This window comes from Embiotoca jacksoni, unplaced genomic scaffold, assembly GCF_022577435.1.
Source record: "Embiotoca jacksoni isolate LCO1_2020_lvr unplaced genomic scaffold, fEmbJac1.0.p SCAF_11, whole genome shotgun sequence".
Classification (NCBI taxonomy): domain Eukaryota; kingdom Metazoa; phylum Chordata; class Actinopteri; family Embiotocidae; genus Embiotoca; species Embiotoca jacksoni.
Genome location: NW_027185241.1, coordinates 3,788,925 through 4,075,696, shown reverse-complemented (window position 1 = coordinate 4,075,696; position 286,772 = coordinate 3,788,925). Strand labels below are relative to the sequence as shown.

The following is a 286,772-nucleotide window of genomic DNA, read 5'->3' as shown; positions in this document are numbered from 1 at the left end:
CTCTATTAAAGGTTACTAAATTGTGTGTTCCTTCCAAAAGTTTGCACCCGTTTTGCGGGTGATTTACTAAAAGTAATGGCGTCTCATAAGCTTAAACTCCATCTTCTGTGTTTAGTTGGTAGGAAAGATCTGTAGTGAAAAACTTCAGGAAGCCTTCTACTCTTTAAATTATTCATGGTAATACTATACGCAGACCACAATATCCAAGAGTATGAACAATATCTTCAATCTAGGTACCTGTTACAGACAGTTGATGCACCACCAATGATTCTCTCTCCGTTACACTATTCCGTGCTTTACAGATGTAGTAGCCGCTGTCAGAAAGTTCTGCCTCGTCTTTAAAGAACTCAGCTGAATTGTTTATCACGGTCCCATTCAACATCCAGGTGTAAGTGGCAGACGGCACGGACTCAGAGGAGCAAATCATTTTGATGTTGTCTTTCACGTGTATCTCACTTTGACCTGTGATTTGAACATTTTCTGGTCCATCTGAAAAAAGGAGAAATATTTTTTACAGCACACAAATAATGTTTTTTATCCCAGTCCACTGCCTGAACAAAACAACAAAATGTTTCAGTGATATATTGTCATTTATGGCTCAATATTTTGTCAAACTATGAGAGAACAGGAAATGTAAACTCAAGATCATGTTACTTACATTTAACAACCAGTCGGTAGCTAGCTTCATCGTTGCTGACTGGGTTGCTGATTTTACAGAAATATTCTCCGCTGTCTAATTTATTCAGAGTGTGAAAAGACAACACTGTGTTGTTGTCGTAAAGTATAAAGTTGTCATCCCGGATCCCGTCAGATTCATGCTTCACTCTCCACTCTCTGGTAAAGATAGAGCCGGCAGCATCACAGGTTAAGTTGACAGAAGTCCCCTCAACTGTCAGGTTTGTTGATGGTGTGACTGAAGCTCCTGATATTCTCTCTGTTGGTAAAAGATGAAGGGTGTTGCAATGAAAAAAAAATCCAGAACAGAAACTAAACACTGATACATAACCGTTGTTTAAGTTAGCAAACAGTGTCCTATTTAGGCTACACATCCGGTACGTACCGTTCTGAGACACATTTACAACATTCACTCTCCTTTCAGCTGTTCTAGTCTCTACAAAACAGTGTCCATGTGCAATAGCTAAATTGGTCCACAGCACCAAACCTGTTAGTTTCACAATAACAGTTCAAATTCTTGGAGATTCCTACTTTTGAGACTAGGTTTTTGAAGAAGGAAGTCATGTGACAGAGTAAAGTCTGCAAGTAGGTCGAAGGTTGTTAGAAGAATCAAACACAAACTTTCACCCAGAAGACTGGTGTTATGAGTCCAAGAGAAAGCAAAAATCATGAGTAAACTTAAGTGACATATTCAACTTGCATAAAATATGTAAATCAACTATGTAATGTTTTGTATTCAAGTACCATACCTATTTTAACCTTAACAGAGATTTATTTCTTAAACCTAACTGAAGCACCTTGTGATAATGTGGATCTGACTTGATCTGATTGGAGACCCGGCGATACTACTTCCTGCCCACTGATAGCTGTAACCTGACTGCACCACAGGCCTGTCAATCAAACAGACACACCCCCCAAAACACAACTTTTTGAGGCTTATTCTCTAATTAACAACAGGATTATTTTCAGATAGATGGCCAGAAAACTAATAAGAAGGAGCAACTTTAGCTAGAAACACCCAAATTACTTCTGGAAAAAATGTATTGACTTCAAATTTGATGAGACAAGCTGAATGGGAGTCTATGGAGCCAGAGACTTACTGGAGCCAACGTCTTGTGGCAATCAGTCGTATTGCAGTTTAAGGCACTTCTGGATCGGCCTGATTTTTGTTTTTACCCGGAAACTTTGTCCACTTTTATATGCAGTATATGTCCATTATGTCCATCAGCTAACCAAGATTGGAACTGAAAATTCAAGTAATCTAATGTTAATTTCAAAGCTGTTTGATGTTTTGAATTTGGTTATTTTACCACAGTTGCAATTTAATGGTAACTGCTACTAATTTGAGATAATTATTCTGTGCACATAGACACTTAAATGACAGCTCTTTGACACACATCAATGCTACATCCTCAAAATCTCTTAATTTTAACTTACTCAGTACAGAGAAAGTTGAAGGTTTCGATGTCTGATATCTCAGAGTTTTGTTATTAAAGGCCTGACAGCTGTAGTTTCCACTTTGACTCATCTGAATATTCATGAGTCTGAGCTCTGGTCCAGTATCAGACAGCAGGACTCCATTCAGAAACCAGTAAAACAGAGCAGGGGGTCTAGAGACAGCTGAGCAGATCAGGCTGATGTTGGATCCTTCTTCAAAGTGTGCTTCTGATAGAGATGCAACCAAATTGATATTTTCTGGTCCGACTGAGTTTAGAGGAAACAACACAAAAATAAGATGTGGCTCTCTGTGATGTTTGCATGCAGATGTTGTCAGATAAATCACTGAGCGTGTAGCTGAGTAACTCACAGCTGATGGAGAGGTTTACTGGTTCACTGGTGCCATTACTGACAGGATTAAACACATGACACTCCAATGGTCCCTGGTCATAGCGGGTCACATTGACTATAGTGAGAGTGGAGCCTCCATCAGTGAGCTGAACTCTGTCACTTTCTGTAACCTCAGAGCTGCTGTTCAGCCAGAGGAAAGAGAGGGAGGATCCAGAGGAGGAGCAGGACAGACTGACAGAACTGTTGAACTCAACCACGTCTGTGGTGTTTGAAGTCAACACAACGTTGGCAACACGCGCTGTGGGCAAAAAACACATTGGTTTTTACTTACCACCGCCTAAAGAAAAGGGACATTGTGTAATAGTGGGAAGTGATGAAGACACTGGGAATAAATCAGATTTTACTGACACAATAATGAGCAAAATTGGCTCAACATTCATGGTTTGAGCTCCACATACAGCATACATATATTTGCAAAATGTGGACTTGAGATGTGATTGCCCCAACAGAGTGTGTCTCCATCCATTCAATTTGAGATTAAATCCTTGCATTTTTTTATAATAATGCATCAGTTAAGCCAAATTGCCAAAATGTTTCAGGCCACTTTAGAAAAGCACTTTGTACAATCTTTTTTTTTTTTTTTTTAAAGACCCCTCAGTTTTTGCTGTGAGAGAGATGACAGAAGTATCTTGTATCTAAACATACTGTATTTGTGGTTCTTTATTAAGACAGTAAGTTTCACAGGCATGAACCTGAATCACCTTTATTCGCCACGTATTTGTATATCAACTTAAAACTTACCCAAAACAGTGATGAGGGAAGTCTGAGATGTCTGATATCTCTGAGTTTTGTTATTGAAAGCCTGACAGCTGTAGTTTCCACTCTGACTCAATTTAACGTTCCTCAGTCTGAGCTCTGCTCCAGTTTCAGGAAGCCTATCCTCATTCAGAAACCACAGAAATTGGGCAGCAGGTCTAGAGACAGCTGAGCAAGACAGGCTGATGTTGGATCCTTCTTCAAAGTGTGCTTCTGATGGAGATGCTGTCAAATTGATATTTTCTGGTCCAACTGAGTTTAGAGGAAAAACACAAAAATAAGATGCGGCTCTCTGTGATGTTTGCATGCAGATGTTGTCAGATAAATCACTGAGCATGTAGCTGAGTAACTCACAGCTGATGGAGAGGTTTACTGGTTCACTGGTGCCATTACTGAAAGGATTAAACACATGACACTCCAATGGTCCCTGGTCATAGCGGGTCACATTGACTATAGTGAGAGTGGAGCCTCCATCAGTGAGCTGAACTCTGTCACTTTCTGTAACCTCAGAGCTGCTGTTCAGCCAGAGGAAAGAGAGGGAGGATCCAGAGGAGGAGCAGGACAGACTGACAGAACTGTTGAACTCAACCACGTCTGCACTTTTAGGAGTTACTGTTACATTAGAGACCGGCACTGTGGGTGATAAACACACGATAAGAAACAATACAATGATTAGAATAAATTGTATCTAAGCAGTCTTGGCTGATGTTCTGATGCCTCTACGAGGTTGGACCGCGAATGATGCACAAAACCGTGATGTTCATCATCATCAGTTCTTGAGAGACACATATTGGTGAGCTCTGGACAGTGAGCATGGCAATTTCTCTGTAGACACAACAAGACAGAGCACAAACATTGAAATCTGCAATGGAGACCCTTACAATGCTTCAGGAAGACTCCAGCAATGAAGCAATGAGCCTGAAGAGGTGTATCAAGTGACAATCGTGTTTCTGAGGGGAGGATCATCATTGTCCAAAACTGAAAAAGGTGCATCAGGTCAGACTCAACCTGGTGGGTTTTCTTTGACATTCATGGGGCTTTACGCCGAGAATTTGTCCTCCAGGCTGAATGTGACGTTCTGAGCCAACTGAAGAGAAACATTCAGTAAAAATGACCTGAACTGGAGCACAATGGTATTTCAGGAGCCCAACATGACTGCGCCTGCTCTCAGGGCGTACAAGTTTCTGACCCGCAACAACACAATAGTCGCTCTCCACCACTCTGACTCGCCGGATTTGGCTAATAATTTGTCACAAACTTTGATGTGTGCTCTCTGCTCAAGTTTCAGGTGTGTAAAACATTGCCAAAGCATCTCGATCACTGCTCACAAAAACGTGTTTAACTCGGGTTTTTGTTCAAGCAACAAATTTGTAACACTTGAGGGTTATACCTTCCTCCTGCTCCGTGCACGTCACGATACTGTGCATGATCCACCCTTGTATTAGCTCCTGCTGAGTCTTAAAAGGCAGAGCAGTATTATCCTGCATTTATTTGATGGCAGTGATGCACAGACGGAATAAAATTGCACTACTTAAAACAGTTACTGGACACTGGTCAGAAAACATTAACTTTAAAATGTGTCTTGCCTGCTAGTGTTTCTTTTTTTTTTTTTTTTTAAGACGGCTATAGGGGAAGCTAATAAATAGTGTAGCTAATAAAATCTACGACAGGTATTCTTACACGTTGTTGATAGTATGGAAGCTATTACAGCAGTCATATACGGACAAATAAGGAGCACAACAGACCTGTACCCAAGCGAAATATTTTATATTTGAGACATTATTATAGAATTTGCTGGATGCTCAATTTCACTAACATTGGAAAACTCCTCCTTTAATTTACACTGTAAAATGTTGGAGGTCAATAGATAAAATAGTGAAATAGGACTACATATTATGTACCAAACTTTGTATTTTTCAAAAATTCACATTTCAAAACATTGAAGACAAACACCATTAATTACATTTGATTTGATCACTGCTCACCATATATCTTGAGAGTGGTGCGTCCGAACTGAGCTCCTTCACCTGTTGGTGTAACGCTAACTAAGTAGTCTCCACTGTCTGTAAGAATCAGACTCCTGAGCTCCAGAGATCCAGTAGATGTGAAGAGAATGATCCTGCCTTCATACTCAGGGGAAGTTATGGCGACAGTAGTTAAGGTTATTATAGGCTCAACACCAAAAGCCCAGGCCACTGTGTGAAATGGTGTTTCTGTTGGAGTCAGTGTAGTTTTGAACATCACACTCCCTCCTACAGCTGCATTCAGAGGACCATCTGGCAACACACCAGATCCTTCAGTTAAACCTGAAAGAGACAGTTTGATTTGAGATGGAATCTAATGAGAAATTTGGTATATCGGCTACTTACATCATTTTTTATGACAACAATTAATGCCCATAAATTTTCCATAATTAGTTGTGGATGACACATTTTCTATAATTGATTCGTGTGACTACCAATTGTTTTCAATAGGAACAGATAACTAAATAAGGGTGAGTTGGTTGTTAGAATTACTTGTTCAGGTTGTCAGTGGGTCACATAAATGTTCACTGCACTTCTAATTTTCACAAGAGGACAGTTCCATAAGGGGAAATTTAATTGCCTACTAAAACAGCAATTGAACTCTTGTGGATGCATTTATTTTTTTTAATTTAAAAGTCAATTCTTATTACTGTTTAAATTCATTGTTGGTGTCTTTGCTGTGATGCATGTACCCTACCGTATGTTGTACTTATGTGTTGTCTGTTGTGTTTGTATAATCCCGCACAATACTATGATACATTTAATCTGATTTAGGAAAAGACATTTTACATAATTTTTCACCCCTAAATTTTTCTGCTTCTCTAGAATTTTCACTTAATGTATGATGAAATGTTTGCCAAAAATGATCTGGCAAGGTAATTTTCAAAACCCAATTAATAAGTACTTGCACTACCAGCAGAATTGTTCATCAAGCAAAATTGTTCCAGGACATAGATCAGAGAATGAAGAAGAGAATCTTCAACTTTGTGAGTTTTACGTTGTGCTTGAATTTGTTTAGGTCAACTTGCCACGTTTGTTTAAACATTTTAAAATCATTAACATACAAATGTTTCATCATACAAACTGTATACTAAACATTTAACCCTATAACTTTTTATTTTAGAAACAAATAGTATATTTTTTTTGGGCTGCTTTATCAAGTACAAGAACTCACCAGAGATGGCTCCGAGGATAATTAAGTAAATCATCGCTGTTTCCATTTAATCAGTATGATCAAGTCAAATACAAAATAAAGTGGTGTTTCACTTCTTGTCTTTCCCTTTTGCTGGGAATGATGGTTTGGTTTCAGAGTATGAAAGCAATATGAGGAAGTAACCTTGTATTTTATCAGGTTCATCGACAAGCACTGGTTGATAATTAACAATGTTTATTTCCTCAGGTCCTTTTAATCAAAACCATTTCCTTATTAACACATCAACATTAAAAATAAACCTGAGATGCAGGTTCTATTTTCTCAAGGCAGAGCTGTTCTACTATTTTGATATATTTCTAATTGCCCAAATTGTGATGAAATGTTACTGTAACTTAAATGTTGTGGAGCTTTAATGAGGAAAATTAGAAAAAATAAAATTAAAAAAAAGATATAGAGCTGGATGTGTTTTGCAGATAATCTGATCAAGATCACCAGCAAAAAGCATGATACAACATTTATGCTCTGACATGACATGCTGTGGATCTAAAACATGAGAGAAATAGAATCTGTATAGCCAAAATGGGTTTGATTGTATTAACTATATTTGCAGAATATATTAGTTCCTCTTGACCCTTCTAGTTTTTGGAAACTTCACAGACTCAGTCCTGTCCAGGTCAAATCAAATCTGGTCATAAACATTTGGTCAATAAAGTTATAAGAGCAGAAGAAATGTAGCACAAGGTTTAAAGAGCACTAATGCGGAAATAAGGATGTTCTCCCCTAATTGTAACGGGACGGAAAACACACGACAAATAAATAAATATAATTAGCAACGGTTTTACGTACCGATTGTGAAGTCAACCCAGCAGCCATTAATAACTTTTCCATTTTGATGTTGGGCATTAGTTAAATAAATGAATTATTGCTGAGGTTTATTTTCTACTGTGTTGAATGATTGGTAAGTCAGTAATAAAAAAACATTCTCCCTATCTTTCGTCCAGGTTATTTGTAATTTTAAAAATAAAATGTTTTCTTCTAAATTACTTGCACAAGCACATTTTCACCACAGTGGGGAGTCGTCTCACAGCTTTTGTAGACTGTTCGGTGAGCTGCAAATTCAGTGGGCTGTTCTAATAACGTGGACAAGACATAGGTTTCATTCAACAAGGGGGACAGTCAGTTTACTCATCTGCACACATCACAAGGTTTATGTCAATGGCTATGTTACTGTTATTTCTGGTCATCTCTGTCGCATTTACAGGTAAGAGTCTCAAATTTAAAGTGTAGAACTTCTTGTCAAATTCTGTTCATAGGTTCCTTCAGTAGGTAGCCAAGGAGCTTAGGTATTAACAGCAGCAAGACTGAAAAGTCAGAGCGTGAATACTGCAACTATGTTCTACGTGCTACGGATACAAAGTTTGGAGCTAAAATATGCAGCATGCCAGCTGGTTAACGATTACATTGACAACCTCACCTTCGTTGGTGGTTTGTTGCTGTTTGCAGAAAACAGGCATTCATACGAGTTCAATGAAATCGCTTAAAGACCTATTCTGACCTATGAAACTATAGGCCTACTGTATGAGCTTGCTGTTTTGTGCCAATCTCTGTGAAGTCCACTGTTGTTTTTTATGTTTTAATAGCCAAATTCTGTGATTGTCTCTTTCAGGTTTAACTGAAGGATCTGGTGTTTTGCTAGATGGTCCTCTGAATGCAACTGTAGGAGGGAGTGTGATGTTCAAAACTACACTGACTCCAACAGAAACACCATTTTTGTCAGTGAGCTGGAATTTTGGTGATAAGAATATAATAACCTCAACTACTGTCAACCTAACTGACCCTGAGTATGAAGGCAGGATCATTCTCTTCACATCTACTGGATCTCTGGAGCTCAGGAGTCTGATTCTTACAGACAGCAGAGACTACTTAGTTAAGCATTACACCAGCTGGTGGAGGAGTTCAGTCAGGACGCACCACTCTCAAGATATGTGGTGAGCAGTGATCAAATCAAATGGAATTAATGGTGTTTGTGTCTTCAAAGTTTTGAAATGTGAATTTTTGAAAAATACAAAGTTTGGTACATAATACGTAGTCCGATTTCACTGAAGGCAACTTTATCTATTGACTTCCAACATTTTACAGTGTAAATTAAAGGAGGAGTTTCAAATTTCAAATAACAGCTTCCAGACTGAAAAACAACAACAGTCTTATATACGGCATGTTTACCTGCCAGAAACAAAGAAATATACATAAATCCAAGTATTCCTTATGATTGATGATATTAATGTTGGTAATCAACTTCTTCCAAAATAATCTCAGACCTGGAATGAAACAAGAAGTTCACTTTATCTAAGAACCACCATGACCTTTATTTGATCGCAGAGGACTATTAGTGCTGTTTTAGCTGCTATCAAAAAGGTATTTATGGCATTATAATTTGTAAAACTAGTCACAGACATATCCAAAATATGGAACATAATATATAACAAATTTGAGTAAGAAATCAACAATAAAGCAATAAACTGACTGATGTGACAATGGCAGTATGTTCATTCCCTTATATTATCTTATTGAACAGGTTTTTTGTTAAATCTTTCCAATTACCAAGTTAGATAAATGCTTTTTTTCAATGTGAGTCTCCACAGGGGATAATGAGCTTCAGCATCAAAGTCTTTAGGTGAAACTAACATTTCATGAAAAACACATTCTGGTTGATTTTTAATTAGAAGCTTCGGTCAAAAGTTAAACTCATCCGGGTAGCAGATCAGCCTCCTTCAGACTTCATAAACAGATGGTTGGCTTCAGTATCGGCAGATAGACTCAATTATAATTTGCAAAAAAAAAAAGGAAAGCTGTCCTAGTGTATAAATATGTTTTATTATTGCTATTGTTTATAGTTTGCTTTTCAGAATGAAATACAGTCTGATAAGTTAGTGTCCAAATACTGTGGCGCAAACATCAAACCAACTGAAACAAGGAGGTATTGACCATGTGTCACGTGTCTATAATTCCTGATGTGAATGTACAGAATGAGAGGGCAAACATGTCACCATATGATGTGCTTCTTAACCTGCTGCCCCTCAGTAACAATGTGCTTTTGTAAGTGGCACACAGTGTAAATAGATGTGTCAACCTCTGATGTCATACTGTATACTGGGAGTGATGGGTGACACATTGGGTGCTGTGTGATCAATAAGCGAGGGTGTCCTTCGATTGATTGACAGCAGTCAGTCTCAATGGTTTTGACCGGTTTGCCCATAAAATGAAGTCGTCTTTTTATTTGTTACCCCAAATCGTAAACAGTTCAACCAAAAACCTGAAGTTGATGTTTTATTTTTTTTTAGTTTTAATAATAAAAGAACAATGATGACGGAGTGTTTCTGACGCTATTCAACCATCCAACATGCAGCTCAGGGAAGTGAAGAAGTTTCTTGAATATCGGTCGAAACAACAGCAAACTTCAACGGAGATGGACAACCCTGCTCGGACAACATCGGGGAGTAGAGCAGCTGAAAGGGACGACGAGCATGTCTGCCGTAATGACTACTTGGAAGATTGAGACGATGAAGGCCAGTCGGCAGCGCCGTGTGAGCCGCAGCAGGAGGACCAGCTGGCTTCGACCGCTGGCTGCAGTGGAACCAGTGCTGCCCTACTTCACAGAGGACCTTCAAAAATACCCGACTAGGACGTAAATAAACGGTTAGCACGTACCTGTGGCAGGTTTAGCACCTGGGGCAAAGCAATGCAATCTGTTCCTACGCATGATGCGAGTGCTGGATACGCCAGGGACATATGGTCTTAATTCAAGTTAAGGAGAAAGAGTGAGCAGGACATCCAAGAGGCTTTTCTCATGAACCAGAAAAACATCTCGCTTTGACAGAAGTGACTTCCAGAGGTGAATATTCCTTCTTCTCTTCACTAATGTGTGTGGAAAATTAAATGCCTCATTATATCTGGTTGAAAAGTCAACAATCGCCACTGTGTACGTGCAAGCTTAGACTATAGCAACGATCTGTTGTGTTAACTATTAATATACTTTATGTACAAGCTACATTTGCTTAGCCCATTGATATTGTTTGTTTATTTATTTTGAAAATGATGAACGCCTGCTATTGCAGGCAAAACGGAAAAATAATAATGAGGCATTGTTAAAATAGGGCCACAGCCTGATTTGACAATTAAGTCATCCCCTTACTTGAAGCAGTATATGTGATATGTAATGGTTTTTGACAGTGTCAGAAAGGTGTTTTTCCAGGTGAGGTGTTTTTATTTATTATATGAATATTGAATGCAATAACTTATGTTAGTTGATATTGCTGTATTATCAATGACTTCTTGAGTGTGTGACATCATTTTAATGACGATATATCTTCTTGTGCATGTAACCCAGGTAATGTTGAGTATCCCAATTTACAGACGTTCACTAAACGTCTCACCAAACGTCCTGTCGGTTGCACGGAGCAGAGCCCTTAGCCATCCCTCCCACTCTCTGAACCACGCACTCACCTCCTGCAGACCCCGCAGCTGAGACGGGTTAAAGGAGGCAGACAAGATTTGGAGCAAAGTACGACGTTTTGAGATTCCCAAGAGATATCGAGCGAATTCAGCAGGATTGCAAGTGAGTTACATGCTGAGCCGCAGCGGAGCTGTCGAGGGAGAAGTTCTCACCGGGACGAACTCCGTCGGGCGTTTCTTCCCAATTAAGTGGATTGTCCAGGTGAGTTACTACCTGAGGTTAGGTTGTTAACTAAGTTGTGTCAGAGAATTGGGAGTAATTTACTTTGAGGAACATGGCTAAGAAAAACCAGGCAGGATAACAACATTTTGTATGATGTGAATTAATTATGTGTGTGTGTTGCATTTTTGTTGAAGTTACTGTATATGTTGTAAAAGTATGTAAAAGTGTATTGTTTGAAATTGAGGCAAAATAAGATAATTTAGTCACAAGTTTTTAAAGTTGTGAACGTTTTGTGTAAATCTAATGTGATGGAAGGGAACAAGAGGAAACTCAGACTATATCATGATGTTCTGCTCTCTTGTGTGCAGGCTGTTTTTTTTTTTTTTTTTTTTTTTTTTTTTTTTTTGAGGGATTCATCAAGTGAGGAGGAGCTCCTCCGTATGGTATCCCGTCCGGATCTTCACCGCTGCTCTGGGATGCTGGACCGTGTGAAGAGGCGGTAGGAACAAAATCAGAGGAACTTAAAGGATCCAATTTTATTTGCACTTTGTTTCTGAGATCTCCGTTTTTTGGGGGATTCGAACAAACAAACGAAAATCCATTGGAAGAGACTAATGGTGAACTGTTTGAACGTTGGGGAACTTCCAAAGATATAAATAGGAGACCTACTTTGACTGTAAAGGACTAAAACAGACTATTAAGGTAGGTAGGAAACAGCTTTCCTGTATCTATAAATGCTGCTGTAGTGAAAGAATTTCCCTTTGGGGATTAATAAAGTAACTACCTACCTAGGTTAGTTTAGGTAGGTTAGGTAGTTACTTTATTAATCAGTAAAGTCATTAAAGCAGTAAAGTAACAGTAAAAAAAAAAATTAAATATAAAAATGCACAGTATATACAATAAAATAGAATAAATAAGATAGAATAAATAAATAAAATTAAAACTAACTAAACAATAGTGCAGTTTTTTTTTTTTTTTTTTTTTTTTTTTTAAATATTTAAACAAACAAGAAAAACAGATAACGGTGTTATTGTTGTGTGATGGATTTTAAAGATCTAACAACTGAATTATTTTGGGTTTAACAGAGTTCAGAGGTTTATACCTGATTTGAGAGTGATATTATTTGTCATAATATGCAATTCCATGGTTGTACATCCAATTTTGTTACTTGGTAGTTTGAGTTAAGTGGAATTAATATGTTTTTGGTTAAGAGCTGAAGTTGAGTTAATGTGAGATTTCAAGGTATTGTTCAAGTTAGATGGTTTATATAATTCTGGAAATAGTACATAGATACTAGGGGCAGGGTTTGCATCATAGATTACCCTTTTGTAAAATATTACGTGCTACAACAGCAAGGGTTACATGCACATTTACAATTTAAGATAACATAACTATACCACCATGTATCTCAACAGCAATCATAGCCAGTTCTATTCTATATACAGTGGGGCAAAAAAGTATTTAGTCAGCCACCAATTGTGCAAGTTCTCCCACTTAAAAAGATGAGAGACGCCTGTAATTTTCATCATAGGTACACTTCAACTATGAGAGACAGAATGGGGGGAAAGAATCCAGGAAATCACATTGTAGGATTTTTAATGAATTAATTGGTAAATTCCTCGGTAAAATAAGTATTTGGTCACCTACAAACAAGCAAGATTTCTGGCTCTCACAGACCTGTAACTTCTTCTTTAAGAGGCTCCTCTGTCCTCCACTCATTACCTGTATTAATGGCACCTGTTTGAACTTGTTATCAGTATAAAAGACACCTGTCCACAACCTCAAACAGTCACACTCCAAACTCCACTATGGCCAAGACCAAAGAGCTGTCAAAGGACACCAGAAACAAAATTGTAGACCTGCACCAGGCTGGGAAGACTGAATCTGCAATAGGTAAGCAGCTTGGTGTGAAGAAATCAACTGGGAGCAATTATTAGAAAATGGAAGACATACAAGACCACTGATAATCTCCCTCGATCTGGGGCTCCACGCAAGATCTCACCCCGTGGGGCCAAAATGATCACAAGAACGGTGAACAAAAATCCCAGAACCACACGGGGGGACCTAGTGAATAACCTGCAGAGAGCTGGGACCAAAGTAACAAAGGCTATCATCAGTAACACACTACGCCGCCAGGGACTCAAATCCTGCAGTGCCAGACGTGTCCCCCTGCTTAAGCCAGTACATGTCCAGGCCCGTCTGAAGTTTGCTAGAGAGCATTTGGATGATCCAGAAGAGGATTGGGAGAATGTCATATGGTCAGATGAAACCAAAATAGAACTTTTTGGTAAAAACTCAACTCGTCGTGTTTGGAGGAGAAAGAATGCCGAGTTGCATCCAAAGAACACCATACCTACTGTGAAGCATGGGGGTGGAAACATCATGCTTTGGGGCTGGTTTTCTGCAAGGGGACCAGGACGACTGATCCGTGTAAAGGAAAGAATGAATGGGGCCATGTATCGTGAGATTTTGAGTGAAAACCTCCTACCATCAGCAAGGGCATTGAAGATGAAACGTGGCTGGGTCTTTCAGCATGACAATGATCCCAAACACACCGCCCGGGCAACGAAGGAGTGGCTTCGTAAGAAGCATTTCAAGGTCCTGGAGTGGCCGAGCCAGTCTCCAGATCTCAACCCCATAGAAAATCTGTGGAGGGAGTTGAAAGTCCGTGTTGCCCAGCGACAGCCCCAAAACATCACTGCTCTAGAGGAGATCTGCATGGAGGAATGGGCCAAAATACCAGCAACAGTGTGTGAAAAACTTGTGAAGACTTACAGAAAACGTTTGACCTCTGTCATTGCCAACAAAGGGTATATAACAAAGTATTGAGATGAACTTTTGTTATTGACCAAATACTTATTGTCCACCATCATTTGCAAATATATTCTTTAAAAATCAGACAATGTGATTTTCAGGAATTTTTTTTCTCATTTTGTCTCTCATAGTTGAAGTGTACCTATGATGAAAATTACAGGCGTCTCTCATCTTTTTAAGTGGGAGAACTTGCACAATTGGTGGCTGACTAAATACTTTTTTGCCCCACTGTATAACCTTTTCCTCCTTTTCAAAACGTATGGAAATTATTCCACACACCGTTGCATCCGGCATTTTTGTGTTGAGGGATTTAGATATGTGTGATTTAAATGTGGGTTTTATACTTGGCCTTCAGCCTTAAGAGTCAGACATATTGTAACACAAAGTTTACACTGTGGTGGACTATTGCTGAAACATAATTAAACAGCTCTTAGTGCTGCTGTATGTATGAAGAACAATGAATCTTAATTCAATAGCTGAACAATCAACACACATGGCTCATCTCGTATAATTTTTAGCTTGCAGTAAACATAGTGAAGATAAATAAATGTTCGACTCCGGCCCAGCATCCAGCATAGCAACTGATTTCACAAAGCCTTGTGCTGTTTCCTAATGCAGCAGTCGGATCCCTTGCACCCTGCACACAAGCAGTGAGCATGCAAGTGACGTTGACTAAAGTCCAAGAGGTTTTAGGACTTAAGGTGTAGAATAGGATGAGATTGAACATTTTAGAGCGATAGTTTTTTTTGAGTGACATTTCCACTGAAACAGGTGTTTGTATGGACCCTGATCGGTCATGTTAACTTCAGTAGGATTTGCATCACCTTCGGCCATAAACTCACACTGGTTTAAAAGATTCACCAGTCGGCTGATGGCAAAACCTTGGAATATCCAAGCATAAACTAGTAAAATGGAATAATTACCCAACAATAATATACTATAAAAAAATTACTATAAAAATAATAATAATAATAATGTATAATATGCTGTTACATTCAAAATTGAAGATTTAATTGCGTCCGCACCTGCTACTTTTTCCACAGGTCTCGGGGAGTTTTAAATATTTAGGAGCTTATTATTCTCATTAATCACATCAATATAATTTTACTTGATGCTATTGACCCACCAGACTGCCAGCACAGCCACAGCCACACCACGAGAGGGCAGCATACTTCATCTTTGGACATGAAAACAGATTCATAGGATTTTATTTCATTATTCAGACTTTTTACAGCATGTTGGGAGATTTTCACCATTTTATTTGCAGAGGAGACATAATTAAAGCTGTCACAGGACAGCTTTCAAAGTTTGATAAGTTGATGTAAGCCCCAGAGGCAACTTAATTCACCATTAACTTTTTGTTATTGTTTGTATTTATAGTTTAATGCATATAAAGAAAAAGTCAAATGTATCAATTTAAGCAAACAGATCAAGGATACGTACATACAGCTGTAGGAGCAAATTCAAAACGCCAAACTTGCTGAGCCACATGTCAGTAGAAACATTGATATTTGTTTTTTGTCAGCTAATAATTTGTACAGATCCCATCTGTCCTTTCCTCTCGTGAATGTGAAATCTCAGGCAGGCTTTGCTTGGCACAAACATTCGCTTTGACTCAAACATGAACTGATCAGTCATTAGAGGTCAAAGGTCACTGACCTAACAAAACATGTTTGTGGCCATAGCTCAAGAATTCATGCACTGATTATGAAAGACATTCACGCAAATATTTAATTGGATCAGAGTTCAACTTCACTGTAAAATTATAGTGTTCTACAAAAACATTTTCCTGGCCATTATTCAACATAACTCAGGAACAGAAGGGCAGATTGTGACCCGGGTGTCCATATTGAAAACTTGCAAATTTCATATGAACCATTTATAAATGGTAGACATATAATATTAAGTAAGCATGAACTCCAAAACGCACATAAAATCATTTAAAGCTCATCCTTAAGTTGATCGAAAATAAGTTGACTTTTGTTGCAAGAAAAATGAGTAACAGTGAAATCTATCAGTTCACATAAACAATTAGCGGATATAATGACAGCTGCATCGATTGAAGTTGACTGCAGCAGCAAAACTGGTCTTTTTTTCTTCCGGCTGGTTTTGAAGTTTCTCATTTTCAGATCTGCACGCTAAGTAGGAAATGAAACACTTATTAACGTCACTCTTTTGAACACCTGTTTGCTATAATTTTTGGTAACTAAATATTTGCCGATAGCAGTCTTTTCAATTCCAAACCAGGTTTAATATTGTCTACAAAAAAAGGAAAAAAAACCCAAACAATTGTGGGGTTCTTGCTTCAAATTGCATTTATCCCTTTTTACTCAACCAAAATAAAGAGTTCAAAACTCACCGTAAAGGAAGAGATTGTTGAGTTTATATTCTCCTATCATATATCTCTGACATGTTCTCATAAATATGTTCGGCTTGTTCTAGGAAAAAAAATAACATCTTCATCAATGTTCAAATATTTATCGTAAAATTATTTTTTCTTAATTTCCTCTTTGTTGAATGTACGTGTAGGATGAAGTAATATCAGACACATACTCACCAGTCTTACCTGAATCTTGTTTATTTTTTATGTTGATTCTACATATTAGAAATACAGCATTGTTTAAAGGTGGCCATGCAACAAGATGCTACTCAAAACTTAAACATTAATCTTTTACACTTGGTTTTAACTTTTTAAAACTCAAATTATAAGATTTGATTCAAGTTATAGTGTTAATAATACATTAATGAAAGTTCTTGTGATGAATCTTTGAAATGTTATCTATATAATAACTAATTATTGTTTGGAATGTAGTCTAAAATCAGTGACCCATCAATATATAAAAAAATATAAATGTCTGTCTGTTGATATTGTAGGAGCAGTTTTTTCACTTACTTTTTTTTGAAGATATAGTAGCCTCCAGCTGCTCCTGCAAAAGCAACTATCAAACATGTGATTACTATTCCAGCGATGGCTCCACCTGAGAGACGTCCAGGCTCTTTACAGTTTGACATAAAACAGGAGACAAAAATGAACAATTCACCTTACAATATTAGTTGTTGTATGAACTCAAAAATCATGAATAATAAGTTAAGTTTATGTCATTGTGAATGGGAATTTACAGTGATATAATGTGAATGAAATAAACAAAAAAAAAAATGGGCAACTAGGTCTAAAATCTTAATGAAAAAAGAGGTAGACTTGCTCTTGATCCACAGGTATATATGCTGTTGGAACAAGTTTAAACTGCTCACCACGTTTGAAGAATCTAAATTAAAATGAACTCCTTAATCTGTTTACAAATGCTCGAACTAGTTAAATATGTGACAATGTTGGTTTTGGTCGTTGCTGTCATGACAACAATGGCAGCAAAGGGTTACTTCACAAAAGCTTTACAGCAGACTTCAAAATAAATGTTTTCCTCAACTTTTTCTTTACATGCAGACTTCTGCGGCCCACTCAAAATGCCCTTCTGACCCACTTTTGGGTCGCGATTCCCCAGTTGGGAACCACTGGTTTAGCACGTTTCTTATACAAAGGGCCTGATTTACTAAGATCTCTATTAAAGGTTACTAAATTGTGTGTTCCTTCCAAAAGTTTGCACCCGTTTTGCGGGTGATTTACTAAAAGTAATGGCGTCTCATAAGCTTAAACTCCATCTTCTGTGTTTAGTTGGTAGGAAAGATCTGTAGTGAAAAACTTCAGGAAGCCTTCTACTCTTTAAATTATTCATGGTAATACTATACGCAGACCACAATATCCAAGAGTATGAACAATATCTTCATTCTAGGTACCTGTTACAGACAGTTGATGCACCACCAATGATTCTCTCTCCGTTACACTATTCCGTGCTTTACAGATGTAGTTGCCGCTGTCAGAAAGTTCTGCCTCGTCTTTAAAGAACTCAGCTGAATTGTTTATCACGGTCCCATTCAACATCCAGGTGTAAGTGGCAGACGGCACGGACTCAGAGGAGCACATCATTTTGATGTTGTCTTTCACATATATCTCACTTTGACCTGTGATTTGAACATTTTCTGGTCCATCTGAAAAAAGGAGAAATATTTTTTACAGCACACAAATAATGTTTTTTATCCCAGTCCACTGCCTGAACAAAACAACAAAATGTTTCAGTGATCTATTGTCATTTATGGCTCAATATTTTGTCAAACTATGAGAGAACAGGAAATGTAAACTCAAGATCATTTTACTTACATTTAACAACCAGTCGGTAGCTAGGTTCATCGCTGCTGACTGGGTTGCTGATTTTACAGAAATATTCTCCGCTGTCTAATTTATTCAGAGTGTGAAAAGACAACACTGTGTTGTTGTCGTAAAGTATAAAGTTGTCATCCCGGATCCCGTCAGATTCATGCTTCACTCTCCACTCTCTGGTAAAGATAGAGCCGGCAGCATCACAGGTTAAGTTGACTGAAGTCCCCTCAACTGTCAGGTTTGTTGATGGTGTGACTGAAGCTCCTGATATTCTCTCTGTTGGTAAAAGATAAAGGGTGTTGCAATGAAAAAAAATCCAGAACAGAAACTAAACACTGATACATAACCCTTGTTTAAGTTAGCAAACAGTGTCCTATTTAGGCTACACATCCGGTACGTACCGTTCTGAGACACATTTACAACATTCACTCTCCTTTCAGCTGTTCTAGTCTCTACAAACCAGTGTCCATGTGCAATAGCTAAATTGGTCCACAGCACCAAACCTGTTAGTTTCACAAAAACAGTTTAAATTCTTGGAGATTCCTACTTTTGAGACTAGGTTTTTGAAGAAGGAAGTCATGTGACGGAGTAGAAAGTCTACAAGGAGGTCGAAGGTTGTTAGAAGAATCAAACACAAACTTTCACCCAGAAGACTGGTGTTATGAGTCCAAGAGAAAGCAAAAATCATGAGTAAACTTAAGTGACATATTCAACTTGCATAAAATATGTAAATCAACGATGTAATGTTATGTATTCAAGTACCATACCGATTTTAACCTAAACAGAGATTTATTTCTTAAACCTAACTGAAGCACCTTGTGATAATGTGGATCTGACTTGATCTGATTGGAGACCCGGTGGTACTACTTCCTGCCCACTGATAGCTGTAACCTGACTGCACCACAGGCCTATCAATCAAACAGACACACCCCCAAAAACACAACTTTTTGAGGCTTATTCTCTAATTAACAACAGGATTATTTTCAGATAGATGGCCAGAAAACTAATAAGAAGGAGCAACTTTAGCTAGAAACACCCAAATTACTTCTGGAAAAAATGTATTGACTTCAAATTTGATGAGACAAGCTGAATGGGAGTCTATGGAGCCAGAGACTTACTGGAGCCAACGTCTAGCGGCAATCAGTCGTATTGCAGTTTAAGGCACTTCTGGATCGGCCTGATTTTTGTTTTTACCCGGAAACTTTGTCCACTTTTATATGCAGTATATGTCCATTATGTCCATCAGCTAACCAAGATTGGAACTGAAAATTCAAGTAATCTAATGTTAATTTCAAAGCTGTTTGATGTTTTGAATTTGGTTATTTTACCACAGTTGCAATTTAATGGTAACTGCTACTAATTTGAGATAATTATTCTGTGCACATAGACACTTAAATGACAGCTCTTTGACACACATCAATGCTACATCCTCAAAATCTCTTAATTTTAACTTACTCAGTACAGAGAAAGTTGAAGGTTTCGATGTCTGATATCTCAGAGTTTTGTTATTAAAGGCCTGACAGCTGTAGTTTCCACTTTGACTCATCTGAATATTCATGAGTCTGAGCTCTGGTCCAGTATCAGACAGCAGGACTCCATTCAGAAACCAGTAAAACAGAGCAGGGGGTCTAGAGACAGCTGAGCAGATTAGGTTGATGTTGGATCCTTCTTCAAAGTGTGCTTCTGATAGAGATGCAACCAAATTGATATTTTCTGGTCCAACTGAGTTTAGAGGAAACAACACAAAAATAAGATGCGGCTCTCTGTGATGTTTGCATGCAGATGTTGTCAGATAAATCACTGAGCATGTAGCTGAGTAACTCACAGCTGATGGAGAGGTTTACTGGTTCACTGGTGCCATAACTGATAGGATTAAACACATGACACTCCAATGGTCCCTGGTCATAGCGGGTCACATTGACTATAGTGAGAGTGGAGCCTCCATCAGTGAGCTGAACTCTGTCACTTTCTGTAACCTCAGAGCTGCTGTTCAGCCAGAGGAAAGAGAGGAAGGATCCAGAGGAGGAGCAGGACAGACTGACAGAACTGTTGAACTCAACCACGTCTATGGTGTTTGAAGTCAACACAACGTTGGCAACACGCTCTGTGGGTAAAAAAAACACATTGGTTTTTACTTACCACCGCCTAAAGAAAGGGGACACTGTGTAATAGTGGGAATTGATGAATACACTGGGAATAAATCAGATTTTACTGACACAATAATGAGCAAAATTGGCTCAACATTCATGGTTTGAGCTCCACATACAGCATACATATATTTGCAAAATGTGGACTTGAGATGTGATTGCCCCAACAGAGTGTGTCTCCATCCATTCAATTTGAGATTAAATCCTTGCATTTTTAATAATAATGCATCAGTTATGCCAAATTGCCAAAATGTTTCAGGCCACTTTAGAAAGGCACTTTGTACAATCTTTTTTTTTTTTAAAGACCCCTCAGTTTTTGCTGTGAGAGAGATGACAGAAGTTTCTTGTATCTAAACATACTGTATTTATGGTTCTTTATTGAGACTTTAAGTTTCACAGGCATGAACCTGAATCACCTTTAATCGCCACATATTTGTATATCAACTTAAAACTTACCCAAAACAGTGATGAGGGAAGTCTGAGATATCTGATATCTCTGAGTTTTGTTATTGAAAGCCTGACAGCTGTAGTTTCCACTCTGACTCAATTTAATGTTCCTCAGCCTGAGCTCTGGTCCAGTGTCAGGAAGCCTATCCTCATTCAGAAACCACAGAAGTTGGGCAGCAGGTCTAGAGATAGCTGAGCAAGACAGGCTGATGTTGGATCCTTCTGCAAAGTGTGCTTCTGATGGAGATGCCGTCAAATTGATATTTTCTGGTCCAACTGAGTTTAGAGTAAACAACACAAAAATAAGATGTGGCTCTCTGTGATGTTTGCATGCAGATGTTGTCAGATAAATCACTGAGCATGTAGCTGAGTAACTCACAGCTGATGGAGAGGTTTACTGGTTCACTGGTGCCATTACTGACAGGATTAAACACATGACACTCCAATGGTCCCTGGTCATAGCGGGTCACATTGACTATAGTGAGAGTGGAGCCTCCATCAGTGAGCTAAACTCTGTCACTTTCTGTAACCTCAGAGCTGCTGTTCAGCCAGAGGAAAGAGAGGGAGGATCCAGAGGAGGAGCAGGACAGACTGACAGAACTGTTGAACTCAACCACGTCTGCACTTTTAGGAGTTACTGTTACATTGGAGACCGGCACTGTGGGTGATAAACACACAATAAGAAACAATACAATGATTAGAATAAATTGTATCTAAGCAGTCTTGGCTGATGTTGTGATGCCTCTACGAGGGTGGACCGCGAATGATGCGCAGAACCGTGATGTTCATCATCATCAGTTCTTGAGAGACACATATTGGTGAGCTCTGGACAGTGTGCATGGCAATTTCTCTGTAGACACAACAAGACGGAGCACAGACATTGAAATCTGCAATGGAGACCCTTACAATGCTTCAGGAAGACTACAGCAATGAAGCAATGAGCCTGAAGAGAAGTGTATTAGATTTCAATCGTGTTTCCGAGGAGAGGATCATCATTGTCCAAAACTGAAAAAGGTGCATCAGGTCAGACTCAACCTGGTGGGTTTTCTTTGACATTCATGGGGCTTTACGCCGAGAATTCATCCTCCAGACTGAACGTGATGTTCTGAGCCATCTGAAGAAAAACATTCAGTAAAAATGACCTGAACTGGAGCACAATGGCATTTCAGTAGGCCAACATGACTGCGCCCGCTCACGGGGTGTACAAGTTTCTGACCCGCAACAACACAATAGTCGCTCTCCACCACTCTGACTCGCTGGATTTGGCAAATAATTTGTCACAAACTTTGACGTGTGCTCTCTGCTCAAGTTTCAGGTGTGTAAAACATTGCCAAAGTAATGCCAACATTGCCAACTCGGGTGCTGATTTTGTTCAAGCAACAAATTTGAAACACTTTGAGGGTTATACCTTCCTCCTGGTCCGTGAACGTCACGATACTGTGCATGATCCACCCTTGTATTAGCTCCTGCTGAGTCTTAAAAGGCAGAGCAGTATTATCCTGCATTTATTTGATGGCAGTGATGCACAGACTGAATAAAATTACACTACTTAAAACTGATACTGGACACTGGTCAGAAAACATTAACTTTAAATTGTGTCTCGTCTGTTAAAAGTGTTTTTTTTCTTTTCTTTTTTTTTTTTTTATAGACGGCTATAGGGGAAGCTAATAAATAGTGTAGCTAATAAAATCTACGACAGGTATTCTTACACGTTGTTGATAGTATGGAAGCTATTACAGCAGTCATATACGGACAAATAAGGAGCACAACAGACCTGTACCCAAGTGAAATATTTTATATTTGAGACATTATTATAGATTTATCCAGATGCTCAATTTCACTAACGTTGGAAAACTCCTCCTATAATTTACACTGTAAAATGTTGGAAGTCAATAGATAAAGTAGCCTTCAGTGAAATAGGACTACGTATTATGTACCAAACTTTGTATTTTTCAAAAATTCACATTTCAAAACTTTGAAGACACAAACACCATTAATTACATTTGATTTGATCACTGCTCACCATATATCTCGAGAGTGGTGCGTCCCAACTGAACTCTTCCATCAGCTAGCATAACGCTAATTAAGTAGTCTCCACTGTCTGTAAGAGTCAGACTCCTGAGCTCCAGAGATCCAGTAGATGTGAAGAAGGTGATCCTGCCTTCATACTCAGGAGCAGTTCTGTTGACAGGACCTAAGGTTATGATACTCTCATCCCCAAAAAACCAGGTCACTGAAAAAACTGGTGTTTCTGTTGGAGTCAGTGTAGTTTTGAACATCACACTCCCTCCTACAGCTGCATTCAGAGGACCATCTGGCAACACACCAGATCCTTCAGTTAAACCTGGAAGAGACAGTTTGATTTGAGATGGAATCTAATGAGTAATTTGTTAAAAAAGCTACTTGCATAATGTTTTTATGACAACAATGAATGCCCATACATTTTCCTTAATTAGTTGTGGATGACACATTTTCTATAATTGATTAGTGTGACTACCAATTGTTTTCAATAAGAACAAATAAGTGAATAAGGCTGAGTTGGTTGTTAGAATTACTTGGTCATGTTGTCAGTGGGTCACATAAATGTGCACTGCACTTCTAATTTTCACAAGAGGACAGTTCCATAAGGAGAAATTGAATTGTCTACTGAAACAGGAATTGAACTCTTGTGAATGCATTAATTTTTTTAATTTAAAAGTAAAGTCTTAGTACTGTTTAAATTCATTTTTGGTGTCTTTGCTGTGATGCACGTACCCTACTGTATGTTGTACTTATATGTTGTCTGTTCTGTTTGTATAATCCTTCTTATTATACTACAGCCAATAACACAATACCAGAAAACTACGAGTTAGGAAAAGACATTATACATTATTTTTCACCCTTAAATTTTTCTGCTTCTCTAGAATTTTCACTGAATGTATGATGAATTGTTTGCCAAAAATGATCTGGCAAGGTAATTTTCAAAACCCAATTAATAAGTACTTGCACTCGCAGCAGAATTGTTCATCAAGCAAAATTGTTCCAGGACATAGATCAGAGAATGAAGAAGAGAATCTTCAACTTTGTGAGTTTTATGTTGTTTGAATTTGTTTAGGTCAACTGACCACATTTGCTCAAACATTTTAAAATCATTGACATACAAATGTTTCATCATACAAACTGTACACTAAACATTTAACCCAATAACGTTTTATTTTAGAAACAAGTAGTATATTTTTTTTAGCTGCTGTATCAAGTACAATAACTCACCAGAGATGGCTCCGAGGATAATTAAGTAAATCATCGCTGTTTCCATTTAATCAGTATGATCAAGTCAAATACAAAATAAAGTGGTGTTTCACTTCTTGTCTTTCCCTTTTGCTGGGAATGATGGTTTGGTTTCAGAGTATGAAAGCAATATGAAGAAGTAACCTTGTATTTGATCAGGTTCATCTACCAGCACTGGTTGATAATTAACAATGTTTATTTCCTCAGGTCCTTTTAATCAAAACCATTTCCTTATTAACACATCAACATTAAAAATAAACCTGAGATGCAGGTTGTATTTTCTCAAGACATAGCTGTTCTTCTATTTTGATATATTTCTAATTGCCCAAATTTTGATGAAATGTTACTGTAACTTAAGTGTTGTGCAGCGTTAATGAGGAACATTAGTAAAAAAAAAAAAAAGATATAGAGCTGGATTTGTTTTGCAGATAATCTGATCAAGATCATCAGCAAAATGCATGATTCAACATTCATGCTCTGACATGACATGCTGTGGATCCATAAACCATTAGCGAAATAAAATCTATGTATAGCCAAAATGGGTTTGATTGTATTAACTATATTTGCAGAATATATTACTTCTTCTTGCACCTTCTAGTTTTAGGAAACTTCACAGACTCAGTCCTCTCCAGGTCAAATCAAATTGGGTCATAAACATTTGGTCAATAAAGTTATAAAAGCTGAAGAAATGTAGCACAAGGTTTAAAGATCACCAATGCAGAAATAAGGATGTTCTCCACTAATAGTAACGGGACGGAAAACACACGACAAATAAATAAATATAATTAGCAACGGTTTTACGTACCGATTGTGAAGTCAACCCAGCAGCCATTAATAACTTTTCCATTTTGATGTTGGGCATTAGTTAAATAAATGAATTATTGCTGAGGTTTATTTTCTACTGTGTTGAATGATTGGTAAGTCAGTAATAAAAAAACATTCTCCCTATCTTTCGTCCAGGTTATTTGTAATTTTAAAAATAAAATGTTTTCTTCTAAATTACTTGCACAAACACATTTTCACCACAGTGGGGAGTCGTCTCACAGCTTTTGCAGACTGTTAGGTGTGCTGCAATTTCAGTGGGCTGTTCTAATAACGTGGACAAGAATAGGTTTCATTCAACAGGGGGGACAGTCAGTTTACTCATCTGCACACATCACAAGGTTTATGTCAATGGCTATGTTACTGTTACTTCTGGTCATCTCTGTCGCATTTACAGGTAAGAGTCTCAAATTTAAAGTGTAGAACTTCTTGTCAAATTCTGCTCATAGGTTCCTTCAGTAGATAACCAAGGAGCTTAGGTATTAACAGCAGCTAGACTGAAAAGTCGGAGAGCGTGAATACTGCAACTATGTTCTACATGCTACGAATACAAAGTTTGGAGATAAAATATGCAGCATGCCAGCTGGTTAACGATTACATTGACAACCTCACCTTCGTCGGTGGTTTGTTGCTGTTTGCAGAAAACAGGCATTCACACGAGTTCAATGAAATCGCTTAAAGACCTATTCTGACCTATGAAACTATAGGCCTACTGAATGAGCTTCCTGTTTTGTACCAATCTCTGTAAAGTCCACTGTTGTTTTTTATGTTTTAATAGCCAAATTCTGTGATTGTCTCCTTCAGGTTTAACTGAAGGATCTAGTGTGTTGCCAGATGGTCCTCTGAATGCAACTGTAGGAGGGAGTGTGATGTTCAATATTACACTGACTCCAACAGAAACACCATTTTGGTCAGTGACCTGGTTTTTTGGGGAAGAGAGTATCATAACCATAGGTCCTATCAACAGAACTGCTCCTGAGTATGAAGGCAGGATCACCTTCTTCACATCTACTGGATCTCTGGAGCTCAGGAGTCTGAATCTTACAGACAGTGGAGACTACTCACTTAGCGTTATGCTAGCTGATGGAAGAGTTCATTTGGGACGCACCACTCTCGAGATATATGGTGAGCAGTGATCAAATCAAATGTAATTAATGGTGTTTGTGTCTTCAAAGTTTTGAAATGTGAATTTTTGAAAAATACAAAGTTTGGTAGATAATACGTAGTCCTATTTTACTGAAGGCTACTTTATCTATTGACCGCCAACATTTTAGTGTAAATTCTAGGAGGAGTTTTCCAATGTTAGTGAAATTGAGCATCTGGATAAATCTATAATAATGTCTCAAATATAAAATATTTCACTTGGGTACAGGTCTGTTGTGCTCCTTATTTGTCCGTATATGACTGCTGTAATAGCTTCCATACTATCAACAATGTGTAAGAATAGCTGTAATAATGTAGATTTTATTAGCTACACTATTTATTAGCTTCCCCTATAGCCGTCTTTTTAAGAAAAACACTTTAACAGAGGAGACACAATTTAAAGTTAATGTTTTCTGACCAGTGTCCAGTAACTGTTTTAAGTAGTGTAATTTTATTCAGTCTGTGCATCACTGCCATCAAATAAATACAGGATAATACTGCTCTGCCTTTTAATACTCAGCAGGAGCTAATACAAGGGTGGATCATGCACAGTATCGTGACGTTCACGGACCAGGAGGAAGGTATAACCCTCAAAGTGTTTCAAATTTGTTGCTTGAACAAAATCAGCACCCGAGTTGGCAATGTTGGCATTACTTTGGCAATGTTTTACACACCTGAAACTTGAGCAGAGAGCACACGTCAAAGTTTGTGACAAATTATTTGCCAAATCCAGCGAGTCAGAGTGGTGGAGAGCGACTATTGTGTTGTTGTGGGTCAGAAACTTGTACGCCCCGTGAGCGGGCGCAGTCATGTTGGCCTACTGAAATGCCATTGTGCTCCAGTTCAGGTCATTTTTACTGAATGTTTTTCTTCAGATGGCTCAGAACGTCACATTCAGCCTGGAGGACGAATTCTCGGCGTAAAGCCCCATGAATGTCAAAGAAAACCCACCAGGTTGAGTCTGACCTGATGCACCTTTTTCAGTTTTGGACAATGATGATCCTCCCCTCGGAAACACGATTGTCATGTAATACACCTCTTCAGGCTCATTGCTTCATTGCTGTAGTCTTCCTGAAGCATTGTAAGGGCCTCCATTGCAGATTTCAATGTCTGTGCTCCGTCTTGTTGTGTCTACAGAGAAATTGCCATGGACACTGTCCAGAGCTCACCAGTATGTGTCTCTCAAGAACTGATGATGATGAACATCACGGTTCTACGCATCATTCGCGGTCCACCCTCGTAGAGGCATCAGAACATCAGCAAAGACTGCTGAGATACAATTTATTCTAATCATTGTATTGTTTCTTATTGTGTGTTTATCACCCACAGTGCCGGTCTCCAATGTAACAGTAACTCCTAAAAGTGCAGACGTGGTTGAGTTCAACAGTTCTGTCAGTCTGTCCTGCTCCTCCTCTGGATCCTCCCTCTCTTTCCTCTGGCTGAACAGCAGCTCTGAGGTTACAGAAAGTGACAGAGTTCAGCTCACTGATGGAGGCTCCACTCTCACTATAGTCAATGTGACCCGCTATGACCAGGGACCATTGGAGTGTCATGTGTTTAATCCTGTCAGTAATGGCACCAGTGAACCAGTAAACCTCTCCATCAGCTGTGAGTTACTCAGCTACATGCTCAGTAATTTATCTGACAACATCTGCATGCAAACATCACAGAGAGCCACATCTTATTTTTGTGTTTTTCCTCTAAACTCAGTTGGACCAGAAAATATCAATTTGACGGTATCTCCATCAGAAGCACACTTTGCAGAAGGATCCAACATCAGCCTGTCTTGCTCAGCTGTCTCTAGACCTGCTGCCCAATTTCTGTGGTTTCTGAATGAGGATAGTCTTCCTGACACTGGAACAGAGCTCAGACTGAGGAACATTAAATTGAGTCAGAGTGGAAACTACAGCTGTCAGGCTTTCAATAACAAAACTCAGAGATATCAGACATCTCAGACTTCCCTCATCACTGTTTTGGGTAAGTTTTAAGTTGATATACAAATACGTGGTGATTAAAGGTGATTTAGGTTCATGCCTGTGAAACTTACTGTCTTAATAAAGAACCATAAATACAGTATGTTTAGATACAAGATACTTCTGTCATCTCTCGCACAGCAAAAACTGAGGGGTCTTTAAAAAAAAAAAAAAAAAAGGATTGCACAAAGTGCCTTTCTAGAGAGGCTGGAAACATTTTGGCAATTTGGCATAACTGATGCATTATTATTAAAAATGCAAGGATTTAATCTCAAATTGAATGGATGGAGACACACTCTGTTGGGGCAATCACATCTCAAGTCCACATTTTGCAAATATATGTATGCTGTATGTGGAGCTCAAACCATGAATGTTGAGCCAATTTTGCTCATTATTGTATCAGTAAAATCTGATTTATTCCCAGTGTCTTCATCAATTCCCACTATTACACAATGTCCCTTTTCTTTAGGCGGTGGTAAGTAAAAACCAATGTGTTTTTTTTTTACCCACAGAGCGTGTTGCCAACGTTGTGTTGACTTCAAACACCATAGACGTGGTTGAGTTCAACAGTTCTGTCAGTCTGTCCTGCTCCTCCTCTGGATCCTCCCTCTCTTTCCTCTGGCTGAACAGCAGCTCTGAGGTTACAGAAAGTGACAGAGTTCAGCTCACTGATGGAGGCTCCACTCTCACTATAGTCAATGTGACCCGCTATGACCAGGGACCATTGGAGTGTCATGTGTTTAATCCTATCAGTAATGGCACCAGTGAACCAGTAAACCTCTCCATCAGCTGTGAGTTACTCAGCTACATGCTCAGTGATTTATCTGACAACATCTGCATGCAAACATCACAGAGAGCCGCATCTTATTTTTGTGTTGTTTCCTCTAAACTCAGTTGGACCAGAAATTATAAATTTGACAGCATCTCCATCAGAAGCACACTTTGAAGAAGGATCCAACATCAGCCTGTCTTGCTCAGCTGTCTCTAGACCCCCTGCTCTGTTTTACTGGTTTCTGAATGGAGTCCTGCTGTCTGATACTGGACCAGAGCTCAGACTCATGAACATTCAGATGAGTCAAAGTGGAAACTACAGCTGTCAGGCCTTTAATAACAAAACTCTGAGATATCAGACATCTGAACCTTCAGCTTTCTCTGTGCTGAGTAAGTTAAAATTAAGAGATTTTGAGGATGTAGCATTGATGTGTGTCAAAGAGCTGTCATTTAAGTGTATGTGCACAGAATAATTATCTCAAATTAGTGGCAGTTACCATTAAATTGCAACTGTGGTAAAATAACAAAATTAAAAACATCAAACAGCTTTGAAATTAAATTAGATTACAGCAGATTCTCAACCTACGAACACAATGCGTTCCGAACAGCTGTTCGTAAACTGAATTGTTCGTAAGTCGTTATATATTAAATTTCAACCTATAATTACCATTTGAGGTCATTTAAATTCCATTACTATTCATTACTATTCCCGAAGACTTACCAGAAATAATTAGAGTACATAATAACAACACATATACATGATTACTGTAACTTACCTTCAGAGCGAAGTCGATGCTTAATTGCTTTCTTAGGCATGATGAACACGTGAGAAACGGGTGATAAATATATGAGAAACGGCAAAGTATCCAAGATGGTACGAACTAAGATGAACACAACAACGAAGTGAGTGTTGGAGCAACGAACGAAGTGTTGGAGATGAGCCAGTGCTGCTCGGCGTGGGTCGCGGCAGAAAGGGGAATCAGTCGGATGTGGCGCGCTGTACAAAATACGAACTTGCGAACGCAATACGACATTTTACGAACATTTATGGACGTCCGTCAGCGGTTGTTCGTATCTACGAATGTTCGTAACTCGAATGTTCGTAAGTTGAGAACCCTCTGTACTTGAATTTGCAGTTCAAATCTTGGTTAGCTGATGGATATAAAAGTGGACGAAGCTTCCAGGTAAAAACTAAAATCAGGCCGATCCAGAAGTGCCTTAAACTGCAATACGACTGATTGCCACTAGACGTTGGCTCCAGTAAGTCTCTGGCTCCATATGGGAGTCTATGGAGTAGGAAAGTAGGAATCTCCAAACATTTTAACTGTTATTGTGAAACTAACAGATTTGGTGCTGTGGACCAATTTAGCTATTGCACATGGACACTGGTTTGTAGAGACTAGAACAGCTGAAAGGAGAGTGAATGTTGTAAATGTGTCTCAGAACGGTACGTACCGGATGTGGAGCCTAAATAGGACACTGTTTGCTAACTTAAACAAGGGTTATGTATCAGTGTTTAGTTTCTGTTCTGGAATTTTTTTCATTGCAACACCCTTTATCTTTTACCAACAGAGAGAATATCAGGAGCTTCAGTCACACCATCAACAAACCTGACAGTTGAGGGGACTTCTGTCAACTTAACCTGTGATGCTGCCGGCTCTATCTTTACCAGAGAGTGGAGAGTGAAGCATGAATCTGACGGGATCCGGGATGACAACTTTATGCTTTACGACAACAACACAGTGTTGTCTTTTCTCACTCTGAATAAATTAGACAGCGGAGAATATTTCTGTAAAATCAGCAACCCAGTCAGCAGCGATGAACCTAGCTACCGACTGGTTGTTAAATGTAAGTAACATGATCTTGAGTTTACATTTCCTGTTCTCTCATAGTTTGACAAAATATTGAGCCATAAATGACAATAGATTACTGAAACATTTTGTTGTTTTGTTCAGGCAGTGGACTGGGCAAAAAACATTTGTGTGCTGTAAAAAAATATTTCTCCTTTTTTCAGATGGACCAGAAAATGTTCAAATCACAGGTCAAAGTAAGATACACGTGAAAGACAACATCAAAATGATTTGCTCCTCTGAGTCCGTGCCGTCTGCCACTTACACCTGGATGTTGAATGGGACCGTGATAAACAATTCAGCTGAGTTCTTTAAAGACGAGGCGGAACTTTCTGACAGCGGCAACTACATCTGTAAAGCACAGAATAGTGTAACGGAGAGAGAATCATTGGTGGTGCATCAACTGACTGTAACAGGTACCTAGATTGAAGATATTGTTCATACTCTTGGATATTGTGGTCTGCGTATAGTATTACCATCAATAATTTAAAGAGTAGAAGGCTTCCTGAAGTTTTTCCTTCCAGATCTTTCCTACCAACTAAACACAGAAGATTTAGTTCAAGCTCATGAGACAACAGTCGTTTGAAATGCAAATCTTCACTTAATTTAGCAAAAAATTAACCTGAGGAAAGATGCTTGCTTCACAGTGGATCCACCTTCTGCCAAACACAGGCTTCTCCAGCCAAAGGAGATATCAGTACTGTAATCTGAAGTGAACACTGAAATCTAGCCATATATGAACTCACAAAAAGAAATAAATTATTAGATGCTTTTGAGATAATGAAACTGTCTGTTTAAAAAAAAAAAAGAGTTTTCTTATTTATACCTTCCCAGATAACCTATGTCCTGCTGGCTGCATCGCTGGAATAGTCGTTGCAGTTGCAGTCATTGTTGCTCTCGTTGTTGCAGCAGTGTGCTACATGTATCAAAAAAAGTAAGTGGAAAATAACTTTGAAATTCAGCCAGGCAAACATTCTTTTTTTTAAAATGAATTGATAATCACAATAATGGTAAAACTTTATTTCAAGAATTCAACGGTGTAACTAAACATCAATGACAGGTTGATGTGCAACAAAAGGTCACTTGGCAGTGTGCAGCTTTTGGTAGTCTGAAAATATACGTTATCTGTGTAGTTCTAATCCTTCGTTTTAGACTCCGAATGTCTGTGTCGTGCTTAATTTGCTTGTTGACGACTCATTATTTATTTAAACAGACAACGTACGAAGCCATTATCCAATGGGAACACCTCCACCGTAACGGGTAAGTGTGTGTTGGTACATGCGAATGTGTGTTGAATATTTGTTGGTGCATTTGCACATTATTATTCACCCCTTTGATTAAACTTTAAGAATTCTTTATTTCTTGTTTTTAAAGGAGGTGCCGGCCAGGACAATGCAGCATTCTCAAATCAGGTACAAATTATCAGTGCCTCTACATATACTCAAATATGTCGTCATGAGACATCAGTTAACCATAATGCAAGACTTACATACAGTACTATCCACATACACACACAATCTTATAGTGCACAGTACGATTAAGCACAACATGTGCCTTTGTGCAGTATTAAAAGTAAATCCATAATTTCAATAAATGTCAAATAAATATGCATGAGATACTGGAATTATGCTCCCCATAGATGTTTTGTTTTTTTCAAACAATCTATTATGTGAGATTCTTTTTGTAGTGGCTAATGTGTTTTAGCGGCTAATCTGTGATCAGGATTGTCTGGGCTGATCCACAGAGACTCCCCTCCCCCATTTGTCAAACTCATCTTCTGTTTACCAGCGTGCTCAAGATCAGACTTTGAACCAGGAAGAAAATATACAGCTAATACAATGGAATACAAGTTTATAAGTGTATTAACCCCACATTGCAGCTTGATGCAACTTTTTTATTTCTTGTATACAGGGTTCCCAGGGGTCAGGGAATTTCAGGGAATGTCAGGGTATTAAAAAAAAAAAAAAAAGTTTCCATAAAGGAAAAGTCAGGGAATTTAATATTTTTTTTGGGCCAAGTCATGGAATATAAGGGAATTTTGTTTGCATGTTTAGATTTTAGTTACCATTTATCAAAATGTAATATTTTCCATATATGTAGCTATAAAGTTGGTTACCTAGTTATAGTCAATGTGTATGTTTGGTGGCATTAGTGGTTACTGACAGACATTGAAAATGTAGCTTATTAGGTTGTGAGCTAATTACCAATATTGTTAGATAAAGTCGTTTCCTCTGCATCAGGCATTTAGACATGTATTTCATGTATTTCAATATCGGTGCAACCAGAGAGGCATGCGTCAACCTGTTTTGAACAGAAATGTTGCTGTTTCTTGTCTACTCACCACAACGCCTTTTTTTCTGTTCATTATAGGTCAGGGAACAGTCAGGGAATATGACATAGAGTGGGAACCCTATTAATATTTTGTTTATTGTGATTTTATTTTAAACCAAAGTTAGATTTCATAGAATTGAGATGATGAAATCTGCTGAACTTTACTGAAAACAGTTGTCTAATATCTTTCTCCTCTTCTTATTGTCAAGGAGCTGAACTATGCAGATATCAATTTTTCCCAGAACAGAGGTGGTGGGTCAGCCCAGCTGGATTCACAGAATGCCTCTACAGACTACGCTCAGGTCAGAATAAACAGGAGTCGTCCTGCAGCATCATCCCCCCCTTCGTATGATGTGCACTTGCAGCGATTGAGGAGGCCAGCTCCTCAACCTGATGCACAAATGTACTCTCAGATCCGCAAAAACTGATCGCTTTAGAAATGATGGATCCTGGTAAGACTGGGGGCCAAAAGCAGCAGATATGAAGAGACAGCTCCACTTCCCTCTCAGCGCCTTTATGGCAGAATGATTTGGACCATAGTTTACCTAGTCAAAGCACTTTATCAGTGGTTAATAATCAACCAGCTCTGTCAATTATTGCCATGATTGATATCAGAAGGCACATTGTTTCCCAGTTTGCTGGCATGCTTTTAGTAGTTTTCCTGTCTCTATGTGTACAGGACATTAGTATTCTCTTTGTGATTCAGTTGTTTGCTTGGTCTTAATGTTTGTCACAGGTCTGTTGTGATATTTCACTCCACATGTAAACTGTGTGAGATTCCAGTTTGCAGCTTTTCAGTTATAGATTAACTCTGATATTTATTTAACATTTTAGAAAATTTAAAATTTTTGACAGAGATTAGTTACACCAGTTTGATGCAGTATATAGTAAAATTCGTTTAATTTATATTGTGAGGACATGGATTTTCCTGGATACTACTGGACATGAGTGGAGATTGTTGATTTGTCATTATGAAAGGGAGCTCTAATCATCTTTCGGCTGTCGAAAGATTAACGTTAAATTGAACTTTATCATCCCACAAAGGAAAGGTCTGGAGTCTCAATAATCGGCCATGCATGTAGAAATACATAAAATATTTTTTAGTTCCACTCAGAACCACAGAGGAAACAATAGATGACAAACAAAGTTAGAAGAGTCCAGTGGTTATTTGATGGATATCTACAAGCACAAAAAACAAAAAATCCTGTAAGTCTTAAGTTCATTCAGCAGATATGCGGAAACTGAACTTAATAAGAACCCGTTTACAGTAAAGTCAGAAATGGTTATGATAAGATAAGGAGCTTCCTCTGTCCACAAATTTCAATAGTTGTAATAGAAAAAGGATGATAGTTTACATGACCACACACACTAATTGTACACAGTTAAATTAAGTTAAATTGATAAATATGATCAATTACGTATCAATACATAATAATTAATTTATATCATAATCACTTGTTTATTTATACATATCATGACAGTACAATCAATCATATATTAAGACATATTCAAATGAAATGTAAATGTCTTATTTTTATGACATTTGTCCTCTATAATATTTCTAAGGCATTCGGTACTGTTGTTGCATTGCCTTTTCTTTTTTTTTTTTTTTTTTTTTTTTTACAAAAAGGTTCTCTGTTCATAAAGCAGAACACACTACTTGAAAGGGTTTATTTAGTTTGATTCAAGAGAGTTGCAATAGGCTTTTTAAAACTTTATTTTCCTAAAGATGCTGACTAAAATTAAAACTGTTGACAACCAACAATCTCAAAAATCTTTCTGAATGGACAATCTGTTTTGTTGTAATTTTCACCAACCGCTGAAATTTGATTTTAGTGTTTTTTTTTTTAGAAGGGAACCCTAATTATTATTATTTATTTTTTTATCTGATATCACTTTACAAATGCATGATTGAGAGGTGTGGCAACTGCAATTTTAGATGTATAAACATCATCAGGTAACATGACACAGGTGTATTTAAGCAGAGGGACTTCAGTAAACATCTAAAGCCAGGTTTCTGATTAACCTCATTAGATCAACAACATACTCTTTTGTTAAAACTGTTGACCACCATCATAGTAATCTATTGTTAACAAACTCATGGTTCAGTGTTGCACAACGCATTTATTGAATCATATTTTATACACAAGCTCTTGAATATGGATCTTTTGTCCAGCTTTCCCTTCGCCCCCAGTTACTCATTACTAAAGATCAAAGTCCCTCTGTGTTGTTCACACGGCTGGCTTTTCCTGCGTTGAAAGGAAATATTGTTTTAAAAATGTAACTTTTTCAAACATTGTGTTTTATCATTACTTCTTTCCCACTGAACTCTGTCAACTCTTCATTTTTGTTTTACTATTCAACCAATGAATATAACTTATTAATAATAATTGTAATTAATAATAATGATGATAATAATAATTAATAATCTGATTGTTTTATTCAAATTAGTAAAAAAAAAAAAAAAAAAAATTTGCTGGAGTTTGCAGAGCACATTCTGTTATTTGTGCATTTGCAAACATTGCACATGCACACATACCACAAAGTTCTCTTTTTTTTCGTGTGTATACAAGTCTCAGTCCACAATAGTTTGTTTCTGTTATTTGAAATGCAGTAAATAGCAAACAGTGTGTCTTTTAAACAATGATAACACCCAGGCAGGAAATAAATAAAATGCTTCTCTTTGCTCTCTGTAGTAACTGACCATGTCTTTATTAGAACATGCAAACTTGTCTAGCTTGATTTCATGCTTGTTTTCTTTGTGTAAGAAATGAAATACAAGGAGAAATAAAAACAAACAAACAGCTGTGAATGAATAAAGGAGGAAGGAGTTGTAGGCAGTATGCTAAATTAAATACATTTTCCAAGAATGGCACACCCTTTAAATTGCAGTAATAAATTCAAAGTTCAATGTGAAAAGACATGTTGCTTTGCGTACCTAACGTCATCACAGCAATAGAAATGACTCCAATAAAAGTGCTGTAAATGTACTATGTTAATAAATAAATGACAGGAGTTACAAAATATACTACTCTTCCGTGGTGCTTTTACTCCCATTTAAAAGAAGACCACTCCTAACAGACAGATTAGCGGCTGCACAGATAAACTTTCATTCTTTGTCTTTGTACGTCTTTCACCAGGAGAGCCCCATCTGTTTGGACACAGACATTATTTACTGACTTATCATAGTGTGTGACAGCTGGGAAGACTCATCTCTCACAAGTCATAGTAAACCTTTAACTTAATAAAAACGTAATATTACAGAAATAAATATTGTTATAGTCAGGTAATTTTATCAGACGTACTTTACTATCTTGCTCACCGTCTAGCTTTCATGTAAAGGGACACAAAAGTTACATTCCTGTCGCTAAGTAAATGCCTACCTACCTACCTACCTACCTAAATAATGTCTCTGTTTAATGATCACACGAAGGACAAGAAAAGAGAAAGAACATATTGTCATGTTTGAACGAGATTTGCTTGAGCTGCTTCATACCAACCTGTTGCTAGGCTGCTGTAGTAACTACAATTCATTAAACACAGGCTCTATTTAGAGGAGGAGGGCGGCTCTACAACTAATGATAAACTCCTGTCTGACGGCGCCATCTAGTGCTACATGCGGTGCTCTGCCCAAACTGACAACAATTGTGCAGATTTAGCACAGCTCTTTCTACATGTTGTGTCGGTGCTTTAGACTCATCATACATTAATGGAATTTATAATAACCCCAAACAAACAAATAAACTGCCACATCATCCCACAACTTGTAAAGCTCACATAAACAAACTCAACCTTCACACTTCACACATTATTTTGGAAATCTTCCATTGTTATGGATAATATTTCATTTAATTACCAAGTAAACAAGATGATGCAATGTTTATTACCATAGTCATACATTTTGAAAATAACTTCCTCCGTCCTGTGATATTCTACGGGAAGAAACTCTACTGTGTTCTGCTGGTGGCACTAATGGGTGGGAGCACTTCATTTCCTGACTGCAGAAGTAATTCTGATACAAAAATCTTGTACATGAGCAGATAGATACTAAATACTTTTAATTAAATACTTAATCTATCCATATTGGATAATCCTGACCACCCTCTCCACCACCTGCTGCAGGGACAGCGGAGCACTTTCTCCAGTAGACTCCTCCAGCTGCGCTGTCACAAGGACAGATACAGGAGATCATTCCTGCCGACTGCAATAAGACTGTACAATAACTCACCTCTGGCCAAATCAATCACCCAACAATAACAACGTTGGTTGTTTGTTTTCTTGTTTGTTTAAATCCTTGCACTATTGTTTAGTTAGTTTAATTTAATTTAATATTATTCTATTTTATTGTATATATTGTGTATTTTTATATTTAATATTTTTTACTGTGTTGTTTTATTGCTTTTCCTGTATCTATAATGCTGCTGTAGTGAAAAAAAATGTTCCCCTTGTGGGATTAATAAAGTAACTATCTATTTATCTATCTAGATGGTCTGGTGTGATGGTAATTAAGTTGATGATTGGATGGCTAATGTGATTATAGAGGCTCAAAAATATTGTCCTTGTTAATATTAATATATTGTTACGTTTTCTTATTCTGCTAACATACTGAATGTGCCCTACATATGTAGTATACTACTGTATTTGAGGATTATAACTCCGGATTTACGGATCTTTGTAATAATTTCACAAGGCCTGTAAAATTGCACCCATAGGCAATAACAAATAAGAAAAAAGCCAGCAGGAGGGCTGAAAAAAAAAGTTCCACTCATAATTCAAAAACAACCACAGAATTAATCATATTTCATCTAACAGTTAAAAAAAATGAAAAAAGATGACTTGCTTCTTTTTAAATATAAACTATTTTTACACGTCTGGTAATGCAGCTTATTATTTTTTTTTCATTTGTGCTTAGAAAGCACATCAGAAAACAGTCTTTACTTCCTTCATTGGCATTGAAACCCAGATAAGAGAGTAAAACATTTACAAATCATGTGTCCTCTTCACATGTCTGATCTTATTCTTATTTGACATTGAAGCCTGATGATTCCTTGGTTTTGTGCTTGTTTATGGTGCATGCTGTCATTGTGACCTCACCACTAAAAAAAAAAAATACAGAGCAACAGTATTTTCAATGCACTGAAAATACTTTTCACCCATTCTACACACGTAGAGTAAAATGTTGCGAGCTATGGGCTCGCTGCTCTGAATTTCATAACTAAGACTCTAGTGCCTCAGAAGTCAGCTTTCATCACAGCCTGATAATGCTTCCGGAAATTGTGTTTTACTAGAGTAACATTTACATAAAATTGATGTCTCTAATTATTGCATAACCGTTTGCTCATTGATAAGCCTGTTCTCGGTTACGTCCTCGCCATTCAAAACTCTGCATGATTAAGCTTTGTTTAACTGCTGAATAGAGATTTTTGTGGAGTCAAATGTGAAAATAAAACCTCTGACTCACTAACACTGCACACCTGAGGTTCGTAACTCACCTGTGCCTCCCCAGCCTTTCTGAAACTGAACAAATATGACAGATAAGAGAATCGCACAGAGCAAACTGAGGGAGACTGAAGATTTTCATGTGTTATGCTTCCACTGTTATCTTATGTGACTTAACAATATTATCTGTTCCCTTTGTTGCTTTTGTTTTTTTGTTTCTCTTTTATGGATGAATCACCAGCTGTGGTTAATTTGGAATGTGGAAACAAAAGTAGAAACGGATTTAAAACATTTATTCATGTAAAGGAATAGAGTTGTATATTTTTCTGTAGAAACAGCAAACTACAAATCTGTTGTTTTTTCTGTAAATGTATGGTGGTGTTAGAAAAGCTATTAAGGTATGACCACCACTCAGCCTCTGTTCATGTTATAGTGCACCATCTATGTTTAACTCTCCCAAAACAGTGACTTTCTTGATCGGTTGCTGTCTTTCCATGGAATGACTGGTTTTCTTTTTTCTTTAATATATATATATGACACGATTAATAAAATGACAGAACAGCATTTTGAAATTCATGAAATTTCAAAATACTTGATAGTCAGTGAAGCATTGACAAAGGCCTCAGATCTATAGGCTATTATGTAGGCAACAGAGATTCTTTGAGAATGAAAAGCACCATTTATCCAACGTTTTATTCTAGTCTTTTGGTTTCGGTCAAGCTTTTTGATTAATTAATTTATTGTATTTTCAGTTTTTGGGCATGGTAAAGAGGAGGAGCTGTTCTCTCAGTAAGATAAGAAGTAATGTTAAGTTTAGCTGATACAACAGAACACTGAAGATACAATGTTAAGCTGATAAGGTGAAGTCCAAGACTTGTAGGATTTATAATGTGGTACTTAATGTGAATTGCAATAGGAAAGTGATTAGGCACACCACAAGCAAAACAAAGCAAAAAAATACCTGTAACATTATCATTAAAATCCCCTTAGTTTGATTATGTAACTGTGGGTTAATCTCACAACAGTTTCCCACAAACTATAATTTGACCTGGAAGCAAGAATACACTTTTTTTTTTACATAGATTCTGACTAGACATGCCACTCAAGAATTCATACATCTATTTATGTCAAAATAGTCACACTTTTGAAAAAAAACAAAAACATTATTATGATCATAACAATGATAAGCTCTCAGGGCAAACTCAGGCCCCTATCAAACAGGTCTGTATCATTCATTTTCAGGCTCACTGCCATCAGGATGACTGTGCTCATTAATGATCAGGGTGTTAGATTATGAAGCCACGACATGAGAGAATCACGCAGCATGGCGCTTCTACTGCTTTAGTATTATTATTATATGTCTTCTAATTCCGTGTGCTTGGCCTGCCATGTCTCCGGTTCATATTTACGATATGCTTCCTGTTAAAATTGCAACATAACTTTGCATATGAAATATATTTAAAACACAATGTAGACTTCAATTAGGTAATGTAGTTTTATGATAATAAGACTGTTTAGATCATGTTTACATTAATTACAATAGGTGGTAGAACATGACTATAGTTACTCGAAGTTCTTATGTAAAAATTTGAGGCACCTGTAATTTACTTGTGTATTTTCATTTTAAGTCACATTCCTTGATGATAGATTTCTGAGGACAATATTGTACTTTTTACGTCACTACATTCATTTGACAGCTGGCTATTGGCTTTCATATTCATATTATTTAAAATATAACATAATAATTCAGATATAATCATCTGATACATTATATTGTAATATTATTGATTAACATACCAGTTTAAAAATAGTTCAAATCAGACCCAAGTTTTCCATCTTACAGCATTAGTTATGTTTCACATACTGTATAATGAATCAATAATTATCGTATGCAGTATAGTATACTCTATAAAAGGCCATACTGCTGTTCTGTAATAAAGTATTTTGGTAAACTATTTGATTCAGTGTTTAGAAACTGAATTTCTAAGTGCAGAATATTTGGCCTTTAAGCATGTTATTCTCTCGCCATGCTCTAAAAATAATGTGACCTGGACATCAATCACCTCTTCTGTGTGTCAGGTACATAACATAATACTGACCTTTGCACCACCACAGCTCAAATAATGCCACTGGGTGTGGAAGGTAAAATTATTTGCCTACTCAACGTGTAATGCTATAAAAGAGAGCTTTTCTTAATGTTTGAAACAGATAGGAGATTCATTGTTTCAGTTGTGAAAATAACAGGTGTATTTATATTCAGTATGAAGCTGCTGAAAACATGTGCAGTATTGACGGGAAATTTTTGTGTTTGACACAAGAAAAAGAACAGCTGTGAAAGTGTCATATTTCAGGTGTGTACACCAAAACTTTCAGGAGTAGGGGTGGAAAGAAGGGAAGGATCCCTAAATCCAAGAAAGAGTTCGTGAACAGAGACACAGGGCACTGATGTTGAGGAACAGCATTAATATTAAACAAAATGTGTGATATTAACTGCAAAAAAAACTAAGAAAAGGAAAGAAAGAAACTGCGCACAACCCCCTTCTCCCCAATCATGCCCCACATACCTTCTGTTATAATTTGTCATTTTGCTGATTGGGCATTTGCAGAACTTCGCCCACGATGGCAAACAAAAATGCCTGCATTTTGTAAGTTTGACAAGTGAACACCAAATAACCAGAAACACCTGCAGATAAGACCTGTTGTCGCTATATGCTTAAGGGTAGGGGGCTGGACGTACAGTGGGCAACTATAATAGATGAGAAATAGCAAGGAGATGGTCAGAACACGAAAAAAACATGGAAAAGAAAAGTGAAGGAATCTCAGCACTTGTACTCCTGGCTTTATTACAAGGTAGGTTAGTTGTATGGGTTTTTAAAATGAACTGTCATGGTGTCATTTGTGTCCTTTATATAATTATTTTGTCTTCCTTTTTGTCAGGGTTTCTGGCCTCTGGTGCTGTGGAGGTCCAGCCCTCTATCCACCCCGTTGTAGTCGGGAACACAGTGACGCTGTCTCCTTCTGTGACTCTGAACAGTGGAAACTGGGCAGTGGGAGCGTCCCTCATCCTCGCCTGGGCGGCGGGCGAGCAGGTGGTTTTCCCCAGTCACCGTGACAGAGCGTCAGTCAATGTCCTCACTGGAGCTCTCACTCTGAGCTCCGTCACCGTGGCCGACTCAGGAGTGTACGTGGTGCAGAGCAGTGACACCCGGCTCAGGGCCAACACTTCCATCACTGTTCACGGTGAGACTTAGATTACTGTCACACACTGTCCTTTTTGGGAACACTTTGGGAAACTTTTGAGACTTACTCCAGAAGTGCTCAAATGTAATTATCGTTATTGGCCTTACTTGAAGGCAGGTGAATGCCGCCTCATAGCTTGAGCCCCTTACTCATCCTGAACTTCCTCCATTGTAAATATTATATTCATATTTATTTATAATCATATAGTATCCATTTATAATCATATAGTTACATTTTATTACATATATTACTGACTTATATTGAGGACCGCTTTTAATAAACTGGCCATCGTTTAGTGAATACTATTAAGATAAATGCTATCGGGATGTTGTATGAGCATCCTTATTTCAAACCAAATAAACCTGTTTTATTTAAAGATCAGTTTGCCCTTGAAAATATGAAATAAGACTCCTGATAATTCCAAGTATAATTGATGCATTTCATATTATTTATCTAACTTTAATGATACAAGCAAATCAATTAAAAAAAATATGCACAAATAGAACAGCATTAGTGGAAAACATGGAAAAATAAAGATACAGTCAAGAAAGAAGAATGTTGAAACTAGTATTTTAGTATTTTGTGACTGCAATGATCAAGTACAGGTAGAGGAAAAGGGAGAGAAAAATGTGCTGATGATTTGTTTATACTACCCTTTTTTACTGGAACAGGCTTCTGTTATTATGAGAAACTAGGATCCTAAACAATATTCAAACAGGGGTTGGAGAATATTCATGTAGCTGCCTCGTGATATTTAGACTGACAACCAGCAGACTTAATAGCAGCTCGTTCCCCGCTGTACTTGTCTGCATGTGTTTTGGTTTTGCTGCCCTTATGCTTACATCACAGAGTCCTCTGGTTAGTTTCTGTCTGTGTCTGTCAACACTCACCTCCATCTTGTCCTTTTGTGTCATGTACTTGTTCTACAGCCGGCTTCTGCCGGGGAAAAAACATACAAGATATGTTCAACATGTTGTAAAAGAGGACTATTTTAACCTTCTTAAAGAAAGATATCATGCACGGCCGTTTTTATATATTTGTGTTGGACTGCATTATTAGCATCAACATTTCTTCATAAGTTTTATTTGTAAGGTGCTACTGCTTGCCTTCTACAAAGCCTCGTCGTGTTCTGTGCGTGGATAAACATTTTGTCACATTCACTTGTCTTCCACAGAGCCCATTTCAAATGTGACGCTCGGCGTGAATCAAACCGACTTGATGGAGTTCAACAGTTCAGCGGTCGTTGCGTGCTCCGTCTCCTCTGGATCCTCCCTCTCTTTCCTCTGGATGAACGGCAGCTCTGAGGTCACAGCCAATGACGGAGTTCAGCTCACTGATGGAAACTCTACTTTGATAATAGTCAATGTGACCTGCTATGACCAGGGACCGTTCAGGTGTTATGTGTCCAATCCTGTCAGTAATGGCACCAGTGATCCAGTCAACTTTACCATCAGCTGTGAGTAGGACAATGTCAGTTTGACCAATGTAATCGTCCAGCTCCACCACACGGCTCTAATTCTGCATCCAACTCTCTTCCTCTGCCTGATTCTCTGTCTGTCTCTTTCTCAGATGGCCCAGATAACATGGCTCTCACAGTGAATGGACAGAACACAACTTCCTTTTTTTGTTGGATTCAATCTGACCATGCTCTGTTCAGCACAGTCCAATCCTCCAGCTCAGCTTCTCTGGGCTTTCAGAGGAGAGCTTGTGAACGCGACGGGTCTGTTATTGGAGCTCTTAAGTGTCAGCGAGGACCAAAGTGGTCCATTTTCCTGTCTGGCTTTCAACAACCACACCAACATGCACAACAATATCACCACACATGTCATGATAACAAGTGAGTTTGTTCCTATAATGATAACAACTTCCATATTTCCCCCTTTTTTTTGTCTTTCATTCTTACTTTAGTTTTGTCTATACAGAGTCTCCGTTTTCTGGATGTGAACAGCAGGCTGTGAATGTGCTGCTCCTGCTGATTTTGGCTGGATTCTTCTTCTCACTGCCAGGCAAGCTGTCAAACAACTTTTTGTTACTTTTTGTATTAAATTTATATCAACATTAAATCATGCATGGTTCCCATTTTTCTCCCAGATAAGAAAAAACATGTATTATCCCTTCAAAATAGTCATCAATTCAGATCATTTCTAGTCTTGAACATTATATCATGAGTGAAATAGTAAAACAATGTATGGAGCTGATATAAGGTGAAATCTATTTGGTAATCCAATGATAATTTTCTTTCACTTTGTGAAAATGAAAGATTTCAACAATTATTCAGATTCCGAGTGTCTCCTACATTTGTTTTGCCAAAAATATTTACATTATAAAGAACTGCACATTATGAACATTCAGCCATAGTTAGAATATAACCTAAGGGGAGGGAAGAAAATGGAAAAATATTTGTGACCACAATGGTACAATGGACGGACCTACAATAAGATTAGCAACATGACTAATAACTTGAATACCTTCTCCTCTTTCGCAGATGTTGGTGGCTCTTTCAGTCCATTGATGACTTTAATGTGTGAATAAAAACCTACAGTTGACTGTTTACTGTCAAACATTGTGTATGATTCCAGGTTTGGGTCCTAAACAAAGAAAATACTAAACTAAAAACACCTAAAGTCCATAATCACGTGTGTGTGTGTGTGTGTGTGTGTGTGTGTGTGTGTGTGTGTGTGTGTGTGTGTGTGTGTGTGTGTTCATCAGCATTTGTGCTAAATTAAATTTGTCCTAAGATTTGTAATAAATTAATGTATGTATATTTTGATTCAGAAATTAAATATGAAATATATTGTAAGTAAATTTTGGTTTAAATTACTGACCTTTGACCTTGTGTGTTGCCATACTGTGTTCACTAATCAAACACTTAAAGGGAGCAGAATATTCTTCACAACCACATACCTCAAACAAATAATCAGGTGCAGCTACATTAATTGTACTGCCCGACCAAAAAATATTGTATCCTTGACTTAAATGCCACCACATCGTTGCTCAATCCATATGCTTTGCAGCACTCATGATATCCTCTTTGACTGCTTTCATCGAGAAGATAAGAGGAACCCCTTTATGTAGTCATGGCTGATTTTTATGCAATCTGAAACAATAAGTCAGTCTTCATTGCCTTTGCTAATGCTCAAAAGAAACACACGAAAAACATTATTTAGCTTGATAGAGCTATTTGGCAAAAGTTTTATTGCTGGTCTTATGGAAATTAAAAAGAAAAAGAACTCGTCCTTTGTTCATAGACAAATAGGATATTCACAGTCGGTCTTTGGTTACAGAAAACAGAGCGAAAGAGAAAGTAGTTATAATAAAGGGCAGATGGTCTTTTGTCCCGTATTAAATTTTGTCAGGATTAATATCGTGGGTGGAACTCATGACCAAACAACCCAAACACTACAACTGTCCAACAGGAAGACATTTATTGGTATGTAATGTTGAGCATTGCTTCCTTAGGTTTTTTGGCTCAAGATCCAAAAGAGAAATTTGGTGTTTCCATGGCACGCAATTAAAAAAAAATACATAATGAATTGCCATAATGTATAGACTTATAAGCTACTGATAAAAAAAAATGTTGAAGTTTCTCAACACCTCATATGATGCTGGAAAACGCTATAATATTCCATCAGATCTATTTCGGGGGTTTTGAAAGTTCTGTTCCCCTTAAATGGCCTGGTAGACTGAGACTCTCAAACTTAGGCTTTTGACCCAAAATGGGTCCCGGACACGTTTTTAGTGGGTCGCCAGTCTAACGCGTACAATGCATTACAATGCAATAATATTCATTTTCCTCATAAAAGTACAAGAAGTGTGTTCTTTTTTTGCTATTTGAGTCTGTTCAGCTCAGATAAAGTGTGTGCGGGCTCTTTTTCTCTCTGTTCTTGTGTAGTTGACTGTTGTGTAAAAGAGATCTTTAGTAGTAGCTGCAGTGTGACCGCAACTATCGTGGTTGCTTTGCCTTTGGCAGCTTTCCGAGCATTTAATTTTTACTTAAGAGCCCAAGTTGGTATCAGCTATTAGTTTCAGTAATTTCATGGAATGAATGGAATATGTTTACTGAAAACATTGTTATTTTATGGGTCTGTTCAGCTCAGATGCTGTGTGGGGGCTGCCATTCTCCCTTTTCTTGTGAACCTGACCTCTGGCTAAGGTCACGCTGTGTAGAGTAATGAACATTGTAATGCAGCTGTATTTAAGAAGTGCTCCAAACCAAGAAGAGTTGGGTAGGCCCACATTACATACAGTTTGTTTCAAAGTACACACAAAATGCCATATTATTGCAGAACAACACCTCAAGGGTCGACCGGCTCATTGTTCGTACCTGTCTTAACCAATCAAATGCCTTGCTAGCTCACAAGATGCTACGCTAAGGTTACCTGAATACAACTACCCACATTGCTCATACGCACAAAGTATTACATTTTCCTTCAGATAATCCTGCTGTCGAGAACACCTGATTCCACTAAATTGCCTTGTCATTCTTGTTACACTGCAGAGTCACATAGTGCACTTACAAAATATCCCCATGTGATTCTCTGATTGGTTAAAAGTTGCAGTGACAGATTCTAGTTTACAGTAAATGGACATTCCTAGGCGAGCGGTGAAACCTCAGTGTACCAGGGCAAAACAAGGTGTGGCTGGGACTGTGAGGTGGTGATGGTAGATTAGGGGTAAGCCTTTGCATCAAGAGAACAGAGCTGGAGTGCTGTAGAGCAATTATTTGCTGATTATAAAGCTGTGACCGTACACAAGTTTATTTAGCTGACAAGGAAGTTCTCACCTGAAAATAAACTGAAGAGCAAGATGGAGTCTTCGGTAGTGTTTGTTCTGATCCTGGCCATGATGACCTTTGCAGGTAAAGCTGAATTATTTTGAATTTGATCAGACCTATTCTCACCTCAAAGTATTAGTAAGTTTAAAGATCTTAATTATAAAAATGTTGACAAAAATGTTTTTAGATGTACTACTTTAATACATTTCAGTGTTTCTATATATACTTTTTTCCCCCTATATTTCAGCATTTCTTGTGTGACTTATTGAACTGTTCCGAACTACATTCAGTGTTGACTAAATATATTCCTTTTGTCTCTGTTTTCAGATAATGTGCACAGCCAGGGCATATATGCTTCTGAGGACACTCTGCCAGTGGGCAGCAACGTTACACTTTACAGCCAGACCAATGTCACTACAGGGGCATGGCTGTTCAACAATGATATCATTGTATTCATATTTCCTGGAGGTTTTGTCATAACTAACACCTGGACTGACAGGGTAATATTCAACTCAGCCAATTCATCACTGACTATCAGGTTTCTAAGGTTGGAGGACTCTGGAGTGTACAACTTACAGGCAGTCAATGATTTTCGTGCTCAGTTAACATTGTATGTTCAAGGTAAGACATTTTTCACTTTTCCCGTTTACTCACCAACACCAATGCATGTTTATTAAAGTTTAATGTACACGCACATGCATGCACATAAACTCTTTAAAAGCCTATCCATCCCTGTGGGTTAAAACCTGTTTTGTATATTTAAAAACCTGCTAATATTCAAAACACAGTAATGACCACATAGCATTTGCATATTCCATTGTCTACTTCTATGTTTGCAAAGTATTGATTTGCAAGACAAAAAAGGAGAACGTGATTGAGCAGTAATAGCTAAGTGTGACTGCAGCTATCGTAGTCACTTTGCCTTTGGCAGCTTGCAGATCAATTCAACTCTACTTAAGTCTCAAGTTGGTCTAAGCTCTTTGTTTCAGTAATCAGATGGGATAAATGGGAAATTTGTATTGAAATTATCGTTTTGTTGAATAGGATAAAACATTTTCCTGCTTATTTTATAAAAAATAAATGTACAATGACCAACATGCAAACATAGACTATATGTAAAAGTGAATGTAGTTTCCGGGTCTGAAAAGTGAGGCCAATGTTGAAGTGCTTTCATCTGCAATACTGCCGTAGGCCACTAGGGGTTAGCTCCAAAAAGGTGTTTGCTCTATACACTCCCATTCAACTTCTCTCGTGAAATACAAGGTAAATTAATTTTTTCCACAAGTCATAGTGGTGTCATTAGCCAAATTCACTCCTTATTAGTTTTCTGGCAGTCCATCTGAAAGTAGTTGCATCATTGTTTAAATATTAGGCCTCAAAAAGAGATATGTTTGCGTGCATGTCTTATGGCTTCAAAATAACAAGATGGTGACAGCCAAAATCTGAACATGAGGCTTCAGAGCAGCAGTTGACAAGCCAATGGGTGACATCACTGTTATTTGAAGCTTGGTTTTAAACAAGATGTAGCCATGCTTTAAGGTTTATAAGTATGCTGCTTTTTTTTAGCAGGCATCATGATGGCCATAATAACAAATTGCTATTTAGGACGTATCACAGTGCAGTGCAGCTGAGGCCATTCAACAACTTAAAACGTTGACCTAATGATGGCACTAGATTAAAGACATGGTCAACGTGATGAGAGTTTATAAGCTAATAACATGAATGTTGTGTTTGGACCAAAGTGGTGGACTGACCAAAACACAGACCAGTATTGGCACAGACCCAAGCTGCTGGAAATTGAAATTTTGGCTTCGATCTGACTTCAGTTCATGTCATATAAGTCATGTTTTCAAAGTTGACAAAGGAAAGATGGCTGTCCATTACTTTCCATAAAACCTGACACAATACTTTTTGTTTCTCTCTCTGCAGTGCCTATTTCAAATGTGACTCTGTGGGCAAAAACAACAAACCTGGTGGAATTCAATGACACAGCAGTTCTCATGTGCTCCGTGTCAATTGGCACATCCCTGTCTTACAAATGGCTAAAGGGCAACTCCACGGTCACAGGCGATGAGGTAGTACAGCTCAGAGATGGAAATGCCACTCTTGCTATTGTCAGTGTGACCCGCTATGACCAGGAGCCTTTCAGATGTAAGGTGTCTAATGGTATAAGCTATGGAATGAGCTCCCCTGTATATCTGAACATCAGCTGTAAGTTTCAGCCAAAAAGATTGTATGTAGATGCATCTGTATTGAAAACAACTACAATCCTAACCCCTAAAGCAATTTCCCTCTTGTTATATCATCAGACGGTCCAAGTAACACCACGATGATGATCATGCCCATGAAGTACATTTACAAAACAGGATCTAATATCACACTGTCATGCTCAGCGGAGTCAAGCCCTCCAGCGATGATCCAGTGGATGATTGATGGAGTGTACCTAAACCAGTTTGGGCCACACCTTCAACTAGAGAAGGTTACAGAGAGCCAGTCAGGAAATTACAAATGCCTGTTTCACAACTCTGTCACATCCAGGTTCAGCAGTTCAAGTGCAATGATCAGGATTTTGGGTAAGGTTAGATTTGTAGTGTTTTGGAAGTTAATTTTCTTTCATTTGTTTGATTTTGCTTCTCTCAACATTGACACGAGATTATTCTAAAGCAAAAGTACATTTTGGAACATGTGCTTATTTACTTTCTTACATAGTTAAATTAGACGATTGTTAAGGCGTTCTGCCATGCAAAAATTCTAGGGAAGAATAAAGAGTCTCTGCTGGGTGCAGTAATGAAAACTTGTCACCATGAAATGACCAGGCAGCAAGCAGATTTTGTTGTTGTTGTTTCTTTTGTGGTAATTATTAAACTTCAGAGGTGCTGTAGGTGGATTTTTCTTCTTTTTTTCAGTCTTTATGCTAAACTAATCTAGCCACCTGCTAGCTATATCACTCCAGGATATATATTAAAATATATATTAATAAAATATATATATATAGACATATAAAGAGTGCTATCATTCTTCTTATCTCATGCTCTGTGTGCAACTCAGTCTATTTCCATGAACCCTGAATAACGCCTTCAAATTTTCCATTGGCATATGTCACATTCATTCAAACCTCACACGTGTGAACCGTAATGATTTCCTTTCATCTCCTTTAGCTCCATTAACAGCAGTTGTGGTGAATCATACCAGTGGACCAGCGATACTTCATGAACCGTTCACTCTGCGTTGTGAAGTGACTGGATCTGTTGACAGCATTCAATGGTGGAAGAATGGCAGTCTTATTTTTGCTGACAATACAACCGTCTTCCGCATGAACAACAAGATGCTGACCCTCAACCCTGTTCAACATTCAGACGGTGGAGATTATCAGTGTCAGGCTTTTAATTATGTGAGCAACATGACCAGCAGCCCTTACACAGTCAAAGTTAACTGTAAGTATGTGATAATCTCATCTCATATCCACATGTAGTAGAATAATCCAAAATACCTACAGAAATGAAGTAAACGTCCGATTATTCAGAGGGGAAACTGCTTCCATGCACAGCTCTGCAGTATCTGAATGCCTTGAAACTCATGTGAACATGCCTTCAGTGAATGTGATTTTTCCATGTGTTTAGATGGACCAAAGATGACAATTATCATGGGACCAAATGTGGTGAAGACCGGAGACAATGTCACACTCAGCTGCCATGCAACATCAACCCCCCAGAGCCTCTACAAATGGTACTTCAATGGCTCTCTGGTCTCCAATATGTCTGAGTATGTCACATCTCCTCTCACCGCAGACATGAGTGGAAAGTACATCTGCGTGGCCTTCAACGACATCACCGGCAAAAACAGCACCGCCTACATAATGCTTACTGTTGTCGGTGAGATTATAGGGCTTTATTTATGTAAAAAAAATAATGTTTTTCTGACTTACAAATATTAAAGTTTTTTTTTAGGAAAGAACTGAATAACTCATGGGCTTTGCTTTGTTTTCAGATCCAATTCAAAATGTACATGTAGAGGCACCAATGTATCCTGCCAAGGAAGGTTATTCATATAATTTAACATGCAATGTAACCGGACCTGCTGATCACGTTTACTGGATGAAGAACAGAAAACCACTGCACGAAGACAACAGAACAATTTTCTCTATGGATAACAAGAAAGTCACCTTCCACCCAGTGAAACGTTATGATACTGGACACTACCAATGTATGGCTATGAATGCTGTTGGTAACATGACCAGCCCTCCTTACGTGCTCCTTGTCAGCTGTGAGTATAACATTCAAAGGATTTATACCACTGAGTGACAGTTTTTATTTACCATTTGGATACTAACATCCTAAATTACATAAATGCAGAGTGTTTATATTTGCTGAAATGTGATTCAACAGTATTCTACTATCAGATAATTGGTGTCAAAGTTAACTATCTCCTTTACTTTTGCAGTTGGTCCAGAAAAACTCTTCATTCGTGGGTCACCTTACGCCGAGACAGGACGATATGCAGAATTTACCTGTTTTGCCATGTCGATGCCTCCCAGCCAATACAGCTGGTGGTTCAATGGCTCCATGGTGGCCAACACTTCAGTGTTTACAGCTGGTCCTTTGTCCCTAAACATGAGCGGAGAATACACCTGTATGGCGTACAATGACGTGACAGAAAATAATAGCACAAAGTCCATGATGCTGACCGTGATTGGTATGTAAACTGCAGACCCATCAAATACTGATTTCTGTCGTGTTCTTAGAGTTTAAAAGTGCAACCAATGTGCCTTACCTTCATATCTCACTGTTTATTTGTGTCCACAGAGGCCATAGAGTCAGTGATGATCCAAAACTACACCATTCCAATAAACTCTGAAAACTTCACTCTCACCTGTGAAGTTATTGGGCCCTATGACATGATCTACTGGATGAAGGACAACATGATACTCAGCATGAACCACAGCATGAGCCACAGCATGAACCACAGCATGAGCCACAGCATGAACCACAACATGAACCACAACATAAACCACAGCATGAACCACAACATGAACTACAGCATGAGCCACAGCATGAACCACAACATGAACCACAGCATGAACCACAACATGAACTACAACATGAACTACAGCATGAACCACAGCATGAACCACAACATGAACCACAGCATGAACCACAACATGAACTACAGCATGAACCACAGCATGAACCACAGCATGAACCACAACATGAACTACAGCATGAACCACAGCATGAACCACAACATGAACCACAGCATGAACCACAACATGAACTACAACATGAACTACAGCATGAACCACAGCATGAACCACAACATGAACCACAACATGAACCACATGAACAACCCTGCCACCCACCAACACATGTCCTACCACATTGAGAAGAACATGCTACACTTCACCCCAGTGACCATGTACAGTGACGGGGCATATCGGTGTGTTGCTATCAATCGGGCTGGTCAGCTTTGGAGTCAATACTACATGCTCCGAGTGAACTGTGAGTATTTTAAAAACTAGTTGTAAAGGGTCAGTATGCCAGATGTCAAGTTAAAAAAAAACTTCCAAAGTTAACTCAAATTAATGTACAGAATGTGAGGAAATAGCAGTTCATGTATTGTGTTGCACAGTCTACTGATGCTAGCACGCTAACCAGCTCTTTCCTGTCTTGTAATACCACCTCACACCTCATTCAAGTACTAACTAGCCTCAGGGTAAGAATACGCATAATTCGACCAAACTCCTGAAACTCTTAGCGTCAGATTGAGGGCAGACTGCCTGAACGCGACAATGACTCATTTTTGCCTCTTAACATACGTAGTTGTATTACAAGAAGGGACTTAAATCTTACATATTGCACCTTTAACAAAATCTGTACTTTTATTTTGAAATGTTGCACAAAAGATGTTTTGATACTTATATTTCTTCCAACAATAATGTTGGAAGGAAAAACCAAATACACTCATTTGACATTTTGTATTATCATTCAGTTGTTTGATCAGGCATGTTACACTTACATCACCTTCTCACTAACTGCTACTTTCTTTACCAGTGATAATAACTTGCATATGAGCATCATGTTGACCCTGAGATTATGCCACTTTTGTAGAGGAAGATTTTACATTCAGCAGTTCAGCAGATTTTCATAACAATAATCATGATGTTTTGTTTTAGAAATACCTAAATTAGTTTTGGAAATCTCTTTAAAGGCCACACAGAATAAATGTGACTTTAGACCTGTGAACGATAGGACTCACGCCAAGGCAGTCTTATATGGGTCATTTAACTGTACATAATTCTGACCGTCTCGTTCTGTCTGTTTGCAGATGGTCCTCTGACTGTGAATATCTCTGGTCCAGATTCAGCAAAAGAGGGCATCTCCGTGTCCCTAACATGCTCTGCTGATTCTCAGCCAGAGTGTGATTTCTACTGGTTCTTAAACAATAAGTCAATGGCCCTAAAGACTGGATCTGTTATCACCTTCTCTGCGACAAAAAAGAATGAGGGGAAGTACACATGTAAGGCGAGGAACCCTGTGACCAACATCACAATGTACCAGTATAAAACTTTTGCTGTTGCCGGTAAGTGATTCTTACTTCTCCGTCCTTATTTTTGAGGCATTCACTATCGTATCTCCATAAAAGGTCCTTTAATGATCTTGGATACAAGTCATGTTGTGATATCTGCAAATATAACATAAGTGAAACATTCAATATTGTAATAGGGTCATTTTAAAGGGCTTCTTTATATTGTGGAATATTTAAAAAACAAAGATGATTGAATAATTTTCCTTATGATTAAAACTCAGTGGGGACTCTACAACACGGCTGCAGATGTCTCACATGTGGAATGTAACTATCTCTTCTTCACTCAGAGCCACAGACATTTCTCTTTACTTCTCATCCTCAGATCACGCCTCTGCCATCCACTTCCCAGCCCAAGGCAGTCTGATGTTGATGTGTTTGTTTGCTTTGTCAGCCGCTGCGCAGTTCAACTGAGTCATCCACACTGAGAAGTCCAGTCAGCCTCAAAGACCTCCTCTTCCTCTCTACAGTATTTAACAACAATGTCACTGTAAAATGACTGGGAAAACACCCTATATATTCTCTATTCTTCATGTAGCATTCACACTGTGAGTGAAAGGGCAAATTATGTAATTATTGAAATGGCTGCTTTTTTAATCTTATATGCTATTATTATTATTAGCAAGTGAAAGTAGTTGTGTTAATGCTGCCATCGTGGTCTCTGTTGTCACTGCCCTTGAGGCTGTTTCAGAAGAAGAGTTGCAGAGTCTCACAAGGGAAAGCATGTGAGGGTGTTGCTCTAAACTACCACGATACTCCTTTGGTATAAACTGCAATTCGCCACTCTTAACACTTCAAATTTTCTCTGTTTGGTGTGATAATACTGAAACTGTACTGATACTTTAATTCTCCATATTTGTTTGTTAATCAATAAAAAACAACAATCAATTTTGTTAGAATTTTATTGAGGAGGATATAATAATGACTTTTTTAGACATGCATAAAGTTACAGTTAAGGCTAACTTTAGTCAGTGAAACATTGTCATAAGCACTTTGCTGTTAAAAAAAAAAAAACAGAACTTTTATTCAAAAAAAGAACTGAATGTGACAAAGATTAATACAAAAATATCAGTTTATATACAGTATAAAAGGAGTGCCTCTTCGTGTTGCTCATATGGGGGCACTGAGACCAAAGTTCCCGCGTTTACCGTTCTTTGGTTTAAAAAACCACCTGCACTTCTTCCGATTCTTATTTTTTTCCACGTGGCAGAAGGTTTTCACTTGTAGTTTGAAAAAATCCAGACAGGTAAAGGAATAGGATAAGAAAAAAAATCTGTTAAATCATTAAACCTCCTAAAATATTTTTAAATCTGTAATTAACACTTTTAAAGAGTCCTTTAGTTTATAATCACCTTTCAGTCATGATGATATACTTACTAAATAAACCATTTTTCTTATCACCGATCCAGCCTGGTATCACGCCAAAGCATGTAATACACCCGTGAGTTCATTGTCATGTTTTGCTTCACCTAGGCGTGAAAACTACACGCACGTATGACCAGGAATGTGACAAAATATGATGATGTCCAGTTTGGAAGGAGCTCAGGAGTTGTCAGATGGAACAAACACAGGACTCTAACCCGTGAGACCGGTGTTTGAGTTTGAGTAAACAAAAATCATCGTGGATTTTGTAACGTAACGTATTTACCTTGCAAAATGGAACCACATGGTTTTTGGGGCTTAAAGCTTAAACCTAAAGCAACCTACTTTCACTCTTAGACGTCGTAAAATGCAACGCAGACACGGTATCCCCCCGTGGACTAATGGATGTATTACAGGCCTCTGTATGATATCAGGTTGCTTATGCTCACTTATTACTGGTTGCTTTACTTTATGATTTAATAAATTTCAGAAAGTTTAGGTAACTCACATTTCCGATACATTCTGCCTCTGGCAGATGGCTGGCACTGGCAGTGGGTGTTCACCATTTCTCTTCCCTTTCCTGGGTGACCCAAATACACAGGAACAAAAGAGTTGAATGGGTTTGGATTACACACTTTACTAATACAGAGGCTGTGCTTACATAGAAAGGATTAGTTACTCAGTAGATATACAGCATATATATTCTACTTTATATTCTTTATAATACTCATTTCACCTTTACAGCTGCATGGCCTGTTGTGCTGTCTTGGGGTGTCGATTGGACATGCGGTCGTCAGTAATTTTCCATCAGCAGTGGCTACAACACAATTTATTTCAAACTTAATAGCAAATAGATTGGTAATTACAATAAATGAATTAATTCAGATATAAAGAGATAACTTATTAACCAAACACTCTTGCTGAAGTGTGTTTTATAATCAATACAATTAATCTCACATACCATCATTGAATGTGCTGACAACAGCAGAGGACTGTTCATATGTCTCAGGAACACCTTTGGAAAATTAAAAAAAGGAAAAACATCACAAAAACATTAAGAGGATGTAAACTTCCTTTTACAAGTCATTTTAACATCCTGTTATTGTAAAGTATACAATACCTTGGCTGTGATTGGTGAATATCAGCAGCAAAAAAAGCAACAGCAAAAGCATTCTTGGTCCCATGCTGTAATAAAGTCAGTAAAATACCAGTTTTGAGGGAAAGAAATTCGGTGTACACTAACGTCCGTACCTCTGGGAATGTGAAATGTTTGTTGTCCTGGCTCTTTATAAAGGGTGGAGTGGATGTCTGAAATTCTAGCCGCAGTGCATTCATCAACTTCCCGCTGCATGACGCATGACCACACATCACATTTACAGTGGCTGGCAGGAAGATGTGCATTTGCCAACAAATCTTATCGTGGTTTTGAATAATGACTCATTGATGTTAGAAAGTGAAGGATGATATTGATACTGACCTGCAGTAGATGAGTATTTGAGTGCCAGATGTGCCCTTGTTTTTAAGTCTCAGGTGAAACTTTGTCTGTGTTGTAAAATATGAATACACCTTTTCTTTAATATTTATGCTTTCTTTTACTGATCAAAGTTGGGATTATATTTCCTTTCCAGTATGCATGTTACACTCTTCGAAAAACATGTTTGGAAAAGATAAATCAAAGGGATTTTTGTGTTTATTTAACTTACTGCTTGTGTTTGGTGTACATCTTGGAAAAAGCATTTCTGTACACTGATTGGCTTAATATTGGTCACAATCATAGGTGCTTATTATCAATCCCATCAACACCACTGCAATGAATACTCCACTGACACATGTAAGATCATACCTGCTATTATCAGCCAGAAAAATGGGTATTGTTTTGTGTGTGATGACTATTAGAAAAAGTCCCGCACTGATATCAACGAGGCAAAGCCAGACTTGTTCATCTTCTCAAGTTTTAGAAATGTAGCTCTCTGCTCACAGCCATGTCTGAGACTTGAACAAAGCCACTCAACCAAGAGCAATTTATCTCCTGTGGACATAATCTGTGTATGTGCCCTCTTGATGAACATAGAAGTCAGTGATTATGTTCTGCATCAGTGGCAATGACAGTGCCAGTATCAGCGCGCAGATCTCCTCAATCAATCAAGGGACAATCAAACCATTTTGTTTTGATATTTAATGCATTTATTTCCTCACTTACACATTCAGCCCTCCTGGACCACAATTCAAGTTCTGTAGCACGATCCTTATCCAAGAGTCTCACAAGCATGTTAGTGTGAAGTAAAGCCTTTTAAAAGGGTCTAATGAGCCATTATGTTGCAGAAAAGATTGAACTTGAAGCAAAGATAACTAGATGTATCAATACAACTTCACAACCTACTCGTACACATCTATGTTTGCAACAAAACACAATCTCGCACATGAAACTCTGTTGCTGCTACAATGGGTGAAGGAAAAAGATAAACAGGCATAATGAGATAACATGACATGATGAGAAACAAGTAGACAGTAATGGTCATTTGTTTGCCACACATGTAGACAAACAAAATCCAAACCTTTGGTCATTCAAATTAAAATGTACAAAAAAAAACATTAGAAACATTAGACATAAACAATAAAGCCATCGCCAAATAAAAGTAACCTGTGGAACTCAGTGGAATTGAGAAGAGTCCCAAACCCTTCTCCAATTAGCTCCTGTTCCTACAGCCTCAATCTCAATCAGACAGAGTATTGTGTCATAGTGGGTTTCATTTATCGGAACTTAAGTTAATATTCAAAAGGTCATTTATAGTCTGATAGATTCATGAGAGCTGCAACTGAAGGGATTAGATCTGCAGCATATGGCTTTGAGTACAGCTTTTAACCAGGATGAGCGAGTAGTGTCGTAACGAGAAAGAAAACGCTACTGCATATAGTTTAAAGCTTTGATCACAGCCAATGAACATCTGGATTAATTTGTCTAGCTGCGTGTTCTCAAGCTCCTGACTGTTGGGTCCCTGGTGCCGGCACCCTTGGATTGCCCTATCTCCCGTCTTTTGTAGCATTGAAATTACATAATTCGTCAGTGGAAAAACATTTTGAGAACTAAAAGCTGGCGGAACAAGCGCTAACTGGAAAAATCAGGCAGGGCTTAGTCTCTCTAAAGCACAGCACGTTTAGTTTGTAAGTGTATCATAAACACACACAAAAAAAAAACAAAAAAAAAATATGGTCCCATTATCTGTAACAGTGGTCACCAACCCTGGCCATTGAGAGGACTACCACAAATAATTTGTCCAGCTCTTAGCCCTTAATAATTGATTCTATCCACCATTCAAGGTCTCACTAAGCTGAGTGCGATGCTCTCTGGAAACAGGGACGAGGACCACTGTAGTAGTGTAAGCTTGTAACCTGGTCGTTCAGTTCTCAGCGGGCTTATCTAGCATGGACTTGAGATGAGCGTGCAGGGGATCGCACACGGCCTGGTAGCCCTGAGGGGTCAGGTGAAGGTAGTCGTACATGTCTTGGTGGGAGATGCTACCATTGGAGTGGACAAAGCCAGGGTCCACGTTGAAGAAGGAGGCGTGGGGAAGAGATGATAAGGCGTCCTGGACTAGCTTGTTCACCATGGCATTTCGCTCCCGCAGAGGATTTGGCATTTTACCTCTGGGCAGTATACTCTAGGAAACAGATGTTGGAAAATGTAGAGACTGTTTACTATCTAAAAGAATGTTCAATAAAAGGACAATTAGGTTCAATCATACAATACTTATCGACATGTCAAAGGAGACTAAATATAGTGTGTAAAACTTTTCGCATATAACTACTGCAGTCCAGAACTCCATTGTTTACCTAATTTCAGAGAGCTAAGACGTAACTAAAAGGGTTGACATCACTGTGATGTTTGATGGTTGTGTGAACTTCATTTATCATTTTCAACAAACACAAAGGTGAGTAGATTAGATTCATCAGAAGAACTACCTACAAGTACAAGCGTGTTAGCGTGGGGCAGCTTGTTCTTGATGACTTGGATAATAGCCAGGATGCCCCCACAGATCTGCTCAGCAGTGTGACCATGATTGTTCGTGCCAACCCACAGCACCACGACCTACAACAACAAAAGAGAAAAGAACGTGCGACGGAGAGACAATGTCATTGATAGTTTTGGGGTCAATGTACCTGGAATTTGGATTTTAGCACGACGTGACACAAACAGCCTTTTGTGCGATTAAACAAGCATGATCATGTTCTCTATTTTTGGCAGTGTGTCGGACCTTTGGGCTGATGTTATCCAGTTCACCATTGCTCAGTCTCCACAGCACATGTTGTGTTGCATCACCACCCACCCCAAAATTGAGGGCATGGAGAGGCGAGAACAACTGCCGCCATATCTGCAGACAAACCACAACAAGTAAGTGTCTCCATGTCGAACACTTCAGTTCACACAATTTTGAAAGCATTGGTAGATGTTACTAGAACATGACAGTCTATCAAGCAGAACGGACACATGTTTTACCCCAAACTGGTGCATTAGCTGGATAAGAGAGTCACCAACAAATAGGACATCAGGTTCTTTGTCTTTGCTGTCAGACACAAAGCGGTTGTGCTACGAAGACAAAAAGGAAAACGTGCAGATTTGATTTTCTATCAGTATTAATACATTGTGTTTTTCTTTTTTGATAAATTATCCACAACACTCTCTAACTATAAAATCACACACAAAGATAAAAAAAAAATCGCAACTAACAAGTCATTTGTTTTCTTTCAACCTCAAGCCGCTTTCAACAATTCATGAAAATGCCTCAAGCAGTAACATGTACTACAATACCTGCACTGTTTTCATCTGCGATGCTTCCCATAATCTTCACTAAACTTGGCGAAAATAATGGAAACGGGAAAACCGATATCGCAGCTTTGTAAAACTCACGGAGCAAGTAATACAAAACTCATAGCTGTAAGGTTATTTCACACACCAGAGACATCCATCGTCCGTCTCCCTGGGTGTCCTCACACGCAGTGGGTGTGGCGGCTGGATTTGGGTCTTCAGCACTCATGACTCGGCTCTACCTGTGTTGGAAAGCAAGTCACGTTGAGTTTGTGATACTTTGAGCAACGGAAACAACCCGATTAAATCAACAGCACGTCGCTGTAATTGCTAGAAAGAAAAAGAAAAAAAATCCAAAGGAGGTTGACAGAATTAGCCACAGAAGCTAGCCTACTTGCTGAAACACAACATAGATGCACTTTAACAGAGATAACGGTCAGGCACGCGTAACACAAACTAACTAGATTATATACGCCAGCATTGTACAAAATGGGGGAAGAAAAAAAAAAAGGTCGAGCTGTACAGCACGTTTACATTAAGAGGTATAAGTGAATACAGATTACCATTAAATCAAAAAATATCTCCCAATTCAGTTTCAGGAAGTAAATTTTCACTGTGGTTGCATGTACCATTGTCCTCCGTGGGCCGCAATATATATGTTTTTGAGTATTTTCGAGTTTTCCGACATTTTATTTGCGTTTAGGAGTTTAATTTGGAATTTTAAAACACGATATTAGAAGAAACGATAAATGAAGCTCCGTAAAAAAAATGCAAAAGAAGAGGAAAGCAGAGACCGTGTTACCTCCTCGTCTGTGTAAGTGGACTCGCCCTGCTCCTCGGTGTTCGCGGGAGTTGCTGCTGCGCGAAGAAATAAGTCTGCGGCGTGTTGCCGAGCAACGATAGATTTATATTCAATAAAAAAAAAAAAAAACACAACGGCTGCTCATTGCGGTAAGATGTGATTTGTCAATTATAATGATTTCTCGTGTGTATAAGAATGTATCTCGCCGCTTTACATGTTCTTTAAGGTAGGGTTAAGTTTCTTGGTTTCTTAGCAGTTTCACCTGCAAATCCACACACGTGTCGCCTCAAGATAAATTGCACCTGGTGGTTAACGACCGACTCGTTAGCATCGCCCAGCATCCAAAATGCCTGGTGCCGTGAACCACAGGGGACGTAGTTGCACGGATGTCACGGTCCCCCAGAAGTTGCTGATGTAATTGAGTGTTTCGAGAGATGTTTGGATGTATATTCGTCCGTTTCCAGGTTCAGGGCGCTCACATTTTCCGGTCCCTCCTGTCAGAAATGATGAAACAAAGTAGAAAACAGCTTTCTTGTTAGAATGAGTGAAACGAATTACCAAATATTTACTGACTTAGTTCATTACTGAATTGTAGAAAGTTGAAAGAAATTCAAAATTCAGATATTGTGTTAACCTATTGTCCTAAAGTATGTGCTACTTAACATGTTTTTTTTTTATTATTTTAATTTTTTTATGACTTACTGTGAGTTTATTGATTTAGGGCTAGTCCACCCATTCAGGTGCATAGGTCTAAAAAAAAAAAAAAAAAAAAAAAAAAAAATCCACATTTAATTCTTACAATTTGCTGAAGTTCAGGTCGTTTTGCTTAGTGCACATGGCACAAATACAGAATGCAAAAATGATCAAGAAATAGTCACTGCAAAATGTTTATTGTGCACGTCTACCCAAAACGCCTACCCAAATTAATGATCATGTTTTTAGGGGCTTTATGACATGCATCAGCTGCTGTCAATTGTAAATAAAGTGGTCAGAATGCATTGCAATGTGGCTCTTGAGATCAGTGACATTGGTTGATAGGATTGGCTTATTCTGTCTTCTTGCCAGTGATAGAAAATCAAACACTGTGAATGCAGCATTTCAAAAGTTTGCCTTATGTGCATATTATGTAATTTGCTATGTGTTTCGTTTCATTTAATAATATTTTTGCATGCAAAATATTTCATTATAATTTGCACTCTATGTAATATGATTTGCTCTCTACCTGATCATCAGTTTAAGAGCTCTGTTAATATTCATGTAAAGAGAACGTTTTGCCATACATTGCAGCATTATCTATCTCTGATAAACTATCCAAAGCAGCATATTCTGCACTCTTGCATAAATCCCTGACATTGCATTGAACTAAATACATTTTATGGCCAGATGGTTAAAAATTAGATTATTCTAAGAATAATTCAAATTATTCAACATGAATAAATTGTTTGATATTCTAGTGTTCTCGCGTTAACCTTTCTTCCGCAGTGGTTTAGCGGTCTGAGTTCTGTTTCTATTTCCTTCCGATTTACAGATAACGACTGTGGTTATCTTTCTACAGAAACCCCCCACAGTATGAGCCACATGTGTGGCAGGCGTTCATCAGAAAAAGCAGACTCCAAGTCTTTAAACTGTAAGAGTAAGACAGATGGACAGCACAAAATGAAACGCCTGCAGACCCGCAAGAAGAGGAGTCAGATGAGAAATGGTTGGAAAGAGACCTCAAAGACCAAATCACATCACCAACACTGTCGTCGCCAAAGCAATAATGAAATGGCACATTTCCATAACTGCTGTCATGGTAGCTGTCTTTGTCCTTCAAGGATAGATGCACCGTTTCCACGCGTTGTTCCTGTCACACAGGAGCCCAGTATCATCACAGACAGCCGCCTGATAGGACACCATGGCCTCTTCAACCATGAGGTGAAGTCTATAGATATTGAACGCTTCCTAAGCACGCAGAGGAAACTGGAACAAAGTGGAAAGCGAGTAATAGAAAAGAACAATGTTGCTTCACATCTGTCTGCAACATCCCACATTCCTGCTTCATTTTCCAGTTTATTGGAGGCTGATACTGGTTTTGTTGTGCCAAATGAAAAGGAGCTTGCTACAAAGTCCGACGATGACTGCCAGCAGAAGGAAAAGAAAAACCCTGAGTTGAATAGTCAGGGATCAGATGCTACCCCTAGGCGGCGACCTCAGCAACAGCTTTCATCTGGAAGTTTGAAAAGCATCTCCTCTAAAAACAACTACCTCTGTGAAGTAACAACCAAGACCAAGGAGGTCAACTACGTCCCTTCTGAAAAGGGCCAAGAGTCACAACTGACTCCCACTGTTGAAAGAGACCATGTGAAGACATTCAAGAAGAAGATAAAGAGACCCCTGATTTCTACTCCTGAGCAAACTTTAAAGAACCGGCAGCCTCATGTCCACCAGAGGAAAACCGATGGTCTCAGCCCAAGCCCACTTCAGCTTTCCAGCCCACCAACTGCTGACAGCTTTGACATACAGCAGAGAAGACTAGATCCTGAATATGTATCCAGGTCTGTCAGTACAGTGGCAGCACGTTTGTGTGACTACCTGCAGTTCCCACGTCTGAGAGGGAGAAACCTGGTGTCAGAGAGCAGGGAGGTGCTGTTGAAATCTCTGCAGGAGAGGCATGGACCCTGGCTTCAAGAGAACCTCCTTAAGGTGCAGCGATGCCTCAGCTTTGGTTTGGATGCCACAAAGGCCGTCCAGGATCAGGAGCCAACAATGATGGGTGAAGATGAGCACCTTCCTGCAGGTAGGCATACAAATACAAAACTAGGATTCTCGGGTATAGAAACAGTTTGTCACAGAGCGAGAATAGCAGTGATTTGTTTTAGATTATTATTGTTTTTCAAGTGATAACTTAATGTTATGCTTTATATCTATCATTCTTATGTTGAAAGATTTTGTGGGATGCAGTTTTTATCGTTGAGTATGACTAATAAGTTACATTTGACCAAAATTGGAATTCTATAATATTCACATAGATGGCATCTGAGTATTGATAATATGGAAATTATATGGTAATAATTGCCCATTTTGTTAAGTTTTCCTGTGGACTTTTAGTGTGTTTCTACATTCAGTCTTACTTACTAAAGCACATTGAGTGTTTCATGGGGGCCTGAGAAAATGCGTTAAAAGTATTTCTTTCCTCATAAAACATATGCAAGGCCAATTCTTAAAATATTTTATTTCACACATTTGTTTAATATTTGTGTCTACTATTGCTCAAAATAGCAGGAATTAAGCACATGACTTTGTGTGCTCTTGCAGTACATGGTAGGAACAAAAATGGGTTCAGGACTTGAATGAATACAACAGAACAGCATGGATTCTCATCAATCTGTGCAGTCAATATCTTATTTTACAAAGGCAGTAGTAAGCACTGCTTAGTTTATTGGCAGTTTTTCAGTTGTGTTTCCATCTTTTTAGATACAGCTGTCAAAATGACAGGAAGCAGGTACTTTAACTGGACGTCGAGCTTGCAGCCACTTCCGAGCCGGGAACAGGTGAGACCCTACGTTTACACTGCCACTCACTTATTTAGAGTAAAATATTTCAACTGTCACCCTTACTCTTTTAATAAATAATGCTTTTTGGTGTTTCATGTGAAGACTGCTGAGTGGTTGGCGAGCCCTGTGGATACGTCTGTCGGTGTTTTGCATGATATCGTCAGACCTAGTTCCTCTTCTCAGTTCTGTATGGACTTTGAGCCATCTGGAGTTTCAGCAAGTCATTTGTTTTCCCCCTCTCCCACTTTATTCCGGGCAGAACGAGCCTCAGTGTCCGAGCACTGGGAAGACCGTTTCAACAGGTCAGACAGGAAAGAGTCAGTTATGTTTGATATCTTTGACAACAGCTTCATGAGCCACACCAGAGCAATTAGAGAGAGGAACTGTGAGCAGCCACATCACGACATCAACTTCCAGCCCTATTCTCCTTACCAAGCACAGCTGCCTGATAGATACTCAGCAGAGCGAATGCACTTTCCCCAGGAGCAAGACCCATTTGAAACTACCAGATACTCTTCTGCTCCCACCTTCCCTGCCCAAATTCTCCCTCCTCCACAGAGCAATCACTTCCAGCCTTTCAGCCAAGTCGGTCGCCCTTCAACGTACCCTCCCCTTAGGTCCCACCACACGGACATGATGCATTACCCTCCATCTCACATGCTTGAAAATGGCCCAGCACCTCCCCTTGCTTATTTTCCGAGCCCTGAGCACTGGTCCTTCCCTCCTATGCGACTGTACTGACGTGTGGGGAAGCTCTGCATGGAGACATGCCTGTGAACATTTCAGCTAAAAGAACAACTGAAGAACTATTCTCTGTCTCCATTCATACCACAAAGACTGTGTCCAGTCAGCAAAAACATGTGTGTTCCCATATTTTTAAAGATTGAAAACACAGTATTAAATGTCATAGCAATAGCTGTCATCTCAAGAGTTATCTCTTTATTCTTTTGTCCCATTTAAACTTGGATGAAGAAACTCACAATTATTCATTGTTTGCATGTTTGGAGCGTTTTTTTTTTATTGTACAGAAATGTACATTATTAACACAGAGGCTATAATGATGCATCTTTGTTGAGCAATAATTTTTTTAAGCTGAAGAAGTGCTATTCTGAAAGCCATTTTTTTTTTTTTTTTGCAGGCTATGTTTAAATGCAAGAAAGTGCATTTGTAAAAAATTGTATAACAGAGATTCTGTATCAAACATGGTTAAATATAAAACAAAACTGATCACAAGATAATAAGTGAAATTGCTGAGTCATGCTTGTATAAAAGATGTCATTGTTAAGACTAAATGCGTTGCACTGTACATTCACACCACATTTTCATGGCTCTTCCGCCGAGCAAACACTGAATTATTAACGGATATACTGTGATTAAAAACACAAATACAATTATCATTCTCTTTTCAAGGTAGCAAATAATAGTTTTCATCCGACGTGTGATTCTCAAAATGTTCAGTGTCTGCTCTGTCAGGAGCAACACAGCTTTCATTTCTGTCATCCCCTTCCGTCTGCAGTCTATTCCCCGCTCTCATTGCCCTACATAGCTGATTCCAAAACAGGTCTTGGGCCTGCATCGGGTTAGTGCAGTCTGAGCCAGGCCACTGCAGATACGTCTTTTTTAACATGACTTTCCTCATGCGGTGATAAGACGACAGCTGCCTCTCAGAGATCGGCTCCAGTAACACGAGCAGAAGAACATCGCGGTGCTCATCAAAGAGTCGGTAACTGGCGAGTTGGATTTCCAGAGAACACCACTCACTTCGTAGAAAATTCCTGCTTACCACGCAAATAGTTTTACGGCTGCTATATACAGCAGTGACGATGTTGTCCACAATATCGCGACCCAACTCAAAGTCCCTGTGGTGTAGACAAAGTTTAAAAGATGATCCATTCCCCTCCAGGTTGGGCAGCAGCTGGTCTATGACCCATTGTTCATCAGAAGAATTATAGGAAATGAATGCATCATATTTGTAATTTTCGTCCTCTTCTCTGAGTCTGCTCCACTGCTCACTAAACCAGGAACGGAACACGTAGTAGCTGTACTTCATTTTCCAGTAGAGTTTGACATGAAGCAAAGGAGTAACTGTAAACAGGAAGATCACAACCGCTGTACTAAAGAACAAGTACTCCCCCAGATCTATGAAACAAACCTCGTTATTAAAGTTGTAGAATTTGAGTGTTTGAGATTTTTGGCAAGACAGATTGTACAGATAGACCACCTGAAGATTTTGGTCTTTTAGTGTGTAGTTTTGCAGGAAGATGTTCTCACAGGTGCAGCTTAGAGGAACATCACGTATGTCAAGGTAGTGGAGTTTAGGGAGACTCTCTAGTGCGTCCACGGGAATACTATGCATCACATTACGGTTGAGCTGCAGTTTGCGTAACGCTGTAAGATTTCCAAAAACCTCCTTTGAGAAGTTTTGAATGCCCATATTTTCTATGATTAACCTGGTCAAATTTCTTAGATTTTTAAATACCCCCGGTTGTAGTTGTGCCACGCCAACACAGCAGTTATCCAATGTGAGGAAACGTAAGCTTGTCAGATCATCAAAGATGTCAGGAGGAAGACGATAAATGTTATTGTTGGTGAGATACAAAGATTTCAGTGAGTGAAGGCCACGGAAAAAAAAGCGGGGTAATACGGTGAGGCCATGAGGCCGCTGCCCATCCAATTTCAGATCGCTGAGTTTGCTGAGATTCATAAATGGTGAACTGATTATGTTGTTGAACAAGCGAATCTGATTACCTTGTAAATCCAGCACTTTGAGTGTTGCTTGGAATGTGCGATAGAGGGAAGCGTCAATGTATTTGATCTTGTTTCCATCTAGATAGAGGTTGGAGAGACTTTTTAGCCCATCAAGACCGTATGGCTTTATATGAGTGATTGTATTACCTCCGAGGTCCAATGTTGTCAAATTTGTGAGACTGAAGAAGGTCCTTTTGAAAATGACCGAAATACGATTGTTGCGTAGATTAAGGACTTTCAGGTTCAAAAGATCTTCAAATGTAACATTAAACAAATCAGTTAGCAGGTTATTGTCCAAATGTAGCGTCTCAAGATGTTTAAGCCCCTTGAGAGCTTCACGATCGAGATAAGCAATTGTGTTTATGTTAAGTTTTAACGTCTTGATAGCTGGTGTGTGATTGAAAGCATAAGAGCCGACTGAGAGGATGCGATTGTAACGGTAGCTTAGCTCTTCCAGGTTTTTTAAATAAACTTTGCTTTTTTTTTCACAGGATGGGAGGGAGGTGAGATGGTTATGCTCAGCATTGAACTGTTTTACATAAGTCTGATTTTTGAGAAAGTTAAGGCAGCTGATGGTCTTCAGTTGGTTGAAGGATAGATCCAAAGTCCCTGTGATTTTAGGACAGTCGGAGAGTGTGTTGTCTGTTAGATTCTTAATCCCGTTGCTACCAAGTGTAAAATGTTGAATCCCATTCAGCCTTCTCCTCAACACTCTGCACAGTTCCATGAGCAGACTGTCATTATGTAGAGCTGTGCCTGAGAAATCAACATGACTTGCATTGATGTTGCTGATGTTCAAAAACTCCACTACCTTGACTCCAGTCGACCGCAATTGCAAACTGTTTATACGTCTCAAATCAATTCCTTGAAATGCCATCGTAGGGAGCCTAGAATTGTTTGACAAATCTAGCTTCTTGACATAGCTGAGAAATGAATTTTTACAACCTAATGTATGCAGATTATTTCCACATATGGACAATACAGCGAGGGATTTGGGCAGCGACACATTAGAGTGACTGAGTGATGTCAAATTGTTACCGCACAAGTCTAGTTTCATCAGATGTATTAGATGTGACACAGATTTAGCAACCCCTGAGAAATTGTTCAGTGAGTTTTGCTTCATGATTAAAATGTTGAGATTCAAAACATTTGAGAAAATGCGCTCAGGTAGCTGCTTAAATTTATTGTTTGCCAGTGAGAGGAAGGTGAGGTTGTGCAGGTCTCTGAACAGAGAAGGGTTGAGTTCAGATATGTTGTTGAAGGACAAATTTAGAGACTTCAGTTGATTCAACTTTTGAAAAGCTTGTTGATTGAAGGTTGTTAAGGCATTACTATCTAACCTGAGGTACTGGATGTTTGGTAGATGAGCAAAGCTGTTGTTGGGAATGTGCCACAGAGGATTATGGCAGATGGTGAGATTGACGACAGATATCGGCAGGTCATCTATAATATCAGACATGTCCTCTGTCCTTCGATTGATGCAGTTGAAACACTTTCCTTTTGAGTATGCATCCTCAATGCAGTTTAGAAAGCTGTAGCTGCAGATGAGTTGAACAGCACCAAGAACAATCGTAACTGTCAAAAGCTGATGAGTCGCCATTTTGTCTTGTTGTCGTCCAAAGAAACAGTCCTTTAAACGTCTTTCATCAGTTTCTTTGTTGGTTTGATTTGTTAAAATGTTATGTCGAAATGTTCTGTTATTCAGGCCTCTGGGTTGTTCATCAGTTGAATGTGATGCAGTAATCTGAGGACAGAGAGCATTTCCAAATCAGGCTGAAAGCAAATTCCTACCTTAAATGCAAACTCCTACTCTCTAAGCAATCCTAACACAATCGTTAGGTGTATATATTACCAATTGTACTGTACAAGTAATTGAAAATTTAGAAAAAAAAAATCATTTGAGTTATCCTTTAACTTTAAGGCTGAAATGTACCTTATAAAACACAGTAAAAACAACAGGCTAAAATAACATTTCAGATCTGATTCATTTTTAATAAGCACCATTTGACAGAAATATGTTTTCAGAGTAAGTCTGATATACTTTAAGATAAAACTGACAGAGCCCCAAATAACAATAGCCCTATTTTTGGGATGACATTTTTTATGACTTGCTCAAACAGTTAAGTGCGTCTTACCTGAAGAAAACTGCAGTTTCACCAGTTTTCGGTGAACGTGTCAGGTGAAAGCGTCCTCTGATCCTGAGGGGGTGTTGTGTTTCTGAGAAAATTAGAATCTATTGTAACACATAACTTGGTTCCTCTTTAGTAATAATTTCATATCCCTTTTCATCTCTTCATTCCATACCAGGGTTGATGTTGTTGGCTTAATAGCAAATAATCTGGAGTTTACTGGTATCGTGTTGGGCAACATTTTGAACAGTTGTCCCTGTATTAATTACAGACAACATTTCAGAAGTCATCCTGTATGTATACAAGGTGTATTCTGAAATAATCCTTGTACGTATTCTGCTTCATTTTTTTGTACTCCATTTAAGTTTCAACCTCTTTAAGGAAAGTTGGATCTTGTCCATGACACTTGTAAATAGCTGTAATATTTTTCACACAACAATTCACACAATTTCCCTCACACTCATTTGATCACAAAATATGTAAGCCATATTTAAAGTGAACTTTAATGACATTATTTAGCCATAATGTTCTTACCTTTTGAAATGAACGTCGGGCACCTCACGTTGCGTCTTTAGACAGCTTCACGATACTGCGACACTGTAAATACGTTGTATAAATCAGAAAGAGGAAGATAGGCTACCCATTGTTCTCCTTTCAGATTCTGGTGAAGCTAGTGACTTTTTAGAAGAAAGAAAAAGTTAACCTAAAAACATGACAATTCGAAGTGGTTTTATTGAAATACTATTGTTTAATATACATTAGGCGATTACACATATTTAAGATACTTTATTGATATTTATTATTTTTTATTTTTATTGGATATTAGATGCATACATGAAATATATTATTGAATAACAGTATATTGTGTTAAAAAAAAAAAAGGCTGTGTTAAGAGATTCTTACATTGCAAAATAAATAACGTATGAATTCACCACTAAATAAAAGGTCATTGTTGCTGTAAATCTCAGCATTTCCTTCTTCATTCTTTACTGGTTTGTTGCATCAAGGCAATTTCAGCACAGTGAGTCGCTGTTTTACTTATGATTAAAGACCTCAATTATTTAGCCTGGCTACAGGTCTCTGAATCGCTCACATTGCAGATATTTAATAATACATACCGTATAATATATATATATAGTAGGTAATATACAATGATAGTATAGAATAATACAGAAAAAAATGACAGTTTACTGTGATTATCAGACTTTTATTCATTGTTTAGCAAAAACATATCTATTTGTGGCCATTGCTGATGAATTTAAAAATGTAACTACAGTAGTAGTTTAAAGACTACAACAAGCAAATTTTCTCACATCATCTTGCTTTGTAATTTGAAAATTATTTAACGTCCCTTCTTCTTATCCTCTCATCTTCTGCTCCCTTGCCATCTGACACAGTCCACACAGGGGCAGGCAGGCCATGACGACCCAGTCATCACACACCGAGCCCTGGGGAAGAAGCAAAATCACAGTAAACTGGTGACAGACATCAGCATTTTACTCACACAAAAAAGATATGTCTCTGAAAATAGCTACAAAATTGCACCCGATTTTCAGTGCAAAATCAGCCGTCTTATTGGTTTTGTGGTCTAGGTTAGGTTAGGTTAGGTAGTTACTTTATTAATCCCCGAGGGGAAATTTTTTTCGCTACAGAAGCAATAAGATAATAATAGAATAATAGAAAAGCAATAAAATAGCAGTACAATAGCAGTAAAAAATATTAAATATAAAATATAAAATGCACAGTATATACAGTACAGTATATATCTATATATATTATATACAAACAACCAAGAAACACAGACAACAGTGTTATTGTTATGTGATGGATTTTGCCAGAGGTGAGTTATTGTACAGTCTTACTGCGGTCGGCAGGAATGATCTCCTGTATCTGTCCTTGTGACAGCGGAGCTGGAGGAATCTTTTGGAGAAAGTGCTCCGCTGTCCCTGCAGCAGGTGGTGGAGAGGGTGGTCAGGATTATCCAATATGGATAATAGTTTGTTCAGCGTCCTCCTCTCCACCACCTTTTCCAGGCTGTCCAGTTTGTAGCCGATGATGGAGCCGGCCTTCTTAACTAATAAGTGTTTAGACAACTTTAGCACACTTACTTCAATGTGGTATCTGCTGCGCATGCTTGTCCTTAAAGCAATCATGGCTCCAGGAAGGAAGGGAAGGCAGCAGCTGTCCCCGTTGTCCTGAGCCACCTTACACCCCAGGATACAGGGAACAAATGTTGCACAAAGACCTGGAGGTGAGAGACCAAATGTCATGTTGGAATTCATTTCACGCTGTTCAGCAAAACTTCAGCTTTCTTCCACAAACCCGGGTAGACACGTACAGATGCTGAAGTCGTCACAGCAGGCACACACGTTTGAATTCCAATCTGATAATCCAGAGGACACAGTGTAATGTGAGACAGAGATCGGAGGCTGCGAGTTGATCACATTTGACTGGAACGCCATGGCTACAAGTAAAAGGAAAGGAAGAGTCGCAATATTAAGAAAAAAAAGTTACAGTATTAGTAAATATGTACGATTTGCAACAAATTTGTTCTTGTTCTTCCAACAAATATCCTCCTCCTCTTCCAATCCTGTGTCTTCAAAGCTTCTTCAGGTCTCCATTCCAACACAGAACAAGTTAATCTTATCCAACTACCAGCGTACCACAAACCAAATAGAGAGGCATTTAAATAGTGCAACGAGTAATTATTTGGATAGAAAACTGAAATACTCCCAAAGTGCTGGATAACCTTGGACAACATTCCTTCATATTTTACCTTCTTGGGTTAGTCTGTGGCTCCTGAAACTACGGTCTGACGTTGAAGACGGTTTTAATCCACATGCAGGAGAGCAAGGGCATGACCACAGCTATTATATCGAGTGCGACAACAATCGTAGGCTGAAACCTGGTTTCTATGCTGACATGACAATGACCATTTGGGCAGGTGCAGACATCTTGTAAAGGACAAAAGTCAAATGTTTAGTTTTGGGGCGTATCTCTCCTTTTAAAAGGGTGCACCTAACAATTTATCAGCACAGAGTTGTTGAAAAATAAACTGAGCATGTAGTGCATATTTGTATTTCAGCCACTAATCAACCACATTTTACCTTTAGAGCAGGTGGGGTGTGTGTGTACACACTGAGAGCTGTGCCCTCAGTGTGTACACACCACACCTGCTCTATGCATCACAAAATATCTTGGCTTGAGCTGTGACGCTTAAGCAAAGACCCGCGCTGACTTGGAAAAGGTTTGGTACTTATGTCTGCACACGCAGGTCTTGAAATTACAAGCAAAACACGTGCATGCTAGAGTTATATAATGTAAGAAACACAATATGCCTGTCTATTACATGAATATCTCCACGTTATCAGTGAAACCAGCAAAAGTCTTCATGGTGTTTATATATAACACATAAAGACAAAACCACTAATATTAAAGAGCTGTGAAAATGTAATTTAACTCAATATAACATTAGGGTGAGTTTTACAGTTATACAACACAATTAATACCAATATCAGAAATATAGCATGTACATAATACAAAGTAAATAAACGGACTTACATTACAAAAACTGACATTAAATGTTAACATATTATATTTCCATAGTGATCCTGCCTCGACTTAGACCGCAGTATCAATGTATCACTGTTTTCCCAATGATACCCTTAAAACTATGTCTCTTATTATGCATATGCAACTCACGAATACACTCAAACACCTGTAAATATTCTGGTACCTGGTCCTTTAAACATTACAGTATAGACTTGCTCCTGATACTTAATAATTAACCAAAATGTTCCTAACTTAACAAATTTTTCATGAATGTAATTTTTAACTGATTACATCTTTTAGAAGTACTTCTGTTAAGGGTGTATATGAGATAATGTATAATATTTGTTAATGTATAGTCTATATAAAACACTAAACATAAGCATATGGACATTAAACTATTTCCTTATTTGGTGTAATAAAATGTGTTATTCACATTTCTGTATTTTGTCCCTTTTTAATTTGCAAACCTAGTTTGTAAACAAAGGAATGGTCGCTACTTCAGTATTTTTCTCCATGTTGGTTGGAATAACGTGTGAAGAACAACAGAAAGTTTATTGTTATAAATTATTTTATTGTGTTTACACAGCAGTGTCTCACTCAAAATCAATGAGGAAGTTTAGATAGTGTGAGCGAAACATAAACCATATTAGCAATATTGAACCACGATTTGCATGGGTTCTTTTGTACAGTGCACACCCATTGTAGACACTGTAGCAATTTGTACAACAGCATCTACTCTGTTGGTTCTGACCATACACCCACCAATGAGTCTTGGGTGCCCATGACCCTGTCACTGGTGACGGTTGTCATTCTTTGGACCACTTTGAGTAGGAACCAACCATTGCATACCGTAAACACCTCACAAGACCGGCCTTTTTGGAGATTATAAGTGTTATTAACTTCACTTGTCAGTGGCAATAAGTGGCAGATCGGTGTACAGACAGAATTTAGAAATATAATTTGTGTTGCACAGGTCTCTTTTAAACAACCCTGCCAGAAAAAAGCAAAACCAAATTAATGTTACACAACAACATAATTTACCAGAAGACCCCTGGATGAGACAGTCGTGACCGCAAGAATTTTCACTTCCTGACAAATTCAATGCATCAGTTGTTTTTGAAAAGAAGTCTACTAATACTGAAAGGGGATTTGGCTTCTTCTGTCCATTGTCTCTCTCTCTCTGACCTACTTTATGATTCATCTGTGTACAAAATGTCTCTGCGGTCTGCAGTCAACCCCTGGTTAAACATACTTTATTAAACAACATCATCATTTTAACTTACTTTAAAATTGAAACCCCTCTCAAATTTTTGAAGTGGCACTTTAATGTGGACAGACAACCAGTTTCAGTTGATGTCGTTGACTCTATTGCACTGAAGCATTTGTGTTTATCCCACATCCTCTGGAAGGTGTGAAATCTTTAAGACAAGATTATTTTGATAAATTTATAACACAAGAGAAATTGAAATACATTGAATTTTAAGAGCATTCTTTCAAATTCTATTTCTTTATGCGTTTGTCTAAAGTATTTGTAAACACTATACGAGCACTCGGTTAATGTTCATGTTTGTCCTGAAACGTATGTTACATATAAACGTAACTTCGTATCCTGTTGTGCCTTTTTTAAGCGTACCAAATTACATAGCGCCCAGAAAGCTCTGCACCAGCCCCTCAGTTTACATCCTGTCTTCTTTACAAGGTCTTTAAGGGTAAGTAAATCTTCTCTTATTAATGGACAATGTTTTTTTTTTGTTTTTATTGATGAAGTTCTGCTTTTCATCAAAAATCACTCATATCACAGTTAGAAAGTATTTTGAAATTCATTTCTGTTTTAAGCAGATTTAAATTTGTACATGTTCAGCTTTGTAAACCTCACAAGAATAACAACAAAAAATACTACTGAAACGTCTTCACCAAATTACCACAGTGTAAGATGAGTGTAATGCTTAATGTGTGAAAGAATGCTGAATATGAAGAACAACATAGTGGAGGCTGAAATTTCTGTCAACCAAGCACTTTCACTTCTCCTCTAATATTTGAGGGTTGTTTTGTAAAAACAATTTCTTGATTCTTGAGGGTTAGTACCACAAATTTTCCCTTTTGATATTATGACTTGTAAGCATGTTAATATAAGATACATCTTCATCATATGTGGATACACATTCTTGAAAACAGATTTTTTTTTTTTTTTTTTTTTTTTTTTTTTTTTCCCATGTAGACTACACTAATCATGCACCATCTGTCTGGGAGAAATTTATAGCTGGTGGCAGACATGATTTAAAAATATATGTCACGATTTCCCTGAGACAGTCATCAATTCCCACTATAGCTCTGTGTGCATCTGTCCAAAATGTGCAAAGATTCAGTTCCTGAAATGCCCACTTCTTCTTTCTCATCTTCCGTCATCTGGACAAATGCAGCAAAGCTACACTGTGAAAAGGGAGGTTTAGCTAATATTTTTATGAGCAGAGCGTGCTCTCTTTACTCTCTGAAGGTTCCTTTAGAAGCAAGGTGTTCTGCTGCCTCAATGTTTACCACAAATATGGATCAAGTCACACCAACCCTAGAGGATTACTGGGTGAGTGCATATTTTCATATTCCTTTGACAAGTAAAGTAAATTCCTGCACCAGATATTATTATTTATTACTTCATGTCATAAGAAGATTTTGAGCTAAATTAAGAGAAAATGAAGATGAGTGGAAACCCGTCAGTGAAGTAAGCTTTTCTTAGAAATCCCATATTCTTCACAAAAATGACAGAAGTCTGTTTCTCCCTCAGGACTATTTTTATGAAGACAATTACACCTCGTCCTCCGAAACGAGGGGGGTTATTGCACCCCCATGCTCTCAGCAGGACATCTACAGTTTTGCACAGAAGTACTCCCCTGTCATATACAGCCTGGTGTTCGCCGTGGCTGTTGTAGGCAACGTGCTGGTGCTGTGTGTGATCAGACGCTACAGAAACTCTCAGAGTGGTGGTGCCTGTGCCTTCTCTCTGACAGACACCTTCCTCCTTCACCTGGCCATTTCCGACCTCCTGCTGGCCTTCACCCTGCCCCTGTTTGCAGTGCAGTGGGCTCACTATTGGGTGTTCGGCTCGATTGCTTGCAAGATCTCTGGTGCCCTCTTCTCCCTGAACCGCTACAGTGGCATCCTCTTCCTGGCCTGCATCAGCTTTGACCGATACCTGGCCATCGTCCACGCTGTCGGCTCAGGCTGGAAACGCAAAACCTGCCATGCCCAGTTTGCCTGTGTCATCATCTGGGTGGTCTGCCTGTGCCTGAGCGGAGTGGACATTGCCTTCAAAGGCGTGATGAAGATAGACACTGTGGGCCACCAGACGCCGCCCCTTTGCCAAATGATGTATACTCTCAATGCCAAACAGTGGCAGGTGGGACTGCAGTTGGTCAGTATAGTTCTGGGATTTGGTGTCCCTCTACTGATCATGCTCTACTGCTACATCCAGATTTTCAGGTCTCTGTGCAATGCCAGTCGCCGCCAAAGGCGCAAGTCTCTCCGCCTCATCATCTCCTTAGTGTCTGTGTTCGTGGTCTGCTGGGCGCCGTACAACTGCTTCCAGCTGGCAGATAGTCTGCATAGGCTGGATGTGGTGACTGGAGGGTGTCAGTTTGGCTATGTGGTGGACATTGGTACTCTGATTACTGAAAGTTTGGGTCTGTCGCACTGCGCCCTGAACCCTCTGCTGTACGGCTTTGTGGGGGTGAAGTTCAGGAGGGAGCTGGTCAGAATGTGCAAGGGGCTGCTGGGACAGCGAGGCTGGCTAGGGATGGAGGGGTGGAGGGAGAGAAGGCGTAGAAGACCAACAGGCTCATTCAGCTCTGCAGAAAGTGAAAACACTTCTTACTCCGTCATGGTGTGATACCAGTATAGAGACACGATGAACAAGGGAGGTGAGGAGATACGTGTGTGGTTTTGTGTGTGAGAGGAGGCTTTGGAGTGAAAGATAGTAGAAAGTGAACTGCAGTGAATAATGGAAATAAGACTTTAAAAATGTTCTCTTAGAATTACGGTTTTTGCCAGTTATGTACATATCTTGCAGTGGTGCTTTGCCATCCAGGTGTTGGTAGCGCAGCTTACATTGTTTTTGTGTAATTTTTTTGCATAATCACTTATTTAGGGTGGAGCATAGAGTAAAACATTGCCACACCTCACAGGCTATTGTTTTCACAAACATTTCATGAGGGCGTTTTGATTTTTGGGTTCAAATGTCAAATCTTGTGAAACATAAAGATTTCTTCATCCTCTTAAAAAGCTTGTTCAGCAGTTAAGAGGTAGACTGTGGCTTTAGTTCTCAGTACATCTATATACTTTATATTTTTCTCATCAGATTTCACTCTCAGGTAAAACAAGCTTCAGCTTGGTTGTGTAGATTAAAAAGCTGCATGTGATGAAATTATTTTTTTTTATGGATCTTTATTCGTGATGTGTATAAAACTATGAGCTTCAAAACTGTACTCTGTGCTGCAAAAGAGGAAATTACTCATTTTGTGAGTAACATTCATACGCAGCCTCCTTTGATGTACAAAGAAACAAATATTTTGGAATAAAAACAAAGCATCATGTCTATTATGCATCAACATGTCACATTCTTTCTCTACAGGTTCATCCTGAGTAACTTTCATTCAGCACAATATGCAGCTGTTAAGTGCATTAACAGACGTCATGGTTAATGCAAAAAGCAAAAAAAACAAAAAAGTTTGGTGCTAAAACCAGAAAAGTAAAGCTTATAATATTTCCTTAGCAGCTATATTTCTTAGAGTCCACAAGACAAATTAGGTTGGAAATACCTGTCTAACCTTGCATTTTATAATCCTAATCTCAAAAGTATAATTAAAATAAAGATACAACAATCTAAATCCTGCACTGAAAACCCTGCTCAAGTAAAAGTAAAGAAATAATCAGGAAAATGTACCTCTTTCCAGTAAAATTACCCAGCGAATGACTTTAACGTAATACATATGCAGCATTACTGTTGTAGCTGGTCAACATGGAGCTAGTTTTATACAGTAAAAATCCAATTTATCCCTCTGAATATAAAATAGGCTTCCAGGTACATGAAAACAGTTGAATAAATGTACAGTTGAACCATGATATATTTTAATATCCTAACTTCTTAAAGTAGTCCTCTTTTTTATTGAAGTAATTTTCCAGTTTATTTAGTCAATAACTGAGTAAAACAATGATTCCTTTAAAAAAAAAAAAAAAAAAAAAAAAATCCTCAGACACTCGGACATTTGGGATTTTATTTAGCTGATGTATCCGGACGACTTGCAGTTTTACAGCTGGTCTCAGGTTTGAAAACACAAGCACAGTGGCTCCATCCAGTGGCGAGGGGCTCTTTGTGCGGCGCATTGTCTGCTTTGTGTCCAGCACTACGTGGTACCCGTCTCAAAACAAGCAGACAAATGTGTCAACACGGAAGTACGGTAATCTGACCTTCAAAATAAAACACGTTTTCCTCAATAATGGCTGAGTTCATCGGGACAGTGCAATGTGAGCATATCCATATGCTTTTCGCTAAACCGAAGAGCCTTGTCTATCTTTCAGTGTCTCTTTATTTTATTTTTATTTCTAAACGGTGTAGTGAACTTGATTGAACATTTTATTTTGAAAAAGAAACACGGCATTTCGTGTGATTTGGCAGAACTCAACGTATTTCCTCAACGTGTGAACGGGGTGACACTTGATGGACCAAAACAACCCAGTGGGGCAGCATTAAAGTGCTCGTAAGTCCGTTCAGGACGTGCGAAAGGCTTTAAGATCCCTTCCGTCTCGATGTGCGTCTGTAAAACTTCCAGGCTTGATGATTTTCTCATCGCCCCTTTCTTAGTTTCCCCTTCAACCCGGTGGTTTCGTTTTTGTGGATTTACCCTTCGCTCATTTAAACGAGCGATTCTTCTCTAATGAGCCTCAAACTCGGATACATTTTGAGCGCAAACGCGGAGAAACGCTGTTTGTGCGTTGTAGGGTTGGACTTGACGGGCACTCGACCGCTGCAGGAGCTCGTCTGTCCTCCCTCCAAAAACACCCGGGAGATCCCGTTCAAAGAGCCAGCTGGCCCCGGTGTGAAGCGATATGAGCAGGTTGTGTTTGTCCTGTGTATGGTATCACCGGTCCACAGCACACTGACAGGTTGTTGCCCTCAGACTCTGCGGCTGAAGCTCTTTATGGGAAGTACGTGATTTTCAAACCTCTCTGTCTACGAATATATAACCTTTTGACTTAAAATATCTCAACTTTAGAGGATATTTCAGTTGTAGCGTTAACGCAGGAATGCTGTGTGCCTTATCTTTTACGCCTACAGTATGGTCTCATGACACTCTTGCATGTTTACTTTTGGCAAGATTAAAAAGTGACAGCTTATGCACATGAATATGTTTCATAGATCTGAATTGTGTGTGTGTGTGTGTGTGTGTGTGTGTGCGCGCGCGCGCGTGTGCGTGCGTGCGTGCATGACCAACGTAAACTGTACTTTCCGCTTAAACCCACTCCACAATTGCCTCATCCAGTGACATCGCATCATGTGAGTTACTGTGTGTCCGAGCGTGTTTATAAAGCCTCAACTGGGTTTCCCAAGGGGAGATTTTAAAAAAAAAATGTACTTCACTGTCACTCATTGATGGTGCACAGAGAGAGAGGAGTTGACTCATTATTTTTTAACTTCCAGCTTCATAGACTCTGCAGCATTTTTTACTTCTCTGTGGGTTTAACTCTATCTTTTGTATCAACAGCAGATGAAAATGGACGTGGATCTCGATGGAATGCTTGGTCAGAACACCAGCTATGACTATGACTACAACTATGAGTATAAGGAGGATTCAGAGCCAAGGGGCTGTAAGCCGGTGTGGATCCCGGTTCTGTTCTCAGTAGTGCTGGTTGTAGGTCTGCTGGGGAATATTCTCCTCCTGGCAGTTCTGGCTCAGAAGAGGCGATCATGGAGCAAATCAGACACCTTTATTCTCCACATGTGTGTCGCAGACATCCTGCTGCTGGTGACGCTGCCATTCTGGGCTGCACAGAGCACTCAACATTGTGAATTGTGCTTTGGGATTCTCTACAAGCTCTGTAGAGCTGTTTTTAGTGTAAGTACTGAGTACTGTGTGGAATGAGCCGAGAGTGAAAGCGAAAGGGAGATCTGTTCGGTGCAGCTGTGAGAAAGTTGTTCTTGGATGGATTGTGTTTGGCTGCAGGCCATTATTTTCTGCTTAATCAAGACTCTTGGCAGAACAGGGTCATTGAACTTAATACTGCTATTGAACAAATGTACTGGCTTACTGACATCGTCCAGGGATTTCAGAATTTCTGAGTAGAGGCGGGAGAAGTGATTTTACAGGATGAAGATGGTTTGAGGTTTTTGTCTAACACTCAATAACAGTTTTCCTTCTTTTTTTTTCAGATCAACTTCTACTGTGGCATCTTTCTGCTGGTTTGCATCAGTCTAGATCACTGCCAGTCCACCATTCATGCTATCCAGTTGTTCTACAGGAAGCCCTGGTTAGTTCATATTAGCTGCCTGTCAGTCTGGCTCGTCTCCCTGCTCCTTACCATCCCTGACTGGATTTCCCCGCTGCCTGAGGAAGGTCCAGCTGAAGAGAAAACACTGTGTGTTCCCAGCTACTCTCAGTCTGTGAATAATGGGGAGCTGAGGTTCCGTCTTGTCCAGCACACGATGGGCTTTGTGCTACCTGCGGCCACCCTGATCATCTGCTGCTCCTGCTTCCTCTATCAGCTCCAGTGCAGCTTTAAAAGCCTCCAGAAGCAGAGAGCTCTCATGGTCATCCTGCCTCTGGTGGTCATGTTCTTTCTGTGCTGGATGCCGTACAACATCACTCTCATTGTGGACTCCTTTAGGAAAAGCTCTAAGGAACATAATGATGTATCTAGAGCTCCTGATGGTTCCTTGGACACAGCTCTCATGGTCACCTCTGCTCTTGGCTGCATTCATGCGTGCCTCAGACCTCTGCTGTATCTCAGCCTGCGTGGAAACTTCAGGAAACGGTTGCTGGCCATGTTGAAATGTGTTACATTTGAATCTAAAAGCTCTGTGTGGGAGCTGGGTGTAGGCGAGGAAGCCCCGCCTGACTAGAGTCATGAGAGGGAAGAGCTGACACAGATGACAAGCAATCAGGTGCAGCCAGCTCAGTGCTGACAAAGGGACCAAAATTACCCAGTAGTGATCTGAGTAATGTTACACCCTTAAGGGTAATTTAGTGTGAACTCATGTCATAGTTTCAAGGGACGGGGATCTATTTTTTGTGTAATGGTGAGAACTCAATTGGCTATTTATAAAAAATAAAAAAAATAAAAAAAAGAGAGAGTCATATGCTGCATTACTGTGAAGGTTTGAAAACTATATCATGGTGACATGTACTCTTGTACTTTAATTTTGTAATCATTGTTGCTTAACTGAAGCTTGTTACCCGAAATCATGACCTATAGATGTCTGTATTTTATATTGTGTAATATTATTTTAAACGAAAGACAACAGGTTTTTTTGCAATATTTTATGATGAAAAAAAGTTGTCAGTGATCACTTTTTACACTGCTTTCCGATTGTCATAAAGATAGTGCCATAATCTTTGTAACCGGAAGGGATGTCAGCTATTATCCTCGCCAGTGTTATTGTAGTCTTCATGAAACAGTCCAACATAGTCCATAACCTACAATAAACTGTTTCGCTTTCCATTTTACGCCCTGTCTTCTATTTATCTTAAAGCAGTAATGACTGTGAACTCCACATTTGCGCAGTGAGTGTGCATGTCTGAGTAGGATCACAGTGCAGTGAGGGAATTTCCCCTTTGGTGAATCCCATAGCCTTTCTTTCTTTTTGACTTCATTGTTGCAACACGGGTGTTTGGAGAATAGGACACAGGCCGATACAAACAAGTGGTGATGTCATCAGTCAGGTGACAGAGTACAAGACAGGAGGAGGAGGAAGAACAAAACAGCTCTGTGCTTCATAGCTCTCTGTTTGCTCTCATCTGGCTGTTTGTTTGGTGGAGAGAACTGTGGAGTGCTTAGTGTGTATAAAACCAGTTCACTAGGAAAAGGGGTAGGTGGCAAATGAAGGGAAGTTGGAGAAGACAAAATCTTATTATGATGATCATTGTGTGCTGAACAACAAAATCTATGGTTTTTACTCCCAACAATTCTGGCTTGCATGCAAAGCCTAATTTCTGGGCTCATCGCAGGATAGTAATGTTACTTTAAAATATACATAGCAAGTGTATTTTGGAAACTTGGTGTACAGTGAGTTCACAGAAAATAAACAGTTTCCTCCTTTCAGCCCACCTTTTTTCCTTCCTCTTTACGCTGTAACTTAAGTCTATTGACAGGTAAAGAATGGTTTAATCCGAGAAATACCAGTTGACTGTAACAGCAGAGACTCATCACGTTTATGAGATTACTGGTTATAATGAGTGTCACTTCAATTTGAAGCTTTGTTTCCTGCTTCAGGAAATAGCGCAGAGATAGAGACAAGCAGCTTTATCAGACTTTTCTGTCACGAGGAGCAAACTGAGCAGAGCTTGATGTGTTTGAATGAATGTTCGTATCTCTTTTGTCTGCTCTGTTCTTGACAGTTCAGGACTGAAATGTTTCCCCTGTAAACATTATGTTTGTTGCTGGGATGATCCCTCACACTGCCACCACCATCACCACCACCACCACCCTGCTGTAGTCAAATGTTGCCTTGCATGTAAATTATGTTGTGGTTTTTTTTTCCAGATATGATATGTATATTAGTTAATTTAGACAAGTACGTCAGAGGTCACATTGTGTCTTTCAGTTCTTTTTTCATCTCTTAACTAATCACTTTTTTTCTTAAACCACACGGTGGAGGATGTGCGTCTGTTTCTTTGTCTCTGTTTCAATTTCCTGTCAAAAAGTCAACTATTTCCACAGAAACCGCCACGTGTGGTTTTCTATTCTTATTTTTGCAGTTATTCTTCACCTAATCTTGATTATATAATCTTAGAAAGTTTAATACACATGCAGTTTATTTATTACAATGTCTCAGTTTCTCAATACGACCAGAGAGAAGACAGGGGATAAAAAAAGGGATGTTGCTCTTAAAGTAGAACGTGTGATCTTCTATCTGCCACTACAGTGAAGTACACACAGTTAGACTGAGGTAATTAAAAGTTGGGGGTTGCTTTGGGTCCAATAAGCAAAGATCTATTTCAATAGGAACGTTATCGTCACTGTATACAGTTTAATAGCCTTTAACTAAATAAGATTTCCTTGGAGACCGTTGTGACGAACCAGCAACTAAATGAGAAAAGTACATTTAATTTACTCATTTAACTGTTCAATTTGACTTTTTAGGCAGTATTCCCAAGCTTAGTACGCATGGACTTCTGATGGGCTGACTATTGAGACATGTATGTTACAAATTGTTAAAAAATAAATTGTGGGACATTTAGTGTGAAAAATCAGAATTGGCCTTCAAAGTCCTGATGTTACTTATGTGTGTAATAACATCATCTATGTTGCTCTTTCCAGGAAAATTTCCCCAAAATATTACAACTGTCCTGAATGGGCTCCACATCCCCTGGAAACCCTTGTGATACATTCAAGAGTAGCCTGTTGGTCTACACAGGAACAAGCTGGTCTGCAGGCTTCACACAGAAACTGAAATCTGGAGACCAACAGCTGCCCTCGCTCAACTTTAACTTTTTTCAACTTCAACTTCAACTTATTTAATGTCAAACCACCATATGACATACAGGTGGATCAAGAATCGTTCCACACAGTCAATAACACTTAAAATAACACTTTATTCTTCATTTGCATATTTTGCATGAAACATTTCATATAAAAAAACATAATGCAATAACCAATATAACTGGTATAAACTAGGTCACTCTACAGTAATAATATTTTCTACAGTAGCCTACTACATGATTTCTTGATGTATTTATTTCACAATGCAGCCTGGCAATCAGAAAACAGAAATAGAGCAAGTCGAGAAAAACCTAGTAGCGACAAGTGCATGTATGAGTTCTAGACAGACAAATTATTTTTATGCCATGTTTATATTCAGCTAGTAATACACTGTGAACAATGAAAAAAGGAGAGAAAACATAGTCTCTTACAGGTTAACAGGAAATACACTGACACACATTCTATGCTCAGATGTCTCTGTCTTAATGTCACTTTTTGTGAGCTCTTTTAATTTGTAAATTTTTTGTGTCTTTCTCAGACAGCAATGGAGTTGGAGGTGTCGGCAGACTCAGACCAAATGGAGCTTTTCCTTCTGGACTGGAATTTGGCGCTTGTCTTCAGCTTGCAGCCCAGAGACCTCAGGATATCCAGGAGCTGACGCCTGAACTTGACACCCACAAAAGCATACAGGATGGGATTGATGCTGCAGTGGAGGTAACCAATCGACGAGGTCACCGTCTCAGCTTTTTGCAGTGACATTCTGACCCCACAGGTCAGATTTTTGGAATAAAGTGTGTCCACGATGAGTGTGATGTTGTATGGCGTCCAGCAGAGAAAGAAAACCAACACCACAGCAACGATGACCCTGAAGGCTTTCTGCTTTTGAAAGCCCTGGTTGCCACACCGCAGCCGCAGCAGGATGCAGGAGTAGCAGAAGATCAAGACAGCTGAAGGAACCATGAAGCCTACTATGTGGTAAAGCAGACGTGATGCCAGCCGCCAGTCACTTACTGCTTGAAGGGAAGACCTCATATAGTTGGCAGCACACTCTGTTGTGTTTCGTCTGGGATCCTGCACAGCTTCTAGAAAGATCCAGTCAGGGATGGAGAGGAGCAGGGAGAAGGACCACACTGCCAAGCAGCTGACCTGAACCACCCAGGGCTTCCTGCGGGAGTACATCTGGGTGGCATGGACGATGGACAGGTAGCGGTCCAGACTGATGCAGGCCAGGAGAAAGATTCCACAGTAGAAGTTGATCTGAGGGTACAGAAAAATCAGCAAACTTTTTTTTTGCAACCTCTACTATGTTAATCTTTCTATAATGCAGATGTTTTCAGTGCTTCCTCACTGATGCACGATTCTTACTGTGAAAACAGCTCCAGTGATCTTGCAGAGGGGAGTACCAAATGTCCATCCATCAACTTGAGTAGCCTGTACAGCCCAGAAGGGCAGCGTCAGCAGCAACAGGACGTCTGCCACACCCAGGTGGAGGATGAAGGTGTCTGTCACACTCCAGGTCTTCTTGCTCTGAATCAAAACGCCCAGCAGCACTCCGTTCCCCAGGATACCCACAACAAACGCCACTGAGTACAGAACTGGTATGAACAATGCTTTAAACTTCATACCCTCATTCAGATCGCAAACATCATCCCCAGTCAAAGAAGAGTTATCAAAAGAAGAATAATTTTCAAAAAAATCATAACCCTCAAGCCACCATTGGCCATCGTTAACCTGGTCAGGTTCCATCGTGTGCATCTGTGAAACAGAGGAAAGGTGCACATAAATTAGACCAGTGTAATCTGTGCCAACCACAAGGTGGTGCTATCTATCTATCTATCTACCTACCTATCTATCTATCTATCTATCTATCTATCTATCTATCTATCTACCTACCTATCTATCTATCTATCTATCTATCTATCTATCTATCTATCTATCTATCTATCTATCTATCTATCTATCTATCTATCTATCTATCTATCTATCTATCTATCTCTCTCTCTCTCTCTCTCTCTATCTATCTATCTATCGGTCTTTGTATACATTTTTTTGGAGCAAATTTAAAGGAAAAGAAAAAGTGCTTTCTTTTGGTTTAGGAAAATATTTACTTATTTAAGCCTTATGAAAACACTCTCATTTTGAATAAGTTGTTTCTATGAAAATGGTAAACAATAAAAGAAAGCCTTTACATTAAATCTAATCTGCTGGTGACAAAAATGTGCATTAGATTTCCAGTGCCTTCTGGACAGAGAAGTTGGCAACACCTTTAAATAGTTTGAAAGTGAAGAAAGAGTATTTATCTTTTTCTGTAGTATTTTGTATGTAAGAGAAGGTAAGAGAAACACCACCGTCCACACCTGACTATCTCAACGCTGATGTAACAATCTGCTCTTTGAAGTTTGTGGTGCTATGTCTGATCACCTGCACGACTTCGCATCAACTTATCTCAGTTCCTAATTTAGAGAATGTTTTCAGTTGCATACTGTTCAGATACGTACAGATTTGTGCTTGCAGATGGGGAAGATAAATGAATGTCCATGTCCAAGAGGACGCATGTGTAAGTTCACAGTTTGCATCAAGTTAAGAGCCACAAGGCACTATAAATGTAATTACAACTTTAAGTAGCATCTAATGTTGTATTGTATTTATAATCATTAATTATCCTTGGTCTGGTTGAATGGTTGAAAAACCTACTCTTGCACAGAGCTTACTCTAGCTCCATTCTTTTCTCTTTGTCTCATTCCTCACACATTGATGAAACTTTTTACTGAATGGCATTCCATCAAGCTACAAACCACATCACAGTTTAACACGCTGTGGTCTCTACTGCGAATAGTGTGAAACTAAACACCAAAAGAAATACGATTAATCAAAGACATCAATATACAGTACTTGCCAGCATGTTGCATAAAAATACAATTTATGCTTATGTGGTAACTTCTTAATAAGGTAAAGAACACATACACAAACCAAGTGCACAGTGGAGAGCCAGCAGTTTAAATGCTTAGTGTGATGTAACGTAATGTGAACAAAAATTCTGTCCAAAAAAATAAATAATGATACATGCATGTGAAATTAAATATTTTTGGTAAAAGATATTGTATAAATAATCAAAAAATAATATAAGGTAAAATAAGAACTTACCTGACTGTAATCCTCTGACATTGCAGGTCACAAGGCTACACAGGGGGAAATGAGCTCTAGGATTCAACGTTGCCAGTAACAACATCACCCACCACATAGGAAGCAAAGCTAAGAGACACTCACACAAAAAAAACACCTCACCTACCACACATTAAAACGGTGTGAACATTTTCCGACGTTCATAATGGGGAGCAAAATAACCAAAGCACCAGGGTTTGATGTTTTGAAGGGGATTTATGGAAACTGTCATCATGCAAAAAACAAATCTATGTTTCCATTTTAGTTTTTTGTTTCCTCTCTTTAAAATAAAAAAGCTTGAAAAGCAAGTTTTATAATAAAAAGGGTTTAAAAAAAAAAAATGCTGTATAGCTTGAAAACTATAGCCAAAACTGTCATCCATTAAATTGCTTCACAAATCTTAAGAACTGGGGGTATCTCCGATGCCTTGAGCCATTAAAACATTTGTGCAGGTCACTGAGCACCAACTGAAGTTTTTCTTTCAGGTGTTTACTTGAGGTGTTTTGGACTGTTTTCACACTTCCTGTATGAACCACATCAGAGATAAACTATCAGCGTGCCCTTTGACCAGAGTCATTCATATCTGCAATGAATGGTTGCTATTTTCTAGTTTAAATTTCATTTATGTGTGTATTCATACCCTGCTGGCATGGTGTATAGCATCAAATAGAAATGGTGAAGCCATTAATTCAATTCCTCAACTGCACATTTAGATTAAATTAGATCATTTTATAAAATTAAGACCCATCAGATAATACACGGACTAACACATGTTCAAAACGGAAATCAGGTTAGTTTATATGAGCCTGCTTAGCCACAGAATTAAAAGCATTTGTTAAGCGATTAATAAATAAAAGGAGTGAAGGACCTAAAACTGTCTAACACAATACAAAATACACATGACACTAAAACGTTAGTTATTATAGACCCCGGTGAGAATTACGGGGATACCCTCAGCTGCCTGCACGGGTCTTGCTGACTATCTCCCTTTCCGGACTAGTTCGAGTACCTGCCCCGACTCCGGGATGATTCCATGTTGGGAGAGATGATTATTGGCTTCCAGCCATCCTGGACTATTTCTGTGTTTATGCACCTTCGGTTTTATTTTCCCCCTGCTGTTCTGGAAAACAAAAACTTCCTGTGGTCAAGTTAACTGTTGTGTGTTTGCGTTTGGGTCCGTTTATCAACACCACCACATAACATCCATCCATCTTCTTATTCTGCTTATTCGGGATCGGGTGGCAGCAGGCCAAGCAAGTTGGCCCAGATCAACCTCTCCCCTGCAACATATTCCAGCTCATCCTGGAGGATCCCAAGTCGTTCCCAGGCCAGATGGGAGATATAATCCCCGGCCCAACCCGGCCCGCCGCCCGGTCTGCATTGCACCCGACCCTGATGCTTGTCCACGGGGTGGCTGCTTCATGGTGTTTTTTCGGGCTGAGCCCGACCGAGCCCCATGGGCGAAGGTCCAGCCATCAGACGCTCGCCAGCGAGGTCTGGTTCTGGGAGGGTGCCCCAGTTTCCCTGATCCGAGCGAGGTGGCTACATTCCGTGTGCTGCTGTTCATTGGGGGACTTTTGAACCGCTCTTATTGTGGGTTCTCATACCACATAACATGAGCAGTGAAATGAATGCATGCTGTTTGCGAAGACAATAACTGCGTGTTCTTGTGCTATTAGAACAGATTCGCACACAAACACGGCAGCAACTCAACACACAAAGTTATTATTCTACACAGTCTAATTAAAATGAATGGGAAAAATAGGACTGAAAATACGAATGAACTTTTGGTTAATCGGCTCTTAAATCGATAGCTCTATCAAAACCCCTTGATACTATTTATATGTCTCATATCAGTGTCAAATCTGTCCATAGATCATCTTCATAACGTGCCATGTCAGTGCAGTTATCTTCTTCAAAACCTCAAGATTTTTATCACACCTTTTCTTTTTTTTCTCTCTTTCGATATAGCTCATACTATGTACGCAGCCACACCGCCATATAAACGCAACACCTGCGACAGTAGAGTTTGAATTTGTTGCCTATTTCCCCTTTGCCCATATCCGGCTCTCAGATCGTGTTCCTGTTTTTTTCTCACCTTTTATGTTCTGCAACTTAATGCAATTCTTGTGTTCAGAGAGGAACGTAACAGTGCTAGCACCTGCATGAATGCCAAACTAGAGACTTTTTCAACCTACAACCAGGCAAACACAATCGCTGGAAATGTATTGAATTGTTACTTGTACCGACCATTTTACAAAAATGCAAACAAAACTCTTTTTCTGTGGATTGCAACAAAATTATTTCAGTTTCATCAGAATTTTAAATCTCATGTGGCATTACAGTTTTCAAATGTTTGGAGAAGAAGGATTAATTATTTGATGGCATATAGGAGAAATAGAAATGTTGCTTGCCTACATGTGGTTTCAGACACAGTTACTGAAGAGTTTTGTTTCATTTGAATATCCATAAAAATACCTTCTGCATATGAAGGTTAGTTGAACTAATGAACCTGACTGAGTACTTGAGAGGAAAATGGTTTGAATTTTTCTTGCCTGTATGTCACTGACCAACCCCAAAAACCACATCACAAAAGTATAATACCCTTTTTTTCATGAGTCACTTTCAGTGATTTATACATTTATACACAGTAAAGTGTTAGGTTACAGGTGTGCCCATAAATATAAATTTTGTTTAAATCTGTAGCCAGGAAAACATGTCAGTTGAGGAACTGAAAGAACAGAAATGTCAAAAAAAACAAAAAAAAAACCACTTGTTAGTTTTAATTCCTAAAATCTGTCCCAGAGTGTTTTTAATCTGTTACTAAGTTTTCATAACAATATGTCATTTTATGCAGCTAATTGTAATTAAACAGTTAAACTCACTGTTGCATCAGCTTCCTGCAAATATAGTAAGTAAATAAGATCAAGGTCATGTAAAATTAATACATTATTTTGGATGTTTCTGAAATATTATTATTATAGAATTAAAAGAAAAATAATCAAAGTACCTTGAGAAGATTTTGTTTGCAAAAGTTTGAATATCTGTAGAAGTGGTTTAATGCACAGATATTTATTTTGAATCTCACATTCCTTTTGCAGCTGTTTTAAATGAAAGTGGGTGATATCACTGACATCAAACCCAAAGAGATTATGTAGTGAAATGTTTTGGTCGTAACACATGAAGTCTGGTTGTTTCAAGCTTCATGGTTAACAGAAGGAAAGAGGATGGGGCCCATTTCTCAAATCTCTGACCAAATCAATTTGACAGTGTGGCTTTTACAATGCTGATAATCACAGCAATGTACCTTTCTTTAAAACTAGAGATAGTGTTTTAATATCTCTAAAACGTTTATCGCCTCAGTCGAAACAACAGCTGATTTTTGCAACTTAAAAAAAAGAGTTGAAACCACAGCACCCTATGTATTTCCTGTGACATTTGATACCTGTGACCGTCAGAAATTACACTTTAGCAGTGCAGCTTGTAGTTCACAGAAATAGTGTTGAACAATATTACTGATGTGACAACAGAGATGTAAAGCTTCTTTCAATTTTGTGTTGACAGTGAGCAAAATTCACCACTTGTGACAGTAGCACTTTACACTTTACATTTATTCAAAAGTAAAATAGTAGCCAGGTTTAATAAAATATATAGTGATGTTACTACATTCTGGAGCTTTATCATTAAAGTGGAGATGAAAGTCCTACTCCATACTTGATAGACAACTTTCATGTCATGCTCTCATTGAAGTTTCCAGGGAAAACTATTAATATTCAAAGAGCCTCCTCATGTTCTGTTTAAAGGATGGAAAGTCATCACGAGTCTATGAACCTAAATCGCATGGAAAATGCTGGGGTGTTAAAAAAAAAAAAAAAGATCTGCGTTTGGGTGAAAAATATTTTCCTTCTGTCATTGCTGTCAAGTATTTTAGGGCATGAGCTTTAGTACATTAAACTAAAAAACACTGTGCCAGCTACAGACTCCATTATGCCCATTAATAGTGCTATGTGTCTTTCCCCTTGTCTGTTTCTGTATTGCCTTGCAGGTCCTTGGTAGACAGAGTTCTTCAACATCATCAATGAACAGTCCTCATAACATTAAGTATGATTTTGGTATTGTTTAAATATTAATTTGTTCACTTTTCAGTTTAAAACTGCCGATCTTCAGTTTATTGTCATGGCTTTCAAGCTGGAACACAACAGACCTTATACGTATACACAGGTGTATTCCTTTCATAACCTATTCAGACATTTGAATTTGCCACTCCGGTCACATTTTAGAGTTATATTACAATATAGTCAAGGCAAACAGGGTGCACCTGACCAATAAATAAATAGCTTTTTTTTTTTTTTTTTTTTTTTAAATCTACAACAAACTTAAGTATGCAAAAAGTGAAGGGGTCTGAGGACTTTCTGAACCCATTGTATGTGGTCCAAGGCAGCAGACATGCGTTGAATCATGGCTATTGTGAGGTTCACCGCTGTAGTTCATGTTTTAAATGGTTGCAAAGATTCTTTAGTGGACACACACAAAGATGCACGTCTACCTGGTATGGTGTTTTAGCAATTTTCTCTAGCAGGGTAAGAGACACACTCACAAGATGGCACTGTGGCTCCACCTGATGGATATACTCGCAACAGTATAGTCTCCAGAATGATGTTATGGTATTTGGTTGTCTGTCGCTTTCTCGTGAACATGGGAATGCCTTCCCGAACTCAGGAATGCCTTCAGGAACTTCTTCAAATTTGGTACAATCGTTCACTTGGTCCCAAATGTGAACTGATTAAGACTTTGGGGGTCAAAGGTCAAGGTCACCATGGCCTCACATCCATCCCATTCTCGTGAAGGCGATACACAGGCCCCATAACTCAAGAATTCATAACCAATTATGATGACATTTTACACAAATTTCCAAAAGGGTAAAATTATTAAGTTATGGCATTTTACATCTCAAAGGTCAAAGTTCAGCTTGTCTGTGACATCATAAAAAACACTTTTTGTGACCATATTTCACATTTGGTTGGATACTGAAATGGTGATACTTATCTCTTATCTCCCACCCTAAAACTGCGATGATTGTATAAATCGTATGTGCTGTTGGATTGAAGATGTCCGTGAACATCCACGTTTTAGAATTTAAAGCTTCTTAGCAGCAACATCCATTTTTTTAAGGATTGTCCAGCATCATGGCTACAACTTTGTGTTTAATAAGAATTAACTTTATAAGTTAAACATTTAAAAACATACAAGAATTCCTTCAAAAGCTTCACTAACTAGCTATATTATAAGTCTGAACAGACAAGGATGTGAACTGCAACCTGGTTGGCAGAAGCATACATGCATAATTAGTTAAAAGCGGAAATACAATTTGAAAACATGGCAAATGCAGACAAAACTAAATTCCACAACCATTAAGACTATAAAAACTGAAAAAAATATTTCAAAAAATTCTATACATAAGATAAAAAGTATGAAGTGTATGGGATTATCAAAAAAAATAATTTATATAAATGTGTGTAATGATCTCCCGATCCCTTAGAGGGCAGTGTCGTAAAAACCTGTTCCGGTTACTGTCTGTTCCAGGAACTCGGAAAGGGAGTTGGGAGGGAAGAGAACTTGATCCACTCGGAGACCGTTCGTGTTTTGTATTTTCCACCTATCTGCTAAGATATTTTTTCATTAGTTGTGAGTCGTTACAAACGCGCGAGGCCGTGATATATCACAAAGAGCCAGGCGGGTGCGTGTTGGATTTGCGGGATTGTTGAAAACGAAAGTAAACTAAAGGGGGCCCGTGAAGCCATGGCTGACGGGATGGAGGAGGACGTGTCCGAGGGTGCTGTATCGCTCCGGCAGGAACTCACCTGCCCGCTGTGTCGGGGCATCTTCCGGGACCCCGTATTGCTGCCATGCACCCATAGTTTCTGTCGGGAGTGCCTGCAGGAAAGTTTAAAGTTCGGCAAGACATGCGGCCTCTGCAGGAAAGAGTTCCGGCAGGAGCAGGCCATCGCCAACCGCGCGCTCAGCAGCGCCTGCGAGACTTTCCTAAAAGAGATGAACAGGTGGCCGAGCCAGAGTCGCCCCACTGAGGAAGTCTGCAACATCCACCTGAAGCCGCTGGAGCTCTTCTGTGAGAAGGATGAGGAGCCTGTGTGTGTGGACTGCGTCACTCTCCACAGTACGCACAGGCTGTGTTCTCTGAGGGACGGCGCACCTATTTGTAAGGTAAAGTGGTCTTACCAGTTTTAAACCGAGTGTTAACCCCCAAAACATGTATTTCCTAAAGAAAAAAAACCGCTCAGTTTTGCAAAAGAAAAGAGAAGAACAACTATTTGAACGTTCGCATAACGCAATGCATCTGTGTACCAACAACTATAGCCTCCGAAACGTGGATGTAGGATTTGTGTCTGTTCGACTCAATTAGTTTAAACTATGTGTTTACAAGTTTGGCAAATGCAATGCTTTAGTGCATCCAACTATTTCTTCAGATTTGAATTAACTTAAATATCACATTTTGGGCCTTTCCAAAAACATGGGTCATCGCAGGTCAACTAATTTTCACTTTTGCTGCAGTATACTGTAGATTTACACGAGGTCGGGTATAATGTCACATTTACAGGTGTACAGTTGCAATTTTGGATCTTCAGTAAATGGTGATGACTGAGGGATGACAGGAACACCTATGAATGAAGGTATACGTGTTCTTGATTTTGGCACAACACTGATTACTAAAATATCTTCTGTTGTTTTTGGGCTTTCACAGAAAGAGCTTGGCTTCAAAGTCCAGATTTTTGAAAAGAAAGTGGAATCATACAAGAAAATGACTCGTAAACTCACAAATGCAGTGGAGTACATCAAGGTAAAGTTACTGACGTGTCCCATCATGTTATAGTTATTCATGTTTTTTTGGTTTTTTTTCCATGTACTGGAGAACATGCAGATGGCTGGATACTAGGAATTACTTCTCTTACACAAAGAGAGTGACTAAGAGTTTTTCTTTTTATAGTAAATGCATGGCACATAAACAACAAGATACTCCATACAGGGCAAAACGTGTGTACAAAACATATAACACACCAGAGACTACACATACTGCATCTCATCTTTTCTTTTATAAATGTATGTGAACTGTATATGTAAACTATTTTCTCTGACCTGACACAGTATCAGGCTGGGCAAGCAGAGAACCAGATCAAGGCAGAGTTTGAGAGGCTCCACCAGGTGCTTCGCACAGAGGAAACTCTGCGGCTAACAGAACTGGCGACTGAGGAGGATGAAAAGACTGCTGCCATGCAGGACCTGATTGCCAACACGAACAAGGACATTGTCGCTCTGAACGAGCTCATTGAGACTCTCAAGAAAGCGATGGGCAACGAAGATCTCCCCCTCCTGCGTGTAAGAAAGGGCAGCCCGGCGCCACCTTGTTTAGTCTCTGATGTTTAAGTGTTTTATGACTTGTTTTGACCTAATCTCAATCATTCTCTTTCATTTTTTAGAATTTCCAGAATTTAAAAAGAAAGTAAGTCATTGCAAAACTGAATATTCACTGTGAAGTAAACTGGAAGTAAAATTCTGCCTATATTTAGCAAATATTTGCATGATTGTTGGATATTTAAATTGAATATAATGAAACTCTGCATTATGAAGGTTTCTGCCGTATTTTGTTGATTTATTTTTGTTAACGTCAACTGTTCCCATCTCTGCTGTAGAGCCCAGTGGCCTCGTGAAGATCCTCGCCTTCTTAACGACTCTCTTTTGAACATGGGCAAGCATGTTGGTGCTTTGAGTTTCAAAATATGGAAGAATGTGCAGGCCCATGTTAAATATCGTGAGTAAATTACATGGCGGGGGATTAGAAAGGCTTGTTGTCCTAAGGACCAAAATTGTATGTGCATACTTCAAACATCATTCCAGTAAAAACTGAAATAGATGATTGGCACAACAAAACAACATTCTGCAGAGTTAGCCTAAAAACATTGTACATGTCATCAAAGACTGCCAGTTTATTGAACACAATTTTAAAGAATCAGTATGACACTGCAGTGTTTTGTGTCTTTCTGTGTGTGCAGAGCCAGTGGTGCTGGACCCGAACACAGCCTCTCCATGGCTGCTTTTGAATGCTGACCTGACCAGTATGAAAGAAAGCCCAGAGCGGCAGACCAACCCTGAAAACCCAGAGCGCTTTGATCCCTGTGTCTTTGTCCTGGGTGCTGAAGGTTACACCTCTGGGAAACACAGATGGGATGTCATTGTTGGTGACATCCCCAAGTGGACTCTGGGAGTATGCAAAGAATCAGTGGCCCGTAAAAAGAAGTTTACAGTCTCGGACCACCGTGGTGTGTGGTCATTAGGTCTGAGCAAGGGGGTGTATACCGTCCTAACATCTGAGCGCACAACGCTGCAGGTGCTGCAACGTCCTGAAAGGATTCGCATCAAGCTAAATATTGATAAGGGGGAGGTGTCATTCTGGGACGGGGGTACAGGAACAGGAACCCACCTGGTCACTCTTACTCACAAGTTTGAAGAGAAGATATTTCCAATTTTTGGTCCTGGGCTCTATAGTACACCTATGGTTCTGGCTCCGGGAAAAATGGCTGTACACACATCATAAAAGACCAAGATGCTGAAGAAGAATGGTTGCTGACCCAAAGCTGTGCGATTGAAAATACAAAATAGAAAGAAATATGCAGCCAGTGGAAAAAAATGCAAGGTAAAATTTGGTCTTCTTATGTTATGTGAATACTGACATCATACAGGGAAGTGCAGAAACTGAGATGTAATTAAAGTCTGACTTTGATACTTAGGGCCAGGAGAGTATAAAATAATTGATTAAATAGTCTCTTGATTTGTGATTTTGCTTCAGGAAACTTAACATTTAGCTCTTAATGCCTGAGAGGTCAATAATAACACAAAAACCTTCCCAGTGAATGTTATTCAAAGCGCTTGGTTCTATACTTTGGGGGATGTTGTATTTGTTATCTTTGAATATATGTGGAGGTATTTCTATCAGAAATCAAAAGAATGAAATGTTTTTGTTTAAAAAAAAAAATGATTTGAATTCACAGCTTTTCAACTTTACCATGATTTTGTTCATTCTGTCACAATAAAGTGGTCTAATGTACTCTTGAGTCAGTGCTGGTTTGTTGGTTAGGATAATGGCATTTCCATGGTGTTCATCACTCACTACACAGACTGGCCAAGAAGTGGTCATGATCAGCGGGATACAGCTAAGGCAATACTTTATAGTATGACATACTACTGCTGCTCCGAATCTAGCTGCATATAATATGCTGTCTTTATAACACTTTCTCACGATAATGGTTTACAATCAAGTTTAATTCACGAAAATGCTGCACTGGGGGGGGGGGGGGGGGGGGGGAAGGAAATACAGAATTTACTTCTGGTAAAATACCACGTTATTGTCCGTGTGGTCTCGTCCAGATGTTTAAAACGTTGTTTCCCATCTCCGCTAGATGGCAGCAGTGGGATCAGGCCATTCGCGGCGCTGTGTTTTTTTGTGTTGGCGACCACCTTGGTTACTGCCAGCCGGCCATAAACAACCCCCCCCCCCCCACCACCACCCCCCCAAAAAACAAAAAAAACCCAACAACAACGGCGTCTGTCCGTAACATGGACCGCGGCTGTGGCGCGCAGACGCTGTCGAAACGTCTCTGTTGTCGGCAGGCAGCATTTCTTTTACACGCGTAAAAATCGGGAGTTGCAGAAACATAATTTGGAGATTGCGTAATTACTTCGCTCCAAAGAATGATTTATCCCGGTTGACCGCAAGCCGCTGCAGATTTGCGCATCTGGATTGGGTTTGATCCAAACGAAGCTTAGGAGAGCTCCGTGTCGTCAGCCCCGGTCCGTTTGGGCTGCCCTCCGCCGTGACTCGTTAGCAACAAGCTAATTCAGTTAGCGGTCAGTTTTACCAGCCTTCACTTAAACGAGCTGGCCGACGTTGAAAAGGTCAACCGAAAATGTAAATGATCATGGAGCCGCAGAGACGGGATTTGGTAAGTGTGATAATGTGAAGTAATTAATAAGCAAAGTGGGCCTCGGGCTGTTAACGGTGTACTGTTAGCTCAGCCGAGCAACCTGCTACGTTGGCTTTTGTTGTGATAGCCTGCGGAGAGCCTCTTGTTGCTGGTTTATGCGTCATCTGTTTGGATTTAGGAAATGCAATGAATAAATTCCATGTTGAGGTGTATTTTTTATTTATTATTATGTAATAACGTTTTGTTAAAACCCTTGTTTCCTGTTTGTTTGGTCAGATTGATGCGGTGTTAATGTTTGCGAGCTACCGTAGGTGTGCGTCGAGCTAACAGTTGTTCGCTACATCCTAATCAGTGTTGTTGTTGTTTGTTTGTTTGTTTGTTTTTTTCTCCAGAGGTTTCCTCTGAGTCTCACAATGCGCAGCAAGCGTTGTAATTCATTCTTCAGTAGTGCAGTGTTAATGTTAATGGCTTCTCACTTTACGGAAGGGTCATGTAGGTAGGTAGGTATTTACTTTATGAATCCCCGAGGGGAAATTGTTTCGCTACAGCAGCAATAAGATAATAATAGAAATAATAGAATAAAATAATAGAATAGAATAGAATAGAATAGAATAGAATAATAGAAAAGCAATAAAATAAAATAGCAGGAAATAGCAGTAAAAAATATAAATATAAAATATAATGTAGATTTAAACTGGAACTTTGCAGTGAGAACAGATTGTTAAAAAAAAACCAACATTATTATTATTATTATTATTATTATTACTGGGAGGACGATGTGAGGAACACACGAAGTTGTTTGAGGAACCACCAGATTGGATGACTATTGGATTTCTATTAGAAACATCCATTGCCCAGCTGCATTGTCTTAATATCTCCCAATTTAAGAGATTTGGTCTACATATTTGCGGCCCAACTTTTAGCACCAAAAACCCCTATTTTTGGTAGTAATGTGTCTGTTCAGATCAACTTCTCTCATCCTTTCAGGGTTTTCATTGCAATTATAACTAAGGATTCAAGTGTTGTTGTTTTTTTTGACAGCATCTGAGCCATTATAGCTTCACTAAAGGCTTTGTTTTGTTTGGTGGTAATCATGCATAGAGAAGACAGTTCATTTTAATTTGTTCAAAATTATGTAAAAATGCATAGTTCTTAGTTTAATAACTATCCTCACCACTACCACAGCACCTAAACCCTTCAGGTACCTTGGGGAAAACCTTGCCTTTTTCTTCCCATCCTTAAGGCTGTGCCGGTGATGGCCTCCCCCCTTCCTGTCTCCTTCATCCTGGTGGCTCTGCTGTTGGCGGAGCTGCCTGCCTGCCAAGCAGGGGACTGCAAGGGCCACAGGCAGGTGTTGAGGGGACCACCAGGCTATGTCACAGATGGACCAGGAAACTACTCTGTCAATGGGAACTGCGAGTGGCTTATTAAAGGTACAATGAGCTACAATTGCATTTTATACACAGGAAAATAGTTTTTTAAATGGTAACTTGCGCAATATAGATGGTTAGTTTTCTGGTAGGAGTGATTGCAAGTTTGACATTTATCACGCTGATAGTCACCATCTTTTTTTTATGTCTTCCAGCTTCCAGCAACAGCCACCGCATTGTCTTGAATTTCACCTTCATGGACACAGAGTGTACGTATGACTACCTGTTTGTGTATGATGGAGACTCCTACCAGAGCCCTCTCCTAGCCAGTCTTAGTGGCAACACTTTGCCTCAACCCATTGAAGCCAAGTCTGGCAAGGTAACCAATTATGTCATCATGCATGAAACTCCAGTCATATTTGGATTTGCATTCTCACTTAAGTAAATTGTAAATCGTGATCAACATTTAATTTCTTTTTTCACAGATGCTGCTTCATCTCTTCAGTGATGCTAATTACAACCTCTTGGGTTTCAATGCCACCTACACTTTCTCTGTGTGCCCTGGAGCCTGTGGCGGTCATGGGCGCTGTGATTCCTCTACATCGAAGTGCCACTGTCATCAGGGTTGGGGAGGAGCCTCTTGTGCAACCCCTGTGTGCTCCCAGGCTTGTTCTGTGCATGGCCTGTGTGATAAGGTAACAGTAGGGATGGGGAGGATTTAATGAACATGCTTCTTTTACTCAATAAGCCTAGGCTAAGTCAGTTAGTTTTGTGGTTAAATGAAGCATTTATTATTTACTTTGCATGTTTTGTCTCAGAAAGGGGAGCGCTGTCTGTGCAACTCAGGCTTCCTGGGTGAGAGCTGCCAGCTTGGTCTCCATGACGACGGTGGGGCAGGGCAGTGGTGGCGAGTGAGTGAGGGAAACCCCTACACACCTCCCAGGACGGGTTCTGCTGGCGTGTACCTGTCCTCCACTGGAGCCATGTACTTATTTGGCGGTGAGCGTGACATGCTGTTGAATTATTCTGTTATTTAAATATTGAAAAAAAAATATCTGACCTTCCACCCACATATTTAACAGACTGTTACGTTACTTGTCTTTTATTCCTGCATAGATTTTTTTTTTAAATTCTAACTCCTGAAACAGTTAATCACTTTTAAATAACTATTGTTTTAATGGTTACATTTTAACCAGCTTTTGGACCCAATTTGACAAATATTCTCTTTTAGTGTCTGATTGTATTTTGAAAAATGTGCGACTTTCTTTGAATATTACGAATCTTCCCTGCAGGATTTGATCTGAACAGAGCTCTTGGTGACTTGATCAAATACAATTTTACATCCAACCAGTGGGAAAGCAGGTCTTACGGTCACTCTCCTGTAAGTAGTTTTGTTGATATACACTAAAAATAGGTTTCATGGTAATCAGGTTATTGCAGTGCATGCAAATGTTTTCTCTTATTTTCTGACATTCCCCCATTTTCCTGCTTCTGGAGTATATGTAATGTGAATATATTTAACATGAATATTCGCTCTGCTATTTATTATTTAACATATTTGTGTCTCCTGTGTTATCAGATGGCTCGTCATTCCCACACAGCAGTAGAGTATATGGGTAATATGGTTGTCTTTGGTGGAGAGCTAGCAAACGGCTCCCTGGCCAGTGATGTCTGGATGTACCGGCCACTCTACGATGACTGGCAACAACTTGGCTTTTCCAATTCACGCGGCGCTCCTAAATTGGCAAATCACGCTGCAGCTGTAGTAGACACTTATCTCTATGTGTTTGGAGGTGTGTTTCACTAATATTTTGACTTTACAATGTGTGTTTTGATTGACATTTTTATCCCGAAAGAAATACATTTCACCTCATCTTATTTCCCAGGTCGCACTGAGGAGGACATGTTTTCTTCTTCGCTGTATTGCTTCGGCCTACATGGATCTGGACGGTGGGAGACAGTTCAGCCCACTGGTGGGAAGCCCCCAGCCACTGCTGGTCATTCCATGGTGTTCCACAGCCCATCCAGGACACTGCTGGTCTATGGAGGCCACAGACCTACAACTGCCAGGTATATATATTCTACTGCATACTGGACACAGTAGTACAAATCGCCACTGGGATGAGTGTGAGAACATTTAACATTCTCTACACACATTTATTTGTTGTTGTGAATAAGGAAGGGCAACATTTTAGGAAAATAATTATGAAAATTACATTCTATTTCTGCCAAAAGATTCCCCTAAATCCTATACACTGAACCTTTAAGTACTCCACAACAGGAAAAAGATGAAAATAGATATAAATAAAGATAAATGGCAGAAAAATGTAAGACATTTTAGGTAAGCGAGTGATTACCCAAAGAACATTCTGAACATCAAGTAAAGTAACAACATTGATTTTAAAATTATACGTGCCGTATATTTTTTTTAGGTTCAGCGTGAGGGTCAACAACACAGACGTGTTCCACGTGAACCGGCGGTTTTGGACATCCTTCCGTTCCCGTTTCCCAGCAACCGGCCCCAGAGAGAGAGCTTTCCACTCAGCCACAGTCATTGGAAACTACATGGTGGTCTACGGTGAGAATAGAGAAAATGAACAGATATAAACTGTGTTAATCAGTGCAGCCCTGTGTGTATTTGTATATTTATCTCTTTTCTTCCTGCTTTTCTTTCCCAGGGGGGAATGTACATATACACTACCAAGAGGAGAAGTGCTATGATGAGGAGATCTTTTTTTACCATCTGGGTTGTCACCAATGGGTGTCCGCTGGGACGAGATGGTTACTCAGTGAGTTCCTTGAGATTGCAGCCCCTGTCACAACTCTCGCATGCCATGACTCAAACAGTGCTGTTTTTTTTTTTTGCCTTATTTTGCAAAACTTGGTTCTTGGTGGTTGTTACTTGTGCACTTAAACTTTCCTTTTTTCTAAGGTGGTGATGCTGTCAGGGGACGTTACTCACATGTTGCTGCTGTGATGGAGGGACGAGTGCTGCTGGTTGCAGGGGGCTACAGTGGTGTTGCCCGTGGAGACCTTGTGGCTTACAAAGTACCACTGTTTGTCAGTAGTGATCAAGGTGACAGGGTGAGTGAAAGTACCAAAAAACAAGAGAATGGGAAGTCATGGGAGAATGGATGAAAAAAAATTTTTGGCCAGGAGCCTCAAATGAAAACTACATTGTTGTGTATATCTGCGCATTTGTGTTCCCTTACCAGGATTCAGTTTGTGCTGAGGCACTAGATGAAAGTATGTGCCTTAAGAACCCGGAGTGCAGCTGGTGTGAAGGCCGCTGTCGAGAGTACCAGCCCACGGACCCGGTAACACTTCCCTCATAGCACCCTTGTAGTCTTTTCACTGATTCATACAATAGTAAAACTATCAAACACTCAATCATTTTCTTTCTTTAGTTTGCTGTGTCTGTATGAATCTGTGTCTGCATTACAGTTGTGGTGTATAACCTCTGTTTTCTGGTCACAGTGTGGCAGCACTGGTTGCTTGGGCCTGGCTCGCTTCCTGTCTGACTGCCAGTCCTGTCTGGTGTTCAGTGGCACTCCGGCTTCTCTGGCTCGTGCCCCTGGTGAATTTGGCTGGTGTGTTCAGAATGAGTCCTGCCTACCCGTGTCAGGTGAGACCCTGGGAGGGAGGAAGGAGGGTGGAAGAGAAGGGTCAAGACTGAGAGAAAGATATTGGTTGTTGACATGGGAGGGACCAGATTCAGATTCTTGCTGGGTGTGTTTCAGAGGTGAAGTAGAGTGACTTGACTACACCCAGCAGAGATTGGACAGGCCACTCACACCATGATTTGACTTGCCTGTCCAATCCCATACTTCTTTTGGTGCAGTGAGGTCATTTTTCTCCTTTTGAAAACACATCACACAAGAGTCAACGATCACACCCATTTCAGTACAGTAGTAGATCATAGGAAACTGCTGTAAGAGATTTTAAGAGCTCAGATGTGTTCTTTGTGTGCTGACCTCTCCCTCTCGGTCTCACAGAGCAAAGTGCGTGCCGTGTGGACCAGATCTCAGGGGCGTACGGCTGGTGGGGGGAGCGTACCCTTTTCCTAACCTCCCTCCACTCCTGTCGCACCGAGAACTATGTCCCGGGACTGCACCTGCTCACCTTCCAGCACCCCCGCAACGACTCCCAGCCTGATAAGGTACGGAGTCCAAACCTCAAGTGCTAACTGTACTATTTGTTGTTGTAACTACTTCCCTTTCTGCTTATACTTATTCCTCCTTCCTTCCTCCAACATTGCTTTGAGACTTTGACTCCACTGCAGTTCCTCAACTTAAATATTATGGTTGCCTTTATTGTCAATTTTTACCGTTTGTTTTCTTGGCTTTTTAATTTATTGACTCCGATGCTGACTTCTATTTTATTATTTTTCTCTGTTTGTTTTGCATAGACAAGATTAATTTTTTTTCCAAGTAGTTTGTCAAACTTCTGGAGCAGTTTGTAGAGAATAGTGCTTTTGTTGATGTGTTTCCACTTCCATCCATCCTCCACTATCCTCCGTCCTCTTCCCCCCTCCACTAGGTGTCCATTCTCCGCAGCACTACCATCATCCTTAGCCCCACCACAGAAATGGACGTTGCCCTGCAGTTCAGGGGCTTCATCCACCCGTTGTGGGGGGGGCCTCCACCAGCACCCCCTCCCACAGAGATGGTGTCCATGTGGGGTCGCATCCAGAGGCTCCACTTCGAGGCTCGAATAGCATCAGGGCCCAACTCCAGCCAACTGGTGAGTTAAAGTGCTTGTCGACAATAGAAACTAGTCTAGTTCTGTAAATTAAAACAAATCTGTTATCTGATTTTGATTTAGTAATCGTGGACATGGTTATATCATTGTCAATAGGCATAATGTAGTAATATTAGTCCTGTAACTTTTGGAAAGCAGGCATGTTTACAGAGGTATTTAGTGCACAATAAAAAAAATAAAAAAATCCCTGTGTATTTGTAACCTGAATTGAGTCTGTTTGCTATTATTGGGATTTCATTTGACAACAAGATTTTGGCTTGAGTGATGGGTCTTGAAAAAGTAAAAACATTTGACTATAACTGTAGAATAACATGATTGTAATTCACTGCCTTATTATGGAATATTACATTTTACACATTGTTGGACTTCCTTGAATCTTGTCAATAAGGGCTATTCCACTGCTATTAGTTATATTTTAAATTATAAGGCAGAGATATTTGCTTTACATATTGTTACTTAATTCTTTTCCATGTTTTCTTTCTCTCCAATTCTCTGTAAATTGTGAAACTGTTGGCTGAGCAGGATGTGGTGGGGCGCTGGGCAGCCCAGCAGGAAAAGGAGCTGAAGCTGCTGGCTCGGACAGATGGCAGTAGACTGTTCTCTAACCTGACCAGGGGCAACCATTACCTTGTTCAGGCTGAGGGCTACCTTAACAACTCGGGCTCAGGACAGACCAGTGAGATGGCCCTGATCTGGAACAGAACATTGCCTGGAGGCAGCGTGAGTACTGCCATGGTTAAACTTCTTTTCAACAGTTTAACCTGCAAGTAGTGAAATAAAACCAAAACTTTTTTTGGCATTAATTGCACTTTTAGGTTTCTGTAAATTTGGTGCACAATAAGTTTTCTCGAGTTATAACACAAAAGCAGATATTTACCTCATACCCTCTTTTTCCCGTAACTCATTCTTGTTCTAGGAGATCTCCTTCCTGTTCTTGGAGCCCTACCGCTCAGGCTCCTGCTCAGGGTACATGTCCTGTCTGGCCTGTCTATCTGACCAGTCCTGTGGCTGGTGCCCATCTTTGTCCCGCTGCCTTCTGCGGGAAAGTCTGAACCTTGAACCCTGCCCTGAGGGGGAGAAGGGTGAGGGGGAGAAGGGTGAAGGAAAGGGAGAAGGTCAGCGCCATCTGCTGTTGGCACCACAGCACTGCACTTTGTGTGAAGAATACAGAGACTGCTCTGCTTGTACTCAGGTACAACACAGATAACGCCTAAAAAGTCTTACTATGGTGTACATATTGTGTAGCTTCATTAGGAACTACTCTACTCTTGACTCATGCAAAGCTAATTTTGGCCTACAGGACCCTTATTGCGAGTGGCAGATAAACTCCAGCAAGAAAGGTGACTACCAGTGCAGTCGTCGGGGAAGACTAGATGGATCCATACGTGACCCAAGAGGATGTCCTAAAGTCTGCAACCAGTGAGTTGAAAAACTGCATTTTTTTTTTTTTTAACTTGGGCTATTTCATATTGAACCTACAACTCACTTGTTTTGTTTCTCCCCTCTTTTTCTTTTAAAGGAGAAAGACGTGTGGTGAGTGCCTCTCGAACTCCAGCCAGTGTGCATGGTGTGAGTCAGCCCAGGCCTGCTTCTATTTTGCTGCCTACCTCACAAAATACCCCTATGGAGAGTGCAGGGACTGGTACGACAGGTAAAACGAGGACATTTTTTTAAGACTTTTCCATTTTTTGGGGTGGGTGGGGGGGGGGGGGTGGGTGTTGAGAGTTGTCACACATAATGACTACTTGTAGTTGCACATACAGTCCAAACCAAATATTTGGACAGTTACACATTTTTTGGTTTTGGTTCATCAATGAACAGTGTTAAAGTGCCAAGTCTCAGCTTTATTTTTATTTTAGCTTTAACCTCTATATAGACTGAACTGAACTGTGAGAGTTATTGCCCTTTTAACACCCATAGTTTAGGGGTTCAAAAGTAATTGGACAGATGACACATGAATACCCCAGTCAAACAAAGCCATGATATTTTGTAGGAAGTCCTGAAATCTTTGATCCAAAAACATTAGCTTTGCATCTTCAATGTTCATGCTGTCCAATAGCTTCACTGTTGCCACCTACAGATATGCCTGTTGAGGGTTCTCTCTTTGCATTTTGTCTGGATTTGGGGTGGGATGCCATTCAATTAGATTCAGGTCACGTTACTGACTTGGCCTGTCTAGAATATTCCACCTTTTTACTTTGTCTGTATGTTGAGGAATGTTGTGCTGCTGAATTTTTGAGCCTCATTAACTGTTTTCTTACTCGCGCTGTACCCTCTTTTCTCATATTGATAGAAAAACTTCCCCTAGATGTAATAACAACTCTCAGGCCAAGAAACATTTAGTCGCCAAGTGTTCAATTACTTTTGGACACTTTCGGTTTATTTACTGTGTTATAAGGGCTAAATCTCACACAGTTCTAAATCAATAAATATTGATGTATAAATTCTCTAACTATGCTTGAGACTAGTCACTAATGTGGTGGTTGTCATGATTTTATTTTAAACAATGTGCTGAAGCACAGACCATGAACAAAAAAATGTCTGACTTTCCAAATTCTTACAGCCTTGACTCTATAGTTACCTGATTTCTTTTTAGTTTTGATGATATCAATTTAAACACATAGAGTAGTTCACTCACATTACTTAAACAGAAACAGAACAGACGACATTCATGTATATTTTGTCACAGTTGAATTTAATCTACGTTCAATAATGACTTATGCTTTTTCTTGATTCTCTTGCTCTTGTCCAGTGTCCATTCAGTTCCTCAGTGTAAGCAGTGCTCAGCATTAAACACTTGCACTGACTGCCAGCGAACATTCCAGTGTGGATGGTGTGGTGACTACAACAATCCCACGATTGGAAAGTAAGTATGGCAAACATTGGAATGTACATAAGGCACCTAAGACACCCCTGATAATAAGTAATAAATCCTTTTGTGAATTTATTTTATTGACTTCTTTGTATTTATGTTTCCTACCTATGTTTTCAGATGTTTGAGGGGAGACTGGGCAGGAATGGATGATCCTTCAGTGTATAATTGCAGCGTGGCTGTGGCTGAAGCCCGGGCTGCAAAGTAAGATATCTCTCATTACACATTGTAGTGACTTTTTCTTATGAAAGAAGAGATTCCTCTGTTGTATGGGTAATGTTTACCTAAAATGTTGTGGGTACAGTGTTTACAATTAAATATGTGTTTGTGCTCTTTAACTTGTTGTTCACAAAAAAACTAGTCAATGGTAAGTATAAAGCAGTAAAATAATGTTTTGTGTTTCTTAATGATGGCAAGCTTTTGTTTTCTGAAGCTTCACATACCTTAAAAGACCAGCCAACTTTATCTTTCAAACTAAAACAAAACTTCCACATCGGGCCTTAACAAAATGGATGGATGGATAGATACATATTATACCTGTCCACCATTTTGTCTCTTTGTTCTGCTCCTCCAGCCCTGAGCCCCAGACATCGGCCCCACCGCGACCCCTGGAAATGGAGATGGAGTTGGAGCACTTGGATGACGAAGACCAAGATGCGATCTGGTCCTACCCCACTTGCCCTGATGTAGAGGAATGCAGGCTTGGCCTCCACAACTGTCACCCCTTTGCCACCTGCATCAACACTCCCACTTCTTACGAATGCCACTGTGAGAGAGGATACACAGGAGATGGCACACTGCACTGCAACCAGACGTACGAGTCTTTGTCTAAAAATATATTCATCTGTTGACTCGTTCTTCACTTTTCTGAACATAAAGGGCTTCTTAACCTATGGGATTTAGTCCTCAAGATTGCTTCTAGTAAATGTGGAAAAAGGACATAATCTTTCTCCCTCCCACAGTTGTTACAATGAGTGTCGTGAGGGTCAATGTAGCGGCAGCCCACGCTTTGAGTGTGAATGTTCCCTGGGATGGACGTCTGACCCCGCCACTCTGGTTCTGAGTGGTGTTGAATGTGACGTGGACTGTGGTTGCAACTTCCACTCCACCTGTATTACTGCTCCAGGGATCTGTGACGAATGCCAGGGTGAGACCTTAATAGATGGATTTCAATACCTTCTTCTTTCAGTCATCATTTTGTTTCTTACTCACTTAATCATGAAGTAAAATCACGATCACGATTCATAAACTTAGCCTGTGTTCTTATTCCTGTTCATTCATTCTTCTTCTGTCTTCCAGATTGGACCACAGGGCCTCACTGTGAGCACTGCCGTCCAGGCAGCTTTGGCTCAGCCCTGGCCGGTGGCGGTGGCTGTGTTCCTTGTGAGTGTAACGGACATGGAGATCCTGTCAGAGGTTACTGTCACAACCAGACAGGCCAGTGCTACTGCACCCACAACACTCAGGGGCCACACTGCGAGTCTTGCCTGCCTGGTTACTATGGAGACCCCAGGTAAGGAGATCATCACTATACAGTTGAAGATCTATCCACATTTCTTTTGTGTCTGAACTGAGTTAAAAGTATTTGAAGTAAAGGATTGGACTATATATATAAAAAAAATAGATAAAAGTACAAAGTGTGAAAACAGTAGGAATATCTTTGATGCAGATTCTTTCATTATGGCTTGTCTATCCTGACTATTAGGAACAATGGCACATGCTACCGCCAGTGCCAGGGCCGTTCTGTCCTGCTCTCCTCCACCACCTCCTCCGCCATGCCTCTGTCCTCGTCTTTGGGATGGCGAAGTGGCACAGAGGGAAAAGGGGGACTTTCACATTGCCTGTGGGTCCTGTCTGTGACTGAGAACCTGGCACCTTGTCTGCCCAGACAGCTCTGTCCTCCTGTCGCCCTCACGCTACATCCAGACTCCCATACATACTGTAAAGTGAGTACAAACATGGCCTTAAATTAACATGTTGGCTGCTCTGCCTCAGAAATTGTCAGCATTTCCTTAAGTGTTTTCATTACATTGACTATGCTTTGTTTTTCAGAGCTCTTATGTCTATGTGTTCGATGGTCTACCTCGTTTTCTGAGCAATGGAGTTGTACATTCCGATCACAACCTCATTGGTGCATTTTGTGGCACCACCAGGACTCAGCCTATCACAGTGGAGGCCACTTCAGGTATGTTTCAAACTTCAACACTTTCAGAATTAAAAAGACTGTTTACATTATTCATTCGTCATTGTCACAATTTTGTGTCATCTCTTATACCACCAGGTGTGATTTCCGTGTACTTTGAAGCCAATGTCTCTTCAAACAAGCCTCAAGGGTTCAATGCATCTTTCTGGGTACGCCGGTGTCACCAGAGCTCTGAGGAGAGTGAAGAGGGATCTGTCTGTCCAGGTGGAGCCCTGTGCCAAGGAGGGCTCTGCCAGTGCCCTCAGGGATATGGGGGGCCACACTGCGACCGGCCCATGTGCCCTCAGGACTGTGGAGTAGCAGAAGGAAGAGGAGCTTGTAATATAGTAAGTGTTGGGACAGTTTATAACAAGTTTACATTTGGATACATTTTCCAAGTTGCTCTAGAAGCCACATTTTTAACAGTTCAGCTTTCAAAGCCTGTATACTAAAGATGCGAGAAGACATGTCCTAGCTAACCAACGTATTCTTCTTTGTCTTAGTCGCTAGGAGTGTGTGTGTGCTCAGACAGCTGGGCAGGCTCTGACTGCTCTGTTCCCCGGGACTCCAATAGCCTGGTTTGGGAAACGCTGCTGGACACACAACTGACAGTGGTAAGAATGGAACATAGATAAACAAACAAAAAAAGTTTTTTTTTTTTTTTTTTTTTTTTTTTTTTTTTTTTTGTGCAGCTCATTAATTACACATTCCACAACACACTGACACACATTCATATGCACTCTTGTTTGACAGAACCAGGCCCACAGGTTCCTCCACAGGATGGGACACACTCTTGTGTCTGGACCCCAGGGCAACCTCTGGATGTATGGAGGGCTTTCTCTGTCAGAGGGCATTCTGGGAAATGTCTACAGGTAGGAGAGTGTAACCTAAACTTTTAAAAGCTATGGCCACACAATCCCAAGAGTTTACTTTGTGTAGTTTTCATGTTATGGGATTTTTAGGCATTATCATACTTTATCTAGATAGTGCAATGTCCCATTGGTTTACAATAACACATTTCCCACTGGTTGGTTTAGATATTCTGTGTTGGAGCATCGTTGGACCCAAATGTTGACGAGCTCTGTGGAAGAGGGTTCGACTCCCAACCCTCGCTATCACCACGCCTCTGCACTGCTGACCAGTCATGACTCTGGGTCTGGAAGCCACGGAGCCAGTCACAGCTTCATGTTGGTGGTAGGCGGTGTCACTCAAAACGGTGTCGCTATGGATACCTGGAGCCTCAATCTCAGCAGTTTAATCTGGAGAGAACACAAGGTTGGACTTGATATCTTGTAGAAAAAAATGAGAAAAATCTCGAGTTTCTCTTCAAACTAATTACATTTTCTTCTTCTTCTGACAGAGCTCAGTGGTGCCCCCAATGGCAGGTCACACTTTAACTGTACGTCGAGAGTCCTCTGTGTTATTGATCGGAGGTTACTCTCCAGAGAATGGCTTCAACCACCATCTACTGGAGTTCGGCCCTCATTCCGGAAACTGGACAATTGTCCCCCACACTGGCACACCACCTACAGGTTTTTGAAACCTTTTGTTATGTTGTGACATAGTTTTTACTTGGCCAGGAACTTATTCACTGATGCACCAGTTGTATAAGTATAACTCACATTTTGAAAGTGTGTAAAAAAATAAACAATACAAATATAGACGTAACAAAGTAATTTCCCCCCACCATAAACCTGTTTTGCTTCATCTGTTCCTCAACCAGGTTTATATGGCCACTCGGCAGTCTACCATGAGCAGACTGATGCCATCTATGTCTTTGGAGGATATCGTTTTCACGTGGAGACAGTGGAGCCGTCAGGCGAGCTCTACAGTCTGTATTACCCCAACCTCACCTGGTCTCTTCTGGTCCCCTCACAGGGTAATAAGGTAAGAAGCTGACCTCAACTAGTGTTTGTCACCCTCCTACAATTACACAAGCCAATAGTTAACCTCTATCAACTGCATGAAGACAACTTATCTATCCCTGCTGTATCATCTCTTTGTTTTGTAGCCCCTATCCCGTTTCTTCCACGCTGCAGCCTTAATCAAAGACACCATGGTCATTGTCAGTGGAAGGACAGAAGCAGAAGACTACAGTAACTCTGTGTCTCTGTATCAGATCAACTGTAACACCTGGATACAACCAGGTGAGCCTCTTAATGTCTGGCTGCAGATTTAGTTCTGTTAAGTTTTAAATCCTAACTTAAGATTTGCATCTCTCTCCCCCCAGTGTCAGCTGTAGGAGATCCAGTAAATCGTTCGGTGTCTCTTGCCATGACAAGCTGGGGCGGTCGCCTCTTCCTCTCTGGAGGCTTCAATGGCGTCACGCTGGGCAGACTCCTAACCCTTTCTGTGCCCTCTGACCCCTGTGCCCTGCTGCCCACACCAGAGACCTGCAACACCACCACAGGCAGCTGCGTCTGGTGTAGAGCAACCTGTGCGTCTTCTGACACTGCTGAGAGGTAACGCATTGGTAACTCTAAATGAATGGCACTGTTCTGGAGTTTGCAGCTACTGAATACGATCTTACTTACACGTCTGTCCCCCGTTGTTCTTCAGAATGGGCTGCTTCACTGGCCAGTCTCCCTGTTCCCCGACCCCTCGTCAACCAGACCAGTGTCGCAGACTCAAGACCTGCAGTGAATGCCTTGCCCGACACCCTAAAACATTCTCCAGTCAGTCACAGGTAACATACGACAACCCAACTTTAACAGTTATTATCAAAGAGAAACCCCTACTGTCAAATAACACCTGTCCTTTATTCCATTTCCCAGCCTGCTTTGCAGTGCAAGTGGTGCACAAACTGTCCAGAGGGGGCTTGTATCAGCAGCTCAGTAAGCTGTACATCTGAACATGACTGTAGGATCAACCAGAGGGAGATTTTCCTGTCCAGCAACTGCACTGAGACGAGCTGTGAGGCTTCTGACTGCCCCAAGTGTACGGCTTCTGGAAAATGCATGTGGACTCGCCAGTTCAAACGCACAGGTACGCAGGCTGTGGTGATGAAGAAGTGTTAAGTCTGTAGCTTAAAATGTATCCACTTAAGAACAACTTTAAAAGCACAAGTAATTGTGAAATTTAAATGATTTATTTACTATGATAATCACACCTAGCAGCATATGGATGAATTATTATGGTTATTATTATTTGGGGTACTCTGTTCTCATGAAAACAACTGTCTTCTTCCTTCTTCAGGCGAGACAAGACGCATTCTGAGTGTGAACCCAACTTATGACTGGACGTGTTTCAGCTACGCTCTGCTCAACGTGTCACCCATGCAGGTGGAGTCATCTCCTCCTCTGCCGTGCCCTCCTCCCTGCCACAGTCTCCAGAACTGCAGCCTCTGTCTGGGCTCCAGAGGCTCTGATGGCGGCTGGCAGCACTGTGTGTGGAGTATGGCTCTGCAGCAGGTAATAATAAAGTGATTGAGCTTTTTATTTTGTGTTTTTGATTTGATAAAAATATTAACTTACAACAAACCTTATCCCCTCCCCTTCCCGCCTGTAGTGCATGAGCCCGTCCTTCGTGCCCCTCCGATGTGAGGCGGGCCAGTGTGGTCGACTGCTCTCTGGGGGCGACTCCTGCTCTCCTCAGTGCTCCCAGCTCACCCAGTGCTCCCAGTGCATTGCCAGGCCTCAGTGTGGCTGGTGTGCCTCCCGGGGGGGCAACGGGGCTGGACGCTGCCTGCAAGGAGGACTTGACGGTGAGAAGAGTCTTCAATTTGTCAGTTCAAGAGGCTGAGCATCGTACAGTGTTACCAATCAGAGTTAAATATCTGCTCTTCTTCTCCCTTCATTTTGTCTCTCAGGTGTGAGTGAGGGTGTTTGTCCCCTGAGAAACAGCAGTTGGTCTTTCCTCCACTGTCCAGAGGAGGATGAGTGTGCTAACAACCATCACCATTGCAACAGTACTCAGGACTGCCACGACCTACCCCAGGGATACCACTGCACCTGCAAACAGGGTTACATACTCAGCAGGTAAGACACGATGATAGTTAACGAATACCATGTTGCTCTTTGTAGAAACTGGACAGGTTTATACAAATTTTCTCTTTTTGTTCTTTTCTTTGTACAGTGTTTCTGGTCAGTGCGAGCCAGTGTGTGCACAAGGTTGTGTGAATGGGACGTGTGTGTCTCCAGGAGTTTGCCAGTGTCACTTTGGCTTTGTAGGGGATAACTGCTCCTCTCAGTGCAGCTGCAACAAACACAGCAACTGCGCTGGTGTTAACAAGCCAGATGTTTGTCTTGAGTGCCACAATAACACTATAGTAAGTGCTCAAACGTGCACATCCGCACACTGTAGACGTGTTTTTTTTTTTGCACATTCAGTGGTGAATATTGATTTCTCTTTGCCCCAACTCTAGGGTAAGCATTGTGAGAAGTGTAAGCCGCTGTTTGTGGGCTCAGCAAAGGGGGGCGGCACTTGTCATCCATGTCGTGAGTTTTGCAAGGGAAACAGCGCTGTGTGTCTGTCCCGGGATGAACATAAGAAGGCCCTTGAAAACCCACGGCTGTTTCCTCTGGACCCTAACAGCGTAAGTGTATGAAATCTTTGTGGCCTTGTGGCTTTGATTATATGCAAAAACAAAAACAACAGTAAGTTTCAGAGGTCCGTCTTTCTTTATCCTTTTATCAGATACAGAACTGGGTGTCTGAGGGTCCCACAGAAGATAACGCCGTGTGTGTGAACTGCCAGAACAACAGCGTCGGGGACAAGTGTGAGAGCTGCCTTAGTGGCTTCTTCCTTCTGCAGGGGAAATGTGATAAGTGAGTAATGTTTGCTGCTGAGCAGTCAATGTATTCCTATGCCGTGACACTATAACAATGCCTTCGTTAGTTATATATAAAATAATATAAGACTTTTAAAAGCTCTGGCAGTGTCCACAATCAGTGTCATTTTGGGTGCACACAATGACTGGTCTGTCGGATATAATCAGCTTAACCTACAATTCAATGCATGTTGTACAGCTAAATAATGTTTCTTAATTTAACTCGCCATTATAGTGACAAAAATTGCAAAAACAGAAATCTCGCCATGGCTATAAATCAGATAAATGCATTCGTGCAAATGGCATAAAAAGACCATCACTAAGAACCAGATGGACACACAAACCTGGTGAAAGTCAGTTTCTCTGTTTTTCTGCTTTCTAAGCGCTTACATTTTTTCTCTTAATTGCAGGTGTCAGTGTAATGGCCACGCAGACACATGTAATGAACATGATGGTACAGGTTGTCCCTGCCAAAACAACACGGAGACCTCCTCCTGCCTCAGCAGCCCTCAGAGTGACCGGAAAGACTGCTACAGGCAACAAGTATGTAGAAATGTGTGATGGAAAAAAAGATTGATCTCTTCCTCTTGTTTGCATTGTGGCTCCGTAGAGTCTCTTGTCAAGCAGGCTCCGAAAAGTCTCTTTTGTTTTCTCTCTTATTTGCAAGTGATTCCTTTTTGTTTTACTTTCCGCATCTGATTGGCGACTCCCCCGGTGTCCTTATCTTGTGACCTGCAACCAACTCTGTATTACCATACGAAAGCAGATACAAAGGGAATGGGGGTGACTGTCAACTGTTTGTCACGCTGTGTGGGGGCTGCCCTACGGAGGAGTGATGTGAGCAATGCTGGACACCTCTCTTTGAGGGTGGCATGTATTTGCTCCTTCATTCAAGAATAAATGTCCGATGTGTTTGATTTTGAACCAAGCCTCCGAGTAATTTTTCCAACAGTGTGATATCACTTTGAAGAATGTTCTACACAGAGACCGTAGTCTATGTCACAATGTATCCTTGATTTTTCTTTCTTTGCTTTTATTAAGCAATACTGAGAGAAAAAAAAAGTGTATTTCCCGTAAAGCATTTTGCTCAGATTGTATTTGTTTATCTCTTCCTCTTAGTGTGCTAAGTGCAAAGACTCCTTCAACGGCACACCGGTGAATGGGCGTCAGTGCTACCGTCAGTTCAATGTGGACACAGAGTGCTGCTTTGACCCCACGTCGCAGACCAACTGCTTCCATGATCCCACCATTCGTAACCTGCCCAAGGGACGCACTGTGTTCTTCGCTGCCCAGCCAAAGTTCACCAATGTGGACATTCGGGTCACCATCGATGTCACCTTCGGTGAGGTGGAGGTCTACGTTTCCAACTCTCATGACACCTTCATCGTCAATGTGGATCGGTACACGGGGATTCACACCATCAAGATCGAGGAGGAATCGGTGACTCGGGGGACAACGACTGGGGCAGATAAGGATTCACCTCCATCCCCGATAAAGGTGTTTGCCAACGCCTCTTCAGGCCTCGGAGGTCCCGTTCTCTCCCACAACCCACTGCAGCTGCAGGCAAAAGCTCCGGGCGCAGATAGGGAAATTAGAGAGGAGCGCTCTGAAGGACTCATCACCTACATCACTGTGTGGAAACCGCAGACAGTGCTGATTGTCCGCAGTGTTCGAGATCGTGTGGTCATCACCTTCCCCCATGAGGTGCACTCCCTGAAATCCAGCCGCTTCTACATCGCTCTGAGAGGTGTGGGAACGCAAGAGGGACAGGGAGAATCCCAGGGCCTGCTATTTCTGCGACAGGACCAAGCGCACATTGATCTTTTTGTCTTCTTCTCTGTTTTCTTCTCCTGCTTTTTTCTCTTCCTGTCGGTCTGCGTCCTCTTGTGGAAGGTTAAGCAGTTCCTCGACTTCCGTCGGGAGCAGCGTCGCCACATCCAGGAGATGACCAAAATGGCATCAAGGCCCTTTGCGAAACTCACCATATACCTTGAGCCGGAGGAGCCTCAGCTCATCTACCTGCCCTCAGCTGGTGGAGGGGTGGGGGGCAGCACTGTATCGCTTGCTCATGCCCGCACGGGCAAGTTAGGTGGGGTGGTGGTGGGCCAGAGGGGCAGAGCAGGACCTGTCTCCTATAAACATGACCCAGGCTCGGGACCCACAGCCCACCACCACCTCACCTTAGGTGGAGGGGGCAACAGCGGCCAGCACCTACCACTGCACTACTTGAACACCCATCACTACGCCAGCACCACAGCTGGCACTCCCGCCTCACATCATCACCACCCATCCACGTACAGCGGCTACCAGCACTTTTGCCGCTCTGACCCTTTCCTCTCTCAGCTCATGGGCTTTTCCTATTCCTCCTTTAAGGTAGGGCCCATCACCCTCGAGCCCACAGATGACGGCATGGCTGGGGTGGCCACTGTCCTCTTCCAGCTGCCTGGAGGGGTCTTGGCTCCAAATCGTGCCTGTCTGGGCTCTGCACTGGTTACTTTGCGTCAGAACCTGCAGGAATACTGTGGCCATGGCAACGGAGGGGGGCATCCGGGGGCGGGTGCAGGGCGCAAAGGGCTGCTCGGGCATCAGCACCTGACCACTATGGCCATGTAGGGAAACAAGCAACAGATATAAACGAAATAAGACGGTGATAAAAAAGTGTTTGGTCTGTAATAAATTAATTTTTTTTTGGAAAGAAACAGCTGCAAGGCAAAGATTAAGTCCAAAAGAAAGAGTTATGTCAGAGTCAGTTAACTTGAGCATTTTGAACAGAGATGTACATACACTGTATAATGGATTAATAAGTGTCTTTTATTGTATTATGTATTGCTATACTGTATCTCAGTGCTTCACGTGACCAAGCCAGCTGTCTCTAGAATGCACTACAACTGCTATACGTATCAACAAATTAACGTCACATTGTCTCTGTGATCTGCGAGCACACTCGACAGTCAGTCTCACGCGACTGAAGACTGAAGCTGGACGGTTGTTAAAGTTATTCTCATTGACCAACAGAGATGTAAAAAAAAAAAAGGAACTAAATCTACATCTGCTCGCTTTGGAACCAACATGTGCTTTATACCCCAAAAAGTGACAATCAAAGTTGCCATTGAGAACAAAAGACTTCAATTGGTTCAGCATAATAATGTGCTAAGTTTTGATTGTCCGCCCGGTGCAGGAAAAAAAAAAGTCAAAGTTGCTTGTGAGATGTTTTTTTTTTTTTTTATATCATAGTCGACAATGAGTAAATTTTGAATTGTAACTCCGTATATGGCAGGCTTCTAAGCTATGTTAAACAGACTCATGAGTATGTTTTTGCATATTCATTCCCCTGCTGTGTTACATCATTATTTGTCTTTCTGCTCATCTGCCTTCACGTCTTGCCTTGTCTGTGAGTCAACTGGCTTACACTTAATACGTGTGTTTATGGAAATGTGTGCAGTGCAGCTCCTGGAGGACGTACAAACAACATATTTTACTGTTATTTTTGTATAAGAAATTATGAAGGATAATGTTTTCAATATTGATCTTCACTCCTTGACACTATGATAATTTAATAACACAACAGAGCTCGTCCATAAGAATGAAGAAAATCACGTGTTCTTTTTACACTTTTATTTACATTTCGTTCACATGAAATGTATGTCGATGTTTGGCTAGTCTCGCTGGGCTGCTTTTTCCAGGCAACTTGCCTGTTTAGATGATTGTATCCGCCAATCGTAGCTAGAAATGAATTGAAAATATGGATGTGGAAAAAAATTAAGTATGAGAAATGTTACCTTGTTGAAATTACAGTCGTGGTGGAAAGAGTTACATTGGAAAGTTCTCCTGGTGAGAGATTTCGGAAAGATTTGACAGCATTTTTAGGCTGAATTACTCGTTCACTGGTTTGTGTTGACGTTAAGTATTTTTGTTTTCCTTTTTGCACTGCGTGGAGCCAATGAGCCCCATTATTCATGTGAAATACGAAAGAGGGGTGTCGCCGAGCCTCAGATGACACTATTTGTCATGGATGAACTCAGAATGGTGCTACTGGCTTCTAATCAAATAAACAAAACCATGAGATTTTCTTCATGAACAGTAGAACAGTTACACAAACTTAAGCTCAAATGAGTACTGACACTATTTATAGCAGCCCTCCATATACAAGCATTAATAATGGTTGTTTTTTTGTCTTGTATCATTGTGTAATTTTTTTTTTTAACATACTTTATTTTTGTACATAACTTTAATTGTTTTTTGTTGTTGTTTTCAAAGAAGGGAACAGTGTTGTACAGAAGATTGTGTGAAGATTGTCTCGAGTCAGCTGAAATAAAGTCTGTGGAAGAGGATTGCGTGTTTTGTTCAGTAGAAAAAAAATGGTGCAGTTATTATTAATACTGCTGGAAGATTATATAGGATGACACTACACGAGCCACTCTTTGGCTCAAACCAAATAAAAGGGATATTTTATAAACTTTGGCACATGTTGACAACAGAAAAAAAAATAATCTAGAAAATACATATTTAATATTTGGATATTTCAAATTGGAAAAAAAACAAGTCATTAAGGTTAGGTGGGTAGGTAGGTAGGTCGATTAATAGATTTTATTGCCTTCACTTTAATTGTATTAGGGGTGTGAAAATAACTTCTTTTTTTTTTTCCTAGGATAGCGAAGACACGACCCGCCCTACTCCGCCTCTGATTGGCTAGCCCTCATTGCCGTCGTTGCGTAAAGAGCAATGATTCGTTAAAGTTACGGCAACAACATCAGGCTAAGCCAATCAGAGGTAGAGTAGGGCGGGTCATGACGTCGCCCTACTAGGGAAAATATGTGGCACTTTGAGCTGGTTGGTCAGATCCCCAGGAAGTATGTCGGTGCTCTTCCTGTGTTATTATCGCTTCACTAAAAAGTAGACAGTCAGCGAACCTTATCCTCAGGATTCACAAGCAGCTTTTGCTGAAGCGTCTGATTTCCAACTGTAAGTGTTTTTTTTTTTTCCTTCTTTATAGCAGATAAAATCTGAACCCCCGACAGCTGCATAGGTTCAAGAAAGCTGCAGTAAACGACCCGGTGTGCTGGTATTGCGGCTAAGCTAATGCTGCTGTTAGCTGATGATGCTAACGTCAGCTAACCTGAAGATCAGTGGAGCAACATAGACAATGATTAGATTTAACACCCTGTTTCTGTTCCGCGCATTTCCCTGTGTGCAGCTGTGTTTGTTTTCTACGATGCACACCTCAGCAATATATATCTCTTTGATCCACAGCACACTAAGAAGAAGAAGAAGAAAAGAAGAAATCCTAATGGTGCCAACATGAAGATGAAATCTGTCAAGAAAGCAAAGACAGGAGGGAAACAACACGATGCGATCACAGTTAAAACGGAGTACGGACTGGAGCAGGAGAGAGAAGCAGAGGAAGGTCCTTATGAAGTGTACACTAATGGAGATGGCCTGAACGTCCACATAAAGGAGGAGCCACATTCAAAGGAGATCAATGAGGAGCACGACGATTTAGACACCAAGCCTGACACTGTGACAGGTGTCCATCTTCCACAGGGACACGTGAAGGCCGAGTGCGACTCGGACCGTCAGCCAGAATACAAATTCAGTGAAGCCGCTGTCAAGGAGGAGTCGGAGCTGTGGATTAAACAAGAGGAAGGCAGTGAAGAGGAGGCGGAGGATAAGAGCAACATCCAAGAAGATTTTGAAGAAGGGGAGGAGGCCTGCACAGGTAGAAGCCAGTAGTTTGTTAAAAAACAACAACAACAACAACACACAAAATCTGGGTGTTACTTTGTTCTGTTGTCACTTCTTATTTGCTTTTGTTCCACAAAGTGAGAATTTTAGACGTTTCACCAACACACTTCAGAGGAAGCCACTGTTCAGCCTGAAAAAGTAAATATAAAAAGCATATTGTCAATGTAAGGTCTACAGACGGCCAGCGTTTTTGCTGTCCTTGTGTCAGATGGTGGGAATATTTGAGGTATCATATCAGTTTCATGTAGCCTTAATTTGGTTTTCATAACTTTAAAATTGGTATATCAGGGTTTCCCCTACCAATCAGCTCTTAACACCCGAGTTGTTTTGGGCACCACCTAAGCTGAATCAATGTGGAGCATAAAATGAATTAATGACCCAGATCTAATGGGTTCTAATTGTTCCTCAGTGGACATCTTCAGCAAGTTTTTTTTTTTTATGTGTGTTGTCTAGCTTTTCCAAACTTTTTTTTTTTTTTAAATATGACATTCTACAATTCTACCTATATGGTAATCACAAAGGTAAGAAATAGTGTAAGAAATTTGAGGCAGGACCCCCACCAAATCTGTGCGCCTACTCAGGGAAAACTCTTTCTATTTTAAATTGTTATACAACAGGGAAGAGTAGATTAATATATTCCTCTCTCTTTTATTTTAATGTGCTCTGCTTTCTGTGTCCGTCTTTCTTTCTCTCTTGCGCAGATACGTCATCTGACTTCTTTCCATGTCCTCACTGCACTGTCTCCTTTACTGACCTGGACTTCTTGGAGAAGCATGTGAAGTGGGTCCATCAGGAACAGTATCTTGCTAAACTTCAAAAATGCCTCTCGAGTCACGCACTAAACCTCATCCCTAAACACGCCTGCACTATCTGCAGCAGCACTTTTAACTCTAAAGTACACCTCCGGGTCCACATACGTGAAGTCCACCCTTCTGCCCCCCCCCGCAGGCTCCACCCCTGTCCCACCTGTGCACGCAGCTTCCAGTACCTGAAGAACCTGAAGAATCACTGTCAGCGCTGGCACGGCATGTCTGTGGTTACTAGGGGAGGGCATCTCGGTTGCGCTGATTGTGGCAAAAGTTTCAAAGCTACCTGGGGTCAAGGGCCACATTCGTGTCATGAACCGGACAACACTGAAGCTGAAGATAAGCCAATCTGTCTGGACATTGGCGTGCAGTGTCCTGAATGTGGCAAGAAGGTGCGCACACCTCAAAGCCTGGAGGATCACATGCGCACCCACACGGGTGAGCGGCCATTTGTCTGCAAGGACTGCGGCAGACGGTTCGTGGAGCGCAGCGGTTGGCGGCAGCACATGAAGATACACACGGGGGAGAAGCCGTACAAGTGTCCCGTTTGTGGGAAGGCCTTCGTAAGGTCACACCACCTCAAGTGCCACTTAACCACACACTCGGGCAAGAAGGAGTACTCTTGCTCTGAATGCGGAAAGGAGTTCGGATTCAAGTCGAGTCTGAATCTTCACCTGAGGACACATTCCAACGAGAAACCCTTCCACTGCAACGTGTGCGGGAAGAACTTTAACACCCAGAGGAACCTGAAGGTTCACGCCAAACTTCACTCCAATGAGAAGGCTCACCAGTGCGGGGACTGCGGGCTGAAGATCGGAGATCTCGGGGCTTTGAAAATACACTTACGGACACACACCGGAGAAAGGCCTTACCACTGCACAGTCTGCGGCAGTCGGTTCATCCGCCTTGCGCACCTACGAAATCACCAACGCACCCACACTGGGGAGAGACCCTACAAATGCACTGAATGCGACAAGAGTTTCACGCAGTCTGGTGACTTGGTGAAGCACAAGAGGATACACTCCGGGGAAAAGCCCTTTGCGTGTCCGGAGTGCCACCGCCGTTACACTTCGTCTGGTGATCTGGGCAAACACAGGAGGAGTCACACTAACCTGCGGCCCTACACGTGTCAGGAATGTGGGAAAAGTTTTCGCTTGTCAGGCCATTTGAAAACTCACATGTTAACTCACACGGGCGAGAAGCCATTTTCTTGCCCCAACTGCCTCCGCAGGTTCGCTCGCTCCCACCATCTTTCGGGACACGTGGCTAAATGTCGCTGAACCTGCCTGAGAAGAGTGCAGATGAGGACGGTCCTAATTTACAGTGTCAGTTGTGTGACCCAGTTTACCACTAGATTTTTCCGATGAATGTGCTAAAAGTAAAAACTCATATCTGTAAATAATTATTTATTTGAACTTTCTGTACCGTCCTTGACTCGGACGACTGTTTTAACTTATTATGAAAAGTGTATTCAAAAACTGACTCGTGTTATTGCATGGACATTTTTTTTTTTTTTTTTTTTACAAGCACTGTCCTGAGCCTCGTATGAATTTCATTGTGTGTACATCTAAACTGGTTTTGCAAAACACTATAACAATGGAGGCTTGAGGATATGGTATGAGGCACAGTTCAATGGGATGTGCAGAAAAAGGTTTTTTTTTTTTTTCTCCCGTTGTTGAATGCGGAATTATCTGTAAAACTATAATAAATTATTTGATGAACGCATGAAAACTGTGTGCGGTGCAGCTGTTCAGTCAGTCAGTCAGAGAGGCCAAATTGTTTTAACCATTTTATCTACACATTAAACGCCCACAATAAGAATAACCATAAACCAAGCGATTAAACAAGACTATTAAATCACTTGAAGTTTAGTATCAAAGACAGACCTGAGACAGGTCTTCGGAGATACATTTGACTGGGTAACACTGCTGCTTACGAATTGAGTAGCGAAGCAACAAAGAGCTGTCTGAGGATTTATCTCATCTTTAGCAAAAAAGAAAAGAAAAGTGCCGCTGTCCCTCAGGCGTCCCCATCCTGGATCTTACGTGTTACGTCGTGACGTCACGGTAAGCGTTTCGCGTTACTTCCTGCCGCACGTTGCGGTGTGCAGCTGTTCGCGGATTCTGGAGCATTTCTTCGCTCACAACACCAAAACCTCTGTATAGCGGCTAATTTCAAATTGTAACTCACGTTGGCTCTACTCATCAGCTGTGTTGAAAAACTTTAATAAATATAGTTTTTTTTTTTTTTTTTTCATAGCAATGGAGCCGAGGCTTACAGAAATGCAATCGTTGTTCCGTACCCGTAAAGAAAAACAACAACAACCCATTAGCTGCGGTAACTAATCAGGGTCTTAGTGGCCGGTGCGTGCCGACTCAACGTAGCTCGTGCCAGGCCGGGTGGGGGACGGACGGCACGAGGGAAGCACAGACCCTAAATCATAGACCGTAATCAGAAGCCGCTGGTAACCCAGCCGAGGCAGATCACCTCAGAGTCTGATTCTGATAGTGTTTTCTCACAATTCAAAAGACGGTTTTTTTTTGTTTCCCTCCACACCCCATAATGTAGCTCCTGCTTCATATGAGAATTGTTGGCTTTCTCTCTATAATATTGTAAAGGTCTTGACTTTACCAAGTAAAGTGCCCTGAGATGAAAAGTGATGTGATTCACTGTACAAATATAACTAAATTGAGCACTCCAGTAGATGGTAGTAAAGTTCAACAGTGACAAAATGGTGTACTCTAAAGATGACTGGCAGTACACATTCCCCGGTACCAGTACTCCTCCAGGATACACGTGTGCTTGATTAAACTTACAGCAATCAGTCTTTATGGAGCTTAGGGGGCAGTGAGTGATTTTTTTTTTAATTTTTTTTTTTTAATAGGGGAACACAAACTGGTGCAACAGTGGAGATGTGCTTTTCTGGGCTTACAGGTGAACTAGATCAGCTGAAGACCCTTCAATGTCAACTAATGACATTTTGACTAGTCCCCGCAGATAAAGCATGGGTGAAACTACTGGCTCAGTTCCTTTAAATGTCCCAGTAAGACATGTCAGTGAGCTGAGGCAGCATGCACAGCAGCTTGAACCCCTTATCCCTATGTGGAGTGCAGCCATCCTTAATACACCTGTGCTTTCCTTGCTGTGACATGTCAAAACGTCTGCTGTGAAATAGCTCTGCAATTCGGATTTTCTTTGTGCGTCCTCGCCTGTTGTAGTGCATCACATGTTTACTATAAATTGGCCTCTTCAGTTTGTCATATAATCAATAAGCTTTTTCTCTGTACTTAAAATGAAGAGAGGGGATGTGACACATTTTAATTTGACAATAATACATGTATTTTAAACTTCTGTTAGAGTGGCTTTCAAACCTGCACACATGATGTAAGATTATCTTGTAGAAACATTGAAATGATTCCAGCAATAGTAAAAATCTGTGGTCTAAAGCTCAGCAAGATACAGAGACCTCTAGTGGAATTTAGACGTTTGTTACAACATACATCAAGGAGGAGGTGGACAGGAAATCACAGGTTCAGAGGAGTCACAAATGCAGTGAAAGAGACTGTGTAATTTGTATTCCCAAACAACAGTTGGTTTTGATTGCAGATCAATTAATGGCTCCCCTCAGTGTGTTTGCACAACACTCATTGTCAGTAGACAATTTTTTTTGTCCAAAAGTCAAACCCATTGCTACATTTACAGTCAAAATGAAATGTTATATTGTATAGAGTAAACTTAGATAGAAATGGGTTTAAATCAGAAATTCCAAATTAGTATGTTTTTCTATTTAGCAAGTGTTTGGCAAGCTTATATTGACTTCTGATTCCTCTGTCTGCAGTTCATTTCCTGTACACTGAAGACAAAGGCAGCAGATATGATGAAGAGGACTTCAGCATCATGAAAAGACTGCAGACATGGTGGAGAAAACCCAGTAAGATTTAAATCTCTCAAAACTGTACAACTTGCAGCTGTCCCACACATCAAACTAGGAGAAGAAAGGAGGAAACCCTAACAAAAAGGTTACGAGGCTTACAAACTTTGGTGGAATATACCCTAAAAGACAGAGTTCAGCCAGTGAGAGACACCACCTCGTTATTTACATCCTGAAGCATGCAAAAAGTACACCTCGATGAGGGGCACACCCAAATAATCAACATGATCAACTCTGCAAAAAAGTGGAGGCCCTTGAAAATTGCACTGTACAAAGTGGAGAAGAGTGGAAAAATGAAGAAGAGAACACAATCTGAAAAGCAAACAAGTCGAACAGGCGCCAGCAGACTCTGAGATGCATGAAGTCTGTAACAAAGTTTGGGAATTGAGAATTTGAAGGCCTGGAGGCATTTGTTAAGGGAGACACCAAGGCACACTTAACTGGATACTATGAGGCGACACCACAAGCCGAGGCTGTGGAAAGCAACACAAGTAAGCAACCTCACATCTAATCCTCCTCAGTGCAGCTAGATGCTTTTCTGAAGTGTTTTTTTTTTTTTTAAAGATTGCTTGTTTGCTCATTGGAAGATTAAGCTCTTGTTTAGACCAGGACAGAGTTGGTTTGAAGATACAATTTTTGCTTTTGGATTTCGGCTTTTTTTTTTTAAATTCATTTTCTGCTGTAGCAAACAGTTAATCCCTGCACATCTGAAACAATAAAGTTTGAGATACAGCAGTTCACAGCTGACCATAAGTGAAGGCAAAGAGAGGTCATACATTCAATAGTTATACACAATGGTTTTTATCACCACTAAACCATACGCAATTACACAAGAACTCATGTAAATTTGTTTGCCAGACCGAGCCGCTGGGTTGTGACGTCCTTGAAACTGGTCAGTGTTGCTTTGTTTACAATGTAGATTCAAATATATCTATATCTATGTACATATCTATATCTATATAGATATATCTAAACTGTACTGTTAGATTAGCCTGTTTTTTTTTATACACTCTGAAGTCTGTTAAAATCAGCAGCATATTCACTCAGTCCTTTACTGTTTTTTTTGCTTTGGAAAACTGTGAACTGAACCTAACCAATAAATTATACTTTGTGTAGTTATTGTGTTGGTCTGATTGTGTCTGTAAGAAAATAAACAACAGACAAGCCTAAGAAAGTCAAAAGCCCCTTTTCCAGGAATAATTTTGGCATATTTAATGCAACACAAAACAAAGTAATATCCTATTAAAAAAACAAAAAAAAACATGGATTTTACACAAGAAAAGAAACCCCAGGGGGCTTATGGAAGATTTAAAAACCAACAAACAAAAGTAAGTACATGACAAAGTGCTATGAGTATAGGAAACACAGTTTCTAAAACAATACTGGGAAGAAGATGAATTGTTATTTTTGTGTTTCAGACATTTTAAATGCATTGTTGTTGCTTCTATTCTGTTTTTTCATTGTGCCTTTTGCACTTTATTTCCCATTTGATATGGAATATATATCTGCCTCTCGCAGGGCAGTCATCAGAGGAAAACCTTGCTCACATTCATTTACACCCAGGATATGCATCACTAGGACAAGGGCCACAGCCAAACCTATCTCGGTCAATTCAGTGGGAATTGGTCTATTATTTTTATGTCCGCAATTACAGGGACAGAGCAGCAACTACAACTGCAGCGCAGATAACAAAGATATATTTAGGAGTAAATAATATTGACTGTACCTTTGTTTAAAGCTGGAATCAATACTTCTTAAAGCGTGTCCATTTTTCATTTAGCCGCGTCATGTCTGTGTGGAGGAGGGGCAGAGAGATGAATGGGGTGGATTCTCTAATTCCCCCTGTTGCAGTTATCATAATTGTTGAACAACCACGGTTTTTAAAGATCGGGCTCGAGGAGAGGCAGGCCACACAAAGAAAGTTAATAGATTTGGAAAATTGAGATAGATTGCACAGCAGCCATTTTTGGAATGTTCCATTGGCGTGGCAGGCAGATGGACAAATGTGATCCAGGGATGATGAGGTGTGTGGGAGAGGGGGGGAGAGCGCTGCAGCACACAAACACAGGGTGACAGAGAATGCATCCTGATAAATAAAGGTGTTACTGTTTATCCTTTCCATGCAGCGTGTGTGTATCTCATTGCCTGCTGAGCGATTGCAGGATACATCTCAGTTTGAGGCCTCGATCAGCTTTAGAGCAGGCGAGTCGGCCGAAGAGTTTCCCCCCAAAAAAGGCCACATAGAAGTGGCAGTAGTTCCTCTCTTGAGGCAGCAGGGGGAAATGGATAGCTGTGGAAAGGATGCTTCAGGGAGCTCGTCTCTCGCTCAGAAGTTCGGGCCATTTGCTAGAACTATGATGTGGAATGAGCCTGTGGTCAGCACAGCATCCAGAAAAATATTTTATGTCCCATTGTAAAGCAACATTATACCTCCTCCCTCCTCATAAACAGCGCTGTTTCAGCTGATAGTGCTCACCGCGTAAGACCTTTGACCCTCTCATTTGTCTGCTGAAGATGGCTTTTAGGATCTCTAAAGGATATTTTACAGCAGTGATTTATCCAGAGGGGCCTACATTTGTTTCCATCCGTTTTGATATCGGTCATTGTTTTCACATTTGATGCATTCAGGCTTTTCTCTGCTCCTCAGAAATCTTTCCCATATCCAATTTTCACCTTTCCTGTGTCCAATTTTCCCTAATATTCAGATGATTACGGCATGATGCTTTCCCTTCCTCCTTTCAGCATTCGTGTCTTTTTCCTCTCCTGCTTCTATTTTCCCTTGATTCTCTTTCACTCTCTTTATTAGATTCTGACATACAGCTACAATATATGAATGTTTAGAGTGACATTACGTTTCATCAGTGCAGATAAAGATGTAATACAATGGCTGAGAGTCTACGCCAAATCATCAGCAAATCGAAACTTAAATCCTTACATTTATTTCGCCTTCCTTCTCCCAAAGCCAAATGGCAAAAAACCTTTTCAATCTGCCCCTTTGACAGACAGATGGTAGTGTTTTAGGTTGCAGTCTGAGAATTAAATTACCCTGTATTGAATCTTATAAAAGTCCAGTTGAGAGGATTTTCTTTTTGTGATGTAATTTGAGCTATCCAATTTTCCTTGTATTTACTGTCTATATTTTTGTCAATTTGGCAGAGGAACACATTGTGTGCGTTGGCGCTGGGTGTCACTGGTGTCGTCACGCTACAGTGGTTTTGGTGTTAGCTGGCCTCGGAGGTCAGTGTGTGGGAAGAGATGGTGGCTCTGCAGGGCTTTGCGGCGGCTCCTGGCCTGTCCCTTTGGGCTCCGGTAGGCCCACATCCACTCCTCTCATTCATGAAGGGGTCAACACATGGGTCAAAACACACAGTTTGACTCGCTGCAACACACTGGTGTGTGTGGGCGTAGATGAAACCGGGTATTTTGTGGGCCTTTGGTAAACTGCAGCTGGTAGCAGCTCCTACTTCACTCCCTCTCAAGTCCAAATATGCCTAAAAGCATGGCTCACACAAAGGAAGGAGAGAAAAAAAACGCCATTAAAAATCGTGTTGCATTGAGTGCTGAGAGTGGGCTGCCGAGTTACACATAAAAGGATGGAAAGACACTGTTTATTCCCTATTAGTATCACCACATTGACAGCTTGGTCAAGAGGTAAGGAATATTTCTCTCTCCCTCAACTACCTCTAATACTAACACTGAGAAACAATGTTAGTCCAGACTAACGTGTTCCCCACCAAGCCAGCTGCTATCATCTCGACTGCTGGAGTGGATCTTTTGGAGGTGGCCTCCCTCCTCCTCTCATCCCACTGTAACCTCTTGCTCCCTCTGTCTCTTTAGTGGAGGAATAGAGATGTGGAGGGCAAGAGAGACTGACAGTGTGCGCTCCCCTGCTCAGTAAATATGAACTGCACCCAGCAGACAGACCCATTCATCACAGGGGAAAGGGGTGGGGGGAGGGGGTGGTGGGTGGTGGGGGAGGCTCGGTGGAGGGATACGAAAGGACTAAGAGAAATGTCCAAAAGACAGAAGAGATGGAGGGAGGAAGAGGAGAGGTGGGAGGAATAGGAAGCAGATGGAAAGAGGATGAAAGAAAGGAAAGTGTTCTGGGTGAAATGAGTGGGAGAAAGAGATAACAGGCTGAAAAGGGGGAGAGAGTCGTGGATGATTGAAGGATAAATAAAGGATGGTGGATGTGCATGGGGAGGAGAAACCTCAAGCATGGGAAAACCGATGAAATATAGGAGGACATTTTATATCTCATCACCAAGAGATCTTGCGTTGCGATCGCTGACCTTAAGCGTCTTGTTACAACAGCAATATTAGTTTTGCTGCCTTACAGTCAGAAAGCTCATGTCTCACTCAGACTTGTTGCTTTTCACATTTTGACCTTGAATATGCACTCTCGGATACGTGCTCGCAACTGGAGGTCATGTTCAATCACTGCAAACTCCTTTTTTTTTTTTTTCTTCTTTTTTTCTCTTCATACATATTAAAATCTAGGTGCCGGTTATGTGAGAATATGTATGTATGTATGTGCAAATTTAACTGAAATTATTGTTTAGTGCTATGTTAGTAGAGATTAAGACAGATGATACTCTAGATTTAGTTTAGTCAACAAATCCCATTAAAAAGTGTCCACTGTGACCCGCTCATTCTTACTGTTGACTAAATTGGGTTATGTTTTTTCAAAAAGCCAAATAATTTGCCAAATAGCTCGGCAATTTAATGATCCTCAAAGTGGAGTAAAGTGGGGCTATTTTGTAAATTTGGTCCCCTAGTGAGTATTTACAGAACCAACTTAAAATAAACCACACTGTCTTTGTCCATTGAAATGAACTAACACGACACATATTGCACAGGTGTGACTCTGTGTTACAGACAAACAAGCGAAACTACAAGCTACATACAGATGTTTGGCTTCACAGGTAAGACTTGTCAAAGGATTTGACTTTTGTTGTTGTTGGTTTTAGCCTTTACAATGGATTTGTAGATGAAGAAAAATTATATCCTAATTATTAGTATGAAACTGTGTACTCGTATAGTTTGTTGTGGTAAACTTTTCAAAACAAAGTAACTCTTGTCTTACAGCTAGCTTTCAGATTCCTCCACAATAAAGAATGGCCATACATACACTATCCTCTAAATTAAAATATATCTGTAATGTTGTATACAAAAACCCCAAAACAAACAAATTAACTGAAATCTGTTTAAAGTCTATATTTTGAAAGTTTTTGGGTTTGGCCCCCTCTAGTGACAAGATCAAAACGAAGATGCGTTTGAATATTGAGGTACATGGAGTAGTTACTATGCATTTTTGTCTCGCTTCTAGTGGATATTATAGCTATTTTGACTCTTAAGGTCTTGTTATGCACCAGAGACATAATGAATAAATGTCACAAAAATGCAAAAATCATCAGCAAATATTTTGTAACAAAACTATTCATACCGGCAGCAATGTGAATTTGCAACAGTAATCAGTGAAATGATGGGTTCGACATCCACCAGTGATGACGATCCTGTCCTGCTCCTCCTCGCTGTATAAAAGAAGAGGAGATTTTGGTACATTAGCTAAACCTGCTGAGACACACTGCACACTTTACCAACATTTTTGCACTCTCTGTCATCTAACAGTCAAAATTGTCATTAGTAGTTGTGGCGGGACATTTGTTCCACGATGCTTATATCTAAATCTCAGAATAACCCACCTCCTACCAAAAAAAAAAAAAAGAAGCACAATATTCATATTCAGCGTGAAAGTACTTATGACAAAAACAACAGTTTAAAAAATATATATATTAATGCGATTGCACTATTAGCACAAAAAAATGCCCCCAGTATATAAAGATATTTCGTCAAAATGTTTTAACCCCAACTTAATTGATTTAAAATGTTTAATACTTCAGATAGAGTCGGTCTGAATCTCTGATATCTGTTTGAAAACCCATAAAAAAATAATCTCTGCTTGAGAGAATCACTTACAGCTCTTCCTCTGATGTATTTGTATTTGACTAAATGTTTAGATGGTCCAAATACACGCCAAACCAAATGCGACAAGACAAGAACAACAGCATAACATTTATTGAAAATCCCAGAGTCCTTTGCCCTTTCCGGTCCATGTCCTCAATTTCCAACAACTTCCCCCAGTCCTCACTCTCACCAATACAACCTCCTCTTTGTCTTTTTCCACTCCAAAGAAAGACAGGAGAGAGTGAAGATGATGTGTGACAGATGCCATATTTCGACTTTCTGTCAGGGAGATTAATATTGACACATTGTGTTTCTTACCAGAGGCTTGTTGACTGTGTGTGTTGGACTTTGATTTCATTATCCTCTGCTCAGCCACTTTTTTCTTAAGAATCAGACAATAACAGATGTGGCGACTGAAATAGAGACACTGATATTGGAAGGGCTGAGTGAACAAGTCATATTGGGTGGGTCGGCCATCAGTCCTGTTTGCTGTGGAAGTGTAAACCCCCCAAGGATAGCCAGAGCGCACGAGACCTTTCAATTTTATCAGGCCTTTCAGCTCGTCAGCATGGCCCGTAGGCTGCTGGACATAGTGTTGTAGTTGTTGCCACAAATATCTGCGTGGAAATATGTTTTAAGTTTAAGATTAGCAGTGCATTATTATTATAATATGGACAATGTATTTACTTACAGCCCATTATACTTGTTTCAATTTTATTCTACTAACTACATTTTACAGGCAAAGATTGCACTTTTAACGCCACAACATTTATTTAACTGGTAGTTACTAAACACTTTGCATATTAAGACTTTAAAAAGCCTAATTGAGCAGAAGATAATGTGCATTTCTACACAATATATATGAAACAAAACTGATGCTGGATTTTGGAGGTATACATTTGGCAGTTTTTAAAAAAAAAAAAAAATCTGATACTGATGTATGTGCCAGTAGGTTTTTTTGTTCTGTTTTTGTTTTTAAATTCCAAGAAGCATTTTTAATTTGGATCCTGTAAATTACTTTTGTTAAGGTTTTACAACCAAAATATGTACTGAGCGCGACATTTTAAAGTTCAGAATAAAGTTGTCAGTACTCACTAATGGACAACAAAGGAAATGACATCACCGTTTTTATATTAGTCAAACATATCTTTGGAAATCTGTGCCACACTTTGTTGTTGGTTGACATTTGTACAGATAGATATAGATCTCCAATAAGCCAATCTAATATTAGTTTATTGATATGATACATCTCAAATTAGTCCTCCCTCCATTGTCTTACGTGCATGTTAGGACTGTAGATACACTCAGTTTTGTCAAAATGTAACAAAATATGTAATTGGTCCAATTTAAAATCCTTTGTTAATTCAAGCAGTCTACAGGTGGCTTCATTTCTTCCAGCCAAAGCTCACCGGCCTTCATCTCCAATTTGTAAGCCTCTGAGAACTTTCTGACGCTTATCGAAACATTTCTGAGGTAGATACAAGAGATGGATCCTACAGCTTCCTGATTTTGTAATTTCAAAGTGTGGGGCTTGCTGTTAGTGGAAGAATAAAATCAATAGACCTCTCTGGAGAGGAGTATATAGGCTTGTAGTCCTATGATATGAAAGAGGATCTGAAACAGGAAACGCAGCCGAAGGAGGAGGAAATAGGGAGGAGCAAAGCAGCTCCAGTGAATAAACAAATAGAAGGCAAAACAAGAGAGATAATGCAAGAAGGAGACGAGAGACCGATGGGGGAAACAGTTGTCGCCAGAGACTTTTATTGACTTTTCCCCCCTCCTCTGCCCACGTGACTACCAGATAAATTCACACAGAGAGGGAGAAGGGTAGTGAGGGGAGAGAGAGAGAGAGAAATGAGAAAATAAATTACTCTGGAAAGATATGACGATAGGCTACACGCGGCTTTAAATCTAAAAGGGAATTCGCTACACACTCGACCAATTTGTCACTGTGCTTTTTGCCTCTTTTCATTTCTTTTTTGATACTTTGCCCCCCTATTATTTTTCACCCCCTCCATACCCCGATGCCCCTAATTTACCCCACTTTTCCCATGTAGGCCTGTCCAATTCTTCTTCAGTCCATGTTTTCCAAATCTTCTTCAGGGTCTACACATTGTAGAGATGTCACTGCATCTTTATGTAAGGATTTTTTTTTTCTTTCTTTCTTTCTTTCTTTCTTTCTTTCTTTCTTTCTTTCTTTCTTTCTTTCTTTCTTTCTTTCTTTCTTTCTTTCTTTCTTTCTGTCTCTCCTGTCTCTCTTTCTCTCCGTCTCTCTTTCTGCCTTTCTTTTTAACCTACCTGTCATCAAATGTATTTCCCCTGTATGGCAAATCTATAAATCCATCCTCAAGAACTCATCCTCCAATAGGTTTCCCTTCATCTGTAACTACAGTCAGATCTGCGCCTCCTCCTCCTTCTCAGCAAATACGGGTCTATCAAAATCTGAGAGAAAGGAGGAAATGAGATGCATCGTAAAAAAAAGAATGAGGGGGGCCCACGGTAAGGGATGGCTGGAAAAGAGGTGGAAGAATGGAATGGAAAAGAGAAAAGAAAGAAAACGCAGACTTAAAGTATACCCCCCTCTCTTTTATTTAATTTAGACGCCAGGCGAAAATCGATCCTGCCATTCGATACGCAATCCGAATCAAGGCGAATTAAGCGGGCGGAAATTAACTCTGAAAATATTTTTGATGGAGTGGCTTGTAGTCTCTCGGCCAAATGGACTGCAAAGTGGAACAAATGACAGGGGCCTAGTGGTGGAGACAGCGCCGCTCCATCTTCCATTAGGCCGTAATGGGATAGGTCCAGCCCCCTAGCTCGACTCGGCTGCATTAATCAAAACAGCCGCTATATGAAGATTTATGGTTCTCCACTCCAGCGAAGCCGGAGCCGGAGCCAGTTCTCGGTGTGTATGTTTGAAGGAGGGGGTCAGGAGTCCCCCCCCGCCACCCCCACTCCCTCTCCCTCCCCTGCCTCTCCATCTATCCTGTAGACTTTGCCCCTACCTGTGGGCCTATACACAACATGCCTGTCGCGCCTTTACGCACACACACAAGCACCTTTAATCCAGGGACTGTGTAATCGCACTTTGTCATTTATTGTCAACATTCGTGTCAAACCCTGATTCTTTTGTTGACTCTGTAATATACTCGTAATAGCCGCTCTATATGCATATGAGCATGGTATTTAATCAAACATTATGTTAAGTGATGTGGTGGGAAATAAGAAAGGCTCCAGATGACCTTCAGATGACATAAGGGAAACCATAAACCAAAAGTCTGACATGTTGAAATTCACAACCTTTTCTCTCTTAAAAGATTGATGTTATGTAATTTATTATATTTTCTTTTAGGCTCATAAGAAAATCCACTCCAGATTAAAAAAAAAAAAAAAAAAAAAAAGAATAAGCTTGTTTTGATTTGTTGTTTTGTAGTTTCTCAGTCTTTTTGGGGTCTTCCCTGAGCAGCATTTCTTCTCCTAATCTGCTGCCTGTATGGTTTGCCCGTTGTCACCTCTTACCCATCCAACATAACAAACAGCAGACGAACCAAATAGGCATCCTCTGGCATTCAGTACTGAGACTTTAGATTATAGCCCCTATTGCTGCAGCTCCTCTCTCCATGGCAGCCTATTAGGAGTGTATAGCCCAGTGATCAGGCCACTGCTGTGACGAGCCAAAGGGACAGACAGGGGGAGACAGTGTGACGGAGAAGAGTGTGGCGGCAGGAGGAGATTGGAGCTGGGAATCATCCAAAAAACTTCAGCCAAGTTTTGATGAGATGAGACTGATCGGACCCACTGCTGAAAGACCCTGTTTTACTTTTCTTTCTTTTTTTTCTCTCTCTCTCTCTTTCTCTGTTTTCAATAGGAGGAGGATGGATGAACTCTTCCCAACAGATGGATCACTCCTCCATTTCACACAAGCAGCTCTCTATTACCGAACTTTCACAGCTCTTTCCTATTCCCCCCTCCCTTAACCCGTGTATCTTGTCTGTGTTTTTTCCCCATTATTTGTGTCCCCTCTTTTTCCCCTCCATCCAGCTCCCTATCTTATTCCACTTCAGTCTCTATATTCCCTCATTGCCCGTCCTCTGGCCTCTAACTCTCCCATGCGGATAAACAAACTGGCATGGAGACATCTCCATCTATCTATCTCCCCTTTCCTTTTGCCCTCTCTCTTTTCCCCTTTTCCTTTCTTCTCCCTCTTTTCCTTGCGAGCAAAGGGGAAGCTCGCTGCCAGTTTCAGTCTGCCAAAGGGTTTATTTAAATTAGAAACGCTTCAGTCTCCTCACTCCCCCTCGTTCCTTTCTCTCTCTCTCTCTCTCTCTCTCTCTCTCTCTCTCTCTCTCTCTCTCTCTCTCTCTCTCTCTCTCTCTCCCTTATTTCCTTTTCTTACCTCTTTCTCTTGGCTGGGGGTGACTCCCACCTTTGCCTGCTGACAGCCTCTAGAGTCCCGTCAATGCCAGGCAACTTTGTTTTGTAGATGGAATTGGTGGAAAGAGTGGTTGGAAGGAGAGAGGAAATGAGGAAGAGGAAAAGTAGAGGTGGGAGAGTGGGAGTTAGAGAGGGGTCAGGGGAGACCTGTTAGTCAGTGTACTTTAGTTCCTTCTTCCTCTCACGGCTCATTCCTCTCAGATTAGGACCTGTAAATGGCTTTAGGCTACCTCACCTGGTTTTGGATATCCCCATCTCACAGGAATACAAGCAAACTGTTACCATTTACTTTTTCATTAACGCACACTCAGATCTCCCTTGTCCTAAAAGGTCTCTTCCCTTCCACTTTTGTGTATTTTGTGTAATTTATTTCCAATTTCACTGCAGCATTTGACCCCTAATTATTGCCACAGCTCTCCTCCACTGTTTCTGCAACCAGGAAGGGTCAGTCATCTACCTAATCATCTCCTCTGTTAACAATGACCCATCTCTCTTATAATCCTTCTCTCCCTCCCTCCCTGGGCTCTAATCCCCCTCAACACCCATTAACACACAATTATTTTGGGGGGCTGACACAGGCGAGGGGGAGGAAACGAGGTGTGGAGAACACAGAGAGACTGTCTCTCTAATGGCTGACTGACACAAGACGAGCTCATAGATCATGGAGATTATTAATACCACTGTTAAACACCCTATTCAAGGGCCGCCGCCATCCGCACTTGCCGACACATGCAACCAATTTTTGTCCACGCACATGCACACACACACACACACACACACACACACACACACACACACACACACACACACACACATATTCCCAGACCCCCATCATATCTCATTCGAGGCACACATCTTCATATGAGCTGTCATTCAAGCTCGGTGAATCGGCATCAATTTCATTTGAGTCATTTAAACAATGCCTGGTGCTCATTACAGCATGTGGTTGAGGGGTAGAATCAGATTTACAATTACAACTCTCATTGGCAGTGTAGGCTATTATTCACGAGGTCGTTTCCGTATGATTCGCCTCCTGCAGTATTTCTAATGACGGTATAATTCCAGGTTTGATCTGATTATCGTGTATACAGTGAGGTGAGAGATTCTCTGTGACTCACCAATAATGACCAGGGAAATGTGGCCTTTATGTGGCAGTGGGGGCCCATCCAGGGAGAAGAGATTGAAAGGCAGGCAGGCAGAGACAGAGAGACAGAGAGACAGAGAGACAGAGAGAGAGAGAGTGTGTGTGTGTGTGTGTGTGTGTGTGTGTGTCAATGACCTGTCCGTTTAACCGCCGGGGTTCTAGGGAGATGGTAGGGGGAGCCAGGCGTCCCCAGAGAGCTGGGTCTGGGGAAATCACACTCTCACTTTCACCAAACAACCTGGAGGCTGCATGGCAGCTGGCAGCAGCCAATACACACACTCCCACTCTCCATATCCTAGTTTATATGCAAAGAGACTCCTAAAAACGCTAGAGCTGTGATGTATGGCCCGTGTAAAACCAAAATCAGAATTCAGTGAGAGTCATACGTAGCACCTGCAAAGCATTAGCATCCACAGCCTTCAACTCTTAGTCAAATACATCTGTGAAAGGAATCTAAAATGAATGCAGAGCTGCATCCATTATTGATCATATTTATTGGTAGTTTTGTTGAGCACTTGACTGACTCTTTGCAGCATCCCTAACTTCAGTATTTGGAGGTTACTCTTGCAGGAAGCAGCCGATAACAAAAGGAGTTTCTCGTCAAAGCAGAGGTGTAAAAGCTTACTTAAGTGTTCTACTGCTCCATTAGCTGATCGCAGGTCTCCCTCTGAGCTTCACTAGTGCCAGCTCATTGATTCCTTAACTAATCACTCTAATTAAAATGCCTTTTTTTCATTCAGTGGTTTACATGTCAGCCTACTATTTGCATTTAAGGATCAATTGCCACACAAATGTACAGAAATTTCTGTCAACAATTTCAGTGGATTGCCTACTGTTTTTGTGTAGATCGAATGTCTGAAAAGTGATGATTCACTTTTTTAATTAAGCAAGATGATGCTGGATTGAGCAAGTTTAAGGCCTACCTAGCATGTGGTGTGCAGCTACCAGCCTGACTGTTCCTTAAAATAGTTTGTCACCTGAGGAAATTGGTTTCCTGTTTATGCTGCATGTTATAAATGGTTCCCTTTGTCTATGAATGATTCAGGCAGAAAGACTTCACACCCTCATTATTTGGAGAAATTAGAATAGTATAGTCATTAAATAATTAAATTACACTGCCAAAGAATTATACGTTGTCTCAAGCTGTCTTCTTTTGATGGATGTCTGTTTATGACTCGTTCCGCTTAGAAATTCCTACAACATTTCTTTCCTGATAATATATCAATTTATCAGCAGAGATTTTTATGTTAATTTCCTCCCCCCTCCAACTAAAACAAAGTATCTCACTCTCAAACGATCTCGAACTAATTAAGCAAACGTTAATTAAAAATTCGAGAGGATAAACGTGGTAGAATTGTTATGGAAACGTTGAAGTTAATCAAGCTTTCAAATTATTGATAACATCCTTAGTACAGTGATCGATCGGGAAGACATTAAGTGGCAAAATAAAGCAGCAGCATTCAGATTTGATGGGTGCCCTTGTGTGTGTGCGTAAAGCAATGTGCAAAAACAATTAGGTCCATAATACATAATATTAGTCCGCGTGACAAATAGGATATATTTTGTGTCATTCCCAAACTTGCCTCCGTGCACGTGCGAGCCGCGTGCATGTGAGCAAGTGCAGGGTGGAGGGGGATCTCTTTATCCCACAAACGCCATTAATCAAATGCGCGCGTTCAAATTGCATTGTGAACTCCAAGAGACTGAGATATTGATGTCTGCTGATATGAATATTTCCCCTTTTTGCACGGCTCTGCGCCTGTTTTAAAAGCAGCGTGCCTCCCCGCGTGTGTTTACATGTTTCTCCACTGCCTGCATGTCTGTTTACGCCGGTGTCAGAGCCTGTGTGGCATGTACTTACAAGGCGCTTCATCATCCCACCAGCGATAGGAGCAATTCACCCATAAAGTGGGTCTTTCGCCCATAAATAATATTCAAGTCGCTCTATTGTTAAGTGAAAAGTTGACTGGTGTTTGATTTTTTTTTTCTTTCTTTTTTTTTTTTTTCCTTCTTCTTCTTTTCCGCGGCGACCTCGGGTTAGGACTCATACATCACGGGATGACAGCTATAGAAAGGCCCTAAATTAGCAACTAAATCGAATATTGATCAGCTATGTGCGGCCCTGCGAGTCGCGCCTCCTTGCCGGTTTTTTTCCAGAGAGAAAGAGAGGGAGGGGGGTTTGGAGGGGGTGGGGGGTTAAACCGAGAGATAGGGGTGTGTGTGTGTGTGTGTGTGTGTGTGTGTGTGTGTGTGTGTGTGTGTGTGTGTGTGTGTGGGAGGGGGGGGTGAAAGGTGCTTCTCTCCTCTCTCTCTGTCTTTCTCTCTCTCTCTCTTTGAGTTTAAGTGTTTGTGTGTGTGTATTTTATTATCCATTGCTTTGGACTGAGAGTAAAAGCATCTGTCCTGCAATTGGATGTTTATGGTTTTTTACATTTATTTTGTTCACCTATAAGCAGATGAGGTAAAAGCAGCACGGATCTGTTTCTCTCACGGGGTAAGCAGGTTCTGGATCCGTTCATGTCATGCTTTAGCTGTCCATCCATCAAGGTTACAACCTCCATATCTGCCTCGTTCCCCTGCAAGTACCTCCTTATTGTTTACATAAAGTTCAAATGAAGTCCCTCATTACCCACTCGCCTATTGGCTCCTGTTTATGGATCATTGGCTGCGTTGGCTCTGTTGCATCGACTTCCCCCTCATCCCCGCTGCTGGGACGTGTGGGAGGTTAGCGGCGCGCTCATGCTCGCGCAGCGGGGACACGTTTGATGAAACGATCAAGCGGGCTCTTTGTCTCTCCCGGGAAGCGTTGTGTGTCCGGGGCGGCGATGAACCAAGCCCAAGGCCAGGGGAGTGGGTGGTCAAGGTTGCGCCGGGTCAGTGAGATTAGCCCCGGCGTGCTCTTTAACAAAGGGCCGGATCGTCAGGTGCCGCGAAGTCTGGATCAAAGTATCGGCTGTAGGACAAGTGGGGCGTAAAACAGGGATGAGCTGCGGATTACAGCGAGCTAATTGGAAAGGATACTTTCAGTCAATTGGAGGCTCGAGTACAGGCCAGCGTTTCAGTTGTTGACGTTTCTTTGCCTTTTAGCAAGATTTAGAATTCAAATAACAAAGTACATTTACTTAAGTACAATTTTGAGGTATTTGTTCTTCACTTGACCTAAGTATTTCCAAATGACTTTATAATTCCACTACACAACATTTCAGAGCTAGGCCTAAATGTTGCACTTCCTATTCCACTGTTATTTGACAAGCTTTGATTACTTTTAACACCTAGATTTCACACATAGTAGCTATAACAAGCTTTTAAAATACAACATATTATCAAAGATTAAACCAGGGGTTTCAAACCATTTCGGCTCCTGACATCTTGCACAAATCAGTGTGTAGTCAGGGTCATATAACAAATAACTTTGAATTGTTAACAGCTCCACTAAATAGTGCTTTTCTCATATGGTTTGATTTCAATAAATTATCCACTATTTCACCTAAAATCAAATGTAAGAGGAAAAGTCTAAAACCTGAAAACAGATATGTGTAACTTAAGTTCTTTCCTCTCCCAGTACTTACCTGAAGACCCCTTTGATTCATCTGTTGTCCCTATATGACTGGATATAAAGTTGTTCAAACTAGCTGTACCTTTAGCAGCTACATGCTGTGTACACACTGATGCCTAATAATCTAATGATGTCATATATAACACTGTGTCAGTCAGAGAGACCAGACCACTACACTTTAATACTTTACTAATGCTTAGTAGGATTTTCATACCGGCCTTTGACTTGTGATGTAACATTGCTGTATAGACTGCTTACATAACTTCTACGACTACAAAGATTCATCCACAACATACACTTATCTCAGTACAGAATATGTTTTAAGGAAGAATTCGTGCTGAAACTCTTACATTCCCTCTCCTGGCATTGGTTGAACTTCTAATAACTCATCTCTGATTAACAAAATCACATATTTGAAAGTGCTTTCCGAGAAAAAAAAAATCCTCTTCAAGTGGCTTTTGCTTTCGCTGTCCACGGTGCTGAATTTACTTGGTCCACTGTGGACACGTGTTCGCTGTCCAAGGTGCTGATTTCACAAGTCTGGCATTCACTAAAAAAAAAAAAAAACATCTGTCAACCGAACTCTATGTCTCCCTTCCTGTTCTCCTTTTTAGGTGCAGCTTCAAATATCTCTAATCTTGCCAGTTTTAAATAGGATTGCTTATAATGCCTGATAACCCCCCTCCAACCCCCCGTTAACTGGAAACCACAACTCACCCTAAAGGGGTCATGTCGTTTAGCTCAATGCTTCCAAAGCTTTGTCACATCAACAACCTCTGAAACATGCACACTATCTGAACTAAGAAGTCTACATCCCAGTTTCAGAGGATATTTGTGGAAAACTTCAGTACATTTTATAGGAGTCTGGTAAAATTAGAGCCACTCTTTATCTCAAAAACAATCTCAAATCAAACTCAATATGTACGGTCTTGCTACATTAATGTTTAGAAATAAGTGAATAACAAAACTGATGTGGCTTTAAACAAGTGAACATATTGACTCATAGATTGAAAATCAGCATTTTAGTTTTACAACAGATCAAGATTTATACCTGACTCTAAACTTGTACTTCCTTATTAAATCAGGAAGTTAGCACTTAAGTGCTCATAACTAACTAAATAAGGTTTCTTTTCTCGGTGAAGATTTCTTTCCGCTGAACTCTGATTCAAGTTCTGCCCCATGAAAGCAGCTCCTACTGTTTTTAGTCTACTCATTGGCTTCAGCACGAAGGTTGCGTTTGTTTTAAATGCAGCGTAGCACGAGTGGGTGGTGGTTTAGTAGCAGGATATAATGGTGCTGGTATGGGATGCAATGATAATGAACGTGCGTTTAGTCTCCGCCACAGCCTTGCGTATGTTCATAGGCCTAATGCACAGCCAAGAAAGCAGAAATTATCCGTCACAATTGAAATAAGCACCAAATAATCACGATAGGCCCACTTTTTCTGTGTGATTAGAGTGAAATAACAGCAAAAATGAAGCTACTGCAGTTGCTTCTCCTGCTTGACATTCCAATCACACTGAACTATTATTAAGTATCTTAATCGAGCAGGAAGAGGGAGAGCTACAGGGAGAGGCAGATGAAGTTAAGTTTGTCAGAGAGATAACACGCACCCTCCCTCCTTCACACGCCTCTCGGGCTACTCGCAGCTCTTCAGAAGTGTGCTCGAGGACATTCCGGGAACCATCTGTTTCCGGCAGAGCACAGGGCGCGGGGCATGCAGGAAGCGAGGCTCACAAATTTGCGAGGAAAGGTGGTTGTCTGCCAATGCGTTTGTTGATAAATCCTCAACCCCCCACACACCGTTTGAGTTCTTATCTTGTTATACACCTAACAGGAGAAATGAAGTGTTGCAGAACAGAGCGGAAGATCAACCTAATCACTCTGCAGGAGGAGAGACTGTCAGCTGAGGGTATTTTGTAGAGATACAGTGTATCACGGATGAAATGACGGGGGAAGTCTTTGTGGTACAGTTCACTATAACCTTGCCTTCTCATAACTGCACAATCCACTATTAATGGAGGTAGGCATGGTCCACCAAAACACATAGGTGTTCAGGCAAGTGTGGGTTTTTGAGGGAGAGTGTGAGAAAGAGTGGAGACAGTTAGTGTCGAGGTACAATTGCAGCTCTTTTTGTAATTTGTTCCTAATTATTTTAAGACAATAAAGTCTTTGAAAAAAAAAATTGTATTGTGCATTTTATGTAATTTATTCTATTTACATTTATGCTTTGTCTTTTATCCGGAATCTAAGTCTGTGTTTTGAAAACCAAATTGACTTTAAACAAATGAATTTGAGGGTAAATTTTGATCACTGGTATAAATTGGTGTTGTCACTTGCAGGATGACACTGTTGGAGGATTTGGGGCCGATCCAGACAAATGAGCCCTCCACTTGCGGGGTGTGTGTTTTCTCCTACCCCTGCAAAGGTGAGACGATGCGGCCTGCAGAAGCATCACCCGAGACCAGAGGAACCTGCAGACATCTAACAGTGAGTGGAAAGTGTTAACATGAGCGTAGCCTGAGGCTAAGAAAAGACGTCTCTATTCATGTGTATTCAATACAACATGATCTTTCTCCATTATGTGCAGTGTGTGAAATTCTTTGTTGTACTTACTGCTTTTCATGCTGTAAATTCCCTCATGTAAACAAATCACACAGTACTCTGGTCTGATGTTATAATTATTGTTTTTCTGAGAAGTATACAAATTAGACAGATGAAATATAAATAATTTCCACAGTTGTAGCATTTTTTTTTTTTTTACTTTACAAAATACAGGAATTAGACAAAATCATGTAAAGTATTCATGGAAGAGACTTTAAATCCAGAGAATCTTTAAATAAGTCAATTAGAAATACAAACACTGCAACAATCATGATAGGTTACAATGCCAATTAACAGCAATCTTCAGCCATAGAACAGATCTGGCAATAAACACTTTGATCTGTGACTTTTCAAAGTAAAACATGAGACAGCTAACAAAGATCAAATTGAGGAAAGTTATTTGTGAAAAATTGTCAGCAAAACTGCAAAATGAGTTAATTGCTTCAGAGAAACAATCTTTTTCCAAATTTGCACAAAATTAATCAACAAATAGGAATGATATCACAACATGAAACAAAATGGGTATGATGGACATATTTATACAGCTTTAACAAATACTAATAATGGCCAAGTACCCTGAAATAGCTTACCTTTTTGCTGCAAAATCTTTGCTGCAAAATCGGCGGTTATTTTTTTCTTTCCTCTCTCTATCCTCACAACTATAATGTAGCCTATGTTTCTCTTGGCCATATTGCAGAGGCTCAGAGAAGAATGTTATCACATTTGGAGAGTGATATTGATTAATGAGAACCTTGTTGTCACACACAGAGGATACGGGAGACTGATTACTAAAGATCAAAACAAAGGAGAGAGCCAGGTAAGAGCAAACAAGGAGGAACAATAAGTACAACTGACAATGGTAGATGCAGTGTTGTTAGCCAGAACACGACTGGAGAGATAAAGGAGAAGAGGGAAGAGGAACGCAAAAAAAAATATCTCACAAAGTAAAACGGAGTACCACCAGGAGGAGAAGGGTGGAAGTAGTAGAAAGAGAGGGATGGTTAGGGAAAGGGGAAAGAAAGGACGAATGAGGGATAATTGCATTAGAAAGAAGAGAGGGCCAAAAGGAAGGAAATGATTAGAGGAGAAGGGACTGATATCCGATAGAGAGAAGGAGAGATGAGGAGGGAATGGGCGGGAGAGGAGGGCTCACTTACTGCCCGCCGTTCAATACATACTGACACTCTCTTGTGTGTCAATACACACTGTGTTGGGTGTGTGTGTGTGTGTGTGTGTGTGTGTGTGTGTGTGTGTTTGGGTGCGCGCGCTGGTTTAGGTCGGTTAATCCTAGTCTAGTCCTATCTCACTTGTCCCGTCCGCGGTCTCTGAGGAACCTTCATGTCAGTCTCACGTGTTCCCTGCCTCGCAGTTCTTCTTGAACTTCCATGTTGCCTTCTTAAGTTTCCAGTTGCACTTATCATTTTTAGCATTTTCAACCACCATTTCCATTTGTGTGACCTCACCTGCTCTAATCTCTTTTACCACATTATTTAGCTGAAAATCTAGAACAAGAATCCAAACCATCCTTAAATATTGTCGTGTTTGGTCTCTCGGATGCTTGTATATCTCTCATCTTCATCTCTCTCCTCCTCCCTCTGGCACGCCCCTCTGTGTTTCTGTTTCTTTCACCTTGTATGTCTCTTGCCTCAAAGTTATATTATCTCGCCACATATCTGTCGTGCCTCCCCATCTATCAACCTCCTTCCCCTCCTCTCTCCCTTTCTTTCTACCTCCTCTCTGAGCTCCCTTTTTCCAGGCGGCCTACCTTTTGTCATTGACCCCTGCCCTGGGTGTCTGGGCATTGACTGGCTCTCTCCGTGTCACTGGAGCTCCCTGTCAATACTTACCAGGTTTGGCCACCCTCTGCGCTGTGGTCAGAGAGTCGGGGAGAGAGGGAGATACACGAGATGCTCCACAGCACTGGGAGATAAAACTAAAATGAATGTGAGGGGAGCGTAAAACAAAGAAGAATGGAGAAGAAAATGACAGAGGCAAGCAGTGTGAGAAACAGCTGGTTCACAACCTTATGAGGTTTAGTATACTTTGGCTGAGCCTCTCACTTTTTGGCATGTGAAGCTTTACAACATATGAGCCCACAAACGGTGTAAACCATCAGCTGCCCCAGGTGTCTGCAGACATCATTTACAAGTCTTGATTTTTAGTAGTATGTCAGTCTGTTTTAACTTGAAAATAGAGGAAAAAAGGCCAAGAATTACATATCAGCACAAACGCTAATGTTAATTGTGTTAACTTGTCACACTCAGACCATTTCTACAAACCCTGACAAATTCCATTGACAAGATGATCCAAAAACCAATAAATATAAAAATGTGTGCAATCTAAATGATATGCCATAGCACACAACAACTACAGCAAAAGCAACAATTATGTGAGGCGTCTGCCTTTAATAATAATGACAATAATGAAAACAACACATCAACTCCACTTCACTGAAAAATATAAAGCATAACAAAGAAATATGACATTAAACATTGATGAAATAAATAAACTTGCAATTAATTTACCCAGTTTAAGGACAAACAGCTGCATATAGTCAACATTTATTTTGAACTTGTGATCACAAGCCAAATCCCCAGGAGTATTACATCCATATTGTGTGAATCTAATTATTTATATTACTTATTAATGATTGTTTGAATTATCTGATTTAACATAGATTAATATTAATACGCAGAGCTGCTATTTCTAAGGTTTGCCTTTGGCTTGATTTTGTTTATTCAATCTATTAAATAACATTATATTCACTGACTCAGTGAATATAAATGACATTAAGTATTTTTTTTTAAAGTTCCAGAGCCATTGATTTACTAGTAGTTTCAATAATGTCATGGTTAAGCTCATGTATGAAGACATCATGCAAATATATCAGTATTGCTAAATAAGATACAGATAAAACTGTCCTTTCCATGCAGTGTTATTTACAAGTAGGGCTTTGTATAATATGGTTTTGTTAAGATGTAAATACTTTATCCAGGAGATACCCACTATAAGATTATGTTTTCAATATTTTCAAAATTGGTCACAAAAATGTTTAAATATTCATTGGCTTTTGGGATTCTTGGGGCAACTCATTTTGGTGGGTGACTGCTTTTAGCTCGTGCATATGCAAAGTAAAGGGTGATAATGTTCTGTTAAAGGGTAAATGCAGTTTTAAGAAACAATTACTGAGAATAAGGCAAAGCCAAAGAGAGCAATGACAGATTATGATTGGTGTGTCGATAGCCGTACAGATATTGTTCATGCTTAAAGATGCTGTAGATGCAATGGGCTTTCGTATTGCACAGCCAGCCATACAATAGTGTGTGTAATATTCCAAATCATGTTGTGGGTTGTCATTCTGCATATCCAGAATTCATACAGTATCATATTAAAACCATACGCGCGTCGCCCCCTATTTTACAGTCTACTCCATCTGCAACACGCTCTGCCTCCCATTCCCTCTTCCCCTCTTTCCTCTTTACTCTTTTCATTTCCTCTAATCTCTCACTCCCCCTTGCTCTACCTCCATGTCACTTTGATTTCCCTATCCACTGGCCTGTGGGATGTGTGTGTGTGTGTGTGTGTGTGTGTGTGTGTGTGTGAGTGAGTGAGTGAGTGAAAGAAAGGGAGGAAAGGAAGTGTGTGTGCATGTGTATTGTCTGTTAAGAGACCATGACTTAATTGTGTAAAGCAGTTTCACAATCGTAAGTGAATCAGTGGATGTGTCCTTTAGCACATCAGTAGAGGTAGCATTGGAATTACATGGGGTGTCCTGTGTAATCCACAACACCCAGAAACACACACACATTTTCTATTTTGTAGTAGTTGTGTCAATGCATTCTCTGCTTTGTTTGAATTTATACGGGTATCGGTAACAGGCTTTTCATGCATCCGTATATAGCCGTCTCAGTATATGATTGTGCGTCTGTGAGTCCATGCATGCGTGTGTGATTGCCAGTATATGTCTCATGTGTACGTCTGTGTTTGTAGATGTGAGTGTGGAAATACATGAGTAAATATGTGTTTTTGTGTGCGTGTGCACGGACACCCTTGCGTCTGGGCTTGAGCCTGGATGGGCCTGTCTATATGAGAGTAGACAGTGTGCGCGAGGAGAGCAGGGGAGTGAGAAGGACGTAGCGGCAGTTGGGGGGTGGGTGGGAGGGGAGGCAGCGCCTGGCCGAGGGGCCCCCCTCTCGTAGACAGTTTGACTGATGACATGCATTAAACAGTTAATCTGTCTGATTGAATGTTTGCTTCCTCCAAATTGAAACATTAAACAACAAGGCGAGAGAGAGAGGGAGGGGAGAGCCCGAAGAGGAGAGCGGGATATGGCTTCATCTATTGCCCAAATCATGCAAAGCATGAGACTGGAATATATAATACTGTCCTGTGAGCTAGAGAGAGGGGGTGCGAGAGGAGGAGAGAGATTGGAAGGGACAGAGCGCGGAGTGTGAATGAGGGAAAGGGAAAACGAGTGAGGGAGAGAGATGAGAATGGAAAGGTTGGTGGTGGGTGGAGGGGATGGGGGGGGGGATCAGTGAGATGCAGAGGATGCAGCAGATGCAGCAGAATAGGCCCATAGAGAGAGGCTCTGCACAGCCAAAGTTCTCCTTTACTCACAGCCCAACACTAAGATAGATTGAAACTATTTAAAAGGATTATGTTGATATCTTAAACAAACCAACACTGATCAGTTATTAAGACAATTTTTATCTTTTACAAAACTCCCACAGATTTTGTCTAAACCAAGCTTCCTTTACGCAGGTCGAAATCATTTATGTGTTCAAAAAGACTTGTTGTCTGGCTTTATGTTCCAGACAGGAAGACACGAGGCAACTGTCACTATTTCCTAACCTGGTTTTACTTCCGGGGTTCATGACCCCTCTCAGGCATCTTGGAAGCTCCTTATGTTGTCAGCTCTCTCCCAGTGGAGCTGACACAAAAAGCAAGGTGCATCCTTTCAAACTGCATCATGTGCTCATTGATCATGTGCATCTGCTGATAATTTCAGCAGTATTTCTGAACTGCAGTGTGACTTTAGCGAGAGATGAAATGACATTTCCAATAAAATACACCCACATTAACGGACTTAAATATGACCATTTGTGAAGCTGTGCAGTGTTGAAATATGATGTTATTTTATGATCTAACAACCAGTATAATAATGTTTAATCTTCAAATTTTTTTATTTTTTAGAGCACATGAGATAATTCTATGAGCAGTAGGAGAGGACACGAAAAGAAAGAGATAGGTTAGCTTTTAACAGAGCTGTTGTCTCAGAAAAGCTGGTAGTAGATTGGAAGAAATTGGGTGACCCCTAGCTAGTAATGTGATGTGTCATTTAGCCTTAGCCCGACCCTGTCCCCTCTCAGAGTTCACCACCGTCACCATGCTCCAAATGGGTTTCCCTTCCCTTTGTCTCAAGTGCATATTCTCCTCAGAAAAAATGACCATCATTTTCTCCAATGGCTGATTTTGGTCTAGCTTTAAGACTGCAGTATAATTGCACAAACACACACCCACTATGTCTTGATGAGCACATGAGCTTAAAGCCACTTTACCACCCAGCAGTGAGCAGCCAGAAGGAAGAAAAAAAACAAAACAACAACAACAAGGGAAGATGAAAACATTAATGGATAGGTTGCAGGATGGACGGATAAATTGATAGATCTTTTAGAGAAGGTCAAACTTCTGTGCCCACACGCGGGACCATCATGAAGAGAAGAGAAATTGATTGCCGCTCACAAAGGCGCTGAAATGACTAGAGAAATTATTTTCTGGGCAATGAACATTCTAGGAGGTATGGGGGGAAGGAGAGAGAGCTGAGGGGAATAGTGTGAACCTTTCTCAAAGGGTACAAAATGGCTCGAGCAAGCTGCTGTCAAGTGCAGTTGTTGGTGAGAAAGCTCATTGAGTGGATCTTCAGGGAGATCCCACCAAGCCGGCTGAGGGGCTGTTAGTGCGTGTGTGTACATGTGTGTGTTTGTATGTGCAGGTACATTCCTGCATGGTGCAATATCTAAAAACGACTTCGGAGGCCTTGGGTAACGTTTGCTTTAATTAGAGATCCCACTAATTACAAACAAAATACATCTATTGTTACTGCCTTCCTAAAGAATATCCTGGTCTGTCAGTACCTTACAAAACCTTTACAAATCAATTAGAGAAAAATAAAAACCACTGGTCTAACTATGTTGTGGTTAGGGATTAATTCAGCTAAATTAATTAGGTTCAGGTCTGATAATACCAGGCTACCTTTTCCCTGTCGTCACATGTCAACCTCACCAGTTAGCTGCCAGGAGGTATTCACAGGACACCGGTCCATATCACCGCTGGTTCAGACACAAATGCTTAACTCGAAGCCTGACGAGGGATTATCACGTAATTTCCTGATGTCATGAATACAGCTGTTATGCAAGGTAAACTTGCTGAGGCAACTGCATCTGTTATTTTGATGATAGGTCAGTGTCCTAAATCAAGAGTCCTGCCCATTAACCTTGTGCTAAAAAGACTTTACATCCGTGATCTCATGCTGCTGAAAGCTCATATTTGCTTCAGCTAAACCTTGGACTGCATTGTTACACAGACCAAGGAGTATGGATTTTGTTTCCCATCTAATCTATGCCTTTCTGACATCAAAATAGGGGTGCTGCATCCACCAACTTGTGCAACTTTCTGAAACCAACAATTCAACAACCACACCAACTTCACTCTGTGATTGGCCAACTGTGCAAAGGTCAGAGAGTGAGCAGGAGTTTAACTTCGCTCCCAACAACTTTTTATTTTTTTATTTTTATTTAAAAATGTTTTTCATACAAATACTTCCATGCCTTTTTGTATGTACAAATGAGTGCAATGTGAGAATTAGTGCTCCACTGGGCCGTGTGCTCTCACCCCTGCTCTTCTGTCTCTACAAACAACCGACTGACTGCCCTTCTCACAGAGACTCTGTTAAACTTATCAAGTTTGCAGATGACACTTCACTGATCAGTCTTATCGTAAACAATGATCTGTCCACATACTGTGGGAGGAAGTATTTGATCTGATCTACTGTATGTTACCATTTTATGGTGACACCACAATAAATTCCTTGTACACTCGTTACTTGGTAAATACAGATCCTGATTGTGATTCACTGTACATATGACTTCAGATCAGATCTTACTCCTTAAGATGCTCCAGTTCCAATTGCTACAGAATGATTTGACTGTAAGCTGGTGATTTTTACTTTTATACTTGTTAGTCCCGCCAGGAACCTTGGGGGCCATCAGTATCATTGCTCTTCTGATTTCTGAATCACTGGGGTGTTAGACACCTTCATCGTGGATACACGAATGAATGTAAAACAACGAACAAACTACTCCCAAGAGACTTCATCTAAATTTGTTTTTATGATATTACAAGAGTCACAGTACTCTAGCACTTCCCCCACTAGACCCCACCCCTAAAAAAACACAACAATGAATTAATACAAGCATTCCTTATTTGATGAGGCGTAATGACTGATCCCTTGACACACAAAGTCTTCTTTGCACCAACTTATTATTGTACTTGGCAAATATATTAATTCCATAAACAAATCTTTTACCTCTATATCTAAACCCCATCTCAAAAATGAGTGATCCTCCTATCTATAGACAATCTGCATTTTTTGATGACTGTGAGGCCCCTTCCTCCTCCTCAGCTTGCCTAATGACACTCGGATTGATAGAGTCCTCCACCAGCAGCCCAACAAATGGTCCAACATCAGGACCAGGCGCTATGGAGTACAGTGGTGGATATGTAGATTGGGGGGGTGCAGACAAAGATGGATTGGGGGGCTTATGTGTGGATAAACAGAGTGAGTTTGATTGCTAGCACAGAGAGGGGCCATTACGGCGAATCCGCACGCTAATCATAATGAATCACTTACTTATTAAGTGTTAATTATGGCACGCAAATACATCCCATGCAGACGAGTAAGCAGGGAGGCAGGCGGTGGTGCTTGCCACTGTTCTGGGGGGTACAGGAGGAGGCGAGGAGGCCACATTAATTTATTCTTATTTATTAATTTCCCTAATTAAAACAACAAGGCTGTGGAATAGAAGTATTTTCTTTGGGTGAAACAAATGAAGGCCCTGGAAAAGCGGTAGGAAACCAGGCGTGGCATGGTGTAAACATTAAATCATGTGAAGTGATGGTGCTTGTTCAGCTGTTCATTATTAGAATAGCTTTATCCAATTGGGCTGCCCTCTCTAACCCCCTTTTCTTTGTGATTATACCACACAGCAGCCCCTCCTCTGTCATAAGGAGCACACGCGCGCGCACGCACACACACACACACACACACACACACACACACACACACTTGTACTTGATGTGGATGGCAGATTTCATCATCATTATTCAGTAAATGGTTTACTTGCCGCATGCAGTATCACAATAAGCCACAGTTCCTCCTTGAACGCATCCTCCTGAAATGGCATAAAATCAGACAAACTCCCCATCTTCCCCATTTGATTGTCACATGTGTATACCTTCTCTCCCCAACTCAATCTGAGCTGCTTCTCCTATTTTCCCAAATTCATCCATCTCGTCGTCATCCCCCTCCTCTTCCACAGCGCCTTCTCCCAATTTCCTGATCTCTCTCTCGGTCCCGGAGTGGTCCACCTGAGCGGGCGGGGCGCGGTAATGGCGTTAATGCCCGGTAATACGGGCCAGATATTATAATCTCAACACTGTCACATTGCGTTAGCCGCGGGAGACTGACGTGTCAATGCCACGGCGAGCAGGTGACGCGCGGGGCTCAGGAAGCGTGGCCCGGTAATCGCCCAATACAGACACATTTATTTTGGAGTTGAATATTTTCGGCACGCTGCTTTTGCCGCAGCGCAGCAGGTATTTAGGGGCAAACTTGTGTCAGTCGGTCAGGGAAGAGGCACTATGCCATCTGGGTGGTAAAAAACTTAGTTCCAAAACATATGGTTTTAAATTCAAATCTTAGTAGCATGTGATCTTCGTTCTTGTGTAACTCTTAAGAGGCTCTTTGAAAAAAAAGATTAACCCAGTAAATCTGAAGTGGAATCAGTTGTTCTACAAAATATAGGCATCATGACTGTAAATTCAAGTTTTAGGGGCTAATAAATGTACCTATAATGCTGCTGTAGTGAAAAAAATTCCCCTTGTGGGATTAATAAAGTAACTATCTATCTATCTATCTAATTCTAGAAATCGATCTCAATATTGGGTAGTACAGCCTTTTGTAATTTAGAGGTCTGAAAACATATTCTGTTGCCTAACAACCAGGTTATACAATTTTGCTTTGTCATGTTGATGGATCCATTTAGGACATCTGTCTCTGTGTCAAGCCCAACAGTATTTAGGATGATATGAATCACTGGTCTGATCACATATTGGGTTTCAAAAATCCTGCATTTTGTTGTCTTTTTTGCTAGTAATTGTAAATATAGGTGTTTACTTCCTGCAGTACAAACTCATTAATGTAAACAAACCATCGTAAACATTAGAAGACACACTTAAATCCAGTCGTCTTTGAGTAATCTGAGTCTGAACTCCAGTTGTCTCATATTGATCTCAAACACACCAGAGGACATAATTTACAGGATTATATATGTATAGATGAACAAACATGGACTTCTTATGAAAAAACAAATACATAGGATCTATTTTACACAAGTGTTATAGATTTTGGTAGTTGTTTGTTAAGTCAGGTTTGTTGGTACATGTCTTAAAGTGCTTCTCATTCAATATAAGCCACTGAAACAAGACATACATCATGTGCTGTACTAGATATACAGACTACTGTATAAACCAGATGCATACACTGCATTGGGGGCATGCTGTTTACAATGGTATTGTATGTTTAACTAAATCATTTTGATCCATATTAGCACACACCAGATATGGGTAGAGTCAGTGTCAGTCTGAGGGAAAAAAAAATAATTAAATTCCCTTTTTCACCTCACCTTCATGTCTTTGAATCTTAGTAGGAAAGTTTGGCATCAAGGAAACTCAAGAGAACAAATAAACTCCTTCAGAGAAGAAGTTTAAGGTGTATTGGGTGCCCTAAAGGGGTGACAGTGTTAACTACTGCATCTTGGTGATTTTTCTCAGACGGTGAACTTCCTCTGCACTAAAACTACAGAAAACTTTGGGACACCAAAGAACAAGTGGCATGTTAGACCAGCGTTGTAGTTGGGATAACGTTTTCAGATTTCAGTGGTCTTGTATTTACTTTTTCAAACCAAGACCAGACATTGGAAATGTGTTGTAGCCTCGCTCCATTTCCATCTGTGCCTGTCTACTGGATATATAGCTCTAAATAATTTTTTTCTCTCGTGAAGGCAGTGGCAGAAGAAAATGATCCGTCCCTCACACGGCAGTGTCCAGCCTCATGGGTGCACGGTTCGTCAGTGATTTATGCGTGTGTGTAATTGAGTGTTAATAAAAAGTGTGTCCGGAGCGCGTGTAATTGTGTGTTTTCAGGACCCACCATGTGTGAGCTTGTGTGTAATTGGGTGTTATCGATGTTGTGAGTGTATGTCGAGGATGAAAGCGCGAGTGGACAGGTTACTGTGAATGCAGTTTGAAAAGTTGAAGGTATATTCCTCGTATGTATTTTTTTTCTATTTTTAAGAATGGGACAAATTTAATACCCTTTTTGATTTTAAGGTGACTTAGTAAAAGATTTAGTAGGAATAACAGAGGCCTTTATTTTGTGCTCAATTTGTGTATCATTCGGAAAGGCGTATAACATACAAAACAAAAACCTTAAAGAAAAAGTTCAGATATTTAGTAAATTGTTTCAAATTTTTTTAACATATCAGCCAAGTGAGGAGTTATGTGGCAATATAACATATAATGATAAAACTACATGTGCAGCATAATATAGTAATAGATAATTTAGTCTTGTGTTCTGTGTAATAGTTTCAATAAGTGCGGGTGCTATATTTGTGCATATGTATGTGTTTAGTGTTGCTGTAAATGAATAGGTGTGTGTGAAAGGTGTGTGTATGTGGTGGTGATGGTGGTAGTGGATAAAATAGGTGTGTGTGTGTGTGTGTGTGTGTGTGTGTGTGTGTGTGTGTGTGTGTGTGTGTGTGTGTGTGTGTGTGTGTATAGTGCGGTGTGGGTGCTGTTTAATTGATGCGGGCTGGCCATCGATCCCTCCCGCCCAGCCTAATGAAGGCCTGATTGGTTTGTGAGGGCTGGCTGGTTCTGCTTAGCTGCCTCTGCCTGCTGCCCTGGCTGCACACACACACACACACACACACACACACACACACACACACACACACACACACACACACACACACACACACTGAATTCAACATCATTCTTTTCTCTCTCTCTCTCTCTCTCTCTCTCTCTCTCTCTCTCTCTCTCTCCCTCTCCCCTCTTGGTCTCATGCTTTGTCTCTGTCTCCCACTTTACATTTTTGTTTGGACTTTCTTTTGGTCTTACTGTCTACGACTCTCTCCACCACCTTCTCTATATTACTCTTTATAGTGGTGCATCCATTCTGTGTCTGAATCCTAAAATGACATCTAAATTCCCCATAATTTACAGCAAAGTGCTACACTTACTGATAATGAAAATTCATTTTTTTGGTGAAATTTCAAGAAACAACACTCAGTGATCCATTAACTGGAAACCTTGTGAGCTCAAACCTGACCCCAGCTGCGTAAAATCTTGGCCCCTTTTGATCGATTTGAAAAAGTTTGGCGCTGAAGTGTCAATACAGTGAGTGAAATTATGTTGGCATATTCCCGTGTGTAGCTATCCAACAGCCTTGTAGAACATGTGAATCTTCTTTCACTCTGACGTGATCCGTGTCCCGTCCCTTGTCTCCATCACCGTTTCAGTGGTGTCGATGTCTCTGTCTGCCTTTATCTGTCAAGCAGCTTGCAGTCCAGTCAGTCAGTCAGTCAGATGTCACAGTGCTTCTCCTGTCATGGCAGTGCCCATAAATGTCTTTTTGTGTCATTCAGCTCACTACAGACACAGGCATTACACCACCCTGTTAATGGCTTTGTCAGATGGCCTTTTCACAGATCCAGTCACGAAGACAGACGGGACTTCTATCAGTCTGTGCGTGTGCGTGCGTGTGTGTACATGTGTGTTTCAGTCACAGGCATCAAGACTGTTCAGGAAATAAAAGGCCACCCAAGTATCTGCCACAGTCAAGTATCAGCAAAATTCCTTCTCTTCAGGCAGGAAGCAGAACAGTTGCTCCTGTCTTTTACTGTGTCGTACAGCCTGACATCACACAGTAATCTGTTTTATATATTATTTTATAAAAATAAAAAAATAATGACTTAAAAAAATCCTAGAAAATTCACTTAAAAATTCCACATGTTGTAAATCAAAGTTTACATCTCTGCAGTGAGATGCCATGATGCATTTAAGGGTTGTTGAATACCATCAAGAATAGATATTTTAAATGCATCTTGATTCTATCTAATGATACTGATCTCAGCCTTATGGAGCCCCCGCATAATGAGTATCTGGGAATTTGTGTTGGAAGTTATGGTGACCATTGGCTAAGTTTCTCTATTCACTCTAGTGTTTAAAAGATGAGGCTAGCATTGGTTTGTATTTTTGTAATTTCCCAGAATTATAATACCTTACTCCATACTGTAATACTTTTTAACCTCCCTACCCTGTCTGTCAGCCTAATGACCAAGATGTAAAAATTCAGTAGATACATAAATATGATTTTAGTCATAAAAAAAAACTTCTGTAATTCATTTAAAAAGCTAGCAAATGTAGTTTTTAGCTGTGGATGAATACATATTAATGGGACCATATGGAACTGACTCTAATTAAACTGCAGTTCAGTCATCAGAACCATGTCAACCAGTGCAATGATGTGACTTTTTCATGCATTTTGTAATAGTTTCAGATAGTGAAAGAGAAGTGTTGACAGCTATATCCTTTAAGAACAGACAGCAGGGTGTCACAAACAGTAACAGAGCACAAGACGTATTCTACTCTCTCTATGAAAATTTCACATACTCTGTAACTGTGCGCGTTTCGGCAGTTGCAGTTTTAGAGCAGAAGGGTATAGTGAGCGACCGACAGCGCATTGATCAAACTGCCTTTCAACCTGTGGTGCATCTTTATTTCACGTCTGTCGGTCTGGTAAGGTAGCCGACACCTCTGGCCTCATATACCACAGCCTTCACCTCTCCAGCCTTCGCCAACAAATACACAACAGCATACACTGTGATAAGTGGTGTGTGTTTACAGCTTGTTCATTTCCACTCTCCAGCTCTCAGCAGAGGAAAAGAACGGGGGAGAGTGGGAAAAAAGAGAGAGAAGGGTAGAAACGATGGGGAGAGAGAAGGGGCTATCGGAAAGGAGAGGGAGGGCTTGTGGGGAGTGTTTTTGTCCTGGAGAGAAATAGCCCTCTAGGTTGTAATTGGAGGTGGAGAGAGAGGGACAGAGGGAGAGAAAGAGAGCGAGGGAGAGGAGGGAGGAAGAGACAGGAGAAATTGCTTGGCTGGGGCTGTGTGGGATGATAGTGTTTTTGACAGGTAAATAAGGCTGTGATTGTCGACAGTTACACTGCACCTCGCTGACCCTCACACACACCGGCCTCCTCCATCTATATTTCACTCTGACACACATGCTGACTCTCTGCCTCTTTCTTGTCTCTGTTGGCACACACACACACACACACACACACACACACACACACACACACATTTAGGCACATGCACATGATCACAGAGACGGTGAAGCCATCAAAACTTTAAGTTTGTTAAAAATGCACATCTTTACATTGCTTTTGAAGGAAGTTCATCAACTTCATTTTAGTTTACATGTGACTAAACATTGCAATTCACCTTCAGTTTTAGCCTAGAGCATCTCACTTATCCTTTATAAAGGCCAATGGTCCTTAGATCCATAAACATTAATGATGGAAACCCATGGCAAGGTTTACCACATAACACTGTTTTGAAAATGCACCGAAAAAGCATCATTTATTCACTGCATCATCTATCTATCATCTAAATCTAGGCGCAGACAAAATGACAGGAAACGCCGTCAAAGACGACTGCAGAGTTTTTTTCCACGTCAGTGACACAAAATAGAGCAGTATAAGCTTCACAACTGTAACAGGTTTTATTGTGAGGCTACTGGATTGGATTGTACAGCTGACTTTATGTTATTTTTTTTCCCATCCTTATAAAATCTATGTATTGTATCTTCTTCATGTCCTCTCTGTTTTTTTTTTTAGTGTTTATTCTGCAATAGATAGATATATATAGATAGATATATAGAAAGATAGATAGATAGACTGCTGTCTACATCACCACCAGTAGTATCTTTTCTTCCTACCCCCTTTTCCCCTTCCTTCCATCTTCCCATTCTCTTTTATCAAGTCAACAGCCGTCTCCCCCTCCCCTCCTGCTTGCCTCCCTCCTCTCTTCTCCTCTCCCCTCCCTTGCTCACTCCCTCTCTCTCTCCCTCTCTCACTTCAATCTCAAGTGTTTTCAATTTTATTCTAGAGTGGAATTAACTACCCCCGATGTCAAATTGCCGACGAAATCGATAATAATATCTTTACAAAAGAGGATATTCCAGTCTCTCGCGTCGGCTTTTGAAAAATGGAAAATTTAGCCGAGATTGATTCATTAGTTGACACGTTATAGGACGGTATAAGTATTGATCGCGGCCTGTCATGTCCCATCTCGGCTAATCGAAGCTGAGGCGCTCTGTCGATGGGCGCATTTTTCATAATTCCGTCGCCGGGGAGAGAGACCAGCCGGCAGAGGCGACTGCAAGGCACAGAGAGAAAAAGAGGAGAGTATAGGGGGGCAGAAGAAAGATAGACGGGGGGAGAGAGATGACTTGGGGGGGGGAAATAGGTAGGGGGCAAAGAGTGGAAGAGCGAGAAATAGAGTGAAAAAGAGGCATGGGGTAAAAAAAAAAACAAAAAACAAAAAAAAAAAAACAGGGAAAGACCAGTTTTGTGTGTCTGTGAGTGTGCATGGCTCTGCTCTGGCCGTGTGTCCATACAACATCTCCAGCCCAGAGGCCGTGAGGTGAGGCAGAGAGGGAGCCACGGGGAGGAAGAGGCTATGTTAATGGTGCAGGTATTGGGGCGTAGATAATTAATGCATTAACTAATTAAAGTCAAATGGGGGAGATAACGAGGTGGAGGGAAGTATAAGGAAAAGGGAAAAGACGGCTGGATGGAGAATTAGAACGACAACAGGGGAAGAATGGGTTTTAATAGCGACCGAGGAGATGCGCAGAGGTGTGAAAAGGGAGAGATGAGAAGGAGGATGAGGGAGACTGAGAGGAGGTGTTGGGTGGCGGGGGTGGTAGAGCTCGAGGAGTGGAGTGTGTGCGTGTCTGTGTGATGGTGGAGGTGGTGGGGGGTTAAAATAAATAGAAATTGAATGGTTTGGGTGCGAGCAGAGAGGAGTTCTGAGGCGGAAAAAAATATAAAGAGGAGTGAGAGAAGACAACGACAATGATGGAGAAACTTTTGATAGTTGTGCAGTTCGTTTGGAAAAGTTGGCATTGGCGTGCTCGGGACTTATAAGTCCAACATAATGCCACTCCTCTGGCAGTCTTGTCACGAGCTGCACAAATCCAGGGTCCCCGTCAATCAACAAAAGGAGGTTGTTGGAGAGGAATGGAGCCTATACCTGTTTGTCTTTTGGTCTGAAGTCTGAAACCCCCAGACTCCATTGTTCCCTGTTGGATATAGAGCACTAGATTATAGGTCATATTGCACAAGGATCCATACAGGCTTTCAAATAAATGCCAAAAAGGGGCAACCGCTTACCGCAAAGAAAAACCCTGCCAGAAGCCCCAAAAAACAATATGGTCTAGTGCCTGTGCACATTTATCTTTTAGACTATTGTCCAACTAAACCTGGACACCATATGCTACAATGATCCTCAAAGGTTTCACAATTGAAATACCCAAAATTCACTCATCCACCAAGAAAATACTGCCAAGAAAACCATGTAGTAAGAAGAAAAAGGTTCTCAAAGATTGAGTGGATCTGAAAGGAACTGACCTTTTTGCCCTATTTAGCACCTCATAACCCCAAACATCCAATTTTTTTAAGTTAATTTGCTTAGTTTTGATGGTTGTTACCGGCCTCCACAACATTTTTCTTTAGCTTTTGATCCACCAAATTGTAGCTTGCCCACAAGGAGTCTTACAGGTTTTACAAATTCAATGCCAGAATTTAAGGGATCCATTATATAAAACAAAACCATAGAGTCTAGTACAAGAAACACAAGAAACTCTCAAAAAGTCGCTTTATGTTGCAGTACCTCATCCATTTGCCATCATGTAGCAACCCAGAGCCAAAGTCTAACATAAAAAAAAAAATTGGGGATGGTTGTGACCTGCCTGCTACATCTTTACTAATTTTCAACGCATAGCTTTGTCTGTTTTTTGACTAATCTTAAACACATTATATTTTAATGATACAATGCTCGGTCAATAAATGTCTTTGTGGGCATGTTGTGTTCAATACCAGGCACTCAGATGTGCTGAAAATGACACAACTATTTCTTGGGGTGAAGCTAAACCAGAGTATGCCAGTATCTTGATGAGCATTTTCTCTAACATCTAGGGGGAAAACGATGTGAGGCTTAATCCCATAATTGATTTTGATAAACTAACATGCATGGTGTGAGGAAGTCCTCTTGTATTGAGAGAAAATGGGAGTGTGTCCGAAAGGCCACCCCCAAATCAGCAATGATAAAAGTGGAGCTGAAATGGGTTGTGGGATGGAATCAAGAGAAATGAGATACACCAAATTAGAAGAGATTGTCTTGATGGACTTGGATTAGAAGGAAAAGAGGTATATAGGGAGGGGATGACGAGAAAAGGAGGAGAGTGAGTGAGTGAGGGAGTGAGTGAGTGCATATGTGGTAGATGGGGAGAAATGGAGGGGAGGGGGTCTCGGTACTTGGCAGTCTCTGGGTATCTCAGGTTCTCTCCGGCCGGGAAAGCGGTCGATATTTAATTGTTATTGCTAGCATGGAACGCACGGAAGCGGGGCCTGTACGAAAATTTCTCATTTATTTGGTATTCTTGTTTTCTCTCCTTTTCCTCCCTTCACCCACCGCCCCTCTTTGCGGGGTGGGGTGGAGGAAAGCGATGGGGAGGTGTGGGGGTCCTGTGTGCGCACTGGGGGCAAATGGAGAAAGGGGATGAGATCCTTGGATGAATCTGAAGGGGGGAAAAACACTGCGTCCTCCTTTTCCAAGTTTAGTTTCTGTCCCTAGACGCATCATATCCACCCTCTATCACCTCCACGCCACACCACACCACCCCACTGCACTCCATCTACCCCCACCTGTCCAAAATGAAAAATCCGTCATTTTCATCAAACGTCCAACCAAATATTATCTACACTCCATTCCCAAAGATCGAATCTTATTTAGGGGCGACGGGATTCGCCATCTGTTTTCAAATTTCATTCCTCCCTGAACTTTATTTTCCCTCCACTTTGGACAAAATTATAACCCGGTCGATCCGCTTTCTGGCCACCACCCGTCTACATATATTTTCCTTGTGCGGTCTCTTCATTGTGCAGGTCAATTTTCTGTCTCACGTCCACATGAACACGTGCAGAACACAGTCTGCAGCTGATAGAAACTTAAATGCAGTCGGGCTGATGTGAGGTGGATGTTCAGGCGCAGCACCTTCTCCTTTACCTCCCCCTTCTCTTGGTGCTCTCATCTGCGCCGGGATCTCTCCCCTTCGTGCGCTCTCCCCTCACACCTCTGCCCGTTTCTTTTTGCTTTCCTTTTTATGCTTTTGGTTACATTGCTCGTGTAAACTATCATACCAGTTTCGGACAGTAGCAGGTCGCAGCGGAGTCTCTTTTTCTTGTCAACTTTTGTTGCTCCGAGGATAACTTTTCTCCCGCTGTACTGCGCGCTGCTTCCTCATATCACTCATCTTGATTTTTTTTTTTCTTTCGCCCCACGGGCGGTTTTCACTCCCATTGCCACTCATAGATCCTGCCACTGTAACTCTTCACCAATGTAGTTTAATGCAGCAGGAAGGATGCGCTGACCCATCTGTTAAATTGCTGATTACCATCAGTCCTCTGCACACGTCGACAGGATTCCCATCAACCAAAGTGGGAGCCGCTGGACAAGTCAAAGAAGGTGCATCGGTGAAGGTAAGCATTTTACTTCCCTATTCTGTTACGGACAAGTGGCATTCATAATTGAGAAACGCGTCAGAAATAAGAATCTCGTGAGAAATATAATGCAGTTTGGTGAGAGGGAAACATGCGCACCTCCTGCAGAAATTGATTGATGTAAGCTGTGTACGCTTGTGCGCCGGAGAGTTGTCAAACAGCGCGCAGTGTGCAGTACGTCTCCCTTCAAATAGATCGGCAACAATTCCTAAAATATTTCTGCTTTAAAGTGAAAACGTGTTTGTGGGTTACAATTGCGATTTATATCCCACTGCGTCTTCAGAAACCGAGACGTTAAGGAGAAAGATAGATGATGGACAAATGTGAGATGAAAAGTAGAAGAGCGGCAGGGGAAGTAGAACACGAACTTGGGATATGAGGATATTCACTCCAAAAAGTTGTCCAACCCAAAACGACACGTGTGGGCATGCGTGCATAGGAACGTACACGAGATCATGTCCCAGTCAGTGACTTGTAGTGCTATTTATGTTATGAAGTTGTGGTTTGAATGTGTGCGTAAAAGTTGCCATAACCTTGCAGTTACAGAAGCGCTCCCACAGACCTAATTATTTACAATAAATCATGTCTTTAAAGCTGGTATTAAACCACAAGAGTTGTAGTATACGTATGGTGCACAAACAACTTTCTATCACATTTATTTTATATATCTCCCAGCTTATGTCAAATTTAACGTGGATGGTGTGATAAAAGGGAATTTCACTCAGTTCAAGATTTCAACATCATTCGTGTGGCCTGGGGTGGTCTGCTCAATTTTTGTGATTATGAAGAACTCATTCCCAAACACAGAGCAGAGAAGTAAGACTCTAATCTTTGATGTCCCACTGATATACACTCTGGAGCTGTTGCTTTGATGCAGGACTGCAGACTGACTTTGTCAGCTCAAACAATGTTGGACTTTTTATACTTCTCTTCAAGCTTTATGTTGTGTTATTTTAGTTACAAAACAAGGGAATGTGTCCAAGGTCAAGGTCACAGAATCATCCACTATGCATAACATCTTAAAGTAGTGTTGTATTTACACCATGAAAAAGCTCATAATTTGCTTTTTTTTTTTTTAAGATTGTTTTTTATCACCGCTTCACGTCTTTGAATTTAGTTTGTTTTGTAAAGGAAAACAAAAGTGTCCGATTTCTTAGCACTACTCCGCTGTACTGACGCTCACTGCGCCTATTGTTAAAATGTAAAAAATGCTTATCTCACTCTCCATTGCTCATGACTCCTCTGCTGATGTAGAAGGTGTCCAGAAAGACCGTCTGGACACTGTCAGCGTGACCTTTTCATTGATTTCAAGTTCATATCACACAAAGTCAAAATGGGTCTGACAGCCTTCTCATTTGAAGATCAAAGTCCAATGTGCAGAATGGAATTGCATGACTCTAAATGTGCAGGAAACTCAAGAATGTCCACCGTATGTTTTAGCCATGCAGTTAAAGTCTAGTTGGTGAGAGTGCAACACTGCTGCACTTATTTAATGATAAATAGTTGGCTGATATTTTGAAACAATTAATTAAAAAAATCTAATCAAGTAAACTGCAAAGTACTTATATTGCTGCATCTAAAATGAGAGTCTGATCAATATCTGAACTGATATGATTTTGCCATGAAGATATGAAAAAATAGAAATATGTATACTTTTTCAGTACATAGCTGTAAAACTTTGAATCTGCTCAGCAGAACAGAAAGATGTTGCATCGCAGTAGTCAGGGCTGGCTGTGGCTCAGAGGGTTGTTAACTAATTAAAGGGTTGGGGGTTCAAATCCTGCTCCAGATAGCAGGCAAGTACCTTGCATGGCAGCTCTGTCACAGTGAGTGAGTGAGTGAGTGAGTGAGTGAGTGAGTGAGTGAGTGAGACAAAATTGTGAAGTGCTTTGTAGACCTCTATAAGTTCTATGTGTGCAGTTCATTTACCATTTAGTTATTGTGTGTGACTTTTAATGTGGTGTATAAATAGGTTGCAGTTTTGAGACATACCCATTTAGTCTGTTTTACATAGTTTCCTCTTGTGTTGTATGTCCTCGACAGAAACATTTTCTTTTTCAAAGGCTGCATGGATTTTTCAAATACCATTCAGATCTGAATGACTGAAGATGGAACTTTTTTTTCATGAATGAATTATTGCATCTCTTAGTAGTGTAGCGAGTAGTGCATCACTTCAATGAAGTAAATGAGTGGCCTGTTAAAATATTTCCCTTTTTAAAATAACCAAATTCTTGTACAGCTAAACATTCTTTACTCAGTTTAGGTCTTAAATATTTGCTTTTGAACAGCAGTTAGATTCTGAAATACAATTATTACACCAACGTGGACGGGAGTATCTCATGGTGGCAGACAGATTTGGATTTTTTTTAAAAACCATTTCAACATTGAAACCGAGTGTTTTTCTCCTTTAAGCACTTGAAATGTAGCAGAGTAGCCTTGGTTAAGACCACTAAATATCTCCCTTCATCATGGGCAAAGTCTTCCTTTACTGCCCATTGGGGAATGTTTTGATTTCCCGGCCTTGAAGAACCTGCACTCGCATCTAATCTGTAACACTGGCACCCAACATGGGGAGAGTGACCCTGCCGAAGACTCAAGTCTGAATTCCTCACTGGAGCTGGCAGGAGGGTGTTTAGTTCCCACTGCAGCCTTGATATGTTTTGTTTTTTTCCTACCCGTCCATCTCAGTACCCCTGCAGTTTTCACTTTTTCCTGAAAGAATCTTCCATTGACATTGATAATGTGTTAATCAATATGGTAGTTTTGTGCTTATTCTAAACAACATTATATCCGCACCCTCTGGATGAATCAAAGCTCTGCGAGGGCCCTCTGCAAGGGAGTGTCCCTCCATTGATTAGGTATTAGCTTCACCACCTCCGACGCCCAGCCACTTGTTTGCAAACCGAGCTCTATTTCTGAGCTATTCAAACGATCACTAAGCATGGGAGCCAATATTTATAGAGGCTCTAACGGGTTCATTATAGTCAGCGGGGACAGTTCCACCGGGGGATGAAGCACTCGTAAAGGGCCCAGCGGAGTTAGTCGCTATCCACTGAGCATTTGACAGTACAGTCAATGGCTCCAATCATTCCTCATCCGCTTTATGGCCACATCGACGTTTATAGCTGTTATGGGGTTAAAATAAAAGCATTAATGGATGCAAAGGGTAAGGTGGTGCATTTAATCAAGGGTCACTCTGTGTAAAGACCATAATCCACTTGGTGACAGTTAGTGCCACCCAGGGTTTTGCTTGTGTACACACTTTGTTGCTTAAAGGGAGACAACTGGGGAAATACACTTTCACTGAACACCGACAATCGCTTATTCTCAATTTAATAGCGTGTTTGTCCTCAGACCTCCACCAGGTAAAATTCATGTAGATTCACCTGTCGGTAAGCCTTTTTTACGTGCAAGATTTTCGTAGCGATATTTAATGTGTCTGTAAAATAATAATACATTTTAAATCACTTCAATGTTCTAAGTCAAACTTCCATGCGTCACAGTATTTTCATGACATGCAAGTAGTGCCGAAATGTAGTCTCTGCTTTCTGTTTTCTCACAATACACATCTACTTTATTCAGTGTACTCACACAAATTTTAACTTCAGAGCTTGTGTCCACTCCTTGCTCTCTCAAATCATTATTATTCTCTTATGCTCCCCACAGTGCCTCCTTTAGCCCTGTTGAGCTTCCGTTTGAATTGTGTCTCTGACTAAAACCACCTATTTGTGTTCCCACTTTTTTTTTGTTGTTGCCATCTTCCCCATCTTCCACTCCACCCAAAGCAGCTTTCCTTTTTAGACAGTGTGAACCCTGTTTTGGAGTCACTGACCCCCCTCGGCTCTCTCCTCTCCCTACCCCGACTCTCACTTAACCCCATATTTCACAGCTGAACTGCGGCTAATTTCCCCCCAGTCCCCCGAACAGCGCTCTCTATACTGCTGGAGCACGCTTAATTACCCACAATTAAAGCCAAACGCTAACGAGAAAATTGCTCTGTTATGAAATGACTTCAAAAGGTCTCGAGTAAGTAGAATGGATTGAAGGAAAAGTTGGGTGGTAGCCTCGGGTGGCAGGGAAGAGCTCTTCTGCTCTGTTTTCCCCTCAAGCTGTCTCGGTGGAAGGCAGTAAGCAAAGACTCCACCGGCAATACCCAAAGCTGCAGCCCAGAGTATTCAACAGCTAAACTTAAGTGTTGGTACTGAGAAAGCACAAGTATTCACTTTAGTAATGGAAGAGTGAACCTGCGAACGCTTTGTTGTGAAAGGGGAAAAGACTTTCACTTTGGTTTCTTTTAATCACAGCAGTTCAAAACCTCTACGAGCATATCTGAAGTTGTATTTTATGTATCTGACTTAAAGAAATGTACGTAGCATCATGTGGCATGATTGCACAGGTATTATGCTGGTCCTTATGGCGAGCGTGACCAATAGATTTTCAATAGATTGAGAGCACTCGGTATGATACAAGAACAGGTTATTCTCCAAGCTGACGCTCATTATAGTTCATTTATTGAGGCAACCTGTAATCACTGTCCATGGTGCATTGAAGTCCGTGAAGACTAAGCACCATTCTCTACAACGACGTACCTACGAGGGGTGTACTGTATTTATGACAGAGTCTGTCGAGTACATGTGTAGCTGAAGGGACTATAAGGATTTGGTCATGATCAACAAAATGAATTTGACCTGATGTTGACGTGACATAAAAAATTAGGGGTCTCACAATTTGACAAATTTCATGGAAATCCTTTACAGTATTGTCAGACATTTCATTCAAAATGACAAATGTCATCTAGCTGGTGGTACTAAAGAAATCATTTTGAGAATCTTAAAAAGTAAAATGTGCTTCATCCTGTTCAATCACAGCAATCCAGCCTGGTAGTTGCAATATTTTAGTCTGGTACAAAAGTGATCACCGCTAGCACGACAAAAAACAAGGAAGTAACACGTCATTAACAACATTTGTGTTACTCCAGACAACCCACAGATTTTGTGAGGACTATTATAAAATTGTTGCTCTCATGTGTAGTGAGGTATTTTGAGTAACCAAAACTTATATTTGGAAAGATATTTAATTTCACAGCTCCTGTTTTCCATAGCTGTGGGCACACAGTTTAAATTCTATTCGCTTCCATTGTATTGGGAAGAAATCTCAGACACAGGTAGCTCAAACTGTGGCCACATAAAACCAAAACTATCTGCAAGGGTAGAAGCCACTAGAGGTAAGTGAAAATATAAATAGCATTGTGAAAAAGTTGCAGTCCCAAAATTCAAGTAAGAATGACCTGAAAAATAATGCATGTCAGATAAGGATTTAAACATTGTATCGACATCTTGGATGCTACACATGAAGGCACTTGATCTGAGATGTCTGACAGGAAAAAAACAAAAAAACAGATCAAGTCCTCCCACATTCAATAAGATATATCATATAATAACATTCTTATCACGCAACAGCATTATCTCATGAAACTCTGCTGAAACCGCCTCACGCAGCCAAGCTGAATTGAGACACCCAGATGTTGGAGTGTATCCGGTACACTATACCTGACCACAAACCCCATTCCCTGTTACTGAGCCTTTCCAGACCATCAACAACCACCCCCACCACCTCCACCCACCCACCCAACCTCCCAAACCAATCCAATCTACAGCTGGCAAAATGAAACAAATAAACACTAATTCGGATTATTTACGTCCAGTTTACACCACATGATGCAGGTATGAGAGGGAGAAGAAAAAAAGCGGGCTATATGGTCGGTGGATAATTGTAACAGTGGTAGTAATAAGTGCAGCGGCTACAGTGATAACAATTAGATTTGATTTCATTTGAGAATGCCTCCACAGCTGCTCCCCACTCACCCCCTTAACCCCCTTCTTCCCCATTTTCCCTTCCCCCTCCTCTCCCTCCCCTCTCTCCTCTCCCCCTAGATTAAAGTGGGTGTGTTAATTCTGTGGTGTAGCGATCGAACAGCTCTGGCAACAATGGGAAATGGGCTATTGATCAGAACAGCTCAGATTAAGACTAGGCAGTGGAGCTCTTTCTTGCTCTCTTTCCCCTCCTTTTCTCTCCATTTCCCACCTTCTACTGCCTGTCTTCCTGTCTGTCCTGCTTGTGTCACCCCTCCCTCCCCCTCTCCTCACACATGCTCCTCTCTCCCTCTCTCTTGTCTTTCACCCTCAAAGAAGAAGAAAGAGAGTGTTTGCATGTATAAGAGAGTCGAAGAGTCCATGAGGATTTCCTTGTCCTTTCTCCCTGTCCCTCCTCTCTTTCTCACTACTTCCCACTTTGAATTTCTGTGCGCACAAAACCTCCTCTAATCCCCTTTAAACATAATATTTTAGCTTTATCAGACCTAAAGGATAAACGGAAACCAACAAGTAGCCTCGAGCGGAAATGTAACGCAAAGAACGGGAGCCTTTTAGCAGTTCGCCCTGCTGCAATTTTACATCCATTCACGTGAGATTTTATATCAGTCAGTCACACCGAGGCCCTGTGTTGTACCACAATTAAACTCTGCCCAATCAAAACGACTCGCACACCAAAATTAGCTGTCACGATTGTGCCGCAGGACGGAACACATTGAGTTTACATTGAATAGACATAAAACATACCAAATGTGAGGAGACAGCAAATCCATACAGTGAAAAGTGAGCTAAGAATCCCCTGCTCTACTTATATTAATTAACTCAGTCAATGGGGATGTGATAGGTCAGTTATTCATCCTCTTCCAGGGCCTCCCCACTCTGTCACATATACCTCCCAGGTGTCAGAGGTTCAGACGCTCCAGCTGCAGAGCAGAGATCAGTAGTGTGTGTGTGTGTGTGGGGGGGGGCCCTCAGAGGATGTTAGAACGAGCTGCTCTGGGATCAGTGGTTAGAGGTTACTGGCATGTTTCAGTATGTGCTTTTTGCCCTTTTGGGTTTTTAGAGGTGACATGCAACAGACACTACATACATGTACAAATTCTGACATGCACCTATAACAGACACGCACACACACACACACACACACACACACACACACACACACACACACACACACACACACACATACACACACATACACACACACACACCAATGGTCACATCAATATCGCCATGGCCCTCAGGGGACTCGCGGTATTGGCAAAGCTTTCATCTGCTGTGTGTGTGAGCGTCTGATATTTCCTGCTCCCGACGCGTGCGCGCACACACACACACACACACACACACACACACACACACACACACACACACACACACACACACACACACACACACACACAAGGCTGACATACAGGCACAGCTATGCACACAAACAAATGGACTGTGGTTGTAGCTTCGTGCAACGTGAACCCAAAAAATCTGGGCAAGGAGTTGAGAAAGGACGGAGTCCCTGGTGTCAGGAGGAAGGGTTAACAAGCAGTGATGGAAGGCTGAGATCAGCAGTCGACACTAGAGGGCGATAAAGAGGTGCCTAGGCTGTTATCTGAATGTGTGGTGATGTGCGTGTATGGCTGCAGCTGTGACCATGTTGTACCACAATTCATTCAGTGCTTTTGTCCCTCAAAGGAATAAAAGTCAATTTGCCTTTTGCTAAATGCTAATTAGGCGGCAGTTAATAATTATTTTCATTATTGATTAATTGCTGATTGTTTTCCTTGATTAATTGATCAAACATTTGGTCTATAATGAAAACAGTGAAAAGTGTCCATCATAATTACTCAGAGCTCAAAGCGATTCCTTCAGATTGAATGTTTTGTCCAACCGACAGGCAAAAACCGCAAATTCTCAATCAACGATCTGTCATTTTTGCTAAAAAAAAAAAAAAAAAAAAAAAAAAATAGTCACCACTAACATTTCTGTTGCCTTAAATTCAATCTATTATCACCAGTCAAAATATTTCTTGTTACTGTCTCACACCTACCCAGAACAGATACATAAAAAACCCAAAACACTGCCTCTTAAAAGGTTTCACTTCAAAACATGTAGCCACACTTGCATTGACCTTTACCCTCTTTAACAGTGGTCGCATATAATGTTGGCAGCACAAAAATGTGACCTTATGCCATCGTCAGTCTCAATCAGACAACAGCTAGGCGGCCAGCAGAGAGCACAACATCCCAAGCCTCAGCCCCCTTCTCCCCATCCTTCGATCTCTTCCCTCCTCTCCTCTCCTGATTCCCTTGTCATAGACTCCGGCTCTCTGCACTCAAGTGAGTTCCATAGGTTTACCTAATTGATTATTAAGTTGTTGATTGGGGATCAATTAAATAATTAAAGTTTGTTAAGGGCAGAGTCGATTTTACTGGCACAAGAGCCGGGCCACTGTCTCCCATGCTGTGTGTGTGTGTGTGTGTGTGTGTGTGTGTGTGTGTGTGTGTGTGTGTGTGTGTGTGTGTGTGTGTGTGTGTGTGTGTGTGTGTGCGCGTGCAGCTGTGTGATTTCATTCATGTTGACTGTTGATGGAAGCCAATGAGTTGAAGACGGATAATGTGTTTCACTGTAATGTGGATTTTGCTGTAGGGACAGCAGGTTTGACACCAGCAGTGAATTGTCCACTAAAGCCAGACTGACAGGTGGGGCTCGTCCTTTAGCGAGTGCTGTTTTAGGTTTACTTGAAGAACAAGAAGATCTTGCTGTTGCTATCGAATTTTGTTCCACAAAGGAAATCACAGTGATGCCTCAAGTTTCAGACTTGAACCCAACTATAGGTTTAGGTGAAGGTTTTTGTGTCACTGTCAGGATCATGAAGCCCGTAGTTGCGCTGGCACTGGAAACTCCTTGAAGTGGCAACTGTCATTGCTTGCCTGGGGAATTATAGTGAGCCATTCAAGGTGAGCAACTTTTGGGGTGACCTGGCCCCTCTTGTGGCAGCAAGGAGAGCCCTGAGAGAGAGAAAACGCACAAACACACCATTACACTAGTACACACTCACACTCACACACAAACCTCATATATGAGACACAGGAGCGGAAACGGGTCGAATCCTACTTCAAATTCTCTTTCCTCTCGGCTTGTCGACCGGGGAAAACAAACCGACCCGAGGCACAGCGAATGGGGATTTACTAATTAACTACTTACACACACACACACACACACACACACACACACACACACACGGGGAGAGAGAGAAAGAGATAGAGATAGATGCACACCTCCTCTCCTCCCTCCTCCTCCGCCATCCTCTTCCTCCTCCTCCTCCCCCTCCCTGTGCTCTCCTCCGCGGGTTCAGGTTGGTAGTAGTGCTGCCTCTCCGGTCGCTGGCTCGGTGCGCTGTCAGAGTGAATGCTTGTGGATAGACTGGTCGCACTTCAGTCGGTGAGATCACCACTTCCTTAATATAAAACTGGAGGTATGTTTTCCTCTTTGCGCATTTTGCGTATTGCATCTAATGTTTAGTGTTTAAAATTGTCGATGTTTTGTTTTTTCCTCGAGGAAACAAGTTGTGTTCTCCTTCAGTGAGTGTGTTTACAAGTATGTCATGACAGTTGTGTGCCGGCGATGTTGTATTTCATTGTTGTGATCATTTTGCTATTATTAGAACTATTGTTTTGCCTGTATTGCAGCTGATTCGAGGACTGCAGTGTGCAACAAAAAGTTGGATCGTGCGTATTTAACGCAGCGTTTTTGACTGTTATTGGGGACCTCGGGATTTAGTTTTTTGTTTAGCTCACCGCGTCTTTTTGGAAATATTCTGAAAGTTTAAATGCTATTCTCATCTTCTGCAATTAGCGACACACACACACACACACACACACACAAACACACACACACACACACACACACACACACACACACACACACTGAGGGGGGGGGGGGGGGTAAATAGCCGGCGTCTCGTGTGCATGTGTGCAGGTGAAGTCTCGGCTGCACGCTTTCGTAGGCTACTGCGATGCGTTCAGCTGTCTGCGTTGGCCCGGATTACCCTTTAAATGTCTCTATTTGTTAAAGCGTCCAGCTCTCACCTCCACACTGCCTTATCAATCAGTCAATTAAACAGCCACTCACACGCGGCGAGCTGCACGAGACCTCAGCCGGTGCACCCCCCCCGACCCCCCCCCCCCCCCCCCTCTCTCTCTGGTCCATTTGTGTGTGTGTGTGTGTGTGTGTGTGTGTGTGTGTGTGTGTGTGTGTGTGTGTGTGTGTGTGTCAGTGGCGCCGTTTAATTTACTTCTACAAATATGTTAGAAAGTGTGTGTGCGTGTGTGTGTTTGCGTGCGTGTGAGAGTGACGTTGGGCATTATGCTCCCAGCTTGTGCTCTGTCCTGAGTTTGGGTATGTGATTGCACTTGCTTAACATTTTGGTTTGTCTTGAATCTAATTCATTAATTGATTGTTGTTTTTGTTTTATTTCTCGACCTAAAGTTGGAGACTGTTTCAAGTTCATGCGCCTGCCTCGGACAGTCGAGTTTTAAAAGACTTTCTCAGTCTTCAGGACAAACGTTTAAAATGTTCAAGTTCATATTTCCAGTATGACACAGAAACACACCACCCCTCCCCAAGCGAGCAGCCAGAAATGGCGGGCTCTCTGTGACCGTCCGTCAGTGTGTTCACCGAAGGAAAATACTGAACTTTACTCCAGCAGGAGTGAAGCCGCCGATTTGTGTGTGTGTGTGTCTTCTGACTCCCATGGGAGTTTGTTTCAGAAGTGGGCGCATCGATACAGTGCGGAGTCGAGCTTGAAGAAAAAAAACAAATATTTGGAATAATCTTTATTTGATTTCGCTGGTCTCTCCCACATATTTTTTTTTTTTTTTTCGTTTTAGGTGTTTGCCCTCCTCACAACTTTAATGCATATTTATGTGCGCCGTGGGTGTACCCCATCAATTATTTGTGGCAGTATATTTCCAGATAAACAGTGTTTGTAAATCAATACATGCATGTAACTATTGCAGATTAAGAGGTCGATCAATGGATCCACCCTAACCCCAACCAATGTTGTTTTTCTCGCGCCAGTTTTTCATATCTAACTTTACAAAACACCAGCCTGCCTCAAAAAAGTTTTAAAGCTTGTGCGCGTGCACCAGAGTGTCCGTGTGTCTCTGACAAAAAAAAAAAAAAAAAAAAAAAAAAAGGGAAAAGAAAGAAAACAGCATTTACGTGAAGAAGCTGCAGGTTAATTTCGTTAATTTCTAACAGACAATAAATTAATTCACCTACATATTGTAGGGTTAATATTAATAGTAACGATAACAACGATAATAATGATAACAGTAGCATAATTATAAAAAATAGCAATGATAAGAATTATAATTAAATAATAATAAATTATAGGTGGCATGGTGTAGTCTAAATAAAATTTGTTGAATTAAAGTCTCCATTTCTTTTACCGTATTCCGGCATCATTTCAACTTATTTTATTTCCACTGCTTCAGGCTCGTGGCCTCACACTGTGTCTGCCCTGCCTGTGTTTTCTGCGTGTGAAGTTCCAGGCCAACGTGTTGAACCTCTCGTCTCGTCTACGAGCTGCAGGCCGTTTAATTGGATTACAGCCCTGGTTTTCGTGCCGCTGCGCGCCGGCCGCCTCATCCGTCTCTCTGCTGTCAATACTCGGTGGAAATATTTCCGACATTAAATGCCATTTGGGGAAATTTCTCCACACGTCACACCCGCCCCCCCTCTCCTCTCCTCCCTCCTTGATCCTTCACCTCTGCACGCTTGGCTTTGAACTCGTTAACACGTGCAATTTGTTATAATATCAGCACTCTAACGCTGCTGTTTATTTACCACAGACAGTTCAGGCAGAAATTATGAATATCTCTCCAATCCCCGAAAGGATTTGTCTGCCCTTATTTTTATGGGAATATAATAATAATAATAATAATAATATTAATAAAACTAATAATAATAATAATAATCTATTGTGTTAGACCTGCTCTTATGAATATTTTCGATTTAAACTAATGGTCCCATTCTCAAATTATTATTATTATTGTTATTATTATTATTGTTGTTGTTGTTGTTGTTATTATTATATCGAACGAACAAGACTTTTGCCTCTTTTCCAAAGCAGCTTGTTTTGAACTTGAAATTTCACATTTTCCACTCCGATTCTGTTCCTCTATTCATCCTGTTCTAATGTTGTTTGTTCAGATTCATAGCTTTAATTTAGTCTTCAAGTCCAGAACAAAACTTCTACGTTGATTTAAAGTTTATTTTATCCGTAATTCACTCGTGATTCACCCGCCGTCATTTCGCAAAAAGAGAATGGAAATAATGCTGTTTCTTTGTTCCTCTAATAATGTATTATTTTCATGTGACAAACGTTATATAAATTTAATGTTTTTTAGAAGCAACTTGAGGTTTCTTTCTGTTCGATATAATCTATGTATATGTCGGATAACTTTCTTTCCGGGTTTTGATGATAATTCTTTGAAATTAAGATTTGCGATGCCACCTCCCCTTCTTAATTTTCCTTTCCTTTATTTTGCTCCATCTCTTTCCTCTTTTTGGAAATCGACTATTGGCTTTCTTTTATTCATCAAGACAGTGCACCTATGGGGGCTCTCACCTCTCCTCATCTCCATCTCTTTCGGAAAAGAAACTTCTGACAGGTGCGAGAGGCGGGTTTGATTTTTTTTTAAAAATGCTCTCATCCTTAATGTGTTGTCATCTGGAAAGCAATTTCGTATGATCAAAGTGCGGCTAGTTAGTGCGGTCAATATTCTTTCCAGCAAGCTTCTCCTATATCGATAACAAGACAGCAAAGCCTCTCGCCGAGCTGCATTCACGTCCTCTGAATCCTCTGTGTGCCGTTAAATCCGGACAGACCCTGTGCGTAAAAAGAGCTATAAGCGCTATATACATTTCAGAGTACTTTAATACAAATACAGTGAAATTATAAACACACAATATATAGATTTAGTAGGAACCATTTAGAGACATAAACTCGAGCAGACGAAGAAATGCTCCGTATGATTACAAATTGAATGCCAAAAAATGCATCAAGTCATCATATGAGTAGGCTAATATATGAGCTCATACTGGCATCTCTTCCTCCCTCTCGCTTTCTCCGTAACTGTATGACACTAAGGAGTAAATAAGGTGATTGATCTGCGGTCTATGAGACACTATTGGTCCTGCGGGAAAACATCAGAACACAAGCCCCATGATCGGCTCCCCTCAGCTGGGCCAAAGCGCCACCTCTCCTGTTTCCTGTCATTTTATTTATTTCAATTTCTGAATTGAATGAAGAAAAAAAAAAAAAAAAAAGTCTGGTGAGGAGAATTTTGCAGTCAAAATGACAATTTAATTCAACACTTTTTTTTTCTTTTTTTTTTTTTTAGTGACGCCTTCGTGCAGTGCGACAGTGGCACTCTCCCCCTCCCCCTCGCCTCTTCCCTCCCGAGTCGGAACAAAGCGCAGCGGCGAAGAAACTCCACGTCCAGCCCGAGAGACGGTGATCGGGCTTCGGCCTCAGGTGCATTTCTGTGGCAGGGCGACGCGAAGGTCCAGGTGGGTGAACTTCTTCCTTCATTTTCTCTCTCTCAGCTTCTCGGTTTTCCATTTATTTTCTTTCCCCTTCTCTTTTACAGTTGCACTTTCTTGTCATTTATAACAAGTCACTCCTCAAAAAAGACAACATTTTCTTTTTAATGGGATCTGAGGTCACTTCAGGTCAAGATGGTTTTCATTAGGAAGACTCATGTCCTGTTGATTAAACTGGAGACCACAGCCATTTGTGTCTATGTGGTTATACATATTTTGTTACAATGGTAATTTTAAACATTTCCTGATGGTAACATTTTAATTTTAAAGATGTTTCTTTACAATGTGAAATCCCTTTCTCAAACACTGTTGAGGATCAACAAGGCAACAAACTGTGAAAATTATGAAGAATTATAAAGAAACATATTTGGATTGTGATATAATTCGCAGTTACAGTTTTTAACACTTCAGATTCAACTTCAGACTTTGATTAGCATTGTAAGTTAAAAATATGTTTTGAAACATCTCCTTCTTGATTTTGAAAATGTGTCAGTTCTGCAGCCGCACAGACCTGTCTGTAAATAATCAGAGGTGTCCAGTGCGCCATACAATCACCCCTGGCCATTACCAACCACATGTAAGATTCTCCTCCAGCCAGCCAATGTCTGAACGCTTCCTTTGGCTCCTCTGCGTCTCCCTAATTCTTCCTGTCTGATATTATCCCCTTGATGTACCTTAAAATTTGTATTTCATTATTCATTATTCAACACTCATTACTGTTTGCCAGTAGACACACTTCTACCTGTTACACTCCAAGCCCATAGGGCAATTGAAGGACTCCTCTGTATCTTTTCCAATTCCAAGCTTCTGCTCTCCTTTCCCTTTCCCTTCCTCCAACTCCCCCCCCATACACACACACACACACACACACACACACACACACACACACACACACACACACACACACACTCACTCACTCTCATGTGGCCCTCACACCCCTGTCGTCTCTCGCTGCCACACCTGGTAACTACAAACTTGTACACAATAATAACAGCCAGATGTATCCATCTATCTCTCTATCTCGCCTGTCGGCAGTTAGTGGAGTGGCTGAGAGACTTGCAGGCGTGAAAGGTCAGTTAATCAATGGCGCACAATTTGACAAATCCCAGCGACTCTTATCATCCTCACGGGCGTTTAGGGCCGAAAGGAGGACCACCGAGATAAATGCTTAATCCCGACTGCTGTGTGAGGGAGAGAGAGTGCGAGAAAGGACAAGCACAGGAGCACTGTGAGGCAGATGGGCATGCAAAGAGGTTGGGAGCTATGTGTGCGTTTGAGGGTGGACATTGGAAGTGTTGGCCAGTAGAGAGAGAGAAACGGAGACGTGGAAGTGACTCAAAGCAAAACTGAAAGGTGAACAAATGTGCGTGCATTCGGAAATGACAGTTTCTACTTTTGTCTGTCGCAATCAAAAGAAACGGACGACGCTGTGGCTCTGAGATCATCATATTTTCCTCAGGCTGGACAGGCCATGCACATGCCTTCTGGGGTGACATAGAAATCCTGGTTTCGCTCTCAGTTATGGCTGTGCTGCTGTGTGTAAAGTTGAGAAAAACCTGAGGAAAACAAAGGTGTATGAGTGGTTGAATTCTCCTGTGGCATGTTAGCCCGCCTGCAGCAGTGTGCAACCAAGAGGAAAATGAGCTTTTGTCCACGAGGCTGGCCTCTTTTTTCCCCTCAGTTTTTTTAACTGCAGAGGTTTGGAAGGTGGCACAATATCTTTGCCCTTATACCCTTAACAAAGATCACCTCAGTATGACATGTCGTCAATTGTTTTTTTATGGAGCTGTTAGCACGTTTTTTTTTTTTTTTTTTTTTTTTTTTATTAATCACACTTTAGTTAACAATCAAAATTACATCACAGTCACACAAACTGATGTCTTGAGTCTGTGTGTGTATGTGTGTATGCAATTTCCATCTGTGTCCTTTTTCACACGGACGCACGAGAGCTGTAGCTCCTTGAGCAATCACACAGCCAGACGCTCATGTCCTTTATCTCCATCTCAATACAAGTTCAATGTAATTCGATTGAGATTAGTTGAACTGGCATGACAGCAGATCCCTAGTATTGCCAAAGCACTTAGGAGGCAATGACAGGACACCACATCGACGTGTACTTACACATACACAACACTGCGCAACTGGCCAACCTTGTAGCGAGGCTAAGGCACACACATACGTGCACAGGCAAAGTAAAGAGTGACAGCCAAGTCAAAGAGGTTTTGGCAAATCTCAGGATGATGACGTTAAAGGATGATAGAAAGTTGTCGAAAGAATGTGAGAAGAAGAGGAGAGAAATGATGAAGGGACCCGGATGACGAGCAGAGCTGAAGCATGACAGAGTGCGTCCAAAAAGATGAAAGACTGATTGACTCTCAGGGTGAGTGATGGAGAGAGAGGAGAAAGAAGGGAGTGGGGGTAAAATGGAGAAAGAACGGGGGACAGGGAAAGGGGTAGAGGAGGTGACAACGCGAAAGAGGTGAGAGATGCTGTGCGAGACGGAGAAGAGAAAGAGCGAGCGCGGAGAATGAACTGGAGGCAGAAAAAAAGAGAGGACAAGAGATAAAGAGAGCAAAAGAGGGGGAGGGCAAGAGAGGATAAAATGTATAAGAGTGATGTACGAGAAGAGGGGAGAGGAAGAGATTTACTAGAAGAGAGATTAAGTCAAGTTGTCCCTGGTCAGTCATTAATCCGATTTAAGAGCAATTAAGGTGAGACTGATTCCTTCCTAGAGAGAAAGAAATAGATGGAGAGGGTGAAGAGAAGGGGGGGAGAAAAGACGAGACAGGAAGGGAGACAAGGAAAGAGTGATTGAAAGAGAAAAGTGGGAAAATAAAACAGGTGTCTCAACTCTGAACGCCTGTTAGTGGACAAATTAGAGGCAATGCAATGAAATAGCAAAAGGAAAACATTTCAAACTGTGTGTGATCATGATGTAAATTTAGACCAAGGTGAGAAAACTGTTAAAGGTGAAACATGGGTAAGGGTGAGAGGTAAAATGATTCTTTAAAAGATTGTTCAGAAGTTTGGTCATGGTTTATCGTACACTCTTGTATCGTTTGAACATTTGTTTTTGATCAAAACATGGATTTACCATGACATTAGGGTCACAGAAGTTGCTCCTGAGTCTGTCAGCAGAAGCTTAATCTGATAGCAACTGCCGGGACCCTTCAGTGTGCACGTTATTGCTCTGCTACCTGTGGGATTATTCCTGTGGCAGTGGCTAGAAGTTGTAAAGTTGGGTTTAAGGTGAAAGTACAGTCACTTCCCTCCCATCATCATGAACCAGTGAAGGGCAGGGAGGAGAATAAGACAGAGATACAGAGTAGCCAGGGACTAAGTGGACGAATCTCCTTTGAATGAAAATGAAAAGCACAAAAGCAATAAAGAGTTTCCCTCCTCCTCCTCCTCCTCCTTCTCCTCCTCCTCCTCCTCCTCCTCCTCCTCCCACTGCAACAAACCCCTCCAATCCCTGCTCGGTGTGCTCCGTTGTTCCAGATGTGTATCAGAGGTCTCTGGGTCGACAGAGAGGTCCCTCCACTGCTGTAGCATTTCTATGTCTATTGGGAGATGGTGGTCCTGATAGCTCGGCCGTCTGACACGTACACAACAGTACATAAATCAAACGCACACATACACACACTCACTCCATTTATCTCCCACTCAAGCAGTGCGGTGATAGCAACCAACTCTGCATAGAGTCAGAGAGAAGGAGAGGTTGTGGTCTGTCTTGTTAAGTAGGAAAGTAATGGGTAGCTATAAAAGGTTTACTTCTGTTGCTGCCATCTCTATTGTTTAGGCTTTTCCAGTGTTTGTGCCTCTTTTGTTTGATGTGCTTGAATAGTGTATAGGACACTCAACTACGTACATAATTGCTGTTCCACATAACTGTAGGACAACAACATGTTATTATGAAGCCTGTTAAGGCAAAGAGTGAAGCAAATTGAAAGCTGAGGTCATAGATTTTGTTTGAAACATTTTAGCCATCTGAATGGAAATGGTTTTTACATGATTTCATTGACTTACATCAATGCTGAATGCGTGTATTTTTTAAAAGCACTTCGCCCTTATGAGAAAAATGCCCTTATACACATCTCTTTGTTTTATTTCATTTTTGTCCTGGCTTTTCTCTAAAGATTCTCTCTTATTTTTCTGTGGCGCGTCTATTGCAGTTTCTGTGTACCAATCTGTGGCCCATCACAAGTCCCAGATTGAGAGGCCATTTGGCTGCTGTTGACAGGAGGGAGCAGCTATTGACAGGGCCCTGCCGGGGAGGCGTGTCTCGAGCCCCACGTCCAAAGCGTTTGTGGCGTTTAATACACTGTAGCAGTGGTCCTCACAGCCCTCACCCTGCATGCTACTGCCATAGGGATCAATATGCACTGGGTTAGAGAGAAATGGACCATCTGATGCACACTCAGAGAGAGGGATGAGGGGAGAAACAGAAAGGGAGGAGGAGGGGGTAGTGAGGGATTTAGAGGAAAAAGAGAGGACCAGACTTGAAAAAAAAAAGAGAGATGTCGAGACCAAAAGGAGAAGAGAAGAGAGGAAATGATTAGAGGCACGCTTTAAAAGACATGGAGGCAGAGTGCTGCCCCGCACAGAGACAGATAGCAAGAGAGAGAAAGTGGTCAGTGGTTGAAAGAGACATTCAGCTGGGAGAGAAAACAGATTGGAGTGAACGGGGATAGACACTGAAAAAGAGGAAGACTGTAGACACCAAGGAGGATACACACAGGAAAGGAAAAAAGACATAAGGGAAGAGACGAGTGGGAGATAGGAAGGGAGAGGGGGGTAGAAGAAAGGAGGGGGGGGGGGGGGAGAAAAACAGAGGGAGAGGGGGGTGTGGGGAAGGATGAGGAGGAAAGGAGGGGAGGGGGGTAAAATTTCCATCAGGTTTTCAATTGGGGCGGATCAATAGTGTATTAGAGCTCACCTTGACCCCATCTCTCCCCCTTCTCCCCGGCCCAGCACACAGGCCAAGCTACTCTCCCTCACAGCAGGGGACGGAGAGGGGGAGAGATTGCATTACGGCCTCCCTTTCTTGGACCAAAGTGGCAGAAAATGGCACAATAAAAGCAAGAGCGGACAGAAAGAAAGAGGAAAACTAAGTCACGGCAGGCAGAAACAGAGAAAGTGGGAGACGAAGGAGAGAGCGGAGTAAGCTGGAGGAGAAACCAGCAGGTGTTGTCGTACTTGTTTGGACAGAGCTTTCGAGGGGAGGAAACTTGTTGGCCACCTACGAGTGTGCATGACTTGTGTGCATTTGTATCACTATAACCCTCAAATGGAAAGATTGTCCTATAGTTCTTTTCTGTTGTCTGCTGGGGTCACAGTGTATGCATGTAAAGATGTGCTCTCACACATTCCGTTTTGTTTCTTTAGTATGTTGTGGTTGAAAAATAGTGGGCTGTATGGATTCGCCGTTGTACCCTATACCTTACTTAAGAAACTATTGCTATACTTATCGAGTAAATCGACTATAAACATCCAGCCGACATCGGAGAGCGTAGGCATTACAGTGAACGGATGTCTCCAAGCAATGAACACTAGTTACCACTTTACCTTTCATTTTCCGATGTTTTATGTTTCTCAGGTAGCGTTCATTCACATTATTCAGGGTTATTTGATTATTTTACTAAAGCATGGGTGAAAGCCACGAGACTCAAACGTGCGTACCATGGTGATTTATAGGTTGGAGAAACAAAACAACGTACTAAAATGGCTAAAAGTTGGCTAAAGCTGGAGATTTGGTTGTTGATTCTCAGTGGGATCGATGCTACACATTCATTTGTTTCCATGCAAATATATATATAAAAAAAAAATCATCTAAACATAAAAGCTATAGCAGCTATTTTGCAATTGTCTGTAGAGTGTGGTGGGGAAACTTTTACTTTTGATAGGCTTTCTGCTGTGAAAGTTAGTTGCACACAAACATACTGGAAACCACATATACACACAGATCTGCACACTGCTGGTAGGACACCTTGCATCACTGGAGGACAGCAGGACTTGACGCTGTTTGAGAAGGACAGAGGCAGGGGCCAGAGGGAGGGCGATCATGGGGGGAGAGGTTGAATAAAAAAAATTGATCTGGGAATTTAGCATTTAGACACAGTTTACAAAGCGATATAGAGGGGAGGAAGAGGAGCAGAGGGGACTGCGCAGGGGAGGACACTTAACTTTACAATAGGTCAGCTCTTACTACAAGGTCTTACTACTTACTCTGTAAACTGTAACCCTGTCGTCCGGGCCTGGTGTGCTGCTCCGTGCATATACGGCAGAAACTAAACACAAAATACAATTTTAGATTCTCTCAACGATCCATCTTTGGGCGAGCATGTGATTTAGCTGTTTAGACAGGAGCTTGTTTGTAAAAGCGCAGACCTACTAGCAGCACCATCCTCATCCCTTCTCCACATTTCCTAATGCTGTTCCTATTGTCACCCATGCACACTCCGGTGCACAAGCGCACGCCAAGACACCCGACACCAGCACACAAATCCGCACACACTTACGCGCTGTGTCAGACACGCACACACAGGAACACACAAACTCTGTCCCACTCACTGAGGGGGAGAAAAGGAAAGAAAAAAGGAGAGAAAAAAGAAATCGATCGCCGGGGATAGCGGTGCGCGTCGGAGGATCGTATCTTGTCAAAATAATATATTACCCTCATCCCCGCCTGATCGATGCGGTGGATTAGGGACGGAGGGCTCCCTCTCTCCCCTCCTCTCTCTCCCGCTCTTCCTCCTCGGTGCTTGGTGCAGTTTAATATTTACCTCCGTGAAAGAGCGGCCGCGACGGCTCTCAGCCCTAATTGATTCCGACACATGGGGCTCTGTGCTCAGGCTGCGGATGAGAGAGGGAGGGCCGGCTGGAATGCAGAGGGAGAGAGGAGGAAGAAAGAAAAGATGGTAAAAAAAAAACAACAACAAAAAAAAAAGAAGAATGAAGGGGTGGGGGGGGTGGAGAGAAAGGAGGGAGCGGAGAAAGAACCTGAGGTTAAGACAACAGTGTAAACAACCAAATTGTAGGAACGTGAAAAAAGTAGGTTAGCCAAAAGATATCCAAGAGGAAGGGGAAATAATCTGAAGAAGTGAAAAGCCTGGTAGAGTACTCAGTTCGAAGAAATATATGGATAAAGTTTACGGGGATGGTAGAGAGAGAGAGAGAGTGACAGATGAACTTTAAACCAACTAGGAAATCCAGGGAGGTCAGAGGAAATATAGTTGCAAAGGTATAAGATGGAGATAGCAGACCCAGAGGGTAGGGAGGGATGATGATGTTTGTGGCACAAATAGGAGGGAGAGGGATGAATGGAACGGATAGCAGAGAGGAAATGAATCAGGAAGAATGAGGGAAACGGAGAGAGTAGGTGGAAATGGGACAGCACGCGGAAACGGCTCCAGGAGAGCCGGAAGAGAAACGGGAGGGATGAGGGCAGAGGGAGAGCAAATGAGAGGGGATTAAGAGAGCGACATAAAGATGGATAGAAATGGAGGAGTGAAACATGACGGGTGGAATGTAGAGCACCAATAAAAGCCAGAGAACGGGGAGGAAAGAAATAGGGGGATGATGGAAAAAAGAGCCTGGCGCAGAGGTGACAGGATGATATCAGGTGGGATAGACAGAAAACAGGAGTGATAGCGGAGCGAGAGGCGGGAGGGTAGAGAGGGACCATATTTTCCGTTGAAGGAACTGGCCTGTCATGCTGTTCCGCCAGCAGAGAGCGGCTCTATAAAATACAAGGAGCAGGCGGGTCGTGTCGGGTGACTTATGTGTATATCTAGGCTTTGTCAATATTTCTTTCTGTCTTCCTTCCTCTTTGCTCCCCCGCTTTCCTGCTCCCCTTTCCTAACTCTGCTTGTGCTTCCACTTTCTCTGCTTGTGTCTCAGTAGGTGCTCACTTCTTCTCCAGCATTGTTTGTCTCTATTCCTGTTGTCTCTATAAAGTGGGCGCATATGCAAAAGACATACGTTTTCGAAGTGCCTTGCACCTTTGAGCATCGGCTTACAAGCCAAACATGTCTGTGGCACAATGACTTGAGGACTTGGCAGGCTTCTATTCCCCCATGATTCTCCATTATGAGACAATACAGGCAGGATGATGAGCCTTGCAGTTAAATTGACATCGACAGAGCGCCAACACAAATATTCTCATTGATGTTCGCATCATGAAGTCTGTCTCCACATCCAAAAAACAAGGAGACAGCCACTGGTGGTTCACATCTATCACACCTACATAGTCCCTGTTTTACAGTTTCTCTTCTGCATGAGCGCATGGATGAATGAATGCATGTGTTTGTGCACATGTCTTTGTAAGTGCACTCCTCTAGTCTGTCTCTGCCCCCGTACAGAAGCACCGGGTGGTAGGCTGATTTATTCATGTGGTCCCAGGGAGGGTTGCACCTCCTCTTCCTCATTTGGCATGGTTTAGTATCCTGAACGCAGGCCTGCGGAGACCCCAATCCATGGGGGGGCCAGACATCCTGTAGATACGTTGCCCCAGTCTACAACTGGTGGACACTCACAAATTACCCTGCTCTACATTTCATGTATATTTATTAAGAAAACACATCAGAACTTCTCAGAATTGTTCAGTCTTGCTAAACATTTGGGGTTGCTACCCTCTTGATGTTATTTTCAGCCTATATTTTGGTTTAAGTGAAGCCGAACTGAGTCCAGGTGGGACCGTGGGTGGAAATTTGTATTGAGGGATAGAGAGAGAGGAATAGGTTTTGGTTTCCACTTTCTGGAAAGATTTCTAGAAAATAGAGTAAAAAATATTGTTTAACTTCACCACAGATTGTGAAATGGATCTATTTTGAACTGCCATCATGATCCACGACAAACGAGTATCACCGCAGTACCAGAGAGAGGGAAAAAAAAAAAACCCGACACAGGACAGAGAAGTTGCAGTTGAATGACACAGAACTTATTTATTTTTTCCAAATAAGCTGAAAATTTCCAATCCATCTCCATGACTTCCTCTGTCCCTGTGCTATTGTTTCTTTTTTCCTTCCCACCCTCTTTTCTCTCTCCCTCTCTGTCACTGTGTCTGTTCTTTATTTACACCTCTCCCCTGCTCTCTGCAGTGCCTCACGGAGCGGTAACAGAAGTGTCACTTGTCATTATTGGTCTAATTCAGTAATCCGTCATCGTGCACTCACTGTATGCAGCGCATTATACGCTGGCACAGCAGGTGTACTACGCACCGAGGTGGAGATTCGATTTGACACGCACACACAGGCGAGAGGGCCGACGGGGGCCAAGGCAGACGGGCACTGAATGTGTGTACATAAAAGTGTGTACATTTGTGTGTGTGTGTGTGTGTGTGTGTGTGTGTGTGTGTCTAAGAAAGTGGAAGCGGGAAACACAGATAGAAAAATGGAGAGCTTGAATTTTTGTGTATTTCTCTTTCCTTATGCGTGTGAGTGTGTGCGCGCGCGTGTGTGCGTCTGTGGATATGACTTTTTATTGTAGTTTCAATAGAAATGCACTAGTCCAAGACGTCTCTGTACTGGGAAGACACATCAGAGAGAATAGAGACAGAATAGAGGAATCACAGCAAATATGGAAACAGCTCTAACAGAGGAGACATTCGTCATTTTAAAAAGCGTTTGTTTAAGAAAAGTGAACAAGATCCTATACAGTATATTATGGAGATTTTGTATGCATTTATTTAGAATCATTGCTTATCTGATTTGGAGTCGAGGTTTGTCTTGTTTGTGTCTGAAATATTTTTCTCGACTTAAAATTTTCTGCATTAATTTATGTGCTAAATACATTTTATGGCCCGATTGCCCATGAAACCCAGTCAACAACAAAAAAGGACAAGTAAAGTTGTCTGAAAGCAATGCTATAATACAATTTATACTGTTAAAAACAGGGCTGTTTTAAATATGGTATTAGTTTTTATGATTCTCAACACTTGTGGTTCAAGATTTTTACTTAACTCCCTGACTACGCAAGTTCTTCTATACCATTATATTGATTTACAACTGTATATAGCAGTTCATGATAGTTATTTATTTTAGAAACTTTAAAATGAAGTGCATATTTTTTATAAATTATATTAATGAAAGGTTATAATTAAAACCAGAATCACCAAAACAGTCAATTCAGTCTGATGAATGAAATTAGCTTTGAAGTGCTTGAGCCGTTTCTCAAAAAAATTCCCCCAAAAATATTTGACAGCTTAAATAGTGATATGACTGGAATGATTGCAGAAAGACGAGCAATTACATGGAACTAAAAGTACCTTGTGTTTATGGTCAGCATCTTGGACCCCGAAGCCTCGTGAATGTCTTCACATTTTATTATTAGAGCATATGGACTTATTTTTCCACACTAATGATAATGGGCTAAAGGGAAAGACACTGGAAAAGTACTAACAGATACCCATAATGAGAAGGTTTCACAGACCAGTTGATGGCCACTCTCTCTTACTTTCTTAAGTCTAAAACTAAACCACAAAGCTCCATGCTGTTTCAGTTTTCATCTGCCCCACGTCGCGATGGTGGAATCAATTCATGAAGAGATACGATACATTAAGTCATCCAGATCTTTGGTGGACCTACTCCATCATTTAATTCTGCACTAGAATGTAAAATTGTGGAGACTACTGGAGTTATGTGCGGAAGCTGCATGATAGCTTCATCAAACCCAAAGTTTGAGATAAGATTAAAATGATTATGATTATATATCATCTAATGGAAGCTATGAAAAACTGTCACTCGTAGCTTTTAGTTAGGTGTAGCGTGGCAAAGTTAAACTGCCCAGTATCACGGTAAGTTTAGTAATGCACCCACCAGTCCACTAGAGGACAGACTGTCAGCGTTACGGTTTTGCGCTACGCAGTGCCAATAACCATGTGCACGAGGACCACAAGAACACGGGAAAAAGCACGTGGTTAGAGTTTGGTGAAAATAAGACCGAAACGCGCAAAATACAACACACAACTAGCTACGTATCATCTTCTCCCAAACCCGAACCTTTGCTTCCTTTATGACCGTCTTTGACTTTTTCCTTATGACGATTCTACACATTTCAAACATGTCTCATGAACTCTGTCGAGTAACGTTCATCACATGACCTCCGTCACATTACATCTCTCAGTTGGCGTTCGTCGTCTTCTCACGCCAAAGCGGTGCCAGGAGTCATAAAGACACGTTGCCCTATTATGGACTGACAGGTGTACTACATGCTTCGGCGCAATAATGGACGGAGTAGGATGTGGGTTATAGTTACCGTCATGTTTTCTGTGCTTGTTTATATGAACAAACATAAAGGCATCAACATTTTGCCCAACACACATAACAAACAATTCATATGGGTTCCTATGATTTGTTTTTTTGTTAAGTGCTCTCTCATGGTTAAACCATGTAACCGTGTCACTCATTTCAAATGACCGCAAATCTAGTTTGGCATTTCAATACTGCAATTTCCCATTCTAGATCGGCCAGTTTACATATTGACACCAGCATGTAAGCTAATATCAGTCAAAATATTGGCTTACCATTTTATCAGTCTATGTATCTACCCTAGAAAGTCTATGATTCTTGCACTGTGCGGGCTGCTTTGTACGACCAAACGTTCAAACACTTCTGCCGAAACCTTGCGTTTGGGTGGATCCAGTTAAAACTATCTCTCCTGGGGTGCAGGATGATCCCTGCTGCATTCTGGGTAGGAGAGTTTTTTTTTTGTGTGAGCCAGTGTGAGAGTGATGGGGTTTAAGGTTTGTGATGGTGGAGCTTCCCCTCCTCTCTTTATCAATGGCAATTTGTATGTGAGCGCACACCTCTGTAGTCCCAGCGGACACAGTGGATTTCATCAAGTTCTTAACCCCGCAAGGCTACAAATCCGGTTACCACTGTAAGTGTTTTAAACTGTTTAAACTATCACAGTGTTCCACGCTGGGTCCCAGGGCCGTGTTACAAGTCACGCCCAGATCACAGTGAACCATAAGAGTCTAACTGCATTTACTTTACTCTTCTTCTCTTATTTTATTTTTGCTTCATACAACACCTGCCATTTCCACCATCTTATGAAACCCCGGCTCTAAATCGACTCCAAAGGGATTCAGTACTATTGTTTTGTGGAAAGTTTTTACAGTTTGTTTTATTGATTCATTTTCATCATTCCCTTTTTCATTAAGAACAAGTTAGTAAAATACAAGACATTTTAATGTGACTCAATATCTTCCAACTTTTCATCTTTTGGGATTTTAGCTTTCTATTTACTTTAAAATTGTAAAATACCCTGAATGCTACTGGTGTTACAATGGAGGGTGCCATTGTTCTTCAGAATGATTCATGCAAATAAGCCCATAATATAGGTGCACATTAAACTGCTTGTTGTTAATTGTATAATTTTTCCACAAATACATCTCATTCCCTTAGGCCAAAACTAGTCGTGATGAGGTGAAACTTAAAATCTTCTCAAGAAAATATTCACAGTTCAAAATGTTGAGGTGGGTACCATTTTGCAAGGAGGCAGGCATGGAGAAATTATTAAGGCTTTAATCTCAAACAAACCTGAAATACCACCATTGATGTCTTAACATTTTTACTTTTCATCGTTGCTACTTTCAAGTCAATGATACATTTAAGTCGTGCCATTCTTTAACCTTTATTGACCTCTTTATCCATAAAAACTAATTGTTTTCTCAAACAACGCGATAATTTGCCCTCTAAAGCTTTGACTCAATTCTCCTCAGAGGAAAAAAAAAGTAAAGGGGCTTGACAGATTTGGAGAGTTTCAGATGATTCAACTTTAGACCGGGTTATGAAAAACTTTCAAAAATTGAATAACCTGTAACTTATTATGTTTTAGCAAAATTTAAGTTTCAAACCACTTTTCACTGTGTAGTTTACGCACAGATACGAGTTATTTGTAACGTGTTACAGACGTGTTGCAGATATCATTATCCAAAACATGCGTAAATTAGCTGAATTTAGAGGCTCCTCATTTTCAACGTTTATTGTGCACAATAACGTGTCAAGAGCGGACTCTGGTGTCTTCATACACTTGTATCGGTCACGTCTCATTGCTGGCTGTACCACTTCTCCCTGCTGCGAGGGCAGACAGAAAAACGAGTCACAAAATATAGGCAAACTTCGGAAAAACAATGACCTAATTATGTTTGCTGTAGGCTATAAATAATCATATTGAAGAAAAAAATATAATCTCTGCGTATACATTAGCTCAGTAATTGATCATTTAGCCTATGGAAAGAGATGTTTGATTTTATCTCCCGCGGTCGCTTGTCTGATGATGATCACCGACTGGGGGGTTATTTTCTATTATATGATCAGAGGTGATCAATACCGCTCCTTCTCCCATCGCTCCCTCCATCAGCAAAATAATGTGTCCATGCCGAACAATTTGGTTTATACTGCTGCAATAATTGTAAGATTAACATATGGATACCATAACACGGTTGTATTGACTTTAAAAGTTGAGTTTTATATCATCCCCAAAAGTGATGGCCAGCAGCACACGGTAAACTACTTTTCCTCCGCTGCATCAGCTGATTAAACCAGCCTGGAGTCATGCGGTTAATGACATCATTATTGTAAACAAAAACAACAACAACAATAACAACAACAAAAATAGTGTGGCCAAAAGTAGGAGAGAAAATGGAGGGGAAGGGAAGAAGTAACAAAGTTGAAAAAAGAGGGAGGAGGAGGAAGAGGCAGGACGTAGAGGAGGGAAGTAAGGTAGGGGCGAGGAAGGAAAGTGTTTGAATTATTATCCTGTATATGCTTGAGTGGACATGAGACAGAGAGCAGGGGGCGATATGGCGAGTTGTTGAAGAAATGATGAGAGGTGAGGCCGACGGCGGAGGGAGGAGGAGGAGGAGGAGGGAGGGAGGGAGGGAGGAAGGGAGGGCTGATGATGAATGGAAGGAGAACAGGGATGAGAGACGGAGCAGCATGAAAGAGTATATATGCCGTGCGCGGTCCCGCTCCGAGGATGATGAAACGTTAATTAAAGTAAACGAGCTACCTGAGCTCCCCGGCTAACCCCCCTGTCACACTCTGTCAGGAGACAGAAAGAGGGAGGCAGAAGGAGGAAGACAAGGGGGAGAGAGAGGGTTTGAAATTTGACTGAACAGGAGAGAAGTTGGATAATCCAGCTGTGGCTTTAGTTCAAGGTGGATTGCTGTCACATTTACAAGCATCTGCAGATCAGCAAATATTTATCGGTCTAATAATTTAGGTTTTGACGTTATTATCCGACTTGTTCTCTGTATTGAATTCCTCTTTGTATTAATTGCTTGCAGGGAGACTTTGCTTTGAGCATCCAAAGCTTCTTACAGGATGAGCTCTCTATTGCAACGACTTCACGTTTAAAATAGGCTATATGAAAACTTTATATTTTTTTCATCAGAACCATGGGACAACGAATTTACCGGAGATTATGCTGCTTACAGTAATTGTAAAACTATTTTTGACAAAGGACAATAATTTCCAAATCAGTCTCCTTTAGTGAAAATCCCCATCCTCTTTCTGCATGCATGTTACAGCCTTCCTTCCTTTGTGTATAAAAGCCTGATTTCCCGTTCCGTCCATGCAAGGTTTATCCGCCAAGATCACCTTTGTTTCTTTTTAATGCTCATATTCATTCAATTAATCTGGGCTCTAATTCGTTTATATATTTATTTACTCGGCCTCGCTATCACACTCTTCTTTTTTTCATCTCTCTCCAACGATTATCCTGGCGTCTAATTAGAAATCGATGCTGCTGGGCCGGGGGGTATTTGCAATGTGTTTGTGGACGTTGAGAACAATTCCCCGGACAGAAAAGACCGAGAGAAGAAAGAGAGAGGAAGAGGAAACGCTACACTACACCGCACTGCACTGTATGCAACACACACACACACACACACACACACACACACACACACACACACACACACACACACACACACACACACACACACACACACACACATTCTGACAACCGACTTTACTGCTTGCAGCTATTCTTCTTTCTAAAAAGCAGTAGGCTAAGTTTAAAAAAATAAAAAAAAAAAAAAAAGAAAAGAAAGAATGTAAGGAAGGGAAAAAGAAAAAGAAAATCATTTTTTAACGACTGACACGGGGGATTTCTGCAGAATTGTTGAGGGGTGTTTCCCTGTCTTTTAGGAAAACAAACAAATCTCGAAGTGGAAAAGCACTTTAAATGTGATGGCCTGCATCTAACCCCAGCCTTTAATTTGGCAAAAAGTCGAAGGAGCCAATTCATCGCAAGGTTATACAGCTATGTGTTGATGCAAATGATTATTATTATTAGAATAATAATAAGATATTGTATAGGTTTCAGGCCTCCATATGCAGTATCGCATGTTGTAGTTTTCATATTTTAGATTTTTAATTCACGCATTCGTTAGAATTGAAAAGATCATCAGTCCGGATCCCCTAAGAAATTGGGTTCTGACAGTGTGATTGCAGGTCTCGATCATTTATTTGCATTTGTCCCCAGCGTGCAAATATAGGCGATTAAAAAGTTTCAAATTCAAGGCGAAAAGCATGTTAAAGTGGACTATGGTACACATTTTTCGCTCTATAATAATCATCCTCTTCTGTGCCATGGCCAGTGTCTGTGTGATGTTCATTGCGAGCCGGCGTCGCCTCCTCTCTGTCGCGTCCCGTGGAGAGGTGTCGGTATAGAGGCGACGGTTTAGCGCCATTCCCGGAGCCAATCGAACCTAAACGGATTAGCAGCTGCCAGGTGAAAAAAAGACAGTGTTCCAACCAAGTGAAGAAAAAAAAAAAAAAGAAATGTGGAGAATGGGAGCCTCGCACTTTTATTAGTTCAGCTTTACACCACAGTGTGTTTACCGTCTGTGCGCAACGTTTTATTGGCTCGCCCCGTAATCTGTTTTTCAGACGCTGCTTCTCTCTTTTTTCTGTGTTCATCATCCCAAACGAGATGCATCACTTTCTCTGCCTCGCTCCCTCCCTCTCTGTTTCTCCTATGACTCTTCATGGCTTCACCAGTCAGGAAGTGTCATATCGGGAAATGCAGTGTTGGAGTGTCACCCCCCCTCTGCATGATAAGGAAAACTGAATAACTTGCTCTTTCTCGTTGTTGCTTCACATTTCATCAACCTCTGTGATGCTTTACTTATGCCAAAACCATCAGTTTGGGCTCCCTAGTGTGTATGTGTGTGCGTGCGTGCGTGCGTGTGTGTGTGTGTGTGTGTGTGTGTGTGTGTGTGTGTGTGTGTGTGTGTGTGTGTGTGTGTGTCTTTGTTGCTCTATGCAGTATAGCAATAAGCCATATTTGAGGCTCCATCCTTGCATTTTCTGTCAGTCTGTCTTTCCATCTCGCACACTCATTAAACGTCCCTCCCTCCCTCCCTCCCTCACACACACACACACACACACACACACACACACACTCGCACACACTCACTCACTAACACGCACTCCCCTCCCCCCCACCACACACACACACACACGCACACACTCACACACACTCTCTCTCTCTTCTATCTCGGAGTCTCTCCCTCTCCTTCTTCTTCTTCCTCCGCGCCTCACGCTCCCCTTGCCCGTGGCTATATGATCGTGAAAAATGTGTTTACAAAACTCGCTCTCTTGCAGATCAAACCATACGGACGAATCAAAGACTTTGGAGAGAGAGGCAGAGAAGTAGCGAGGGAAGAGTGAGAGAGAAAAAGAGAGATAGAGAGAGAAGGGGTACGAGCAGAGGGTGTGTAGAGGCCTTATAATTTTAAAATTCTCTTTTTTTCCTCCTTGAGTGTGTGTGTGTGTGTGTGTGTGTGTGTGTGTGTGTGTGTGTGTGTGTGTGTGTGTGTGTGTGTGTGTCTGCCTGCCTGCATCTCCTTTGGTAATACAATATCTTTAAGGCCCCCAAAACAACTATCTGTGTCTCACAGTTAAACATGAGATAATGCAATATTGATGTCTCCTTGTCTTTGCTATAACGCAATACTGGACCCATTCTGGCTGGACACGCTAACATGGGCCGATAGTGCCCGTGCACTTAAAAGAATCACTCTTGTAATAAATTTTAGAGGGATGGTCCGCAAATATCAAGTCCCTAAAGGAATATACAAGCTAGTGAAACCATAGGAGTTAGAAATACTCCCAAAGTGGCATCAGGTCACCTTTCATACTAAATATTCAACACGAGACACACATTAAATACAGATTGGACTGAGTGGGCTGCTTCTTTATGCATTTTTTTTTTTTAAAGCGTGATTTGAGGCATGTTTTATACAGTTTAGGGTGACTTGGTGTCAGAAGATTCCCTCGTAAGTCCTCACAGTTATGAGAACCACCTGACACTTTATTTTGATAATGAGCGGGAGATTGTGCTCCTTATATTCATCAATTGTTTGATCAATCAAATGTACCAGCTTTTTAGTTTTGTCTTTAAAAACAAACAAACACTGGATACCTGCGCTGTCTTGATAAAGGTCGTTGGACTAAACACCATGAAACAATATGTGACTTTATCATTTTGACAGTCTCGTGTTGAATTTTATGTTCAAACTTTGTCAGGCATCAAATACAACCAAAAAGGCAGTTTTTGAAAATCGCTGAAAGCACAATCTTATAGCCTACGATATTTTACAAAGAAGCGACATTTTTATATTTTGCCACTGAAACAAACATTTGTATGCATGTTTTTGTGAAATTGCTTGAGATCACCCTCTTTCAGAAAGTGCACAGGCTGCGTGAGCAGAGGTGCGAGGACTTGTTTTTTTTACAGGAGGACCCCCCCCCCCCCTTTCCCTTACCCTCAATGTTTATGGGGGGGGGTGGGGGGGGGTTGATGGTTATGAGAGGAGAAAGTGTCTAAAATTATCAGAGAAAGGAGAGACGACATAAAAAAAAAAAAAAAAAGACAGAGGGGCACAGAAGGAGAGGAAGGGGAGAGTGAGGAGATGCTGGTGAAGGGGTGAGGAGAGGAGAGGGAGGGGGGCAGACAGACAGGCAGGGGGAGCGATTATAGCAGGGTTTATGTATGAGCTATTGATTGAGTCGGTGGTGACTTCTTGAGTGGTTAATTCGGGAAGTGAGAGCGATAGAGAGAGTAACTCACTGACCAGAGAGGGGAGGGAGGGTGAATGGAGGGGGGGGGGGGGGGATAAAGAGAGAGATACAGAGAGCATGATGAGGATGGGTAGAACGACGGGGGGAGAGAGAGGTGCATTTCCTCAGGTAAAAGGCAAGAAAATAAGGTACTTTTTTTTTTTTTTTTACAAGGAATTATGTTGTGGTTCTTAATTACTAATAAGGGGCACTATACTGATATTATCATTCTGTTTGCGTGAGATGAATAGTAACACATTTTTGTTCTTTTCTTCTGACCTTATTTAAAACTCAGAGCAGTACTGAACCATTCCCATTGACACAAACACTTAGAAACATTAAGTATGTAAGCATTTTTATTCCACCAGATGAGGAAATATTTGATCATTTTAATGTTATTTTGTTTGGCAAAATGTGCAAAGTTAAGGTATCCTGCAAATGTATGTAGGCCTATGTTTATGGACAGTTCGACCACAGAGATGTATAAACCATTGTTAGACCACTTAGTCTGAAATAATTACATTTGGATTTCTGGAATAGATCCCCCCCCCCTAACAGTTTGTCCCTTCGAAGGGTCATTTAACCAGGTTTTACAACAGGTGTTTCCCAAAACCCAACCAGAGCATTATAGAGCAGGCTTCAGAATTTTTTTGGTTCATACACAATTATCATGAAACTAGGACAAAAGCTATTAGGTATTGAAGAGATAAAACTTGTTTAAATGTATATTGTGCTGTTTAAAACCAGTAGTATTCAAAAACTGGGTAAAAGTAAGTTATATTGACCTTATGTCACTATTACCACTTAAATGTTCCTGTTGGGACTGTTTCCTTTTTAAACTCATTACAAAAGTGGAGTTAAAACCTGCTTTCGCATCTTAAACAAACTAAATTCAAAGTAGTGTTGTTGTTGTTTTTCAACGGGCTCTTTTTTCAGACATGGCAGTCACCTCCTTTCTCTCTTCATCACACACATAAACACACTCACACACGTCCACACACACACACACACACACACACCTTTTATTCTCTACAGGCGTGAATTTAAGCCCATAGGACACTCATCTGCTTGCTGGAAACAACAGATGGCTCCCTTGTTCTCGCTGTATCACCTTGTCTGAGGAAGTCAAAATCAAGAGCAACAACTTGGACTAGGAAGCGAGGTGGTGTGCGTGCCCCTGCGCGTGCGCGCGCGAGTTGTGGGAGTGTATTTTGCGGTGTGGTTCTGGAGGCTCTCTGGTGTGACCCAGCCTATAGACACATTGGTTATTATTCTAAACGTGTCCAATGCGTATTCGCCTGCAGTTCCGTTTGCAAATTCATCTCATATTGTTTGCTGGTAGGACATCCTAGTCAAATTCCTAAAAGCTGCGCGCGTGAGCAGGCTACGTAGGTTTAGCGTGCGTGCGTGTGCGTGTGCGTGCGTGTGTGTGTGTGTGTGTGTGAAGGTCAGCTCTCCGGCGCAGTTTCTTTTCCTATTTCTCTTCCCTCTCGCGCAGGTTTTGATCTCTCAGCCGCGAGATCAAAGGCGCTCTCTGGCTATTAGTCAGCGCGAGCCATTGATCCCTTATCGATCCACGCGAGACACAGCCGCCCCGTGAACACCGCGCGAGGCTCCCCAAAGCTCCTCCCGCGCGTCAGGAGAGAGAGGGAGCGAGAGAGTGAGCAGGAGAGAAGGAGAGCGCAAAGGAGGGAGGTGGAGCAATGTGTGTGTGTGCGTGCGTGTGTGTATATTTTTCTCCACTGGCGCGGGCAGAGCCAAACTCGAGCTTTTTCTTTGCCGCGGGACATGAAACAATGAGGCTCGAGCCGGTTTTAATAAAGCGCGCTTTCCCTCCTTTCAACTCTGGCGCGAGGCGGACGAGCCGGCAGCGGAGAGCGATCGATAATTAATGACGATGAATAATTTAACCCTATCGATTGATACTTTTTCTTCATCCTTTTTCCCCTTCTTTTCCTTATTTTCTTAAGGCCAGCGTTCTATATCATACTAATACCGTTTTCACGCACTCAACATCCTCATCTTCACTCACCTCTTCTTTAACTTGTTGGACTTCACCTTTCATAAAAGTCTGAGAAAGCCAAGTTCTCTTATTTATCAGGGGCTACAGGTCTAGTCTATTTATGACCTGAGCTGGAGTCTAAACTTCACCTGAAGTCTCTCCGTGAATGGAACTGGCTTTGATAAAGACTGGTAATATTTGGGCTTTTTCTCATTATCAACTGCGTAGTGTTGCCAGGCAGTGCCATAGTCCTCTATTCTTGTCCAAAAACAATTTAAAAACAACAAAAAGGCACATCATTGCCTCTAGTGAGACGCTTTTAAATTACCATGAACTCCGTATTTTATTTTTTTCAATCCCTTACACACCATCCTCATAACTAACCTGTGGAACAAACATGTATTACGCCCCAACTGAAAGTGTTACAGAACAAAGGCACAATTTGCACCAAAAAAAACTACAAATCCCAGCTGCTTAAAGGTATTAAAGAGTCTATAAATGAAGCCGTAACCCATTTTTAAAATTTGACATTTTCATTAGGGACACCTGTGCTTGGTGCTGAAGGCCACAGACTGGGTAGGGAATTCGGAAAGAAGAATATATAAAACATAACCCCCGCCTTACTTTTTAAGTAGATCTAAGATCTGTTGTCTGTTGGACAGATTTTGTTTCCAGTGAAAGCTTCAAATTGGACTTAAAAATTCTATGTTGCATTAGACCGGGTATTTATGTTTTCTTGGCCATTATTCCTAATCTCGCCATTTACCAAAGAATCAATACGTTGGCTTGACGATCACTATGCCACTCCTGTACAGTATCTTTAAAGCAAAATTTGACTGGATGATATTCTGGCTGGGCAGTCCTGTCAGATGATAGCCTGTCTTGGTGTGAAGGACTTGGTCTGGCTTTGCCCCTGCAGTGTGGAGTAATGGGTGCTCTGTGGGAGAACAAGCAGCGTCTCAGAGCTTCAGTACTCCTCTAACTATACGTCTTGGTTAAATACACTGACAGTACTGCACTGCTGCCTCATCCCATTACACCTCCTGCAGTGACTTCTCACTCTTTCGTATGATGGGTATATGGAGTTCAAGGTACAAAGGAGTGATCATGTGGAAATTTAGCTGCCGTAAAAGTTGCAAAATGATCAGTATCGTCTTGGTGTATGTATATATATATGACTCTTACACTCTACAAAATACTTTTATAGTTTCAGAGATTACAGTCAAAATATTTGTCATCAATAACACCAATCCAAGGGATGAACGTGAGAACATTTACTTCCACAGCGGTCCTGTAATGTAAAAAAAAAAAAAGAAAAGACATATGCAAAACTACACAACAGAATCTTAAACTGCAACTATCAGTGCCTGTTTTAAATTCATAATTCAGTTTGTTCTCATTGTAGTTAGTGTAATATTCTATATATAAAAAAAAAAAAAAGATCAAATTCCTGTATATTATATTCCATAAAAACTGCCCGACCACTCTTTTTATTTTACAAAACAATCAACAAAAACACTTAATTGTTGATCTTTTGTGTGGATTTTGGGGGTATTAAAGTGGAGTAAAGTTCTTTTTGTTCAGTTTGGGTTGAGGAAGAGTTTTTGGTCATCGCTTCTCTTCGTTTAACGAAGTCCTCAGAGTATAAGCTGTCATTATGAGGAGAACATTCTTATTTAGTCTCTATTTTCTCTGGAAAGATGTAGATAAGATACCTTTTAAAAAATAAGAATATTATTTCCTCCCGGTGTATGTATATTTTGACATTTAACGATACGTTAAAAAAGATCTGAACTTAAAAAGAACTCTAACGTTACAACAAACATAAATTACTCATTTCAACTATATATGATCCATCTTTTCCAAATATTATTTCGTAATGAGAATTAGCTAAATGGGAATAATTAAAGGCCGCTGTAGAGATAGAATTTGGTTTGGCGTTGACTTTTCTCTTTAACATTTGGTATTTGGATAGACAGGTTCTTTTCCCTCTTCCTGACCACCCCGTACCCCCCTTCCTCCCCTTCCTCCCCTTCCTCCCCTTCCTCCCCTTCCTCCCCCTCCTCCTTCTCTCTTCTGTCTCTCCCCTCCTTGTTTCTCCTCTCTCCTTCTTTCCATCTCCTCTAACAAACCCATAGCAGAGTCCCTCTGTTCTTCCACCCCGAGGCTGACCAGTGTGTCAGAGCTAACCAGGGAGAGGAACAGAGAGAGCGGGAAAGACAGAGATAGCGGGAGAGAGGCAAGTAGAGAGAAAGGGAGAGAGAGAGGGTTCAGTTGGGCCTTTTTCAGGGGCAACCAAAAAAAGGAAGATGAGACAGATGTACAGAGTCCGTTTCATCTAGTGGAAAAAGAAAGCGGGAGAGGCCAGACTCTTCATGCTTCTCACATTTTTCTATCTTTTTATATCGTGACCCATCACTCTTTCCTTCTTTAGACAGCACTGGAGACATAATGTTGCCTGAATGTCAGGCGGGCCCCCCTCCTTCCTCCCTCTACCCCAGTCACTCTGCAGAATTTCAAAACATAGTTGGTACTACAGCACATTCCTCACTGTTTCCTTTTTACTCCAGTCAGTGGTCTACTAACCTTGGCTTCACAAGTATGCCAGTTGTGCTGATGGGCCCAGTCCTATAGATTACCAGCCTCGTTGCAAACTTGCATCAGTGCATATCGTCCTGTTTGTGAGTATGTTACGTTCTAAATACAAATCAATGATCGCATGGCAAGACCCATCTCTTGCAAACACGTTGAAACTGATCTAATCCTCCAGGATTTTTGGGGGTAGACATTTACATTATTTTTGTTTTGATATGTCTACAGACAAGTGCAGTTAATATGCTCATCCATAAATAGTGCACAAGCATAATGCTGCATACAGTTTACAGCTAAAAGTAATAAACATAAAGGATATTCAAATCTGTCAAGTTTGTCTGAAAGTGATACGCCCAATATGAATATTTTTACAGCCTTTGGTTGCCGTGTTAAATTATATTTTTGTCCAGTATGACCAAGAATAATTACAGTGAGCAGAAACTGTGGCATTCCTCACGTGGGCATTTGAGTATTGTTTTAAAAAACTAAACCAATCCTTTATTTTGGTATGGTTTCCCTTTAGAAGACCCTCAAACTTGTCCTTGTCCTGCCTTATAAGCCTTTCCTCTTTTTCTTTCACCATGAGGATTATTCCAGTCATCAAAATGAGAGTGGCCTTACGTGACACAAATATTAAAGTAAACTTTATTTCTGTTGCGTTTGTCAAAAGCAAAGACATTTTCAGGAGAAACTCAAGAGGAAGACGGAGAAAACAAATGCGTGTAAGATAGTTTTTAAATGTGAACACTGCTTTCTTCATTATATTGTAAAAATGTTAAGGGTTATTGCACAGTGCATGAGTTTAACGCTCAGACACTTAAAAAAAAAAGAAAGTCTAAAAGTAAGTAAAGTACACAAATATAATGTTTCTAAGTTGAGCAGCAACAACAGCGAACGCCCTTCACCTCTCAGCCCTGACCGAGCAAGTGTGTGTGTCCTTGCATTGTTCAAAGACCGAAAAGCATGTCACAAAAACTCATCGTACTCTTTTAAGGTGACTGAAGCCTCTGGCTCATCAACGCAGCAGAGGGTTTTCATTTGCTGGACCTAGCGCGGGCCTACACTTCACAACATGTGGAGGAGCACAGCTGAGGTTTCCTTTGAGCGGTGAACGTGGTTTTGTCAAGATGTGACTGCGTATAGTAACTCGGTGCCCCTATTGTACGTGTCTACTATTGTCACAGGTAACTGTGTGATCCATCATCCACCCTGGGTTTTACGGATGACCCTTTTGTGGGAGATGGGTCCTTTGTTTGGACTGTTTGTGTCCTGTGCAAAGTCAAATGCATTTGTGTTTTTGTCTGCCCACATCGCTTCTCTCCATCAGTGCATCTTTAGTAAACAAAGTGCATTCTCTCTTTCAGCTTGGTGCGTTGTGTGTTAGTGTGTCGATATTGATGCAGTCAATATCTATGGGCTCCATGTCTGATTTTGTGTGCTGCTTCGCACTGTGTGTGTGACGGCTACCTGAATACCTGTGTATTTGTGCCATATCTGCTGGAGACTGTGTTTACTGTGCATGTACAATCCATTACAATCTGTGAGCGTCTGTATCTGACAGTCGGTGCATGCATGTGTGTGTGTGAGTGTGTGTGTATGAGGAACAGTATTCCCTGGGCTGCTAGTTATAATGTTTCTGGGGGTGATGGGGGGAACTTGAAAGCCCTGTGCTGCCCAAATCAAAACTAACAAGGAAATGATGGGGGCTCCTTTATCTCCTCTCTGGCCTGGGGGGCCGAGGGGGGCGAGAACGGGAGACTGGGCAGGGAGGGAAGGAGGAGGAGGGAAGGAGGGAGGTAGAGAGGGGATGAGGAGGAGGAGGAGGAGGAGGAGGGGGGAGGCAGCCTGGCTTCCTCTTTGATTTGTAAAAAATGCATTACCTCCGAAATCAAACGGAAAATTACTGCGCCGAAGCAAAACACACAGAGCAGGAGAGAGGGAGAAAGAAAAGGAGGTGGGTGGGGTGGGGCGGGAGGGAGGGAGGGAGAGAAGACAGAGGATAGGTGTGTGTGAATAGAAAGGAGGTGGGAAAGAGGAAAGGAGGATCCACCTGTATAGATATGCTGTCGGATAGGGAAAGGGAGGATGCGTATAGATTTGAGGTAGTGCGTAGGAGGGACAAGAGGTAGCTGGAGAGACCCTGACAGATAGGAGGGCACATATATGTTTTCCTCGGAGGAGACGATCTTATACATGCTGTGGACCATGAGAATATGGCAAATGAAAGAGATGATGCAGTATTGATGACCTGTAGCCCACAGGGGAGAGAAAACTTATAGATTACTACCTCCAACAAAAAGAGTATCTCATTTTTTAAAGAGCGATCTTGGCAGAGGCCTTCAGTCCGATGAGTAGGTTAGAGTTCAATGTTATAATATAAGGATATACGTTCTGAAATAGTCATGTGAGGGCTGTTGTGTGATTTGATATCCTCCTGGTGAACTGAATGAGCAAAATGATATGTTGCAGGCTACGCTGCGAAAAAAAAATCCCACGTGAAAATGCTTTGTGTGAAGATTTAGCTGTTGTTTTAACCCTTCTGATAACTTTGACTCATTATGGGAACGTGAGCCCAAGCAGAGACAGAAGACGGGGAGAAAAAGACGGAATAAAAGAAAGAACGATCACATGAATGATGCGGGGGAAAAAAAAAAGAAGAAAAACATGAGTGAGATAGGATGAATGCCAACTCTATATCTGAAGACAGAGGGAGCGGCATGAAAACAAGGAGGATGAAGAGCGGGAGGAGCGAGCGAGAGGGGCCACAATCCAACAGCGAGAAGCAGGGTGGGAGCGAGCGAGAAACAGATAGAACGAGAGAATCAGTCGGAGAGTCTGAGAGAGAAATGCCTGGAGTTAGCAATAATAATTTATACAAACACACCTTAATAATTCACATTCCATTTCAATGCTGGAGGGAAAATCCAAAATTCACAGAGCATAATTAAATAGAGGCAGAGAGTGAAGGGAGAGATAGAGAGGCCAGCATTAAAGATACCAGTGTAGCAGCAGGGCATCTCTTCCATCTGAGCTTTGTAAAACAGCCCTGATGAAACTGTGATATCCAAACTAGATCTCATCTCGTAGTCCCCTTGTTCGTCATGGAAACGCTTAAATCTCCTCACCTTCTCCTGTCAGCAGACGTCTATATGCATTCATATAGGAGACGTTATCGTTATAAGCTCTCATTTAATAAAACAACCCACTTCACACACACACACACACACACACACACACACACACACACACACACACACACACACACACACACACACACACACACACACACACACACACACACAACATGTTTTTATTGTGTAAGGAGCATGAAGACCTGATGGTGTAAAAATCAACAGTTTGTTCTCAGCTGCACACCTTAGTGCTCCGTCTCAGGATGCTCAGGTCTGTTTGTAAAAACCAATAGTGCAAAATGACAATTACAGAACAATAAAATGTTTCAATTATTACAGATTTGTGTTCTTGCTGTTGTCTAAAGCAACTGTAGAGTTTTTTTGTTTGTGACATTGAACATGAAAATGTTCGCAGACCAACAGTACATTATTTTACTGTTACTTTCAAATGGTTGCGTTATGTAACCTTAAGACATTTCTGCTTTTTAAATTTGATTTTAAAGTCACTGAATGATTGTTAATGATGGACTGCAACAGCACCTACATTTTGAATTGCTTTACTTTTTGTTTCTCCTTCTACAATTCAGAGGAAAATATTGTACTATTTTCTTTAGCTGCACTTTCCAGATCCAAGATTTTAAATTGAAAGAAAATGATCATCTTATAAGATGTTACGCACTGCGATTAACTACCAAACAGTTCATGCAGTAATTAAAGTTAGCTGCACTTAAATGAACTCCAACAATAATAAACATGAAATCAATGTATGACACTTACAGGAACAGTTTTTCTGCAGAATGAGTCCTTCTACTTTTAAATCTATGAATACTTTGAATACTTTTATTTGTAGGAATTTAACTCATAACAATGGACTTTACATGAATGTATTGCTACTTGTATGTATGTACAGGTTCTGAATACTTGAGGTGAAATGTAAGATATTTTACTAAAAACGGTAGCTCCTAAATCATCATATAATGAGTGAAAAAAAGGATTTTTTTTTTTTTTTTTTTTTTTTTTTTCCAATTCAGCTCCATCACGTGATGAACAAAGCCTTTCTTTTTCTGGAAGACCATTACACCAAACCCTCCACTATCCCGAGCATAACTTTACAAATAGACCTTTTTTGACTTCATGTGTAGTTTGGTTTCTACTTTTAAAAAACTCCACAAAGGAGCAACCAAGCCATATTACATATTTAAAAACCCAATTTCTAATGTATAACATGCCTCAGACTTTAAGTTGCTTTTCAAAAGCCTATTTAATTCCTCCTGTTCATAAATGCACTATAGGGATGTCCACCACGTTGCATCAGACACAGCCTCAGGTGGCCACACAAGATCACATCCATCAAACACCTGATCTCTACCAAAGACATATGAAACATAACCTTGCTACATTTCACATCGATTTAAGGTAGCATTTTGAATTCATAGTGCACCTTTAGACCCTTATGCAATACCTCCATTTTCAACAAAGTTTACAGTCTTCAGCTTCAACTCGGAGTAATAAACCTGTTGGGTAGCTGACTTTGCCTAAAGCAAAACATTTTCTATTAATTGCTGTCTAATGTTCCATTTGCAGAAGTTGATGCCTTCTCTGTTTTGTTTCAGGTGTTGTGGAGGTATGGACTGTAACTGCGTCAGTGATCTGCTGCTCCCCCCGGTGCCCGCCCTCTGGACGCCAGGTCAGCACTATCATCATGATGAGCATGGAGACTTCATTATAACTTTGCTCAAATCTGCTTGAAGTTTTCACTTAAAAAGTGTTCAGAAATCTTTAAACTTATCTTTCAATCTAGTCCCAAGCCACATGTAAATTGGGTTAAAACCAGACAGCCAAAATAAACAAATAGTTCTGATAAAACTTGAGAAACATCACCATCATGATCAAAATCGCATGTTGAAATGCATCTCAGATATTCACTTATTTAAAAAGACTAACCATAGACATGCTCATTGCCAAACAAATTGAGTCTCTGGTGGTAATTGGTTCCATGTCTAATGTTTTTACAAGGCTAGTTAGTGCCAGATTCACTTTGGGCAGAGTCAAAAAGCTACTTAACTTCATCTGTGATGTGCATACAGTTGTCTTTTAAAATTCAGACCCGAGCAGTATCAATCAGATCTCTCCCAGCGAGCTGTCATCATCCCACTGACCAATCTGTTGAGGCTAGAGGGCATTAGCTCAGACTAACATTGCTCAAGGCACGTGCTGTGATATTAAACACATCATCCCTCACCTCCATCACTCATCAGTCATTCAGACAGTGATCCCCCCCCAGCGAGCAGCAGGACAAATGACAGGCCTTAACCTCATCCTCCTCTTTTTCCGGCTCCCTCTGTCCAGGGTTCGCCTTCCCAGACTGGGCATATAAGCCCGAGTCAAGCCCTGGCTCCCGACAGATCCAGCTGTGGCACTTCATCCTGGAGCTGCTGCAGAAGGAAGAGTATCAGGGGGTGATTGCCTGGCAGGGAGATTACGGGGAGTTTGTCATCAAGGACCCAGACGAGGTGGCCCGGCTGTGGGGAATCAGGAAATGCAAACCTCACATGAACTATGACAAACTGAGCAGGGCGCTGAGGTATGTGTTTGTGTATGTTGTGTTGAATGTCAAGCAACAACACTGTTTGTATCAGATAAATCACGATACTTATCACATCACGGTTTACATAAATTGTTTACTCTTGTTGAATTTAATCCTCACTTAACAACTCTCTTTTCCATGTTGGTAAAAATGGAAAGATAAAGGTGGGACTTTTTCCTGGGGAACGTCAATACCCTCAATTTCTCCTTATCTGTGGACATCCTAATAGAAAGTTCACCATTGAGCTGCCAAATAAAAAATTCAATAGGGATTTCAAAATTAAGCCCCAGTGTGAAATTGCCTGGACTTCTTCAGAACAGGGAAACTGCTCAGCGCCAAACTTGCCGAATGTGATTGAAACAATGCCACACTCTGTACCTTCAGCACTTTACACCCCCAACCGCACAATTTTTTTATGCAAATACCAACTACTCCGACTTGTACCCCCTCCTCCCGCCTCCCCTCCCCTGCTTTCCTTTGGCCTCTTGTTAATGGGGGCTGTCGTCAGAGTCTAATTGTTATGAATTGGCTGGGGCCACAATTAGCCTTCTTAATTAGCCTCACTTAATTGCTCAATTAAGGGCCACAGCACAATTGCCACGCAAAGCAAAACATGCACACATCATTGCACTGGGCTCAGCCGGTGTGGATACAGGCTGATATGTACATGCTGCTGTGTTTGTTGATATAGTGCGTCTGCATAATGAGGTGCCGCTCTCCAGTTTTTAATGCTGTGGTTGTCTAATGCATTCTGTATTTGGTACACTGACTGTGGTCACTTTCAAACAATGAAATCTAAACGCAGGCAGAAATGCCATCACAACGATAACACATCCACAGGTTTTTGTTTTTTTTATTTGTAGCATCCCACTTCACCCTCCTCCACCTTCCCACCTGAGCACTCAGCTCCTTTACCTGGGCCAGATGGCTTCATGTTTTTCCTTTACTGCTGATCAACCTGGCATCCTGGCAGATTGTACTTTGTGACACCTCCGTGGGTGGCAAAGGAAACTGGCATGACGACGGCTTGACATGCCCAGCGGGAGACACCGGAGGTCGTTACCATGGAGACTTCTCTTGTTGTCCCACCTCTTTGTAAATGTGCTTTGCTGTTAGGAACGGTGACAGCTTCGTGGTGTCATGTACTTTTACATGACAGTTTCAGAGCCCAGACAGCTTCTGATTATTCAAAATAAATACCAGGATGGGGGCAAATCTTCAGTCACACCTCTCGGCCTAAAATAAAATTTTATCTTAACATTGGCATAAAATCAGATTATTTACCTATATTTTATCCAGTTTTAGAATTGATACAAAGTCTTGTGCCTAATGAAAGGAAATTTTTGTTCTGTAGAATCTGTGTTTGGGGTTCAAAGGGATTTGTTTTTTAGATTTTTTTTTTTTGTCTGATAACAGCCGAATAAAATTTCCAAAACCATATTGTATTGAATAAAGGCAGACAGACATGAATTGATTTGAGGAAGGAGGAGATGAATAAAAACAGTGGGAAATCAGTATAGTTCTTGCCTCACAGCACTGAAGATATTTACTTATTCTTTTCTTATGGTGATGAAACACAAAACCTTGATGTGAGCATTACATTAATCCTTCCCTCCTCTTTTCCTTTTCCTCTTCCTTTTCCCTTTATCCTTACCTCTCTCTATCCCTCCATCGATATCCTCTCCTCCTCCATTGCAGGTATTACTACAACAAGCGTATTTTGCACAAAACCAAAGGCAAGCGTTTCACCTACAAGTTCAACTTCAGTAAGGTTGTGCTGGTGAACTACCCCATCCTGGACATGGCCAACTCTCCCTTCTTTCTGGCCCAGAACCATTTTAACGGAGGCTCCGCCACACCAGACTGCAGCCCAGAGGTACGAAGGGTACGATGGCGGGCTTGGGAGAGGGTGGGATTGAAAGAGGGATGTGTTTATGTGTGTATGACTATAAATATTGAAATCATATAGAAAACAAAAAAATATTTAAAGCCTGAAAAATTTAAGAAATGAAACTTAGACAGACCACAATCTTACTTACTTACAATCTAACTAAATATGTGTCTCTATAGCAGGTAAAATAATTGCTGGCATTTAAATAGAGAGGGAATAAAAAGAAAAGAACCTGGAAAAAAAAAAAAAGATAAGATATCGCAAGACACCTCACTCTACTCCTTAATCTTTTATTAACAGTGATTTAATTCAGGTAACTGAAATCCATTTCACTCCAGCGATGTTGCTGTTCTATTTCTCAGGCCCCTGCTGTGTGTTCCCTTTTTTTTACAAGAGAATGGTGGTATTCACCATAGCTATCTTTTATTCACTGTCTCTAATGGTGGTCATAATAGACTACAAATTCACTTGTTATTTGCCCCGAGAGATTGTAAAATTTTTACAGAGATAAATTTGATCAGAACACAGAAAGAGGGAAGCGGGAACGGAACTGTCCTAAATAGGATGAAAAAAATATATTATGACTTTACTTATCTGCTGAGATATTTAGAGAAATCTTTCTAAAATCTGAACAAATCAATTAAATGTTTCAGATATTCTGCTAAATTATGGAAATAGTTATACAAATTGTTGAAGAAAACAGTTTTTGGCATGCTGATTATTTTATTTCAGACTACTAATGTCCTAGAAATTAGACGTAACTTGAAAGTACAGTAAGAGCGAATCATCCGTCATTTGTCTGTGCCATCCTTCAGATGGGATAAGGAGACGCAGGCTCTGAAGGAGACCGTGGAGGGGGACGGTTTTAACTTGTCCTTAAAACAAAAGAAGACATTATCCCCTCCTTCTCTCATCCCTGTCTCCGATGGCGTATCCATCTGTCATCGATTGAAAATGAAAGAAATAGAAAGCGAAGGGGTCGTGTCAGATCAGATCAATGGCGGGTCATTAATGCGGTTTGTTAAGCAACGCAGATCATGCAGCTTGGGAGTACAGTCTCGCCTTTCAAACTTGGGCCTGCGGGGTGACAGATACTATTGATCCACAGTCATGCTAGGGGGGAAAAAATCCCCCCTTTGTCCCCTTGATTCCTAAGATTCAACTGTTCCAGTTATTTTACCTTGTCTCCTTCTGCTTCGCATATCTGAGACGGAATGAATACACACACACACACACACACGCACACACACGCACACGCACACACAGACAGCTGCCCTACTTCCTGAATAGACGTCACTCTCTCACATCCCACTTCTGTTCGTCCTGTGTCCCTTTACCCAAACTGGCCCACAATCCCTCTTTCTCCTTGTCATTTATCCTTTGTGCCCACAATCTTAATCGCTGGTCTCCATTTGACTCTGTACTTTTCCTGCCTTTGAATCTCTGAGCCTCTGCGTCTTCCTACCTCCCTTTTTACCCCCGAGTCCCATGGCGCCCCTTTTTATCCTGTCCTTGCTGCGACTGTGTCACTGTTTGCATCACACTCTGCAGGGTGCTGCTGTCAACATATGACTTTTTATGCTGTATAGCAAAGCAGCGGCGTGAAGGCAGATTTGTAGGGAAGACGTGCTTTATTTAGGACTTTTTTTTTTTCATGGCACAAATTCATTTTTTAATCCCCTTTTCCTCTCTTTTTATATTTCTCCCCCTCTGTCACTCAGGCCATACAGTCCCTGTTTCCTCGTTTGCCAGACACTGGGAGAGGAACGTCTCTATTTGATCGAGGCACCACGGCACCAGGACCCGAAGGAGACAAACTGAGACTGGACGCGTTTCCTTTCCTCAGTTCAGGTGAGCAACAGGAACGAGAAAAGTTACTCGTTAGAAAAGTTACTTAGTTCAAATTAGAAATCTTCCAGTATTCCTTAGACAAAGTCGTAAAAACAAAGCTTATATAGAGAGTGTGATAGGCAGTGTACACATAGAAAACAGACTTAAACAAAGGGAGGAGGAGTAGGGGAAGGGAGAGGAGCAGAGAGGGGAATGAGGATATGGGGAGGCATGAACATTTATTGTTAAAGGAAATAAGAGAGATGGCTGTCCCACAGCAGCCTGCAGTGAGACTGTGCTTCAGGTGAGAAAGGCCAAGTTAGCTTGTGAATTATGCATATCAGCAGTGCTAAGAAACAAGCTGAAGGCTGAAGAAATCATCCACCTTTTCAACATGATCGGTCACATTTGTCTTCTCGCTGCACGCAACTATCAACGAACGCAGCACGGAAAAGTGTATGTTTGCTTGATCGACAGCATACGTGCATCTGCTTTTGCTTGTACTTCTGCAAACTATATATGTGCGTCAGAATGCACACAAATCTGCAGAGCTCGGGAAGTAGTGTGTAAACAGATGTACCCCCCCCCCCCCCCCACACACACACACACACACGCAATCCTTATCACACAACCTGCACCCCCCTCTTCTTCCTCCCCACTCTGTTTGTCCTCAGGTCCTATCCCCCCCTTCTTCCCTTCTCACCCTCCTCTCCCTCCCATGTGTCCCCGCTGTCCTAATCCCTTCCCAGGCAGGAAGGCCCTAATTGAGGGTGCAGGCTTCAGTTTGTGGCCTGTGGGCGCCCATTACTGTGTTTTCATAAGCAAGTGAGGCCTGCCTGACTGATTCAATATTCATGTGTCTGCCAGCTACTCCTGGCCCAGCACGCAGAGACTTCACCACTGTCAAATTAGCCCTGCATAGTAAATAACTGAGTGAAAAAGGGAGAGAGAGAAAGAGAGAGCGAAAGACTGGGAGAGGTGGAGGGTGCAGCAGAGAGAGAATCTTTGAGCTGGTTGTCATTTGGAAGGAAGTAGAGTAGGTTGAGCGGCAATGCTTTTGTTTGTTCATTAATATTGAATTCCAGCATCACTTCAAATTTATCCCCTTTTTCTGTTATCAAACGATGCTTACAAGGAACTCAATTCAAACACATTGCAACATTTAATTTGCTACACTCTAAAGTTTTTTTGTTTAATCTGAAATGATACAATGACATGTCAAAACATTAGCGGGGGGACAACAGATCGACATTATTTCTCAGCTCTGCAGTGTGACTGTCATCACTGTGAGGATGTGCCGTTAAAACAGCTGGTGTCTTTTTAAAGATACAGAAATAATAAGCCATTTGGAAGATGTGAACTCAGCTTGATTACTCTTTGCTGCAGTGCAGAATCTTTGTGTTCACATCTGGTTTGCAGCAGTGTGAAGTGGGTGTACTGCACAGTACTGGCATGCATAAATGAACCATCAGGTTTTTTGTTGAAAGCAACTGTTCCAGAATTAGCCCCTGTGGCTCATCATTAGAATTGCTAATATCACTGATGATAATTAGTGAGCATTCTTGGATGTTGTATGTCCGGAAACCTTTGCCCTTTCTCAGAGCTAACCTCAGTTGCTGGATTTTTCTCTGTCCTATAGGTGCTCCGTGCTACTCCAAGCCCCCGTCCCTGCTGGGCCCGTACCCACGCAACCCACCCTTTGACTACCCCTGGGGCTTCAACCCCTACCTCCCAGGGGCCTTCTCTCTCAATAACTGCCCCAAACTGCCCCCTGGCTCCCTCTACCCCTCCCAGTTTTACCCCAACCCTTTGCAGAGCAGCCTTTCCCAGCTGCCTCACCCCTTCTCCTCCCTACTCCCACCTGGGGAGGCGGGCGGGGGTGAGAGGGGTGCAGCGGGGCAAACTGGTGGGACGAACGGCACGGCGGGTGGTCAGCCAATAAGACTCTGCCTGCCACCGTACCCGGGCAGCCTGTCATTGGGTCGGACAGACATTGTCAACGGGGCGACACTGGGGGAAAGGGAGAGGGTGGAGGCTAATCCTCCGGGCACGGGGTTGAGCCTGGGGCTGGGAGCCGTCAGCCTCGGAGCCGGGACCGGGACGGGCCGTCAGAGCCCCACAGAGAGGAGAGGAGGGGTGAAACAGGACCCGGAGTCAGACTCAGACCTGGAGATAACAGATCTGAGCGACTGCAGCTCGGAGAACGAAAACGAGCACGAATTTGGCATTGGGAAGGAATCGAGCCTGGCGAACCGATCACAGCTTGTGTTGGATGGAAAGAAAGGGAGCGTGCTGCCACCCATCTCCTCTCTTCCCCCGCCAGTGTCCCCGAATCCTCTGAAGAGCCTGATTCCCATCACTCCTCCTCCCCCATCCCTGCCTCCGTCGCTTTCCCCCTCCGTGGCTCTGCATGAAAGACACAGGGAGACAGAGACTCTCAAAATGATTCACAGCTAAGACATTTTCTGATGCGTCCACCATCTTGCCAGTCTATGCTCTGATAACTCTCTTCTTCTTCTCCCCTCGTTCATTTCTCCGAGGCACTTTTTCTGCTTTAAATGATCAAATATTTAGTCCCTCTTGATAAATACTTTTTCCAGGAATTTTAAGTTCTTTACTTCTGGAACTGCTGTTTCCCTATATGCTGTGTACGTTTTTTTTTTTTTTTTTTTTTAACTTGCCTACACTCTATTACACCACTGACTTCTCCATCTTAATATGGCACGTACAGTTTTCAGGGTGTCGGCTGTCTGTATCACCACCTTGTCCTTTCCGTTTTGATCTCTCACACCAAATGTTCGCTCCATGGTTTGCAGACTTGTTTTCCGCGTTGCCAGCAGTACTCCACAATTTGCTGTCTGCAGCTTGAGCTATGAAAGAAGGCAGCGAGGTGGTAAATTACAGCGCAGCAATGCCTGTCTTGACAAACATTAACAAACAACATCCCTATACTAACAGAACAGAACAACAAATAATGCTCAGATCGATCCAATTTTACAGATTTATCCTGTAATTCTTGAGATTTAGACTATATACATATAATCACTAGGATTTTTGAGACGGTCAAATACTGCCACCTAGTGGTTCTTTCAGTCAACGACTCCTTAAAAAAAAAAAAAAAAAAATCATAACTGCAATCCTGTGAGTGGAACTGTTGCCCCTAAGTTCATTTTGCACTTTTTTATATACATATTGTTTCTTATAGGTTAATTTAAATACTAAAAATCCCTTTTTTTAAATAGTGTTATAACTGTGACAGTCTGTGAATATTTACTTTGTCCTGTCGTTCCCTGCACATCTCTTAATAGGAAAGGGAAAGAGAGCAGAGAGCTGAGCTGGACCAATCTAGAATTTGTATGAATATTTCTGTGTATATATTTTAATATGGTGTACATGACATTTAATTATTATTCACTATGATAAGATTTAGCTGTATTGTTGTGATTTAATTCAGTATTTAAACATGTTGGAAAAATTATAAGCTTAGGTGTAACAAAGTTTAAATTATTAATGGCAGAGGATCTGCACTCTGAAGATGTTTTTCTATGATGAGGACAGAGTTCACACTGGGAATTGTCTCTGATTTCCTCAACCCCAGTTAATTGTGCCCTTTGGTCATTTTCGCCAGATGCCCAGTGTACTAAACCCTTTGGGTTCAAAAACATGCCGGTAGACTTATTTTTCTAGTTAGCATTCATCCAGTGTAACTGTACAGTAATTAGTCAAATGTGAATAATATTGGTCTTTGCATTTTCTTTTTTTTTTAAATCCTACCTCCCAATTTCTGTTTTGATTATTTTTTAATCAATGCTTTTTGTCCATGCCAGCAGCAGGGCAATTTGGTTTGCTTGAGGACATTAAATAATGGAAAAAATAGTAACAAAAAATCTTTTCTCTACCGAAACTAATGACCAACTTCCTTTTTACAGCCCAGTTTCTCAGCACAGAGTGAACACTGAACCATATTGTACAGTTTCATAGCCTTTATAGCCGATGGTTTGTCAAACAGTGGCGGTATAACGATTAGTTGTGAAAGCTCTATTGTAAAGTTAATGTAAAGCTCTATGTTTGTTGAGTTGCTACATTAAAGGTCTCCAGTCATCTCCACGTGGAGTACACTAACTAACAGCTGTAAATACAGTTTCCCTTGTGTGTGTATGTGTGTGTACACATCCAAAAATGACAATGCAGTGGTTTTACCTGTCATCTTTCTTTGTTTTACTGTAAAGAGGAAAAATGGAAAGTGCAAAAAGAAGAAAAAGATTAATATCTTCAAAAGCAATAAATATTATTCTGGATAGTGGACTGTTGTTGACTGTGACTTTGTTGAATGGATGGATTGTATGAGAGCCACGACAACAGGTAAGGTTGGCTCATCACGAAAATTGTGGTCCTAATCTTTGAAATCCTTTACAGTTTTTCCATCAAGTAGTCACTTCATCAGTTGTGAATGTGAATTTTGTTTTACTATTTAATCACTTGATATCAACAGTAGTTTTTTTTTTTTTAACTATATAATATACAATTTAAATGTAACTGCTGGCATCTGACAAATTTGAATTTAGGTTGTTGGTTATCATACATACCAATTGTTGCCATTGACAGCCTTAATAACATTTGTGCAGCTGAGGAGAGAATTGCGCCGCTCTGACACAAATAATATGATTTTGGAATAGTTTGCATTCCTCAAACCCTTGTTGTAATATCATCAACATTAAAAGTTCAATGAAATCACAGCAAATTAATATGGATTTCTGTAAAAGCACTTTGTCTACATGTGATTAGATTTTATTCATAAAAATAAGGCTATAATTGAATAATCTGATAAGAGTTTGACTAATATTAGTAATCTTCAGATTCTTATGCTGAGAATTTCACGCATGCTGCTAAAAAGAAAAAAAGGTACAGAAAACAATCAAACCCAATGTCATTTTAATTTTAACTTTTTAATAATTTATTAATTCTGGTAATAATAATGATAATAAAAAAAAATGTCAAACATAATCGAACCTAATTCTGTTTTTTTTTTTTTTTTTTTCCTGCTTTCCTTATATATTTGCTCTCACCTGACAAGACAGACAGATGACATAATGTTACTAATAACGAATACGGTAAATGTTGATGTAGAAATCCATGGTCCCACAATATATTATTGTTCCACTGTAAGTGGGGAGGAGCAAATCCCTGTTAATAAGCTTGAATGCATGTTCAAGTTGATAAACGGAATTTACAAAGGCTTGGTAAGTTATAAAAAATATTAGGACCCTGTCCTCTAGACTGTTTTGCACCGTACCTCCAAAACAGTAACAATCAGAGAGAGGGTGGATGAAGTCGGAAAAGTAACGAGATGTGTGCAGCTAAAAGTTATGACTGATGAATGTTTTTACATTCTCACACTCGATAAAACCAATTAATGACCCTATGGACTCAACTTTATCAACAACTTTAAAGCACCATACAGTGGCCACTCAATATGTGTAATGGTTACATCTGATCACATTAATGACTACGACCCAAACCATGAAGCAAAGGTTAGCAGACAGAGAAGCTGAATCTAAAGGAAGGAGGCCTTCATTAAATCACAGGTTATGACTTTTGTCAAATGCATGCCCCTTCATTCGCACATGTATTCTAATATCAACTCACTGATGGGACTTTTGCTGTACTTTCATGTGTGTTACAGATTTTCCATTGTTCCCATAAAGGGTATTCTTAAATATTGGTTCAAAACTTCAGATACAGAACAGAATCATTTTCTTTGCCATCTCTGTCATTTGTTAACAATTTGCCAACATATTTTCTAAGGTTTAAGTCCTTGATACTTTTCTGTATTTAACAGACCAAATTTGACTGAGCTCTTTGATCTGTGAACTAAAGTATAATCCATTTTCCATGTCCTATTTCAACATATAAAAAAAATGTAAGGGCCAAGAGGACTTCATTCAACAAGTCCTTAGAATACACAGAAAAATATAATTTTTAACATCTACAATTTCATGGGAAGTGATTATAATGAGTTAAATTTTTCCTAACTAGACAATATATGACGTTATATGGAACAAGTACTCATCATATGAGAGCAAGGGGCAATTTGTACCCCAGTGCGGTTTATTAAAATACACATTTTCTGGGACCAGGTCGTGACCATGTTTGTCCACAATGTGGCGCCAGGAGGCTATAATAGAAGTGAAGCAGTCAGTGACCAAGCAGGGAGTGAACTCTGTAAACATTTGCCTTGATGTCACACAGACAGATGTTCTTTAAACAGCTGTGATCTCAGAGTGAGTGAGTATAATATATTTATGGGCAGATAGTAATATGAGATAAGATGTCACACATCAATCACTGATACTTTGATGCACTTGAAATCTAGATTGTTTAGGAGCAAATAAGATACTCGTTTAGGAATACAAATTAATTTTCTCTTTTCCGCAAGTGATGACAAGAGATAAATAAACAGGCTTTCCTGTAAGCTCCGGACTGACTTATTATTCTCAGAGAAACAGTCAAATACTGAACACTAAGGGCAGTAGTGTTCTGTAAAGTGCAAATAACATGCACAGCACTTTGATATAGCTCATCCAGATATTCCTGAATGCAAATATGTCACTTTTACAAAATATAAAACATCTATACATGTAAATATTGTGCTATTATTCTCTGGCACAGAGGGGCTCGGTGGGGACAGGTTACCGTGTAACACAGTGCGGAAACGAGCCTCTGATGGATTATTGTTTTTTTTATTATTATTATTTGACAGTCAAACCGTAAAACTTTTTATGTATAAATTAGGATGCTCGGTAATTTTCAAACGATAAATTGCTACACTTTTACTTGCCCCTGTTCCCCTTGTGCTTTTTTTTTTTTTTTTTTTTTTTGCTGGATGTCTACTTCCGCGTACAATGTTTTTTTTTTTTTTTTTTTCCCCGGCACTGACACACGGCAACTTTTGAACAGGAAATCTACTAGACGCTTCGCCTTTCAGTTCTCTCTGTTATCTGCGGGTGAGTACATCATTTAAACATGCCGACGAACATTAGAAAGCGCTTGGTACTTTTAATGACTTATTCTGGTATATTTACAAATCGACTTGGATTATTTGTTTTACCGAGAGTCATGGTTTGTCCCCCCTCCCTCACCGCCACCACTACAGCCCGAGCAGCAGACTCCACATACAGGAATGCTGTACTCGGCTCGGCATCTCGTGTGTGTGTATGTGTGTGTGTGTGTGTGTGTGTGTGTGTGTGTATGTGTGTGTGTGTGTGCGATTTTTTTTTGGTCAATTCCTGCAGCATTGAAAAAAAGTCGGTTTCTCCTTTACCTAACCTAACCCTAACCTAACCCGACCTACAAACATGTAATATGTGTCAGAGGCGTGGACGTAGCAGACAGTTGGGTAGAACAGCTTCAGGTAGCAGAGTTGCACCGTGTGTTGGGACTTTTTTTTTTTTTTACGACTACAAACTACAAATCACTTTAACATGCACAAAGGGAGTTATGTTTTGTCATGTTTATAGCTGATGACCTTGGGACATTTTTGTATTATGTCCTTTGAAAGAGTATCCCTCTAAAATGTGTCGTATGAGAGCAATTCTGTTTCTCATTAGAAAATACAGCAATACAATATACCCCTATTTGTATTTTGCCTCATAAATGATCTAACTCATTATTTTTCAGCCATCTTTATGTGATGCGCACAACCACAAGGGCTCTCAGCGCTGTGATTACAAAGACTTAACCATTGCTGGATCAAGCCCCTTTGTTTTCCACTTATTTATTTTTCAACACTGTTTATTTTTTTTATTTTTTTTTTGCACAACATAAAATTAGGCCTCCCTTTATACCCTATGTATAACCCCACTCATCATACCAGATCTATTTAGAGTGGGGGGGGGCTAAGTGCAGACAGTGTTCAATAATTCGTGTCTGCATATAATTGATGACCCACGAGGAGTTTTGCCATGTGAAACAGAGGACATCGCCGGTCAAGGCAAGTGTTTCCTGTGCTCACAGGAAACCACAATTACTGCATATCTTATGCAACTTCATTATTGCACATTACATAGAAGAAAAGATGCTGGAACATTGTGGGTTGTGCTCTCCAGAAAGTTGTCATATTTGTATTAATGACTCCTCAAAGAACCATCGTTTTTTGTATTATGCCAGGTTGTCAGGCCAGTTTGTCTTATTTGTGCTCATCCGTCACTTTCACTGCTCCAGGGTTGTTGTTTTTTTGTCTAAAAACATGAGCATGAGTATGTCAAAGCACACCTATAACGCCAGTGAATTTTAATAACGATTAGGTTTGCTGATTATTATTAGACGGTGAGAGTGTGTGTTAAGGAGGTTGTAGCTGGAGGTTTTGGAGACTGTGATGTGTTCCCAGCCAGCTGCTGCACCCCAGAAGCCCCATGTGAAGCAGGCCCTGCCACTTCCTGTTACGTTAGACTAGAGTAGCACTGCACTTGTCATCTCTCTCTCTGTCTCTCTCTCTCGCTCTCTCGCAGTCTTTCTCTCTCCACGTTTTACAAGTGCAGGCTTGTCTGTGGCCCAAAGGCTACCTTCTCTTCCTTTTAAAGGAATGTTGGCTATTTAATCTGAAGCTGCTCTCTCTCTCTCCCCCCCTCCCTGACTCTCAATCTCTCTATTGTCATAGCCCTACATAAACTCGCCCAAATCTACCTACAGGGTAGGGAGATAAACTCGGATACAGTTGTTGTTAGCCTCTCTGAGAGGTGCCCAACAGCTGCAATGACAGGTAATGGTACCCACAGTGGAACAGCCAGGGGGTGTCCTAAGGGCCTGGAGCTGTGTTGCTGGCAAGCTAATAATTTACTGTAGTCAGGCTCGGACTTCAAAGGGCTCGCAGGTATTCTTCTCTGGCTGCAGTTAGTTTGACAACAGGCAGCAGATAATGAGAGACAGAGTGGACTGGGCTGCTCTTCTCTCTGCGGGTCAGCAGTGAAATCTACTGATTCCACCTTGAATGAGCTCAGTGGGTGAGGACAGGTGGGGTAGGGGTGCATAGGAAGGTAGTTATGTTGTACCTCACCTGTGACACAAGTGTACCTGAAACCACAGCTAATGTCAGCAATGAGCAAGGCAGCACGCCGCAATGTGTCACTTGATGTTTCTGCAATTGTTTTCATCGGCCACTCATGGATACAGATGTAGAAATCTGGTTGCCGTTGGCCATTTTGATTCGCATCAGTGTAAAAATGTACCTTGGTTTGTTGTACGTATTTGATTGTTCACTGGGTTAGCTTCAAACAGACATCCTCCTCTGGTTATTTATCAGTAAATGATGCGTCAGTTCATTTTGTTTTTGTTTGAGGAAGTCACATCGAGTTTGGATGTCTCTTTTCTATGTGAAACAGCAACATAAACAGACATATTGAAAGATGTATCTGATAAGATCAACAATATCCTCTTTGTTGCTTCAGTTTCTTGGATTTTATCCATATTGTATATTGTTGGGTGGTGTAATAATATGACATTTTATAAATACTTTAAAAGAATAATTCCAGTGTTGTGGAATTGCACCTTAACAAAGTTGGTGGACTCAAGAGTGTCCGTTCAGATTTTATTCTGAATGGTCTAAATCGAAGCAGTCGAATGAAGACGTCCCAGCTTTCAGTCTTTAAACTGGTTAAAAACGTTTGGTGTTACAGTTCCCATAATGCAACTCAAAGGTTTCTTTTGTCAGACCCTCCTGGGTCAATACCCACGTCTTTGAAACTCCAATTTTCTGTTTTAATTTTGTCATCCTGAAGCCCAATCTTTTGTGGGACTATTTTCTTTAGACTTTCAAATGTTCCCTGCAGGGCCACAGAAAACATTCTATAACCGTTAAAGATTGAATAGTTCTTCACCAAAAAGACGAACTGGCATACATGTGTAAAACTAATGCAATACCCTTTTAAGACTTTTGTATTATTATTGTAGCTCCCATTGCCCAACAGAATCCCGACACTCATCTGCACTGACTTGTTCTGTATCTCTGAGCTGGCAGAGATTTAACTTAGACAAAACAATAATCATTGTTTTCATGAGTTAATATCAGACAATTTATTGCAAAGCTAAACCACAACAGCTCCTCTCAGTAGTCATATGGTGTCAGCTCATTCGCGGGGCAATGCTTTTCAAGCTTGAGTAACTCGCACAAGCAGCTCAATGTATTCACCTGCCTATCTCTGTCATCTCTCTGCTGACACATGAGACATAATGTGTGCAGCAGTGACATCCCCCTCCTCAATGAATGACCCCTTCAGGGTCCAAAATGAATGCAGCCAATCTTTGTGCAGGTTTTTCAGTCCTCTCACGCTAAATGGTAAGAGGATTTTGTGCGAGTTTAACCCGAGCTGCCGCAGCAGCTTGTTTCTCAGACTCTGGAAAGAAAAGGTAAAAAAAATGGAAAGAGTTGCATCCATCGGTCCAAGTGTGAGTCAGAGGGACGGCTGGAAAGCTGATGTGACGGAGAGTGTGCGAGTGAGAGAGCGAGGAAACGGAGAATGAGCTCTTTCATTTGAGGGTCAGGGTGGAAAAAACGAGACCAGACTCCACAGACAATGTTTACTCTTGAGCAGTGAAAAAAAAAAAAAAAGTGTGTGTGTGTGTGTGTGTGTGTGTGTGTGTGTGTGTGTGTGTGTGTGGGAGGGGGGTAGATGTGATTGATACCTTCCCTGTGAAATGTGCTGACGGATCTTTAATGTGACATACCGAAAATAAGTAAGATACCTCTCCTGATAGATGGAGCCTCTTTTTAAAGCTTTATCTATCAGGAGAAAAAGCCTTGTAGTGGCAGTGCTTGTAACTATTATTTTCATCCATGATTAATTCGATTCACTGTTTGGTCTATCCAATTTTCGAAAGTAATCAAAAATGTCGATCACCAAGCTAAAATAAAGATATTTTCGTAGCCTAATTTTGTTCAACCAAACTTCAAACTTCAAAATATTCACCAGTACGAAGCTTGACGCAGTGAATTTTTGTCATGTTTGCCTAAAAACACGACTCTGTAACTGAGCTATCAAGTTGCATTTTGGCAAATGTAGATGTAAAGTATGTTGCTCAAGTTCTCTTTAACTTGAATGCTTTTTTTTTTTTGCAATATTAGCCTGAGAAGTTCTGATTGTGCACTGGCTAAATTCTCTGCGGAAATATTCAGCTTGAGCGTTAATATTTAAGCTTTGTTTGGTATTGTGTTGAGTCAGGAGCAGTTTTTGCCCGAAAATGTTAATCAGAGATTTCTGTGTTTGGTCTTACACACAAACACAAACACGCGCACGCACACGCACACACACACACACACGCACACGCACACACACACACACACACACACACACACACACACACACACACACACACACACACACACACACACACACGGAAAGCAGTTAGGCCAAGCTGGAGGTTCACAGTGACCTGCCAATCCATGTCATTCGATTTGCCCTGGCCTATCAGCTGTTTCCATGAAGCCAGTGACCTCTATATGGGGATAAGGAGACAGAGAGAGAGAGAGAGAGAGAGAGAGAGAGAGAGATGACAAGGGGTGGGTTTGGTTGGTGAAGTGTTCTTTAGCTCTAAGGAGAAATGAGAAAAAGAAGCAAAGGTGTGTTAAAAGTCCAATATTTTAAACATCTCCTGTGCATTCTTGATAAGAAGATATTTTCTTTGGTTTTAAGTACCAAAAATCTTCTGCATGTAGAGTTGCATCTACTCGTTAAAGCTTCTCTTTAGAGCTCTACTAAGAGAGGCGCATTGATATTAATCATCCTCTCTTCTGATGGGCTGACTCTTTTTGAGTCACACACGCCCAGGCGAACCACAGGTTTTCTCCAGTGTTGTAGGTTGCGAGCATCGCGATGGATGACTGTTCTGTGTCTTCCACAGAAAAAGTTGGGCAGCGGGCCTTGCTGAGAGTGTACATAAGACCTGAGCACGAGTTTGTGACATCACAAACTTAAGGAAGTCCAAACAGCTCATCCAAACAGCGCTAGTGCTCAATACGCACTTCTCCGTGGACTGAGTGTTTTGACATTTTTACAATATTTACATTGCACCTAGACAATATGGGACCTTTAAGACTTTGTAAATATATACATGACTGTGTGCATAAAGGTAGGTAGGGTAGGAGGTTGTAGCTTGTTATAAAGGATGCCTTGTTGTCTTTAAAATGTCAACAGACGCTGGAGAGTCTTGTGCTGAGGTGTGGGGGGGATGGGGCTGTGCAGTATTGTTAAAAACCTACGAGAGTGTACTCGACTGAAATCATATGAAGAGAAGGTCATTGTTTCCACTGCTACGGTTGTATCCAACTAAAATCAAGAAAAGTTCATTGTAGTGAAACAACAATGTCGCAGCAAATCTTTTTCAATTGTACGGTAGGACCTTGTGAAGCATTGAGAAGACCTGCATGTGTTTTGGTGGTACTGTTGGCAATAATCTTATTTTAGCCACTACGTAATCGTTGTTAAATTACATAATTGGCCCTTCTCTGCTGGCCATGAATGCACTGGCTCTCTTAGGCTGATCGTGCAAGGGGCTGCTTTATTACACGGTGAAGGAGGGAGGTTGGGAAAGAAGAAAGGGAGACGTTTTTAGAGAACTGAAACTTAAGGGAAAGGATGTGGTGGGGAAAAAGAGGAGGGGAGTTATGTCTGTAAGGGCATGTTCTTACACCTTCTGCACAAATGAGCCACTCCCTCGTCCATGTACACTGTGATGTGATTTCCCTTTGTACATGCAGTCTGCTTTACAACGCTTATCTTCAGTATCTCACAATGCTCCCTCTCCTGTGTTGTTTGCTTACCGTCAGTGCAGTGACAAGAGATCTGGGATAACTTTGCCCCCCCCCCCGTAATGTTGTGACCGCTGTTCTGTTGCCCTTTTATCACACTGAACTCACATTAGGCCTTGTTATCTTGAAAAGTCTTATCGCTGTGATTTGATAAGAGTTTAATCTTTAATCAACTCTGTTTATGGAATGATTTAAGATGCTTGTGTTGTCTAGTAGCCTAATCTAGTCAGGAGAAATGCCCTTTAAAATGGCAATCCAGCACCAGTGTTATGCTTTCATGGAGTTGAAAGATTTCTGAGGGAAATACTTTAAGAAAAATGTCAGTATTGAAGCGGTAGAGGTTGAGGTAGTGGCTTTATGTCACTAATATTAGTCAAGTTCCAAACACTGGATCATACAGTCCACTTCCCATAATGCACCACCATAGTGTTTTTTTTTTGTCTTAGACACTCTTTGTCTGGTAAATTCCCACATCTTGAGCTCAATCCAAGATACGACCAATGACATCAGAAGGGTTGTTTTCTCAGACCTTTGAAGGAGTTTGGTGCGAAGTTGTTCAGACAGTGTTTGTTTACCTGTGATTTCATTATGTAGGTCTACAGGTGTAGTGTTGCTGCAACGCACTGGAACGATGCCCCGTCACTTTGTGTCTCCAATTCAAGTAATAATATGACAACAGTTCGGTTCAGTTCAGTCCGGTGGAAATTCTTTTACATTTTTTTAAGTGCTTGTACAGCACATCACCTCTAAAGCATATGTTATGCAAAAGAGCCAATAAAAACATATTGATCAATTCGCAGTGTCGATATGAAGCCTCGTCTTTGATCACTGCTGCTTTCCCAGTTAAAGTTACTGCATTATGCGTTAGTACATCTCAACACTTCCTGTAATCTTTTCAAATTAGAATAAGATACCTCTTGAGTTTCAGCAGATGGAAACACTTCATTTCTTAAAAAGGCTTTTTGTCAAACATTTGCAGGTGACAGAAATCAGACATTAACAATTTAGATGAGCAATCCAGAACAACCATCAAAACCAGCAGGATTATAAATTAACGCAATGTAAATAGACATTATTGACGACTGTATGTGAACTTCCCACTGCAGAAACAGTCGTTACACAGTCGTAGCAACAGCCTTACCTTATTGTTCCACAGTACACGCATTTTAATTCGTAAACTACATGCATTATATTTATTAGTTTTATGTTCAAATTAGTAACCTTTTATATTTATTTTTTCAGATTTTTTTTTATTTCTACTCTTATTCTAATTATCATTAATTGTTCACTTCTCTTTTCGTACACCTGTAATAGTATGTCACACCGTATTTTACGATATTTAGTTACTGTATGTCACAAATTAAACCTTTTATTCCTTTCATCTGTATCTTTGGTCATCTTTTGTGGCGTGGAAGCACACAACTTATCCTGTTTTACACTGAGTAGACATTTTGCAGCTGACACCTGTCCTGCTCAAACCCCGATGCCCCCCCCTTCAACCAATTAACAAACACTCATTCCGTGCATGAACATTTAGACTATGCTCACATCTTTCCACACATGTACGCCTTAACAGTTACACAAACATTTATTTGTGGCCGCAGGCTGCATGTTAAATATAAAGACATGTACGCACCGCACACGCTCTATGGTCAGCTATGCCTTTGGGTGTGTTCACACCGAGGTGTTAGCTCACTATCAACCCTGCCAACTGCGGCCAAAAGCATTTGGTCAAGAGTTAGAAGAACTCAAGTGTGTGTGTTGTTTATGCCTCACTGCTTTTTGGAAACAGATGTTTAGTTTGTGAGCTCTTAGGTGTAGGTGTGTGCTCTAACACAGTTTCTGGATACTTGCTAGACTTTCCAGAGTGTCTCACATATATGTTTCCATTGCCTGTTTTTTCTGCCCTTTCACTGTTACTGCGTTGTTATTCATTTCCTGTTGCAGGGTGTCTCCTCGTTTAATTTGTTGTCCGCACTCCCTCTCCTCCTCCCACTGCTTCTACTTCACCTCTCCTCACCCAACCCCTTGTTTCATCTACAGGGTTATTATCGGTAAGCGTAACACTACAGTCAGTTTTTCTAGTATTGGAAGTCTACAGGTTTATGATTGCAATGCAAGCCTGCAAAAACTGGTTAAGGCTTTCTGTAAATCTTGTGATTCCAAGGCAAAAAAATAAATATGTAACATATACTTAAGTGCATTTCATTTATTATTTTTTTATTTATTGTTGTGACAAATTATTTCGCAGTCAAACGATGCACCTAAAACATGCACCTAACCCCTGTAGTTTTAGACCTCTCCTGTTCGGAGTCTTTTCTTATGACCTCTGTTCCTCATTTGGTCGTCTCTGGGTTTCGTTCATGCTGTGAGTTGACTTCCTTATCTGGTTCCCATGTGAACTTCAAGACAGGTGGCTCAGGAGGTTCATTTGATGCAGTTTTGTCTGCCATGTCGCTTGCGGAAACACTTGTGGCCTCCTGTTTTTTCAACTTTCTGACTCTTTCTCGTCTCTTTCTTTCTGTCTCGCTTTCGCTCTCTCCTCTCATCTGATAGGTCACACAGGAAATGGCTCTGATAGTTTCCTCAGGAAATTACACCCACTTCCTGCCTGTATGCCTACCCATTTGCCACCTTCCCGTGTTTTTTGTTTTGTTTCACCCCTTGTCTTTATTCAGGGAGCAGCCACTGGAGGAGCGGAGGAGAAGTGGTGCTGGTAGGAAACCCCGAGTCACTGCTAATGAGGCTGTGGCCTGATGAGCGAGCCAGATAAACAGCAGTACAACACAGCAAGCTATAACCATTAGCTGCTGGGCTATTTTTGGACGCTGCCCTCATAGCATATAGAGGACAGGACACAGCCTATTGTGACCGAACGTAAGAAGAACAAGAACAGCGACCTATGCTCGTACAATGGATTCCGTGGCAAGGTGCACCTAGTAATTGTAAATGAGGGAATCTCTAATTTTAGTCTTTTCAATGCAGGGTATATGCTGAGTATTCCTTCATCAGTAGTTTTTTTTCTTCTAAGAAACGTTTTTTATTTACACTTTACATGGTCAACAACAAAATCACTTTAGATTTGCTTGACCCCTGACATAAAATATTGTGTGTCAGTGCACAATTTGAATTTTACATCATGCCACTGCACACAAGTTCAAATAATATGATCAGATCACAGCTAACCAAGAAGGGTAGGGAAATAGATAATCACAATAATCATTAGGTTCATCCCTATGGCATAGATTTGTCAGAGATGATGGGATCCGTCTGTTGCATCGCAGCTAATCATCTCAGTGCCCCTGGATAGAATCAATGGAGCGTTGCTGTCTGCCACACAGTTTTGTTGTCAGAAACTTTCAGATTTTACACCTAGTCCCTTTTTACATTGCCGCTTAAAATGGCAGGATAAAATAAAATAAGTTCACTACCCTCTTCAGCTGAAAACATAAAGGGCTATTTTATTTTTCTTGAGGTGGGGTTATTGTATGAGGTAATAATCTATAACTATTGGCCCTGCAGTCAATTGGAGTCGGCAGATCCCCAGTTTGGAAAACTGTTCAGGCGTAAATATCTACAATAAATACTGCTGTGGACAAGTTCAGCAACAAAACAGCTTTTGGCCACCTAAAAAGATTGCCTGATATTCCAAGACCCAAATTCACTGCATGAAGATATGGGTCTGGCCAGGCTCCATTGGTGGTTTGTTTACAGCCGTTGTACTCTAATGGGTGTAGCCAAAGTATTACTTTTACAACTATTGTAAACAGCCTTTAACCAATTGGCATTGACCACCATATAGCAGAGGTTGTGTGCCAAAACTCTACCAATGCCATCATTGTTGGAACTACATTTCGAAACAAACCCTTGACTTCATCATCAACGCACTTAGCCACCGTGACTCGTTGCTGATTGAGCCGACCTTCACAGTGGCTGAGCAAACTTTAATGTGAACAAGGTTTCCCGACTCACAGCGAAGACCGAAGCTGTGCGCAAATAGTTGGGGACCAGGTTACCTAAAAAACTGCCCACTTGAATCAATATTATTTTATATTATGCTATATTTAGACCACTTTAGACCGCTTTACCTTGTCATCAGACAGCCCTTTCCGACTGAAGCTGGTATATTGCTGTTTTCGAAGCCACCAGACTTCTTTGACAAAAAGGGTAATTTTACCTCACAGAATACGGGAGTTGCCGGTCTACTGTTGTTTCAATCCATGATAGTTTGTCTGTGTTATTGTCTGACTTCGGTGGTGTTAACATCTTGGTTAAGATCCGAACTAACACAAAAGTCAAACTCTAGCAGAGTGCTTAGCTTCAGTGCTGATCCACCTGCCTGCTTCTCCAAACTGAAAATGTGCCAACCTCCATCTGCTGTAGGTAATGCAATTGGTAAGAAGTAACTCCTACAACCCCACTTCAAAATGTCTCTCTATCCCTTTAAAGCTTGTGTTACCTCTCTAGAATCACTGATGGGCATGGTCAGAAGTGTGCTCTGTGGCATTTAAAACCAGTGATGGTGAGGGTAATTTTAACCACTAGGTGAGTAGAAACAAGATTTTCAGGGCTCTTAAAGTTTTCCTCAACTCAAAAATGTGTTTACCGTTACCTCACTGGGATGTTTGACCTTCACTGTGCAGAATGATGCATGTGCACACTTCTCTGGCAAGCTGTTTTCACATTCATCTGCTGAAGACAGAAAGTTACTCTGTGTTCATATTAAATCTGACTTTAACACGTGGAGCAGCATTGTGTGTCATATAGATTGGAAGCCAGTCATGGTTCAATATACAACCATGTAAAATATACATCACACATTCACTGAGCTTGGACATTTCAGTGAAGTAAAAGTCCAACAGTTAAACTTTTCAAGTAAAACATATTTGCATATTTATTGATTTTGTGGATTTATTTTTAATAAGCAAGAGAAAGTAGATGCAATTTTAAGAATTTTAAATTATATCATTCATTTTTTAGTGTAAAAAACACATCACACCCAAATTATTATTTAAGATGTCTTTGCTCTTTAAAGTAAGTGTATAGAATGGCTATCTCGGAATGTATATGTAATATTTAAAATCATATATATATATATATATATATATATATATATATATATATACATGATATACAGTATATATGTATACACATATATACTGTATATCATGTAAATATATATCATGTATATATCAACTGTATATTATGTGGTGAGGTATTAACTTCTTGCTGGAATTTTGGCTGTGCTCATTCCAGTGGTGCAGCTATGACCATGTGATCTGGTGTCGAGAGCAAAAGAGAGAAAAACTATCCAATAGTTGTGCTACACTTTTGATCTTAATGTGTGCAGGCTTGCGAGTATAGGTGCACTGATGCTATCTCTATCAGCTGTCTTGATGCTGATGCTTCTTTTTACCACCGTTAGTGACATGCTGTGGGATGACATCTTCAACTGTGCGGATTCATTTCTGTTTTGTGGAGACTCTTCGTGTGCACCATTAAGCAAATTGAGTTCTCACTAATCATTGCACGTGGCGCCAACTGTGGTATTGAAGCATTTGACCTGGTCCCGGTCCAGCTCTGCTAAACCTATCACACTCCCCTCTGACAGTCACGTCATGTGATTGCAGGAGCTTGATTGGCAGGTGCGGGCCCCTTTCGTTTGCGGTATGGATGCTGAAGATGCCCACTTCGGCGCGAGGCCACAGCTTGACTCCTCCTCTCTTCTCGGTCGTAGGGTTTTAACTAAAACGGCAAATTGTTTTAATGGTTTCACAATGGATGTGCGATTTGCACAAGAGCTGATGTAACAATGATTCAAGTTATTTTTTGGCTGCTACGTGGAAACATAACATTCTAAACTCTGCCTCTACTTTGTTTAAACGAGGAAGCGGGTGCTGTTTTTGATTGCTTTTGTACAGTATTTGAGTATTAGACCTCGGCCTCGTCAGAGATGGACAGGAATGCTCCTGTAAAGACCAGTTGTCATAGAACACGCACGCACGCACGCACGCACGCACGCACGCACGCACGCACGCACGCACGCACGCACGCACGCACGCACGCACGCACGCACGCACGCACGCACGCACGCACCAGCACACCGGCAGCTCCCTACAATCACATAGGAATGGCCCCCTCCCACATACGTGCTCAGTCTTAACTCACACACACACACAAAGGCACGTACGCTTGATGGCTATCATTAGATTGATGCCACCTGACACTTAGTTAGTACTGGAATGTGATGGGAGGTGGGGGGCAGGGGGGCAGCTGCTGACTCTCAGGAGCACCAGAGCTGATCTCTGCACTTCTGTGACGTTCTGTTTAAACGCTGTATACTCGTGGTCCCCTCTTCACTCCCCTCTGAGCCATGTCTGCATGTATCGGCTAAGGAAGACCCTCACAGTGTGGAGCTTATGCCCACTTTCATGTACTAATGGAGGTGAAGGGAAGAAGGTCTGGTTACTGTTGAAACTCAGACTGTCTCCATCTGTTGTCTGAACTGTGCCATATGCTGGAATGCACCACTTGGCTCCTTCTGGTTCGAGGAGGCTCCCACTCCTCCTGCAGTCCTGCGCTCTTTAAATCCAGAGAGGAATTGACCTTCCCCACTTCCCTCTGAGTAACCGCAATTAGCTTCCCCCTGCCTGCTCCAATTTATCTCTGAGTATGAACATGCATTACAATTACTCTGAAATCGACCAAGACATAACAATAACAAAGGATTGGCTTCAGTGTCTGTAATGAGGAGACTGAAATGCTGAAAGGAGCAACGTAGTAGCAACAGTCAGCTTTCCTCAAGGTTTTAAAAGCTTGCTCTGCTTTTGCATCAGTTAAGCAGTTCACTGAGAAGACATAATTTACTGTCAATGTACTTACCTTTAGAGCTGCAACAATTAGTCACATTAATTGAGTCATTGATCATTGAACTATTTACAGACAGAATTGACCATTTAAGGTATTTTAAAGAAAAAAATGCCAAACATTCCATGGGCTCCAGCTTCTAAAATTAGACAATTTGATGCTTTTTGTGCATTTTATTTTACACACGTATGATTGTAAATTGAATATTAAGAGGCCGGTCAGCCAAACGAGACATTTAACGACATCATCTTATTCTCAGGATACTGTAAAGGGCTTTTTTTTTTTTTTAAATTTAATTGTTTTTACATGCTTGTTGGATGTCACTGATACCATTATTCTGGACCAAATACAGCAGTTGAAAAAAAGGATAAAACTGAATAAATGATTTGGTGGAAATAGCAAATACAGAATCATCCATGCAGGGTACAAAACTTTGAGCAATAAAGGTCCTTATCAGAAATGAAGGTCTAAGAATAGAGGGTGTCATTTGCTGTACAAGCGGGAAGCCCTTTGAGTGGAATTTGACTCATTTATGTCAAATTAATCTTTATTAATGAACATCTGGAAACTAAAATGTTGTAACTTGAACTGACGACAAGTGACCTAGATTACACTAGATTTCATTTTTTTCTCAGCTCAGTTTTTGCTCAGTTGGTGCGTTTTTCCCATGCACCAACAGTGCTGTTGAAACTTTAGTTTGTGTAAGAATATGGTTTAAGTTTTCACAGCATTTTATCTTTGGTTTGATCTGTTTTTGCAGCCTTAGTCAGGTGTAGCTTTTATTGTCATGGTAACATAACAACTTTGTCATTGTCTTGGTAAAGGTGTTGTTGGGCGCTTCATTTTGCTAAGTTGTGGGTGGCTTGGTTTGTGTGTGTGTGTGTGTGTGTGTGTGTGTGTGTGTGTGTGTGTGTGTGTGTGTGTGTGTGTGTGTGTGCCAATGTGGAGGTGTGTCGCTGTGTGTGTGGTTATGTTTGTGTCTGTCTATGCAGATGCGAGTCTGTGGCCCTGACAGGCCTCTGTTTAGCTAAACCCTACTACGCGTGTTGCTCCAACACTGGCCTTTCTCAACCCCGCAGCCCACTGGATATGGCCATGAATGAACACATTCTCTGGCTCTCTGTCTGTCTCCCAGTTTCACTCTTTATCTGCCATCCTGCTGGCTCTGTTTCGATCTGTCCCTGTACAAGACCTCACCTTGACCTCAAAGCATTTGTTAAACCCCTCCTCATACCACTGTATACACACACACACACACACACACACACACACACACACACACACACACACACACACACACACACACACACACACACAATGTATTCAGTCTACGAATTAAATCATGGTCTTGTCTCATTTCCTTTTAAACTCTAACCACTAAATGAGTATTCAGTTCCGACTTAATCGTAATTAAATTGGCTTCCGAACCGCACATTCACTTTTTATAATTAGATATGCTGTGTACCAATGTAATGCAAATATGTAGAAATGGTTACATTTTATATCTATTTATATTTCGAATTTGTTAAAAAAATCTATTATTAATATAAAAAAAAGTTTGAATTTCACGTTTGACCCTTTGTACTATTTTTTCTTATAAGCATAAATGCACGTGCATTATTATTGACATGTTTTATAGGAAACCAACATAAACAAGTTTATCAAATACTTTACGAATGACTTTATTTAATCACACTTGTACAACAATCCTGTAAATTCAATATTACTGAAAAGCTGTCCTGCTCAGAAAAGCATCCACATTGGCTTCATAAAACCAGAAATGTTAAAGGTACAACTACCACAGTATCAATGCTAAAACCAGACAGCTGGCAACTTTTATAGTCCTAGTGCCTATAAATTGTAAAAAAAAAAAAAAAAAAAGACTTCCTTTATAGAGCACTTTTCTAATTAAAATGTCTTTATAAAGTGCTTTACAACTTAAAAGCCAAAAATGCAAAGTGCATAATGACGTGAAGCCGAAAACAGGCACAATAGGGCAATGAAATACAAAATAAAATGAGAACAGCTTTAAACATGGGTGCTAAAATGACCAGAATAAAACAAAGAAAATGAAAAGGAGCTAATGCAAAATGAGGGCAAGTTATATTATTTGAAAAGTGTTTTGTTCGTCTCGGGCAAATCATGACCGATTTTTAGAGACTTGACAAGAAGGACTTGATCACCGCTGGTCTCAACTGTATGATAGCTACAGTAAAGGGCTACTACTCAAAAGATCTCAAGCTTTGTAAAGGTTTTTATTTGTCCAACCCTACACTGAATAATGACCCTCGGGTACGGTCATCCAAATAAATATAAAACCTTGCTATGTAAAGTTATTGAACAGAATTCATCACAGTTATAAAAAAACAATACCAGTTACTTGATAAAATCCTCAGAAATGCTTTTTTATTTACAGAAATCATTGGATGCAGTTTTTTTTTCTCTTTCGGTTGACTCGTATGTGAAACTCTTCAGCTCTGTACTTACACTCTGCTCTCTGTAGTGACCTACCAGCACACAGCGTAGCTTTTGGATCTGAGTTTGTGTGTCTGTGTGTGTGTTTTTGGGTGTTCCCCAGTGGCGGCCCCGGGTCTACAGCCTTCAGAGGACTGAATACAAGGGCTATGTGTTGTTTGTGTGTTTTTGGGGAAGAGGAAATGGTGTGGAGAGGGAGAGGGGGGGAGGGGGGTCAAATTGGTCACCCGTTCTGATGCATTTCTTTCCCATTCATGGATTTCAAAGGCAAGGATTGGCATAAAGCTTTTGAGTTTCAGATTAGGTAAATTACATTTTTAGACCTGGAAGGTTTACATCATGGCGTCGAGAGGAGAGCCCTCTGCTGGGTGTTTTACTGAACACAGCACACGTCTGAAAAACAATCTTGGAGGCAAAATCTGGCCGAACTTCACAGAAAGCGTAAACCGAAAAATGCTATTTTGCAATGCAAGTTAAATGCTGAATTGTTCCCCTGAGTTCGGCATCCAAAATAAATGTTTTAGTGAGGCCTACGGGGAAAGACGACTTTAGCATTTTACACAACACTCCCATCTTAATGAAATACTCAAAACTATTTAGCTAAAAACCTTTAACTTTTGCTTCATTATCAGTTTCTTATCAGTGTCACATCACCAGTAGCCTTGTCATTTATTTCAAGAAAAAAAAATCTTTGAAAGTTGACCTGTTTAAAGGCACATTTTTTAAATATCGCATGCTTGGTCAGTTGAATGCCATATTTTATACATTGTTAGTTCTCTGAGAAAAAAGACACGCTGCCATCTATTTCTTTGCCTTGCTTGGTTCATATGAAGGGGACACTACGCAAACTCTGTTTCTAATTCAGGAACCACAAGAATTATGACACATCAGGCTTGTCTCGCTCTCTCTCTCTCCAGGAGGCTGGATTGGAAGTTGGGTCATTTTCCTCTCTCTCTGCTTGATGTTATTTTACACTGGAAAAGTTCACTGTGTCCAAACTCTAATCTGTCTTTATGTCTGGCTCTGCTCAGTGGGAGCTCAGGATGTTAAAGAGATAGCCTACTGGTTCAAAGTATAGCACATAATGGTTGCTAATTGTCTTGTTTTCTTCCCCTCTCTCCCTCTTTCTCTCTCTCTCTCTCCCTCCCCCCATAACAGGGTGTGTTTAGAGCTCAGTGCTCTAACCCAGCCATGAGTATTATCGGGGCTGAGGATGAGGATTTTGAGAATGATTTGAACGATGTGAGTATAAAGAAAATATCATCATCACCTCTCCGGTTTGTTTAATTATTTTGTTGTTGTTGCTCTTAATTCTCTCTCCTCTCCTCTCATCGCTTTGCTTTCTTTGTCTGTCTCAGGTGATGGAGGACCAGTCCACACACTTCAACAGCATAGATCAGTTGAAGGATAGGCCGACCCACCTACTGGTCTTCATGCAACATGTCATCCTGCAGTTTGACCCTGCTCCCCTGGTGAGAACTGCAACTCCTACAATGCAACATCCTGTCTGCACAGGATGTCTTTCAGCCTAATCTGTCTGTGATATGTCTCGTACAAGTCTGACAGAACAGCTATCTTTACTTGCTTTCACGTTGCTTGCACTTTACTTGCATAAGTCTGCGCTTAAGTGTGTTTGTAGGCTCAAAGGTTGCTCTTTCTCTACAGTCTGTGTAGATACAGAGATGTATTACATTACATTACATTACATTTAATTTAGCTGACGCTTTTATCCAAAGCGACTTACAATAAGTGCATTTCAACCATGAGGGTACAAAACCCAGAACAACAGGAATCAAGAAAATACAATTTCTTCAAGAAAGTAATCTTGAATGTATAGTGTGTATTTGTATGCTGATGCAGAAGCAACGCCTAACCTTAAATGTTGTGTAGGTTAGGTCTTGTCCAATTAGGCAACTGAAATGATATGAATTAAGGGCAATTTAGGTAGCTGTTATAATTATAAAACAATATTAACAAATACAAATACCAAACATTGCAGATGTGAATATTGGCGCTCTTTTCTTCTGTTCATACTGTAAACTTTGTATTCCTTTTTATCCCTTCATAATAAACAAACAAAAAAAGGCTAAATCTTTTGATAGCACTAATAATCATTAGTAGCAGCTATATTATGTATGCATCTGGATAGAATGAAGCCTGTCACATTTATTAAGGTCAGTATTATGGTGCGTTCATGAGCAACAAGAACCTCCACATGGAAAAATACACCTGAATGCCTGTTACACTGGGAATATTGCTCCAGGAAAGTGGCAGATTCTTAGGAGCTCTGAGAAGAAGGTGTGAAATCAGTGGACATGTTTTCTGTATTCTGCCTGTTTGTAAACACTCTCAACTGTGAAGTAGGACGTTCATGAATGGGTCTGTCAGTTCCCAGCTGGCTTTAGGCACGATGAGTTGGTATATTTGGCCATTATGATTTAGTGTATCAAATTGGTAATCGATTTTAGTATTTAAAACTGGTCACAGATGTATGTGGATTTTTTTTCTTTCTTTTTAGGAAAAGAAGTTTTAACAGTGGCAGCACATATACAGAGGGGAAATGAGGGGAGCGAGACAGAGACAGAAGGATTTGACAAGGAACTGAACCAGGGATGGTTATATGGTGTGGATCTTGGTAACGAGACCACCCATATGTGTCCTCCAAGTTTGAAGAGCTGTGTGATTGTAAATAACTGAAATTGAAATATTTTTTTACTGAGGATTGAGATCCTAGTTGTTTAATTGTTCAAGACTGTTCCTCCAACTTTGGCAAGAGAATTAAATATTATTATGGACATCCTGAGTGTTTATTTTCACAGTTTTGGCAGTTATTGATAAATATCGGTCATGATTACAAGAGAACTGGCAGAACTGGCAGCTCCACTTGTCAACAGAGTTTGCTAGTATAAGCGAAACGAGCGGTCAGACAGGTTCTAAGGAAAGAACATGATGAAAACAAATATTTTTGCCTGCAGCCAACCTGCTCTGTAACACTGAAATAATCACAGCAGCCTTAATGACAGTACCTAATGATTAGTCAATCATTAGTGTTAAATCTGTAAATTGTCTGTTGCCACTCTGAACATAAAGAGTTGCACTTGTTAGGGTATGATCTAATCATGAAATCCAAACTGTGATAACCATATCAAGGCTTATTGTGCTGCCCTTACTTGTGTGAAATACATGAAACAATGTGTACAGTGTCCACTGTGGCTTAATGTGGATTAAGTGTGTTTTCAGTCAAAACTGTACATTTTGGAGACCATTCGTGGGCCTCTGTGTGTGTCTGTGCTGATATAAAGCATGGCTGTCCTTTCCCCCTTATACTGCATGCAGACACCGTGACCCACCCAGGTACTGTTGCACCTTTCTCACAGCCATGACGCCCTCCCTCTTGTCACCCTCCCCCCTTTTTTGCTCTCCGTTGTCGGAGCATCAGTACTATAACGTGTGAATATTCTGCAAGGTGCACACATGGAAGACAATTATGGTATTTTCATGCATGATTGAGATTTAGATATGCGCATGGTTATGGCTTAGAAGACGGTGACAATTACTTTTTGTGATATTGTGATAAGAGTTCAAATGTGTCAAATTATTTGATGCTTTATTTCCAAGTACATTGGGTGAAAGTGAAATTAAGTTTTTATAAAGTGTGGCATGCCAGGGAATGATATGCGTGTGTGACCTTTAGTAATGATATGAAATAATCAGTAAATTGTGTGCATAAAAATGGCACAGACTGTATCAGACTCTACATTAAAGTCTACTGAAAGTTGTCAGCACTCACTGATATTCTATCTTTCTCTCCTCTCTCAGCTGTGTTACCTCCATGCTGACCTCGTCAGGAACCTCAGTGCCAAAGAGACCAAGAAACAGTTTGTGGAGTTCTACAACACCTTCTTGGACAAGGGTGCAGTAAGTAGCACACTACGCTGTATTTTCACGCATTATTATGCAACTGGACGTGAATGAAAAGCTTCCTGATTGTCACAAACTGGCCCAAAGACTGAACAAAAAGGCATACCGACTTAGTTTTAACACATAAAGTCTCCTGTAAATTCAAGGTAAAAATAAAAGGGATTGTGTTAGTTGTGAAAATCAGTAGCGTATACTAAATAAAATGTGCAAATAAAAACACAGGTAGGATGTGTCACATGGATAATGAGGCACATGTTGTATTTTATTCTCATTAAACTTATCTAGCTGAACCTTCTGAATGTTATTGCTATACACTGTTATAATTGTGTTTTAAGAGAGCCAGTCCTATGTGGTTAAAACTTTTTCTTTAAGAAAGCACAAGTTACTCAGGTGAACTTATGACACGCAATTTCATTTTCTTGAATTTCCTTCTGCTCTTTCTTTTTAATTTCTGTCTTGTCATTGAAGAAAGGGACAGCTTCTTTTTCTCGCTTGGTAGAACTGTTTGGAGCTGTGAAGACCTCCACTACACTTTTAAGACTCCTTAATTTATTGTGACTACATTAGAAAATTATGCAGATATGATATGACTTTAAATACCAAATGTTTGCAGGGTTTTGTAGTTTGAGACACTGGTCCTTTAAAGACAAACTTTTTAGGATCTGTCTCAGTTGTCTTACTGTTTTTTTTAATTTTTTATTCCATATTTCTGTGATTTTTACCTTTTTATAAAGTTCACGAATTTGGTGGCGTGCATTAAAACAAAATGTAGTTAGAAAGACGAAGCAGCCTTTACGGAATCAATATTATATTCTTCTTGTAGTTTTGTATAAATAAGAACGTTAATATACTGCTCAGCTGTGGTCTATAAACTGGACTCATGAGAGGGGAGTACTCAGTGTGCCATGGTTTGTTTGCCAGTACATGGCTGTGTGTCAGCTCTGTTTGCTCTGCCTGTCCTCTGTGCAGCGGCCCTCAGTATCTGTCTGTCTTTTTACATCACTCCTACCTCAACACCTGGCTTTTGTCAATTCTCAGCTATGTTTCCCCCTCAGAGTTTATGCAGCGCACATGTCTGTCAGCCCTGCAGTTTCATGCTGCACTGTCTGTCTGTCCAACCCCACAACTTCCTGTCAGGATTGTGGGAAAGCCCTTTACAAGAAATCATTCTCTCTCAGCCTCTCTTTATTAAACTCTACTTCTTTTGTAAACCTGTTGACAGAAAGTTTGCCCGTGTGGTTATTTTCATTTCAGTGACAGATATCTGTTTCTTCTGTTGTTTTTTTCCCTTCAATTTATTTCTAGTGTTAAAATGCCCCCTTGTGGTGATGTATAGCTACTGCACCACACTGTTTTTTTTCTTGAGTCTTAAAACAAAGTAACCCAGAGATATAGCTCTTCATGTTTAAAAAAGAAGAAGAAAAAAAAAAAAAAAAATCACCTCTTGCATCTAGATCTTGTGTATACTGTATTTATTTTTATATCCCCTTGTACTTATTTTTGACATTTGCTTTACATTGCAGATTCTCAGAGTGGCAATACCAGGCATTATATCCTATGAATTGGGTAAGTTATTTTGCAACAACGTTTATATTGAAGGGCATTACATATATCCTTTACCATATATACAAACCACAACCCTGTGTGTTCCTCACTATTTATAGGCTTCTCACTCACTCCCTTCTCTTTTTCCTCTTCTCCAAGACCGAACCCGTCCAGATCTGTTCACAGAAGACACCCAAAGGCGTTTTGCTCAGGATGTTCAGAATCTGCAGGTTGCTGAAGTGGCCAAACAGTTGGAGGATTTTAGGTGAGATTCTCCCTTGATACACTATATTAAAAAGTCTTGCACACAGTCCTTATTTTACTCCAAACGTTTAAGTTATTAATCTACAATAAACATCTTAAAGCATTATCACAACACTGAGCTTTGGGATTAATGCTTTACATATGCTTAAAGCTTGGATCAATTAGGTATGGTGTAGTATAGTATGATATTTTGTATGCTGTATACTCTGTTCATTAACCAAGAGCCAAGGTGAGGATTTTCTATTCATCCCAGCTCTACTAAAAAGGAATCTCTTTCCTGTGATTGTTTCTGAAGTTCAATAGATGTTCAGTCAAATCAGTTTACCTACAAGCAAGCTGAAAGGTCAACAATGGCAAAATGCCAAATTCACTTTTTTTTTTATGTATTTGAGAGGAAATCAGAATGTCAAACCAATCAGTGTAAAACACGCAATAACAAAAGTTTTCTTGACACTTAGTTGAAGTGAACCTCTCAGTTCTTTTGTGCACATTAAGCCATTAACTATAACGTACCATTAGTTAAAATTACTACAAACCATTTTGTAAAGCAATTCATTAGTTTTCAGATGGATTTCCTTGCTTCAAGGCAGCCTTTGGTGTAAGTCAGTGATTAAAAAAAATTAAAAGAAAAGATTTGAAACTTGCATTTGAGGGGTAATTTATCCCAAGGGAAGCTATTTTTGAATGTTGATATTTCACACATAACCACCATTTTTTTTGTGTAAATTGAACATGAAAAGGCTTTGCTTACCATAATGGTTTATGTTACTAAATCTCATCCAACCCACATTGAAAACCTTACACTCATAAAGACAACAGTTCACTGGGTCAAAAAAAAAAAAATCCCAAATGTAGGTTTAAACAATTTATAACATTTTTGTATTTATCGAACCTACATCGACCAAGTGACAATTACTCAAGACTTAACTAGGCCTCCTTACAGTTAAAGCCAAATTAATTTGCCTTTGCCGGAGGGATTTTAGTGTGAACACATGTTAGGGTGACCAGCACAATTGTCTTGATTCCCAGTGTCTTTTTCAACAGTGCTTTATTCTTGTGACATTGATGCTTATGTTTGTTCTTTAACCTGAACAACAACCTTCAGGAGGGCTGTCTTAGATTTAGGTGCACTGAAAACAAACTGATCTGAGATGTTAGCTGCAGATCAAACTAAGAAGACAAAAAACAAACATGGACATCATACAGAATATTATGAGAAATCAGGTGTCTCTCAAATTTTAAAGGTTGCTGTTCAGCACTGGCCACTGAATATCCAATGTTTTAGTCATGGCAATGCACTGAGCAGCCCTACATTTATACCTGCCTACATGAGGTGTCCTAACACAGAACTGAGAAAACGTAGAGCTACATACTATATAAGTATTATAGTATTTTTGACACGCTTGTCAAACACCTTCCTCCTCCTTCTTTGTCATGCACAGGCAAAAGAGGATGATGGGCATGACACCTAATGAAACTGAGCTGAAAGACGTGGAGAGCCACTATCCCACCGACCGCATACCGATGGAGATGAAGGAGAAGTCTGTAGCTGAGAACCTGCTGGAGAAGATGTCCGAGACACAGTGAGTTTTTCTTTCTGCTCATTAGGAATTATTTTGGGAATCCAGGCTTTGAGATTGAAAGTAATTTTCTCCATAGACATGCAGTTGGAGCACAGCTTTTAGCTTGGATGGCCTCAAAACTTTCCCTTGAGTTATGAGTTTAAAATATGAGCAAGTCATTTAGATAATGCAAACACTCCTTAATGAAACTGTGAGAGATGCATAAGCCTGTATACAGGGAACATGTCAGGAAGAGAGGTCACATACTCTCCCAGAGAGCATTTTGATATGAGGAATAATCAGCTCGGTCTTAAAATTCTATATTCACGAAGTGCAATTGTCTCACATAAGGCAATAACAATGTAGTGAGGGTATATAGTAATTGGACAATGGGGAAGATATTTAAGTCTCTTCTCTATTATCTGCAGCTCTTCCCTTGAAGAAGATAACCAGTCTGTCAATCTGTTTCCTCTTGTGTTTTCGCTGTACTTTCTTTAAAGCTATAGTCATTTATTATGTATGTATATATATATATATATATATATATATTTATTTATTTATAGTCAACATCAGCTATGCATATATTCAATTCAAGACAAAGCACAGAGAGAGATACATTGGGTTATGGAGAAAATCAAGCGCACTCTACTAGAGAGATGGCAAGTGAAGCATGATTGAAACAGAACACAACGGAGCAAGAAGGAAATGAGGAGGCAGAGAGGAAAAGATGGAGTCAGCAGTGCCACGCTGGCAGGAAGGCTCTCCCCTGGCATTTTGCCAACTGGTAGGAGGGGTGGTGGTGGTGGTGGGTGTTGGAGGGGATAACACAGACGAAGAGAGAATGGGAGAGAAAGGGCCAGAGGGTTATCAATGCTGGATAGCTCCTGCCCTGGACACCGTTAAAGAAAGAAAGCAAGAGATCTAGAGGAAAGTTAATCTATCCTTGACCCCGTGGCTGACTACAATGTGTTATCCTCTACAAGAACTGAGTCAGACAGAGAGAGAGAGGAGGCCAGGGAGAGGGCAGAAGACTGTCTAATTTCATCTTGTCAGGAGAGAGGGGAAAAAAAAAATGAACAACAGAAATGAAAAGAAGATGCACTCTGCACAAGCAGCACTGTGGATATAACCACGATGTCAGTGGAGAAGACACAAAAAGCCTGCAAAACAGTCTGTATCAAAGACATGATAATTCAGCTTTTGACTCACTCAGTTACCATCACACAGCTTCATCTCTGTCTCCATTGCACAAACGATTCATTGAGCTTCACACCATTCATTACTCCTGACAATCATCTCTATTCTTTTCACTCTTAAATTCTCCCACACTCTTGCAGTCACTCACCCCTCCCCACACACACACACACACACACACACACACACACACACACACACACACACACACACACACACACACACGCACGCACGCACGCACGCACACACACACTTACCTCCTTCCTCTCTTGACCACAACACAGTGACCTCGCCTCATTTGTTTCTCATTGGTCTCTGATGATGCAAACAAGGCAACCACACCATTTGATTGGATTATGCAGGGGAATCCCAGGGAAACCCCTCCCATCCTTTATGGTCAACTCAAACCATGAGTATCCAATTTCCACAGTCTTGCCTGCATATTGCATCAGACAAAAACATGGTTAAATAGACATTTCCGCTTGCGCTGGAACATTTCTGACTCGGATTCCCTTTGCAGACAAGCCTACCGGAGAAACAGAGCACATCGTTTCAGACAGTCTGGAGACAATAGCTAGACTTACTTGCAGATCTTTAAGTGTGAAAGTTGAGTTTTAAATTGTCAGAGCAGGCAGAAGTGCAGCTTTTGATGCATCTTTCAGGTTTTTGAAATTTTTTCTTCTTTTTTTTTTGGAAATTTTTAGAATATGATCAATAGCTTCAGCTCTGAACACACAAACACAATAGTCAGCTTTGAGTTGGATCAAGAAAAGCTTAGTCACTTCAGATTCCACCGGCCCAAAACAGAGTTAATAATAAGTCGAAGAAGAGAACGAAAAAATGCTACTTAAAAAGAAGAGGTGAGCCTGTTGCTGCACAGGGAGTAACATTGTGTGTTACTGTTTTTTCCCTCTGTAACATCATTGACACCTGTCGCTTTCCTTACAGCCCTACCGTTGTCTCAGACGAGGAAAAATGGTGAGTCACATTGTTTTAATAAAAGTTTCAAATATTTGCATTGTGCTGTTTTTGATCTCTGCATGCCTTTTCTGTACCTGGGTGTGGTCAAAGCACAAGATTTTTGCATATGTGCTTAAGTGTACCAAATGCACATTAAAGTATGTCCTTCAGCGGTTTCTCTAAAGAAAACTGTGTTAACCAAATATGTCTTTTTCAAAAAATTCTTCACACTTCTTAAAAAAATTTTTTTTGATGGATTATAAATTCTTTTTTTAATTAATATTTTGTCACTAAATTTGACTGAAAGAAATGATTAAATCCTGTCATGCATGCCTTAGTTTCTTTTCTCCTGTGACTTCTCATCCTCTGCAGTTAAAGTTTGTGTTGTATTCATTGTATTCAGACAGCATGCTCAGTAAAACTGTGCCGCCTTGAAATGCTGACACTTTTGTCGTTTGCACATCCCCAGAGTCTCCTCCCTCTCCAAACTCTTCTTATTTCTTCTCAACTCCTCCGTTGTGTTTTTCTGTTATATTGTTTCTCTCCTTCTCACTCTTTTCAGCTCCTCCTCTTCATGCTCCACCTCTGGACGATTTCAACTCTCCACCTTCTCCTTCCCCTTCCTCCATCAGTCATCCTCTTTTTTTCTGCCTCATTCTCTTCTCTCATTTGCATTATCCATTTTTTGCAAGTCCCTCAGTATTACCATTGGTGTCACCAGAGACTCTGCAAACACACTGCTGTAGCATTTCTTTACACATCTTTGCAGCCTTAAATGTGAAATATGTGAAGGACAGATGCATCTATAAAAATAAAGATAAAAATTGCCCAAGCATTGCTGTGCATTTAAGTTAAAGTTTAATTTATTACAATAGAAAAATGATTGCAATACAGAGCAATAAGTAGTAATTATTAACCAAAAATAGAAATATATATTATCAACTGACACATGTTTTCACCTTCTTCTCTAGTCAATCCATATTTTCCGCAGTGGCCTTCTACATGAAGCACCTTGGGGTTAAAACCAGGGCAGTTGATAGTAAGAAGTCCAGAGGAGGCTTCTTCAGGAGTAAACTGGTAAAGGTAAAGTGCCATCATTATATGTAGAAGGACAACATCATTATCCTGTTAGTGAAACCAAATACAACAATAAATCTGCAGGCAGACAGTTCAGCAAATGCACTGAACTGTCTTCATTGAAACTTTGTCAAGTAGAAAATATATATTTGCAGCTTTTAGATCTGACATAAATTTCACCATCTTTCTTTTTTATCATTCCAGAGTAAAAAGGATGAATCCACAAAGCAAAAGCCCAGAGGGGTGTTTCCTAGCATCCCAAGCTGGATTGGAGGCAACAGTATGTATTTTTTTTTTGTGTGTGTCTTAGCAAATATCCCATGTGAACCCTATAACATTATGCTTTTTGTATCTTAGTATTTGAATCCCTAATTATACATATGATATACAGAATATGTTAAATTGAAATTTCAAAGAACTATTGACATTCATAAGTGGCCTGGATATGAGAACCTGTTGTCCTGCCCTTCTTTCCTGTTACAGCTGAGGTCAAACCTAAAACGGAGACTGAAGGTACTCATCGTTCAGAGTCCCCCTCCCCTGTTATCTGTAGAATGGTCACATCCCTACTAATCAACCCATCAGCATGTCTGCATGTCCCAAATCAATGTTGGGGAGCATGTGGGCGGGGCATTCTCTAGTTGATTTTGTGTTTCAGGGGGGTGGTTTGAAGAATTAGTTGTTGTGTATAGTTTGTAGTCACCAGAAAACTTTGCCTTTTCATCTTATTTGAAGGATTGTGGATGTTCCCTTGTACCAAACTAATCCTAGTATTTACTGCACAGGCCCTGATTGCACCATACTCGTCCTGTCTGTTTGTCTGTCTCACAAACTCTGTCCCCCTTCCTTTTTTTTTTTTTACTGACTGAGGTGCTTTTGGGTCATGTTAATCAGCATCTGTTTTAGATCAAGTTCAGCTTTGTTAAAAGTTGTCATACCCTTCCCCCTCTTCAGCGGAAAAGGAGAAAGTGTCTCTGGATCGTAAAGGCCCTGCTCTTGGCAGAGGCTCCCTGACCGACCCTGCAGTCCCTTCTCTGGCCAGCAGAAAGTCTGGTTCCAGTGGAAGCCCCGCCCCGGTGCCGGGGTTAGAGATCACTGATGGGTCAGGCAACAACATCAGCATCGCCAACAGCCCAGAGTCTTTACACAACGATGGTAATTCTACTGACTGACTTGGACATTGATGTCTGGTCACTAGTGTCTCCATGAGCGAAATACTAATGTCAGCTTGCTAACCGTGCTAAAATGCTGATGTTTACTATTACAGTTTAGACTTGGACTTTATTAATCTCACAGTGGGGAAATTTAGTCATCACAGCAGCATAGAAACACAAAAAGGTGCACACAAAATGAAAAAAATGTACAAATACGTACATATAAAATAAGATGGATAAAAATTATTATTTTAAGACAAAAAATAAGAGCAATGAATAAATAAATACACACTTGTTAGCCTGCTAATATTTGCGAAATAAGATTTATATTTGATGCTAGATAAGAAGTCAGGAGTCCCCAAACGTATTAAAATAATCATATGAACATCTGTAATAGTTTTCATAGCAAGCCGTCCAATTGTTGTAGCAACATTTCTTTTTGAGACTCAAGAAGATCACCAATTTCAGTCGGATTAATCCACTGGAGACCATGAGTATATGTAAAAAAATTTCATACCATCCATTTAATAGGATTTTATTATTTTGTATTCATAATTTAATGTCATTTTGAACAATCAATTATTGATTTCTGAATGATTTGTGTATTTATTACTCACAATTGAAGATTAAAAGAGTCTATGATTTAAGAGTCCAACCAATCGCTATTCAACTATAAACCGTTCATAAGCATGTCATATATATGTATTTTGTCATATATAGATGCCCTTGTATTCTATCAGCCTTTGAAGTGATTTGAATTGTTAAGTGATATTAAGAATTCTTGTGTATTTGATAAAGTCTTTTAGTCTTTGCTCTTGCTCAAAAAAAAAAATTGCTAAATTTGATTTTCTAACCCTTTAGGTGTCTCAAGCAATCGCTCAGAGCCTCTGACAATGTCAGATGGGGTGGATGTGTCCACTGCCCTGATGGGAGGTGGGCAGACCGTTGGGGAGCCCATCTCCCCGAGTGACACCCCCACAGAGGAGACCTTAGAGAAAGACAGGTGAGAAGGATGAAGGTGGTAATAAAAAATGAATCATTTATAGAGTGAGATTATACCTGCAGTGCAGTGACTCTCAATAAGAGAGTATAAGCATATACATGATTAGCGATTGTAATCAGATTATAATTAAACTGTATGGGAGGTGTAAAGAGCATGGACGAGGGGGAGAGGGGGAAGCGAGATGTGTCTGAATTGCTCAGGCTGAGGGAGCCTGGTAAAACTCCCCCAGCAGTCTGTCCCTGCTGTGTGCCAGCTTTTGTCATGCTGCCCGTTGCTCGCTAGCTAACAGAGCCTGCAGTTTTGAGAAGAACCCTCACCAGGTGAACTCGGACCCAGTCCTTTGCCTCCCCTTTCCCTCATACCCGTCCTCTCGTCTTCTCCTTCACAGTGGAACTTGTTCTCTCTTCCTAACATCATTCTTTCTCCTTTGTATTTTTGTTTGTTTGTACTGTTTTGCATCTTCAGAGCTTCATTGCAGTTTTTTTTTTAATCCAGGCATCATCAGTACAATTCAGTCTTGTTTTTTTGTTGGATTTTGGTACATGTTGGCGGTAAGCTGGTGTTTTCCTCCAGACTAAGACATTCGGAATTGGTGCAGTTTCTTTTAAGCCACAGCCTTCTGCGCAGTAAACAGGTTTGATGGTAATATTTGTCTCAACTTTAAAGCTAAAAAAAAATGCGAACCATAGCAGCTTTGTCTACAACTAGGTTTCATACTGCGTTGTCATGTGTTATACAGTCGAAAGTAACTAATATATGTAGGTCCTTTCAGCTGCTCATTCCATGTGCTTTCCAACGTGTCTGCATCTGTCGTGGTCAGGGCCCGTCCTTCGTCCTGCTTGTCTCCACAGTATGTGCGGTTACATGTTGTGCCAGGTGCTTTTTTGGCATGCTACTCCGACAGTGGTTTAAACATCTGGTTAGGATTTAATGTTTGGGGTGTGCATGTTATGTTTGATTCTCTGGCTGAAAATAGTTGCATAAAGGCGAGTTTGTAACAATGTGGTGTCCCGTGTTTTTACAGACGGAAGACAAGGTGGGTGTCAGCGCCTTGACAGAGTCACGGACATGCTACAGGCCTTATTCTAATACGCATATTGCACTTACACAAACACAGACACTCACAGCCATACACATCTCATATTGAGCCTTGTGCTCCTCTGCCGATAGACAACTCAAAGATGGCTAAGTATTTTTTTAATCTGCTTGTGAAGGAATAAGAATTTAGCTTGATTGTTGAGATGACGTGGATTATTCTTAGTTGATGTTTTATGCACGTTGTGTGAAACTGGAGAACTGTCGAGACAAAAGACTGTGAACATGACCTCCTTGAAAACTTCAGTACAGTATTGTACACAATGTAGAAGCAATGCATGGCTCCTTCTTAACATGTAGATTGGCATTCAGGTGCTGCCATTTCTACAGTGCATGAAACATACTCTGTTTCATTGTCTAACCAATGTATGCATGTCACATGTCATACATATTTATTTGTCACTCATTTCTCTCTTTATCCATCTTTTCTTAATGCTATTTCTCCTTTTTGAACAACTATCTCTTGTTTAAATCCTCTTTCTTCTGACTTAACTCATCCATCATCCTCTTTACCCTCATAATTATCTCAAATTTCTGTCCTTGCTGACTCCATACCTACCCTCTAATTTATTTTCCCTTCTAACATGTTTCCTGTTATTTTCATTGTCTTTTGGCATCCCAACTTTTTATTCTTCTGCCTCTACACATTTGTTTCCATCTTTATTATTCCTGCTTCTTTTTTCCATTCTTTCCACCTGTCTTTATTCTGTCTCTGTCTTTTCTCATCCTCCCCCCATCCTCAACCACTTTCCCCCCCTCCCCCCTTCAGTAGGAAAGTGGCACGCAGCGAGAGTGCCCGCGTGGACCGGCACTCGTCTCGGCGTCGTGGCTCCTCTCGGGCCAAACAGTCTCGCTCCCGTAGTGATGTGGACCTCCAGCCACCTTCTACCAACACAACACCTGCCCCGCTCACCCCCCAGCACCTCCATCCGTAAGATGGGCAAACCCCCTCCTAATGCCTCTCTGACTGGAGAGGTGCACAGCTGGGACAGACAAGATGTCAAATACTGACGGATGAAATAGAATCAGTGCTGCAGTCCTGTAATAGTAATCAGGAAGCAATTAAACAAAATAATAGATAATATTGATGGCCAGCTTGCCTCATTCAGAATTATTAGAAGGATCGCTCTAGAGGTGTATTTAAATTGATCTTCTGATAAGGGAGTGGTAATTCATGTGGAGGAGTGCAAATGATTTTTAAAAGGCACATATTCTTCACCTCCTGTAAAATGAATCAGTCAGGCTGACGGTTTTATTGACAATAGACTGTCAGATTAATCTGTTTCTCATAGTTCATCTGTGCTGTGACGGACAGGGAGTGAGTAACAGCTAAACAGCCCTTTCATTTCCAGTGAGAGGTCAGACACGCAGCTCTTTAGGGGAATGATTATTGAGTCAGGTTAATATTGATTATCTGGTCAACATGAAGTGCCAGCCCCTTATTAAAGGTTAGCTTACTTGAAGTCTGCAGAATGTAAATCCTGACAACATGGCCAGTTGTCAGTGTGTCAGTACCTAGAGGGGAAGGTCTTGAAAAACAGTCAAGGATCATGTGTAGGCTAAGAGAAGTCACCTTTAGAATTTTTTTTTTCTCTGTCATTCATAAAAAAATTCATCGTGATTTTGTGCCTTCAGAATTTATAATTAGTGTTATACCTAAAGCCTTTTTTCAGTTTGGTTTAACCTAAACCATGACCTGCTTATGATTGTAAACTGTCAATAGCTAGTTGGCATGCTGATTTAGGAAAGCAGTATTAATCTCTACATGCAATCACTACCCAACATTAATGTCAGATTCTACTTGATATTATCGTTAAGCTACAAGGATCACAACATGACATTGATAGATAGCTCATCAGCTAGATATTCTGTTGAGCTTTTTAACATCCTTAAATTAATCTAATGTTAAGATGTCCCTGGTGTACGTTTAAGAAGACAAGCAGCTGCTCACAGCTACTGTTTCACGGCCAACAGCCTCCACTCCTTCTGCCAGACTATGTATCACATTACTTGATACGTGGTTTCAGTTGCAGTAACCATTCTGAGCTACTGCTGCTCCATTCATTCCTCAGTGCCGACGGACCAGTTTTAGCTCCTGAAGGGCCTGGCCCCATCAGCCCCTCCCCACAGCTCGAGGAGATGGAGCCACGCCTTCTGGAGTTTGAGCAGGACCCCCCTAACTGGAGGGAGCAGGCCTCTCCTGACGCTCTGTCCAGCCTCAGCAAAAAGGAGACCAAGAGGCAGGAAGTCATCAATGGTGAGAAGAGGCGAGAGGAAGCAACACATGATGAGAAGAGAATGGATGTTTTGGAAAATCTTCTCAACATCACTCGTACTGTGCCCACTCTCTCCCCTCTCAGAGTTGTTTGCTACAGAGCACGCCCATGTGCGAATGCTTAGCGTCCTTCAGATGGTCTTCTCCAAGCCGTTGGAGAGAGAGGAGCTCCTGACCACCAATGAGCTGGCTACCATCTTCCCCAACCTCGATGAGATCATTGATATGCACTGTGAGTGCTGCTGCAAAAAGGCCTTTCTGACTTGTGTTTGTGTCCTGAATATAGCAGCCTACCTTCACACAACAAGCAAACCATTACGCAGTGAATAGTATCTGAACTTAATACTCATTAGGGGAAACTGTAACTGTGTGTACAACCTGTAATTTCATCATCAGTGATTATTGTACGTTTTTTAAATGTATGGGCAGCAGACAGAGTATTTTAAATTCTCACCCTCTTTAAATACTGCTATCAGTACTACTGGTATTAGCTCTGATCTTCTACATCTGTTTGAGATGGGACAGTGTAAAGGAGACGGAGATGCTCAGTGTATACTGAAAGTTAATGGTGTGTTTGTCTCTGCCTCTGAATCTCAGATAACTTCTACGAGAACCTGAAGAAACTGCGTTTGGATGACAGCTTCATAGTGAAATCCATCAGCACCACAGTGTTCAACCGAGTGAGTCATCATTATCTCTCTCTAAATCTCATCATTCAATGTTTCTATTTACTCTCAGTACCTCTGTTGCTTTCAGGAACAGTTGAACATAATTTGGTGGTTTCACAAATGATGAAAGCCACCTGTGAGAGTAAAATATTGACTACAGTAGCACCTCTATTATATTAGTCATCAGTGTTTACTCTCTACACTTTCCAGTTGTTTTTCAGTTTGTCCGTCTCTTTATTTCTCTCATGCTTTACTCCTAGCTAGCACAACACGGTGTCTGACTGTAACGTGTGTGTGTGTGTGTGTGTGTGTGTGTGTGTGTGTGTGTGTGTGTGTGTGTGTGTGTGTGTGTGTGTGTGTGTGTGTGTGTGTGTGTGTGTGTGTGTTGTTGTTTCAGTTTGGGGGCACAGAAGGCGAGTGGTTCCAGAAATTGACAGCCCGGTTCTGCAGTCATCTGTCGTGGGCCCTGGACCAGATCAAGAGCAAGCAGAGGAGAGAGCCACGCTTCAACTCCTTCATATTGGTACGACGCGCACACAGACGGACTCAAAAATAAGTTCTTAAGGGTTTTAACAGAGTGACATACATGGATGCACTCACCGATGCAAGGCCATGCAAGAGCTCACAGAAGTGGCTTCACTCGGACTCTGTATGTGTGTATTAATCCCAGGAGGCAGAGAGTAAGCCCCAGTGCCGCAGGCTGCAGCTCAAGGACATCATTCCTATAGAGATGCAGAGACTCACCAAGTATCCACTGCTGCTGGAGAATATTGCCAAAAGCACAGGTGAGTGGGGTCGTATGTGGGTCACACCCTTGTTTGTGTGTCAATACACAACCTATGGCATACCGACACAAAAAAATAACCAGATTTTAACAAGTCAATGAGAATTGTTCCCCTTTAACTCGATGTCAGGTGTTTATTACAAGGCTGATACATTGACTTGTAAATATTGACGTATATATATTTGTATTCCTTAATGACATATTTTTAGGTAAAAAAAAAAATCTGATTTACTCTTTGTGCCAACATGTAGGATGCAACATGCATATAAACCATTTGATCAATCAGTTACTCTCTGCCCTAGAGTGTTTTTAGTACATTCCTGATTTATGGCTTTTGTTCGTCTTCTGCTGTGAAAGCTATATTTTCCTCAATTCTTTATTGTCCGTCTCTCCACAGAGGACCCGACAGAGAAGGAGAGGATCCAGCAGAGTGCAGAGTGCTGCAGAAAGATCCTCAACCACGTCAATGAGGAGGTCAAAATGATGGAGAACTTGCTGGTGAGAAACGTGCAATCCACCCCTCAGCAAACTGTTGTGTAGAAATTGAGCCCCAATTGGAGTCGAGTAAATTCATTTTAAGACTTCTGAAGGCCTCTGCTTGTTAGACTAATTCTGATTCAGTGCTATGCTGTTAGACAGAGGACAGTCTGAACCCCCTAATTGCGCTCTCTGCTCGCAGACTCTGAAGGACTACCAGCGTAGATTGGACACATCAGGGCTCAAACCCATTAATGAGCTTTATACCGAATATAAGGTAAGTTTATGAAAGTTAGCCATTTACAGATGTTTTTGTTGTTATATTTTTCATTATTCCCTCCTCTGTCTTTTCTAGAACATTGACTTGACTCAGAAGAAGTTGCTTTATGTAGGCCCTCTGACCTGGAGAGTCACCAAGGAGAAGGCTATTGGTAAATATATGCTTGTGTGTAGATGTGTTGAAAGTGGTATTTTTTGTGCCTTGCTTTCTCGGCAACAGACATTTTACCTCTATTATAAAAACATTTTAACTAAATGTATCAATTTATTGGTCCACTCATGCGAAACTCATACTATATTTTTTATTTAATGAAAGTCATTTTTAATTTATCCGCATCCGAAGTGCCAAAAAAAAAACTAAAGCAAATGTCTATTTTGGGCTAAATTGATATACGTACTTCTTTTTTCATTTCCCCTTTTTTTGAATTTGTATATCAGAATTTGTCATGATAGGAAACCCAGCTGTGCTGCAGATGGCTGACTGAGGATATGGTGGCTTCCCCTTTTATACTAATTCAGTCCAATTACCTAAACCTCAATGCAATACAAGAAAAAAGACCAACACTTTAATTTACAAATCAAAAACAAAATAGGCTTTGAGCTTTATAAACTGTATTTGAAATTGGTAAAACATTTTTTCACTGCCCTGTCTCACTCCTTCTGCTCCGTGTCTCTCAGAGGCGCAGTGTGTGTTGCTCGGGGACCTGCTGGTGCTTTTACAGAGGCAGGATGACAAGATGGTCCTCAAATGCCAGAGCAAGAGTAACATCGCCGTGCAGGAGGGCAAACAGATGCTCAGCCCCATCATTAAGCTGGATTCAGTCTTCCTCCGTGAGGTGGCCACAGGTTAGCTGCACACAACAGCGCAGTAGTTTCACAGATAAGTACAGGTCACTTCCACCGTGAGATCAATATTACTCAGACTCCCAATTTCTGTTTTTTCCTGTTCTGTCAGACCGAAAGGCTTTCTACGTGATATTTACCTGGGACAGCGGAGCTCAGATATATGAACTAGTGGCTCAGACTGTTGCAGAAATGAAAACGTGAGTGTCAGAGACATTTGTACAGACTAATCATGTTTGCTTCTGGAGTTAAATCAAAGGATGAGTTGCAACCTTGTTTTTGTGTTTTCAGTTGGACTGAGGTGATAAAGTCAGCAGTGGATGAACTGAAGAAGAGTGGAGCCCCTATGAGGTTGACGCTGCCTCATGGAGGTGGAGGAGCTCCGTTCAGTCCGTCCACGTATGTGTCACTGAGTGTGCATATATGATGTCTGTTGGAAGATAAATTCACTGCCTGCCAAAGTTCACCCATCTCAAAATATCTCATCTCTTTTGTCATTTTCTCTCCGTCAGGCTGAATGCCCCCTTGAGCCCAACTGAGAATGGAGGTTTGAAAAGCAGCAGTGGTGAGGCTCCAGTGCTTTATCAGCCCAACACTTAATAAATAGTACAAATTTGCCAGTGTTATACATTTCTGAAGGCACGAGCGAAAGTTAAGCCTTGTCTCTGTCTGTAGATCGAGATAAGGACAGCTTGACGGATGAAAAGTCTACAGATCCCAGGCACAGGCTGATTGATTTCCTGTCAGATAAAGGCTTTGATTTGATAGGCCACTCCAACAGCGATCAGGAGAAGGTGGCCAGCAGTGCTTTGGATGAAGGTGAACAGAGGTCTTCCTTGCACTCCTGTCGATTATTTGTGAATAACTGTTGTTTTCGCTCTCTTTCATAGTACCTTGCTTTTCCATCTAATGAAACCCCTGAATCTGTCTTCTCTGTCAGTCATGTCACTGAAAAGACTGCTGATCGGCAGCATCACTCTTTCAGAGGACTCACAACCTGATGAAGAAAATGAAGAGCGATCAGGGAGGCCCGGTCAAGAAATGGATAGCTGTCAGTCGACAGGTAAGCTTGTGGGTTTTATTTAAAGGAATACTTTTAAAAATACACCCATTCGATTTCTTTCAGAGACATACATAAGAAGCTCAATACGACACTTATGTCTCTGAGCCAAAGAGCCAGCAGGCTATTAGCTTAGCTTAGCATAAAGAATGGAACCAAATAGGAAAAGTTGTGTTTGTTTCATCCTTAAGTTTGAAGTAAGAAACTATTTCTTGGCCTTTAGCAATGACTTCCTGGAGTCTTTCCAACACTGTAACATTACTACAGAGCAAAGTTGGCTGTTATAGCCTGTTTCTAGTCTTCCTGCTAAGCTAAACTAACCGTCTCATGGCTGTGAATTTATATTTAACATGCAGCTGTGGGACTGTTATTAACCCTTCTCATCTTGTCCTTGTTTCGAAAAATGTTGAACTATTTATTTTTTTAAGTCATGTTTAAAGTTGGTTTGAATCTTTGGCTGTGTAGCTTCTTTGCTTTGATGGAAGATCACATATTGTTGCTTTTATAACTGATCCAGTGCTTCATAGATTGGAAAAAGGGCAGCTTGTATGGAGCTTGTATGGACCCTGAGAGGTGAAACTCAGGGCAAAAGTGCCCACCGATCACTTGCTACCAATAGTCAGGCTTATTTGCTGTGGACTAATGGTAACAGTTGAAGGTGACTTTGATGACAGTATCAACATTTTTATCATTTTTTCACAAGAGTCATTTGCATTTTTATGACTGTTAAGTCATAGGAAAGGGCTTTGGGAGATTTTAATTGGTTTGAATATTTGGCTGTGTAGCTTCTTGGCCTTGATGGAAAATCACATATTGTTGTTTTTATAACTGATCCAGTGCTTCATAGATTGGAAAAATGAGTGTTAAAAATACCAGCTACTTTTCCGCACCTTTTTGCTTCTGCTTTATTGTAATGTCTCAAAACTACTTGCATGTTTTAACATAAAAAGGGTTATTAAATACAAACAGTACACTTGAAGTAGTACACTCATGAATAGTGTTAATTTATTCTATCATGGTAGAATCCATTATCCTTAAAATTCTAAAAAACAGGATTATGAGACTAATGTTGCAGTTAAATGAAAGTGAACAATTCCCAATTAAGTAAAGCAGGATTACATGCAAGCCTTCAACTTTATGTGGAGTAACATTGTGACGAGCAACTGGTACCGCCCAGGGACTTTCTACTGCTACTTATCTCTTTCATTGACCAGAATTTACTATAACTTAAAAAACACAACTGACTGCTGACAAATCTTAATTGAGTCTCTTCGCCCACAGAATTAGGTCCAACCACAGACAGAGGAGCTGAGCAGGTGAATGTCAACACTTGTGAAAAAGAGGCTTCAGAGATGAAAGGAGATGAGGAGAGGAGCATCAGTGCGCCCCTGGTGTTGACCCAGGAGAGGATGGAGGAAGTATGCAGGAGGCTGCACTGCCTGGAGGCACAGCTAAAAACTCTACAGGTGAGCAGAGAGGAAGATGGATGAGAATATTGAGGAAAAAAATGTGAGCAGGTAGTATGACGGGGGTAAATAAATATGTGAGCCATAACAAAAGATGGGTGCTGACTGGAAAGAGAAGCAGAGTTGGGCATCAAGGATTTCAGCAAGGATAACTTAAGTAAGGAGCGAGTGGTGGGCAAATGGGGCCAAATGGCACAAAAGAGAAGCTAGAGAATAGAAAACCGTTTAACTGCTGCTGTTATTGCTTCGCTGAAAATTGCCTTGTGAAATTGGACTTCTCTAAAAATGGCTATTATGTCCAGCGCTTTCAATGGGATGTGTCAGAGAAGCAGCGAGGGAGACGAAGAGAGGATGTTGAGAGGAGGAGGTTGAAGTGTGCGTGTGTGTGTATATATATATACATATATATATATATATATATATATATGTATGTATGTATGTATGTATGTATGTATGTATGTATGTATGTATGTGTATGTGTGTGTGTGTGTGTGTGTGTGTGTGTGCGTGTGTGTGTGTGTTTTCTCAGTTCCTAAGTTGATATTGATTTTGAGTGTTGCAGACTGTAGAAGAGGAGCACCACAGGCTGCAGGAGGCCCTCTCCAAGTTTTCACTGGCGGGGGGTAACTTCCAGTAAGATACCATCACGCCACCTGCTGGCCACTAGGTGAGAACACTGGGGCCTTATTTACTAAAGGTTTGCGTGTGTAAAATCACGTGCAAACTTCACACCACTCACAAAAAAATGGCCCAGCTGATCTACTAACAATGTGCAGGGAGGACTGCGTCTTTCAAATATGTAATTTAACACACGTTGTCCATTTTGCGTGTTTGCCTGAATGCATACGTAATATTGGGCGTTTCTGCTTGAAGGTGCAAAATACTGGGAGAGGAAATGCAAATACAGACATAAGCACCCGCAATTATATTTACTAAACCTGAAAGTAGAAATAGGAGAAGTGATTGCGTGTGTATCTTAGTGCGACTGAAAGGAACGTATTCATCAGGTGCGCAAATCTGGAGACACGGCTGCTCTTATTGTGGTGAGAAGGAGACGCAGAGAAACCAAACAATATGTAGAGAACATGGTTTTACACCTGTGGAAACATTTTTAGAGATGACAGAGGGACAAATTATTCAAACATTTTGTCTTTCCAGAGATTACATTTTTTGAGTTATTGGATTAACTGACTGATGATTGACAGCAATACCAGCAATTAAAAAAACTTCTTACAACTCAGCATTTTCCTGCCTCTGGGTCATTCCAGCTAATTGCTGCTTGGATATCCCACCCAGTCCCGTTAGTCAGGTTTGCTGTCACAGGTCCTGAATGCTCTGTCCTCCAGAATTTACAGTTAGCTTCATAGAGTTCACGAGCACTGAATGAAACCAAGTCACCTGCTCATCACACAAAGAGCTGCACCTGCTGATCGGTGTTTGTTAGAAGCATCACATCCACCGTACCTCCGGTTTTATTTGCCAACGTTTTATCATAAGCCGTTTTTTTTCTTCTAATATCTTGCCATCTTCTCATAATTTCCTCTACTGATCTTTTTGTTATTCCCATTGACTTCCTCGCAGATAATCTCCCGCAGAGCGTTTTGTTCTCGTTATTGGCCCCATTTAAGTTTAGTAATTTCAATGGGATCAGATTTTCGTCCTTCTTTTGCGGTCGTTCTGTTGGCTAGAATTCACTTTAACACACGCAAACCTCTCATTTAAATACAGCGATTTGCACCTGAAATCAAAGACACAATTACTCTTAGTAAATCCCCCGCAAAGCAGGTGCAAAATGTAGCACCCTTTATTTGAGATCTTAGTAAATCCAGCCCTCACAGTGATGCTAGTGTCGTCATCATCAGGCATAGGTTTCATTTCAAAACTGGAGAGATACAAGATGTTTTTCACCCACCTCCAAAAAAAAAAAAAGATTGCTATTTCCTGCATCAGTCTAGAAAATATTAACCTGATCAAATTGGATTTTGGGCTTCTAATAAGAAAAGGTCATAATAATTCATTAGAGAACTTTAATTGTAAAGCACTTTTCACTTGCAGAAGTCACTACTAAGATGCATAAAATGTAATACTGTAAAATACCTAATAATAATTTTTTTTTAAAAAGGATGAAATAAACAAACAGAACATATAAACCAAAGTAGTGCTAAAAGGTGAAGTATTTTTAATAACAGAAATACAACAAAATACAAAGTTCTGTGTAAATATTTGGATTCTTAAGCCCTGATAAATGTCAACAGTCTTAATATCAAGCTGTGTACGGCTCACATTAATTTCTGAGATAAGTTAGGGCGGCTTGTATGAAGCCTGAGAGGTGAAACTCAGGCCAAAAGTGCCCACCGATCACTTGCTACCGGTAGTCAGGCTTATTTGCTGTGGACTACTGGTAACAGTTGAAGGTGACTTTGATGACAGTATCAACATTTTTATAATTTTTTCACAAGACTCATTTGCATTTGTATTACTGTTAAGTCATAGGAAAGGGCATTGGGAGATTTTTGTGAGGAAAAAGTATGAGGAATTAGAAGTTTATGCCCTTGTTCACCATCACTTTTTTTTTTTTTTTACTTTTTATGTTATCTCACATTTAAATGTGTTCCTCATTATTTTTCTTCGTGTTTAGGTTTTTACTGGTGCTGGTTTGGACTGAGTGACTTCCCTGGAAATTCCTGAATCCCCATACATCATGCCTGGACCTTTGCTGCATTATTTGTTTGTCACAGCTGCCATGCAGGAAGTTTTCTGCTTGTTGGACGGGAGGGGAGGGCTTTTGCGCACAGTGCAGTGTGTGCATGTGTATGTGTGTGTGTCTGTTTTCATGCCTGCTTGGTAGAGAGCTGTACAGAGGAGAAGAAGAAGGGAAAAAAAAGAAACACCCTACTTTTGAGTGGGATGTTATTTTTGCAGAGAGGTGCCAAAATCAATGAAGCAATATTCTGCTGTGATAGAGATGCTGCCTAACAAAATGTAGTGATTTTTCTCTGCTGTAACACACATGCGCACACCAGAGACATGCACGCTGGAAAATACACGATGCCAATAACCAATGTACAGTAAAGCAGTAAGCCTTAGAGGGCCAATGTAGCATTAGGAGATACATTGAAATACTACTGTTGATATATCGTGTTATTTCTGGTCTATGCCAAAGTCCAACAGCGATGCACTTTTTCTGATCAAAACATGTTGAAAACAAACTGTTTTTGCAAAAATTTTGAATTTAACTGTCTTCAATTTGGTATTTCAACAGATGCATGCACAGAAAGTGTGTGTATGTGTGTTACAAAGTTTTTCATTAAGGACGTTTTTCTTTTGGATGGGTTCTTACTGTAATTAGGTCACATAAAAACATGTATATTTCATGGCACGCTAGGTAATCTTGCTGTTAATAATGGAGACTTGTTTGTATGTATCGCTTTTATTTATTCCTCTGAGTCCTGTTAGGTCAGTCAGTTGCCTCATCTGAGGGAAACTGTTACAGCATTGGGCCAAGAAGATAGAGCCGGGTGTGAGAGTCGAACAAGACAAGAAAGTGTAATAGAGATTAAGGTAGAGGGTGATAAAGAAGAGAGATGCAAGCATGGGAAGTGGGTTCAGAGGTTGTTGTTGTTGCATTGGTTTACATAGCCGTGAACTAGATAAGAACATGTGTAGAGAACATGAGATTAGAATTTGTGCTCATTGTACTGAAGAAAAATGTAGAGATGCACACAAACATAGAGAGCCCAGTACTACACAAGTGCTCACAAATACAGTCCATTTCTGCAGTGCCATCTTCCTCCAGAGAGGGTTCACAACTCTTCATCTAAAATACAGATTTAAGTTGGGGTTATAAATTGTATTATATTACATTAGATACATGTTATTAGAAAAAAATCTATTCTTCCCAGGTAGCAATAATTGTATGAAAACTGAGCTGCCTTTGTGTTTTGTTGAGCAGTTGATTGTAATTAGAATTCTTGTGATGTAATTTCTCAGTGGCATAACTGTGGCTGTGCACACAGTACCAAAGACATAACAAAGCACCGTTAGATCCTCATTTGAGCTGTAATTTTCTTAATGAAATGCCTCACCTATAGAGTACCATGTGACGAAATGCTGATGCAAGAGCAGTGCAGCATGCACTCAGCAGCAGATTTTCCTCTCCCCAAACACATGGCAACTTAAGTGAAGGGATTTCAAAAGCGCACAGAAGAATGAGTTTGTGGGTGTCGATTGGAAGAAAAAAAAAACACTGAGTTTTTGATTCTATAATGAATGTACAAGTAAATACCAAAATGAAGAATGTTAGACTGTTCAAGTAGAAGCTTTAGGTCTCTGATTTCTTGCAAACATTTTAGCGTCATTCACCAGAAAAACAGTGAATGAAAATAAAAATGTTTGGCTCACGAACTGTAAGTAGAAGCCGGTGTGACTGCTACAAGCTGTACTGTACTGTCCTGCATAGAGGACTGGAGACCAAGCACTGTTAACACCTTTGGTACTAAATTGAACAGATGGGACCCGATCCTGCTGCAGAAAAAAGACGTGGCAACATTACAATGAAGCCAAATGAGGATACAAAGGAAATGTTGAAGGTTTGGTGGAAGGAAAACTGCAGTCTCATTCCAGTGTCACTCTTACCAGCACTGTAATCATGATCACTTCCTGGTATGCATTCTCATCGTTGTTGCCACAACAACTACTGCTTCCTTTAAACCTACTGAACCTCAGTTGGCGTACTCAGTTTAGTCGTTTTGAGCTTCACACTTTACAAAATTATATGTTTGTGTTACTGCCATCTTTCCCCATGTTGTCCTCCTAAAAATTGTACATAAAGGTTAGTTTGAAGGAAAACAATGTAGAGAAAGTATGAATTAGCCCTCCTGTGTGTTTGTTAAGCTTGTGAGCTACATACACCTCCTGAAAACACGCTCACCTCCTTGATGGCATAATTTAATTTTTTTCCCTACTGCACGGTTTTATCACAAGTTATTGTCTATTTCATTTGATTTACTTAAACGGGTTGGGGAGTTGTTTCTTTGTTGTTTTTTTTAATCCTCTGGTTTTCCAATGAAGCTTTTGTAATTATGTACTATGCATTTGCTGTGACAGTGAGAGAGTCGGGTATTGTCTGTAACTTGTCTATGCATGAATCAATTTAACAATTATGCAAATATTGTAACCACGACAAACTCCTTTATTTTTGACCCGATCTGTGTGCTTCTCGGCTTGCTCATGGGATACATTTATAGAGATCATCTCAACCAGGGGTTTAACTGTTAAACTTTAGTGGTCAGCAGTCGAAGCCCAGTTACCACCAGCACACAGCCGATGCCTTCACGTTTCACTGGCTGAACGACTGCTACAGGCACTTCTCCTTCAGATGCTTTTCCTCATGTATTCTACATACAAGATGTATAGAAATTGTATTTATAGAGTGGTGCCTTTTTTAAGCTGTTTGCTTCATAAAGGGCTCTTAAGTCAAACACAATCACTGTTGTTTTGGTGGGCTGGTTTTCAAGGGGGACTTCACACATTATGGGAGACTGACCAAAATGACGAATAAGCGGTGAGAGATCTTCCCAGGATTCAGACTGGGTGGTTTCAGGGTCCAGGGCTGTTTTTATATGTTGATATAACTTGGTATACAACACAATCTTTCTCTGCCCATCTCCATTACAGCAGCAGGATTTGAGCCCTCTCTACCACCTCTGCCAGCCAGTGCCCTGTGTAGAAAAGACACTGCTCCCTGTCATACTGGCATCTGCCATCTTGTCTATCTATAAACAATGAATATGCAAGAACTATACTGTGTATTTGGGTTTTGATTTTTTGTTGTTGCGTAAGAGGCTCTTTAATGATGTATACCTAAGGAAATATGTGGTACGTTCTGTTTTTAAATTCTTCATTTTTTAAATAAACTGGGGAAATAATGACCTGTTTTGTCATTTTTATAGTTAACAACTAGTTACAGTTTTATACAAATCTATAAGCTTATGCTTAGGGTTCAAGGACAGTTGGGGGGCTTAACTGGGTATAAAGATAGACCTTAGTTGTGAATAACAGGACCCCATGTATGTTGATTTCTTCAACCATATTCAGTATCTTTACATTCCATTTCCATTTTGAAATATACAGTGTGTATAAAAAGATACTAATGGAATATATATCCTTCACGAAGAAATGCAATATATACTGTTTAAAATGTGTTGTACAGTGTGTATGCAAATATGGGCAAGTCCAAATTCATTCAAGCATAAATCCTGACAGAAAAACACAGCTGGGCAGCTGTGTGCAATACAAAGGGGAAGACGGGGTCTTTGCTGTGTGTACAGTTTTACTTGAATTATATCATTCACTCTTTTTCTTGGATTGAACATTTGCAGAACAAAATGGGGATAGCTGTAATCTTTGTCCTCTACAGCTTGGTTGGTGAGTCAGATTGCATTTTTAAGGCAATAACATTATCTGAAATTCTCTTATTTCAGGGAAAGTGTTATATTTACATGTATATTACATATTTCAGCAGTTGCGATTATCTTCTGGGTTTTGGGGGAATTAGATTTCTCCAGGTTGGTACAGCCCATGTATGTACTTTGTATAACATTTTAACATGTAGCTATTTTTGCATTCCGCTTCAGTGAACCACATTTCCTGTCAAAACAGATGGCTGTGCAATCATGTTGTATTTTTGCTCTGTTAGTTTTGTTTAATTTTACTGTATATTTACTGCTCATTTTATGTATTTTCACCATTCAACTCCTCATACCTTATATGTTCATTATAACTACAGGTTATTTTATGGCAGTGTATGGAGTCATCATGAAATAATTTAACAAATGTGTTACAAATGTACAGAATAACACTGTAATTGCTGCTTCTTCCACAGTGAATATTGCCCAGGCTGAGGTGATATTAGAGGCGGACAAGCCTTTCGAGAGGGTGCGGCAATTTGAAGCAACTACCCTGTATTGCTGCTACAGAAGTGGGACTAAGAACTTGACGTGGGTCAGACATGTTCAAAAGAACAAAAATTGGACCATGGATTTTATGGAGCAGTCAAACCATGCAGCTATAGACTTCCAACAGGACTCTGGCAAATCGTGTGGCAAACTCACCTTAAAATCAGTCCGGCTGAGTGACTCTGGGCTGTACCAATGTTGGCTGAACAACGGACAGGTCCAGACACATGGCACCTACCTGCAGGTCTTCAGTAAGTATGTGGGGGGTTGCCAGCGTGGACCGATCAGAAATGCTGGTCTATATGTGTCTGTCTGCCTACAGAGATGGAGTCAAGCGAGCTCTAAGCACCGCTAACATCTCATAAGCCATAAATCCTGTTAACCTTAAGTCTAGCCAAGATCTGTGTGAGTGGCAGAATCCTTAGATATTGCAGTTTAGGTAATCTTTATATCATCAGGGTGGTCTCATTACAGACTGCTGCCCAGTGATTTACTATAAATAGCACCAAAATTAGATCAAGTTGCAACGAAACAAATGTGTAAAGGCATTATTCGTTCTGTAATGCCATGTTGCATGCCAATCTCATTAAATACACATGGAAAATGTAGAAATGTAAAACCACCAATCTCTTGGTATTATGTGTGATATAACATGCATTAGTTTACTATTACCCTAACCTAACAATACTATCAATTGTATGTTAGACTGTGTTGTTTTTGTAAAGACCTGTTGCATAAGAGATCAATCAATCTCGTATTAAAACTCCTAGTGAGTCTATTGAGCAATTGTTTCATTAGAATGCTTGTTATCCACACTCCAGCTTCTTTTAAATGTGCTCTCTCGCTACAGCAAGACTGACTTGTATTTGCATACCTAAAAAGTTTGTTTCACCTCTGAACCCTTTCTGCATGCCTAGAGCCACTGAGGAAGACAATAAACCTCTCTGAGAGCACAAAAAACAAGATCCTGACAGCTGAGGGATTCCTGCTGCTGCTGTGTGTGCTGGTGCCTTGCGCCACTCTTCTGAGCAAGGTCAGCAGGTCATTTGCTTTATTTTATAACATTCTGATCTGACCAGCAGTTGAAGCAATGGCTAATTTCCCAAATTTCACGATAAAGGTATTGCCTTGTCATTCATGTCAGCACACCAGACACTACTGCAATCTGTGAGAGACTCCTACTTGGGAAGTTCCTACTGAATGCAGCTATACATTTCTGGAAATGTTTTATAATGTTTCTTGTCTTTCCTTAATGGGACGTTGCACCATTTCACAGATTTGCACATTTCTGTTTTTCAGTCAAAGAGGCTCCATGAACTGGAGAAGAAGAAAGCGAAGAGGGAGGAGGAAAATATATATCAGGTGAACGTTAAATGAGTTACATCCTCCTTGACTCAAACATATGTCATGGCAGGCATGTGAGAAACACTTGTGCAAGCCACTTTGCTGAAAGCAGGAACAAATATGTCAAGGAACATAATGGCCTTGTGTCACTAATCACTTTAACACAGATATGTGTTGTTGATTTTTATGTTTAACTTGATTTTCTTCTTCCTCATCTCATAAACCAGGGACTAAATCTGGACGATTGCTGTGCAGCATATGATCAGATTGAGCGCTCCCAGGTACGGGGCCAGTACCAGGATGTGTGCAACAATATGGGAGAAGAGGAAGAAGTCCAGCTGGAGAAACCATGAAGGAAAGTGAAGAAAGAATATTAAGTGTGCGGTATCTTAATATCAGGCTTCTTAACGACGTGGATTTTGGAGTGCTTTGTTGAAAGTTGACATTTACATTTTTTTGCATTTTAAGATCAGAGTTAGTCATCTAAAAAAAAAAAAACAGTAGTTGACAAAATAATCTTACCACAAGGACACAGAATGTAAGAAATGCTGGTCAGATGGTCAGAAATCCATACAGGTAATCGGAAGATGCCGGTTGCTGAGTATGACTGGTGCAAATTTAAAGCTCCAGAGTGAACCTTGTGGTGAGTTCGTTTGCTATCAGCTTCTTTAATGTTCATTTAAATTGAATTTCTTGCATTTTACTGTATGACTTAATTATGTGTGATATTCCTCCCTGTTTTCTGCCATTTCTGTGAGTGCTTGAAGAATAAAATTGTGTCGAAAAATACAACAAATTCCTCTGTAATTTGTTTTAATATCATCACCACAGATTATTTCTAATTTGTAGTGAATCCACAAGGCTCAGATTCACTTTACCAAATTGTACAACCAAGGGCAATGCTGAGATTTTTAGGCGTCATGATTGGCTACTGCACCGCGGCGAAAGTCATTCATTGGCTTCCATTTCTGGCGTGGGGCGGAGCCTCGACGCTGCCAGGTAGGTATGTAGGAGAGACGTGAAAGGCGGTGCGTAAACAGAGTGGGCGAAGATGGCGTCGAACAAGAAGAGCGGTGCGAATGGTAGACTAGAGAAAGGTGTAAATGGAAGACGCTCGTCCAAACACAAAGAGGGTCCAGTGGGTGAGTTTTTCTGTGCTCTAACGACCTTCCCGTAGCTTTTCTCTTTAACAAATCCCCCCCCCCCCTCCCCACCCCCTTTTAGCCGCTGTCTCCTCCCGCTAGCGTGCGTTAGCAGCTCAGCTAGCCGTCATCGGTTAGCCGCCGCTGGGTCTTTCCTCAGCTGCTTAGGTCTTGTGATTATTATATGACATTAAAAAAGAGGAGGCATTGTGGACGATACATGCGTAGAGTGTTACCGAGAGAACCACCCAGTCAACCTCTGTCGCTGTCTCTAGTTAGGAGCAACTCCCTCCCTCCCCGGTCACATTAACGACATGTCCTACCGCTAGTTGTGACGTCAGCAGTGTCAACCTTTTTAATTACACGTGTATTTATGTTTACTTTTCATGTTCTGCGCCTTTTAGTCTCGACCGCTGACACTGACAGGACCCACCTCAACAGGTACTCCAAACGTAAACACGTGGGGGTGGGACTAGATTAGGGAGATTTAGCTGTGTGTCCATTAATTCGATTAAGCGAATTGATGTTAACGCCGTCATTAGTTCTGCCTGTGTGACGTAATGACGAATAGACGGCCTGTGAAAGATGGTCGGAGGCTTAACGTGATGCCGCCTGCAGGCTCTGTGGATCTGCTGTCCGCACTAAACAAACTCCTCTGAACTAGGCCACTTTCTCACAGGAACTGGAACAATGCATCACATTCATACACACCGCCACTTTCACAAGGCTTCCTCAGCTTTGTCAAGTTTCTGTCAATGTTCTGTGTCATTATTCTGCACATTATGTCTTTCCTTTGCAAATAAGTCATTTAAAATGATGTGTTTGTAATTGGCTTAGACCCGTATAATGAGATAAGAGGAGTCTTTTCCCTAATCTCTGCTGTGTAACGTCCCTAACACCTCCAGTTTTCATCAGAACTGATTATCGGAATTATGATTTTCTTTTCCATGAGAGGCTTTGCGTTACACAACTGAAGTGAGCTCTTTATGTGTCGGGTGTGGAGACTTTGTTCCTTGTTTCCTGTTGTTGCGCTTGACCTTGTGTGTGTGTGTGTGTGTGTGTGTGTGTGTGTGTGTGTGTGTGTGTGTGTGTGTGTGTGTGTGTGTGAAGGTACTCTTGTCTGGGAAACAACAGAGCCCCTGCTGCAGGCTCTTCCTCTTGCCAGTGTGCTCTGCTCATAGATTTCTATTTTTAAAACATGCTTCCTACAGATATGACATTTGTAGCGAGTCAGATATCGAGATAGTTTTTTTTTTAAGTCCATGCTCCACTCAGAAATAGGTTTTTCTTCTTGTTTCTGCAGTTTAATGTTTCAGCTTCACTTTGTAAGATGACATATGCACTGTGCTTTGGACTAAAAGGGTGGTTTCACATTCACAGTCAAACTTCTGACATTAAATGTATTTGCATATTCACAGATTCGGGGAATTCGAATTATGCAGAAGTAGATGTAATTTTAGGAACACTACAAATTAATAAGAAATAATATCAGATACGCTTCATTGTTCCAAGCCGAGTATGTTTATGACGTGATGCATGTCTGGAGTGGAGAGTTAAAAAAAAAAAAATTGACTAGATATACCAAAGCTTATGGAAGGAAAACATAAAAAGCCAAGTGGGGGAATTTCTTAGCCTATGACAATTTCAGCAAAATGTTCTTCAAGGCTTGAACCCTGGCTGAGCACTGGGTACCAAGATTCATAGAGAGATTTAGAATCACTGCAAATGTGTACCTCAAGTCTTTCAGATAGTCCGGGTTAGGCACGCAAATGTGGTAACACAAGGGAAAAGTCCCATACATCGTCCAGGACAAACTGATCCTCTAAACATGTGCAATGTTAATCTTACTTGGACTTTAGCAGACCGTCAGCTTTACTAACTGAAGTAAATGAATAGCGATATTGTGCATAGTTGTCAAAATGCATATGTATATACACATACATATGTATATACATATACATGCAATTTTTATTTTTTTTAATTTTTTTTTACAGTGTACCAGGAGGCCAATACATCTAATGCTTTGCTAAAAAATTAAAAAGCACTGTCAGAAAGCACATGAACCTTTTTAGGGCTTTGTTAACAGGCTTTCTTTACCAGATATCGCGCCCTTTCACAGTAGACATTTGACTTCTCAGAGCAAGGAAAGGACGGGATTACTAACAACAATGGCTTAAATCTGTGTCTCAGTAAGCAGTGTGACGGCGAACTAGTGTACCCAACACATGAAGAAAAGGATTAAATGGAATGCAGCCATCATTCATTTTGTTATTTACACCTTTTATTATTGTGACATGTCAAGATGTGAAATAAGCCTTTCAGATCAGTGGTACTCAACGGGTCTAGCCTCAGCGCCCACCATTAGTCATCAAGTTGGGACCCACATTTTTGACCCAGCCAAATGTATTTGACAAAAAACAAACAAACGGCTAAAAACCTCTAAAATACAGGCGGACATCTTAAACTTAAATCTTAAACTAAATAAAACGTCGTACTTATCTAACCCTAACCCTGTACGAATGTTCAAATGAGAGCGAACTACTGAGGTGGCTGTTTGTTTTGCTCGATACTATCATTACAATTGCATCCTTCAAAACAAAATAGCATCAGCAGAAGTTCTGTAGACTTCAGAATGAAAGTTTGTCATTTTTTTTTACATTTTTTTTTTACTGGAAATTGTTTTTCATGACCATATATTATGTGAACCGTTTAAAAAGGCACAATGACCCACTTTTAGATCGTGACCCACCAGTTGAAAACAACAAGTGACACATAACCCTCTTGGTGGCGGTAATAACAAAAAGAAACAACATTTTCCATCAGTGCCTTAGTGGTGTGTGTGTGTGTGTGTGTGTGTGTGTGTGTGTGTGTGTGTGTGTGTGTGTGTGTGCGTCTCAGTGTTCCTGGGAGTGTTTGTGCGTGTCTGTATTTCTGAGTGGGTGAAGGGTCAGCTCCCCCTTTCTTCAGTTATGGGACTGCCATCTGTGATATCAGCCAAAAAGTCCAAACCGATGTCGTGTTGTCCAAGGAAAAAGATTCATCATTTTCCATTTTCACCATTGTTTGTTATCACGTGTTCCCCATGCTTTGCATTCACTCTCAACCCTTAAGTATTTCTCAAGAGTTTGGATACTGCACATTTCTGCTCCTTAAACGAGTGCAAATATCTGTTCAAAGTACTACATTCGGCACTCAAATGTCTAACTGCTGGGATCAACAATATCTGAATCCATTCTTGGGTATTTTTTTGTAGATCTATTATTGCTAGTTGACTCTTGGCCAGGAAAAAATTAAATGGGTCATTTTGGGCTGTGAAAGCAAATGCATTTTTTTTTTTTTTTTTTTTTTTTTTTTTGTTTTTTAGTCCATTAAAACCAGTTTGATCAACTTTTAATCAATGATTACATTTTAATTTGGTGACCTGTTGTAAATATAGAGTCAATAAAATAAAAAAACAGCATTGAACAATTGAAATATTGTTATCATCTCATAACATCATGGTTTTGTCTTCTCCAAAGTTGAAAGTTGTCTTCTGCCAATTAAGTTGAAGGTCACGGGGAGTTGCAAGCTGTCCAGCCAATAGCAACATTGCCCACTGTCACGGGGAGAAAGTTAACTGGGCCGCAGTTGCCTGTCGATTCTGTACCTCATAAAAGAGGCATGGGAGGGACCAACAGAGAGGCAAGAGAAGGACAGCACGTTGGCTCTCAGTAGAATTGATCATGACAAGCTGACGTACGGAGGCTGAGGGGTGAAGAGACACATTGTGAAGACGAGGGATCGACAGACCCGGAGAGAGACAACAAAGCCAATTGAAAAACCCTCACTCTTTCCTCTGTGCCACCCGTCTCCACCTTACTGTCGCTCTCTCTCTCTCTCTCTCATTTTCTTTTCCTCCATGCTCTCATTGCTTTCGTGGAAGAGAGGAGACAGACAAGGACAAAGCCTTGAACTCAGACGCCGGTAAACACTTTTATTTTTTTTTCCCCTTTCAGCTTTTTAATAGTTGCTCTTTGCTATGAGTTGTATGCTACGCCAGAAGCAGAATGTTGGTAGGGTTATGCAAACACTCAATTCACACTATCAGCCACAGGCCCCGCAGGAGTTATTATATGTCTGTAAATGTTGCTGGCGTCGGGTGTTGTACATGACTTATTAATGCCCACTTTCATCCATCTTTAATGTGGAAAGACCAGGTAGAACTCGGTGGTTTCACTGGGCTTACAGTGGACACCTTGTTTCAGTAAAACACAAAAAGAGGATGTTGAGACATGTTATTCTCCAGTTTCAGTTGTGGCCTACAGCGTTTGCAGATGGAACAAAAGGCCCAGGTGATGAGGCCATTAGGTTGGTCAAGCTTTCGCTGTAGTGACGGTCACAGGTGGTATAATGATGGCTATCCTGAGTTGACTGTAATGACACCTTTTATTGTTTCTTTGTTTGAGGCCTTTTTTTCTTTTTCTTTTTTTTTAATGTCAAATAAAAGTCTTTATTGTACCATGGCATGTTTTAACCCAGAGTAAGCTCTTGATGAGATGGTACAGGTTCACCTTACTGTTTTTATTTGCATTATATTTGCATGTGATACACTCCCTGCAGCTGGCTTTAAGCAAGTTACAGAGCAGTTTATGCTTATCCAAGGGTTCGTAAAGTTCAGGCCCAGCTTATTCTGTCAACATCAGGCCGTTTCACTCGCCCAGATGGGAGAATCATACCCCCTGCTCTAATTAAACAAGGTAATTTTAATTTTGGATCTGTGCCCGAGCAGGTCTGAGTGAGCATTGCATTTGGGTGATTACCTGACCACACCAGTCACTGTGTCCCCGAAGGCCACATTGCTGTCACTGTGGTAATGCAGACGCATGGAAGGGTATTTATAGATGCTCTTTGTGCTTTGTGTGTGTGTTCTCTTGGTTTTTCCAGTTTTATGCTGACGTTATGAGTTGCGTTATTGAATATTGAGTAACCGCTTCATGCGTTGTCATGTTGTGAACATTCACGATCTATTCGTAATCCACTGGTTCTTGACCAAACCCTGAGATGGAGCAACAATCCCATTGTTATATACGTGGGTTTGACGTCAGCTTTTGAATTGTATTGAGTATTACTGCGTCCTTTCTTTATTAAGCTTAATATGATCTTGTGTGACTAATGATTGCATAACGGGTGAGTCGATGAAGTCACACAAGTTTTGTCACTCTGATCCACTCGTAATAAACCTCTGCTATCTTTAAGACTCTGTAAAACATCTGCCCAAATGTAAAATTCACTTCATTTCCGTAGTCCTGTACAGCCTGGTTTTCTTTGTAAATAAGGAAGTCTAAGTTGAACCGCAGAGAGAAAAACTGTGATGCTGTCTTTTTGGAGACAAATCCATCAAGGCTTTAATAACACAGGTCATTACTTTACATCTATGGAGCTGTTTATAGGAACTGGGTTATGCTGAGAGGTTTTCCTAACATTTTGACCTTCGCATTTATATGAATTGGGATGGCAAAATATTAGGGCGTTTAAACGATGCTCAGTTGGTATTAAGGGGCTCAAAGTGTGCCAAGAAAATACCCACCCACCCCTCCCCCCCACCATTACACCACCACCAGCCTGAACCGTTGATACGAGGCAGGACGGATCCATGCTTTCATGTTGTTTACGCCAAATTCTGAACCCGCCATCTGAATGTCGCAGCAGAAATCGAGACTCATCAGACCAGGCAACGTTTTTCCAATCTTCTATTGTCCAATTTCGGTGAGCCCGTGCGAATTGTAGCCTCAGTTTGCTGTTCTTAGCTGACAGGAGGCACCCGGTGGTCTTCTGCTGCTGGAGCTCATCTGCTTCAAGGTTCCACGTGTTGTGCGTTCAGAGATGGTCTTCTGCATACCTCGGTTGTAACGGGTGGTTATTTGAGTTACTGTTGCCTTTCTATCATCTGGAACCAGCCTGGCCGTTCTCCTGTGACCTCTGGCATCAACAAGGCATTTTCGTCCAGAGAACTGTCGCTAACTGGATATTTTCTCTTTTTCGGCCCATTCTCTGTAAACCTTCGAGATGGTTGTGCGTGAAAATCCCAGTAGATCGTCTGGCACCAACAACCATGCCACAAAGTCACCTTTATTCCCCCTTCTGATACTCGGTTTGAACTTCAGCAGGTCGTCTTGATCATGAATACGTGCCTAAATGCATTGAGTTGCTGCCATGTGATTGGCTGATTGGATATTTGCATTAACGAGCAGCTGAACAGGTGCACCTAACAAAGTGGCCGGTGAGTGTATATCTTGAAGTTCGGATCAGGGAAATGGTTTGTTTGGCTATAATTGTAGATTATCACCCCACTGTCAAGTATCATTTGAATAGCACGATGTAAATTCTGTTTTAGCGTGGCATTTCTCTTGAAATCATGGGATGAGCTCATCCCAGATGGAGCAACATGGTTGAATTGATTAATGGTGAAATTAAGCCTGAAGTTTTTTTCATTAGGTTTTACATGAACTGAATGAACTTGATATTGTAATGAATAACTCCTCTCCACTGCAGTGCTGCCTCATATAGTCTGCTCTGCAGATTTGTTTTGGTCCGTCTAGATTTCCCCAAGCCAAGGAATGCCTCTTTTATTCAATGGGTCATTCACCATGGGCTTGAGGGCAAACACCGGGTTTTTTATTTTCAGATTATTAGAACTATTTGGGTTGTGATGGAAACAATCAGGGTTGATATGTGTTGTATAATGAGATAAAGAGTGACTGATTGATTTCTGATTCGTTAAAAGGCAAAGCTGTAACATTTGGGTTTTGAGTTGGGTGTGTTCAGATGAGGAACATTTTCCAGGCCAGTTCTACCAACTTCCAAACATTTCAGAGGAAAGCTGCGTGACTTGATTCAATCATTAAGTTTAACATTTCTAACGGCTACAAATTAGCATCCAATAAAGAATAATATACCTGTTGTGGGGGTGTCTTGTGTCTCGAAGGACATGGGGGGGAAAATAGTTCTCCCTGGAAGACGGGAGGCAGTTTCAAGCAGGGAAATGAGCAGACGATGGTTTGAAATTATTTTTCATGCATTGTTAGAAGTTGTCGAGCTGGTAAATGTCTCTTTGCAGATGTGAGGAGGGTGTGATTCCTTCCAGCAAACTGAAACTGTCTCTCTGACTACTCTTCCTGAATGGCTGGTAGTAGTAGAGTAATTGTGCGATTAGGGTTCAATTATTTCTTTGACCCTCAAAACAATATTTCATACATTCTGTTCACTTTTTTAGCACGCGTAGGCAACCTCTGCTCCTCATCCCAAGATGTCGCTTTGGGGCTCGACAAGAATTCACTGTGGTGTTTTTAAATTTTGTTTTCACTTTCTGTATTGCTTTATTGCAGTTGAAGGTTTGATAACACAAGTTCGGGGATGGGTGCGAACTCCTTAGGAAGCTAATGCAATTTTCTTCTTCATTAATTAAGCGTGATTTTGCTAATGATAATTTAACACCGAAAAGGCAGATTATTAACAGTAGTTGAACTGATCACTGTCTATGATCTTTTTGTAATAACCAAATGAGCATCAGTCCTCAAACGTAATTGGATATCCTCATCAGTTACTATATTTTTTTTCTTCTCTGTGTCTGTTTGTCCCCTGACGTTCTCCCCTTTCTCATCTACTGGGGAGATGCTTTTGTCTTAGTTCTTTTTTATTTGATTCTCTTGTGCCCATTGTCTCTTCGTCTCTTCCCCCTGTCTCTCAACATGCCTGTTACCCTATACAGTAAGTACCAGCTAGTTCCCAGGCGTGTTATGGAAACGGAGGTCTCGGGTGACTCAGCAGGGCTAGTGCTGGATCTTTGTTATGCTATATTAGGGTAGAGATATGAGCGTACTTGGTAAACACACTCAGCTGTGTGTTGTCAGCTGTATACCTCCCTTTGGGACTCCTATTGGAGTTTGTTTATGTGTTTTTGTCGGTGTATGACTAATCTGTGTTTGTTCCCAGCAGCATGATGTTCGCAAAGAGCTTTTGTCTTCTCCTCTTGTTCCATGCATGTCTGCCGAGATCTCTGTGGATTCTGGCTGCTTAGTGCGGGTTTACATCATTTAATTTCATGGCTTGCTTAACACGTTTCAATCGATGAGCTTCCCTACACCAGGCTACGGGGGCTTTGTTAATAGGACTGAGTGAACATTTTGTAGGATATAGCCAATGATAGCCCACTTGGTACAGTTTCTACATGCTGATTACGGCTTTGGTTGTGGCGCAGAATAGTTATCAGGGTGCTCCATTTTATGCTTGCAGGATCAGCTACCAGCCAACAGTCAAGTTCAACTACAGAAAGTAATGCTATTATACCTTTTGATTTCACAGATAAAGGTGTATACATTTGACATCGGTTGTGTGGTGTAATAGCTAGCAGGATTAATGTAGAGCAGAGGTCTTCAACAGGGGGTCCACGACCCCTAGGAGGTCTGCAGAGGTACTGCAGGGGGTTGTGCAATTTTTGATTGATTATAGACAATTTTTCATAATTTTTAAATATTTTTTCCCCCCACAAATTTAAATATCTTTAAATACACAGTGGAGGCAGAAGATGTTATGTTTCAGTCAGAAATGCACACATTCAGCGACACACAGGAGCTCTCAAGCTGGACACAGGTTCACTCACAGCGTGAGACTAGCCTGGACCTGTCCTTCCAAGCCTCCTCCACACAAAGAAGAGGACCCGCCCCTATCGCTGCTGTGCCAATCACAAGGCCGCATGTTGCATGCTGGCTCTGTCAGGTTCCCTGCGATTGACCGAGAGCCTATTCAGTCCCCAGCTGACAAAGATCCCAGACACAAGGACGCACACTGCAATATTATTTGAAAAGAAGATACTGTTGTAAAAAATAAAAAATAATAATAAAAAAAATGACATTTACTTGTTTAAAATAAAAACATGAATATATGAACCTGTGTATTATTTGAATAGCTTAGTATTGAATGCACAATAACAAGGTATGTTTATGCATCACACTAGGCCCAGTTTAATATAAAACACAATTTTATACAATATATATAGTATGGGGGTCCCTGCTCCATCTCTCTATCAGTTTGGGGGTCCTTGGCCTGAAAAATGTTGAAGACCCCTGATATAGAGTATTAACATTATATGTCACTTGCCCAGACAAAAAGAACATTTCCACTTAAATAAATAGTCACGATCATTATGTATACTCGCTGGAGCACACATAAAACAAAACCCTTCTCTGTTTTGTGCTCTGCCTATCTCCTTTGTTTCCCTGCTCCTAGTGATGGACACCAAGGCAGTGTTCGCGGCCCTCTACAGCGTGTGCGAAGAAAATGAAGTTTTCTTCTCGGGGGGAGCCAAGGGGTCGCAGGGCGATGCAGCACGGCGGCTGGTGGAGGCCATGAATCTGATCAAGCAGCACGCTCGCGGTGTGGAACCGATCGTCTCTGGCTTTGCTGCCGTTTACCATCATTTTGACTTTGACCCACACATACCTGCCAATGGCTATCGCTCACTGGTCAAGGTAGGCTCTGGGATGTTTTAAGGTCTTTTATGTGTGCATGAGTCAAATCTTGGATCTGTGTTCTCATTTCATCCCTGACGCAGCTTGGTGAATAATATGCCCCAATACCGCGACACATTCTTATTGATATTCTCTTAAAACTCCCAGCACCACTTTGCCTTGATATCGCTTTGTTTCAAGGTCAGTCCATTTATTTCACAGATTGATTATATGTTGCAAATTGGATCAGATAAATCCCGCCCGTGCAAAATATCTACCCCTACTGTACCACTGTACTTTATCTTGTACAGTTATTGACAAAACATCATGACCTTCAGTTGCTGCAGCCCATCACAACTGAATGAGTCTAGCAGAGCAGCAAATGAGAGCCGCTCTGTTTTCTAGCCTCTCGATTTCCACATTTCTAATCCTTTTCATCCCTGCAGTACCACTCTCACTAATCTGTAACACCCTGGTGATGCAGCAAGTATTTTTACATGCTCGTATTTCAGGCGCGCTATCACGCATCTTTTTTTTTCTTTTTTTTTTCTTGCGAGCTTGCCACACTAATCTTAATTAAGCACACCCTGAAGACATACTTCTTTAATGAGTGCACAATTGAAAAGCTGTGATTTGCTTTGTTCTAACGCAAAACACGATATGGATGCGCTTTATATCCATTTAATATCATCCTTAAAAGCATTTTTTTAAATTTTTTTTTTTAAGTTCATAATGCTGATTTTACTTTGGCATTTGGAGACGGTAGCATGTTTTCAAAGAACAGGTATTTTATTGACACATTGTTCGTACTGTTTTCCAGGTCTTGCGTTGCTGCCTTCTCCACATCATCCAAAAGGGGCGCTACATTATAGCCAACCGCCGCAGCATCTTCTTCCGCCTAGCACATAATGCAGCGGAGATGGAGGCGTACTGCAAGGCCCTGTGCCAGCTCCGCGCCCTGCTCTACCTCGCTCAGCGCATGCTGCACGACAACAGCTACGGCAACCTCTTTTTCCAGGATGAGAGTGGCCTCAGCGAGAGTTTTCTCCGTGAATACGCATCCATGCACAAGGGGTGCTTCTATGGCCGTTGCCTGGGCTTTCAGGTAAGATTTGCGGGGTGGCACGGTGATGGGTAGTTTCATAAATTGTCCAAAACTGGAATTTTAGGTGAAGCAACAATAGGACATTGGGAAGAAAAGGAAAAAAAAAAAAAGCGTAAAGCTGGTATAAGTAGGGGTTAGAAATATAAATACATTTTCTAAAATCAAACAAATCAAATTTCCAACAATACAGAGAAAAGTTAGACTTATTAATTCTCACATTTCGACAAGCAACTTAGCGCACTCATACCTATTGTTCAAACAAAGGTCGCTCACATGTTTATGTCCATAGTACATTCTGCAGCTGTTTAATATATTAATACTTGTTATGTACAGAATAAAACTCCCTACAGGACTTATAATACCTGGGAACTAGTTTGTCACCAGCTGCTTGGACACTGCCCTTCTGATACCTTAGAACATAGGGATTGACTTTAAAAAAAGATGTTGAAGTCAGAAAAGAAGTACTGAGTGACTCGTGTTGTTCAAACCTGCAGATAAAAGAATGAGAGTAGATGGATGGATGAAGGGAATGGTCCTTTTTACAGCCATTCCCTCTGTTCTTAGTTGAGTTTAACGAGAGGGGCTCAACCCTCAGCAGACAGAGGTCAAAAGCAAACTAAAGGGAAAAAATGATGAAACCTCCCTTGTACCTCTTCTCTATCAATTGATAATGTCTTATAGCTCTCTGATATTCTGATATCCCGTCATCTATGTTTAATTTTCTCTGTTTGAAGGATTGCTGTGTTAATCGTAATCTATTTCTTGTTTTGTTTTGTTTTTTTAAATGTACCACGGATAGTTGATCGGACTATAAGATATTTCTCCGATTTTGTCTATTCCTCTTTCCAGTTCACTCCATCCATTCGACCATGTCTTCAGACAATGTCTATCGGCCTTGTGGCCTTTGGAGAAAACTACAGACCGCATCAGTCAGGAATAGGTCAGCATCATCTCATCTGCAGCTGCACCCGCTCATCATCCAGCCACATCGTTCTCATTCATAGATCGTACTCATCCATCCCCACGCCTCCTCTATATTGCTCCTTGGCCCCTGACTGTGTACCTTTTGATGTTGTGTGTTTGGATTGTAGATGCTCTTTCATCCTTTGGAATCTCGAGGGCTAGCTGGTGTGCCTGTTCTATATTTCAGAGTGTTTTGAAACGTACACACAGATATGTATAGAGGCAGAGATAGAAGAACGTTCACCATCATATACACACTTGTATTGTGCACACATACACAGATACATAAATATTTAACATTCTCAAAATAATTATCCAACTCTTATGGTTTCTTGTGCTCTCTGCTGCACCACAGTGGAGGCAGGAGGTATTGCACCATATGGTGAGTGTACTGGATCCCCCCCCCCCCCCCCCCCTACCTCTTCACTGTAGCCCTCTTATGGGAACTGAGAGGCTATATGACTATATGAAGAAGCTTCTTTTATCCCGCCGCTGATGTTATCCTCAGTGACTCTGCACTTAGCTCTTAATCTGCATTAGCTGTCCTTGTTTTTTAGTTTCCAAATTGAAGTCTTAGATATATTCATAGCATCCCTTTTCGTTACTTATCATTTACATCCTTGACCCAGAATTATAGGATAGTTAATGCCATAGACATGTATACGTCTCTGGATCGCACTTCAACGTGGCCACCATATGGGTCCGGGCAACTTGGCGCATCTCCCTGTTGACACAACTGGAGTAAGGATGCCGGAGTCGTGTGCTGCTTGGGATTGTTCAAATCGACGCATTATTCAAACTAAATGTTGGGGTATAACCTTTCACAGGTACAACCGAACACGTGTGTGGTTGTATTTGGCCACGATAACATTATGTTTATAGCAAACTGATTGGCCACAAGAGTCAGACGTAAATAGTTAACGATCGAAAATCTGCTCTATTTGCTTTCTGTATACAGAAGAGTGACAAACAATGTGGTCATCACCCATTTAGACCGTTACAGGGACAAATCAGAGTCATTATTATTTCTACACTACATTTCTACATGTTGTTTTTAGCAGATAATGTTTAAAACAGCCAGCAAACTAACGGCAACAAAGTAACGGGCGTGTGGGAGGGCTGTTAACACAACTGTACGTTGTCCGTCAATATAGTAATTAGTATTGTTTAACAGCACAACACCCTGCTCTAATTAGTTTGACCTAAATTAACCATAGAATGACCTATTTTTGCTTTCACCACAAACGCTGCAATGTCAAGTGACATCAGACCGACTTATCGGAGTTCTCGTAATCAGAGTTTTTACAATCCTTATGACAATGAATCTTTTCCACCGTATAAGTAAATCACTTCATGTGAGCCTAATGTTAATACACACTCCTCTCTAGAGTGTCTACTTGAGATTATAGTATAACTCAAGATTCTAAGCAACTGGAGGGAAAACCTTATTTTGAACTCCACATTGATATAAACATTGAAATAAATACAACTAATTGAAAGCGGTTGGGAATTGGAAACGTTATAATGTTGTTGTTTTTTTATCTGGAAAACTTCAGCTCCCCCGTTCACTTGTATGTGATGACGGCCCGGTCTTGCCCGGACCAATATGGCCGCATTGCCATATCGCATTGACGTATCGCAGCAACGTGTGGAAGTGACCCATGCGGCGTCTGCCTATGTTTATATGTCTACGGTTAATGCAACATTGAAAGCAGGGTAGAATTTTAGTAGAGCGGAACACTTCTGTTTTGCTCAAGCAAAGTAAACCTAAAACTACACCTGTAGCAACCAAGATTATAGTCCTATGAGCATCTAAACGACAATTCAACCTGTTGAGTTTGACGATGGTTCTCAGTTGTAGCCACATCTTGGAGGTTTGCTGTGTTATCGTACTAATTTCCCATCCATTCTTTTCTCTTTACTTCCGTCCTTTCACCTTCCTTTATTTTGCCTCTTCTGTTAAGCTGTTTTCTAATTTTGTGTTATCTGCTAGCGCGCAGTCGCTTAATGCAGCTTTAATGTTCATTCCTTCCTGCACTGATTGTTGCTGTTTTCTGTTGCTGTGAAATCTTTGTTCTCACACCTAGAATTTTGAGCTTTTGTCTTTGCCACTCAGGTTTTATTTCCATTTCACTTCATACACATTCCTCTTGTCTTGTAACTCTACTTCAGTTTTCTTTCTTGCATTACTGTCTCTGGTGTGTCCTCCCCATTATAGATACCCTTCTCATTATGTCCACCTTCCTCCCTGTCCCAGGTGTTGCAGCCAGGTCTTTCTTTACCTCGGGGAAGTATGCCATCGACCCAGAGTTGAGAGGGGCAGAATATGAACGTATCACCCAGAACCTGGATGTCCATTTCTGGAAGACCTACTGGAACATCACTGAGACTGAGATCCTGTCTGTGAGTGGACTGTTAAATACTTCTTGTTACATTTACGGACAACCATGTTCTCAGACATCTACCAGTGCGCGCTGCCCTGTTTTTTAATCTTAAAGCGTTATCAAGGGTATTGCTTTTCTCTGGTAAAAGTGACTTTTAATCATTATGCATTTTGGCCTTAAGGCCATTAGTAATAATAGAGGGGAATTCAATTTATTCAATAGGGTTCATGATTTATTCATCCAGTTTGTCTTTCTCTCCTGTGACCTGACTCTCTCTGGAACCTTCGGGCTTTGTCTCAATTTCATCTTCCTTATATGTCCACATCTTTATCTTTTTTTCGCTCTCTCTGTGCATTTCTTTTTCCTCCAGAGTCTCGCCAGTATGACATCCACGCAAGTTAAGGTGAACCGAGCTCTTTCTGTGCCCTCCGTGCCCTTCGACCTTCCCCTGGCGGCCAACCACCAAGCCTCTGTAACCATACCTCCTCCATCAGCGCACATTGGCAATGCTCCTGTTCAGATGAGACTCATCTCTTATGACTTGCGTGAAGGACAGGTACTTACGTCGTTATTCACTTCACACTGTAATGGCGTGCTTGAAAATTCAATAAAAAGCTTCATAAATTAATATTCCAGCACTTGTATTTGCTGCTTACTTGTCACTTCCTTTGAGTAATTGTTGTCTGACCTAGTTTATGACCGTTTCCCTTTCTTTAAACCACCTTTCACATATAAGCCATATGCATTCTTAACATATTCACTTCAGCAATATTTAATTGCATATCTGGTATTTCTCTTAGTGGCTTGAGTAAATGAGAGCTGCGAATCATCAGCTTAATCCCCTTTATTATTTTCCCCTCTTTATTTCTGTCATAGTTATCACTCTTGTTTTAGTTTTTTTTACGTTTTAAAGTTTTACTTTTCAACTGTGCTTCCCTAATTCTCTTGGGAGACTCCGTCTCCATCTGAGCTTGTTTTCCTGCCGTCTTTGTAGCCTGGTACTTAAGCAGATATGCTGTCAGCAAACTATTTCAGCCACTGATCATGCTCCAGTAAAACAACAGTATCCTTTTTAATGTCGCCGAGTCTAAGCCAGCATTTGCTGAAACCCTATTGTTTAGTCCCCCCCCCCCCCCTTGTTTCTGTTAATGAATAGAAATGAGTGTGCCTTCCTAAAGGCAAAGGAATGGTTGGCTGCAAATTACTGCGGAACAACTAGTTAATCCCTCTCTCATTGGAGCCCCGTTGCTAAACTAGCAATAAAATATATCAACAATGAAAAGAGGCTTTGTTTTCAGTCTTCACCAGAGTGAGGAAAACGTCATGATCAGACATCATGTGAATTTTAGATGTAAACTGGAGATCTTGATAAATGTTCTATTACTTAATCTTCAGAGTTTTTCATCTTCCTAATACCTTTCTGTCTCCCTCTTTAGGACAGTGAAACTCTGCTATCTCTTTGCCGCTCTGAGGGGGGTGCTATCTCTCTGTCACTCGGGATGAAGACCAAGCGCCTCCCTGCCTCTCCCTACATCCTCATCCACTTCCATGGGGGAGGCTTTGTGGCCCAGACCTCCAAGTCCCATGAGGTAAGACAATGCTCTCCTTTTGATCCAGCTCACATTCACTACGTCTTTTCTTTCACTTTAACTGGAAAAGTTGTCAAATGTATTTTTTTAGAGTTGGTCATGTAAGTTAAATGTCACTTAACTGTGAAAATATAATTTTATATTTAATATAACCAGTGGTGGAAGCACATTTACTTATGTACATGGTTCTCACAGGACAGCACCAAGATCAATATGTGATGATTTTTAAAAAAATTTTTTTTATAGTAAACTACCTGAGCATACAGTTTTTAAAATTAGTCAAACCTTAAACATCTACATTAGTAAAATGCAACGTACACAATAATACAGCAGTAACATTAACCTTGATACATTATATAACAGTAAACACTGATGGGGATTATTTTACTGCACAGTGTGTACTTTTACTTTTCATAATTTGAGTACATTTTGCTGATAATACTTACATATTGAGTAAGGTTTTGAAATCAGGACTTTTATTAGTAGTGGAGTAATTTCAGTGTGCTATTACTACTTTTTACTAAAGTAAAGGATTAGAATACTTCTTCCACCACACCTAATATTACTTTGATATCAAAATATATTTTTTTCATGAGTCAGCAAACAAAGATTGAGTAGATAGATAGGCTTGAAGCTTAATCTAAGTTCTCCACACAAAATATCTGAGCGCCTATCGCCATTTTAAAGTTCATTAATATTAAACATGTTTAATATTAATGGACAACTGTCTACCTGTGCAATAAACTGCTCCAATGAAGGAAGGACAGGCCACTTCCGGGAGTCTGCATCTCTAAAGAGAGACAGTGGCCGTCGTACTGTGGAAGCTCGTTGTCTGCAGTGTTTTCATGTTAACGTTCAGCTCTCTTGGAAATCCGAGAGAGGTGATACTAAAACAGTAGCAGTTCCTACGTACCATCCACGGGCAATGGCCAACCAAAAAAAAAAAAAAGCGAGTATATTCGAACCAAGCCCAGCCGATCCTGTCGGGGGAGAAGTCCACTGCGACTCTCTCTGGCGAAGCTCAGTCCATTTTATGAAAAATACACATTTGATATTGTTGATAATATTGAATATATCAAGTGTGTAAATTGCACCAAAATCACCAGTGTACAACTTCGGGTCACTCGCAACACCCTCAAGAGTTTTAAGCAGATGGGACGAATGGCTGTCGAGATATACGAGGGACAAACAAGCGAGCATACGTACTGACATACGGACACGTACATCTCTTGCATTTAAGTATACATTTTTGCAAGAAAAGCTGACGGGACTGTATCCACTTTTATATCATCAAATATTTAGACTCGCATCTGTACGTCGTCGCGTTGACCTATTTGTGATATTCATAATGCAGCAGCTGGTCAAAATGTAGTAAAAGGTGGTGTAATATGTTATCTGGCACCTACATATCAAAATAACAACAGTACACCTCCACCACTAGACACTTGGCTCAGGTGTTGTTTTTCTGGGATTTGAGTCGGCATCACCAAAGCGATCATCCAGCTAAGTTCACCTTTTCATCCGTTCAATAGTGTTTGCTTAGACTAATTGTAATTGAGCCCCAGCTAATTAACGTTTTGATGAGACGGACACTAGTTGACAACAGAGGAGCAGAAGGGTTACCGGTCTGAGTCTTTTAACTGTCAGTAGTGTGACATGTAATGAGCCGTTAAGTTAATTGGTTTCCTAATTATTCCCTGAAAACTTAAGAAGACACTTTGACCTCACTCCATGCTTTCCATACTGTTAAAGTGCATGCAAAGCTTTCTCTGGAGTGTCATATAAATTATTGCTTTCTGTCAATTACTTCAGGCTCACTCCTCTTTTTACTTTGTAGAAGAGGAGTCCGTGTCCCAGATTTAATTCATAGATCACAGGAACAGAAAATGAAACAGCAGCGTTGGCCTTGTGTCTTGGAAACTGCGTCTGGTCTATCTTATTATTTTTACTCTGTAAAACACTTGAAATAAATCTTGTCAACACAAGTGACAGTACATGAAATAGTAGCAAAATGAGCTCACGTTCGACCTGCGTAGCTGATCTCAATATAAAGTGAGAAATGTTATTTCTCACATGGTTTGTGCCCCGGCTGCTGATGTGGTCATCTGTGGCTGTGTGTAGTTTTTATGTGGCATCAAGCTACTTATAGCAGCTGCAACACAGGGCTCTGTGAAATTGCAAAGGACATGGGCATCCTTGATCTGCAGCTGCATAGTAACCAGAGGATGAGAGGGAGCAATCAGAGAAGGGGTGAGCAGGGCTGTCATGTTGAATTAATGGAGAACTGTACAACCCCGCAGAGAGAGATTACCCCGGGCACTAATGGAAGACTTGTCAGACTATCCTTCTCTTTTCTTGTTCTGGGTTCTTCTTCTTTATTTTTTTTTCCCTTGCATCCTCCCCCTCAATCTCTCTAATATCTCACGAAATCCTTTTTGTTCACTTAGTGTCCTTTTTTTTTTTTTTTTTTTTAACAACTCCTTATTTGCTATGTTTGGGCACCACATACTTAGCCTGGTGTTACCAGAACCAAATTCACTGCATGAATATGTGGTCCTGGCTCCATAGGGAAATGTTTCCAGTCCTACTAAGCGTAGATTTCAGGTTAGATTTGAAACTTTGGGAGCAACCTTTACCCAATTAGCACTGACAAGCGCACAAGTACTAAAACCAGACAAAACTCTACCACTGCTGCAACTATGTTTAGAAAAAGAAAGGCTTGACTTCCATGTCATCGCACTTAACCACCGACACTAGTTGCCGATTGGTCCGCCATTTAAAGCAACTGCGTAAACCTTAATGTGAACAGGGTGACTATAATGACAGCGAAGAAATCTAAGGCTGAAGTGAAACCAGGCTACCACATACTTGCCTCCTCCTTACTTTTTCTGGGTGCTCTGTGCTCTCTTCATCCCTCAGGTAAGGCCGAGACGGAAAGAATAGAAAAACGGAAAAAGGAAATTTCCCTAATGGTGTCGGCCAGCGTTGTCCTCTTTATCACCTCGGCTCCTTTATTCTCCTCTTGATCCTGTCTCTCCTGTCCTCTGGGTGAAATAAAGAGTTCTACCTCAGTCACAGGAGTCTGTGATGGTCTCATTACACAATGAAGCCGAGATCACAGGAATGGAAGTACTGTAGGGGTTTGCCGTATCGTTCATGATAATATCATGATCATTTTTACGTGATAAATCACAATGGTAAAACACATGTTAGGTGTGTAACTTATAAACAGCAACAACAGGCACGACTGAAAGCAGCTGCATGGTGGATGAGTTAGTTTGAAGTTATTTGGTTACAAAAGATCATTTAGATTTTACTGAATAACTGAAGGCAAACTTTTACATTTATGCTGATGAAAGTATAACATTTCGTTGTTATTGTATGTTCTGCAAATTGATAATAATTTTTTTTTCTCTATCTTGTCATATCAGAAATATAGTTTTCACTGAAATATGGTGTTATTAATTTACAGCCATATTGCCCACTGCTAATGTACTGACATCTGTGTATTTAGTAACGTGGTCACAGACCACATACGTCAAATGTTACACGGTAGAGGTTCACTCTCATTGGCTGCTCTCCGAACTCAGTTGCGCACACACACACACACACACACACACACACACACACACACACACACACACACACACACCTACCTACCTTATTCACACGAACCCGCACTGCCTGACCTGAATGGTGCTTGAACTGCATGCACACTCACTTGTCAGTGGACTCACTCTAAGATTTATTGCGACAGGCAGGACTGAAGACAGCCCGGCTGACTGCTGTTTCCGTTTTTCATACTGAATCCCTGTTCGTGGAGGCGACATGCAAACATGTACACACTGCGCTTCTCCTGCCGTTGTGAATCGAGATCGGTCGCTTTCACCGCCAGCCCAGTCACGACAAGTCAAAAAGGTGTTGGGGGAGGAGGAAATTCGAATGCTTTGTGGGAAGAATATTTTCACAGAAACTTTAGATGCCTTTCTCACATTTCAAGGTCACTGAATTAGCGCTGTACATATTTAACCTGACTGTAGGAACAATAACAACAGAAACATGCTGCATTCTGACAGTGGGTTTGTTTTTATGGACTGCCTCTGTAAAGCTACACCGCCCACTCATCTTTGTCTTCTTTATTCATACTCTGCAAAATAGGGCATGTGGGCACTTTTGCTATTACGATATGAGAAGAAAGGAAATGGAGGTGACTGTGAGGGCAGCGCTCATTCTCCTTTTGTCTAGACAGTAAGCCAGAAAGCGGACGGATGACATCAGAGGGACACATCATTTTCATAACTTTTTATCCTCGTGTTCACCCCCACATACCTTTCTCCCACGTTTCTTCTGCTTTCTATTTCCCTGCTTCTGTGCTATTTCTCATAGATTTAACAACATATTATACACTCACTGAGTGTTTCTCCATTCACAAAGTCACCCCACCATATCCTTGTCTTCTGTCTTGTGCAGCCCTATCTGAAGAGTTGGTCCCAGGAGCTCGGTGTCCCCGTCCTGTCAGTGGACTACTCTCTGGCCCCTGAGGCCCCCTTCCCTAGGGCCCTGGAGGAGTGTTTCTACGCCTACTGCTGGGCTCTGAGAAACCACCACCTACTAGGTACACACTTCACACAGTATTGTAAACTACTGGAGTGCTGGCTTTTGATCTCCCCTCTACATTTTGTGTTTACTGTTCATGTCAAGGGAATAGTATACAGCAGCTTCACCAAGCACTCAGACCCTCTCACGTTTTAAACTCTTAATTGTGTTGTAGGTTTCATTTTAAGTTTATAAAATCACCATTATTTCCCATCACATAATACTCCGTAAACCACAATGTAAGCAATTTTTTTTTTCACATTTATACAAAATCTAAACTAAAATACATTGTTTCCAAAAAAAATCTTGTTTGCTTTAACTATCCCATAGATAGATGTAATACATTTGCAAAAACATTGTCACTTTGTCATTTTTGGTTATTTAAAGGGGATTGACTGACTGATTTTATTGCTTTAAAATGAAATCTACAATAAATTTAAGTGTGCAACAAGTGAAGGGGTCTCAATACGTTAAATCCTTTGTGTGCTGTAATAATGGTATATATAATATATACTTTAGGCAGATAAAAGAGGAGAAAGTTATTAGAATTAATGAGCAGGCGCCATGAAGGGATAAAACTCACCTGCTTCGGTTTCTGTATGGTGTGCTCCCGTAAATCCTCAACTGCGTTCACCAACTCCCTGTACCCCCTGAGAGGATTCATTTATCACTTTGAAAGTGATCATGCTGCATGCTTCCTGCACTTTACTCGCTGTTCTGCAATATCACACAAATTGTGATGCTCAGTACAGAAAATGGAAGACATCTGGTCGATTCGGGGTACATCCGTCCACTGAAGCACGCCTTGTCAAATTGACAGTGTTGTAGTACAAGAAGATAATATCGCGGCTGTGAAGCATACAGGGAGAGAACATCCTTTCATAGCAGCTACTGTACATATTATCAGTATAGTGGAATGGAAAAGATTCTCCTACTTCTGTCCCACGGCATTTATGCACCTCAGTTGATTTCGCAGTTTTGGAAGAGGGTGTAGTTTTTTTTTGGTGTTTTTTTGTTCTTGTCTCCTTTTATTTTTTTGCTCCATTTTTGCGATTTAAAAAAAACAAACTTTCCCTTTGAATTCATTTTGCTTCACCCCCTTCCCTTTTCCGCACCTGTATCATCACTGTTCCATTTTGATCTCGTCAGGTTGGACTGGAGAGAAAGTGTGTCTGGCCGGCGACAGCGCAGGAGGCAACTTGTGTTTGACGATATCGATGCGGGCTGGTGTCTTTGGCGTGCGAATGCCAGATGGCATCGTGGCAGTCTATCCGGCTACCCTGCTGTTGGCCTACGCATCGCCCTCCCGTCTGCTCACACTTATGGATCCCCTGCTGCCGCTCAGTGTGCTCTCCAGGTGTTTGAGTGCCTATGCAGGTAGGTGTGTGTGTGTGTGTGTGTATTCTTAAAAGAAATCTAGTTAAGATTGTGTTTTTGTCTGGTGGAGTAGAGAATTGAGCTTAGATCTATTTTCCTGATTGTCTTTAATTCAAGCATGCCTGCAGGTCTCTGCTATCTGCATCTTCACATCATATGTTATGTTAACATAATGGTGTGGCAGTAATGACGGTCACAACCACTTGTGTTGTGTTAATGATTACATTTTTTTAATTAAGATGTTGATTTATTTCCAGGGCAAGAACAACTGTTTCCATTATCAAATAATCTATACTTTCCAATTTGATTAACTAACACGATGATTTACTCGATAAAAATATCTTGAAATCTGACCCACGTTAAAACAAAGCACCTGCAAGGATGGATCTTCTGTTGACTAATCAGTTAATCAGCTAGTTTCTTCACTGTACCTCTCTCTACCTACCTTTTAGTTTTAGGACAGTATCATGTTCGTCATAACACTGATTACTTTGGGTGTCATTGTTGTCTCAATTGTGCACAATGTGTATAGTAGACAAAATGTTGTAGTCTCTACAGATGACAAAACCAGCATTGAATCTAATTATGTATATCACAGTAGTGCTAAACGTTTGAGAAACAAAAATGTTTTCCAAAACATTTGTTCTATTTTAAGGTATAGCTGGGTCATGTCTGGCAAAACTTCTTAACAGCAACTCGGTTTATCCGATAACTTTTGTAAAAAGCTGGAGAAACTCTTGCATGTCTTTTTATGAATTGTTGTTGCACAGAGGGAGGACTGCAAGAATTGTCCAACAATACCAAATACTGACACAAAGATATTGCCTATGCTGTGTCTCCTTTCAATAACTGAACTAAAACACTAATCATTTTCCAGTCCCTCCTATTGTCATCACATTGCTGTCTGTAATACAAATAGCTGTGTGGCAGTATTGAGCCCACTCTGCCAGTGGTTCTCTTTCCATGACTATTTTGCCTTTTCTATTATTGCTTTCCCATCTCCTCTGTTGTTACTCATTTGTGCTTGCTGAGGAAAACTAAAAACATTGTCATCTCTTTTTGGTACATCTATTTTTCCCTCCGTAACCCTTCCTCTATGTCTCCTTCTGCAGGCGATGACCAGCAGACCAAGAAGGAGGTAGAGAAGGTGAGCACACTGAGCCTGGTGAGGAGAGACACCACACTGCTGCTGCAAGATATCCGACAGGGAGCCTCCAACTGGATCCACTCTCTGCTGGATTCCAACAGAGCCTCCGCCTCCCCCAGCACAGCTGCACAGGCGCCGGCGGAAACCACTGGTATACCAGCAATTGTGATTTTGTGTGTGTGTGTGTGTGTGTGTGTGTGTGTGTGTGTGTGTGTGTGTGTGTGTAGTCAGGTGGGAACATTAGATGAGATGTGGGTGGCATGAATCTGTTTTGGGGTTTAAAGTCTTGTATGGATGCAATCTGCTTGTGTCTTTGTTCATATCCCTGCTGAAAGTACAGCTCTCTCTCTCTCTCTCTCTCTCTCTCTCTCATTCTCTCTCTCTCTCTTTTTCACTGTGTTCATTAAGTCCATTTATGTAAGTGTTTTGAGTCCGACAACATCAACTCCTCCAAAGTTCATTTACACCACATGCGGAGGAGGTCCCTGACATGGATGCCTGTTATTGAGGATCCAATTAACTAATTATTGCTTTACCCCACCTTGTTACGTAACACTTCTGTAGCCCCATTTATATCCATTCACCTCTTTGAAGCAGCAGGGCTGTGACAGTAATTGTTAATTGTAGCCACTGTAAATCTGGTGGCGGCTTATAATTTCCCTGGCGTCCCCTTAGCTAGGTGACACCGGCACAGCTGCAAAGCCCAATCTAACGAGTGTGTCATTGGTGGGTGTACATTATTAAAAGGTCATCATGGTGCCGAGAAGGTTTGTTATTAAAGAGATAGAAGATCGGTAGCGCTTTGTGAGGAGACCAGCCATGATGACTCTTACAGCTGTGTTTTGACAGCTCAGGGCGGATACATGATATCACCATGACAGCAGTTTTTGAATTTCCTCCACCTACTTCTCCTCTTCTGCCGGATAGGATATATATCCCAATTTACATTTTCGGCTTTTAACTGTTGGCTGTCAACTAGAGGACGTATGATAAGTGGAAACAAGAATAAGTGAAAGTGATCATGTGCTAATGTCACTTTTTTTTTGTGTGTGTGCGTGTCCTCCAACTGCTGTTGACCCCATGTAAATTAAAGTGCTATCTTTGTCCTTAATTCGCCATAGACTTTGTGTGGTTAATGGTCATTTTTTTCAGGAATTTAATTTAATCATTTTTGTCTCGTGCATCAATCTATTTCCACTCTTGTTTCCTAGACCGTGTGAGGAAGAGCATCTCCGAGGCGTCCATTTCCTCTCCTCACGCTGACCCTCCTGTAGCCACAGAGTCCTCAGAGTTCCCCAGCAGGAAGTTATCCGTGAAGAGCCACACTTACCAGGACTTGGGATCCCACAACAATTACATTCCCCACAGTGCACCACTGCTCTCTGAGCGCTCTGTACGTCACGCTTCAACATGTTTACATTGAGATTAGCTTGCTCGCAGCTGACACTCTTATCCAGAAGAAGTTAAGGGTATTAAACAGCCGAGAGCTGTTGCTTCTAAGAACACTATAGTGTTAGTGGGGATTGTAGTGGGAATTGAACCTGTCATTGTAGTAGGGTATGTAATGTGCTGGTGATTGTAGCACAATTACAGTGAGGAGAAATCCCACTCGCCCCTTGTAAATGATCAGGTGATCTTTGCTTTCATACAGCGCGTGTTTAAAAGGATTTGGCAAACAGTTGAAGTCTTTTAGGAGTTCAACATTTTTGGAGCATGGTGAAATTCTGGCGCCGTACCATACAATGCTGTCTACCTTGCAGTGATGTGCGCGTTTCACTTTGACTCAGATGAGATTATGTCACCCATCCCCTCACAAACAGTTTTGGCTATAAAATGCTGACAGAAGATCAAAACTTTTTGGTTGTGCGGATACTGGCAAAGTGTTGCAGATTATCCCTGCATGTATTTTCTCGCTGGCAGGCTGGATTAGTGGCTGGATCGGGGAAAAATAGCAAGCAGAGGTGATGTAAGATATTAAATATGCTTTTCCTCCTTGAAATGGGGATTGTTCAGCTAAGACTCAGGCACTCCGCCAAGGTTTTCACAAGGACAAAGTGGCGTGTTTGTATGCGTGTGTATGTGTATGTGTGTATATATATTACACGCGTTGCTTGTAAAATCTTTGAAGTCTATATCATTTCATTGATATTGCCCTTCCCCTTGACTACTCAATTTTGTCTGACCTCACCTGAATAATTTCTCTTCTCTTATGTAGCCAGAAGATGTGAGTTTCTTCCTCTCCCAGGATGGAGATCCTTCCGTATCCAGCAACCTGTCTTCAGTGGCCATACCTCCCCCTGCTGGAGGGGAGGGATCGGAGCTGGAGCACCCCAGTGAGTTCCCACTGGGGTTTCAGCCACTGCGCTCAGAGCAACTGGCTGAGATTAAGGTGCAGAGCTCCTCAGTGGTCAAGGATCCTTTCTGCTCACCTCTGCTGGCCCCTGACAGCATGCTGAAGGTGCTGCCACCTGTGCATATAGTGGTAAGAGGAAAAGCACAGTTAAGTACACTAGTTCGCACACAAATCTGGTTGGTGGGTGATCTGTCATTCAATGCAATAACGCACTTTGCTGTGTGTGGTTGCAGCTCTCTACACTTTATAGCAGACTATAATCCTCTATGAGAGAGCATGAGTAGACCATTGCAAAGGTAGACTGACAAAAACAGTCTTAACCATGAGCTCCATTAGAAGCAGGTTTGGAGCTTTAAACATAAACGCAGCTGTCATCAGTAGGTGGACGTTGTCCATTTCTCACAGATTTTACTATACATTTTTTTTCTGGCCAATATATGAAGACTTCTTGCTGTCTTTGAAGTTGATCTCACAGCTGGAGCTTTTAATCATATCACACAATCCCCCTGAACATATAGTATATACTGTCTAGGGTGTTGGAGATAGGAAACAAAGCAGACTCAAAATGTTAGGAGACAGACAAACAAGAGGTGTCCACTGTTTTACAAATATCAGAATGACGGGAGATGGGAGATATGGGTATGGTTGAAGCCTGCTTTCTCTTTTGAGAAGGTTGTTAATATGAAAATGAAGGAACTGGTGCTGATTTTAAAGTGGCTTGAATGAGCAAGTGAGGTTGTAAAGACAGCAGGGACAAAAGAGACTGGGATGCTTGGCTTCCTTCGCTTCATCCCTTAATTAAGATTCTTGACATGTCTGAGGGCAATCCAAATTTGCTTTTCACCATTGCAACCTCTTCCCTTTCTGTCACTTCTCTTTCTCTCTCTCTCTCTCTCTCTCTCTCTCTCTCTCTCTCTCTCCCCCCTGCCTCTCTCTCCCTGCCTCTCAGGCTTGTGCGTTAGACCCCATGCTGGATGACTCTGTGATGTTTGCCAAGCGTTTGAGGAGCATAGGCCAGCCTGTCACTCTGTGCATGGTGGACGACCTCCCCCATGGCTTCCTCAGCCTATCGCACCTCTCCAAGGAGACGAGGGAGGCTGCAAACATCTGTGCCGAGCGAATTCGCGCTGTCTTCACCGAGGAGGACACGCCCCCTGAGCCACGCAAGCACCGCAAGCTGGAACGGACCGATAGGGGTGTGACGGCCTCCTCTGGGGAAACTGGTTCTCTCTTTGTTGGCTCCGTTGAGGAAGAAGAGCTGGCTGTTGGGAGAGGGGCTAAAATTGCTGATGGGGAGGGTTCAGTTGCTGTGGCAGCCCAGAATAACACTGATGCTGGTGGCATCGGGGCTTAAATAAGGTTAGTTTAAAAAGGGGACTGTAGTTCACTGAAGAGTGGAAGGAGAAAGAGTAAATGAAAGCCAGACAAAATGCAGGCAGTGCAACGCCTAAATGGGATACGAAGAAAGCATCCTGACAAACAGAAGGGTGGGAGGTGGGGCCGTCTAGGAGATTGCCCAGCGTTTGAAAGACAAAAAAAAAAAAAAAAAAAGGAGGTGTTCGAGAGACAAAACAAAACAGGGGGAGGGCTGAACTATAACTTCCCCTGCTTGACAATTCTTGCCACTTGTCTGTGCACCATTATGCTCCAACGCAAATCTGGCAGACAAAAAACGAACACACTCACAAAAGACAGCCATGGTTTGGAATAAAATGATAATTTAGCAGCCACTTGGATCAAAGAGCAGCACTCACCCACACACGCAGCACACATACTTAACAGAGTTGCCGTTAGGCAGCGGAGGCTCGGACATAAAGCAGCGCGCAATATTCTTGAGACGAGGCCTGAATGGGTGATTCATCCAGACTGAGGCAGTCATTTGAGGCCCTAATCAGATAGTGGTAGGAACACTATATATTGCTGCTGTGTAGAGTCATCCCCATCAAAATGGCCACTTGTCCTTTAGGGAGCCACTCTAAATCACTCTTAATAACTCCACATTGTGTTCTCCATTATGCCAGTTTGGCAGTCAATACAGCTCACTTTGTGGATAGTAACTCTGTTGACTTTCTCCCAAATAGAATTACAAAACTGAAACACAACAGACTGAAAGACTCTAAACTGGAGGAACTGATCTACTTCTATCTTGAGATTCCATTGCTGTTTTTAATAATCTTATGCAGGAGTATTAGTTTTTGGTATTTAGATCAGTTTTTTTTAATTTGCTTAGTCATGACAATCTTGTTTGTTGATTTGTACACTATATTAATATAATCGTATTCAGTTTATTCATCGTTTTTAAAAGTGCACAATATTTACCTCTGCTTCTTCTGCCACTGCTGCTCTCACATACTTGGCCTTTCCAATTACGCTCATGTCCTACTCTCAGTAATATATATATACTGATCAGACAAGAAATGTAGAATATTGCACAGGGACACAGCGCCACATCTGCAGGTTGCCTTGTGCTTTTTGTAGTGCTGATATTTCTAATACGGAGACTTCACTTTATTGATTTGTGGAGATGCAATGAGATTTGTTAATTTGAACACGAGTACAAGAACACTTTGGCCCCATCTTTGCAAAGTCTTTCAAGAACAATCATAGCCCTCAAATGTCTGAAGGAGGTAACATTTTTTTTTTTTTTTTTTTTTTTTTTTAATTTATTTTTGGATTGGAAACAGATGCTCAACATTCTCCTTCTGCAGAAACGGAGTAAGACGCAGAGGAGCAGCAAAAAGCTCAGCTCTCAGCTATTGATACACATTTTAGACTTCACTGCACTGATTTCCTCTCGGGTTGTCCCGCTTCCTCACCGGGCTCACTACTCCTCCGCACAGTATGCACCGTGTCAGAGTGGCACTTCTCTCTAGTCAGGGGGTTTCCGGCCTGACAACCTGTTTTAACAAATCAGAGGCTTTTAGGCAAAGCTGAAGGAGCCTCACCAAGAAAAGCGATTGCAAAAGTGCTGCATAAATGCCACTCAACTTGTATTTGGCTAACTAAAAGTGGCAGGTGGTCCGGATGTCGTCGCCCCCCTCCCCCCCGCACCGTCACTTTTGGGGTTGACTTTGTTTTTGATAACCCGAGGACACTCCTCTGAGCATGTTGCCATCAAAGCACTTTGAAGTACACAAAAAAATGTCCTTCAGAGGGTCAAGTCCCTCTATCGGGTCCAACTAAATATAGATGCCAACAATGCCGGTGCTGTCCTGCCCTTGCCTGGTAACAGGGTTGGGGGTTGCCAGGTTTGCGGAAAGGGATGCTGTGTGATGAATAGGATTTAGCTGACGCTCTGAGTGCAAAATCCTCCCCCTGTAGAAGAGCAGGATTTTCAGCAGCAAAGTCATGCTAGAGGATTAGACCATACTCAGTTCTGTCAGCTCGAAGTACTTACCGCAATATTTTTAGTCAGATTGATGGAGCGAACCAGGTCCACGAAAAAGAAGAAAGTTATACACTCACTTTGGGCGGAAGGTTGAACTTGCTTTACAGCCGCTGTTTATGCTGACTGTGCACTTTCGTGGTAGTTGGTCTGTTGATTTTAGTTCATTTTAAGCGGAAGTGTTTTCATGTCTGTGCATCTCTCTTTGCTCGGTGCCTGTGTCTGTGGCTCAGTCTGCATGTGCACATTCACACGATCACTAGTCTCCGTAACGTGTGGGGAAACACCAGCTCACACGTGGGCGCACCCTTTTTGTTTGTGTCACGTGTTCACATAAAGGAAAGGCACTTTACAGTCGAGAGACTATTCAAAGTATTTTATTATCTGTTGGTGTAAAAACCTCTTTTTTTTTCTTCTTCTATGACATGCTGTACATCGACTTGACTCCTCTTCATCAATACTGAAAACGCCACTGCGTATGAAGGGGAGCAGGGTTGATTGATCATTAGCACTTTTGTTTTGTTTTTGTTTTTTGTGTGTAAGTTATGTGAGGTAAAAGTTGTGTCAAATTCATCCACATGCTGTGTGTTGGCCTTCACGTGCCTGTTACCCTTGATGCCCCGCCATGCGTGAGACTCACCTAAGTGCAGGTGATGGACCAGAGAACCCATCTGGTGTTTTGGTCAAATGATTTTACAGAGATGGTCAGTGTTATCTTCGGTTTTCCGCTTCCTGACATGTTTGTGGATTCTTCTGATGTGTATGCTGCCTGCAATTTTAGGCTGAACTATTTGGTTCAGTATTGTTTTAATTAATATTGCTGCTTCAAACAGCGTCTAGATTGATGATTGGCTTGTTAATGAGCACCATTAAAATCACAAACCTACCCAGTGAGTTGGGAGGGAGGGAGGGAAGGAAGGAGGGAGGGAGGGAGGGAGGGACCATGCCGCGCTTCAGTGCGGCTTCCTTAGGTGTGCAGCTCTCGAGTTGTGCAGGATACCTCTCCAGTTTTACTCTTCGAAAGCGCTTTTCATCAGAGATTTTCTTTGCTCCAGGCTGGTTTCAGTGAAGTGCAACGCAAATTGCAATACTGCTACAAACATGAGCTCGTTATGTAGTTAGACACCAGCATCACGTCATTTTTCTTCTCACAGTCTCGGCCTCCTCCGTCAACAATGTCGTGATGCCGTTTATTGTTGTGCAATATGTTTGAATCACCTCGAGCTCGGACTGCACAGCTAATATACCGACCCATGTAGTAACACTTGATTTCAAGAAGATATAGGATTCCTCGAAGCCTGCTTCTTATACATATGCACCAGTGTGTTAAACTGACCTCAAGCACTTCTCCGGTAATCTTTCCTTATGATAAATACTCTTGATATCTGGCTTAAGTTTCAGGCAAAACCAAAGACTGCAGCTGGAGTCTTGTAACGGATGTTCTGTCCTCGCTGTTTAGTATCTGCTGTTAACTGTTATTTTTGAAAATGCAGGTGCTAATCAGTGTCATAGCCTGTCTGCACTCCTTATGCAAGTAGTGCCGCAACAA

The 286,772-nt window shown here is 40.9% G+C and overlaps 16 protein-coding genes, 1 long non-coding RNA gene and 1 pseudogene across 27 annotated transcripts in view; 12 read left to right on the top strand and 6 right to left on the bottom strand.

Moving 5' to 3' along the window:
- Positions 1-6,523, bottom strand: part of LOC138191516 (carcinoembryonic antigen-related cell adhesion molecule 5-like) — a 7,694-nt gene extending 1,171 nt beyond the window's left edge. Inside the window, exons 1-8 of the mRNA XM_069138380.1 lie at positions 6,478-6,523; positions 5,265-5,585; positions 3,634-3,912; positions 3,265-3,531; positions 2,483-2,761; positions 2,113-2,379; positions 659-934; positions 238-489 (exon numbers count right to left, since the gene is read on the bottom strand). Of these exons, the coding sequence (XP_068994481.1) occupies positions 238-489; positions 659-934; positions 2,113-2,379; positions 2,483-2,761; positions 3,265-3,531; positions 3,634-3,912; positions 5,265-5,585; positions 6,478-6,523 (1,987 nt within the window). The remainder of the gene's footprint in view (positions 1-237; positions 490-658; positions 935-2,112; positions 2,380-2,482; positions 2,762-3,264; positions 3,532-3,633; positions 3,913-5,264; positions 5,586-6,477) is intronic.
- A 9,804-nt stretch (positions 6,524-16,327) lies between these two features.
- On the bottom strand, positions 16,328-24,035 carry LOC138191507 (carcinoembryonic antigen-related cell adhesion molecule 5-like; annotated as a pseudogene).
- Positions 24,036-25,198: 1,163 nt separating this feature from the next.
- Positions 25,199-31,516, top strand: LOC138191496 (carcinoembryonic antigen-related cell adhesion molecule 5-like). The gene is made up of 9 exons (XM_069138357.1): positions 25,199-25,238; positions 25,646-25,966; positions 27,314-27,592; positions 27,695-27,961; positions 28,470-28,748; positions 28,852-29,118; positions 30,301-30,576; positions 30,743-30,931; positions 31,413-31,516. The coding sequence occupies exons 1-9, from the start codon at positions 25,199-25,201 to the stop codon at positions 31,514-31,516; spliced, it is 2,022 nt and encodes a 673-aa protein (XP_068994458.1).
- Positions 31,517-31,785: 269 nt separating this feature from the next.
- LOC138194019 (uncharacterized) lies at positions 31,786-33,147 on the top strand. Its single transcript, XR_011177899.1, has 3 exons — positions 31,786-31,838; positions 31,953-31,990; positions 33,119-33,147. It is a non-coding gene; the product is annotated as an uncharacterized lncRNA (long non-coding RNA).
- Positions 33,148-46,394: 13,247 nt separating this feature from the next.
- Positions 46,395-53,856, top strand: LOC138191491 (carcinoembryonic antigen-related cell adhesion molecule 5-like). Its single transcript, XM_069138344.1, has 11 exons — positions 46,395-46,446; positions 46,690-46,983; positions 48,292-48,573; positions 48,672-48,935; positions 49,521-49,796; positions 49,983-50,234; positions 50,350-50,625; positions 50,803-51,054; positions 51,165-51,857; positions 52,684-52,938; positions 53,267-53,856. Exons 1-11 carry the CDS (start codon positions 46,395-46,397, stop codon positions 53,353-53,355), a joined length of 2,985 nt encoding a protein of 994 aa, XP_068994445.1. The 3' UTR covers positions 53,356-53,856.
- A 2,608-nt stretch (positions 53,857-56,464) lies between these two features.
- On the bottom strand, positions 56,465-59,756 carry pafah1b3 (platelet-activating factor acetylhydrolase, isoform Ib, gamma subunit). Of its 3 annotated transcripts, XM_069142376.1 has the most exons (6): positions 59,671-59,756; positions 59,256-59,349; positions 58,799-58,888; positions 58,557-58,673; positions 58,268-58,390; positions 56,465-57,962 (listed from the first exon to the last, which is right to left on the bottom strand). In XM_069142376.1, the coding sequence occupies exons 2-6, from the start codon at positions 59,334-59,336 to the stop codon at positions 57,702-57,704; spliced, it is 672 nt and encodes a 223-aa protein (XP_068998477.1). In that variant the 5' UTR covers positions 59,337-59,349; positions 59,671-59,756; the 3' UTR covers positions 56,465-57,701. The 3 variants fall into 3 exon arrangements, with proteins under 3 accessions (XP_068998477.1, XP_068998478.1, XP_068998479.1); XM_069142377.1 differs by lacking the exon at positions 59,671-59,756 and having other exon boundaries at positions 59,256-59,635; XM_069142378.1 differs by lacking the exons at positions 59,256-59,349; positions 59,671-59,756 and adding an exon at positions 59,111-59,222.
- A 4,685-nt stretch (positions 59,757-64,441) lies between these two features.
- tlr21 (toll-like receptor 21) lies at positions 64,442-68,912 on the bottom strand. Its single transcript, XM_069142373.1, has 3 exons — positions 68,857-68,912; positions 68,329-68,410; positions 64,442-67,937 (listed from the first exon to the last, which is right to left on the bottom strand). The coding sequence occupies exon 3, from the start codon at positions 67,791-67,793 to the stop codon at positions 64,851-64,853; it is 2,943 nt and encodes a 980-aa protein (XP_068998474.1). The 5' UTR covers positions 67,794-67,937; positions 68,329-68,410; positions 68,857-68,912; the 3' UTR covers positions 64,442-64,850.
- A 162-nt stretch (positions 68,913-69,074) lies between these two features.
- cnfn (cornifelin) lies at positions 69,075-71,231 on the bottom strand. Its single transcript, XM_069142375.1, has 4 exons — positions 71,099-71,231; positions 70,661-70,786; positions 70,431-70,567; positions 69,075-69,770 (listed from the first exon to the last, which is right to left on the bottom strand). Exons 2-4 carry the CDS (start codon positions 70,782-70,784, stop codon positions 69,681-69,683), a joined length of 351 nt encoding a protein of 116 aa, XP_068998476.1. The 5' UTR covers positions 70,785-70,786; positions 71,099-71,231; the 3' UTR covers positions 69,075-69,680.
- A 3,096-nt stretch (positions 71,232-74,327) lies between these two features.
- Positions 74,328-76,468, top strand: cxcr3.2 (chemokine (C-X-C motif) receptor 3, tandem duplicate 2). The gene is made up of 2 exons (XM_069142374.1): positions 74,328-74,452; positions 74,654-76,468. Exons 1-2 carry the CDS (start codon positions 74,336-74,338, stop codon positions 75,752-75,754), a joined length of 1,218 nt encoding a protein of 405 aa, XP_068998475.1. The 5' UTR covers positions 74,328-74,335; the 3' UTR covers positions 75,755-76,468.
- A 1,073-nt stretch (positions 76,469-77,541) lies between these two features.
- On the top strand, positions 77,542-80,580 carry LOC138194013 (C-X-C chemokine receptor type 3-like). Its single transcript, XM_069142372.1, has 3 exons — positions 77,542-78,069; positions 78,627-78,977; positions 79,292-80,580. The coding sequence occupies exons 2-3, from the start codon at positions 78,630-78,632 to the stop codon at positions 79,979-79,981; spliced, it is 1,038 nt and encodes a 345-aa protein (XP_068998473.1). The 5' UTR covers positions 77,542-78,069; positions 78,627-78,629; the 3' UTR covers positions 79,982-80,580.
- A 2,073-nt stretch (positions 80,581-82,653) lies between these two features.
- On the bottom strand, positions 82,654-86,142 carry cxcr3.1 (chemokine (C-X-C motif) receptor 3, tandem duplicate 1). Its single transcript, XM_069142371.1, has 3 exons — positions 85,705-86,142; positions 83,926-84,315; positions 82,654-83,817 (listed from the first exon to the last, which is right to left on the bottom strand). Exons 1-3 carry the CDS (start codon positions 85,723-85,725, stop codon positions 83,095-83,097), a joined length of 1,134 nt encoding a protein of 377 aa, XP_068998472.1. The 5' UTR covers positions 85,726-86,142; the 3' UTR covers positions 82,654-83,094.
- Positions 86,143-91,293: 5,151 nt separating this feature from the next.
- trim35-28 (tripartite motif containing 35-28) lies at positions 91,294-94,840 on the top strand. The gene is made up of 6 exons (XM_069142367.1): positions 91,294-91,944; positions 92,483-92,578; positions 92,884-93,114; positions 93,216-93,238; positions 93,429-93,547; positions 93,789-94,840. Exons 1-6 carry the CDS (start codon positions 91,522-91,524, stop codon positions 94,328-94,330), a joined length of 1,434 nt encoding a protein of 477 aa, XP_068998468.1. The 5' UTR covers positions 91,294-91,521; the 3' UTR covers positions 94,331-94,840.
- A 459-nt stretch (positions 94,841-95,299) lies between these two features.
- On the top strand, positions 95,300-116,001 carry megf8 (multiple EGF-like-domains 8). Of its 2 annotated transcripts, none has more exons than XM_069142370.1 (44): positions 95,300-95,735; positions 96,961-97,150; positions 97,303-97,466; positions 97,573-97,782; positions 97,906-98,086; positions 98,380-98,468; positions 98,667-98,880; positions 98,974-99,157; positions 99,520-99,665; positions 99,766-99,876; positions 100,020-100,171; positions 100,303-100,404; positions 100,565-100,712; positions 101,083-101,246; positions 101,627-101,830; positions 102,371-102,568; positions 102,765-103,040; positions 103,149-103,267; positions 103,368-103,499; positions 104,601-104,714; positions 104,841-104,924; positions 105,295-105,534; positions 105,683-105,867; positions 106,020-106,233; positions 106,426-106,666; positions 106,773-106,905; positions 107,002-107,249; positions 107,406-107,516; positions 107,656-107,774; positions 107,940-108,177; positions 108,263-108,434; positions 108,626-108,789; positions 108,914-109,049; positions 109,133-109,364; positions 109,462-109,588; positions 109,689-109,887; positions 110,098-110,312; positions 110,410-110,605; positions 110,711-110,879; positions 110,977-111,169; positions 111,266-111,436; positions 111,538-111,668; positions 112,081-112,213; positions 112,790-116,001. In XM_069142370.1, exons 1-44 carry the CDS (start codon positions 95,706-95,708, stop codon positions 114,281-114,283), a joined length of 8,673 nt encoding a protein of 2,890 aa, XP_068998471.1. In that variant the 5' UTR covers positions 95,300-95,705; the 3' UTR covers positions 114,284-116,001. The 2 variants fall into 2 exon arrangements, with proteins under 2 accessions (XP_068998471.1, XP_068998470.1); XM_069142369.1 differs by having other exon boundaries at positions 109,677-109,887.
- Positions 116,002-116,534: 533 nt separating this feature from the next.
- On the top strand, positions 116,535-119,943 carry LOC138194009 (zinc finger protein 436). The gene is made up of 3 exons (XM_069142366.1): positions 116,535-116,632; positions 116,921-117,386; positions 118,114-119,943. The coding sequence occupies exons 2-3, from the start codon at positions 116,969-116,971 to the stop codon at positions 119,496-119,498; spliced, it is 1,803 nt and encodes a 600-aa protein (XP_068998467.1). The 5' UTR covers positions 116,535-116,632; positions 116,921-116,968; the 3' UTR covers positions 119,499-119,943.
- A 51,381-nt stretch (positions 119,944-171,324) lies between these two features.
- Positions 171,325-207,919, top strand: erfl1 (Ets2 repressor factor like 1). The gene is made up of 6 exons (XM_069139035.1): positions 171,325-171,489; positions 198,935-199,008; positions 199,671-199,905; positions 201,607-201,793; positions 203,521-203,650; positions 205,269-207,919. The coding sequence occupies exons 2-6, from the start codon at positions 198,948-198,950 to the stop codon at positions 206,084-206,086; spliced, it is 1,431 nt and encodes a 476-aa protein (XP_068995136.1). The 5' UTR covers positions 171,325-171,489; positions 198,935-198,947; the 3' UTR covers positions 206,087-207,919.
- A 2,628-nt stretch (positions 207,920-210,547) lies between these two features.
- On the top strand, positions 210,548-253,327 carry arhgef1 (Rho guanine nucleotide exchange factor (GEF) 1). Of its 5 annotated transcripts, none has more exons than XM_069142363.1 (32): positions 210,548-210,633; positions 226,929-227,012; positions 227,129-227,242; positions 229,590-229,688; positions 231,215-231,257; positions 231,396-231,501; positions 232,943-233,083; positions 235,205-235,234; positions 236,188-236,299; positions 236,498-236,573; positions 236,777-236,806; positions 237,248-237,448; positions 238,309-238,450; positions 239,475-239,486; positions 240,315-240,476; positions 241,618-241,802; positions 241,906-242,052; positions 242,418-242,500; positions 242,886-243,011; positions 243,159-243,273; positions 243,670-243,770; positions 243,952-244,026; positions 244,105-244,180; positions 244,707-244,874; positions 244,984-245,071; positions 245,163-245,270; positions 245,384-245,436; positions 245,547-245,690; positions 245,857-245,934; positions 247,213-247,397; positions 247,960-248,064; positions 250,036-253,327. In XM_069142363.1, the coding sequence occupies exons 2-31, from the start codon at positions 226,962-226,964 to the stop codon at positions 248,032-248,034; spliced, it is 3,126 nt and encodes a 1,041-aa protein (XP_068998464.1). In that variant the 5' UTR covers positions 210,548-210,633; positions 226,929-226,961; the 3' UTR covers positions 248,035-248,064; positions 250,036-253,327. The 5 variants fall into 5 exon arrangements, with proteins under 5 accessions (XP_068998464.1, XP_068998462.1, XP_068998463.1 ...); XM_069142361.1 differs by having other exon boundaries at positions 245,812-245,934; XM_069142362.1 differs by lacking the exon at positions 239,475-239,486 and having other exon boundaries at positions 245,812-245,934.
- Positions 253,328-253,690: 363 nt separating this feature from the next.
- Positions 253,691-256,479, top strand: cd79a (CD79a molecule, immunoglobulin-associated alpha). The gene is made up of 5 exons (XM_069139023.1): positions 253,691-253,823; positions 254,281-254,604; positions 255,271-255,386; positions 255,653-255,715; positions 255,925-256,479. The coding sequence occupies exons 1-5, from the start codon at positions 253,784-253,786 to the stop codon at positions 256,048-256,050; spliced, it is 669 nt and encodes a 222-aa protein (XP_068995124.1). The 5' UTR covers positions 253,691-253,783; the 3' UTR covers positions 256,051-256,479.
- A 235-nt stretch (positions 256,480-256,714) lies between these two features.
- On the top strand, positions 256,715-286,121 carry lipeb (lipase, hormone-sensitive b). 4 transcript variants are annotated; one of them, XM_069142358.1, is made up of 15 exons: positions 256,798-256,839; positions 260,762-260,802; positions 266,104-266,345; positions 267,145-267,429; positions 268,279-268,369; positions 268,748-268,774; positions 270,650-270,795; positions 271,147-271,332; positions 272,213-272,365; positions 276,836-276,980; positions 278,111-278,338; positions 279,451-279,636; positions 280,697-280,878; positions 281,701-281,967; positions 282,788-286,121. In XM_069142358.1, exons 3-15 carry the CDS (start codon positions 266,106-266,108, stop codon positions 283,190-283,192), a joined length of 2,541 nt encoding a protein of 846 aa, XP_068998459.1. In that variant the 5' UTR covers positions 256,798-256,839; positions 260,762-260,802; positions 266,104-266,105; the 3' UTR covers positions 283,193-286,121. The 4 variants fall into 4 exon arrangements, with proteins under 4 accessions (XP_068998457.1, XP_068998458.1, XP_068998461.1 ...); XM_069142356.1 differs by lacking the exon at positions 260,762-260,802 and having other exon boundaries at positions 256,715-256,839; XM_069142360.1 differs by lacking the exon at positions 268,748-268,774 and having other exon boundaries at positions 256,784-256,839.
- Positions 286,122-286,772: the final 651 nt, after the last annotated feature.

Bases quoted from the DNA above. Each gene is read 5' to 3' on its own strand.
- LOC138191496 (XM_069138357.1), top strand. From the start codon at position 25,199: ATGTTACTGTTACTTCTGGTCATCTCTGTCGCATTTACAG. The intron at 25,239-25,645 runs GTAAGAGTCTCA...TGTCTCCTTCAG, and splicing joins CATCTCTGTCGCATTTACAG to GTTTAACTGAAGGATCTAGT. The intron at 30,577-30,742 runs GTAAGTAACATG...TCCTTTTTTCAG, and splicing joins CTACCGACTGGTTGTTAAAT to ATGGACCAGAAAATGTTCAA.
- LOC138191491 (XM_069138344.1), top strand. From the start codon at position 46,395: ATGGAGTCTTCGGTAGTGTTTGTTCTGATCCTGGCCATGATGACCTTT. The intron at 46,447-46,689 runs GTAAAGCTGAAT...CTCTGTTTTCAG, and splicing joins GGCCATGATGACCTTTGCAG to ATAATGTGCACAGCCAGGGC. The intron at 48,574-48,671 runs GTAAGTTTCAGC...TTATATCATCAG, and splicing joins TGTATATCTGAACATCAGCT to ACGGTCCAAGTAACACCACG.
- pafah1b3 (XM_069142376.1), bottom strand. From the start codon at position 59,336: ATGAGTGCTGAAGACCCAAATCCAGCCGCCACACCCACTGCGTGTGAG. The intron at 58,674-58,798 runs GTAAAACATGTG...GTTTGTCTGCAG, and splicing joins AGCTAATGCACCAGTTTGGG to ATATGGCGGCAGTTGTTCTC. The intron at 57,963-58,267 runs GTAGGTAGTTCT...TCTGTTTCCTAG, and splicing joins ACGCTAACACGCTTGTACTT to AGTATACTGCCCAGAGGTAA.
- tlr21 (XM_069142373.1), bottom strand. From the start codon at position 67,793: ATGGCGACTCATCAGCTTTTGACAGTTACGATTGTTCTTGGTGCTGTT.
- cnfn (XM_069142375.1), bottom strand. From the start codon at position 70,784: ATGGCGTTCCAGTCAAATGTGATCAACTCGCAGCCTCCGATCTCTGTC. The intron at 70,568-70,660 runs GTACGTGTCTAC...TCTCACCTCCAG, and splicing joins CTGTGACGACTTCAGCATCT to GTCTTTGTGCAACATTTGTT. The intron at 69,771-70,430 runs GTAAGTGTGCTA...CTTCTTCCCCAG, and splicing joins GCAGCAGATACCACATTGAA to GGCTCGGTGTGTGATGACTG.
- cxcr3.2 (XM_069142374.1), top strand. From the start codon at position 74,336: ATGAGCAGAGCGTGCTCTCTTTACTCTCTGAAGGTTCCTTTAGAAGCA. The intron at 74,453-74,653 runs GTGAGTGCATAT...TTTCTCCCTCAG, and splicing joins CAACCCTAGAGGATTACTGG to GACTATTTTTATGAAGACAA.
- LOC138194013 (XM_069142372.1), top strand. From the start codon at position 78,630: ATGAAAATGGACGTGGATCTCGATGGAATGCTTGGTCAGAACACCAGC. The intron at 78,978-79,291 runs GTAAGTACTGAG...TTTTTTTTTCAG, and splicing joins TCTGTAGAGCTGTTTTTAGT to ATCAACTTCTACTGTGGCAT.
- cxcr3.1 (XM_069142371.1), bottom strand. From the start codon at position 85,725: ATGTCAGAGGATTACAGTCAG. The intron at 84,316-85,704 runs GTAAGTTCTTAT...TCTGTTTCACAG, and splicing joins TGTCAGAGGATTACAGTCAG to ATGCACACGATGGAACCTGA. The intron at 83,818-83,925 runs GTAAGAATCGTG...CTGTACCCTCAG, and splicing joins TCACTGGAGCTGTTTTCACA to ATCAACTTCTACTGTGGAAT.
- trim35-28 (XM_069142367.1), top strand. From the start codon at position 91,522: ATGGCTGACGGGATGGAGGAGGACGTGTCCGAGGGTGCTGTATCGCTC. The intron at 93,115-93,215 runs GTAAGAAAGGGC...TTCATTTTTTAG, and splicing joins AAGATCTCCCCCTCCTGCGT to AATTTCCAGAATTTAAAAAG. The intron at 93,548-93,788 runs GTGAGTAAATTA...CTGTGTGTGCAG, and splicing joins GCAGGCCCATGTTAAATATC to AGCCAGTGGTGCTGGACCCG.
- megf8 (XM_069142369.1), top strand. From the start codon at position 95,706: ATGATCATGGAGCCGCAGAGACGGGATTTG. The intron at 102,569-102,764 runs GTGAGTACTGCC...TTCTTGTTCTAG, and splicing joins GAACATTGCCTGGAGGCAGC to GAGATCTCCTTCCTGTTCTT. The intron at 109,365-109,461 runs GTAACGCATTGG...GTTGTTCTTCAG, and splicing joins TCTTCTGACACTGCTGAGAG to AATGGGCTGCTTCACTGGCC.
- LOC138194009 (XM_069142366.1), top strand. From the start codon at position 116,969: ATGAAGATGAAATCTGTCAAGAAAGCAAAGACAGGAGGGAAACAACAC. The intron at 117,387-118,113 runs GTAGAAGCCAGT...TCTCTTGCGCAG, and splicing joins AGGGGAGGAGGCCTGCACAG to ATACGTCATCTGACTTCTTT.
- erfl1 (XM_069139035.1), top strand. From the start codon at position 198,948: ATGGACTGTAACTGCGTCAGTGATCTGCTGCTCCCCCCGGTGCCCGCC. The intron at 199,009-199,670 runs GTCAGCACTATC...CCCTCTGTCCAG, and splicing joins GCCCGCCCTCTGGACGCCAG to GGTTCGCCTTCCCAGACTGG. The intron at 201,794-203,520 runs GTACGATGGCGG...TCTGTCACTCAG, and splicing joins GCAGCCCAGAGGTACGAAGG to GCCATACAGTCCCTGTTTCC.
- arhgef1 (XM_069142361.1), top strand. From the start codon at position 226,962: ATGAGTATTATCGGGGCTGAGGATGAGGATTTTGAGAATGATTTGAAC. The intron at 231,258-231,395 runs GTAAGTTATTTT...CTCTTCTCCAAG, and splicing joins CATTATATCCTATGAATTGG to ACCGAACCCGTCCAGATCTG. The intron at 243,771-243,951 runs GTGAGAAACGTG...CTCTGCTCGCAG, and splicing joins AAATGATGGAGAACTTGCTG to ACTCTGAAGGACTACCAGCG.
- cd79a (XM_069139023.1), top strand. From the start codon at position 253,784: ATGGGGATAGCTGTAATCTTTGTCCTCTACAGCTTGGTTG. The intron at 254,605-255,270 runs GTAAGTATGTGG...CTGCATGCCTAG, and splicing joins CACCTACCTGCAGGTCTTCA to AGCCACTGAGGAAGACAATA. The intron at 255,716-255,924 runs GTGAACGTTAAA...CTCATAAACCAG, and splicing joins AGGAGGAAAATATATATCAG to GGACTAAATCTGGACGATTG.
- lipeb (XM_069142356.1), top strand. From the start codon at position 256,749: ATGGCGTCGAACAAGAAGAGCGGTGCGAATGGTAGACTAGAGAAAGGT. The intron at 280,879-281,700 runs GTACGTCACGCT...TCTCTTATGTAG, and splicing joins CACTGCTCTCTGAGCGCTCT to CCAGAAGATGTGAGTTTCTT. The intron at 281,968-282,787 runs GTAAGAGGAAAA...CCTGCCTCTCAG, and splicing joins TGCCACCTGTGCATATAGTG to GCTTGTGCGTTAGACCCCAT.